Here is a 270,541-nt window from a genome sequence, read left to right as displayed (position 1 = left end):
GGAAATAAGGAAGGTGGAGAAGTAAACCAACGAAGCATTATTTGACATTAACGTCCGAAAAGTATGACTCTGTTGTGCCTACAAGTCGAGGGGAAAGTGGAGGGTCTATAAATTTATTATGAGAGGAACTTTGAGAATAATATGATAATAATACTCGGTTCTCTTATTTTTCACCTGTGTATCGAGTACGGACACGTAAAAGATAAGCGTGAAAACTCCATCTGCGAAAAAATTATGAAATTGAAAGTATGAAATGATAAATATTGAATAAATACATCATAATTTTTCAAACGTTTCAACTTCAGTGGTGAAGTATATGATTAAAAAATAATTAAAGCACGGTCTTATCCTCTAACTTATGTCATAAATGATAAGACTCATTCACTGAATCGAATCACGTTCTAGCTTTCTGTACGTGAGAGACTATTTCTACACTTTATCGGCTGCTTTGCTTATTTATGCTTCATGTGACATTTTTTCCGATGCCCTATGAAGGTTTAGTTAAATTAGCGCCAACGAGAGTGAGACATGTATCCCTATGTCAAATGCTAACTCAGCATAATATCCAGCTAGCATTATGCGAAAAATCCACGGAGAAAAAAATCATTCGCCAGGATTCGAACCCAGATACCCCCTAAAAAAAATTTTTCTCAGTGGATTTTAGCACAATTTGTGCATTGTGGGTGACTCTCGTAAAGTTACCACCGTGGCTAGTCCCGGTATACTTATAAAAAAAGAAACACTTATCCAGCCAGCAAACTGAAAAGGTGTTTGGCAGGGTTGGTTTATCACAAGCATGTAAGCTACCTTCCATAAATGTTTACGAAACATGATAGTAATGTAAGAGGAGTTTGGCCCGTGATTTCAAATGAAACTATCGTTGAAAATGTAATTTACTGCGTTCCTTGGGTCCTAACTTCCTTTCTTCGCATGATTTATCGCTCACGGACACTATAAAATTAATCTGAATTTATTCATTGGCGGCATACAAAGAACTCGAATCAATTTTGTCAATTTTTGGCAATTTTCCAACAAATATTCCAGTAATTTTCCTGGGCAATGGTTAGTACTTCCCGATTTCCTTTGAAATTATTACATTTTATTAAATTATGACGCATACCCCTGTCTGTCCATCCCGTATTTCATTTATAGTTAAAGGGTTCCTAGAGCCCGTCCATATTAAGATAGTATTACTTGCACTATACAAAGTCATCAACAATATATTCACTACAGCGTATCAGCATTCAACGCCCACTTAAACACCTTATAAAAACTGTAACAACTGTCATATAAAGCCTAAATAAGGTTTAAAAAAGGAGTGCTGATATCCGTATAAATAATCGGTTATAAACTAGGACTCAACAACAGCTGTCAGCTCCGAGTTCTCAACGCGACTCTAGTTAACAGAAGAATAACCAGCATCGAAAACATTTTGCAGTACAAGACTTCGGAGCCTCTGATGAGCTCAGTTATAACCCCACAACTTTTCCGCCACGACCACGCACAGTAAAGATGTACTCGGCGACGGAGCCACGAAGTGGTAAGAGACAAACGTTGAGTCCAAATTTGAGTCTAAAGATAGGCAGAACCTCGCCAAGGAGCCTGAAAGAAAACACTGCGACAGCCCAACGTGAGTGTGGACGTGGGTTACCTCGGTACATTCCATCCGCTAATCTTAATTCTGATTGGGCTAATGCTAATGGAGTTTGACTCCAGATTCGGTGGCTAGGTCGCGTCCACCTCCGTCCTCGTCGGCTCTTGGTTGCTTACGAGTGAGGGATGCAGGTCGCTCTATGTGCCAACCTGTCAAGTTTTCACCGACCCAGCCCCATCAGTTTAAAGTAGGACTACTGGGTGTCCACATGTTTGGAAAACGATAGTACTTACATTTTACGTATGAGGGGAGAATGGAAAAGTTTCGAAAAGTAATCGCGCGATAACCAAATGAATCCTAATGTAAACCACCTCTAACATTTTCTGTGCAATGTATAGTGCCATCTTACGATTATTCGCTAGTGTATTGGAAATTTTGTGGCTTGGCTACGTATATGACGGCGTTGATAGAAATTCCTATTATCAATAAAAACCGTAAATTACTCTCACTTTAGCGTTCATTTTATTAAAAATATATTAATATGTGTTGGTAGTCGTGGTATCTATATTTCGAAATTGAATTCAAAAGGGTGTAGTCTATCTACACACATGACGACGTTGATGTAAATACCTATTCTATTTAGCAATCGCTGATTGATAATAATCGTGAAATATTTCAAATTCGTGTCGTTATGGCGTGTTGTGAGACTTGGACGTTGACAGCAGCAAAGAAGTCAAGAGTGGAAGCATTCGAAATTCGGTGCTACCGGAGAATGATAAAGATAAAGTTGATGAAGCGAATAGGTGCTATAGACGAATGATGAATGTGAAATGGATCGACTAATGAGTATATGATATGATGTATGATATAAGTATGAGATATGAGTGATGTTATGAGTATGACTTAAGTATAATGAGGAAGTGCCAAGAAAAGTGGGAGAAAAGAGAAATATTCTAAAACCCTTAGAATAAGACGGGAAAATTGAGTTGGCAATAATATGAGCCATGATAATCTGATGAAAACGATCTTAGAAGGACAGGTGGAAGGAAAGAAGGGCAAGGAAAGTCCCCGAATGTGACATTTCGGATAACGGAATAATGTTTTTACATAAAGAATTATTTCCTCTGAAATAGAGAAAATTAAAATAACTTTATCGTTGAAAAAAATCATTTTTTTATAGCCTGTCATGGAACTTCGTTAAAAAAGGTGGATTTCTGAAAAACAGCTGCATTTCTAGAGATTGCATTTAATATTCTGTAAATAATTGTGGGCCCTTACGGATGAAGACACAAGCATTCTTCTACTTGACAATTCGCAGTGTGAATGCCTCGTCCTCCGAAAAATCATTATCAGCCCGTTGCGTGTGAGAGGTGAGTATGTCGTGTGCGAATCTCCACGTCCGCCTTCAAAAATAATTCAGCGTGATACCTCTGGCTTTAAGCTAATCTATTTAATGTTAACAGAGTACTTTGTTGTGTTTCAACGGTAGAATTGTGTGTATTGGAGTGCTTGGAACGGCAGAGAAAAACGTGTCTCATCTCATTTGATGCCTCCACTATGCAGAGAATAACCCAACATGGAATAGTTACCGTAAGTGTACCTCATCGGAATTTTTGGTTGGCAATCGAGTAAAACTCGTCGGCATTCTTGAAACGATTACTTTTGCAGTAATTTGTAGTAAATTGTAGCAATTACTTTTACGAAATGCAAGTTTTATTTTTAATTTACTACTTACGTTGGAAGAGGAATCGGTACTATCGATGTAATCGTTAATTTCTCCTAATCGACGCTAACATTATAGGTTTTACTGATTTTCCTAGGCCTACGTATAACTTCTAATCCTTGAGTGTCATAATTTCCTTGCTTAGGTTCAGCCACTCTTATGTTGTAGCCAACAACACAAATGGGTACAATAGTTATCATTGTATGCATCGCGAGTTAAAGTGCAACTTTAGCCATTTCTGATTCTAGTTTTCCATATTTTTACTCCAATATTCGACATTAATTGCCAAGTGGTCTTTAGAGTGGACAATTTAGAAGAAGTTAATATGATTTTACTGATTACTTTTAAAATCAGTAATTTATGCCCGTGAATGATTACCTTTTAAAAAGTAACTGCAATATAGCCGAGTTTCTTTTTCTCAGCACTTTTACCAACACTGCCCATTGGATAAATATACGATAACGGGCAAGTGGTGGAGGGTTAATTTCACTGGCATCCGAGAAGGTGATTGATTACCGAGGAGCAATATGAAATATTTGACATCTGGTGAGACCTGCCTTCATTTTCCATTTCGCTGATTGTCATTTTGGTACCACTAGATTCGTGCAGCCGAGCTTCTTAACCAGGTGAGATTCTACAGCCTCGAATTAATATTGATAAGACTCCCTTCGTTCTGTGTAACGGAATTAATTACGTTCGACTGTTTTAGTTACTCCGGTAATCAAAGGTTCATTTCCGTGTCTGAAAACTTCGCGGTGCCCCTCCGCTTGATTAAACTGTGGTATTAACATTAAAGCAACGGACGAAGTGAAGTACCTGGGAGTTATGATAACTTACAACAATCGTGGGGAACACATATAAGGAATATTTCTGGCAGAGTCCTAAAGAAGTTAAGATTCGTGAAGCGTATTGTGGGAAGATTTTCGGATGAAAAACTGAAAGAGAGGTGCTATTTTACGCTCTTCATGTCCACACCTTGAATATGCAGCAAGCATATGGGATGCGGTGCAGAAAGACATAATCCGCGTGCTGAACAAAGTACAAATAAAAGCTGCACGATTCGTAATAGAACTCCTACGGGCGTACAGACAGCGTTACCCAGCGAAGTAGCTACCGAAGACTCGGTGGCTGCGCGATAGGCTAAGATTGTTTGAACAACTGAGAATAGATATCTTTAAGAGTGACATTGAGAACATAATAGTATTAGAGCCCCTCTATATTTCCAGGTCCGACAGAAGCAATAAATTAAAGGAGATATTTTGGCGAACGGATAGATGTGTGAATTCATTTTTCCCCCGAACCATAAAGGACTTTAAAAAAATGCTAGCCGTTATTTCGTTAGAGCATTTTCTTTCTGGTGTAAACGGCTTTTGTCCTAACACCCCCTGCCGCACGCCTTTTTAGGCGGCTTGCAGGGTAGTATGTAGATGTAAACTAAAGGGCAGTGAGTGCAACGAGATCCGGTGCTAAGATTGGCTACATTCAGTTCGTGTTCCGCTCCCGTCGGGTATGGATGAGTTCTCACTCCGTGTGGTTGACTCAACGCTATGCATCGCCGGTTGCGAGCCATTTAGTTTCCGGCTAACTGTGTGAAAATAGTTGCCTTCATTGAGTGGAAGCCTTATTTGTGTAAAGAAAAGTGTGCTAAATCGAGCTTACAGGAGTTATATTCGCCATGCCAACAACATCTTTCTGGCATTAGCTCGTGTGCAAAGTGTAACACATCTACACGGAATACAACTTCCATCAATAGCGATACCTGCCGTTAAACCTTCCATGGATTTTCTCTACAGGAGTCGCTGACATCGAAGGGATTGAATCAAGAGGACAATCCTTGAAATGTGTGTACTGCCAAAATTTACGAAAGACATCCCGTATGGACAGAAGTAAATCGGAAGGTAAATCCCTTCAGGAAATATTTTATTTGTTCATAGGGAATATAAAATAACTAAATGTAACGGATCAAAAAAACTAGGGAACACTATTCATAAGCCATACGATAAATTGGGAGACAGGTTGAAGTTAATTGAATCGCAGGGTAAAATATTAGAGAAATTTTTAGATCAAATATCCAAATTGCAAAGTGAAAATGTGGTGCTGAAGACGCAACTTTCTGACGCACTAAACCGTTCTGATGGCCTTGCGAAACGCATGTTAAGTATTAAGACGAAATTTCATGGCATCCCCAGCCAATGTGATGAAAATATGGAAGTAGTAGTGAATAAAGTTTGTGCTGCATTAGATGCAGAAATAAATAGTATCCTAATTGTCCACTACTACCCGGTTAAGACGAAATCTAGTTGGGAAACAGGAGGAATTAAACTCCGAATTCTGAATCAGCACGTAAATGATAAGCTGTTAGCTAAGTGCCAAGTAATTTTTTTTTTCTATTCGACTCTTGACCTTGTAATCCTACCTCCTAATGATGTACAATCGTTTTCAATAATATCATAGACATCCACGTGTCCCATTTTAGTGAGTTAAAATAATTTTCATACCCTAGGGCTATAAAATGATTTCAACTACGAATGTAGCTGGTTAGTTACCGAGTATTGCCGATACTATAAGTCGGGATATTACTCAATGGATATTTGACAGTGATTAGCCGCAAGGAAATTAAGATACAACCACTGCCACCTCCCCGACTTATTTTACCTCAGTGATTTAATCTGTTTAGAAAGAAATATGTTAAGGTAGATAGAGGCATTATTTTTATAAATGTAGTATTGACTCTTGTATACTCTATTATTATATAAAATGTAAAAGAGAATAATTAATTCCATTTTAAACCCTCCCAAATTTCACCGCAACAACCGCACATGTAATATATAGAGCGCACATGCAAGCTATAGAGCCACAACTTCGTAAGTCAGAAACGGTGAGTCACGTATGAAAATGAAAAGAGGATATACCATGCCGCGAAGTCAACCTTTTTCCGGGGAGATATCGCGGAACAAAATATCGAATTGATGCAAAGATATCGTACTGCCCACTAATTTCATTCCACTCCTCACAGCACGTGTTTCGATTTCTATATAGTCATAATCGGGTACAAACAAATTACTATTTCGGACAGAAATATATATCTTCAAAAGTAGCAGTGGCGAAAACATATTACCCTTACGGGACCGCCCGCATCGCCTAATATTCGAGAACCTAAATTGTAACTTTCTTATACCATAAGATAGCATTGTCTTGTATATGTGCATATAATCATTTTGAATAAAACTATCTTAATCTTTGCATGTGACTTGATTATTCTTCATTACGATTAAAGTACAGTAGGCTCAAAATATCTTTTGCCCTCCCCCTTGAGTTTTTTCTGTATCCGTAACTGAAAAGTAGTGAGGGTGAAGGATCAGAAGGAAGTAGGCGGAGGGGTTGTAGGACGGTAAGTCAAGAAGAATTCATCATACAGACAACCTAAATTCCGGACTTGCGTCATGTCACGTGGTAAAAAAGGTTTTGGGGAAGGAAGTGGGGTTAGGTAGCAGTCAGGGGAGTACATATAAGATGGGGGAGTGACTAAAAAACCCATTTCCGTTCAGTAAGTCATATTTCTACCTTTTCTTTTTCACCATTTCCCACTTTTCGGCCGCACCTAAAATAAGCCGTTTTTCTTGGAACTGAATAATTTAATATCGAAAATTTGATGCATGTTTGTGTGCCATTCGGCGCTTTGAAAAGTTGGGTCACGGTTCTCCAAGCACCTTTTGCGTTCGGACACACGAGTAAAGAAGTTCCTCCCAGTGTGGCCGATATACACCCCCTCAAGTGAGTCACATCATAGTTTGTACTTGCCGCTGAGCCCGAAAGAAAACACTCCGATGGCCCAACGTGTGCGTGAGTTTCCTCAGCGCATTGCAACCGCTAGGGTTTTTGCCCCGGGAGTTCGACTCCCATTTCGCTAGCCAGGCTGCATCCGCGTCCGACCTCGTCGGCGACGTAAAGGCAAAGGAAGCAGCTCGCATTGAGTGCCAACCCGTAAGTGGTCACCAACACGGCCCCATCAATGAAATGGGACTGGTAGGTGTCTGCACATTATTGAAAGCGATAATACTTGTTTGCATCAATGAGACCCTTTGTGCTGGTAGAAAGGTGGGGTGGCGCGGCATGATAAGCACTGTAAGCATCTATGGATTCGCGGAGGTAAAATTTATTTGAGAAAAGTAGAAAAGGAGCCAGCAATTGTAGTTAGCATCATGGATGATGTAAAACATCTTTGATCGTTGATTTTGTGATTCGTAATTCAATGATATAGAAGGTATACCTTGACTATAAGCCAATTTTATGGATATGAATAGTACTGTAAATGCCTTTAATGGAATGAATTCCCTATTGATCGTCCATCAAAATATCCGAAGTGTTAGACGCAACTTTAATTTACTACTTTCACATTTAAATAGCATTTCAAAATAACCCGATATTATAGCTTTGAATGAAATAGGAATACAATCTGATTAAATTAATGTATATACAGTGAGTGGGTAGGTACTATTCTTATGGAAGTTGTAATACTTCTGAAAGAGCAAGAGGTGTGTTAGCGTTTATAAGACATGACATAACAACCGTACTGAGGCCTTGTCATATAAACCCTACTGATTGCTTGTTGATCAATGTTTCATGCAAGTTTTGTATATTTCATCTCTTTGTCGTCTACAGGGACAAAATTTCTATTGATCAATTTGTTTCCGATTTTGAACCCTAATCAAGGTGCATATATCAAAAATTAGTAATGGTCAGTGATATGAATGTTCAGTTACTAATGCCCAGCTGCGACTCCAAGCAGTTGACAAATGTCATGAGTTGATGTGGCTTGACTACCTTAATCAATGAAGCAACCAGAATGACTAGACAATGAGCCACCTGTTCAGATCATGTAATCACTCGGTGGTTTAACACACTTAATGTAGACCTCAAAGCCAAGTTTATGCATATAGGTATAACGCATCACTCTCGAGTCCAACCCAATTCCAATCTTTCTGCTCGCAAAGAAAACGAAAGTACACCATCTAATGTCACTGCCGTAAATCATTAAATGAAAATGTTCGACTGTATTCTTGGGAAGTATTGTATGAAGAACATGAAATTTCCTAAACTTTTAATTCATTTTCAAAGATACTGTTAACATGTGTCAATGAGTCTTAAGTATGGTCAGGAATGAACGTGCCGTAAAATTAAAGCCCTGGATGACTGACTCCTCGATGTGCAAAGTTGCGCGTAAAAAAATCTTTTTCTAAAATTACGCCATCACCCGCACAATAACGGCTTGAGAAAAGAGTACGTAAAGATAAGAATAAACTGTGTATATGTGTCCGTAATGCGGCTAACTCCTATTACATGGAACAATTGGACAAAGTAAATCGAAATAAAAAGGAACAGTGCATGAACTAATACAAGGAAATCGGACCTTAAATGACCCAGTTATTATTGATATAGACTTCAAGAAGGAGTTCATAATCACATTTGAGTCTCCTAAATTGTATCCATTTGTAAAAAATAATTCAATGATGGATAATTTATCAAATAGTAAAAATCATCTAAGCCTAAACTCCTTTTTGGAACCAGTCACTACGCCTGATGTATTAAAAATTGCCAATAGCCAATCTTTAAAAAAGCTGCCCGTTCGGATCAAATAAATGCTGGATTGATAAAATTATCATATAGGACATTGCAGATGTACTCTGCCATTTCTTCAGTGAAAGCTTGCCAAATGTGAGATTCCCTGCATCCTTGAAGCAAGAAATTATTGTTCCCGTTCACGAAAAATTCGTACTACGCGGTATTCACAATTACCGTCCGATTTCTTTGCTCTAAATTTATTCTAACGTACTTGAAAAACTTGTGAAAAGAATACTGGTAAATTTTCCGGAATAGGAAGTAGTTGTGTTACAATCAATATAGTTCGAGGGTCGTTCAATAAGTCTTTAGAAAAAGGTATAAGAACAAATTGTATTGGACCAATTATTATATATGTTTGATTTTAGTTTCCTTTCAGCTCTATACTTTTTTGTAAGCAAAAGTTGTTCTCTACAATCGGTAACAACAAAGAAACTATGGGATGGATAAAGTTCAAACTTCAACTGTTGACGAGTCACAAGTGCTAATTTCTGACTTATTAATTTTGGAAACTAAGAGAGCAATTATTCGGAAATTCTAAGGACTTATAGAACGAACCTCGTATTAGGATAGGTAAAAGTACTCAGGACGCTTGAAAAACTTAATCACTCCAATTTTTCAGTCCATTAAATGTAATAAATAGACCACTGCTGTATACATAGTTATAAAAAAGCCTTTGATACAATAAAATACAAGATGTTTTTGGATAAACAACATCTTGCAGAAATTCGTAGCATTTCTATAAAGTCATTTCGAAAGTTTCTTGACTGCTCGCTTAAAGTTTTTAAGGTACTACAATAGTCATAGAAGTTCCGAAAATATTTGTTCTGGAGTGGTTCAAGGATCAGCGTTAGGTCCAATATGATTTTTATTGTAAATCAATCATCTGTGTAATCTAAATTTCGGTGGTAAACTCACCGCCTTTGCGGATAACCTAGTCCTGTCTTACAAAAGTATGAACCGGATTGATTTACAGCAAAGCATACATAAAATGTGATATAAACGATATCAACCAATGGTTTGCATCGAAAAAACTTAAATTAAGCGAGAAAACCTAAATTATGTTAAAATTTATACAACAGCTTCCCCATTGACTAATGTTGTGTAGCGTTCTTCCAAGCGTACTAAAATGACATGCTGACAGTTTCACACTGGTTCGAGTTGAGGAATACCATGGATTAGCAATTGATGAGCATCTAAAATGGAAGCATTATACAAATAACATTGCAAATAGTTTGAAAAATTGTAGAACGAAACACTACTTTATTCGTAATAAGTGTTCTTTAACTGTGATTTACAATATTTATTATGCTATCGTATATTCTGGGGTAAATTATGGTATGTTGAGCTAGGCTAGTGCATTTAAAATTCGCTCAAACGTACACATACAGCTCTAAGAGCAATCACACTTGCTCCTGCAGCCGGAGCAGATGGCCTTTCACTCTCTTTTCCTATAATTTTTAAACTGCAGGTACTTACTACCCCTGAGACACTGATACATCTATTAGATGCTAAGGTTTTCTACCTTCGTGGTGGTGGAGGTAGTCCAAAAGTCTTGGATGAGCCCCAATAATACTATCTACGAACAAATACTTCATATGAATTGCCCAAACTCAATGTTATTTTATTAAAGGCAGCTTTATTTTCTTGGGACCAAAAATTTGCACTAGTTCGCGAAAAACAATCAATGAGAGTAACAACATGTATACGACTACGAGAGTAACAACATATATACCATCCTTAAGCAAGTGAACCTGGCTGTATACTAAAAAAATATTATAGGGGATATCTAATAGAACTATTTTCAAACCATATTCCTTTTTTATTGTTAATTCCATTTTTAGTTTATATTTACTGTGTGTTTATAATGTATCAAAAGTTCATCTGGAAGGCATTTCTTGTTTCGCAGCAATATGTAAAGAATTACGACTGTATTTCTGAAGGTGATCCCTCCAACAGACAATAGACTCTAGGTCAACAATAGCTCCAAAATTATTTATGTATGTATGATATTTAACTTTTTAAATTGTTTAAGGAGAAATACATGTAACTATTATGGAGGACTGATGATAAAAATAAAAGGTAGGCATTTCACCATTGCAAGTCAAAGCCAATGGTTAAAATCAACGGGAAACTTAAAAACGATAAACACGTTTTATTACGAGCTCGTACATTTGGGTTTTAGACGCTTGCATTAATATGGCGACAGGTATGAATAAAACCGTAGGAGAAAAAGATGACTGAATAATCGACTCACTATTGTACAATTGGCTTCATAAGTAAATGTCTAGTTGCGACAGGCCACAGATAGTAGGCATAATTCGCTTGACATTTTTCCACTTTGGAAAACAGGCACGACAAGAAGAGGAAGACTCAGAGAAAATCATATTTGAACAACACTGTATTTCCAGTTCCCTCAGAAACGATAATAAGAGATATTTTTTCGAATGGATGAATAATTGAATTTGTTTTCCTCCCGCACGATAAAAGAATTTAATAAATTCTGGGTAGGACTTCGTCACAGCCTTTCCTTTTTATTCGTTGACGGCTGGTTTCCTAACACCCCCTGCCACACGCTTATTGACGCGGCTTCCTGCGTAGTATACATATGTAGAAGAGTAGGTACTGAGAAGAAGTAAAGGGGGGAAGCTTCGCCTAATATATTGTGCACGAAAGTCTGCTCGTAGTCTAGACCCTATGTGGGAGGTCAATGGAAAAAATTCGCAAAGTAACCGATCTACCACCACAAATGTTTTCACAGGAAAACTCCTGATTGGTTTCACGGGATCAAATCCAGGCCTCTAAGGTCTCCCCTGTCATCACACCACCAACCCTCACCTCACATTCCATACTACATCCCTTAAGTCTTCCCTTTCAAGATTTTGAAACGACATTCATTTGATATGTCTTTCAAAACTAAAGTTATGCTAGCATTTATTGAAAGAACGAAATTTGAGTTGCGGTTGGTTCGACATAGTTATAATTTCAGGCATTCGAGAGAAAAGAAAAGAGAATCACATTTTGTAACAAATGAAAATGACGAGTCATTATCATTAGTCAATGTTGACCTGTAATTGATTGAAACATGCTAATAATTGGTGGAAACTATTGTGCATCCTTGCATAGATGTGGAAGAAGTGTACTTGGTATTTTGTGACGTGTCCTAGATCAATGAATTTATATCAGTATCAAGAATTTCTTTTTCTTACAGATATCCTTATAGATTGCCTCCTATTCCCTTAGGCAGCAGAGATAAGAGGTCTTAAGCATTTTCACGCCTAATTTGGGGGAAAGGAACCCTACTCATGTGTATGATAACAAGGAATTTAGTTTTAGCCACGATGAGAAATACGAGAACAGGCCGGGTCGTTGTGCGCAAGTCAGTCGAAGTAAGCTAAAATCATGCATTGGGCAATTATAAATAAACGGCTCTTAAGACACTTATTTGACTTTTTGAAATTGAAATTGATTTTGAAATTGAAAAAATTATCACGAAGTGAAAGGAGAGCCTGGACTGCCCAACAGTGAACCAAGCACTAGAGACCCACGCCGCTAAGTATTTCGCTGCAGCCCTTAGAAGGCAAAATGTCACAATAGGGTCGATTACTCAGACAAGGAACCGCAATTCATTATTAGAATTCGGTTGATGAAGTGGGAAGATTACTTACGAGGAAAAATGATTTTCTTCACTCAGCCATTCTCTGTTTAAAATGAAAAGATACGAGAAGGTACCCCCACATATCATGAGTTGGTGATGCCATTACATCTCTGATAAATCAGAACCGATCAGAGAGGGAAAGCATTTCTAACTAGAGAACCGTCTAGTTGCTCTCTTATAATGAAAGCCTAACCTTGCGAGACTAATAATTGTTGTATTTATTTTGTAAGCAGTTATATTTTAATTGTACGCACAGTGGTGAATCTATGGGGGGGGGGGCTAAGGGGACCATAGCCCCCCCCCCTTGGGTGTCCAATTCACTTTAGATAAAATAGTTATTTTATTCGGACCCCCACTACTGCTGGTCGGCTAACCCCCACTTAGCCTCCCCCCTTTTCCCTATTCTGGATCCGCCACTGCTGATCCGCATCTTACTATATTTCTACTGTTTTCATTCATGTAATGAAAGTGTTATCGTCGGAAGAAATAATTAAAATAAGCGGCAATTAACTTCGCTTGTTACGCGAGAGATGCTTGGGAGTATCTAGGGGCGGTGACTCGCTCCGCATTAATTTGTGACGGTATTAAATTTTCTGCCAAAGTCTCGACACCTTCGATTTTTCACCGAGAATTGCTCGATAAGTGGACGACGGGTTGTAAACGGAAAAATTTGTCCGTGCCATTATCAAAATCGACGATAAAAGAAAGTCCTAAACTGGTCTATTGTGTCAAAAACAAGTGTGAGCTCAAATAAAGACGTATCACTCGAGCTGAGAAATAGATCGAATTAAGAATGGTGCATAGGAGGCAAAGGGGACAAGTAAGCTGGGCAAATCGCAGTGCGCAAGTCATTAAAATTAACCTATAATGATGATTATTCATGGTTATAGGTAAACCTATTTATCTGAATGAAGCTGAACAAAACTGTAAATCCTCGCAATGGATTAACAAGACGACTATTAACTTATCACTGTGAAGCTGAAACATACGTTTCATTCGTTGATGATTGAAACATAATTCTAAAAAGGTTTCTTGAATGTTCTCGTGATACATGACCCTACCTAATGCCACCTCATTGCATAAAATTTTTTAGTATATTTTGGATATTTTTTCCTGGGAGTCTCCCTCACGGAGGAACAAAGCAGACAGAGGAATCTATGTCGAGAAAAAGTTTACAATGCCCGTGAATCACCAAATGAATGGTCACTACGTCGTTAAATAGTTCTACTTTGCGAGTGCATTGAGACAATGTGAAGTAAAAGCAAAATGTAAATGAAGCAAAGGCTAAAGGAAGCGAATGAACCACCAAGGATATATAAAATTAAAATGAACGAAAATTTGACTGACTTACCATATCTTAATCAGCACACCTCTCCCATGTGATCTTGTAAGGATTTCCCGCAAAATCTGATTTCACTTCACGCAATCGACAGCGACAACGGATTTGAATTGCTGTAAAGAAAGAAAAATAACAAATTAAATTTCGCCTCGACTTAGTGCTCGATTCAAACGATTACTATCCTTTGTAAACCTCTAGCCACACTATAAATATTATCACTAGAAAGAATTAAAATATGCGAGAATGTCTGAGTGAGCCATATTGATACATTTTTCAAGTAGAAATAAACGAAATTAAAGAAATTTATTGGAATTCGATCCCTACCGACTGAGAATTTTAAAAAAATTCGTGCCTAATAGTGAACCAAGCGCTACTAGTAGTCACCAGTAGTCACCCATGTATTTCGTGGCAGTGTTTAGGAGGCAAAATGCCACAGTAGGGTAGATTTTTAAGACCCGAACCGCAATTCATTATACGTATTCGGTAAATGGAAGTGGGGACATTGTATTAGTTAAGAGGAAAGTCCGAAGATTATTAAGTTACGAGGAATAATAATCTTCATAACTAAGCCATTCTCAGTTTAAAATGAAAAACATGCGAAGCTAACGCCCACATTTCACAATTTGATGACGTCATTACATCTCCGGTAAATTTAACCGTTCAGATGGAACCAATGATACAGGGAAAGAATTTCTAACTTCTTGTGGTCTAATTTCTAATTCTTATTTCCAACTCCCTCAGAATTATGGCCCAACCTTAGTTTCAAAGAAGCGTTCCACATTATGTATAAATGTATTCATTTCCTAGACCAATCCGTGGAATAAGTGGCAGCAAGGTGGAATATACCAATTAAGATTGACAAAATATATGATGTCACAGATTCTGATTAACATCACTACATAGTTATGGAATATACGAATACTTTGATTAACAATTTTTGACGCAACCAATATAATACACCGGTGAAAACTTGAAAAGACAACGTCAGTACCAACTGATTATGACGGTTTATAGCAATGCATAGTCCCGAGAATCGCCGATTCAAAAGCTTACATTGAAACCCCGGTCTAAAAATTTCTGGAGCACTCCTACGACCTTGGTTCACGCTTGCCGAGAAATAGTGAATTTAAAATTTGAGAGGCGAGAGAAATTCACCACACACAAAAATAGATATTTCATACGTTGCAAGTATTTTGCAAGTCCCAAATCATGACCAAACGAGCCTCAAACATCGAATAATATATGAGAATTACTCTTGATAAGCTTGAAGACTATATGGGGTCACTGGTTCTCAGCACTTCGTTGAACACGATTTTCCGCAAAATTAATTTACTTCACGGGTTCCATAGTCAGTCGCTACAACAATTATTTCACATGCCTAAAGTCGAAATCACACACAATCAACAGTGAAGAAAACTTACAAAATCCAAGTTGTTAACTTTTTTGGGAACACTCCCGTACTCACCTCTAAACTCAATGCAAGTTGCCGCCAGACTGATGAAAGATTTTCAGGAGAAGCATTGTGGGCTAGGGCGGATCGCAAAAGTCGATTTTTTTCAAATCCATCTGGCCCAATGAAAAAAAGTTGTGGGACCGATCAAAAATAAGGCCTGAAAATTTTGAGACCTCCAGGTGAACCCCTGACCCTCGCTCAAATGCAATTTAGGGGGGGAAGGTCAAAATTCGAAAAATACAATATTTTATGGCCATTCCCTATAGATTTTGCCGAGTTTCTGCCCTTCTAGGGCAAAAATTTCGTGAATTTTGACGTATCTGCCACCGTTTAGCCACAAAATGCCTAATTTGAGTCCGCGTCCGCGAAGAAAATATTCCAACGCCCACGCAGCGTCGCGGATACCAGTGCCGCAGGCCGATCCCTTCCCCTCCACGCTCGCTTCTCCCCCTCCCACGCCTCTAACACAGCAAAATTCATCCCGCGTATGCTGCTAGGAGGTCGTTTATCTTTGATAATATAAATCAGAAGATGGTAGAAGGTAAAAAGCGATGCGTAGTGAGACGACTTGTCCCTTATTTGGCGCCTCGTCGGCGTTAAACAAATCGATGTTACCAACTTCTGGAGAAGTTATGAAATAATTTTAGACCTGCGCACGCAGGAAAGGAGACTACGGTCTATGAAGACGCAAGAAGTCTCAAATTTTTCAGGCCTTATTTTTGATCGGTCCCACAACTTTTTTTCATTGGGCAAGATGGATTTGAAAAAAATCGATTTTTGCGATCCGCCCTATTGTGGGCCTCTTCGAGTGTCACGTGACAACTAGCCACCACTAGAAACAGTTCCGATAAATTAAAAAAAACAGTAAAAAGCAAGCTACAGCATAACATAAATAACTTATAAAATATTAAAATCTATTAATTTTAATATTTGATGTTGCTTATTAATTTAATAATACGTTTAGGTGCGATTAGAAAATTGATTCGTTACGCGGAAGAATGAATTTAATTTTAAGTCTTCGCGGAATAACTTTAGCGGAAAACAGTATCCTTCCGCGAGGGTCTCGATGCAATTTTTCCAACCTTTTTTCGCGCCTTCTAGAAAAATCATCCCATTGTGGGAGGGGGAAAATCTGCTTCAAAGGTCATTCAAAGACGTCATCCGCAAGATTATCATCATTTCACGAAAGTATTGCATTATTCCATTGCCTCTCGTAACAGCCTGCTCCGCGACGTAAAATTGGGCAGTAGTCATGGCTGTTTAATGTCGAGCCTGCCTTAATTCGACGGCCTCAGTAACTGCCCTACCCCGCCTCCTATCAGGTCTTTCCCCCCTCTAGTCAACTCGTCACAAACCTTGGTGCCATTTCAAGCAACTTATTTCTTGATTAGACAGCTGATATACAAACCAACCCTCTTCGTCAAGATCGCCTTCTTTCTCAGCAGTTACGGAGTTAGTGTAAGAAGACAGTGCGAAGGAGACTACGAAAGAAACATAATAACTCTTCGGATGGCCATTTACGTGAGTACGAGAATGTTTTACTGGCGGTAGAACAATTCATAGGACAAACTTACTTTGAAAAAGTAATGCGATCTATTTTACGATAATGTTCGTAATTATTTTACTGGTTGTATTTGTAGGGTGGGAAGAATCGAAAAAAAAGTAATAGGCATTTGTAAAATCTCGCTATTTGAGGTGTGATTTTTTCGTCAAAATAGCAGTGCAATTAAAGGACGTAAAAATCGGTCGCTAACTGATCTCCATGACAGTGTTGAAAGCATTAAAATTATTATTTAAATGAGATAATTTGCCGCACTTTTAAGTGGGTGGTTGAGTTGTACGTTAAGATTCAATCGGATTGCTGTTTTTGTGTTGCTTATCACTTTCCATATATTTACGGTTTCGGTAGTTCCACATAGTACATTAAGAACTTAATGGTAAAGATCAACTCATCCGCATTTGCATGTATTTTCGTAATGTTTTTTCAATGAAATAATGGTAATAGCTTAAGGGCATTGGCGTGGTAGCGGTGGGAAAGTCAGGGAGTTCTCAATTCCTCTTCCTATCGAAATTCAGGAGAGAATGATCATATGCGAAATCCCTCATAATGAACCCCTCCTACCCGGAAATTTTATGTGTATGGCTGGAGCAGTCGTTGTACATCGTTGTTTAGGGGGTTCATTAACTTCCATACCGCGACTTGGTGGTGTGCAATACCTGTTAGTGATATTACGTATGAAGCCTGATATACGCTGACGAGTGACTTTGTGGTTTTCATAAATTGTTTTAAAACATTGTTCAATGATCTGGTCATGCGAAAATTTTCATTGGTAAGCCACCTAAAAGCAATTGCAATATTTTCAATTTTCCCAGAAATTTCATGGGTGGTTCTATCCCCACTATGTTACGACTGCGGCCTAGATTTGAATAACGGTAAAGGTAATATAGTAACTCTCTCACGCATGGCTCACACCAATGCGATGCCTCTTCAAGTGTTTATTCAAGTGTCGAATTACTCTATTTTCTATGCCAATTCACATAACATTCCACAAATCATTCAAAATTCTCTGTCCATCTTGATGATTATTTTCTGCCATTTGCGTGAATATTTTCGAGACCGCAACAATTTCAACAAGTTGGGCTAAACGATGAAATTTATAGTGCCTGAGAAGTATTTTTTCTGCTGCTGCTTTCCTGTTGAGCTGCAGCGATGTCTTTTTCTCTCTGGGTTTCCGTCCGGGTTAGGCTCCCCAATTTCTGCCGACGTTTCGATGGACGCGTCTCACTAACAGTATGTCGGAAGTCCGAGAAAAATTCATGGCATATAAATTGCTATTCCCGTAAATACTGGGGGGCGGAAATGTTTCTCTAGGGCATGAAATTAACTGCAGGGGAATGGTGTGGCCAATTTTCTTCAATAAAAACCTTCAGTTTGTATTTATGCAGTAGTTAGTAGGAAATAAGTTACATTTATAAATGTAACTTATTTCCTACTATCTTTCATCTGTTGAGGCGTTAGACCTATTTACCACTCACAATAAATCTCCAGCTATTTTCCACACGTTGATATGACCGGTTAGATCCAACTTCGCATTACCTCTTTTTGGGGTGAATCAGGTAGACTCAACTGGATCTGAACCTCTCTGCTCGAGTAAAGTGCCCATATACCAATACATACCATTCTACCTCCTAACCTTTAAGATCCCACCTCTTGTCCTTGCTTCGGCCTGCACTAACCAACCAGGACAAGAAATGAACTTCTCGGCCTAAACTAGGATCTTATCTTCGAATAACTCCTATATTTTAAGCTTTGGTTTTTCTTTTGTCTCTAGACAGGTTTGTTTTCCTTGCCTAACTTTTGCAAAGCAGCTATCGGTCTTCTACAACTCCTTACACACCTCTTAGAACTCATTTTCAGTGACGTCGCCTTGCCACAGCTCCGTTGCTTATCAGTTGCCAGCCCTAGTTAACAGCTTCGATTTATTATGCGAAAAAAATGTGTTCATACAAAAACTATCACGTAGTGCCCAACATCAGCGCTGATATTCAGTTTTAGTTTTTAAGAGGACGCATACCTCGAGCTCAGTCGGTCTTTTTTGTGACGGATTACTAGCTTAAAACTCATGTACCAACTTGGAATTTTCAGGGTGCATAAAAGAGATCTGCAAGCCAGCTGAGATGGGGAAACATCAGGCTGAGACCCTGCAAGGAGCCAAACCCGTGGATGCAGTCAGCAGGAAAAGAACGAGAGCTGAAGCATTGAAGGATTCAGTGAGGCATACTGATAAGTACCTACCTGAGACAGTAGTGAATTTGTGTAAAACGTGCAATTTTAAGCATAAAAAAGGAGAATGTCGAGCATTTGGTAAAATTTTCAATAATTGTGGAAAGCAAAATCATTTTGCAATTGCATGTAAATTTAGAAAATTGTATAATAATACTAAAGTAAAATCAGTTGACTTATCTGCCCCAGACGTAATTGTTGAACACGATCTTAATGATTTTGTAATTGAAAGTGTTGTGAACAGTTTAAGAATGAAAGATGATTCGAATGTCTGGTCTGAGACTATTAATGTTAATGGTGTAAACGTCAAATTTAACCTAGATATCGGTGCTCAAGTGAATGTTTTGCCTCACAGAATACTGACACATTGTAAAAGTGATAATTTGATGAAGGTGGAATTGAAACCCACGTCATAAATATTAGAATCATTTGATGGTCATAAAGTGAAGCCACTTGGAGTGGCAAGTCAAAACACTACGCAGAGGAATTTTCAAATGTTCTGGATTTCTGGATTCCGGATTTGAGGTCCTCAACTGTAATATGTTCATCAAGAATCGCTCTTTTTACTGAAAAGGATGAAAATTAACAGTAAAATCTACCTTTTTATCTAAATGAATTAATGAACCAGAACCTAACAACATCACTAACTCATGAAAAATAAGTGGTAAATTTTGCATTTTTTCACTTAAAAGTTATGAGAAAATGACTGAATGAGAAATACCTTTTTTGTCATGACTTATCTTTTCCATCCACGAACAGAATTGCCTGGTAGAATTGTAATGTTGGGTCTGACTGAAGGACCCCATAGGAAATGAACATGAGCTCTCGAACAGGAGCTGATTTTTTTCCCTTACCTTACACTCAATAGATGTTGGATGAAGAACATAATATTAGAATACCACTACATTTCCGGGTCCGACAGAAACGACAAATTGAGAGAGATATGAGAGAGAGATAGAGAAAAAATTGATTACTTCGGACTTGAACCCTCGCAAAATTTTCATTAAGTTACAGCGCACAGTATAGACCCACTTGGCTACGGAGCCATGTATTGTTCAAATTTCCCTCCCACTGGTGCAATAGAAAATACCGAAACTCGATTTCAAAACTGTGGCGAAAGTGGCGCCGCACCATTTGTTGCAATACTTTTGAATCCGACTGTACTTATTCACCAAATGTCATTGGTCCAACGGAAAAGCTATTGAAGTTATGCCAATTTACGTATTTGCTGTAATAATCAAATCGATTTTTCGATCTTACTGACATCTGTACTGTAAAATCCGCAATGCTATTGGTTTAACTTTCAGTCTATGGGTATCTACTATATAATACCTGGTCAACTATGCCCATGGATATAAAATCCTATATGTTATAGCAGTTCGATATATTTGAAGAAAAAGCATATTCGATATATATCGCACGTAAGACTACGTACAAAAAAATTTTCTGTTGGGCATTCTGAAGAATACCAAGATGTGCACATTCGCCAAATTTCATTGGTCCAACGGGTATACTTTTCAAGTTATACCAATTTGTGTATTTGCTATAATAACTGAATCAATTTTTCGATCATACTGACATCTGTACTGTAAAATCCGCTATGCTATTGGTTTAAAATCCAGTCTATGGGTATCTACTATTTAATCCCTAGTCAACCATGTCCTTGGATGTAAAATCCTACATGTTATAGCAATTCGATATATTTTAAGAAATAGTTGATTCGATATATATCGAACGTGAGACTGTATACAAAACATATTACCATTGACCATTGTGAGGAATATCAAGATGTTCCCGTTCACCAAGTTTCATTGGTCCAACGTATACACTAATCAAGTTATGCCAATTTGCGTATGTATTTGCTATACTAATCGAATCGTACTTTCGACTATACTGACATCTGTACTGTAAAATCCGCAATCCTATTGTATCCCTTCCATTCTATGGTCACTCTGTTATCCCTGCCTTCTCTACTATCCCAGCTTTCAAAATTTAGCCTATGTTCTTATATTGGTGACCTTGATAGACGCGATGCGAGTATTTCTTACGGGGGCCTATTACAAAAAGATTTAAATTCATATTGATATGTCTGCATTAGGAAACATTACTCATCTAAATAATTTATGTGTACGCATAATTCATTCCTTCCCTTACGTATTGTTAAAATTTTTATCCCCGTAACTATGTAAATAGGTCTGAAAAATGGCTCCATCGAATGCAACCTTGTATCGATATTAACTTCGACTCTAATCAATCGACCCGCTTGATTTAACTTTTGTCGGATGAATGACATTATCAGTTGCATTGTGTAAGACTTTCATGTTCAAAACTTGATTAACAAAAAGTTATTAGCGATTAAAGCGTATCCAAGGAGATTGGTATCGATAGAACTCGCACATGAATCGATCGAGCGGAATTATCACCATTAAAAAAGTTGACTATTGTAATGATGCTATTGCCCTGAAAATTTCATTCATCTAGCTGAAATGATTTCTAAGATATTTAAGGTTGTATGCTCCACAAAAAAATGGCGACAATCATTTTTCGCGAGCAGGATATTTTTCGGAATTTAAATATGAATTATCCAAGAGGGATACGGAGAAAGTAATCTGAAACGTTAGGGTTCAAAGAACCCTAAACGGTTTTTCTAGAAGATTCCAAATTTTCACATGGCACATGTCTCAAGGCCAAAATCCGAGTTTGAAAATTCGCCCATCACGACAATGTAAAATCGAAATCGTTTATTCCTCGGAATGGTTTCGACACATGAAAATTACAAGATAGCCAAAAAATCAACCAAAAAATCCTGCACCTTATATTTCAAGGAATTTGTCCAACGATTATTGCAAGTTGGTCAAAAAAATTCCTAAACTTTTTCCATAAGAAAAGCATAGAAAACGTTCAAAAAATTATAAAAAATACTAAATATGAATTCGTCGCTATGACAACCGTACCAAAAAATCGACCAAAAAATCTACTTTACGTCCATTGAATATCATGTTCCTCAGACTTGATAAAGTACAAAATAAGAGCGAAAATGTTTTAGTTCCATAATTCCATAAGGCTCCCATGTTATTTCAAGTCGATATATCTCGAAAACAAATCGACTTTTTCAAGTTTTCAGAATTTTTGTCCCGATGAATTTTTTTTACTTTTACGTTCATTAAGCCAAATACCCACGCCTATCATAGTTTGGGCTGCGAAATTGTATCAATGAGTCAGTCAGTCAATCGATTTGCCATCTTATATTAGCTTAAAGTCGAAAATCGCGTTGGTTAGAACACTTACAACTCGAGAACGGCTGCACCGATCTTAGTGATATTGGGCTCTTTGGGTTCGTCTCAGCGCCGGATAACATATAGACTATTAAAAATTGGAAAAGTTCTCAAAAAAAATTCATCTGTATCTTTGAGATATGTTTTTAGGAGTTGATTGTTAAGACGGTCAAAAAAATAAGATTTATTTTGTTTGTGATTTATTTTGTTTTTACTAATGTATTGACTGATCTTTTTGACAATATTTAAAAAAATTCAATGATCAAACATGTTAAATATATTAAAGTAATATTAAAATAATTTAATTAGAGGTAAGATCAGCTCAAATTGAGTTGCCAACAAAAACATAACTACCGTGTGTGTAAACAAATCTCCAAGCAATTGTTGATTATCAGTAATCTTGCAGTAGTCACAGTAGATTTCATAGTAGAAAACGTAATTCAATTGACTGACATCATCGATTACTGCACCGTGATGTCAGTTTATTTCGGAACGGTTTGGCAGTACTGCCAGTTAATTTCGGAACGCACCCTAGATTACCGGTCAGTTTTTTTGCTGCGTATTATAATGCCTCGACGCAGAAGATCTCATCTTTCCCAGCAAACCCTTACTGCAATGAGGCTCCGAAACATTATGAATGAATCCATCGCCGAAGAAAGAGAAAACGCACGCGAAGAAAGTCGCGTTATTATGACCGGCTTCGATCTTTTCAAACAGAAGAGGAGCGAGAGGAGACCCGTGAAACGGCCCGGATGGCAATGAGAAATTGTCGAGCTCAACGTAGAGACCAACAGCGACATAATCTTCGGCAAGTTGCTTCAAGTGTTGATTTGAATCGAGCAGCGTTTCTTTACGATTGCACAATTGATTATCCTTTCGTTCGCATTGGTCAAATGGACGTTGCTTGCGAGCATTGTGGTGCTTTAAAGTTCGCTGGAGAAACGCATGGATTGTGCTGCCTTAATGGCAAAGTTAAACTCCCATTATTGACTTCGCCACCTGAGCCATTACGTTCATTGCTTTCCGGTGAAACACCATAATCACGGAGTTTTCCTGCGAACACCTAAAAATACAATGGCTGTTTTCAAATGACTTCATTTGGGGCTAACATTATCCAAGAACCAGGATTTGATCCGATATTCAAGGTAACTTAACCCATTATTCCCCAGACTGTGTGTAGCGGTTTTAACTTTAGTTTTTTCGTATTTTCAAGTTTATTTTGGCCTAATTAAGATATATATTCAATAAAATAAATTATTATCAACATATTAAATGATTTTCATAATGTTGCGTTTACGCAACGCTGGGAAAACTCCGGTAAAAATATTCAAAAAGGTTTTTAAAACTTAGGTTTTATATTTTATTTTTTACCGTGATTTGCATACTCAACATCTTCGCCGGGAGTTATCAGTATTCCTTTGATAAAATGCTTTATTCTGTCTTGACGAACATGCTGGGGTTTGTCCTTTGTCCGAGGGCGTCCCGCATATGCGCTCCGATTTTTATGCCAAACTTCATCAGTCTTTATTTTGGAAACTTCTTCCTGCTACAGTAAAATTCTTACGATCTCAGACCGGAAGTCTCTAGGGAATGGCTTTACCCGCGACTAATTTGTAAAATCGTTACGCAATCACCATTGCTCTATCTAGCTCATTTATGAATAGAGTCCACAACCATTGCCCCTAATCTGGATAAGGTAACATGCTACAGAGTTATATATGATTTTACACTTTCCCGGCGAACAACTTTAGAAAAATCTTCTCAGGATACCGCGCGGGTTAGATTATTTAAGAGCGCCGACGCACAGTGGGCGGAAATCGGAAAGAGCCGGACAAAATTACAAAATGGCTTTTTTTGAGTTATAAACTTGAAACTTCGCAGGTATACTCAAAAATGATTGAAGTTTATTGATATGTACTTCATTTGACATAGATCCTACTCGTTATTGAGATACAGAGGCTCAAACGTGAGCAAATTTCCATAAAAACGCCCGTCTTCAATTTTCTCTGAAAATCTTCCAAAGTAAGTGAATGGTGAAGTTATGGGTGGATTCTTGCCGAATAAAAAACCACATAATCTGTTAGCATGGTGTTTTTATTTAATTTTCCGTAATCTTAAAGAATACAGCCCATAAATTCTTACCGTGCAGTAACAAAATGGCGGATACTGTTTTTCGACGAAGTTTTACATTTAGGTAGAGTTTCAAATAGGTTTTCGGCAAGGTCGCGCAGAGTAACTTATATGAGAGCATTGTTTGAAGATTTCTTGAGGTCTTTATGCAGTTTTCTTTGAAATAAGTTTGCGTCGCCGGAAATTACATTGATTTTTCGATCGCGCGGCAGGGTTCTTCTCCGCGCGTCGGGAGTTGGATTAGCCGCGCCGCGGTAAGGTTATTGAAGCTGTATGGGTTTTAACGCTCAGCATTCACCGTTTTTATGTTTTGCTTCAAGACACCGATTCTCAAATGGTCTATGGTGAAGACAGTGGAGGTTTTTCATGCGATGTACTTGCACGTTTCATCGAAGTTCATTTCGTTATCTTTGGATACGATCGAAGACCATGCTTCTATTAAAAGCGTTCAAACCTCGACAAAGTGAGTTGTTTTCCTGGGACTCATACAAAAAGACCTACCAAAAAGATACCAGCTGAAACTCTTATACCTTCTTCAATCACCGATCCCTGACCCTCAGGATTGTAGTTTCGAAAACGGTCGTTTTATGACACCGCGGAGTGGAGCCCTTGGCCGTCTTAACGGAGGTATTTCCATGGGAACTTCTAGCTTTTTTAAAATGTGCATCATACCCTCAGTTCTACTTTGACATACAGATTTTCATATCTTTACACGTTTACCATGCGTTCCTCCCCGTGTACGCATTAGGGCATTGGATAACCATAGGTTCGACAAATTTATTATTTCTAAATTTTACATAGGCTCCATCCGCCATTCCATAGAAAATGCCACCTCTCATTATTACATGACTTGATATCTACAAAATAATATTGGAATTGGTAAAAAAATCATTCAATCGGTAAAAAATATTTGCTCCATTATTTATCGCGGAGGCTGAATTTAAGACAAGGCCCTGATGCTCTGAAATTTCTCAATGACTTCCTGACAAAACGCATTCTATGGCCATACCTTAAGAAATGGGTAGAGAGTTCTCGATATAATGAATGATTTTTGTGTCGATACAAAAGTTGGCTCGCTGACTCTATAACATTTCCAGAATTTGTTATGCATCACTTTCCCGATACTTCAACGACAGCCGGTTGAGTATTGTATTTTTGTAAAAATCTATTCCTCTCATATTGATTGACTAAATAAAATTCCCCCTGTAGCTTCATGCTACAAAATTCATATTATATTTGCCAGGCATTCCAGGGCGGCCAAAAAAATGTCGCACCTAATGTGTTAGATCACGCAGAAGAAAATTCAAACTTTAAAAACTACTGCTACTACTGCTGAGCTTGCTCTCGCGGCATCTGTGAGTTTGAGAGAGAGAGGAGACACTGCAGCAGCTCACCTAATTGCAGAAATAACAACTACGACCCCTTTTCGGGCTAAGAGAGTTCTTTCAAAGTGGAGGACGAGTGAAAAGGTCCACCCTGAGATGACAGTGGAAGAGGCACTGTCATTGATTATTGCCTCTGATTTGACCAAGCGTCAACATCGGTCTTTTCGTAGGACAGCTCTGAGCCATGGACACGAATAGTATCCCAGTTATGATAGAATAGCGATAGCAAAAAAAGGCAGCTTATAACGAAGGAATTAAAATAACTGAGACCATGTGCGAAGTAAACCTTCAAGCACCACTGAACCACACCATATTGGGAACAATAGCCTGCTTAGCCACCACTTCCACCTCTCAAGATTTAAATGGGGTGGTGAACTACAGATTAATCTCTAAGTACGGTTTTGATGGAAATTCGGGCCACTCTCAATTTAAGCAAATGTGGCAACAAGTGGATTCTTCAGATAAATTCCTAGTCATGAGTTCCCTTGTATCTCTTAGTTTGATTAAAAAGCAGCAGATAACAAAGGCGCTACGGGTAACGACTGAAGTTTCCACTTTCTCTAGGTTAATTACATTTATCTCTAAACTTTTGATAAAGAATTTAAATTGCATCGGAGGCACTTCTCACATATAGGCTCTACAATTTCAGATGTTACTATCTGGAAAAATCCACTGCCGACGTCGACACGATTTTGTCATCCCATCCGCTTTAGGTGAAAAAAAGAGACAAAAGAAGTTACAAAATCAGAAAGACATTACCTATATCGAAAGGCAGGTGGATGGCCTTAATGATTTATACTCTGGATTTTACACGATCAAGTTCTGACCATGATCAACGGAAAAGAAATGCTTACATTGCTTACGCTATTTTCCTAATTTTTTCTTAAACCCATATAATTTATTATCCTACAGGGAAGTATAGTCATTTCGAAATTAAGAAAAACGATAGTTTTAAGTTTGCAACACACTGAAGGACAGCTGAATCATGGGGTTCTAAATCTGCGGTGCAATAGCGTCGGGTATGAATAACTTAGGAGATGTAAAATATCGTTCAACTGATATCGATAAATATTCTGTTGGTTTGTGTACGCTGCACTGCCACATATGATTTTCTGAATGCATATTGGATATGTCGTATCGATTGGAATTTAAAGTGGCATTTGATAATTAAAATTTTAATTTATTTTAGTTAGGAAAGGAATGCTTAGAAAATTTTCAGCTAAAATTGATAATATAAATTAAAATAACTATTTTGAAAAAGATATTCGGGGATTTGTTCAAAAACGTACTTACAGGCAAGTGGAAGTTTGAAATTTCTACGCTCCACAAGCAAATTAAAATCACTTTCACAAATTCTGCGCACTAAAGAGAACTTAACTTTCCTTCACCACAGTCAAAGTAGAAATGTGGGTATGATACACGTTTTAAAATATCTAGAAGTTCCCGTGGAATTGTCTACCTAAACTACCCTGTCTTCATCGTATCTGTTTCAACAACTTTCTAGTGCTTACTGTATGTGCAGAACATGAGATTGTCACGCGATCCATAATATTCGTCCAAAATAATTTGATTATTTAGTTGCCATCAGTAATCTATGTTCATGATTAGTAATGTTAAGTCACTGAACACTGCATTATTAGCCATCTTCTTGAACATTATTCTCTTCATCTCAAGAGTAAAACATTAGATTTAATGACGCTTTTTGCAGTTGGTTATTTGTTCAATTTGCCGACTTGGGTGGTGGCGGGGTAAAATGCTCGCCTGTCAAAGAAGTGTCGGGTTCGAGTCCCGCATGGGTAAGTTTCCTTTATCAAGTGCAACGTTGTCGCAGAATGATTTATTCACGCCATTTATGTCAATATTGATCCGTCGGTACGTATGAATAAAGTATGAATTTTGTAACATAAAGCTAAATGTGGAATAGTATTTATTCAATAAATTTGAAAGAAATAGATTTTTACAAAAATACCAACTCCCGTAGAAGTATTGAGAAAGTAATGCAAAGCATATTCCGGAAATGTTATGGATTCAGCGAGCCAATTTTTAAGCGACACAAAAATCATTCATTTTTTCGTTCCCATGGAAATACCTCCGTTAAGACGGCCAAGGGGTCCGCTCCAGGGTGTCATAAAACGACCGTTTTCGAAATTAGAATCCTGAGGGTCAGGGATCGGTGATTGAAGAAGGTATAAGGGTTTCAGCTGGTATCTTTTTGGTAGGTCTTTTTGTATGAGTCCCAGGAAAACAACTCACTTTGTCGAGGTTTGAACGCTTTTAATAGAAGCATGGTCTTCGATCGTATCCAAAGATAACGAAATGAACTTCGATGAAACGTGCAAGTACATCGCATGAAAAACCTCCACTGTCTTCACCATAGACCATTTGAGAATCGGTGTCTTGAAGCAAAACATAAAAACGGTGAATGCTGAGCGTTAAAACCCATACAGCTTCAATAACCTTACCGCGGCGCGGCTAATCCAACTCCCGACGCGCGGAGAAGAACCCTGCCGCGCGATCGAAAAATCAATGTAATTTCCGGCGACGCAAACTTATTTCAAAGAAAACTGCATAAAGACCTCAAGAAATCTTCAAACAATGCTCTCATATAAGTTACTCTGCGCGACCTTGCCGAAAACCTATTTGAAACTCTACCTAAATGTAAAACTTCGTCGAAAAACAGTATCCGCCATTTTGTTACTGCACGGTAAGAATTTATGGGCTGTATTCTTTAAGATTACGGAAAATTAAATAAAAACACCATGCTAACAGATTATGTGGTTTTTTATTCGGCAAGAATCCACCCATAACTTCACCATTCACTTACTTTGGAAGATTTTCAGAGAAAATTGAAGACGGGCGTTTTTATGGAAATTTGCTCACGTTTGAGCCTCTGTATCTCAATAACGAGTAGGATCTATGTCAAATGAAGTACATATCAATAAACTTCAATCATTTTTGAGTATACCTGCGAAGTTTCAAGTGTATAACTCAAAAAAAGCCATTTTGTAATTTTGTCCGGCTTTTTCCGATTTCCGCCCACTGTGCGACGTTTCGGGTACCGACTCGCTACCCATTCTCACGGCTACTGAAAAAAATGCTACAGAGTTATCGTTTACCCCTACCATTCCCTAAATGTAATCGTTGATGACATTTGATTGCGGAATCAAATCACTCTTATTCAGCCTCCATTTGTACCTTTTCGTCCTTACTATGGGTTCAATATTCTCGTAAGTTGAAGCAAAGGCGTCTACAGAATTATTATACTATCGCACTAATAGAATATTTTTTGACTTGCCCAAGAAACAGTCAAAATCCTCAAGGTTTTTTGTCCAATCCCTCGGAGACTTGAGTGTGGAGTGTCCGGTTTCATTTTCTTTATCTGTTCCCATGGCAAAAACACCATTGCTACTTTGAGTGGCTATTAGACAAACTGGTGAAGAAATTATCAAAATGCACGGCATGGTGTTTCGGATATTTATAAAAATTCAAAAAGTTTAGAGCAAACCTTTCTCCAAGTGGTATTGAACTATCTCTTCCTGGCTCGGCGCCTCCATATGGCAAAAACTGATGGAGATAGTCTGTAGATGGGGCTAGGCACTACAATTTACAACCAAGTCTAATTTTTTCCCACGGATGAACATTTAAGCTGCGTGTCGCCCGAAATATGGAACCATTTGCTAATCAATGCACAATTTATTTTGAATAATTCCAAAGTGAATAAAATTTTGGTTTAGACTTTTGGGAAAAGGCCTGACTTTTGAAAATGTTTCCCTTTTGTCTAGTTGTCAAACATCGGAGAGGCGTAGATATTTTTTAATCTTATCAAACCTATCCTACGTCATACAAAGTCTCAGAATTGGAACATACATATCCTCTTTCTTTTGTCCAGTACATATTAGTGCGTGGTAATGTATTGTACTCCGACAATATTAGGATCCCAATGATTTTTATTAGATCTGCCATACTTGGAGTATACATTTGCTTATTTTTATCCTCAGCGTACTTATTAGAATAGTTCGAAACTAATTGAAGTAATCTTTTAGTGAGAAATAAGCGAAAGATCTCAATCTCAGCGCGTTTAAATTAATTTCAAAAGTCCCAGAAATGCCTGAAGGTAGCGGAATACCGCTCTCATTTATGACTATCTCCCCATCGCCGGTATTTCTTCGACGGTGAGGTCACGAACTTCAGAGGAGAGTATCAACGGTATCAACGCATCGACCTCATCACTTTCTGCGCTAAGTTATTCCACTGCATCCAGTATTTTTCGGCCGTGGTACACCTCCTGAAAACACCCAGATGTGAAATACTAACATAATGTAATTTTTATTGCAGTTCCCAAGTCTAGAAAACATTATAAACGACAAATTACTAAAGGTTTCGCGGTCCATGTTTGTAGATTTATGGTTTTTTGGGAATATCCCGCGTCAGGTTATTAAAATGGCCGACGTTTTTTCTCATAGGAGAAGAAACGTCGGCCATTTTAATAACCTGACGCGGGATATTCCCTAAAAACCATAAATTTACAATATAAACGACCTCTCTTGTAAATTATTATTCACTACACTTCCTCCAAAGTAAACTTCTGAGGCGTAGAAATAAGGCATAAATTTTTCCTCACTTTTTCAGCGGGATGAAACCCCTGGATCAAGTTTCTTACAACAAGCCGAGAAAATAATATTGCAGTATTATCGATATAATTACCAAAAGAGAGATAAAAAGGAATTTTGTAGGACTATTTCACTGATATCAACCCATTTGAAGCTAATTTCTTAGCCTTACACCACCTAAGCGCTAAAACAAAAGATAGCATGTAGGGGACTCCTGTCGTATAGCTCCGTATAGTATTTCGTATAGCTCCTGTGGGATTTGGTCTTTCGGCCCGGGCACAGCGTCATGACCGTGACCAAGATCCATCCAAGAGGGTGTCTACCAAGTGCCCTGCACATGTGGGAAATCATATGCAGGAGAGACGTGTCGAGGGATGGCCACAAGGATGAAGGGACACGCCCGAGCCATGAGACAGAAGCAGTTCAACTTGTCGGCCATCGCAGAACACGCATGGAGTGAGCCGGGACATACCATTGAGTTCGACAAGGCAAGAATACTGGTAAAGGAGAGCCGTTACTACCCACGGCAAATAAGAGAAGCCCTGGAGATATACAAAACGAAGAACTTCAATAGAGACCACGGCTACCCAATCGACAAGACATGGAAGAGGGTCCTGGCCAATCAGCGCCCAGGGGCCTGCCTATATAACTCGGCGGAAAATTAAGCTTCTCCACTTCGACCTGAAGACGGGAGCAGGATGGCTCTCGAAACCGTCGTCACCCAAAACCGACGAACGCGGCTGGAGCGCCCGGAAACCCATACGCACCAATAGTTAATGGTGTTTTTATGGCTATGGAGATATTTTAATTTTTTTAAAATCAGCATTACAAGCTATTAGGAAAAATATTTGGAAATGAAATCCTGTAACTGAGGTGACATGTTCCGACCAGAAAATTCATGAAGCATATCCATAAACTATCACAGCAATTTCAAGAGGCATTAACGTGGTTTATCACTGATATTCTCTCCAAAATTGAAATTATAAAAAGTTATCACAATATTTACTCTTAAAAATATTAAGAAAGTCCACAGGCATAAGCAAAATTGCAGCAGTTGTAGCTACAACTCAAAAGAATGAATACTAATGTCCTCATAGTAGTACACCAACTTCTATGCACACTTTTTTTCCTTCAATCATAAATGCTAAATGCAAGACATATAATTGTATGATCATCTTTAGAAGACCATGAAAAAGTGCTGATAAATTCTAAGGAACATTACAAACCTGTTGGATGAATGTGATTTTACCAGTCATCATGAGTATTTTTTAAATATGTTTGACTTTTCTTTTAAGGAAGATGAAAACAGAATGCACAACAATTCGGCATGGTGTTTGAAAATACCTCTCAACATTACTATAACTTACACAGAAAATCAATCATTCAATAGTAATTGCTATTTTATTCTGAAGAGAATAAGTTCCATGCATCCATGGCATTGGTATATTACACTAAATTAAAAGTGAAATGCTGATTTAAGGACCTCTAACATTTGTGATAGTTTCATCAATGGATAGTATGAAACAAGGTTACTTTCTAATTATGTAATGATCATTTTTTTATTAAGCACAGGAGCTATAGAAATCAAATGAATTCCAATTAGCTGAAAATCACTAAATACACCTTCAGCACTCTGTCCTCACAGGTTCTCTAACAACAGAATTATTGTAGCTGCTCCGTCAAACACTTATGAATTTATTACTATTGAAGATACTTCACATAAGTATATGATTGCCTGGATCTTAGCACTTGCCACTGCCCAAACAAAATACTTTATTATTGTGTACCTGAGGCAATTACTGTTAGGACTAAATATTGTCACATTTCATGCCAATTGTAACGTGTTTTTCAGGTTAATCACTCTTTCATTATTTTATTATTCTCCATACTCTGCTATTGTAAACTTTATCGGTCAAAAAAGAATTTGAGACAACCCAAATTTAAATAATAAAGGAAGTTTTCGGTGTTGTCCTCAATGCTTCTATCAAAGTTAAGTAATCCCTCAATTACACACAGCTATCACAAAATTCTGCTCCAGGAACATTCTAAAATACACTTTTTCAAGTTTACTCGAGATGACCCGGATAATTAATGTTCAATGTTCGTAAAATAAACGACAACTTTCATACCACAAAGTTTACACTCTGACTGAATTTTACTATTTGCCCTCCTTCATAGTAAAACTTACAGTCGATAAAGTGAACATAAAACACTGCGACTATCTCAAGGATATGTAATATCAATACAAATAGAAGATGAGTGATATCATAATCTTTAAAATCTAAAAATGATGGAATGCTAGCTAAATACTGCAACCTTGCCTTGCCCATACCTGATAACTGACGAAGTACAATAAACAAATAACTCAATTCCACAGGATGAATTTACAATTCAGGACACAGATTACCCCTGTTTAACTCAAATTAATGGAAATTACATCCCTTCACGGACGACAAAGACGACAAATAACAGGCGATGCTCGTTGATACGTTCTTGCACACGTCGATTATCTTTTTTTCATAGCGCAGCAGATTCAAGTGTAATATTGCAAGTTACAAGAAGTTCTCACAGTATTTATTTCAAATTGTACGCCATACGCCTTCTATTATGACAAAACTCATTCAAAAGCAAAAAACTGCAATATAATGATAGTTAGAGATTTTATGAGCATGGTAAAAATCAGTTTCTCTTGCTAAATTCTACTCTTACCTCAGAAATCATCCAACCAGCTGATTAGTCGTCCGCCATTTTCAAGAGTTATGGAACTCATAACTATTTAACCCCGCTCATTCGGCCCGATAAGTTATGAAACGGTTTATGGGACTCATAAAGTTATTGAACGTTCCTGCAACGCAAATTGTTTGGTTGCTATGGCTTATGAGTCCCATAACTTTATTGAATACATATGTATCATTCCTGCAACCGGCCCTTAGACAAGTACCGCAGAAGCCAGAAAGCTTGCATAAAAATTGCCATTACAAATGCAATTTTTGGAAAATAAAATGGTGAATTTATATTTTCGGACCGCCAGTAAATGCAGTATAATCAGAAGACTATTCATATTAGTATTTTCATGAATATAAGGATACTTCGCACCTCAAACCAACCCAAAGAAAGGAATCAGCGTAATTCATACGTATCTGGCAGCAAGCGATCCTGCGATGACCGCTCGCTTTATTACAGTAACTGCAATCGGATGCCCGAACAGAGTCGTTTTATGGCTGAACTTACGTTTTATGGCCTGCCAAACGTTGAAGAGTGGAAAGAGTCCTCTCTACATGGACCATCTGGAAATTTGGGCAATTTTCTCGGCTCTTTTATAGCGCATCTGTCAACTGGCAAGTTATAAAAAATTTACTCCACTAAATTCACGGATCCCTCATGTTTTACGGCGGGACGGGTCAAGTGACGGAGAGAACATTGAAGGGGCTCCTCGCGTCGTCAGTGGAAACACGGAAATTCAAACGCTTCCGAGGCGTGAAAAGACAGAAATAAAATGAGAATTGGGGAATCAATGGATCGGTCGCAGAGCAATGACCTCGTCTCATCCCTAACGTTTTCCAAATCTCGAAAAAGAGAAAATATTCAAATGAAGATTTACATTTTTTACAACTAAACATCCAAGAGTAACGGCACAGTACGTGTGAATGGTTATCTTCGTTATAGACCACACCATCAATCTTCAAATTGGTACAAACCAGAAGTGTGATGCGTCACAATCATAAATCAACAAAAATCCTATGGTTGGTTAGACGCAGCTCTCCATTCCTCGCTCCTATCCACTAGACTTTTCTTAGAGACGCATTTCTTCTCTTTTACATAATTTACAGCCTGTCCTGGGTGACTCATTCGGAGCCGTCCCTTGCCCTTCTTCCCTTTCACACGCCCTTCCATCATACGCAGTGAAAATTCAACGAGGACAGCGCACTCTAGACCAGAATGTTGGAAAGTGCGGCACGGTAAAATGTCGAAACCGTAGTAATGCATGTACAGGTTTTTGGGGTCCCTAATTACAAATTTAAACTCGGATTAAAAAAACTCATAATTTTCGCGAATACTCCAAATCACTCCAAATGTTCAAGTTTTTGAGACAAAAGATCTTATTTTCAGCAAACTCGGCGACGGCGGCACGATAGGAACTAAAGACCGTTTTACACGGGACACGGAATTGCGCAGGTTTGAGCTGCATTAATTTCTAAAATGACGTGGAATTGCGCAAATGCATGAACGAACTTAGAACAGGGGCTATTTTGCCATCTCACGTCCACGCATTCTCACATGTGTTTCAGCAATTCACCGCTTTACACGACGCAATTTCGACTGCGCCTTCAAACACACGTCAGATTGTGCAGGTACGTGCCCCGTGTAAATCGGCCTTAATAATCAGTCCCGTCCACTTAAGTTAATATTAAGTTGAACTTGGCCACAGCACTCGCCGAGGATTGAGGGTAGGTACTTAGGTTCGACCTCAAGCGAGGCAAACGATCTTTCCTCAGTACAAATGTAGTATTCCGTAGAGGTATATCGCCGTCCGAATCACCCGGTCTATCGCTCCTGGTATTCGTTTGCTAACTTCATGATATTTTATGCATAAACAGATGAAAAAAATGACGGAGTATTATTGTAATCTGCAGCTATACCCACGCACTTGTTTAATTATCTCAATTAAGACGTCACTTTATTATTGCTTCATAAATGTCCTCATTTGGGCCAAGGACCCTGTCCCTCCTTACATTCACCCTTGCACGGCATTAATAATTCACATCTTTCTCTTCGTTAATAGATTGACAGCATGTATTTATTTATTCCTGTACCACTTAAAATAGCACCATTGGCCTTTCATATCTGGGTTTTTTACTTAATTTACATGAACATAGGCATATGGCAGAGGTGCGCGAAAGCCAGAAATGCATGGTGCGATAGCGAATTCCTCTCCGTGGCACTTGCAGGATTTTTTCTTAAGTGTGCGAGCGTCTCAGCCGTTATTAGACCTCGGGACCCTTTGGTCTGTACCTAACCCATCGCACCACCCACTAGGCCAACGCACTTCTCATGGAGGATCATACGTCCGATATTCGCGATGCTAAAACTTCATTTGCGATATTCGCGAGAAGATCAATCAATGAGACATAAATCATTATCAGTCAGAATTTTGGCAAGGGACGAGCAATCGTTCCCCGCCTTATGGCCACTGAAGTTCCAAAGCGGGCTCTGCTCCGCCCTTAATTTAGCCCTCTGGCTGTGCCACGGCCTTCCAAGATCAATAGCGCCGAAGATCGGGGCCGGCCAACCAAAAGGGATCGTCTCCACGAAGGAAGGAAGGAAGACTTCTTCGACAACGGCGAACATTGCAGCGGAGGACAGACGCACATGCCCAGAATAGCTGACGCCCCCAACGGCCTCGCTTGCTCTCTTCCCGTATCTGACATCACCCGCGGATATCAATGTCATTTAATATCCCGGCCCGGATATCTATTATCCAGCCCCATCGTGTGTACATTTCACGGATGACGTCACAAAAGGGAGGAGAGACGACGCCTGTGAGGAACAATGCCGGTCACGTGGTCCGCAAACGACGAAACAAAAGAAGGGTGGGAGGGCGTGATCAAATTCCCTATTTTGGGCGACGGGACACCTCAAGCCGAGAAAGGCAAACACACGGGAATAGAGAGCAGTGAGAGCAGATCGGCTGAGAGAATCGCGGCAAGAGAGCCGCCGCCATAACACGAGAGCGGCATCCATTGGGCCGGCGCGGCGCGGCGTTCACGACGCCATAGTTGTCGGTGGCGGCCAGGCGGTCCAGAATACTTCATAATACTAATTGGCCTAATTTCACAAACAACTTGGTATTTCTACACTATAAGGCTTGTCATAAGGGTCCAGTTATTCAACACAGTGGCATATGGCAAGCATAACATTTATATTACATCCTATATTCAAACAGCAATACAAATTCAACAGCAAAAACGGGATACTAAAATTTTTATAGAACTTTAATACAAAAATAGGGGAATTTGATGTAATTTATTAATGTCAGGTTAGTTGAAGGTGTTACCAGTTCACAGCTACGCTAATTCACCATTTTACCTGACAGGTACCTTCCTAGTATACCTAAAGAAATCTAAGAGGCCTATTACGAACGGCTCACCGCATGCGGTGAGATACCGCCCCGAAGCGCGTTTACCGCCCCTGAGCGATTACGAGTGGCCACCGGTCGGTATCATACCACGGCTTAGGGGTCGGTATGATACCACGGCCAGCTACCCCGGTGGTGAGATACCGACCCCCTAATGGCGGACGTCTGTTTACATTTTTCGGGTCGAGCTGGCGTTTTTAAAACAAAATATCCGACGATAGAAACTCGGAAGCTATCATATTTTGTGTTATTTACAATATTGTCTGAGTAAGCGTATAAAATATAAAACTGGAGCCGACTGGAGCAGTTGAACAAAAAATTTATAATACCCATACAACAACGTTTTAGCCGTCTGAGCCACGGCCGTAGGAGATGGATACGTTGATTGTAAGTTGACCCTCTTTCATTTATTTAATTGGAACAATTTGGATGTTTTTTAATGTCCGCTATGTTTTTATATGCAAAAACTTCTTCCATTTCTTCATAGGTGCCGGAAAATTCGTCGTTAAGGACTGCCTGCGCTCGTATTGTACGGTGAATACAGCTGTTGCTCGCCGCTTGGAGATTTCTACGAACATCTTTTGTGGCAAAATATTATTTTTTCAATGTGACAACTTCTTGTATTGCAAGGTGAATACTACTTTTGCTCGCTGCTTGGAGATTTCTACGAACATCTTCTGTGCCAAAGTAGTGTTATTTTCAACGTTATAACTGCTTGAATTGTGAGTTGAATCAGAGTTGAATGTAACTTTTGCTCGCTGCTTGGAGATTTCTACGAACATCTTTTGTTTCAAAATAGTGTTATTTTCAATTTGACAACTACCGTTAATCACAGTGCCAGTGGTTGTAATGCACAAAGTTTGACGAGGTTGACAAACATCTGCCAAGAGCTGTAGTTATCACTGTTCCATTGTGGTTGGTTTTTAAACAGTGGTTTACGCTATCGAGAAGTGTCTGATAGTAATGTAAAGATTTTCAGTGGCGTTTATACCTTCGTCATTCACCGCAGAGATAACATTTCACGATCAAGCTATCAAGTTCAAAGCCGTGTGTGAAATTTGTTTATACTAGTATATCAATTTCGTACCAAGGAGTTGTAGTGAGAAAAGTCACCTGTGCCACTTGCGTAGGATAATGTGAGGCTTAAAATCAGTGATTAAATAGTTGTTTTCATCATAGCGAGCTCTTGATTGTAATGTTCACGTGATGAATATAAGAATGGTAGTGACTTCCAGTTTTTGATGATCGTATTTGCCTATTTACCATTATTTATAATGGTGTGAGCTTGTATCGATTGTGGATTTTACCTGAAATATTGAAATAAGTTGTAGCCTGTGTGTGTGATTGCCGCGGAACCGATTCGCGATCTCACATGTTTATTGTGGGCAGACTGTTTTGCTGTGGTTGTGTACCCGTGATTAAACCAAAGAAATGGTGAAACTCTGTCACATTATATTGAAATAAAATTTTATTGTAACCAGAAGTGAATATCTTGTGTTTTTTAATTCTCCATTGCTTTTCATAGATAACAGCCAAAAAGTTATTTTTCATTATTTTCAAAAGTGCCTTTCTTGTTCTCTGAATTTGCATTAGGTTTCCAAACCCCGTTACTAACACGAAAGGAATGCAGAGCAACAGCCCACACAGTACACTCAAAATTTATACCGTATAAAAGTTGCATAAATAGATATGTATAATATGCTAATAATATTCCGTCGATTATGCACATAATATGCGAATAATATAAACATACCCAGACGGCACAGGAAGTTTTCGTACCTGAATACGAGGGTGGACCATCAAGATACAAAAATCGCGCTTAGGAAGTTACTAAAAAGGTTTTGTTTCTTTATTTCCTTTAATGACGAAAAAAGATGCAAGAGGACTGGCAAATTCATATGCATCGATAAAATTGTATCTCATCGATAAAACTGTATTCGGTCTGGGACTATTTTCTTTCGCGGGTGGTGCCATCTGGTGCCATCGTGCCATATCCTCCTAGAAAGATCACATGCCTTCACAAGCCGTTGGAGATGGCATGGCTTACGTCACGTCCCACCACATTTCAGGGATTTTTGTGGTTAAGTTTGTGAAAAATAGAGTGTCTGGTAATGGTGAAGTTTCCCTTATTCTTAAATTTCATTCACTGGGCTTCAGAAACGTGTTTGTGAGATATTTTTGTTAAAAATGCCTTTCGTGTGTGTATTGTCGGGATGTAATGGGAACTCCGGGATATGTTTCAAGTTTTTAGCTCTCCAAAAGATCCTGAGTTGAAGAAGAAGTGCATTTGGGCGATAAGAAGAAAACATTTCACCCCTACGAAAAACTGTGAGGTATGTACTCTTTCTCGCTGTAATTATTTAGATGTAATTTTAAGTCAGAAGTGTCTTCGGGATGTTGATGCATCAACATCCCGAACTATTCAGTACTGAAGTACTATAGTACTATTCAGTACTAAAAATGGCGATTCAAAATATTGTAGCAGCATTTCTTTTGAAAATTCTTGCATTTTAGTTGTCTTTTTGTATTAATTCATTCGGTAAACGTGTGGTTAAAGGAGAAACTAGGAATAAGCTGCCAAGTTTATAGGATCGAATATTGCTTCTTAGCTTGCCCTATGGTGTATTACACGTCGGCTTTCATCATTTCAAATTATCTTATGCTATAGTTTAAAACAATAAAAATATCAGGCATACAAATATTTACTATATTTACGAGCCTAGTAATTTGATTTCTCATGCAGAAATACCAAAAATTGGAAATGATTTGACCTAATAAGTTACATGGTATTTTATTATTTATTAATTTTAGGTGTGTGAGCTTCACATCGCACCTTGTGATATCAGATAATAATCTGTGGCCTTGGACGAGAAGACGAGGAGAAAATTCTTGCTGAATTGAAGGTTCCCAGATTGGAGGAAGGTACCATTGCTTCACTGTTACCTGTCGCCAAGAAGACAGACATTGTGGCAGAAGTGACATATTTGTGGATGTGGATTTGATTTGTGCAAGTTGATGCTGTGATAGTGGACGTTCATCGGAGAAAGTATTGAAGATAGTTTTTATGTATCGACCAGTCCTCTTTTAAATAATTTTCTATTCGAAAGAGAATAAGAGTAATTGTTTCGCTAAATTAGATGTGGGATAGAAGAGAAAATTGGAAATATTATTGTGGTTGACAATAGAAAATACATTATATATGTATTGTATTTCTGTGGGTTTTTTCTTTCCTGCCTCGTTAAAATTTCTTGTGGTGGTGACTTCATGCAAAGCAAGTATAAAATCGGAGGTGTGATCTAAGAGATAACATGTTTTATTTTACAAGTGTTTATGCTGGTGATTTGGCAGGACTTTCATATTTTTAATAGGTTGATACATTTACTGCAGTGACCTAGAGACTTTTACTCATCCCAAATAATTTTTCAAATACTTGAGCGCCTGATATGGGTAAGTTTAGTAGCTGAGACTGAACTATACGTTAATTTTTGCTTGCATTTTGATGAATTCGATCGTACTAATAGCAGATGTGTCAGCAATCCTGTTTCATCGGCAATTTTTATTTAAAAATTTTATTTCGTCAGGCTTTAGGGTAAGCATTTTAATGCTCGTGGGCTATGTGATGTCTTATTTAGTGTAAAAATTAATAAGAATTTACTCTTATTAACATCTCAAGGTTTCCAAGTAAGTACGAGCCACTTAACAGTGCTAGATGCGTGAATTAGCCTTGAGAATCTCATTTTTCGCAGTTATTTAAGTGGCCGAATAAGTTTTGTAAGTTCTCAATAGGTAAATAATACTGTATCATGAATTCTAAATACCATGATATAGTATTATTTACCTGTTGAGAACTTACAATTCATAATGATTCGTATTAAGGTTCTCGCTACGGTCGGTAGCTATCGATTGTGTTGCATTCGACACATTTTTCGATCGTGCGAGTTACTATATATATCTAATTTTCGACCTAATCGATTGAGATTAGCCTGAGTGCTGTGTTCCTGCGCGCTTCGTATTCTATCGTATGTACTTCGTAGCGGACATTCACATGCTGCGTACGCGCTTTGTCAACAGGCCGCGAATGGAAATTATCCATTGACGAAAAGCGACGGAGCGGCACAGTATCCCCATAGTCAATGGATACTATGTACATACGAATTAGATACGGAGGGTTCTGTGCCGTCTGGGTAATATTTAAATATTATGCCGCCGTAAACTATTAATATAATATTGAAATAATATGTATATTATTACATTGTTAGTAACATTTCATCGTTCGTTATGATTCATATAAGAATCATAAATCAGCGGCCACCCAGCAAACTCAAAAATCCTATTCAGTATAAAAGTTGCATAAATGGATACGCATAAAATGCAAATAATATTCCGTCGATTATGCACATAATATGCGAATAATATGCACATTATATTTAAATATTATGCCGCCGTAAACTATTAATAATATTGACATAGCATGTATATTATTTCGTTGTTAGTAAAATTTCATCATTAATTATGATTCTTATAAGAATCATTAATTAACAGCCACCCAGCAAACTCAAAATCTATTCAGTATAAAAGTAGCATAAATGGATACGCATAAAATGCAAATAATATTCCGTCGATTATGCACATAATATGCGAATAATATGCACATTATATTTAAATATTATGCCGTCGTAAACTGTGATTGTATCCGTAAAAATCGATGATCATACATCCTCTGTATAAAAAAATGTGAAAAATTATGTTTTAATATATCATTAACAATTTTGTATCGTTCGATGAATACTTCACAATCATTATTATTATTTTTTTTATTTTCCACACCGGCATACTCCGGTCTCGCGAGGTAGGCAGCTTGGTAGCCATATTGCCGTTGCGTCACGTTGCATTGTTGTTAGCATTGTTAGCAGTTGTTAGTCATTGTTAGTTGTTGCCGTAGCCTTATTGCCGTAGTTGGGTGAATTGAACGTATATTGAAAAATCTAAGATTAATGAGGAAAAGATGGGTTTACGGAGCTATTTTATGTCACAGTACTATTCTGGTAACGCATATACGATAAGGAATAATAAACTTCATGGTATGAAGAACAGGACTTTATTTAAAATCAAAGTAAGTACACGTGAGTCGTTGTCGTTTGTCATAGGGTTTGCAAGCAAATCTGAAATTATTACGCTCGTAATTTTGAGTTATTCCCAGTTTTTAATTATTTTCTAATTACCTAAATGTATATATTATGACGGTACTTTTTCAGTCAGAGTCCCAGCTTGAATAGTGAAGGAAGGCTATTCCAAGGAAAGACGAAGTTTTGGCACTAAGGTACTGATCCAGGTTGTGAGCTGCATTTTCGCCCTGAAGATATCACATACTTGATCATATATGCATATAATTATTTTAATTTGTGATTATTAATGACAATATTATCTTTATTGTTTCGGAGTGCATTTTCAAGAACGGCTTGCTTACATCGTTTGCGTGATTGCGCGCCAGAACTCTATGACTAAAACAGAGATAATTATGCGATTAGAAGACCTTTTTGTGGCTTGGAATCACATTTTGGACCATTTATAATACATTCGTTAAGAAAAGACCGTAGATGTTCAACCATGCGGATGTCATGGAAGGAATCATCGCGAGTGTTGTGATTGTGCATTCGTGTGACTTACTTTGTGCTTTCTAATCGCAATTTCATGAGTAACGATTATGGAAGGGTGAATGTTTGTCTTTAGATGTAATTCACATGATATTTCAACAAAATTTGCGATGATATAGGACTCCTAACTGAATATTTGTAAATTTGTGATACAACGCTGAAGGTAGGAGGATTGTGCCCTGTTTTAGTGCAATGTACCTATGCTGTCTCTAGATGAATGATTCATTAAATTTCTCCTCGTTTCCAGAAATCACTTTTTATTTATGTAATTTTCGAATAGATAAAGGTACGTAGATATGGTATATATGTGCATAATATGCAACTATATGGCAGCCCACATCGATGGTATAAAATGTGCATAATATGTACTTAAAAGGTGCATATAAATGGTATATATGGGTATAATATGTGCGTATATATAGCCACATCAATTGTATAAATCGTGCATTAAATGTAAATAAAAGGAGCATATAAATGGTATAATATGCGCATATATTTTAGGCCACAACCATGGTATAAATTGTGCATAATATGTACATAAAAGGTGCATATAAGGGTATAATATGTGCATATTAATAGCCACATCAATGGTATAAATCGTGCATAATATGTACATAAAAGGAGCATATAAATGGTATAATGTCCTCATAAATTGCGATATATGCGCATAATATGCGGAATATATGCACTGATGGAATGGCATAATGTTTGCATATATACGGAATATATGAGGACATTATACCATTTATATGCTCTAAGCGAATAATATAAATGGTATAATATCCTCATATATTCCGTATATATGCAAACATTATACCATTCCATCATTGCATATATTCCGCATATTATGCGCATATATCGCAATTTTTGAGGACATTATACCATTTATATGCACATATTATGTACATATTATGCACCATTTATACCATTGTGGTGGCATAATATTCGCATAAAATTTGAATATTATGTGCATATTATTCACTTTGTGCTGTGTGGGAGATATTTTGTCATTTCACAGATGTTGAGTGTTATATTGTCTGTGATTAAGGGTCTCCAGCTAAGTATTCGTGGTGGATTTTCATATATTTTTTAAGAATCGACATTTCGGTCAAAGCTCTAATGGAATTGGTGGTTCACCTTGCCCGTTGGCCCTAAAAGTACTTATATCGTAATTTTTCGATGGTCTGCCATGCAATTTGTCATTACCTGCGTCTGCTCATACGTGATTTTTTGATGATATCTTCCGCAAGTCACTGCTAATTATTGTTTCATTCAACTTTTTATCCTATAAGTAAGAATTGAGGAGCAAAATTCGTTCATTTGTCAAACTTTTAAGGTGAATCAACGAAGAACACATCCTTATTAATCCATAAATACCACTGATTGTCTTTATCCACTGCCAACAACTCTTGCCGAAATATTCGTCTGCTAGGAACAGTTGCTGCGGTATTGGAACACCGCACGCCCTTGCCATTGGCTACACCATTTTCGGGCTGAAGGAGCTCAGAATTATTCATACAAACGTCACTTCCGCCGCATCGCTCCTTACCGACCCCCTGACACGTACTCTCCGCCCAGCGGTGACTTTCCGACCGTCCCATTCGTAATCGCAAGGGACGGTATGATACCGTATACCGAACGAAAACTCCGCCCGGCGGTAGCGTACCGCCCGCTCGTTCGTAATAGGCCCCTAAGAGGTTCATTGTTGCAAAACAAAATTGCGAGTAAAAAAATTCGAAACTGTGTCAGGCTATTTTCTTGATCTTGTCACCCGGAAAGTTCACCTTTTTTTTTAATATTTGTTCAATTTATTCTCATGTCTTAAAGAAATTAAGCTTAATACTAATTAAATAAGCTTAATATAATATAAATTAATTGAATCAAGCACGATAGTAATGATTTCCTGAAAGACACATCCGATATGTACGATAAACAACTTTATTCAAAGTTTATAATAATGGATATTCGAACGGTGCTACTTAAGCAGGTGTGGATACGGTTAAAGGTTGCGGGTGAAGGTATCATTTTTCTTTTCCAACATAAATGCCTATCTGTACGGTGTCGGAAATGCATTTAAAGGTGAAATCAAAGAAGGTGACCTGCAACAGCCACTTTGGAATGAAAGATGCAATAAAATCCTGAGTTTCGATTGCGTGGTGCCTCTATTCCACTCCAGGTATTACACGTTCCACACAGTCTTAAAAGGTAATTAAAGTACGGAAAGTGCCCATTGTTCAACGATTTTCTGTGCCTGAAATTTGAAAATTTTCCAGTCTTTTTGTAAATTACTTATTTGATATACAAGACGGCCACACAGAACAAGAAATTCAGGCTATCAGCAGTGGCCAGGCATGCCTGAAGCGAATCTGGACACGAAATAAAATGTTGCGAAGCCAGAATCATCACCAAGGAAAGAAGATATTATCCCAGATTGATAATAGAGTCAATTGAAATCACAAAAACGCCAAGAAATATAGAAGGAAAGACGGATTCCATCTGACAAATGCTTGGAAGAGAGCGTAGCAGAAACTTTGAAGAGTGCGTTGCACAGCACAGCAGCGAGGGACGATGGTTTTGAAAAAGCGGTGGAAATGCCAACATTGGCTCTTCCAGCTGAAGACGCCCGGAGGAATCCCGGCGAAACGTTTGTAAACCTCTGACAACCAACGTGAAGAAAACCCGGAAGACGGAGATATCCACGAATCAATAACGTCACGGAAGACTATGTGACAACATAGAGTATGCATAGAAATATCCAGTCTTTATCTCAACCCTTATTTTTTTAACACGGAAACGAACTTAGGAGGTACCAGTTCCAAAGTAATAGTGATAGATAATATAGTAACAGGGAAGGATCCAGGATTTTTTATGGGGGCACAAGGGGCCTGACAGGTCCTCATGTATTTGTGATAAAAAACGAAGTACAACAACTATTCTATGATATATTTTTATTTTTATATAAAAGTTATTAATATTAAACTAAATGATTGAGGCTCCGTACTAAGCAACATAAAACGATCGTCATGGAAACCGTATTAAAATCTTATCTAATTAATCCTGGAGTGAAGACACGGGGGCACGTCCCATGGATGCAAACACGATAGTTCAACAGGTAACTAAGGACTTGCGATTGACAGAGCAATATTTTGATAGGGTACTCGAAAAATATTCGTGAGTCTTCATGGCACATCCCATGGTCCTTCCCACCTCATCCGAAGCCGCCATCTGATAATCGCTATCTCATCCCTCCAAATTGCCACCCATGTAGGATTTAATGTCTCCACTGTCCAATCCGAGAGGTTTAGGGTGTCCGTGATTACAAAGCCGCGTCGCCGTTAATTCGCGGCATCATCTTCGGCACGTCCGGGAGACATCGTGTCGCAACGCAATCGGCTGTACCTCACACGACCAATGGCCGAAGGAAGGGAGGCGTGAGAAAAATCCTTAAAGGCAGACGCGCCGAGTCGGGACCCAAATTCTTCGAGTTCCTCACGTGCTTGAAAGTGAAACGAAAAGGGTAGGCAATGGGAGAAATACGGCATGAATATGAATCGTCATAATACTACATTCTGGATTATTTTCAGCCAAAGAATATAGGCAAGATACAATTGAAGTCGTAATTTTGCCTTCACTTGTTTCATAGACCACTCAAAGGGAATTTTTTACCCATTTTTATCATAGAGAATTTTTATAGTGGATTAACGAGACTATTAGTCGATTAGAAACTGTCATCCCTGATTATATCTAGGATACTTATTGCATATTAATGCATCGCGGAAGGATATTCGGGGTTTCCACCGGGTCTGGTTCTCCATCACGGCCTATGTTCCGATAAACGAGTCATCCCTCCTCATCAACGCATGTCAATTAATGCATTCATTTGCTTTGATCGTTAAACAAGCCATACGCTTCATCATTGATTAGTTAATTCATGGTTCTCACACTAACTGAAATAAAAAATTCACGGTTTTTTCCAGGTTTTCACGGTCTAGATGACGTCAAATTCACGGTTTTAAGATAAACTATTTTAGGCAGATATATCGATCGCGTAACGATCATCGACCGCATGTTTACTAAAAATTTTACAAACGCGACAGACGCTGTGAATGCAAACGCAGCAATGGAAGTGCTTTGTCGTTGCTTACAAAATCATCTCCGGGTAAAGTTTGTGAGCGGGAAAATGGAGGGACCAGGGTGCCAGGAGAATTCAGAAGTGTGTAAATTTTCGACAGGGTTTTTGGTTACTATTATTCAGGCTTTGGTACAGGCTTAAGGTCAATGCGTAATCATGGCACACGGACCAACAACTGCGCTTAGAATATATTTTTGCAGATAAATGTGTGGACAGTGCCTGCGCATGACTGACCTTGAAACATGATCCACATTTTTGATTCTTCTTTTGCTCTTTCAATCGTATTTCTGAAATGAAGTTTGAGAGATTTTTAAGATCATATGACGAAATTCACGGCTTTTTCCAGGTATTTTCAAGGTAAAAGAAATTCACGGCTTATTCACGGTTTTAAGGTTTTCACGGTTGAGTGGGAACCCTGTTAATTGGAATTCCAGTGATCGACACGAAGCACGTATTTGTGTGTGAACGACGTTTCGATGAACGACTCGTTCATCGAAACGTCGGCCCTCATGGAGAACCTGACCCGGAGGATGTCATCAATGAACAGCACTACAAAAACAAATGTCCATGCTTTGCATAAAGGTAACTTCCACAATACCTTTACCCTCCATCGAGGCCGTCACATTGAAGTGACCTTTATCATGTAAAATAAGCACACTCTAACAATGAAATATTTTATGAAAGGGCAGCATCACATTTACGAAATAATTCAATAAGTAAATTCGTAATTAATGACACATCGAATAAAAATTGGCTGTGGAGTGATTATTCAATACGAGAGATTTTTGGAGGGCACTTATAACAGCGCTCCGTCGAATGAGTCATTCACACTGTGTGGTCCTCTCGGTCGGTGCCTTTCGTTACGAGCAGGCTAGGCCGACGCCGAGTTTCTACTCATTCTCTATTCCGCCATTACCCTTACGCACGGCGCAAATAACCTGAGCTGTCGGTCCACTCATCAGAACAGTAAATGAATATCCAGGAGGTTTTTACAAAGTACGAGTATTCCGATAACTATTCACATAGAGCTACGCAATCGAAGAGTCATTTTGAAAATGCAGATACTCTTTTAATGTAGGAAGCCTAAGAGCTCCTATATAAGCACATTATTCACAGTCAAAACTTAGCTTGACAGTAAGCCATTAAAGGAAATAAAAAGTTAGACATCACTAGAATACATTAGCGCCACGACTCGAAATATTATGTTAATTTATTTCCGAGAACAAACAAAACTGTAAACGAGGAGAATTTCGCAAATGGCTACCAGTTAGTTAAGTCATTTCCAAATTTCTAAGAAAAGGACATTTTATATATATAAATTCCCGATTAAAAACTACAATGGAATTGTCTTGTAGACTGATATTTTGAAAACTTGATTAAAAAAGAGCAATTATCTCCAACGTTTACCATTCTCAGATCGGATGAGCCCCTTTCTCCCTGCATTCATTCCTTCTCACTCTTATCACATTCCTGACCTCTGAGCACATCTCAGGGTAACAGCTCGACTCGATTTACGACCTGGTTCGACTATCATAGCGGGATCTTATATAAGCACGTAATTACGGATTTAATCTTTTATGAGCGACCCTTAGCATTCCCTCGGCCTTGGCAGGCGGATGGATGGTGCTCCTGCTCTTTTAGCTCTCTTGTCTCCGCGGGATTTTCCGTCGTAAATCTCAGGACATTTACACATGCAGCGATGCAGCATATACCGCGATAACTTTGTTTGGGACTCGTTTATATATTGGAAGTATAAATTATGAAACGGAATTGACATTGCTGCATTGTTGATTCATGGCGAAGGAGTCGAGATAAGCCTAGAAAGGCCTCATCCGAGACGGTAGAGATTACTCTGAGAAATAAACTGCGCCGGTAACTTGCTGCAAGTGAATTGTAATATAATTTGCCGGTGTAAATGTCTTTTATGGTCTGAGTTTATGAAGCCAATTACATTGACAATTTATATCACAGTTCATCGACAGCAAGTTATTACTTCAATATAAATGCCAGGGTAGACCTCCACTAGAAGCAAGTCAAACGTTTGTTTGTTTCCCTGCTTTGAAGTTGATATTTTCTATCAAAGAAAGCGTAATAAATTACTTTCTGTATTCGTGCTAATAAAAAATGTGCTCTTCATCAGCAGCTCAATAATTCCTTGCTTGAAATCCGACAGTTCTCCTCACTTTCTCCACAGAGTAAAACTCACTCCACTCCACAGGAATCGTGCATCTTCCTTTAGCACGCGTCGACCCAAAGGACGCACCTTCATTCTATCTTTTTCTTCATTTATTGAATCAAATAAATACTCTGCAGCCTACATTACTGGAATAGTGGAAAGTATGTAATCCATAGAGAGGAAAAGAGACGAGGATTAGGAAATCCTGAGTTATTGGAGTATGGTGATGAAGCTAAGAGATATTTTAAATAGAAGATTGAAAGAGAAAGGGTCTTATTGTGAACTGAAGAGGGAAGTTCAATGAGAGATGTGGGGTAAGAGGAAGAGAATCGTTAAATGCTTTAAGGAAACGTAGCTTAACTGACGGAATATTTTAATTACAAAAGATTCGATTTATCAACATATCAAGAGAAAGTAATGTAAGGGGAAAAAATAGCTTATCATGAAAAAAATAATGTCCGACATTACAGAGCTTTTGATTAGATGACACTTCTGTGGAGAGCTAAGAAAAACCAATCACAGGGTTGCTAAGCGATGCATGTAAGAGAAAAGCGACACATTTTCGGGAAGAAGTAGATGGTTCCAGAGTCCTTTATTCTTACCGACTTAGAACGCTAAATAAAACACTCCAAAGGACTATAGAAAAAAAACTAATAATCAGCTACTTTATTTCCCGACGGTCAGTTACGCAACCCCAATCTAATACATTTGCATATACTTGCCACTCATTAGTAGAAAGTGCAGCCGAGTACAGTAGCTTATTCCTTATTGGGCGGGCAAAGGGTAATGTCAAGGTGTGGCACAGCGGTCAGTCTCGACACTTTAAAAGAAAATCCACGAGCATATTTTATTCGCTATCCCCGACGCGTTATATAATAATTTCCTCGGGACATTCCGGCTCCTAACGTTCCATAAAGACTCCCGATCGTCAATTACAATATGTCAAGTTTTCCAGTCACGCAAACCACTCGCTACCAGGTCTCCGAAACACTAGGTCCAAATAAATAACAATGTGGGCTCAAAAAACAGGGCAAATTATGTGAATATCCTTCTCTGACGGAGAAAAGGCAATTTATGGCTGGAGAGATTTCCCAACTGCTGGACACCTTCCCCTTTTAAAAGAGCGGCGAATGACACGGTCACCTTGCTTAGCGATGTTGTCCTGATATCTGAATTTTGTTAACCCACTTGAAAACGCCTCTCCTCATACAAATATTCAGAAAAAAACTACAGTAAAACTCACTTATAACAAATTTCAGGGGACCGTCTTTCTATTTTGTTATGAATGGGATTTCGGTACATCGAAGATAAAGGATTTTGCCGTATCCATAACTGTATTGCCGGCTAATATTCCGTAAATCGTCCTTATTTAAGCAAAAAATTCGTAAAAATAAACCAATGTCCCACACTTACCATCAAATGGTTGTATATAGAAGGATTTCAAGATTAACGGAAAACTATGTGGTGATGGCCACACGTGAGAAAAACTGATAATAAGGTAAGTAATGGTTAAGTAACGAAGATGGCTTTTATTTCTTTATAAACGAGGAAATAAATCCTCAAGAACAAAGAATAGTTCGTAATAGGTGGGAATTCGTATCATCCGAAGTCGTTTTTTGGCGATAATAGGAAAGCCAAATGGACCGTGAACTCACCTCTTTATAGGTGGGATTTCGATACGTGCATGATCGTGTTTTATTGTATTAACTCGAAAAAAGAACATTCTTTTGCAGGATAGAGGTTACCAGCTATTTCAAACGGGCGTTTATTCCAATCATCATTAGCAGTTGCTAACTCAAGGTAATAATAGCATTGACGACAATAGAAATAATGATTGCTATTCTCACTCTGACCAACTAATGTCAACGGTAGCAAGTCTTTAGAGATGAAAAAGAACAGAATGGACAGTGTTAGGAGGAGGAATTTACTTCAGATTAAAATTAAACCCTTTCAATTTTTCATCACTTTATTTGATAAATTACTGCAACCTGTTTCCCTGTTATTAAAACATTTTTGGATAATTCTTTCCAACTAAAAGTAAGGGATGATCAACTTGTGTCCTTTAAGTGTATAATAATAAATCATATAGGTTAATAAATATGTATAAGGGATTGCGAAGAAAATTCCAGGGAAAGAAATAACACTTGAAGTTTTGTATATAGAGGTCTTAAGAGAGGAGTCATCTCAATAAAAGAGCTTTTCTTCCTTTGGAAACAATAATACATGCTCGCAATATGAAATACATTCATAAATCTGAACTGGAAACGGGCAACAGCTAAAATCAGGAAACGCCACCGTGTGGTGATCGGTCTTATTCCTGGGTGGTACTCTCGTTCGGAATCGAAGCAATTTTACGGCAAGTAAGTGCTCCTAGCATTACCACCTTGAAAGAGAGAAAATGAGCACTCGAAGGCGGGTGAATGGGTTTTCTGACTGAGGCTTAATGCAAGATTGATGACTCCCATGTTCAATGGTGTAAGCTAGATTAACGACCTTCCCGCCGCAATAACCTAACCAACCACTCAATGGCGATCAGGTGATGTCACGCGATGCCTTTATTATCCTCGAAAAATCAAGGTATTGTTACGGTATCCGCTATCACGGAACTTGTAAATCACGCCAAGAGCGATTTCATTTCTCCACGGGACGGTTCCACTTTTTTACGTGAGAAGGCGTTCGAATATGCTTGAAAGACACAGTGCAGAGGTAGGATAACCTTCTCAGACCTGAAAGTGTATTTTCCGCAGAAAATGTTCGTTTTCCTCATTTTTCTACAGAAATAGAACCGAAAAATATTAATCCACTTCAGAAATTGTTATGTTCAAAATGATTTTTACTACATTAAAATCTTTTAGAAAAAATCATTAAGCAATAATGAACGTATCAATTACAGTACGTAAACATAATGAGGTAATCACAAGAAGTGTTTTTTGCATGAAAGAATAAATTGCATAGTATTGATGTTACATAAGGTCATATTATTGAAATTAAGTAAAATAGTACCAATAAATGGTGCGCACCTCTCTTAACGCCACTCATTGTAGAATAACCCCAAAACTAGAAACTCTCGTAATGAACCACGCTTGGGTTTCATGTGAGAGATGGAAAACAGTTGAACATGTTCAAGCGAACAACGCGTAGAATACGATACCAGCGGCAATGATCACTTGGAGACATTCTTAGATCAGGGTATGATTTTTTCAAATCAGATGTATCATATATGATGCACTGGGTCTTAAGAGGATATAACTCCAAACAATGAACTCCAAAGAAGCAAGCGAATAGCACTGCGTATTTAATTACGATAACAGGGAGCAGGAGAAATTTGCGAATTACCACAGCCATTGTTTTTAAATCAATCTGTCGGCACTACAGCATGTCAATATGGATTTTAAATGCATTTAATGAATCTGTGATGACAATGTAGTCTTTACATGCCACCCATACAAATCGCTAGCAAACATACCTGTACACGACGCCACAGAGGGGAGGGAGGAAAAGAATAAGGGATAAGGTATCTCTTTTTCAGTTGTCAGTGGATAAGGCGCAGCTTTCCATTCTCCGCAGAAACATTAATGAGAGGTACTGTTTCCAAGAAGTTAATATAGAACGACCAAATTTACTCATCAGAAGCAAACTCCCCGTTAAAAATAGCAATGTAGGAATAACAAATAACTAAATGGAGCTATAAAGATACAAGGAAGGGAATACCAATGTAAAGGGAGATCTTGATAAACAGAAGAGAGTTATTGATAGAATTGCAGGTTAAAATTGAAAAGAATAGGCTGGAAAAGATTATAGCGTGGAACGTGGACGCTGATGAAGGAGCTGATTGCGTTAGAGATTAACATCTTGTACGAATTACTAATGACGTAATTTTAGAAAAATGAGAAAAATAAATTTTTAATATTTTTCAGCAAAATACCTAAAATGAGCAAAACAAATTATCTGGCGATTCTTTTGCCACGATGAAAACATCTTGCGACGCAAATGGACAGTTTTTAGTTTTATTGCGTTAATATATTTACCTCCGAACACTATTATTGACTTCTTTCTCAAATTTATAGCACTGCAACCTTCCTAGGAAGCACTTCGCCTACTGAAGGAATGCTGAAAAGAGCTATTCTTGTGAATACAGTGCATTTATCTAGGTTTTTTTCAGACGTAGTACAAACCTTAGTTTGGCGATCGTTTCGTCCATTGCATTAGCAGATGCCTCGTCCAATGGCGCCTCGGTGGACGGGGGCAATTTGACGGGTCGCACGTGCTCCATGACGTGCAGGTCGCTGGACGGCTCCCCGATGCTCAGGTTCCTCCGAGCGGGAGGCTCGAGCTCCACCGACTGCGGATGGTGCACCTCCGCAGGCGAGGCATCCGTCGTGTTCACCACGAGCAGTCCGATGCCCACCGGAGGAAACAGTGTGGACACTGAAAGAGAGAAAGAGAAACACATCAGTGAATGCTCGGGGAGAGCTCGTCCTGAGCAAAGCCAAAGGTGCATGGAAATCACAGAGTTAGGGAAGAAATGGGGAAATCCAGATCCCTGGGCAATCTATCACTTTTTTGTTTAATTTATTCAATGCCACACCCCCGAGAACAACGCTATTTGGTAATGAAGAATCTGAGATTTTCCCGGTGAATAGCGTGGATGAAAGCTTCTCGGGTTTCCAACCGGGTCAGGGTCTGCATGGTGTAGGCCGACGTTGCTAAACACAATATTCGTATCATTCACCTTCCTCCTGGCAAACTCCGGGATCAGTTAGTCCGAGCTAAGGACCCTATTGGTCTGAAGACAGCCGGCATTTACCGCATTCCATGCGAATGTGGTAAAGTGTGTATTGGAGAGACGGAGAGGACCATTGAGACGAGGGTGAAGGAGCATCGACGCCACCTCCGACTCGGACAGTTTGAAAAATCGGCCATTGCTGAACACTGTGTTCAGAAAAATCACAATATCCACTGGGAAGAAACTGCCCAACAGAATGAAACGACTTTAGCCCGCAGCCACCGAGGCCTGCATAAACTTCACATAAAGTCACTCATTTAGGGGTTTAACCCAAGGGTTGGATCGGAAAGATGGGGGTAGAGCTCACCCCGGGAATATATTTAAGAATACACATTTTTTCGGTGTCCAACGTTCATAAATGTTTCTCAAACAATGCATCAGGTTAGGCTTTCCATACCTGCCGAAGTTTCGGAAAATGACTAGATATCATCGCGTGATATCTCAGGACAGCAAAAATGGAAGAAATAGGTACGTGAAATATTTTTACAAGTAAAATATTTCTTTCAACATTTATATAAAAATTTAACCTACACCCATACGTTATCATAGGTGCAGAAGTCACCAAGTTTTTTAAGGGACTGTAATTATCCGCTGAGCTGAAAGCCACCAAATGCCTCCACCAGTTGCGGATGGTGAGTCGACCTCTAGATATAGAGCTAAACTGCGCTATTAGCGAGTTTACTCAAATAATAAGCATTCGTGGACAAAAATCGATGGCATTCAGAAGTGGTATGGGTCCATCCCAGGGTAAATTTGGCCATCTTAATGTTACAATAAACCTGTGAAAATTCCGTGACTTGGCAATGAGAGGGCACCAACAATAACGCCTCACATCACCCGGGGGTGAGGGCAGCAGCTCTTCTTCACATGAGTGGAGAAGACCACAGTGGTTAGTCCTAGGACACTAATTACACTGTGGACGCGGTAACATTTACTTTAACGGCTGTAGTGCTGTGATGTGGAAGGTAATGGGAAACCACCGCATAATTACCCCGGAGAGTCGCAGCCACTCCAATTTAAAAAAAATCAGATATGTTATAACTGCCTTAGGTAATGGGTAATGTTGAGAATATTTTTTAATGTGCGCAGTTACGTAACTTTTAGTCCTAGCACTTGCCGCTAGAGAAGCTGTCTTCTGCGAAACTTGTTAGCGCACCTGCAAAGTTACCCCTTCGAGCTTTCGTTCGCTCTCTCTCGTTCTGTCCTCCGACTAGAGCACATCAACTCCTGCGACATTCCAGTCCGCTTGGCCTATTTTTCCTGTCGGATTAAATTTACCATAAAGGAGCTCACATGCCTTTATCTTATACATTAAAACGAGAAGGTATTTCTCTGTCATTCCGTTTATGCTCCCTTATACTGCGCCAACAGTGCAATAAAAATAAGTTACAGACACAAATAATACAGATAAATTATACATCGCTTTTTTATGAGATTTTAGATTGTCTTTTTTCATTAACGGTAATTCAACTTTCAATCCCCGAATGAACTGTCGTCACTGATGTCTGAGTCCTCTTCTTCAACATCATCCAAAATCTAGCAGTCTTAAATCTTTAGCTAGGTCAGCTACTTAAGCTTGAGATACGGTATCTTCTAAGCTCAATGCCTTCTCTCCATCTTCTCTTTGTTTGTCGTCACCTCGAGCCCCAAGTGTGTTTGGTCCGCCTCATTAGTCCTTAGCGTCCTAAGCGAAGGGGCCATGTGCTTCGCTCTGCATTTTTTTTTTTTTATTTTTTCTGGACAGTAATCAACGAATATATGATTCCATATATACAGTCAGCGTAGAGCAGGACTCCTTCGAGATATTTTCTCGTCTCTTGAGGAGCCTTATAAACCACGAGCTTCAGTCCACTAGAGTCATTCATGCTATGTGGTGTTCTTTCAGGCAGTGTGTTGAAATTCTCATCGGGTGTACTTAAAGTGTGTGGTATTTTTTATAATTGGGGATCCTACGAAAAGGCAATAGTATTGAAAGGCAAAAAAGAGACTCGGAAGTCTGTTTGTGTGTTAGGTTATAGTAAATTCATTGGTGGGGTGAATTTCAAGGCAAAGACGTACGTCAACTTGCAGTTTTATTTTGGAATCGGTGAAGAAAGGCCGTGTTTGTTGCCCTAGTGACGTGTCGTGCTCTAGTGTAATTCTTAAATTCATCTTGCCTAGTGATTTCGTTCGACCTTTATTGAATTATCACTAATAATTACTATCTTTTCTCGGAGTTGGACGGAACTGTGATTCTTCAGCTTGAAAATGTTTAAGGTAAGTTGTACCAATTTCCATACCAAATATAGGTGTGTTTGCCTACTTCTTAAACAATGTGTTATATCACTTTTAGATTATCATCATGGCAATTATCATTTTGATTTGTTTTCAAGGGTGGTAATGGATTCATATCAAATAAATCGTTCTAAGTTGCATAATGAAATATTAGAAATAAAGTGTAAAACATCAGGCGAGAAAAAAATACTCTTACTGGATTTTTTGTCGCGGAGACTAAATGTCCAGAGCTATGAGGAAGCTGTTGATGGTCTCCGAGAATTTCTTAGGTTGGAATTTTGGCTATATTACGAAAAATTATGGAACAAATGTTACCGTAATAATAAAAGATTTTTATTGCGATGTAAGGAATGGCTCGCGGAGCCAATAATTATCCTTGAAGCTGTCCGGCAATACTTTCCTGGTTCCTCAAAGGCAACAGGTATGTATTATATTTACGTATGTTTTGAACGTTTTTAGTAAATTTAATTTCTGAATATCTAAACTTATTCCATATGCAATGCATTCTATATACCACTCTATATCCTACTATTATTGCTTTGTTAGGTTCATTAGGGCGGCCCGAGAAAGACTTTATTTCTTCGTGTTACAGATCCAAGAGAAGAAAAGTTCAGAACATAAAAAGTACTTCTTCGGTAGCTGAGCTGGCATTAGCCATCACTCTTGGTTTAAGGGAGGAAGGAAATACTGCAGCCGCGGATTTAATAACGGAAGTTACTACAACAACTCCAACAAGAGCTAAGAAAGTTCTAAGTAAGTGGAGGAAAAGTGATGAGGCGCAAAAACAAATGTCTCCATTATCTCTTTTCATCACCATTGGGCTGACCAAAAGTCAATATAATGCGTTAAAATTCTCCGCTCGCACTCACAAACATTTTTTGTACCCCAACTACACACGGGTGTTAACAGCAAAAATAGCTGCATACCCACAAGATATACGCATAACAGAGAACGAGTGCGAAGTTAGCCTACAATCCTTGCTAAACCACACAGTATCGAGGATATTGGAGTGCGAATCAACTGTTCCTGCGTCCAGCAAGGTGAACTGCACGTTGATATGCAAATATGGATTTGATGGGAGTTCGGGCCATTCCCAATACAAACAGGGTTGGGTAAAGGTGGATTCTTCGGATGAATATTTATTCATGAGCTCCGTGGTGCCACTTCGTTTGGTAAATGACGAAAATGGTATAAGTTTAAGGCGTTTTAAATTCCATATCTTGCTTATTAATGTTAAATAAGACTGTAATAAAATTGATAACTCTATTCCAACTCTGCTCTTTTAGATGAAATAATATGGAAAAATCCTCGCCCATCGTCAACAAGATTTTGCCGGCCTATCCGCCTCCGGTGGTTGAAGGAAACTACGGAAGTTGCTGTTGAGGAAAGCAAATATATACAAAGGCAGATTGACGGCCTGAAAAATTGGAGCAATAGAAATTACTCGGTCAACTTCAGCTTGTTGCTAACAATGATAAATGGAAAGGTAAGAAAAATTCATGCTTATATCGTGATAGACTGGAATATTTTAAAGTTTATGGATTAAAATTAATGAATGACGATTATTTTAGGTATGCAATGCATTGACTGGCAACCCGAGTATGAGGTGCTACATCTGCGGAGCAACAGCTGCGGAGATGAATAATTTGATGGATTTAAGGAATCGACCTGTAGATGTGACCAAATATTCCTTCGGAATATTGACCTTGCATTGCTATATCCGGTTTTTTGAATGTTTGCTACACATATCGTACAGGCTGGAGTTCAGAAAGTGGCAGGTAAGAAAGAATACAACAAGCTTGAATATAGTTCAATGGTGAAAATGCCATTAAATTACGAGAAAAAAACTCTTTACAGGCTCGAGGTAATCTCAAAACGCTACTTACGAAGAGGAAAATAAGAATTCAGAAGGTTTTCAAGGAAAGGATGGGGATAATCGTTGATGTTCCCAGACCTGGATCTGGTAACACAAATGACGGTAATTCGGCCAGGCGCTTCTTCGATTCCCCAGAATTGGCCGCTGATTTGACAGGTAATTGAGTGAACGTGCTCTGTATTAGGAAAACATATGTAATAGCATAACTTCACGCATATGTTTGCATATAAAAATGGGAAAGTATAATGTGACATTAGCAGTAAATTAATTATCTTGTTTTAATTACAGGTATCAATGTTGATCCTTTCCCTTGGGCTACAACCTTGTCACGGTGGAAAGGCTTGTGTTTTCCTATGACCCTAAGAGCTGCACTGGCGGGATTAATTCGAAATTAGTCCCTGTAGGGCCACCCAAGCCAGAGAGGTCGAAGGGTAGGAGCCAGACGAAAGGTAGTCCACGTGATGGTGTCACGTGAAAAACACTGTTGGAATGGAAGTGGGAAACCCTACCAACTATCTATTCCCTGAAAACATGGAGTTTGATCAAACTAGCCTCGGATGGTCTAATTGCGAGACCCAGCCCTTAAGGGCGGGTGTCGTAGGTGGCAACGAGATTGGCAAGGTCCTCGGGGTCCGTATCATGCGAAATCCTTGCAGAAATATATCATCATCATCTTTTTCAGCATCAGCAGTAGCATCCCAGGAGCAGGACAAGAAGACTAAGTGGATGGGGAAGAAGAAGGCATCGATGAATATAGGGACATGGAATGTGAGGACTATGATGAGGGCGGGGAAGTTAGAAAATATCAAAAGGGAAATGGATAAAGGGAGGATAGATATCTTAGGATTATGCGAGGTGAGGTGGAGGGATGGCGAGGACTATTGGAGTGATGGGTATAGGGTTATATATAGTGGAGGGGAAGAAAGCCAGCGGGGGGTAGCTTTAGTACTAAACGGGAAGATGGGTAAGCGTGTGGTAGGTATAGACCAGGTAAGCGATAGGATTCTGGTGGTAGAAATTGAGGCGCGGCCCACCAACCTTGTGGTGGTCCAAGTTTACATGCCCACTAGCAATCATAGGGAGGAAGAAGTAGATGAGGTGTATGAACAGCTCGAGGATATAATTAGAGACACACCGGGTAAGAAAAATCTGGTAGTAATGGGGGACTGGAACGCCTCAGTCGGGGAAGGCAGGGATGGAAACGAAATAGGAGATTTTGGTCTAGGAATACGGAACGACAGGGGAGAGAAAGCAGCAGAATTTTGTAGGAGAAACAAATTATTCATCACAAACACGTGGTTCAATCATCATAAAGGGCGAAGGTACACGTGGAAAAGTCCAGGGGATGCGGGGAGATATCAGATAGACTACATTATAGTAAGACAGAGGTTTAGGAACAGTGTGAAAAACTCGCGCAGCTTCCCTGCAGCGGATGCGGATTCGGACCACAATCTAGTGCTCATGAAATGCAACGTAAGATTCAAAAGACTTATGAAAGTTAGGAAGGCGAAGAAATGGAACGTAGAAGCCCTGAAGGGGAGTATGAGGAGAGAATATCAGGAGCTAGTGGACATTAGTATACGGGAGATTGAAAGTACCAAGACGGTAGAGGAAAGATGGGATAATATAAAAACGGGAATAGTCAAAGCGGCGGAGAAGTCAATTGGCTACGTGAACAGTAGAAGGATAAAGAAGCCGTGGATAACGGAGAAGATGATAAGGGAAATGGAGGAGAGGAGGAAGTGGAAGAACGTGGACACAGAACAGGGAAAAAGAATGTACAGGGAACTGAATAATCGATTACGACGTGAAACTAAGAGGGCAAGGGAGGCTTGGTGGAAAGGACAGTGCGAGGAAATGGAAAAGTTCCAGAAGGATGGAGAAGTAGACGCGTTGTACGCCAAAGTTAAGTTGCTGTTGGGCGGCAAAAGAGGACAAGCCATGTCTAAAATTAAGGCTAAAGATGGGAGGATGCTAACCGAGCGAGAAGAGGTAAAGAGTAGATGGAAGGAATACGTGGAGGACCTGTATGACGGAGCGAACAGACCAGAGAGATTGACTCTAGAGGAGGAAAGTGCAGTGGAGGATGATAATCTTGGACCGGAGATATTAGATTCAGAAATAGAGAGAGCACTTCGTGATATGAAGGCTAGGAAAGCAGTAGGCGTGGACAATATTCCGTGTGAGCTTCTGAAGAATCTAGGGAAGGAAGGTAAGAAAAGGTTTTTCGAACTAGTGCGCAGGATCTACGAGGAGGGATGTTGGCTGGAAGATTTCGTGAAGACTGTTTTAATTCCGCTTCCGAAGAAGAAGAAAGCTGTGGAATGCGGAGATTATAGGACTATCAGCCTAATATTGCATGCGGCGAAAGTGGTACTGAGGATATTGAACAGACGAATGGAGGCGAGGGCAAATGAGTATTTGGGCGAAGATCAATTTGGTTTCAGAAAAGGGAAGTCAACTAGAGATGCAATAGCAATAATGAGGTCCCTCGTCGAGAGGAACCTAGAATATGACCAGGACGTATATGCGTGTTTCGTAGATTTTGAGAAAGCGTTTGATAGGGTGAACTGGGCAAAGTTGATGGATATTCTGAAGAGAATAGGTGTAGATTAGAGGGATAGACGACTGATTCGTAATCTTTATATGGCCCAGACGGCGCAAGTGAGGGTAGCGGACGGAGAATCTGGGTGGGCAAGCATCGGCCGAGGTGTGAGGCAAGGCTGTCCTCTATCGCCGCTGCTCTTTAACGTGTACGCTGAGGAGATGGTAAGGGAAGCGTGGGATGAGTTAGAAGCTGGGATAAAAGTGGGAGGAATGATGTTCAAATCAGTGAGATTCGCGGATGACCAGGCGTTGACCAGCCAGTCAGCGAGGGGGCTTCAGGCTCTAGTGGATGCGTTATACGAACGTTGCGAGGAGTATGGGATGAGGATTAATCACAAGAAAACTAAGGTTATGCGGTTTTGTAAAGCATCACGAGCGAGGAATGTGAGACTCAAGATAAAGGTGGGTGGCGAAAAACTTGAGCAGGTTGAACAATTCAACTATTTAGGCAGTACGTTAGAGGAAAACGGATACAATAGTAAGGACATCAGGAAGAGAATAGCATTAGCAAAGGAGGCGTTCATGAACAGGAAGGAGCTTCTGAGAGGATCGTTGTGTAAGAGTTTAAAGAAGAGGTTAGTGAAGAGTTTGATTTGGAGCGTAGCTCTCTACGGTGCGGAAACGTGGACACTGAGGAAAGAAGACGAGAGAAGATTGGAGACATTCGAGATGTGGGTGTGGAGAAGAATGGAGAGGGTGAAATGGACGGAGAGGAGAAGGAACGACGAAGTGCTGGATATGGTTGGCGAGGAGAGGCAGCTTTTAGATGAGATACGCAGGAGACAGAAGGTATGGATGGAGTTAGTGCTTAGCGGTGAGGGGATGTTGAAAATGGTATTAGAGGGTAGAATGTTAGGTAAACGAGGGAGGGGAAGGAAAAGAATAGAATTTTTAGATAGATTGAAGGAGAGTAGGCCTTACAGTGAATTAAAGAAGGCAGTGCTGGAAGGAAAGGGAGATACTCCATGAAAACCTACCTTAATCGTTAGAATACTATAATAATAATAATAATGTTGATCTAATAAAAAGAATTCCATCATTCTGAGGGCAGTATCAAGTGGCATAACACTACATTATATAGCTTTCTCGGACTATTGCCAGAGAACTGCAGAGCTATATGTTTAACTGTATCCGTGGTATTATATGCCAACCACGGTGCATAAGGTACTGCTGCATGGAAGCGAAATTGCAAAAGAAGCGATTCTTTCCTTGGGGCAACTTTCAGAAGAGGCACTGGAAGCTCGGAATAAGAACACACGTACTTTCCGCATGAGATTTCGTAGGAAGCACTCCAGAGAGGCCACAAACGACGACCTATTCAAAAGACTGCTGTTAACGTCTGATCCGTTTCTTTCCTCTACACTGACATCAACTCGGAGAAGACCAAAAGAAATGCCAAAAGATTTAAGATATCTGCTGATTTTGGATGATGTTGAAGAAGAGGACTCAGACATCAGTGACGACAGTTCATTCGGGGATTGAAAGTTGAATTACCGTTAATGAAAAAGTAGAGATGGGTCGAATAGCAGATTTCTCGAATTCGAATATCGAATTCGAATATTAAATCATAGCTCGAATATTCGAATACCTCGAATTTCGAATACCTCGAATACTAAATGATGAATGCTGGAATGTTTGACTCGGTTGCCTATGCAGCAGGCAACACAAGATTTTGGGGAGTAATTTTGATTTCCTTAAAATGATTCGAACAGGAATTTAGCTGATTAATGAATAATTTAATTTTATGGAAACAATTGGGCATATAATTAATTCAACTAACATCGCTTTACCCCCACTCCTGCTGCCAAGTGCTAGCTGACAATCTGAGGCATTTTGCAAAATACAAGCTCTTTTCCACCGGATTTTCTTCAATTATTTTCAGTCCATCTTTGGGAGTTCTCACGAGATAAGAAGATGAATTGGAATTGCTATCAGGGAAAAACCAAATATTCTGAGAAAGTATCCTTTTGTCTGTGACTGTAACAATAAAGATTTATAGCACCACTCATAAATTGTAACTTGATATATGTTTTTGGAAAAAAATACCGCATCAACTTCCGAGAAGCTCTGCTGCTCATATCGAGTTTCGCCAGAATGCTAAGTCTCCGTCGTGTTTTGACATTTATTTCTTTGCGTAAAATGCTTAAATAAACTCAGAAATACGTCGTGTTTGGTCTTATTCTTTTTGAAATTACGCGCACATTACTAATATTTCAATTCAATAAAGGTGTAACATCAATTGACGAAAGTCATTCTTAGACACCCTTTGTGCTAACAGATGACTCATGCAGCGGTTGACCTCCACAGAAATGGGGAACTTCGAAGCTGGTAGGAAAAAAAAGGTCAGTGGGGGAGGAGAGGGAGGGCCCGAAACACGTTTCTATTGTTCTCGCGTATTTTTTCGAAGCTATGGTCTTCGTAATATGATCCCTGCGCGAGCTGTGACCTTTTTTTATTTTGAAGAAGAGGAAAGCCTCAGAGGGGGGCTAGTGCTGAATGGAGAGGGATACCGGACCTTGGGAAATGCGCTAATGTAAGTATCCCACGGTACTCACACAGCAGTTGACCTCCAGAAATGGGGAACTTCAAAGCAGGTAGCCAGAAAAAGGTCAGTGGGTGAGAAAAGGGGGGAGGGCGTGAAACACGTTTTTATTGTTCTCGTAACTCGATATTTTTTTCGAAGCAGGGGTCTTCGTAATGCGATCCCTGCGCGAGCTGGGACCTTTTGTTTGATTTCGGAGAAGAGGAAAGCGTCAGAGTGGTTGAGGCGAGTGCTGAATGGAGGGGGATAGAGGATCGTGGGAAATGCCCTAAGTATGCTATCCCACGGCACTGAGTTTCTCCTGGTGGGGGGAATCGGGGATTTTCGGATTTTTTCACCCGACTATTTTCGGTTCCCCTCGTCGAACACTTTTCACCGCTAAAATCCACGAATTTGATGCAATTCGTCAACTTGCGTAAAACGGCGCTGCGAGCACTAAATGACTACAGTTCTCTACATTTTTCCGAGTCACTACCAACGACGTGCGTACGACAGTGTATGACGCGAAATTCAAAGTATTCGAGGTATTCGAGGCGGTACTTTTCGCATAACTATTCGAAATCTCGAATATCGAATACTTTCTAGTATTCGAGGTATTCGAGTATTCGCGGATACTATTCGCACATCTCTAGAAAAAAGACAATCTAAAACCTCATTAAAAAAGCGATGTAAAAGATGAATTCCGAAGTACGTATTCTCTTTATATTCTTGTTTATAACTCCACATTAAATTAATTCGAAAGATTTAGAGCTAATGATTGGTAATCCGCTAATTCTACATTCTTTTTTTATTGAAATATTCCACTACGAACTTAAAAAACAGTTTCCAAACTTCATTAACGCAAATGTTTGATTTCATAATGATTTTTGCATTTATCAAACGTGTTTCTTGTATGCTGCGTAACGATGGATGAAAAGTTAAATTTGAGAAAATCAATTTAACTCTTTATTTACCATTTTAATATAATATTTAATTATGAATTCAAGGATAAAAGTTATCTTTTCTTTCTCCTTCAAACATTCTCCTATTGTATGGTGACATCAAAAAGGAAAAACCCGTGTAGAAGGACCCTTTACATACCTTTGCCTTTAAAGGCCTTGCGTGGTCATTAAACGCCACTATCCGCGCGACCCTCCTCTGCGAGGGTTGAAAAGGGAGGGTAGCTAGTGGTAGGGACAAAGAATATAGGTCGTTGCCTTCCCCAGAAGCTGTTTACTTCTCTCTTTATTTCGCATGCCAACTGAATCTCTTAACAATACTTCAATATCCGAAGCATACTTCGTGAACGTAGAATGGTACGGACAAAAATCTAATCCTTACCATCTTCACTAGAGTAATGCGTTAACCGGTTAATCTATTGATCCATTATCTTGGTAATAGTGTTTAAGGTCAATGCTTACTATGTGTCATGCTTCAAATGGTGATTTTTAAGAAGCAATTCTGAAAAAAAAACTGATAAATCGCCCGCAGTTACCGAGCCTCTGAGTCCCGCGTGGCGTAGCTCAGACTTGATGCGCGATCGAAAAATCGCTCTCATTTTCGTGGTCGCAAACATTTTTCCAAGATTTCTTCGCAGTATTCTTAATAAATGTCTACTTCACACTGTGATGTAAATTTCCCGATTACCATATTTCGTAAACGGAAGATAATATCTACTATATTTGAAATTTCACGCGAAAAATGGGTACGCCATTTTGTGTTGTAAAACCATGTAAATGTAAACAAAAATCTTCAAAAATCATGAACAATATGGCCAAAGCATTTGCTCAAAGGAATTTAGTGTTTTTTATTCCATAAATATCATACAACTGCAACACCACCTGCATAAGTTCAAAGATTTTCGGAGAAAAGCGAGTTCGCCCGAGTTTTTGAAAATTGGTCATGTTTGAGCTGCTGTATCTCAACAACGGATCAAAATTATGAAAATTGGCATACAAGTCCATAATTAACCATCATTTTTGAGTATTTGTGCCAAGTTTTAGGTCCCTATCTCAATAAAAGCCATTTGGGACTTTAGTCCGGCTTTTTCCGATTTCAGAGCCCTGTGCGGCGCACAGTGGGCCAAAACCGAAAAAAGCTGGCCAAAAGTCGAAAAATGAAGTTAGCGCAAATCAACCAAAAACAGTTGATATTTATTATTAAGCATGTACTCTTTAAGATAGGGTGCCACACAGAGCATAGAATGTGTTAATATAATTTTTACAGCTGGTCAAAGTAGAGCATGTCAGAGAGACTTTAGTGACCTGATTTTTTCCGTTGAAAATAGCTAAATTTGTGGCTTCATTACAGAGTCGTTGTTAAGAATATTGGTTTCAAAGTATTTTTATCCATAACATTGATCTTTATTAAATGAATGGAGAGAGTTTTTGCTTGATTTTACTTGCTAATTAATATTTTTATAATTTTTCAAAAACTGTGTTGATTTTCCATGAAATTTTATGTTTAACGGTAATTATCGTTTATATGTACATCAGGCTACACAGAGTTATTTATACTGTGAGATAGAAAAAAGCATATAGAACAATTTACAGAATGCAGTTTTTGCGATAACTTGCGATCCTAATTTTAACAACCATATTTATGTGAATCCACCCCGGCCACTCGGACCACTGTGGCGGCCACGAAACGGCGGCGGGACTAAGCGAGGAAAGGATATGATATCCGTGCATAAAGACGACGGAATGCCTGCTCAATGACATAAGTCACTTGAATACTTATTTTATGAATACTAATAACCTTGATTTTTGCATATTATACTATAAATGGCTAAATTCAACGTACATCTTGGCGCAGATAACAGTTTCTTGCTAAATTGGTGACTGGCAATTCTACGATTAGGAGGTAATTGGGAGGTTTCTCAGCAGAGTTATGGGCTAAAATCTTTGAAAAGATTTTTCCAGAATTTCGGATTTCCCTCAAGCATCATGAGCAGGCTGTGGTCGAGGGGTTTAGGGAAGGTCATGCACATGCAGCGGCAGGCGCCCGCGCCGGCTGGTTGAGGATTTGCGACCCTCCGTACTTACTGGCCCGGCAATGCTGGTTTTACAACCTTGCTGGTAATGACTCTTTTCTACTTCCCCTAATTCTATGGTAGCTATCCCAAGTTATGCTTTTTACACGTTTTCGCCTCTTGCCGACCCTTTCCGCCACTTGTTCCGACAAATGGAATTCTCAGTTAGTGTCCCTAGGGGTTTTCCGGTTGTTTTTGCCTACCACATGCATCAGTTGTCCTAGCGAGAGTGTCGAGTGAACATCCACTGTAAGTGACTGTGCTGTGTTATAACACTGGATTGATCTGTCAACGTTAGAAGCACTTCAAAGGAGGATATAGTTGTACCTGGGAAGCAAAGCCTCCTTGCACCCGCCTCCGTTTCGTTGTGACTACAATAAGTGTACTCCTCATCCATCGAAAACGATTTTACTCTCCATTGTGGTGAGAAGAGTGCTAATGGTAAGCAAAATTTTCATTTTTAAAATGGATTCCTCGTTAGAGTCCGCATTTTTTTTTTGCTACCCATGTATGACTGATGATAGTTGGGCTGTCAATGGAACTGATTACCTGATATTTTTTTATTTCATATAGTAGTGTTTGATACTAAATTTGATATAAACCATGGAGAGTAGAGAAGTGACGCGGTTACAGCTTCATGACAAAATTGTGGAGAGAAAAAAAGTACCACGGCACGTGAGATAAAAAATGTTGTGATAGATTTTTTGATTGAAAAATATCGATTGAATGCTAATTTAAAAGGTATTTTGACGAAGTGCCTACAAGCATACTTTTTCGCAAGATATTTTGAGAAATGGAAGAAGGCGCAGCGAAGGGAAAGCTACTTTAGAGCTAATAATAGCAAATGGCTAGAGGAAGAAATCAAATTCCCTGAAGTAGTGTACAAATATCTTCCTGCTACCTACGGAATTTTCATTAAAATGTTTAATAAATAGTTTTTTTTTAGATAGAATCGCTTTTCTATGTCACTAATTCGTACTTTTACAGATTCACCGCTGGACACCGTGTTTGGTAGACCTGCATTACACTTTGAAGTTTCTAGTGAAAGATCAAAACTAAGGAAAACAGAGCAGCTAAGAGCTGTTACATCAGTAAAGGAGTTATCATTCGCCGCGTCCATGAAATTCCGCGAGCGAGGAGAGGAATCAACTGCCAAAGTAATTAAAGAAGTGACAATGGCGACTCCCACAAGAGCTACTAGAATTCTTTCCAAATGGAGGAAAAAGGACCATTCTCAGAGGGAAATGACACCAGAAACGGCACTTTCCCTTTTTATTTCAGTGAATATGACAAAATTCCAGTACAACCTCATCCGGCATGTGTCAAAAAATCACGGGCATAAGTTGTTTCCCAGCTACAATCAGGTGTTTTCCGCAAAAAAATCAACTTATCCAAATGGAATACATATCAGCGAGGAAACGTGTGAGGTGGGCACACAAGAGTTACTTAACCATACGGCACAATGGATCATTGAATCCATGACAAATGATTCTATGGAACATATCGCCATTCCACATGAATGCACGTTGATCTGCAAGTACGGCTTCGACGGCAGTGCGGGGCATTCTCAATATAAGCAAAAATGGACGAGGGATGAACTGAATGATGAATATTTATTTGCAAGTTCATTGGTTCCTCTCCATTTGAAACGCAATATTTCTGGTAAGAGAAATTATTTCTTTAAATAATGTAGTCTGCTCTATCGGATAAACCTCCTTCATGAAAGACTTTATTCCAGGAAATTTTTTGTGGTCCAATCCCTGCCCTTCATCGGTAAGATATTGCCGACCGATTCGTCTTCAGTGGGCTAATGAAAGTAAAAAGCTTTCAATTGAGGAAGAAAAGTATATAGAGAGGCAAATAAAGACGCTTAAGAATCTAGAGATTGAAAAATGTTCAGTAAAATTTTGTATGGTACTCACAATGATAGACGGAAAGGTTAGTACGACTAATAGACCTCTATCATTGACATCATTTTGTTTTTCTATTGTGGCCTGGTTTGAGTGTACTACAGGAGCTCATGATTATCTATTTTAGGTGTGCAATGCTCTTACTAATGCCAGTTCAATGAAGTGTTATATTTGTGGGGCAAGGATATCCGAAATGAACAATCTGGAGAACTTGAGGACTGCAATTAGTACCTCACGATTTTCATTTGGCTTATCCCCTCTCCATTGCTATATTCGGTGCTTGGAGTGTCTTTTACGCATATCCTATCGCTTGGACATAAAGCAGTGGAAAGTGAGTGTATTTTAAACCTACGTGAAGCTTTTATTGCTTGTAATACATTAGTAATGTGTCTGTCCGTGTATTTTAATTCTGATTTCATTTTGAAACTTCATATTTAAGGCAAAGGTTAGTGATGGGAGTAAACAGAAAATGCAGGCTAGGAGAGAAAGGATTCGGAGGTTATTTTAAAAAAATGGGCCTGATAATACATGTACCAAAACCAGGATACGGCACCACAAACGATGGTAACACAGCTAGACGCTTCTTTTCGAACCCAAAATTATCAGCAAAAATTACCGGTAAGAGAGTCTGACGACAGCTACAAAATTTGAAAATCTTCGGTGCTGAAATTAAGAGAGATGTTTTAGTCAATTAAATATTTTTCAGGACTACATGAACAACTGATTTGAAGGCTTTCAAATATTTTGAAAGCAATCTCAAGCTGTCGAGCACTCAAACACAGTGAGTTCAGAAAATACTGTCTAGCGACAGCAATATTGTATGTGAAAAAATACCCTTGGTATTATATGCCGCCAACGGTGCACAAGCTTTAATTTCATGGTGCAGGTATATCCAAGGAAGCTATTCTACCCATCGGGCAGCTTTCAGAAGATGCCTTGGAATCGAGAAATAAAGATATTAGGAAATTCCGGCAACACAATACGCGGAAGATATCAAGAGAGGCGACTAATGAAGATTTATTTCGGAGGTTGCTGCTCACCTCTGATCCCTTGATATCTTCGATTTCATTTCGCAATAGTAAATTGAAGGAAGATTTAGATCCAGAAGTGAAAAAACTTATTGACAACGGGAATGATAAATATGAAGATGAGAGTGATGACGAGTCATCAGAGGATGAGTGACCACTTTTATTTTATGTATTAATTGATTAAAAATATTGATTCAAGTTTTTGACAGTGAAATTATTGGCAAATATTTATTCAATATTGAAATTATAAATTATCATGGTCTCTGTCACTGGTTAAAATTTATGTTGCATTGCACTCAACTACTAATTATATGCGGTGCCTTTATGGTATGTACCCTTTCATGACGGTTTTACCCTTGAGCCTTCGCGCGGAGGCCGCGTGCAAACGGTAAGAAACCTAACGGTTCGCGCGCTCCCCAAGCCCTTTTCACTCGTGGGCTGCCCATTTGTGTACCCAAATTTGTTCTTTTACTTTGAAAACGTGCAAATATTTCCAGTAGAGAAATTTAGTTTTCCCGAAATAAGCCGCCTATGCGATTGGCTCGCTCATTTCTAGCCGAGTCAGTCTCCTTTCAGTATTCCTAGTCGAATTGCCGAATGACGTTCACAGAGTAGTTGCTCAGTTATGGATACAACGAAAGTGACTAGTCAAGATTTGCATAATGTGGTCTTGGCAAATAGAGAGGGGACTATTCACAAAGTTTTAATACATGGAGCGGGAATTGTGAAACATTACATTCTTCCTATTGGACAGCTTTCCGAGGAGACATTGGGAGCCCGACACGAGGAAGTTAGAAGACCATAACATCCCTGTCGAAAAGGAAGCGTTCGGGGAAGTGTCCGGGTAGTGTTGCGGGAGTGTTCAGGAAGCGTTTAACGGTACGTGAACGCTTCCCGGCAGCTTCCCGAACACTTCCTCAACACTACCTGACTGTCGACCCTTCGCTTGCCGAACACTTCCTCGCCACTTCGTGGTTGAAACACTTCCCGGACGTTTCCCCGACACTCCCGGAACGCTTCCGAAGCGTGGGAAACACTTCCTCGACGCTCGCTGGACGTTTCCCCGACACTCGACCGCGACCGTTGTCGACACTCCCCGAACGCTTCCGAAACACTTCCGCGGAAGCGTTCCAAGTGGGCCATAATCTGCTTCCCGAACACTTCCGCGACACCTCCTCAACGCTACCCCAACACTTGCCCGCCACTTCCCGAACACTCCGTCCGACGCTTCCCCAACACTTCCTCAACACTTCCGTTTCGCCTGGGATATCGGGAAAAACATACCAGAAAAGTTTGTTTTTGGACTCAAAATTTACCTTATGCACAACTATTTGACAGCTTCAACGGCAGAAAAATTCTATTTTTCCCTTGATATTTCCATAGCAGAAGGTAGGCATGCCCCTGTAGAGTTTGCTTCCCGTATCACATTCGCCTATTTTTATTGTTATCGCCCTTCTAAACAATATTGTGGCCTAAATAATCCTAAATAAATTGTATTTTTACAATACACAATTTGTAAAAAGTTTCGTTAATTTTCCAATTCTTTCGACTCTAGCGACTTTTGGCCAGCTTTTTTTGATTCTAGCCCACTGTGCGGAGTCTGTGATCCGTCGGCGGAGAAGGCAAGAGATGTCTGTGGAGCTGGAAGACAAGGCGTTGCACTCGGGGCCAAGATTTCCGGGAGAAAGGGTGGAGAAAAGGGGGGGGGGGATTGGAAGGCACTCGACTTGTCGCCAGGGACGACCTTGAGGAGCGCACAATAGTAGCTGCCGCACACCCCCCCGAGTCCACCAAAGGGAGCAGATGCTTCGCGCAACGAACTCCAGACCAAGGGTCATAAACACGCTGCCCGGTGGATAAATATTTGCGGCCCTTAGGAGTTAAAGAAAATATTATGTAGTCATACAGAATATAAAATGTATATCGACACACTCGTCAAAAATAAAAAAATGCCAAAAATCGACAAATTCATTGATTAAAATTTTTAACCAATAATTAATATTGCACGTTGAAATTGCACGTTTTTATTTATTTCAATGATGTTAATTGGATTAATATGGCCCTCCATACGCTGTGAAATCGATTTTTGACCCTTGAATTAAAAAAGGTTGACGATCACTGCCCTAGACGAAGATTACATGAGGCTTCATCCTGGGCGTTTGTGTTTCTTGGCCTCGCACTGCCCGTTATAAAAGCTTTAAGATGCCCACTGCCGGCGCCATGTAAAGCCGATTAGTTTTTAAGTTTAATTTTAGAACTATAAAACCTTAGGGAAATTCATCATCAGGTAATTAATTTTAATTCTTCCTAATTTTAAGAGTGCAATGCACACGCTCACTAGAAGACTTTCTTTCCTTTTCTCCTTCACTTACACTGGAAAGGTAAATACTGGTCCCTTACACGCTTGAAAAGTCATGTCCCGTATGTCGAGATTTATTCTCCAATGCAAATTAAAGACTAATTCTCCAATGCTAATTAAGTGCCAAGGGCACGCTCCAAAATGCTGAAAATGTGGTCTGAAGACGCACAGAGGCAGCAAGCTAAATGCAAGGGCCAAAAGCCCAGTCAATGAGGGAACGAACGAACGCATTAAAATATATAACGGGGAATGTTTACCATACAAAATTTTATTGAATATTTGCATAATCTTTAAATTTAATCTTTTGCATTTATTTTATAATATTTGCATAATCATTAGGTGTATATATTGATATTACGACTTGCACTAATCTCTTTCAGGGAAGAGGGATTATTATTATTATCTACCAGCTTCAAAAATAAACAAAAACAGTAGCAGTTTTTCTTCAAGAGCCTTACATGCTCAGAATGGTAGGGTGAAATGGGTAAAGAGAACGCAACATACCCGCAAAACTGCTAGTATTTGGTGAGTTTTGACCTATCAATAGTTTGAAACTTGAATATCATGAGGCAATTTTCAGGAATGTATAACCAGTAACTGCCTGTTCTTAATATTTATCCTAAGTATGAAAATTTAACATCGAAAAAAATTTAGCAGCTTACGAGGAAGAAATTTTTCCATCGTTTCAACAGCGATCATACACGGTTTGTTAAGGACAAAATAAAAAAGAACCTGTTAAGTCATTGAAAATATTTTTAAGTAATAAATCTTTTTCGTGGTGAAAATTCAGTCCTGCCACACTGCTAAACAAAAGTGTTATCATAAAGCGTCAAGCGATATATCAGCGTCAAACCATATCAGGTATTTAATTACTGCAATTTTTTATTTTTATTTCCACGAACTAGGGTCGGTGCCAATTTGATTTTGTTGTAGACACGTGACTCTTAAAATAGGAAATTACAGTTTCTCCACCTTAGTGCCTTTGAGGGAATAAATATTAGCTCATCATCAGTAAAAGCAAGGAAAATTGCCGCACAACCATGGAGACACAGTGATCATAATACCCACACGAAAATGTTATTAATTGTTTTAAAAAAAAGTCGGTAAGTTTTTAATGACATCCCAGATTAAAGCCTTGCCGCTCCAGTAAAAACAAAACACACAAGAATAAGTTTTTCGGTGGCACCTCCAATTCGACGGAGTCCACTAGCTTAACAACGTGAAGACTACCGACCTCAGAGCGTCCACCACGCGCCTCCTTGCCGAAAGCAATCTTGTCGTAAGTCTAGCAAGTTAAGTAAGCGAAACTGTGAGGAGGAAGGAAATGGGTCCAGTTCAAAGGCGACGCGTGACTGAAATGCGGAAAGATATCACGATTGCAATTGCCACGATGAGCTTATCGCGAAAGGAATGGAGACCGATCACCATGGTCAACTGATTACACGAATTTCGTTCTCTTTTTTATCATTTATCCGCCTTACCACCGAAAACCGCACTAATTTGGCTCTTAAAATCGGGGTTTTTGAATGAGTTGACAGTTAAACATGCACGAATATCCACGTCCTGCGTAAGAGCAACCCATGTCGGCGGTAGGCGAACCCGCGACCTCCTCTGTGACAGGCGAGGACTTCATCAAGGCCAGCAAATATTAAAATTTTAGAATTAATTTTTCTAATAAATAATTTCTCATCTAATATCATAAAAATTTACGTAAAAATAAGTAAGGTTAATAGAGGTGAACTTGTGCCCTATTCAACTGAAGAGTATGGTTTATCACATGCCAAGAACTACATTGCGTTTCTTTCCGCAGACTACGAAAATCGGATTTGCTAGTTGATACACACTTATCATATTTTAGCCTTTGAACGCCCCAAAATTAAAAACAAATGCGATGCAACGCGATCTAGAAGAAGGAACAGATTCCCCTGAAAAGAATTCGTGAAATTCACTAGCCTTGCAGCTTATTGATCTGTGTTGAGTTCTACGCTCACCTATCGAAACTAACTTCCGTTTCGCAACAGTGCTGAGAGATAGTTTATTGCCAAAATGCTCACATTTTAACTTATATCCGGCAGATCTTGCCATAAAAAATTCGCTATGAGCTGAAAAGGAATAAATGTTACCATTAATATAGTTTATGGAGAATATATCCCTCCAATCTGAGAAACCATGCAGTCATTTTAATCGTGCTGAGTGAATAGTAAATACACGTGCAAGACGGAGGGTAGGAAGTCGCACTAGCTAGTCATTAGAGAACCGCGAAATATGTTCCAACGCTGTTATGAGCACCGTACGTATCATGAACACTTCACTCCCAGCGTGAAATCATTTTTCGCAGTCGACCGAGACGTTATATTTCAATCAAATCCACAACTCTCGCTCATTTCAACTCTCGCTCATTTCATCGACATAACTCTTGTCATTTTGTTCGCCAAGAGCTATTTTACGACAGTTTCCTAAGGGTCGCCGGGCACACCTTTCGCAAATTAAGACGGCTTTCCAGTTCCGAAGACGGAAGAGAAACAGCTCTCTGCAGAAGACTGGTTAGGCTATTCCATTTTACACGTCTTCAATGCTCACATTTCCTCAAACGCAGTTGCTCAACACATGCAAGCCATTGAGTTTTGCCTCCATTTTCTTCCAAGCCGTCATCGCACATGCATGCCCAGGTCCTCAACAAGTCAATCTAATTCGTCAAACACGCATTTTTTTACTCAAGGTTGGAACTGTTAAGAAGGTCAACCCGGCTTTCGTTTCCAACGACATAATCCTTCGTCGACGTTTATTTTGAAAAGGTTCTGGTTGAATAATGCGTAAAACGCGTAATGATAAAGTATTTGAAAACTTTCTCTTTTTATCTTTACCCATAATACATAACACAAAGACGCATACACTTTCGTTTCGAGACGGAAGGCTATTAAAATGAATGTCCCTTCATTGCCACCGTCATCTGGTTGTCAAAATGAAAGAGACGCTTAACACAGATTGAAGAAAAAAGTTCTAAGAGATTTGGATGTAAACAGAATCCACAAAGCCGGCTCCGGAGTGACCAGGAGCACATTTGTCGACAACAGCAATTGGACGAGAGCATATTGACCCTGGCCGATTCCTGAGAAAAGGCGACCGTGGCGCTACTGTTCTGGGCAGTTAAACCACCTTTTACTGCTCTGGAAAAGGAAACTGCTCCCTTTGTCACGCTGACCAAAGCCATCAACCCAATTTATGGCGCCTGATGTAGCATGCTGAAGCATGAAAGCAATTAAAAGCTAATCATTCAGCCAATGGCAACAAAGAGGACCAATCATCTAATAATACGACCTTTTTATATGCAAAATATTACAAGCCGTGACAGTAAAAAAGTTTACAAAACCGGCATTTATTGCCACGATCATTTTCACGCATGTGAAACAAAGAAGTGGAATATATCGACCACTCACATAAAAAAAATTCTTTCTCGAACTGTGCGTAGTTTGATGCACGCACTTTAGGGGTGACGAAAGATAGAAGTAGAAATTTGGAAAATTTACGGAGAACAATAAAATTAGAGAAGAAAATTACCACATAGACCTCATATTTAAGTCTTTTTACAGGAAGTATGATTACGCGACGCTCTCAGAAAAATACCTCACTTTTATCCACTGAAGTATCTCAAATTGTCTACTATAGATGAGGGCTTTCTTGAGGCAGATAAAAAGAGTGACTTTAATTTCACTCGAGATATTTTATCAGTAAGAAAATAGCTAATACAAGAATTGCTAATCCAGCCATATGCCTGGGCCAAATGCCCAAAATCTCCCAACAACAGATACAAAATAAGTGTACTTCTAAGATTTTGAACAACTCGCAAGGGATTGTGGCAATTGATGAAGTTGATGGTTTGAGGCGTCACTTTATGGAATTTACTCATGATGAATGAAAATTGAACTTTGTTTTTCCACATATATATTTATTAATCACGACCCACAGTGGGCTGAAATCGAAAAAAGCTGGCCAAAATTCACTGTAGCCTTAAGTATTGCTAAATGAATGAAACATTTTGCGAATTGGGAATTGTATAGACACAATGAATCTTATTTACGAGGATTTAGTCCATAACAGTGTTTATGAGGGCAATAAAATTTAAAAAATAGGGGAAAGTTATGCGGGAACCATAGTTACCAGGGGCAAGTCGAAATTATGATTTGGGAATATCAAGGGAAATTCAGAATTTCTTCCATATTCAACTATGTTTAAGCTACTTAGTAGGTTCTCATAAGGTATATGACGATTGAAAATTGATAGTGAGTCTTTTAAACCTGAAATTTTGGTCATTGAAGAGTCATAATAAAAATGAATACCATTGACAAATATTTTTATTGCAAATTTCTCAAAACAAAGGTGTGCCACATTAAATTCTATTCTGAGTTAGAGAATAAAGACTCCTCATATTCTAAAATATTTTCGCTCTTCACCAGAAGATTTTTCACCTCCTCTGGTAAATTTTTTACTTTACGGGGAACACTCGCAGAACAAGAAGTGGAAGGATCCGACGTAATCAGAAGCTTAAGGAATAGGTCATAGTTTGTGGCGATTCTAGAAATTTTCATGGTGTGTTTTTCGCGAATTCCATGGAAGTTGCTACACTTAATTCCTCCAGTGAATTAGGACTTCTCAGTTATATTTTTTTCTTAGTTTAGACCTCTCACTTGCACTGTCGAAATGCAGTGACGGTATTCCATGAGGAGAGCTCTCAGTTAAGCCTAAAACAATGGCAAATTACTATGAAATAATTACAATTCATGGACTATGGCAACAACGAATGAAATACTCGCGCAGTTGAATATGCGTGTAGTACATATTATCATTTATCCGTAAACATTAGCATACACCCGAAGGATACGAAAATAGGAGATATTTTAGCACAGCGTCAGGAAGTGTCATTGGCTGTTTTAACCAAATATGATTCAACTTCAGACATCTACTGTTAACTCTGGTGAACGCATCTCACTTTAGAAAATTGATGAAAAATACTTTTTGACTGAAGGTCGCAAGCAAAGTTTTTAATTTCTCATCTCCTCCCAAAAATAGGTTTTAGTATTAAAAACTCCAGTAGGTACTAACAATTTCTTCTGCTTGACGGCCCCCCTTCTATTTGCCAATATAACACTATGCAAATCTTGGCGAGTCACTAATGCTGTATCCATAACTGGGGAATTGAACTGTGAACGTCCTTCGGCACAAACTTCAGCAAGGAATACTGAAGGGAGACTGATACTGAGCACTCGGCTAGAAATGAGCGTGCCAATCGCATAGACGGCATATTTTGGGACCTACTAAACGGATGGTAAAAACCTAATTTGTAGAATGGAAACACTTGCACGTGTCCATAGTAAGAGAACAAATCTGGGTGCATTGGGACAGCCGCCGAGGACAAACGGCTTGGAGAGCGCGCGAACCGTTAGGTTTTTACCATCCGAACGCGGTTCCCGCGGTAAGACCCAGGGATATAATCGTCAGAAGAGGTTACAAACCATAAATAACAGCAAATAAGAAGTAGTTGAGTACAATGCACTCACAATTAAGGGAAAATCCAGTCTCTCAAACGGACTACGACGCATGTCATCCTAAGTTCCCGAGAGCATACGCCGTGTATTGCGGGTCACGGGGAGCGACAACCGCCCGACATCATTTTGCTTTACCACAAAAAAATCGGAGGGGAGCAAGTTGGAGCAAGATTTTTCTTTTCCGTCTAATAATATAGACTTCAGTCTAACACCTGGTGTAAATATCTTAGGAGCGGCAAGCGGCGGTAACTACTTTTATCCTAGCATTAGGTAAAAAATTAACGAAAAACAGTGATATTTTTAGCAATTCATAAAGTTAATAAATAACAATTGACTAAAACAAAAGTTCGGTCTTAATTAACTAAAAGAGTGGTACAATCAATAAATATTCTCAAAAATTCCGAATTATTAACGGTATTCCATTGCATGGGGAACAAACGTTGAACTTTTACGTATAAATCGCGCACTCATAATTTCATAGATTTTTATTGATTTTTGGCAGGCTATAAAAATTAAACAAAAAATTTTGACAAAAAATTAAATTCAGTTTTACATGCCCAGGACCTTCTAAAATGATAATCTACCATTCCCGGTTCGAAATGAAAAAGTCGATATTTTGATTTTTGGCCAGCTTTTTTCGATTTCAGTCCACTGTGGTTCCGACGCACTGAGTCGTGACCGTAGCTGAGCTTAAAGCCACCGAGTGCGTCCAACGGGTTGCGGATGGTGGGTCGACCTTTAGATATAGAGGTTAACTGCGAGATAAGCGAGTTCTCTCTTCAAATAAGCAATCGTGGACAAAAAGCGGCGGTGTTCTGAGGGGGTATTGGGCTACCCTTGGGTAAGGTAGATCATTTAAATGATAGCGGGTTGATGGATGAGGGAACCCAATACCCTTACTAATTAGTGGTTTCCCTTTCCCTCAACCGTCACCCACTCCCACCCCCGCCTATGCTCACAAACGTGGGAAATTTTGTACTCGGTTAATGTCCTTTGTATCCTTCCCTCTCTACCCTACCTCTTGATTACCCCCCACCCACTACTCTGGTTTATATATAGGAAGAATCTTCATTGTACTCATCGCCGGATGATGACGCAGTGCGTCGAAACCATGGTCGCGTGTTAATAAATATGTGGAAAAACAAAGTAAAAAATTTTTCATTCATCATGAGCAACTTCCATAAAGTAACGCCTCAGACTATCAACTTGATATAGAGGTTAACTGCGAGATGAGCAAGTTCTCTCGTCGAAAAAGCTGTCACGGACAAAAAGCGGCGGTGTTCTGAGTGGGTATTCGGCTACCTTTGGGTAAGGTAGACCATTTAAATGATACCGAAACCTGTTAAGATACCGTGAGATACTTGGCGACTGGGAGCCGCCAACAATTATGCCTCTCATCACTCGGGGGAGAGGGCAGCAGCTCTTCTTCACATGTGCGAAGGTGGAGACCATACTGGTCGGTACAGCGACACACATTTCACTACGGGCGTGGTAACATTTACTTTAACGGCTATAGTACTGCCATGTGGAAGGCAAGGGGAAACCACCACATTATCATCCCGAGGAGTCGCAGCTACTCCAACTCAATTTATATAATGACACGATGGAATTCTCTCGGGTTAAATATTCCGGAGGTAAACTAGTCCCCCATTCGGATCTCCGAGCGGGGACTACTCGAGAGGGTACATCGGTCAAAGGTGATAGAATAGTACGGATAGGAACATGGAACGTCAGATCACTTCGTACCTGCGGTAGGCTAGAGAACTTAAGGGTGGAGATGCGAAGAATGAACCTCAACGCATTAGGCATCAGCGAAATTTTGGAGTGGAAGCTAACATAATGATACACGCATGATCACTAAATAGTAATGTTGGAGTAGAGATAATGCTTAAAAAAATTGCCGATGTGCGTGTTAAAAGCTACCTGCAGTTTAATGAAAGGATAGTAATGATGAAGATAGATACTAAACCCGTAGCTACTGTAGTCGTGCAGGTTTACAAGCCTACATCAGAATATGAACTAGTACTCCACTCTACTTATACAGCTACTCCACTCAATTTATATAATGACACGATGGTATTCTCTCGGGTTAAATATTCCGGAGGTAAACTAGTCCCCCATTCGGATCTCCGGGCGGAGACTACTCGAGAGGGTACATCGGTCAAACGAGATAGAATGTTACGGATAGGAACATGGAACGTAAGATCACTTCGTACCTGCGGTAAGATAGAGAACTTGAAGGTGGAGATGCGAAGAATGAACCTCGATGTATTAGGCATCAGCGAAATGAAATGGCCCCAGGAAGGAGACTTTTGGAGCGGAAGCTACAGAATTATACACACAGGATCGCTAAACGGTAATTCTGGAGTAGGCATAATGCTTAGAAAGAGTGCCGGGATGCGTGTTAAAAGCTACCTGCAGTTTAATGAAAGGATAGTAATGATGAAGATAGATACTAAACCCGTAGCTACTGTAGTCGTGCAGGTTTACAAGCCTACATCAGAATATGAAGATGAAGAAGTATAAGATGTCTACCAAGATATAGCGGAAGTTAACAAGCGGGTAAGAGGGGGAGAAAATCTAATTATTTTAGGTGACAGGAACGCCGTCGTCGGCGAAGGTCAAGACCGAATAATAACAGGGAAATATGGGTTAGCTAACCGAAATGAAAGAGGAGAAAGGCTACTGGAATTCTTCACGGAGCACAGGCTAGTGGTTGCCAACACTATTCGAAAATCCGCTGCTAAGAAGATACAGGTGGAAGATGCCGGGAGACCTTAGAAGATTCCAAATCGACTACATTCTAGCGAAACAAAGATTCAGGAACCAGGTGAAGGACTGCAAAAGTTATCCATGGGCAGATATCGATAGTGACCATAACTTAGTTATGATGAAATGCAACCTTAAATCTAAAAAGTTGAAGAAAGCCGTGAAAAACATATGGCAGATTGAAATATTGGAGGTTCAGCATCAACTTGCCTTTAGAGAAGCTTTAGGAAGGAGAATATGGGAGGATATGACCAATAAACCAGTTGAGGAGAGCTGGAAAACCATTAGAAGTGGTCTGCAGGCAGCAGCAAAGGAAGTTCTTGCTAAAAGAAGAGTCATTATGAAAAAACCATGGATCACGCAGGTAGTATTAGATCTCATTGAAGAAAGAAGAAAATACAAGGCTGGGGAAACAGATGAAGGACAGAATTGTTACAAGAGAATAAGGAACGAAATATGTCGAAAAGCGCGGAAGGCTAGAGAAACGTGGATTAAAAATATTTGTGAAGACTTACAAAAAATTCTTAAACATTGAAAAGTAGAGGCCGCCTATAGGATAGTAAAGGAACACTTTAAGGAAAGGGGCGTATGATGAAATACCCTTAGGGACAAAAACGGAGAACTAATTCTTGAAAACGAAGACAAAGGGAAGAGATGGAAGGAATATCTGGAAGATTTGTACAAAAGAAGCAGCTTAAGAACGAATACTATCAAGAACGAGAGGGAATTGGATGCCGATGACATAGGAGCCCTTATTTTAAGATCAGAATTTGATGCGGCTGTAAGAGACCTTGGGATAAATAAAGCGTGTGGCATTGATGATATTCCCGCAGAGCTAATTAAAAATGCAGGAGAGAAGACGTTGAAGCAGTTATACAAAATCATAAGTGAAATGTGTTCCTCAGGTGAGATACCAAAGAACTTCGAGAGGAACATTATAATCCCTATTCCCAAGAAGCAGTCTTAGTAAAGTGCGAAGATTTTAGGACCATAAGCCTTACTACTCATGCGTCAAAGATTCTGACAAGGATCACCTATAGAAGAACAGAACGAAGAGCAGGAGAGTACTTGGATCAGGACCAATTTGGATTCAGGAAACAAAGGCACAAGAGCAGCAATATCCCAGGCTACCAAGTACTCTGCTAGTTACGTTACTAGGGTCTAAAATTTTTCAAGCCCCCGGTAACGTTCTCATTTTGACGCTTGGGCAACGGATATTTCGAAGATGCTATTCGCTTAACCGAAAATCGTTCAGTTTAGCCAACAAAACATTCCAAGGCCACACCATATCAAGTCAGTACATTATACATTCCGAGGTAAGCTTTTTCTACTCACGCCCCTAGTCAGAAACCTTACGATGCCAATTATAGGCTGCTACGAAATCCAGGCCAAAAAAATGAAGATCTTAGTGAAATACCGAAACCGTTTTTCACTATGAAGGTCAAAATAATAAATATTACGGTCTAGACGATTCTGTTACTCGTAACGCCGTAAGGTTATATTTTCCCTCGCCATATCCGAAGAATTTCGAGACGTATTCATAAACGCGGCAGTATAAACACCTTGGGCTAAAATCAAGAATGGTCTCAGCATGGCTAATGCAAAGTAGCGCATTCATCAATTAGCCACAGGAAAACTATTTATGAATAGCTTCTATTCTTTGCAATACCTTCGTATGGTAGGAATAGAATCGGGCAGGGAACAATGCTATCACATAATCACTGCCTATATTAGAAATGTGTGGAAAAGCGTATTGCCTAAACTTGGCGCAGATATGAAAGACAAGATTATGATTCCACCAAACAAGAGCTTTCTCAGACCCACCGGTCACATAAATCCACAGACTTGGCTCTGGTCATGTTTCCTTTCATTCCATGCCGCTCCTTTTAGAGATATTACGGTCGCGTCGAAAAAAACAGCAAGTTTCACATTTGGAGACAAGAGGGAATAATTCTCCCACTCTATTGTCATGAGAAGGACGGTCCGTTATGCCCTCGAGAGAAGGTCACGCAATATTTCGACGTGCACCGCACAGCGTTCGAACGAAGACTTACTTGCAGATACTACTCCCGTCGCAATGAAAAACAAGCGATAGTAAAGAGTCTAGAGTAGCACCGTCTAGTGGTGGCGTGGCTCAACCTCCACACATAATTCGAAAACCAAACAATCACAGTAGGGTAGTTTCTTCATCAAAGAAGTAATAATCTCCAGGAGTAATAATCTTTCGATTTAGACAAAAAAAATTAATAGGAAACCACCCTAATGACTGAATCGAGGAGCAAAAGATCTATATTCGTCACATGAAACGTGTTTATCATTAATTCAACGCAGAGCAACTGGGAAGGTCTACGGAATAAAAATAGCATGAAATTTTTGAAGGCATCCGGTAAGCAATGTTGTAATTTAAGTTTCGCGGCGAACAATATAATTTCCTGAATAGCCGCTGGCTAGACTCAGAATATCCAGCCAAACCTAAATATATAGAAGGTCCTATGCGAATTTTAATTATATCCTCACAGTTTTAAAGCAAAACTAAAGGCTCCAAAGAGGTCCTCCATTCTAAACATAATTATTTAAGCGGGATCAATGCCACGCAGAACTAAAATAAAACGTAATTACGCCATCCAGTAGGACTCCTAACGATAACATAAACAGGCGAAGAGCCCGAAATCAGTTATACGCTTACTTAAAATTATTTTGTAGGCATTAATGTTCATATCTTCGATTTAAGCAAGCGTTTAATGGTACCCTAATCCTTACCTTCAGTTAAAATTACATTGTACAAAGTATTTTTTATTACATTGATACATGAAATGACGTAAAATGTTAAATAGCCAAAAACTCAGAATTGAAGATATTCCTCAGTATGAATAAAAAATACTTCTTAATATTCAAACAATAGTACAACATCCCTCGAGTTCAATTGAAGTGTAACTCATCGTAAATACCTTAAATGTGTCACTTAATGGGGTGAAGGAAAATTATAATGAATGATCGAATACGACTATATCTCGGAGAACGTTTACCAGCCACAAACGCGGAAACACAGATCTTCCCTGGCAGGAATAAAAATCAAAAATGCCGTCGAGAAAAGTAAAAAAAAAAGAAAAAAAATGCAAACACGCTTCATGCAACTCGAAGAAAAACCCGCCAGCGAAGCCACGCGGGACCTACCCCCAATTCTCGCGGACTGGAACACGAAATAGCGATTGAGGGAGGGGGTGAAGAGGTGTCAGAAGATGGAGGAAGAAGGGGGAAGGGATAAGGGATACGGTAGGGAGGGAGGGGGTGGTCGGAGGGGAGGGAAGCGTCCGGCAGTCGGGAAGAGGCTTGACTCACACAGCCAGCGGTCTGCAGGAAAGAAAAACACCAAGGACACCTTTCATCTCTCTCACTCCGCCGTAGAATCACCCGCGGCTCACCTGGCCTCCCCTCCCTCCCTCCCTCCCTCCACAGAGCCACGCCTCAAAAATCCAAACCTCCCCTGCTGCGCTTCGCGAACTCATACCACCGATATGATCCGTCCACACCGACAAGGTGTGAGAGGCACTAGCCAGGCCAGGGTGGTTTTATTATTATATTCAATACCAAAATTAGATAATTTTTAATAGGGTAGTTTCCCTCATCAAAGAAAACTAAAGGCATTGATCACGATTCGTTACCCACCATTAGTATATTCATGATATACAAATTATCCCAATTTAGACGAATGTTAATAGTCAATTTAGCCTCATTTGAAAAAGGCCAGTTTTTGCACCCTTGCGATGCCACTCCACATGACGTCACAGCGACCTAGATGATATACGATTAGATAGGAGTTTTACATCGTCTGAGATTACCAATGCATGCACGACGCACAGAGCTCAGGGAAACATCTCTTAATAATAACCCATTAAAATTGCATGTGGTCGAAAAGTTTCCTCCGTTTGATAGGGTATTTATAATCCTTATTTAAGCCAAGCGCTACCTATAACCAGGGTATTCTGCTACCCGCTGGCAGCCTGCATCGTGACGGCGCTCATAGCCTCGCACCAAGGTGGCCTCACACGGCGGTAGGCGGAACCGGAATGACGTCACGCGGGATTTTCCTAGCATTCATACTAAGCCGTCGCGTTTTCGCACTCTTGAAAATGTTCACTTTTCATTTAATCGCGAAAAATAGATATCGTCATTTAAAAATATAAAACCATGAGATACGTACGTATCCAGGAGTAATAATCTTTCGATTTAGGCAAACATAGGAAAAACATAGGAAACCGCCCTATCTTGATGAATGGCGATGTAATACGGTAACTATAATCGTAAACATAATTGAACTTTTATGTAAATTGAGAATTCAATCTCGGAACACATTTTTTTTACGAAAACGAAACACGTAAACGTTAACTGACATCGTTACAATAACTTCTTTAAAAATTGACAGTGAGTATAATATCTGAGGAATATTAGTTTAAAATATTTATTTCGGTAATTTTCAGCATCGATAATTGGCGAATGTGATAATCATTACCGTGAAGGTAATTTAACTCATGCATCGAAAGTAAAATCTCGGAAAACGATTTTTTCTGTCGATCAATGACATTAACTATAACTTATATCGTGATGTCTCCATGTTTCTGGGTTTCACCGCGTGAATATTCTTTGTGACGACAGTTTCTCCGGTATTCCAACCGGCGTCTTCAGGTCGATGTCGGGTTTCAATTTTTGGTGACTTATATAGCTCATTTTTGGCGCCTATTTTTCATGCTGGATGCTGATTGGTCCACCTTCTTTTCTCTCGTGTGACCCTCTTCCACGAGCTGTGGAGAGGGTAGCCGTCTTCTCTATTCATGTTTTCCGGTGTCTTGAATATTTCGATAGCCTCCTTTATTAGCCTGGGATAATATCTATTTTCTTTTGCAACAACTGTTGCTTCGTCAAAGAGTATCTGGTGTCCGGGTTCGCTCCATGCATGCTCCGCAATGGCGAAGAGCTGAAATTGCTTATTTCTTGGGGCTCTTCTGTGTTCCTGGATGCACACTTTCATTGATCTACACGTCTCTCCTATGTAGTCTTTGCCGCATGAAAATGGCACCTTATAGACACCTTCCTGAATGTCGTGCGGAAAAACGTCTTTTGGACCCGGTAGCACATCGCCAGTCTTGGTGACACAAGTGAAACTTGTTACGACGTTGTGCTGCAGTTGAATCCTAGCAATCTTCTCTGAGGTGCCAGATACAAACGGAATTACTGCGTGTGCCCTTGCTTCCGTCTGATCGTCCTTCTCATTGGTGTTTTGATTAGATGTTAAAACGTCTTCGTTTAACTCCTTCTTCCTTCGATGTTCCGCTTCAGCGGCCCTTTTCAGGACCAGTGAAGCGGAAGAGAAAATCTTTTAACTGAGTTTTGGCACTGCAAGCAAGGAAGTTGAGCGCGATGCAAGCCGCATTTCAAAGCAATGAGGAAGACAGAAGACTCGTAGCCAGCCAACCCTTCCACTGCCAGCAACAGATTGAATAAGAGCGTGCATCTCAGAGACTCTGCTTCCTAATGGCACTACCATCCACTTCCTCTATAGCAAACAAACTCAGCGCCAGCACTCTTAGCGGTCTCACCGTTTGGCAAGCAGCCGAAGGACGATGCAGGAGAAAACTAGCCATAAGAGCGAATAGCACAGCCAAAGATGAAAGCAACCGTAGCATTCGCTAGCCTAGCAACCCTTAACGTTCGGCGCTTATCATCCATACTATGATCACCTGTCAACAATCCTAGGATTGGTTTGACCCAGATCTCCATTCCGCACCCCTATCTGCTAACCTTTCAAAGAGACGTAAGTCTTCACTTTTGCATCCTTAAAAACCTGCCCAATGTACCTCATCCATACCTGGTAAATCTCCCAGTTTCTTTTTACATTTCCCCTTCCACATATGATGAGGTAATAAGAAACTATTGACAGATCCTGGAGGTGGTAGAGACGTGGATGTGGCTAAGAATGGAGAAGATGAAGTGGACGGAGAGGAGGAGGAACGACCAAGTGCTGGACATGGTGGGTGAGGAGAGGCAGCTTCTAGATGAGATACGGAGGAGACAGAAGGTATGGATGGAGAGAGATGGAGTACTTAGCGGGGAGAGGATGTTGAAAACAATGTTAGAGGGTAGATTGATAGGTTAACGAGGGAGAGGAAGGAAAAGAAAAGGATTTTTATGTAGAATGATAGGGAGCAGACCTTATTGTAAATTGAAGAGGGAAGTACGTGAAGGAAGGTGAGACTGCCAGAATGTTTCTTAAGTACTTCGTGGAAGCCTACCTTTATCGGTAGAATACTTTAAATAATGCACTGCCGTCCCTGGGAACTCCAACGGCGGACACAAATATAAACCCTGCCGCTTCGAATCTTTCGCCTCCACAACACTATCCATGAGTCACCGCCCTGATTCACCACACGTCTGCCAGCGTAACACGCAACAGGTTTTTGGCTATTTTTTTCCTTTTACGTCCGTGCACCAAAGGAGTTACATCACAACCCCCCCACCCCCGCAGCTCCAGGAGGTAGGTGCAATTTGTTTTGACTACCTCCAGTTTTCATCCTACAGGGCATTTTTAACCCTTGAAAACAAAAGCTAGTCGGGGTTGGAGGAGGGAGCCGCCACAGCCTTTGGACTAACAAGGCTTCTTTCGCGTGTAGATTAATGGCCGCCACGAGGTGGGTAAATAAATTCACGAGGGAATCGACTGGAAAATTTCCTTTTTTCTCCTCGCTTTCCCGCAAACGCGTTATATAAGTTTCTCGCCCCAGTTTTTTTGCCCAACGGATTCACTGTTAAGGAAAAATGCTCAAGGCGTAATCTTCAAGCATTAGAAAAACTCAGGGAAGGTTTATCCTGTGCATCTAGCTGCTTTTCTGATAAGGCAACTATTTACGTACCTACATACATACGTTCAACTCGGAAACTGCCTTTGATTTGACTCTAGCGTCTATAATGTACTTATCATAAAAATTCTAATGGAAACCCTTAATTCTAAAACAGCACAAGTCCATTTGGTAAATTTATCAAGCGAATAATTTTTCCGTAGATCTTTCAACTTATGAAATCTATCACGTTTTCTACGTGAATGTATGAGGTACTGTATCAAAAATCTATTCACATATAAAATCCAACATGAAAGGAATATTTTCCCGATAAATTTAAAAAAAGTTTTTAATACACCTCTCCACAGTTGTTGTCCAGAAAATGATATCAAAATTCTGACCAGCCTCCTTGTTTCGTTAAATAAGTTAGCATAATGCTATATCATTTAGCGTAAAGTAATTAAACATTAATTGTTCATACATATTCTGAAAATCTGAAAACAAATAAATATATTTGAAACACCTTCAACGGCTGATAATAATGAATTTTATAGCTTATAAAAAAGAAATTCATCAACCCGATAGACTTTCACAGCATCGATATGCTTCCATTCCTGAAAAACCAATAAAATAAATAATTATTTATTTAAAGTTGAATTCTAACGTGAAAGAAATAGGTATTGTACAAAATAGTCAATTAAAAAGGCGCTTATGTAGAGAAGTACCAATCTTCTAAGATGTTTGAGAAATATTTGCATCACAATAGCGATAAATATTTCATACAAAAGGAAAAATTTAAGCCACTATGAAAACCTTGTACAGAAATTATTGCAAAGAATTTTTGCTTTCAGTTTAGGTAAAAAATCTGGCAATTTTATGCATGCGAACAAATATAAATTCGCCATGCATCCACGGCCACCCTGCTTCCGCATGGCTGGTAACCCAAAAAGCGTAGAGTGGATCTCAACTTTGAAGCCGCGCCGAAAAAATAGAATGATAATGGTATTTTAAAAATACTCCGCCTTTTAATTTGAACCACTGCCAAGGGAGATCGAAGAGTTTTTGCCGTCGACTGACTGCTGCTTAATTATTGAAGACTAAAAGAGGCGATGCTTTCTCTGTTAATGTGAACGAGATGAATTGCTTCTAGCATTTGCACGCAAATCGACGTCAATAAATATAATTAAACATACTACATTTATTGCTTCCAAGAATAAAAAAACTGAAAAATGTTTATAAACTCCACCAAAATACCAAAAATTCCTAACTCCGATCAATAGAAATATATAAATAAAGTTTCTTCTCCTGACCTTCGTTATTATAACAACAATGTAATGTTTATGCTCTTGGAGTATTGGTCATGATAAATTAAACTCACATTTGGCCAACGTTTCGGAGATTTATTCTCCTTCCTCAGGGCTCTTAATTATAATGAATGTTTACAAAGAAAATAAAGAAAATAAATTAATTAATTAAGTGGTTACAAAAATTTGAATACAATTGCGCAGTACAAATTCATTGGTAAATTAAAAATTGTGTACAGAATTAAACAACATACCTGTGATAGAAAAGTTTCGTTACTAGGCTAAACATGGTTACTTATAAATTTTGATTCATTTGTTAACAAATGGTATCTAAATTATACTAAACAATTTTTGTTTCGATGAATTAAATAATAATAAATTTTGCTTAGGTGTTCGATGTCCGATCTTTTATTGCAACTGTTATTTGATTTTGATATGTAAACTATTTCTTTAAATAATCTTTTCTTAAAATTGGTTTTTATGTCTAAAATTTTGGTGTTCTCGAAATCAAAATGATGGCTATAATCTAGACTGTGATTTGCAAGAGCAGAAAGAGTGATTTTATTTTTTATTGATGATTTGTGCTGGGATATTCGGTTTTTTAAATATTGAGAAGTTTGACCAATGTAACAAATATTACAATCGAGGCCTGGTATGTGGTATATTATGTTACTTTTTAGTTTTTTTGGGGTTTCTGATTTTATTTTTGTGTACGGAAGTCTGCTTTGCGTGTTAGAAATTTTGTGTGCAATTTTATAATCTAATTTTTTGAAAACTCTAGTAAGTTGTTCAGATAATTTATTTATATAAATGATTCCACGGAATGGGGACTTTATTGTGTTTGTTAAAGCTAATTTATTTGGTGAATTCTGTGTTTGTGGACATATAGCGTTGTTTTTTTGTAGTATACATTGAATGAGTCTTTTTGGAAAATTGTTTTTTATTAGAATGTCCTCGATTATTTTTAAGTTTTTTTTTGCGAAAGATTTTATCACTCAGATTTAGCGCTCTAAATTTTAGGCTATATTTATTTTATGTCGTAGAGGATGATGAGACTGAAAATTTAGATATCTGTCTGATTTATGCGGTTTCTTCCACCAATGCACACTTATGGATCCATCTTGATTTCTAATTGTCAACATATCAAGGAATGGAAGTGTGTTATTATTTTCAAATTCTATTGTGAATTGTAATTTAGGATGGAAGCAATTGAAATAATTTAAAATTGTGTTCTCGTGTATATCAATGGGTAATGCTAGATATAAGTCATCAACAAATTTGTAAATGAAGGGAATATTAAATGGTAATTTAGCGATAATATTGTCTAGGAGGTGATTCATGGTTAGGTCAGCTAATATGGTCGCCACTGGGGAACCCATAGGTACTCCATCATTCATTCGATATTGACGATCATTATTCTGCAAATAGCCTTGATTAACAGCAATATAAAATAATTCAGTAAATTCTTCTTTGTTTAGAAGTGTATGATTGGATATTACTTCCCAATTATCTATCACAATGTTGTTTAATAAATCTAGTGGTATGTTCGTAAATAATGATTTTACATCAAGTGAGCATATTATATAATTTAGGGGAATTCTTTTTTGTTTAATTTTATTGAAAAAATGGAAGGAGTCTTTAATGTTTTATTTGTCTGAGGATAGATGTGTAAGAATTTTTGCAATAAATTTGGCGCATTCATGTGTAGGACTATTTACAAAACTTACCACCGGTCTTAGAGTTATATTTGGTTTATGATCTTTCACTAAACCATACAGTTTAGGTGGAGTGCCATTGTTTTTTATTAGTGTGCATTTCGTTTTAAAATCTATTTTCTTTTCTTTAAAAAGCTTTTTAACAAAAGTATTCACTTTAGCTTGAAGTGAAGTGGTAAAGTTTTTCTTTTTGGGAATTTCCGTATAGATATCATTATCATCAAGTAATTCTTTAATTTTTTTATCATAATTATGTTTATACATTATTACTGTGTTGTTAGATTTATCAGTTTTAAGAACAATTATATCAGGATTATTTTTTTAAAAAATCTTAGTTTTATGAAGTATATTGAGTAAATTTGATGATTTTGAATGCTGTATTTGTCTTTGAATATAGTTAGTTATAATGTTAGCGCATTGTGCCCTAGTTTTGTTTTTAATGGATGAATTTTTTAAATCAAATATAATGTTGTCAATGTCTGCTAATAGTTGTACCATCGGAAAGTCTTTCATTGTGTAGGGGAAAGCAAATTTAGGACCTAAGCTAAGGAAATTAGCTATATTACTTGGAACGGTGATGTCTGTTAAATTTTTTAGCCACATGGTATTATCATTTTTCAAAACATTACCAATTAATTCATTAAATTTTTTGATATGCCTTTGTTTTACAAGATTAAAAAACTGCTCAAAAAACTTTTGTTGATAACAAAAAAATGTTTCACAATCTTGTTTAGGAATCAATAAAGATAGTGATTCTTTTTTTACATTCAGCTCTTTCAAAATGTTTTGTAATTCCCAATTACAGATTCTAATCTCGGTGAGTACAATGGATCTTTTAAATTTGTAAATAAGTTTTTCAACATCGTTAGAGAAAGGGTGATTTGAGCTTATTAGTGAATGAGTACATTTTACATTGTTAATAATATGAGTAGGGGAAACCTTAGATATTTTACATTTGAGTAAAAAAATACTCGTATTCTTTTTGCTCGCTAAACATTTTGTAAGTTTGGAAATTTCATTAACCATTTGTAATGCTTTCCTACCATATTTAATTCGAAACTGGGAGTAAAAACCTTTCACATATGTTGTGGATCCACTTGAGTTGTCAATTAAATTATTAAATTCCATTTCTGATGTTCCAAAAAATCCGTTCTATGACTTGTACAATGTTTTCACTTCTGTTATTTATTCTTATTTTCTTCGATGAATGAGATGAGGGTGAATATTGAATGCTGAATATATATCCTCCTTGTTTTCTTCAATGAATAAAGTTTCTTCTCCTGACCTTCCTTATTATAACAACAATGTAATGTTTATGCTCTTGGAGTATAGATTATGATAAATTAAACTCACATTTGGCCAACGTTTCGGAGATTTATTCTCCTTCCTCAGGGTTCTTAATTATAGGCCAGTTTGGCCAGTGGCTTTCGTGATACTATACCTCGGACTAAGACACACCACAGAAAAATAATGTCACTCCACTTACAAAATGAAGAAAACTTTAAAAAAAGTTCAATTACCGGTTTGACAAAATTGGTTCCTGTAGAGATAGACTGCAAGTACCTACGCGGAATAGGAACATATCTATAAAACTTTTTTTTTTCGCTATGAAAATTGTTTTTAAATAATTGTCGAATCTGCAGTTTTTCTCTTTCGGCACCTCTTTTTGAGAGAATTGTTTATATGAGTGGGTGAGAAGCCAAGGGGTACAAGTGATTTCTGTTTTCTATACAGAATTAAGGGTGTTCTATACCTCCGCGAAAAACGGCTCTGCAGACTTCAATTTGCTCGCCATTTACTCGCTTATACTCCACTCTGGAGAGAACTTCTTTTGGATATGGTTTAAGTTAAGATTATTGTTGAAGGCTAGTGAAAAAAAATTATCTGAAAAGCATTTCTTAATTAGTTATTGGCGCTGAAAAACACAATAAAACGCCTGTTTTCTCGATGTAATTCTACCACGTAGAAAACGCGATTTGAATTTTTTTTTCGGGAAATGAGAACATTCATCCTTCTTCTTGGAAATAAGACACGTTTCATGAATGTCATCTTTGTAATAACCACGCTGTAGCTCAAATTCCGGAGCGTGTTTTCTCAACGTCAAGCGCTTACGATCTTTTCTTCCATGGCGCTGCTGTGTGATCCCCCACTCTCGAGGAAAGAGCTTCCCACCCCACAGCAGTCTCTCTCACTACTTCCCCTCCAACGTCTCTTGTGTCCCCTCCTTTCCTCTCTCTCGCCCATCTTCGGACCCCAGCGAGCCAACAGTGTTTTTTTCTTTATCATCCGAAGCCCTGTGTTGTGTTGCGAGCGGTGTGTTTGAAACGGGGGGAGCACGAGTTTTCAAGTTTTCTGTTCTCATGCAAGGAAAGTGAAAGGAAATCTAAGAGGAAGAAGAATATGAAGACCAATAGAGGAGAAAATAGGAAGCATATCTTTTGTGGGAAGGTAGAAAATAAGTACTAGGAATAATCCTTTTTAAGTGTGATACATTATTAACTGTTTTTATATCTTTAGACACGTATTTTCGTCCACGTAAAATCTGTAAAAAAACGTGATGCAGCTTATAAATACACTATCAAATTATTTTAACTATTTTTGGCATTCCAAACCTTCAACAAAATATGCTATTTACACTGTAGTAGGAGACACTGCTTTAAATTTAGTACTTCTCGATAATGTATTGGCTATGACTATAACATATTAATTTTTTTGTAACCAAACATTGAAAATAAGATGAATATAGAGAATATACTGCACATTATCAGTTAGGTCCTAGGTTACACCATCGCCTTTTAAGTTCTTGCCGACGCTAACCAAGAATAAATATTTCACCAAGTAGGCAATATATTGTGTATACCTTCATTTCGTGTCTAAATATTTTCAAAAGTAACCGTTATGTCATCTAAACACGATGTGAAAAGTATCACGTTGGTTTATTTGTCTCGCATTTCCGACGTATATGTTTCTCGATAACTTACAACCGAGGGAATAAACTTCGATAAGTTATTTTCTTATAAAAAATATTCCTTTATTAAAATTATTAATATTAATTATTACGTGAGTCACCGAAAAGAAAGAATTTGAACTTGAACCAACGTATCACTTAGCAGGGGTTGATGCTTGGCCGATGTAATACAGCGATGACGTCTAGATGACCAAATTTAATCGTTAACTATCTCCCATTTGCGTAAATATGCTTTTGTAAGCAAAAATAGATACATGAGATCCAATAAACCCGCGAACCAGTTTTACAAGTATAAGACAAGAATTTTACTTGCGTAGTAGGTGTGACGAGAAAACAACCAATACATTAGGATAAAACTCGAATGTGGGATATTTATTTCTCTCGAGTGAAGTTATGAACACTGTTAGCGTTATATCTCTCACCGACAACCTGTTTCACGCGCTGCTTACACTCTTCTGAGCGACTGATTCTCTCAATGAATTGTTCTCACTTCAGGTCGTAATGAACCGAAACTCTGATGATGAATACAACTTTTCTCGGAAGTGCGCGGCAACTTCCGCGATTTTTCGACTCTAATTTTTGTGAGAATGACTGAACGAGGTAGTTAGTATCTTTTACCCATTCATCGAGCGAATCATTAACTAAAATTACGATTTCGTGTCGGAGTAAACCCCCAAATTGCGATATAAAAATGCGTGACTTCATGTAAAATACTAGGGCGCAGGATCAGGTAGACTCATTTACTTTAACTGTTGAAATTCTTCGGCATAATAATACGTCTAGAACTTTATGGCAACTAAATGTAATTTAATTATAAATTCTTCAGTTTAGAATGATACTAACATCACCGCAGCGCGGTTGTAGTCATTGGGAAGAAACTTAAATTTCTCAAGAACATTACCTGATCAATTTTCCGCTACCCCTCAGTACACTGTATAACCCTTCCTGGATGGCACCCTGCACTGAAGTTAGGTCTTTTACTTCGTATGTTTCCCATTTTTTTTTTCGAAGGGAATTTTCGTTCTTATACTCCACTATTATTAAAAATGAATGAGAATACATATATACCATGACTGTTATTTGCCACGAAAAAAAACATTTCGCTAAGCCGGGATTCGAAGCCAGATCCTTCCGATTGCCGGTCGGTTACGTTATCAAATAATTTTTTTTAGGCGAATCTTAGACACAAGGAAAAAGAGAATCTCATATTCAAGTAAAAAGGTCGCTTCGCTGTATAATTGGTAGCCTATTTGACCGGCCATCGGGGATATCCGGGTTCGCATCCCGGGTTAGCCAAATGATTTTTTCATGTCGAATGTCATCATCATCATCATCATCAAACAATCCTAAGATTGGTTTGACGGAGCTCCCCATTTCTCTCTCCTATCCACTAATCTTTTCATAGCTACATATTTATTCTCTTTTACATCCTTCATGACCTGTCCTATATAACTCATTCGGGGCCGTCCCTTGCCCTTTTTCCCTTCCACTTGTCCTTCAACGATTGTCTTCATCAGACCATCGTGCCTCAAAAGGTGGCCAACTAAGTTGTCCCTACTTCTGCGTAATGTTTTTAGGAGGCTTCTCTTTTCTCCCACTCTTCTTAGCACTTCCTCGTTACTCACATGGTCAATCCATTTTATCTTCATCATTCTTCGGTAGCACCACATTTCGAATGCTTCCACTCTTGACTTCTCTGCTGCTGTCAACGTCCAAGCCACGCTTCCATAGAGAAACATACTCCATATGTAACATCTGATGAATTGTTTCCTCACTTCTATGCTGGTATTTTCAGCTGTAAGAAGATTCTTCTTTTTGTAGAAAGCCCTTTACGCCTGCGCTATTCTGCTGTGTATTTCTTTCTTGCTCCGTCCATCGCTGGTAATTCGGCTTCCCAGGTAAGAGAACTCGTTCACCTCTTCAAGCTTATGCTTTCCTAGGTTGATGTTTGTTTTAGCCTCCTCTCTTTTGCTGCAAACTAATATCTTAGTCCTCTTTTTTTGATTTTCAGCTGATATCTGGCCATTGTCCTTTCCATGTTTGTCAACGTCTTCTTCAAATCCTTCTCTGTCTCGGCTGTGACTGCTATGTCGTCAGCAAATCGTAGCATACCAATTTTTTCCGTGGATATTGACACCCGAAGCCTTCTCCTTGATTTCATTGATGGCTTTCTCTATGTAAACATTAAAAATTAAGGGGGAAAGTGCACAACCTTGTCTCACCCCTTTTCTTATTCTTGCTTCTGCACCGTTTGGTCCACATTTGATTACAGCTACTTGGTTTTTATACAAACTATGAATAATTCTACGATCATTGTAGAGTACGCCGATTTCTTTCAAAATTCTAAGCATTGAATTCCATTCCACGTTATCAAAGGCCTTCTCTAAATCGACAAATGCTATGAAGGTTGGTTTGTTTTTCTCCATTCTCTTCTCTATGATCATCCTAAGTGCCAAAATTGCTTCCCTTGTGCCCCTGCTTTTCCTAAATCCGAATTGGTCCTCATCCAGGAATTCTTCTGCTCTTCGTTCAATTCTCCTGTAAATGATTCTTGTCAGAATCTTCGACGCATGTGTGGTCAGGCTTATGGTCCTAAATTCTTCGCACTTCTCAGCTCTCTTCTTTATGGGTATGGGAATGTTAATGTTCTTCTCAAAGTCACCAGGTAAAACTCCTGTTGAGTACATATCGCAAATAGTTTTATACAGTTGAGTTAAGACCTTTTCTCCTGCATTTTTTTATTAACTCTGCTGGAATGTCATCTATTCCTGGAGCCTTATCCTTTCGCAGGTCTCTTACTGCAGCGTCAAATTCCGATCTTAAGATGCTTGCTTCAATGTCATTCTTTTCAACTTCACTTTCCTCTTCGACAACTTTTGAACTAAGTTTGCTCCCGTTGTATAATTCCTCCAGGCAGGGGCGGATCCAGGATTTTTTTCTGGGAGGGGCACAAGCAAGGCCGTATCCAGGATTTTGTTCTGGGTGGGGCACAACGATACCTCGTAATACAAAACGAACGCAATCATAATGGGACCGTATTAAAAATCTTGCATATTTTTGAGGGTCTGGGGGGGGCACGTGCCCCCGTGCCCCCCCCCTGGATCCGCCTATGCCTCCAGGTATTCCTTCCATCTCTCGGCTTTGTCTTCGTTTTCAATTAGAATGTTTCCATTCTTGTCCCTTATGGTATTACATTTTGTGTTTCGTTCCTTGAAATGGTTCCTCACTATTCTATAGGCCGCTTCCACTTTCCCTTGTACGAGGTTATTTTGTACGTCCTCACATATGTTCCTCATCCACGCTTCATTGGCTTTCCTCGCTTTGCGGCAAATCTCGTTCCTTATTCTCTTGTAGCAAGCCTGTCCTTCCTCAGTGTTCGTATTCTTATACTTTCTCCGTTCTTCAATGAGGTCTAGGACTTCATCCGTGATCCATGGCTTCTTCTTAACACATTTTCTTCTCCCTAGAACTTCTCTAGCGGCCTCCTGAAATCCACTTTTTATGTTAGTCCAGTTATTCTCAACTGAGTTTTCAGACTGATCTAATTCTATCTTGCGCTCCACCACTTCTTGAAAGGTCGAATACATACTTGGTGTACTTAACTATGCACTCGAGCGCGTGACTGCGTACAAAGTTACTTGTTCGATGCAATACTTTGTATGAGTGAGAGCAAAAAACCTTTTGCATGTGACGCTGGATCCTCTTTCATAAATAACTCTAACCACTGTACGGAAGCTAACATTTAGTTGCCGTTCCTTGCTTAACAACTTTATTTGGTAGAATGATTAATGGTTTTCATACGCTCTACATTAAAGCATATACTTACTTCAATTTAAAAATAAAATCCGAAGATTCGAACGTGATGGAGCGGAATTTTTCCATATTGAAATAAACACTTGAAATTTTCCACGATTAGAAGAAAAGTTATTGTGACTTAGATTTCAATGTTATGACAACATCTTCAACGTACAAATGGTGTGTAATTCATTCAATGTATCATTTTGGAACTATGCCATGTCTGATTACGAACTAATGGATTGGACTTTGCCAACATTTGGTTCGCTTTAATTTCGTAGGGAATAAATTATTTCCAATGCCTTTACTAATTTACTTTGAAATACTGCGAGAAATCTTCCTCCTTCCGTTAATTATATAAAAGATAAGGGGCATAAGATCGAAATTCAGAGGAAAAGGTTCCGCCCTAAATAAATGGATAATTATGGTAAAGCTAGAGACTAAGCCGGTAGATACCGTAGTGGTACAGGTTTGCATAACTATGACGGACTACTAGGATGAAGAAGTCAAAGGCGTCTACGAAGATATCACAGCAGTAATCAAACAGGTAAGAGGCGGAGAAAACCTTACAATTTAAGGTGATTGGAAGGAGAAGTCTTTGTGTGTCAATATTAACGGATAAAAAGCAGTACATATGCTATGATTCGCTGACGGCATAGCAGTCATAGCAGAGACAGAAGAATTTTAAGAAGAATTTTACAAATATAGAAAGGAATATTGCCAGATATCGTTTGAAAATTAACAAAAGGAAAACTATGATATTAGTATGCAGCAAAAGAGAGGAGGCTAGGACAAACATTAGGCTAGGAAATCAAAAGCTAGAAGAGGTGAAAGCGTTTTCTTACCTGGGAAGCCGAATTACCAACGATGGACGAAGCAAGAAAGAAATAATCAGTAGGATAGCGCTGGCGAAGAGGGTTTACTACTAAAAGACGACTCTTCTTACATCTGAGATTACAAGCATAGAAGTAAGGAAACAATTCATCATATGCTCAGCAGAGAAGTCACAGAGTATAAGCATTCGAAATGTGGTTCTACCGAAGGATGATGAAGTTAAAATTGATCGAACGTGTAAGTAATGAAGGAGTGCTAAGAAAGTGGGAGAAAACATAAGTCTTCTTAAAAACTTAAGCAAAAGACGGTACAACTTACTTGAACACATTATGAGACATGATGGCCTGATGAAAACAATCATAGAAGGACAGGTGGAAGGGAAGAAAGGCAATGGGACGGTCCCGAATGAGATACATTGGACAGGTTATGAAGGATGCAAAAGGGAAGAAATATGTCGCTATGAGGAGGCTAGCGGATAGGAGAGAAGAATGGAGAGCTGCGTCAAATCAATCTAAGGATTGTTGACAAATTATTATGATTTCATACCTATAATCCCTTGGTACCTAGAAGAGCAGAAATATTCAGAAGCATATTTGTCCAACAGCGTGTACTATAGCCCAAACGTAGCAGGGTGAATTTTATCAACACACTGGCATTAAAATCTGGTTTTGGGGTAAGACAGGGATTATTCTGTTGGACAATATTGGATGTATTTTTTTATTTTAAACTACATTTTGGTAGAATTACAATTAAAATTCTCTCTCATTTCACAGGCCTGTATTGTCGGCTTTCGAACTCAAAAGGTCTTGTTTATTGAAGTGAGGAACAGATACTGCTGTATTTGTGCGAGAAGTAGAGATAAAAAATTGGAGGTGAAAGAGCTAAGGTACAAAAATTGCAGCAAATCCTCGGCAGCAATGGAAGCTGACAAATTAGTCAAAGAGTTCAAAACAGGTATAAAAATGCGCGAATTAAAATATCATTGGATAATTGGTACGATAATATAAGGCACGGAATAATTCAGTGTCATTGTTCTAGAAAATACTATAATACTATCATTTCATTCGTAGGTGATGGTGACAGCAGCGTTAGGAAGAAATTGATTGAAGTACTGCCCTACGGTATCAACTGCCCAATAGTTAGAGTGCATAAATCATTTATTGTGCAACTACTGCAACAGGTTGAGGGAAATCGCAGAGAAATCAAACAAAACAGGAAGGTTATCAGTCGCTTTGCGTAAGAAAAGGGAGACAATACCACGGAAAGGGACACATTTTCGTTCTTCGGCCGATACTGTAATAATTTGAGTGAAGCTGATTATTTGAATCCACACCCCCTTGATAGTATTGTAAAATGATATAATGTTAATATATAAGCATTTTGTTACCACTTGAGGCGGTAATTTATGAGGCTTTATTATACTTGCCTCATGGATAATGGCAGAAATAAGTACTACAGGGATTTTATTGAAACGTAGACATTACAACGCGGAAGTGTCGGGAGTAAAGCCAAAAAGGCAAGGATGTAAGACAAGAGCGTACCCAGGGTCATAACTAGGGGGGAGAGGGCAATCCATGATCTAGAGGGGGGCGCAAACCAAGTTGCGACATTTTAGCATAGAAAAGGTGAATGAAACAAATATTTTAAGAAAATAATAACAGCGCTTTATTAGTTTATGATATCGTTTCCTAGAAAAAATATCTTTATTTTAGTTACATATCTTATACCTACTAATGCATATCATTTTTCGTGGATTTACAGAAAATTTGTTGAATACTTTCGTTTCAATTAAGTACTGATTTTGCTTAAATACTTTTGAGATTTTTCCTTCTGGAGGGGGCAGTTGCCCCTTCTCTGCCCCTCGCCCATGATGTAAGGTTTGATTTTTTCGTGGGAGAAATTCAGGAGGAACGTCTTCTTTGTTATTACTCATCGTCCTTACTGTAGCCAATTTAAAAAAATAAATTTCTACTGTTAAAGACTGCTGGTACACTAATTGCCAATGGTAACGTTTCTTCCTCTGCATTCAATGTGTTCAGCTAAGCGTTTGAAACTTTCATGAGGTGAATTGGATTCTTTGAAAGGGCATCTGGCTATGTGCACATATAAATTTCAATTTTTAGGTAAAATTTCCTAGCATCCACCACAGTAATGACTTCAATACCATATTTCTTTGGCTTTTGGATAGATACTGCGTTATCGGCATCGAAATGATATAAGTTGCTCAAGGATCGTTATGTATTCTGATTGTGTATTTGCAAATTCAAATTTGTTGGATATTTTATTAATGAACTCAGTAACTGCGACTTTCTAGTCACTTTTCTTACTTTCTAGTCTAGTCTATGACTATCTAGGTCAAAAAATAATGCACCGTAGAAAAAAATCCGATAGCTCAGTGTAAGAGAAAAATTTGATAGACTTCTTTGCTCCAAATCTCCCTAATATCAACATTGAGAATTTTATTCGCACCTGAGAGAAAAAGGAGACTAATAAAAGCCAGTTAATCATCTTCACTCACCTGCCTAGTACCACGATCTCTTGCATAATTTCCACAAACTGAATTAAAGTAGGGATTTGTGATTTCCACTATTATATCTAATAATTCTGCGCAAAAATTGGCGAAATGCTGATGATTCATTTCACTCGGTTTTTGCTCATGGGTGTACTCCAGGAAGATGGGTCATCGGCGATTTAATCAATCCCAATGCGAGCGAATGAATTTTCATCGTCTTCACGATGGAACGGAAGCGAGAATAAATTGCACCACTTACGGTCGCGTCGGGTCAAAACATCGGTTGCAGCAAAACTAGGGAACACTTTGAATATTAAACGTTACTTAGAGTTAGAATTACAAGAAATTAGAAAATTACAGGAAAAACTCCAATTCAAACGGCATCATTTTAATAAAAAACATCGAAGGAAAAAGTCAATTTGACCCGATGCGATCTGTTCAGGGTTATTGGCCTTATTAAAGCTGTATGCGATGTATGATGCAATATGCAATTTATGATGTTCTTGCCATATAAATCAATAAATATTAAAAATGATTGAAAATCTATTTTCGTTCATTCATTACTCGTCATATTCATTAGTGTTCTACCTGTAACGCTATGATTGCTGAATGAACACGTTTCATAAAGTAACAGTATTGAATACACGTTTTCAAATGGACGTGGGTGATTACTATTTCATTCATACTGAGGAATAACGTAAAAATGTAAAGTTGGACGTTAAAAAAAAGTTTCACGAAGTACGCGCATTTCGGTTAGCGTAATTGACTTTTACGATACTTTGAATAGCACTTAAAAATTTTGTGATGCGAACGTTGACCAGCTCTCCCGTTCGAGGGGGAGTCGAATAAGGAGAGAAAAATGCAAGTAATCGCCTTTCTTCATAGAAGCCGGCCGTACCTACCAGCCTCGTCGAGAGCGTGCGTATTTGGATTCTTCCAAGAAACGTCAACCGAGTGGCTGAGATGGGACTAATGCCACCAGAGAGCAAAAATCAACCTCCGAATCCTGACCACTCTCAACATCGCCCCTCCGCAGTGAAATTTGATACAGGGTCGGGTGTTGTTTTCGGTCGAAGCGAAGCTCGACCCCTTCTCCTTTTCTTTTTTTCCTTCCATCAGCGACCACTCCCCTCCACCCAAGGAGGCTTCCCATTCCACTGGCCGTAGCGGCCGACTTCGCAACTAAAATCCGGCGACGGTTGAATTTGGATTTTTGAATTAGGATAGAACCCCCTTAAGAATGGAAAGCAAACGAGATCAATGAGATACTTGGAAGAGAATTTGATTTTCTACCCGTTGTCAGCGCAGAGCAGAGACTCACTCGTATCCCTTGGCAACCAAGTTTTGCTGTATTTCTTCTAACAATTAACTTTACTAAACTCTGTTATGAGCAAAAAATCCCTTGTACCCCTTGGGTTCTCACCTCCTCATATATGATAGAAAAAATTAAATATAAACGACATTGAGTCTTATTCGATTACAAATTACTGTCTATTTCGTATTTATGGTAGCAATAAAGATCCATAATAAGTTTTAATTTAATCCACAGTCAGACTAACATTTCTTATCACCTGGTGCATAATTTATCGGTTTGGTTGATATTACCTGGTATGAAATGTACCATTTTTGACTTTAAACCAGACATTTTGTACGTTTCCTGAATAACAGTAGGTTAATCCCAACTTTTCCCTGTCCTAATATCAAGAAGCGGAATATATCTTGGACCGAGATTCATGAGAGAAAAGCAAATAACTGAGTGAAAAATATTTTCTTGGAAAGTCAGTTTCCGATCTGACACAGACGGGTTTCCGCAGAATTGAACGGCAAGCACGTAAGTAAAAGTGATATTATACCCCTGACACATTTGCTTTAGAGCGGTCGCAGTTGTTTTTACACAGTTGCCAACTTTGCATTTTTTATTCTTTTGCTATTACACCACCTTTTAGATAAAATAATACCTGATATAATTTTTGATAATCTTACTGTCAATAGTCCACTGCTAAGTCAGTCAACTTGAACGCGCAAACCAAACTTCAAATCATAATTTCAAAGTGTTAACGAGTGACCCCATTCCAAATACCCGCACATAAATGTCCTAAATACCACTCTCCTTGTATCATCCCTCCCATGATACCAATTTTATGTCTAGAAACCTGGATACGCACGCAGGCTATCAAGAAGACCGATTCGATACGTGCCCAAGCGTGGAGCGAATGAAAAAAATCGCATTTGAAAATTAAGGAAAAAAACCATTACCTTACGCCTGCAATGTAACGAAATTTCAATGAAATCCTCAAAGTCATTTTGAAAAGAAGCACTTCAACAGACAAAATTGGTTTTGTGCTCTTGCAAGATGTGCATTTCTTGAATTGGGAACAACACGCAACCTTGATTGTAAAAAAATAACTCAAAAATGGATATCTCTCCATTGTGTCTATTCAAAACTCATTAGCAGAGAATAAAATTTTACAGAACACTAAATATGAATTTTTATTTTAAAGCATTCACGGTTTCGTAAATTACCCCAGCCAAAGATCGTCTGCCATCTTGACAAATGAACCAAGGGGTCATGGGAATTCTCGAATGGCCTTGGACGAGTCGTAACCTTCAATCCATTGACGAAGCGCCGAGATGGCTGGCAAAAGAACATCATCCGCCTCCACCTTATTTTTGGGAACGTGGAAGAAAATGACGGATAATGACAAAAATATTTTTCTTTCAAAGAATGCCGCGGCTTCACATTACTTCAAAATAGTAGCCGTCTTGTAGCGCCACTGAAATTAAGTGATATTAGGGAAAAGAACCTGGAGTGAGAAAATACGGAAAACCATAAATTTTTGTGTTAACTCCAAAGATAGACTTTTAAGTCAAAAAAGAGTATAAGACGATTTATATACCGATTTTTAAATTCATAAAGTAAATACCTCTATACATAGTGCTCGGGAAAAAAGTTACAATACTTAGAGAGGCGGTAGTACCCAACAAAGCGAGAAAAAAAGCCAAATAAACCCCTTGGTTCAGAAGCGCATACTTTCGTAGATATGTTCGTATGGGCTGAATATGTTCAATCCGGAAACGCATACACACCACAAGCTGCAATACACTTGGGATACGTTCAACCTTAAGGTGCGTTTAGACTGTGTAATATGCTATATTACACACATTACATACAACATGTTTTACAAAAAATTTACAAATCCGTGTAGCATATTACATGTAACATTGTGTTATAACACGATATTATGTTTTATAACACAATGTTACATGTAATATTTGTAACTTTTTCGTCAAACATTTTGCATGTAACTTGTTTTATGTAACATGTTGCTTAGTGCAAACGCACCTTTACGTCCATGCAGAGGAGGTGCACATGGCGGCAATGCAGGACTTTGGCGTGACGAATCACGCACTCTCTCAAATACAAATAGTTCTCGTCGTAAATTTTAGCATGCATTCAAGATGCGGTCTGTGGTTTGGGTGCGGACGTAATTTGCCATCTCTGTTCTTCAGACAGAATAGAAGACCTCTTGATCATGGCCCTTGTCTCCCGCTCTGCTTTGGCCATAGGGTTCTTTTGTAGTTTGTTGTAAAGGGTGTCGGACAGAAGTTCTTCTACCTTTGAGTTGTATTTCTCCTTCTACGATGCAACGGTCCTTCGTCAACCTTACCAGCATCATACTCGACGACGCCACTACTACAGTGCTAGCCAAAGGACTAAACTTTGCCATAACGCCACGAGACATACCAAGGGAAAGATTCATCACTGAAGTGGAGTCTGGTATCCGGAAACTACCAATACCTGTGGCCGACGAAATCAGGGAGGACGTAGCGCGAGTTCTGCGCAGAGCTAAACCACCGAAGCCGAATATTACGTTGAAAGAAAGGGCCACTCTCAATGCCCTTCGAGAGAACAAAAACATCGTGATCATGCCTGCGGACAAAGGAAATGCCACTGTTCTCTTGGAGAAGGAGAAATACAACTCAAAGGTAGAAGAACTTCTGTCCGACACCATTTACAACAAACTACAAAAGAACCCCATGGCCAAAGCAGAGCGGGAGACAAGGGTCATGATCAAGAGGTCTTCTATTCCGTCTGAAGAACAGAGATGGCTAATTACGTCCGCACCCAAACCACCGAGGTCATACGGCTTACCAAAATTACACAAGGAGGGTGTACCACTGAGGCCCATTGTAAGCCAAATTGACGCTCCAACCTATCGACTCGCCAAATACCTAGCCCAAACTCTACAGGATTGCGTGGGAAACACCTCTTCATATGTAAAGAACTCAGCCCATTTCGTGAATATGATAAAAGGCATCACCATCGAGAGAGAAGACATCATGGTGAGCTTCGATGTAGTGTCGCTGTTTACGAACGTGCCCAATGAAGATTCCGTGGAAATTGTGAAAAAGCTGACTAACTCAGGAATTCCCAAGGACTTACCCAAGCTTTTGGAGCACTGCCTGAGGAACAACTTCTTCCTGTGGAATGACAACTATATTATGAACAATCAGACGGAGCAGCAATGGGTTAGCCCCTTTCCCCTGTGTTGGCCAACCTCTTTATGGAAAAGTTTGAGGAGGAGGCCGTGAATACATACCACAAGCAACCAAAGCTTTGGCTTCGGTATGTTGATGACACGTTCATCGTATGACCACACGGTGCAGAGGAATTGGACAAATTTTTGATATATCTCAATAACCAACACCGGAGGATCCGCTTCACAATGGAAAAGGAATGCGAAGGCATGTTGCCCTTCTTGGACGTGATGATTAAGAGGAAGGACGATGGCAGTCTTGGACATGCGGTGCATAGAAAGGAAACGCACACGGACCGATACCTGAATGCAGCATCACACCACCATCCCGCCCTGAGGGCCTCGGTGGTAACCTCTCCACTCAACAGAGCCCTCACCATTTCCGACGCCGAATCATTAGATTCAGAGAAGCCTGACCAAATCACTAATCAGGAATGGCTACGACCGGAAAATGGTCCTCAAAAGGGCCGCTAAGGTCAAAAAGATGCACTCACGACCATCTGAAGAACGCCAGGCCACAGAGGAGGAGGAATTGACCAAACCTGCAGCAAGGCTCACAATTCCATTCATAGCAGGAGTGTCAGAATGTATTGCTAGGATACTAAGGAAGCATGACGTGGTCACAAGGTTCAATTGCGTGACCAAAATACAAAACATTGTACCTGGACCTAAAGATCGTAATCCGCAGGCACTATGCGAAGGCGTGTACACAGTGTCATGCTCCTGCGGAAAGTCATATGTTGGCGAAACATGCCGAGGAATGGCGACAAGGATGAAGGAGCATGTGACAGCTACCAATAAAAAACAACTGCACTTGTCAGCCATTGCAGAGTATGTTTGGAGTGAGTCCGGCCATAACATTGAATTCGAAAAAGCGAAGATAGTGGCAAAAGAGTGTCGCTATTACCCAAGGCAAATCAGGGAAGCAATTGAAATTCACAAAACACAAAATATTAACAGGGACAGCGGTTACCCAATCAGCAACGTTTGGAAGAGAGTTCTGACCAATCAGCGCACAGGAGGAGATCGGCCAGTGCTATATAAGATGGCAAAAAATGAAAACTTCTCACCTTTGACCTGAAGACGGAAGCAGTATGGCTTCCGAAACTGTAGTCAACTATAAACGACAGACGCGGCTGGAGAACCCGGAAAACAGCAGTCATCGTGAACAACGCCGCGGAAACCTACGCACGAATTTCATGCACCTTTCTTGAATCGGATACACCGCGTTACCTTGATTGTCAAAAAATAGCTCAAAAAATCTTTCCATAGGGTCTCTTCCGAACTCATCTGCAAAGTTCAACATGAACATCCGCAAAATCTGTGTCCATTCTAGGGATCGAAAAGAAAATTGCAATATTGCCGAGGGGAAAATCTTTTTCCCCTCAGCAATATTGCAACCCACACTTCATCCGTCCTGTTGACTCATGCACCCCTACGTTACTTACGCATCCCTCCCATCCTCCCAGCTAAATTATATCGAGGGGATCACGAAATATTTATGATACATTTCCCCCGTATAAATTCGCAATCAATATATTTCAAACCTCGCAGCTGATCACAAGGGGCGTGTGGGGATGGCCGACCTTGAAGGGCAGCGCGTGACGTGACACACGCTCAGCGGAAAAACAAAGTGCCACTGTGACAAGCAGTGAGTAAAGGAAACGCCTGATCACATTACAGCTCTTCTTTTGAAATCCGATCCTTGGACGCGGACGGGGGTGAGTTAAAACCGTTAAGGTCGCGCCATTTATTTACCGAAGGCCGCACGGTTGTCATGGAGATCATCCCGCCACTCATCCCGTAAGTCAGCGCTGGGGGAGGGTGAGGTGGAGAGATGCTAGGATACGTTTTGCCTAGGATTCTCAAAGAAATGTTCGATTTGGAATAAGATCAGGCGTCGAGGCGTCTTAATGACTATTTTTCCTATTTTTCTATAACTCGTGTTTTTTTGGAGGTCTTACATCCGCCCACTCCTTAAAAATGGTGGAAAAATCACGCATTTAAATATTTACCTATTACGCGTGCCTCTAGTCATTAAAGGGATATTGATACCTTACACTGCCAAATAAGTCACAGCCTACAAATTACGATTTTTGAAAGTTCTTAATCCTTGTTCCTTCGTTTTCCTGTTATATTTACGCATTATACTTCCATACCAATTTCTTTACAGCTATACCTATTTTTTCTTGTATCATCAGATTTTTCTACGTTTCCTAGTTGATGTATCTATTGAGCTTTCATGTGAGCGAATTTCTTCTAACCTTTCAATTGTTTTTAATTGAAGGATGATGCCCAAACCATAATTAATGCATATTCTATTCTACATTCAAATAATTTGGATTATCACCTCCACTAAAACTCATCAATTATTTCCTATTCTCACCCACTATGTCGATTCAATAAATCTAGGGAACCCAAATAATCTTTCTCGTGTTTACCTGGCTTTTCATATTTCAGCCCATATGGCCGACCCCGGTGGAGGCGCAGTAAATTTCACGCCGGCCAAACAAGAGGTCGCGGGCTCGAATCCCGCCTCAGTAGGTTCCCCCATCCAGGGAATAGTTTTTCATGTATGCTACATTGTTAAATTTGCTAAAAACCTCGATATGAAATGGCCAAATTGAGCTGTATTCGATGGTTTAGGAATAAAATAAAAATAAAACATAGAACCAAATAATTTAATAGGTTCTTTAAGGTAGTCCTTGAATTAGTATCATTAGTCAACTCTTTGAAATCGTATCTGATTAGTCACGCCATGATTGCCGCAAACCTCGGCGCCGTTCAGCATTTCCCGCACGAGTGTGGGGGACAGTTCATGCACAGAATTACTAAATATTTGGATCAAAATCCGTTAAGGCTTGAATATATCGGTATCAGAAGTCACTTACGAAACATTACGCATAGTACTTTGAAACGATAATTTCCTATTTGGTTCGTGTGATCCTCAGAAATTCTCAATGAAGGAGATGACGTCTTCCCCTTGGTCTAAGATGAATGACTCTTCATTACAACGATTAAGGTTTATTCTAAAGCCTCTCTCACGCATTGATAGGAACTCAAAATTAAGAATTCATTTAATACATCGAATTCACTTCCTACGTTACAAAAAAAAACTCTTCCGTCAACAAATTAAAACTCATAACACCATAGTATGAATGTCCATCCCGAGTATTCACATAATAACAGTTTAAAAAGTTCCCATAGGCGCTGATGTTTCTATGCAATGCTTCAATTTAGGAAATTGTTTTTTTTTTGGGAAGCAAGAAAAACTTATTATTACTATCATGCATTACGACTGGGTGAGCAAACTGGTTTTCTTCATGTATGCTTCCTATACTGGAGCATTAAATTTTCCAAACTTTGGCGGAAGGTAACGACATCATTATGCATCTCCGAAACTTGATACACAGGCATTACTATTCATATCAAGTGACCGAGAAGAATAATAATCAAATTAACATTTATAACGTTATTTTTATCCTTGAAACTATCGTAAAGGTGTCTTCATAATCCCTAGAATGAGAAGAATTACGATTTAAAGGAGCTCCCTCCCCTTGTTTATGAACTTGTGCGGCAGGTATATACTGGTGAATCATAGAAATTGTCATAATAGCATGACGCCGTTGTACCGATCTGACACGTAAATGGCTTTTCCAGCTCGCATCGATACAAGCTCTTTCTAAAAAAAGCGATGATATTTATAAGATCCTTGCTAACGTTCTCCCGAAAAAAATATATACCAGCTCTCACGAAAATTCTCTGGCCCGTAAAAAACCTGACTAATGACAGCCATTTTCATCGTGGCAGCTCCGCTGAAATAAGGTAGCGACCTTTGACCACCACTGCGTAGCTAATCAGCCATCGTCCGGCATGGGCCACTCCTGATGGAGGGATAACGACAGCACGAATCTTGACGAAAATAAAGTTTGAAGATTAACCTTTTCCCTACCGTACACGTATATATACGTGTGGACGTTTCCTGACCCGGGAGACCACGGACGTATATATACGTGTGAGAGCTTCCCGGTCAAGAAAACGAAACCCGTATATATACGTCTCCCCCTTTCAGGACGGTCGTGGGTTTGGGTCTCCTTTGTCTCGGGACCCAACGCTTCGGGGTTTAGGATTAACCCTCCGAATCCGGGAGCAGGTACCCGGACCCTTCGTCTTTTATAACCCCTCTCAGCGGTAAGGGACAGCGGTCATACAATTGTTTATAGAGTCAATTTTCGAAATAAATATTTGTTCATTTCTCAAGAAATATAAACTAAGAATTGAATTGTTTGTCTTTTGAGCCACGTTTAGAATTTTTAAACGAAATTCTACGACAAATATTAACTTATATCTCGAGTTATGTATACACATCAATATGGAAATTGTTGCTGCGTTAAATGCTTTGATAATGGCCTTAGAACTTCGTTTAAAATTTGACAATGCTCAGATAAAAATGAGGAATTATATTCTATGTCTGTAATTTACGTGCAAGCAACAATTATTCATTTGCTAAATACATATAAGCAATACATAAGTTGACCGCGAACCAATGCCGCAGGTATGGTCGTAAACCCGGAAAGGAGGGAGCACAACTACTCTCGGAGTCCGAGATAATGCGGAGTCCCACCGTGGAGGGGTCGAAAAAGGTTCAGCGAGACCCTTCTTAACGAATTCCCTCCAAAAATGCTCCGTACCACGAGAAAGAAGTCTCTTGGGGCTCGGTACAGCAGTCAAGCTAAGACGAAAACTCCGCGGTCTCGAAAGGGTTAAAAAAGGAACACCTTTGACCTTGGCAGTCTTTTTATCAAGTGCCTCGGCTTAGAGCCCTTCCCAGGAAAACCGGAAACTCTCATAATTTCCTTTTCCATTCCCTTTTCTGAGTTTTCTTTTTTCATGCATATCATCTCTCACGGAAATATAATAGAGCCTCATGAAATTTTGAATGAATTCCTATGCTACACCACAACGTGCTAGACGAGAGTGATGATAGGACGCACCGCTAGATAAACGACGGAATTTTCAGCATAGTGATGAAACTTGTTAATATCTTTAAGTGGCGTTAGTTTTTCTTTCCTCGCGTCAGTGGCGTATCTAGGAATTTCGATCCGATGGGGATTCCAGAACAAGGAGGATATTTTGAGGAAAAGAGAGTAGGGGAGACCGGGGCACATTTTCGCATGGTGCACGTTTTTGAATTGGCTTTGCCTCCTAAACTCTCCGCTCTAGCGCATTACCAATCATACTCGAATGATGCGCATATGCATCGACGGCAGTTTTGTAAGTTACAAGGACAGGGACGCAAGTGTTGTGGAGGAGTGTCACCTTATGTTGATTTTTACTCATGTGAGTAACTTTTTCTGCCCTTCTTTAAACTAAAAACAAACCTATTCCGTTTCAGTTGTGCCTTGTTTTAATAATATATTTCGATTGAGCATTAACTTCTGTGTTTCACGATATAGGTATTGAACAAGGAATTATTTATTATCACCATTTTCGGTTGGTTTCCAGTAAAATAATGGCGACGGGGCAGGTTTTCGAATACGAGGCGGGGCAAGTTTTCGCCATCGAAAACGTGCCCTTTGAATCATTTGGTGTTTACTGACACCGACTTCATGCCAATTTATTTCACGGATAGGCTTTACTAAACTGGGATCAATGTTGAAAACTTTTCCACTGAATCTAATTTGAATCAGTTAACTGAAAACATCCCTACAACTAATGCTGCTTCTTGTACATCGCCAGAGGATGTCAGGCCGTTTGAAAAAGCTCGACCCAGAAAGAAAACCAGGTATTGGTGAAAAAAAATCGGCTATTTAAGAATAAGTTAAAATGTAACAGGAACAAGCTAAACAGAAAAGGCAAAAGCTGCAGCAAGGAAAAAAGAAACAGAAAAAGGTGAACAAAGAGACAATGAAGAACGATGAAAAAATGGCGAAGTCAGTAAATAAAAATCTATTTCAAAGTCATTCCAGTGATGAAGATGAGACCGACTGTACGTGCATTTACTGCTTGGAAAAATGTAGTGGCAGAAAAATCTAGCGAGCAGTGGGTCAAATGCACTCGCTGCAAAAAATGGGCACACAATTCTTGCATCAAAGGGGAATCATCAATTTTTGTTTGCTTTAACTATGAGAGTGACAATGATTATGAGTTTTGCTGAACTTTCTTAATGCATATGTGTTAAACATACAGTTCATTCCTAACATGTGTGTTCTTATTTTCCATTCAGTCATATTTAAGTCTATGCGAAAACTTGCCCCAGTATAACTTATGTGAATACAAGCCTCGGTCACGGGGCACGTTTTCGCACGTGACTTACATCTTTGTCTTTATATTTTTACTAACAAGTATATATATTTCATTTATTACAATAATTTCTAACTGTAGGTGATTAACTACTAACTGTTATGGCACGCCTTTGGTAATTGCAAATATGCAGGGGAACAAAATAAAAAAATGCAAAAGCCTGCCCCGGTCTCCCCTACCTACTAAGCAGAAAGTTTAAACTAATTTTAACATTTTATACAAAAAAACTCCATTTGCTAAAGAAATATGTGGCAAATTCACGATTTTTCAAATTTTCATTTTCTTTTATGACGGATAATAATTGTGTTCTTATATTTTGGGGGGGTCCGGACTCCCCGGACCTCCCCTGGCTACGCCACTGCCCCGCGTTACCTGATGTCTGCTCCGTGTGAATTCGTTTTGTGTAGTTTACGAAATCTCACCCGGGGAAATTCGGGGGAACTGTAACGTGTAAAATGGCTAAGAGTAAGAACGCTAATAGCAGCGTCGGAAAAAATAAAACTTAAAATGGAATATGCCCTGGATCCAAATCAGACGCATATGAATAAAATTTTGTATTATTGGCAACCACACTTTATTTATTTTTTTTAATTGTATTCCCAAACCACCGAATACAGCTCACCTAGGCCATGTTATATCGGGGTATTCGACAAATCTAACAATTAAACGTACACGAACAACCATGCCCTGAATAGGGGAAACTTACACACGCGGGACTCGAACGTAAGACCTTATGTTCGGCAGTCGTGGACAATACCCGACCGCCACCGATGCCGGCACTTCAGGAGTCCATTTATTTTTCAATGAAAATGGCAATTGCACCGAGTATTATCACACTTATCTGTATCAAAAAATTTTTTCCTTAATTTTCTCTAACACCATTAATGATAAAATACTGCTAAGAGTATAGATCAAATGTATACGATGCAATAAGGCTGTTATCTAACGTTTCAGTTTATTTAAAAATATCATCAGGGCTCAGAACTGTTCAATCACTTCGATTCCCAATTGGGGATACAGCAGCCCACTGAAAGGGCGTAGCGTCGACGTAGCCAACATAAGAAGAAACTAAATGCCGGGCACCGGCACACTTGATGGAAAATTCCTTCCTCGTAACACTTTTCTAACCACATTGTCTTGCGACGGCACACATTAATAATAAGAAAATACATAATATAACCAATCCAACTAATATAACCAGCTAATTTAGGAATATCAAGTTCCCGAAGGCGAGGAATTTTCTTAATTGCTAAATTCGAGCGTGAAAGCGTGTGATATGGCGTCAGTCGCACAGTTGATGCTTGTCTATTTTCACGCCGAGGTACGGTAAGACCTCTACAGGAGTTGAAACAAATTTGATTATGATTTTCTGCTGTTTAGGCTGATGCCAATGTCATCTTCCAGGAATTTCACTATATCAAACACTAAGGTCCTTGCAGTATGCTGGTCGCAGGTGAAGACAATTAACCAGTCGTCTAAGTAAGGTACGAAGACAGTCTGGAACCAGGAATATACTTCGTGGCCACCGCTCGCGCCCACCGCTGCATGGTAGCAGGAGCAAGACAGTGGCCCATAGAAAGCCTTGTAAAACCGAAGTATTTATCATTGCACGCATTTCCATAAAACCGCCCGTGGCCTGCACGAAAAGAGCGCTGGTAAAATGCGTCTTAGAGGTCGAGCTCGCAGACAAAGGCGTTTAACTGAATTATGCTGACCGCCTGGGTGGCGTATTTCAGGCGGGATTTTGGCCTATAATAAAATTCGGTCCATGGACTCAAGTCGTGAATTGAACGGCAACCACCAGAGGACTTAGGGATTAAATTTGCTTTAAACCCACACTTCGGTATTTCACGTATCAAAATTCTGCGGGACACCATCGATTCTAGAACTGAAATTAACTCTTCTGAGGGCGTTGATCTTAAGAAAACAAAGAGTATTTGTGGGTTTTGGGATGTTTGCACCGGACAATACCAAATAAAGCACTGATTCATCGCCATTTGGGTATATCTTCACCCTGGGTAAATTTCGAATTCAACACTCACCGCCAACTGTTGTTACGGAGTGCGAGCCAGTAGCTCCTCCAGCGGAAGGGTGTCTGGTCCGTCGACAGGAGCTACGTATCCGAATCCGGGTCCCCGGAAACGGTGTCCTCCGGGGCGTCAACGTGATAAGGGTCCACGGGTGATCCACTGCGCTGAGTTGAGAATGAAGCAGTGTCCTCGTCGTCACTGTTGTATATGAGAAATCACGAATTAGAGACGAATTATATTTAGAGTTAGCATTTTTTAAGTCAGTGGTCGTAGGCCTGTTCTTCATTATACACAGATTGACTGTTACACAATAATGTTTCATAATTTCTTTGCTACCTTATTATGTTCCTAGATATATTTTTAAGCCATAACTATGTATACATGCTTATAACGTGTACAAAATCAATTTCATATTCGTAATATAATATAATAAAATATCCCCCCCTTATTACTGGACATAAGGAACAATTACTGTCTAATTTTCACCAAAATTCCAAGTTCTCGGAAAAATATAAGTTTTCTTTATATTTCAATATCATGTACAGAATATGTGACGTCGAAAACTGTTATACTCCAAAATTCAAACAAATTACATGAAATTTAATAATTATCATCACCTTTGAAGCATTTGGCCCCAACGTGTGGTGGTCCTACGGCACAACTTGGCATGCAGGGCTGGGAAGGAGACCAGAGGAGTGGTCTCCGATATAAGCTCATGTTGTTACAGAGGAATGCCGTGGCTGGACCTTGGACCAGGGTCTGGAACTACGGTTGCAGCGCTGGCAGCGGCTAGAGGTGTCTGACCATCCCCAGGGCCCTGGACTCAGTAATGGGATCAAGGGGGATAGGGAGCATGGAGGGTGGCTCTTCCGACGTAGGCGGTTGGACTCGCGTGTTGAGCAGGCTGGATGGAAAGGAGGACATGTGAGGTCCCGATGGGGATGTCTTGGGGACAAAGGTCGGAGAAGGCGACTCTTGTCATGGTGAGCGAGAGCGGCTTCGACAAATCCTGTGCTACCTTTACGACCCATGGTGGCTGAGAGTGTATTAGCCGCAAGTGCTGAAGACACGAGCGTATGCTCAGAGCGAAATGACGTCCCCTCCCGTGCTAGCCTTCTGGACCATTGTGGCTGCGAGCGTATTACCCGCTAGTGGTAAAGACGCGAGCTTGCTGCGAGCGTATCAGCCGCTGGTGCTGAAGACGCGAGCGTATGGTCAGTGTGAAATGACGTTCCGTCCCGTGCTAGCTTTCTGGACCATTGTGGCTGCGAGCGTATTACCCGCTAGTGGTAAAGACGCGAGCTTGCTGCGAGCGTATCAGCCGCTGGTGCTGAAGACGCGAGCGTATGGTCAGTGTGAAATGACGTCCCGTCCCGTGCTAGCCTTCTGGACCATTGTGGCTGCGAGCGTATTACCCGCTAGTGGTAAAGACGCGAGCTTGCTGCGAGCGTATCAGCCGCTGGTGCTGAAGACGCGAGCGTATGGTCAGTGTGAAATGACGTCCCCTCCCGTGCTAGCTTTCTGGACCATTGTGGCTGCGAGCGTATTACCCGCTAGTGGTAAAGACGCGAGCTTGCTGCGAGCGTATCAGCCGCTGGTGCTGAAGACGCGAGCGTATGGTCAGTGTGAAATGACGTCCCGTCCCGTGCAAGCTTTCTGGACCATTGTGGCTGCGAGCGTATTACCCGCTAGTGGTAAAGACGCGAGCTTGCTGCGAGCGTATCAGCCGCTGGTGCTGAAGACGCGAGCGTATGGTCAGTGTGAAATGACGTCCCCTCCCGTGCTAGCTTTCTGGACCATTGTGGCTGCGAGCGTATTACCCGCTAGTGGTAAAGACGCGAGCTTGCTGCGAGCGTATCAGCCGCTGGTGCTGAAGACGCGAGCGTATGGTCAGTGTGGAATGACGTCCCCTCCCGTTATAGCTTTCTGGACCATTGTGGCTGCGAGCGTATTACCCGCTAGTGGTAAAGACGCGAGCTTGCTGCGAGCGAATCAGCCGCTTGTGCTGAAGACGCGAGCGTATGGTCAGTGTGAAATGACGTCCCCTCCCGTGCTAGCTTTCTGGACCATTGTGGCTGCGAGCGTATTACCCGCTAGTGGTAAAGACGCGAGCTTGCTGCGAGCGTATCAGCCGCTGGTGCTGAAGACGCGAGCGTATGGTCAGTGTGAAATGACGTCCCCTCCCGTGCTAGCTTTCTGGACCATTGTGGCTGCGAGCGTATTACCCGCTAGTGGTAAAGACGCGAGCTTGCTGCGAGCGTATCAGCCGCTGGTGCTGAAGACGCGAGCGTATGATCAGTGTGAAATGACGTCCCCTCCCGTGCTAGCTTTCTGGACCATTGTGGCTGCGAACGTATTACCCGCTAGTGGTAAAGACGCGAGCATGCTGCGAGCGTATCAGCCGCTGGTGCTGAAGACGCGAGCGTATGGTCAGTGTGAAATGACGTCCCCTCCCGTGCTAGCTTTCTGGACCATTGTGGCTGCGAACGTATTACCCGCTAGTGGTAAAGACGCGAGCTTGCTGCGAGCGTATCAGCCGCTGGTGCTGAAGACGCGAGCGTATGATCAGTGTGAAATGACGTCCCCTCCCGTGCTAGCTTTCTGGACCATTGTGGCTGCGAGCGTATTACCCGCTAGTGGTAAAGACGCGAGCTTGCTGCGAGCGTATCAGCCGCTGGTGCTGAAGACGCGAGCGTATGGTCAGTGTGAATTTACGTCCCTTCCCGTGCCAGCTCTCTGGACCTTAGTGGTTGCGAGCGTATTACCCGCTAGAGCTAAAGGAAGGGGAAGGATATTAGGATTTTTGGATAGAATGAAAGGTAGTTGGTCTTATTGTGCATTGAAGAGGCATGCGCATGATGTACGGGGAGGATCCATGATTCCTTCTTAATCACTCCATGGAAACCTACATTAATCGGTAGAATATTTTAATAATAGTGAAAGTTAGTTAACACAGAATACAGTCTTCCGGAAGGATTTTTTACAGGTATCAAATATCATTTTCAGGCAGTGTTTACAAGTATCAATTCTCCTATAAAACATTAACATACAAGTTCCTATTCTACCCACATGCAGCATAATAGTTTTGACTCTGTCTAAGACCTAGATATTTATGAGGTAGAACACGAGATTTAGTGATCTTTGATTATGATTTGGTGTATTCTCAATTTATATGCGTAAAGCACTGATAAAACTACCGCTCGCGGTCTAGAGGCAAATCTTTTTTTAGTACCCTTGTTGAAGATATCTTGATTGTAGTCACTATGAATATTAAGCCACCTGTATCAAGAGAAAAGTATGATATATTAATAATATTCACATTCTTTTTTCCGCTTTCTAAATTGCATAATGCATATTGCGTACATTAAATTAGCAAAAAGGTGAAAAAGATTGAAAAGGACAATAAAGTTTTTTCCTATATTTTTATTGCCTTAATGGAAAGATTCCTTTCCCTTGGGCTACAACCTTGTCGCGGTGGAAAGGCTCCAAGAACCAAAAAATACCCTTATCCCCCTCACTTAGGGTATTTATTTGCTCTTCATCATCCGAGTCTTCGTCGGATTGATCTATATTTCCGATTACCTCCTCCTCCTCTAGAATATCCTCGAGAGGGCACGGTGGCGTATAAAGCGCGCCAATCTTCGAAAACCAAGGATTTCAGTATTGTGCGTACATTCTTGTCTGGAATGGCCTCGTGTATTCTTACAATGTAGTTTTGACTGTCGATAGTGCGAGTTTTCAAAGGTCTAGGTTATGAAGGTAATTTAAATATAGATCGGCAAGAGGAACTACGTCAACGTCAAGACGTACAAAGTATGCTGCGCGACCGGCCGTGTATATCATCCTTTGCTATTCTTGAATGGCCTCGCTTATTCTTACAATGTCATTTTTGCTGTCAAAAGTGCGAGTTTTTAAAGCAAAAAGTATTGCAGCAATTGTTTTTAGATTGGCAAGGGAACCCGACCACCGGGGCGTATACATTACGCCGCACAACCAGCCTCGTATCAACAGTGTGCCTTTAAATTTTTATTACCTATAAATGCACTAGCTTGAACTAATTTCTACAAATAAAGATAAATTTCAACAAAAATCAAGTATTATCGTATAAATGCATACATCGTGGACAGAGTACGCCACGCTCCCGGTCGTGTAAAAATATCAGGCATGCCCGCTCGAGGGTTAAATGCCTTTAGTAAGAAATTGAGAACATGGACGAAATACAATATAAAATAAAATTGTAATGTCACGATAAATTGAAAAGAAGTTAGATACTGTGCTCACTAGAATAAAGAGAACATGGACGTAATGTAATATAAAATAAAACGGTAATGTCACGAATTGGTAATGGCAAATTGAAAAAAAGCTACAAACAGTGCTCACCTGAATATGCCTTGAAGGAACGGAATAAAATGTAATTTTCGAAAACTATTCTCACCAACACGAAGGCACAAGTGGTACTATGGAACTGGCGTCGGAAGAGAATGAACACAATAAAACCCTATTGTAGGGGAAGGCGACGAAACGGAATCGTTACGGGACGCGAATGCGCGTCCATAGGCTTCCTGGCAAAACACTCCGGACGCGTATTCGCGTCCGCCGGCTTGAATGTGTTAAAAGACCAACGCCCGTTAAAATGACAGGTGAGGCGTTTCTATTTCACTTGTAATGGTAACGCGAGCTTTTTATCAAGAAATCACTGCATTGCTTTACGTCTTGCCATTTTGATGTTGCAATATGATGACTTTCTTAGACAAACGTAACTTCCTCCATGACTGTCAGCACGAATTCCAAAAGGTAGATCATGCGAACCACAGATAGCGTTCTTCCTTCGCGACGTTATAAAATCTGGCGACGTTTTTTTCTATATTTTAAGAAAGCTCTCGAGACTGTACCTCACATAAACTTTCATACAAATTACAGCCATTCGGATTAAACGAAACAGTTTTAAACTGGATAGGATACTTTCTCAGTGATCGTAAAAAGAAGTATTTCTTGACGGTATTACCTCTGACGTTGTATATGTTACATTTGATGTTCCACGAGAAAGCGTAAAAGGGCCCCTGTTGTTCATTACATACATTAATGATCTCGTTCCCGTATTAGATTTAAAATACGTTTATTTGCTGACGACGCGGTCATTTATCGCGAAATTAGTGATCACTCTGACAATGAAATTCTATTATCTGACCTAAACTACGTTCAATAATGGAGCCCGGAGTGGGGATTGGAACTTAATATGAGCAAATGCATGGCGGTACATTTCTTCCGGAATTTTCCCAATTCTAACCATGTTTATGCAGTGGATGGTATTAAAATAAAGGCAACAGACGAAGTGAAATACCTGAGAGTTACGATAACCTCGAACCTCACATGGGGAACGCATGAAAAGAATATTTGCGGCATAGCCCTGAAGAAATTAGGATTCGTCAAGCGTATTGTGGGAATATTTTCGCATGAAAAAGCAAAAGAAAGTTGCGATTTCGTACTCGTCCGACTGCATCTTGAATATGCAGCGAGCGTATGGGATCAGAATGGATTGAATCAGGATGCAGAAAGACTTAATCCGCGAACTGAATAAAATACAAAGGAAGACTGTACGTATCGTCAAAAACTGTAAGGGGCGTACAGACAGTGTTACCCAAATTTTATGCGAATGAGGCTGGGAGCCGCTGGAGACTCGGAGGCTGCGCGATAGCCTTAGATAGCTTGAACAATTGCGAATGGATATCTTTAAGGGCGACATGGGGAACATAATATTAGAGCCACACTATATTTCCAGGTGCGACAGAAGCGATAAATTAAGCGAAATGTTTTGCTGAACGGATAGATATGGTAATTCGAGTTTCCCCCGAACCATGAAGGACTTAAATAAACGCTAGTCCAAACTTCTTTAGAGTTCTTCATTTTTTGCAGCTGTAAAAAACTGGTGTCCTAACACCCCCTGCCACACGCCTTTTAGGCGGCTTACGGGGTATTATGTAGATGTAGTTGTAGATGAAGTATTGCGGGTTCGAACAAAAATTACCATTGTATCACTGCATCCAGGTAACCATTACCCTGACCATTCCAGTGTTAAGAAATCTGTCACGGTCTCCGCCGCGATTTCTGTGCATGCCCACCAGCTGAGGGAAAATTTTAGTTACAGGGACTCTTCGCGATCCGACTTGCGTCCGAAAAAACAGGCTCTGGCGTCCCGCAGACCTCTGACCCCCTACTCCCCCTCCTCGCCTCCCCTCCCGGGAGCCCTCCCAACCCGGCGACGTGCGCAGTCTGAACAACCAAGGGGGCAACAGAACTGTAATATATCGTTTAGAAAACCTCTTGTTTTGATTTTCTGGAGCCCCAGTGGTCCAACGGCCTATCCAACATAGAGGCGCTGGTGTAGCCTGTTTTTCTGGGCAGTCTGCTGGGCAGTAATAAACTGGGGGCTGCCATATTGAATCTCGTTGTAAACAAAGGTGGTATTGAGGCTTATTGATAGATATTAGTGTTAACTGCAGACTTTTTATTGCTGACATTATCCCTTACGATTTTGGAAGTTGCTTGAAGAAGGCTACGAGACTCAATGATCTTGACTATTGCTAAATTGCGTGGGTATGAAATGTATTTGGAGATGAAAATGTGAGTAATTCTGTTTCCTCCATTATTCCATTTTGATTTCAACCTGTGATTAGCTAACTTTTTCTCATGTTTTCAAAATTTCATGGTGTCTTGTATTCCTTATATTTCAATGTATTTTTCATTGTACTTGCAGTACTCGTAGTGTTCAAACTACTCATTTATCGCTACTGCTTCGCTTTGGTTTGTTTAACCTTACCATTTTGTTGGTTATGTATGTAATTTGCTATTTCAACTCTGTCCTTCCAACTGTTTAATTGTCATTAATTGAGCATTATTCATTAAGTGTTCTACGATATTTACATTTCTTAAAACTTTAATGTCTTTTATTTTGAAGTAAGAACCTATATACTACATTGTTGTAAAATATTCTTCGCTTTTCTCGTTTTCCACATTTGGAATGCTTTCTTTCGTATGAGTGATGGTTATTAACTTATAAGAACCTTTCATTTTAAGACTACTCTGCCAAGATATGTTGTATATCTTAATGGGTACTCATCATGAACAACTTTATACGAAATAATGTCCTTTCATAATTAAATAATTATCTTCCATGAAATGATATCCAAACTTGCATACTTATTTCTAGTGAAGTGTTGTTATTGTCTATGGTTTCAGAATTAGCATTATATTCCCTGTACCAGAGCTATTGCGAGATACATCTACCTCAAAGAAAATTGGGTCACCCTCATTGTCTATAACTATCGTGTGTTTACTTAAGTAATGGAATCTTACTCCTATTACGCAAAGACTGCTCATATCTCATTGCAACGTACTGCTGTCATTGATATTTGTTGCTTGTGAATCTCATGTGCTTGTAAAATTGTTAACTTCCACAGATTTCATCTATAGAATGCCATATTTAAATTGTTATTGTTGTATTTCTTTTACCAGTTATTGTATCAATAAATACCAACGTCCACTGAACTAAGTTTCCATGATCATTATTCTTACCAACCACCAGATCGTCAGTTGACCTTGTACATTAATCTTATATTATGGTTACTAGTTAAGTAACCTGGGGAAGTTCATCGGGATGATTTTCCTACATTCATTTCTTTTAAGTTTCTCGCAATTGCAGTAGCATTATTAAACCTGAACAGCATGCCCTATCGTGACGCGTAAAAAAAGTTTGAAACGCGCTGAGATGGGCATTCAAACTTCGCGGCAGCCTTGGACCACTGGCATAGATGGCACTGATGTATCAAAACCTATACACATTATCCTTAGGGGTTTGTCGCCCCCTTGGTTTGAACAGACACGCTCCGACGCAGTCCTCTCCGCCATGCCTCCCACTTCGCCCGCATCGGGTCCCATTTTAGTGCAGCCAGCTGTTTCTCTCTCGATGGCGTACATCGCCATATGGCTGCAGAGTGGATTTTGTCTTCCTCTCCCAAGTTTATGGGTGAAAGCAGCAGAATATTTATTTTGAAATGACAGGAGTTATATTTTTGTTTTGTTTTATTTTATCTTACAAAGTGTGGTAAGATGAAGAGTAAATGTTTTCGCGGAGTGTGACCTGAGTGAGCGTGTTTTAACTTTGAGGAAACTTCATGATTGGAGGCATATTTGTGAATTGGGGAAACTCCTTACTATTCCCAGAATGTTGGTGAATTTATATTAAATCCTGGTGAAAATAAAACTTGTATCTGTTATACTTCATCTCGTCATAAAAGGTGGTGACTTATCTTCCTTGGTGGTGCATCTAATGCATGCACCTGGCGCTCTATTAATAAAAATATAAATATAAATTGTCTACCTCTCAACCAAGGTTTTGGGGAACCGCCCCATCTCTACCTACGTTCACCAGGTCTGGGCTATGCCTAGGTAACATACAAGTTCAATTCAGTAACTCGCATAACTTGTCATTGTGGGATTTTGCGTCGATAATACTCATCTATACGCATTTTAATTTAGAGTATTAAGCTATTTTATAGAATACTTTTAAGGGGACATCGCTTGAGTTAAACGAGCGATACGCCGCACAGTGGTCTGAGATGCCCTTTTCGGCGGACAAAAGTCGATTTTTCGATTGCATTCAAACCATCCAAAAATGCTAAATATGTGAAGCTAAAACATCATTCCATTGTAAATAGATCTTTATATCTTCCTTTACTGCCCATTTTTCGAATTACAGGAGTGATTTTTAGCGAAAGTTTTTGAGTGTAATTTCTCAAATTTTTGACGGCTTTTTAACTTGATAAATACCATAACCAATTGCCATTTTTTTGTTTTCTTTTGAGTTTATTTCAGCAAACTCACCTTTTTTATGATCCATAAACCTAATTATTAATGTTATGAAAGCGTCCGGGGTGTCAGGATAGCGCGCTATAATATCATATGCAAATATTTTTTTTAATTATGCACAGTTAGAGATATAAAAAAAACCACGCTCTACCACTGTGTTCTCATGTAATAGTATGCAAAGAAAATACTATCCTTGAAGCAATTTAGAAAGAATTATCTACCTTTAGTTGCCTTTTTTAAATTTATAAGCCGAAATGTGTTACAGAGACGCCTGGCTATCCTAACGCCATGGCGCGCTATCTCTCGGCAAGTCGCTTTCGCTGATAAAATCCTCCGTTTTGAGTCTCTCTATCAGACGCAATTGGTTCATTTATTAGCATTATCAGCACCAATTTTATCCATGCCTAAACACTACATGATTCAGTGACCATATCAGGAACAATATAGCCCATTTGACACGGCTTAAACTAACAATTCGGCTGCCACTAGGCTTCTTCCAGTGTGTGACAACTCCAGCTATTGTTAAGATTCCTCTAATTGTTCAGTGAAAATTGAATACTTATTTTCTATGAACCAGTCTTCGGATATGGCACTCGTGAAGGAATATTTTTTTCAATTTACGAGAGAAGTGGGCCGAGAAGGACAGCGTTCGTTACAAGCATCTATATGAGTACATTTTAAGGTAGGTGAAAGTGATTTAATTCCGAGGTGCAACATACTAAGGTGATTCATTAACCCATAGTTGGCGTATCATATCATTTTTGTGTCTTATTCTAAGGCCACAAGGAAGGTCGAACGTGAAAGATGACAGGAAGCTAAGAATTCAAAACTGGCTGATTTCTTTCATTACTCGGGCGACACTGAGATGGTAAAAGAGCCGTAGAACAATAAACGTGTTTTTGCAGAACAAAAATAAGTGGGTTAATTCAGATATTGATTTTTTTGGCGGGAAAAAATCAAGCCCCAGATAACGAGCTCGGAAACTTCTCAACCCTCTACCTCGGGTAAGTTCAATGTTATCGATGGCATATATTATAGCATTTACGTAAATGAGAGTATTACCTATCAAATGATTGATTTTATTTAGGTGTGTAGTCCATTCAGTCGTCCGTGTTAGAATTTTGAAACGTTGCGCGAGCGATCAAAGCGGAGGAGAACCACGGAATTGCTCGACACTTAGACCATATAAGAACTAGACCCGCCATTCCCCACCCCTACCCATATCTCGCCGTGTGGCCAACATCTCCCCTCCGCTCCCTTCCTTCCCCACCCACTTTTAAAGCGACGTGACGTCACGGTTGGGACGCTCATCGTCGTAGCGCATGGCTACGAATGGGGATTCACTGTATCACTGCGGTATTCTGACAATTTTCTTCGCGATTTTTCAATTAGAAGTACTAATATTTATTGCGTTATGTACAAGAAGTATTCTCTCAGCCATGGTTGGATTGGTGAACTTACAATTAATGAACAGTGGCATTTTTCGGCATTGGCAGCGACGAAAAAATATTGTGGCAGTAAAATGAAGACAAAGCCCTTTGTAAACTTCCGCAGATTTTTTTCTTATCTCGTTAGCGATCTAGCATCATTCGGAACATCGTTATAAAAACATGAAATCTTGCACAAAAATTGTAAACGGGTGGAATTTTATATAGGAAAAGGGTCATGGTGTAAAGAATTTGCCGGTAGTCCACGAAGTAACGCGGCAACGCCTTCGCATATAGTAATTTTTAAACGGTCAATTATGCGATGCAAATTAAACTGCGCGCTAGCGCTACTAAAAAGGGATGTCAACAAGTCAGAATTCATATTATTTAGGTAAGTAATTTAGTTATTTCATAAATGCATAATTTTTTACTTAGCAGACAGCTCTCGTGTTATTTATATTTTGCGATGGTGGAAAAAGGTCTAGCGCCGGCATTGCAAGTGACACCTACGATTTACATACGCTACGGAAAATTCTGGGAATAAATAATACCTATTAACATATTTATAATTAGAAAGAAAGAGAGGATTGGATTAAAATAATTTTAGAGATAAATTTGCTTTAAAAAAATCAATTATATATATTCATTGAATAACTTAATAAATAAATTCTTGTAATTTTGTACGTATGTATTTTTTTAAACTCTTTATGACATGATTTTATTTTTTAGATTTTTGTCATAATGCGTAACAAAAGAGGATGCAAATTCAAAGATCATTTAAGAAGTGAATCTCATTTCATTAAAAAAATCCAGGAGCGATTACTTTGTCTAATGTGTGAAATGTACGGGTAATTTTCTATTTTTCACGGCAGTAGGAATGATATTTCGAAGCACTTGGAGACGCAAGAGCATAAAAGATATTTAAATACTTCTGCATCTTCCTCCAAAATACAGAAATTTATAATAAAAACGAAGAAAAGAAACTTGCATCAGCAGAAGGATGTCTTTCCATGCCATTTTTCAGAGTCATTCCTTCAGATCTAAGGCCTGTACATCACAAGTTATCAAAACGGTTTTGCTGCGCACATGATAAACAACGCCGTTCAAACAGCTGCTGTTTTGTTGCCCGCAGGTGAGTAAAATATTTTCATTAAAATATATTTCTATTTCTACATTACACTGTGCGTCTTCAAATGCTGAAAGAATTTTGTGAAACTGCGGAAGTCGCATGTATAAGAAAATACTTGGTTACTGTAAAACGCGCTAGTTATCTCTTTCGTCAGCAGTAGATAGAATTTTTAAATTATACCACACCATGAATTCCTACTTTCTATATCAGGCTTAATGTCCTAGAATTGTAGAGGAGAGTTTTGAAAAAGAATCCTCAAATTTAGCTAGAGTTTAAAAACAATCAATCACCTTTTTTTAAAATGCTATTGAAGTTATTGAGGGTGATAAAATTTTGGTAATCGAAGTAGCGAATGAAGTTTAAAATATCTTAATCAAAAGTGGTCAGAAAGTCAAAGCGGTCGACTAAAATCTCTATGACTTTGACCCCCAATATGACTTTCGGAGGTCAAAGTAAATTGTTGTACGATGAATGAACTGCGTAACCGACTTTGGCACCGTTCAAAACCTATGGTTTGACACGTTGGTTGTCATGATGGCCAGACATTTAACTCTATGACCTTTGACCCCCATTGAGACCTCGGTGGTCAAAAAATCAACAATACGGATCTATTAACTGAAAAATCGACTTTGGCACCCTTCAAAACATATGGTTCGAAACCTGTGTGTCACGATGGCCGGACGTTTACCTCTATGGCCTTTGACCTCCGTATTAACTTTGGAGGTCAATTAGTGAATAATACGGGTATTTGGACAATACCAATGACTTGGGTGCCCTATAAAATCCATGGATCGACACCTTTGTTGGTATATGCTATTCTTTTTGCCACCCTTATGACCTTGACGGTGACCTTACTGGGTCAAAGGCTGAATTTTCGTAAATGAAAGTGTTTTTTTTCGGGTTTCTTGTGTCCGAAAACCCAAGAATTAACATTTTGGTCAATGAAATTCAGACATTTTTCAATCTCGATTTTTTACATTAAAACCACATAAGGCAAATTAAAATTTTTGGTTTGGACCCACATTGTGAGGTCAAAAGGTCAAAATTGTAAAATTTTGCTTAAACTCAACAAAACTTAGGACCTTTCCCCGTATAAGTGTGCCAATTCTCATGAATATTGCTCGATGCAAAGTTACTAAAATTACGGGTTAAAAATGACACACGACCGTTGGGACAGTCTTAATATTCATTTTCTAGGAATGTCACCGTTAGGTTAATCTACTAGTAATAAGTAATATTTCTAAAATAATTTTGCCTTTTTATGGACCCCTCCCTTCATCCTATATGAGATATCGTAGGATTTTACTCCTCGCCTTCTTTCAAATCTCACGTAGGATTTTTCAAAATTCGTATTTTCAGTGTAAATACGTTAATCTAGGCTTAATTGTTTTGGGCTCATAAATAAAACGATTTATTTAATTATTTTTATTGAAGATTACCGAGATCGCAATAAACTGGTTTTTGCGGAAAAAATTACGTGATACTTTCCGGAACCCCTACTTTTTACCTAGAGGGGGTGAAGCCATGGTCTAGGGGGAGGAAAGCCATGGTCTAGGGGGGGAAGCCATGATCTAGGAGGGGGGTCAAGCCAAGTTGTGACATTTTAGCATGGAAAAGATGAATTAAACCAACATTATAAGAACATTATAACAGCGCTTTTTTAGTTTTTGAGATTATTTCATTGAAAAAATAGTTTTATATCAGTTACTTAACTTATTATAATACATATCGTTTTTCGTTCATGGTTTGAAGAAAATTTGTTGAATACTTTCGTTTTAATTAAGTACTGATTTTGCTTAAGGACTTTTGCGATTTTTGCTTCTAGGGGGACAGCTGCTCCCCCTGCCCTTCGCTGGGTACGGTCATGTTTACATATGACATTCTTAATCAATTTATTTAATACGATCGCTTCTCGCTTTATCTTGATTTACTTAGCTTTTTGCGCACAGTCAATGTTATAAAATGCCTTAGTTCATCGTAAAAATATATTTATTAAGTGAATAATCATTTTGCGTGCCCAATATCGTCACTTTTCAGCGACTTTGCAGCGGATGAGCGTTAAATATCTCAAGCGCGCATACGGAATATCGTCTGCAGTCCCAACCGTGACGTCACGCTCCCTCATCCCACCCACTTCCACGCCGTGCGATGTTGGCCACAGCGTTCCGCCCGAATGGCAGGTTTACTTACTTAAATGGTCTAAGGCTCGACACTTAGACCATATAAGAACTAGACCCGCCATTCCCCACCCCTACCCATGTCTCGCCGTGTGGCCAACATCTCCCCTCGGCTCCCTTCCTTCCCCGCCCACTTTTAAAGCGGCGTGACGACACGGTTGGGACGCTCATCGTCGTAGCGCATTGCTACGAATCGGGATTCACTGTATCACTGCGGTATTCTGACAATTTTCTTCGCGATTTTTCAATTAGAAGTACTAATATTTATTGCGTTATGTATGAGAAGTATTCTCTCAGCCATGGTTGGATTGGTGGACTTACAATTAATGAACAGTGGCATTTTTCGGCATTGGCAGCGACGAAAAAATATTGTGGCAGTAAAATGAAGACAAAGCCCTTGGTAAACTTCCGCAGATTTTTTTCTTATCCCGTTAGCGATCTAGCATCATTCATTATAAAAGCATGAAATATTACACAAAAGTTGTAAACGGGGGGAAATTTAGAAAGTAAAAGGTTCATGGTGTAAAGAATTTGCCGGTCGTCCACGAAGTAACGCGGCAACGCCTTCGCATATAGTAATTTTTAAACGGTCAATTATGCGATGCAAATTGAACTGCGCGCTAGTGCTATTAAAAAGGGATGTCAACAAATCAGCATTCATATTATTTAGGTAAGTAATTTAGTTATTTCATAAATGCATAATTTTTTACTTAGCAGACAGCTCTCGTGTTATTTATATTTTGTGATGGTGGAAAAAGGTCCAGCGCCGGCTTTGCAAGTGATAACTACGATTTACGTACGCTACGGAAAATTCTGGGAACAAATAATGCCTATCAACATATTTATAATTAGAAAGAAAGAGAGGATTGAATTAAAATAATTTTAAAAATAAATTTGCTTTATAACAATCAATTATATTTAATATATTGAATAACTTATTAAATATTTTCATCTAATGTTGTACGTGTGTACTTACACTGTACATACTTCAATTAAATTTTTTTAAACAATTTACGACATAATTTAATTTTTTATATTCTTGTCACAATACGTAAGAAAAGAGGATGCGGATTCAAAGATGATCTAAGAAGTGAATTTCATTTTAATAAAAAATCCAGAAGCGATTACCGACTCTGTGAAATGTGTGAAATGTAATGGATAATTTTCTATTTTTCACGGCAGTATGATATTTCGAAGCACTTGGAGACGCAAGAGCATAATAGATATTTAAATACTGCTGCATCTTCCTCCAAAATCCGGAATTTTTAGTAAAAACAATTTATGGAGACGAAGAAATAAACTAGCATTAGCAGTAGGATGTCTTTCCATGCTATTTTTCATAGTCATTCCTTCATATCTAAGGCCTGTACATCACAAGTTATCAAATCGGTTTTGCAGCGCACATGATACATAACGCCGTTCAAACAGCTGCTGTTTTGTTGCCCGCAGATGTGGAAAATATTGTCATTAAAATATATTTTTATTTCTACATTACACTGTGCGTCTTGAAATGCTGAAATAACTTTGTGAAACTGCGGAAGTCGCATGTTTAAGAAAATACTTGGTTACTGTAAAACGCACTAGTTACCTCTTTATTCGTCAGCTGTAGATAGAATTTTTAAATTATACCACTCTATGTATTCCTACTTTCTATATCAGGTTTAATGTCCTAAAATTGTAGAAGAGAGTTTTAAAAAAGATTCCTCAAATTTAGCTTGAGTTTAAAAACAATCAATCACCTCTTTTTCAAAATGCTATTAAAGTTATTGAAGGTGATAAAATTTTTGGTAATCGAAGTAGCGAATGAAGTTAAAAATATCTGAATCAAAAGCGGTCAGAAAGTAATTTTCTTCCATTAACCATCTGTAAGAGTTTAAGTGAGCTCGAAGTGGGTGCAATAAATCATGCAGATATCATGAATCACGTTAAAAATTTCTAAAGTAACTGCAAAGATTATTTAGAAGAGTGGACGCTATATTAAAATTATATTGAACATTTTCATTGGATTACATTAAAAGATTAACTTAATTGGAATGATGTTCTAAAATCATTCGATCATTGTGCATAAAATTTTCCATGTAATAATATTTCCAAAAACGAACTTTTTAATGACATATCATTATTTAAAAAAATATATTGGTTAGAAAAGGGTAAAATCTTGGGCTTCTGCACAAATCGTGATAGAGTACAAATGGTTATTAATATTTAATCATTTGAAACAAGGCATATTCCATACAATATTGCCCTAAAATTAAGGAATATTCTTCGCCCTTACCACAAGCAATTGCTGCGACTGAACGCGTTTTTTTCTACTGTAAATGAAGTGCGTGCATCAGAAAAGCAATTCAATGTGTGAAATATAACTAAACAAATTCGTGTGAAAAATTTCACGACCTTTTCCGCAAAAGAAATGAAGAAAAAAATCACTCAAATATAAGAAATATGCCAAAGAAAAAATTATACTAGACTTAATTTTTCATGCATCATATTTGCTATTCTTTTTGCCACCCTTTTGACCTTGACGGTGACCTTACTGGGTCAACGGTTGAATTTTCGTAGATGAAAGTGTTATTTTCGGGTTTCTCGGTTCCGAAAACCTAAGAATTGACATCTTGGTCAATGAAATGTAGACCTTTTTCTATCTCGATTTTTTTTACATTAAAACCACATAAGGCAAATTAAAATGTTTGGTTTGGACATTGTGAGGTCAAAAGGTCAAAATTGTAAAATTTCGCTTACACTCAACAAAACTTAGGACCTTTCCCCATATGTGTGCCAATTTTCATGAATATTGCTCGATGCAAAGTTACTAAAATTACAAGTCAAAAATTACACACGACCCTTGGGATAGTCTGTATATTCATTTTCTAGGAATGTCACCGTTAGGTTAATCTACTTGTAAATAAGTAATATTTCTGAAATAATTTTGCTTTTTATGGATCACTCCCTTCACCCTTTGTGAGATATCGTGCGATTTTGCTCCACGCCTTCTTTCTAATCTCACTAAAGATTTTTCAAAATGCGTATTTTCAGGGTAAATGCGTTAATCTAGGCTTCATTGTGTTGGATTTATAAATAAAATGATTTGTTTAATTATCTTTATTAAAGATTACCGAGATCGCAATAAACTGGTTTTTGTGGAAAAAATTACGTGATACTTGCCAGACCCCTTCCTTTTAGGGGGGAAGCCATGGTCTAGGGGGAGGAAAGCCATGGTCTAGGGGGGAAGCCATGATCTAGGAGGGGGGGGGCAAGCCAAGTTGTGACATTTTAGCATGGAAAAGATGAATGAAACCAACATTATAAGAACATTATAACAGCGCTTTTTTAGTTTATGAGATTATTTCATTGAAAAAATAGTTTTATTTCAGTTACTTAACTTATAATAATACATATCATTTTTCGTTCATGGTTTGAAGAAAATTTGTTGAATACTTTCGTTTCAATTGAGTACTGATTTTGCTTAAACACTTTTGCGATTTTTGCTTCCAGGGGGTCAGCTGCTCCCCCTGCCCCTCGCTGGGTACGCCCATGTTTACATATGACATTCTTAATCAATTTATTTTACACGATCGCTTCTCGGTTTATCTTGATTTATTTAGCTTTTTGCGCAGAGTCAAGGCTATAAAATGCCTTAGTTCATCGTAAAAATATATTTATTAAGTGTATAATCATTTTACGTGCCCAATATCGTCACTTTTCAGCGACTTTGCAGCGTATGAGCGTTAAAATATCTCAAGCGCGCATACGGAATATCGTCTGCAGTCCCAACCGTGACGTCACGCTCCCTCATCCCACTCACTTCTCCGCCGTGCGATGTTGGCCACAGCGTTCCACCCGAATGGCAGGTCTACTTACTTAAATGGTCTAAGGCTCGACACAAAAACAACTGAAGACCTGGTTTATGCGTCGAACGGAAGTCTTCGGGCAAACAAACAAAGCGATGCAGCTCATATGGTAGATGAGGCAATTCATATAAGCCCCAGTAGAGCCAGAAATATAAGGCAAGCTTGTTATATCCATAGATCTGACACCAAGGTACATAGTTCTTCCCTACAATGCAGACGAGGCATTAGGCTTAGTGTTTGAGGCAAAGTTGACTAAACATCAGTATACTATGTCCATCAGGAAAGGGGCCAGATCTCTAATGGCAGCAAGTCTTTAACCTCCTTAAGAAGAAATTCTTTCTGTAAAAAAAACTGTGCTATCCTTTTGGTGCTACGACTACTTTCATCCCCAAACGTAGACTCGGCACCCGCGTACAAAGACGGTGAAGAAACTAATGATGAGGAGTAATTGTTTTACTTCCTCATATCTATTTGCTTCCTATAATTATTGATTCATTAATTAATTATTCCACGAAATACTTTCATTAAAGATATCTCCCCCCAAAGCATAATGGTCATGTAATTATCTCTAAGTGAGAAAACATCCATTCATTCGTGTAAAACTGGATTTGGCGACTTATAAATGCGTAAGTGTTTTTCAGACCACCATTGCATCACACGTCGTTGTAGTATAATTATTCAGAAAAAAAGCGAATGCGTATTTATTTTTTGAGAAAGTCATTATACATGCATTAGAAGATATATTAAAGTTGTGTAACACCATCATATACCTCTACAAATGGGACAGTCGACTTTTGTCCGGAAAAAAAGCGCTCCCCAGACCACTGTGCGCCGGGATAACAAACAAACCACGTCAGACTGAGCAGAGTCCTCTGGATGGCAGTTTTCTGCACTACTCCCTCATAGGGTCCCTCAACTTTGTAGTGTGTTATCAACAATCCAGAGAGCTCTGAGACTGAGAGGCACCGACTTAACTGGGAGCCTCTTAACTGAGTTCCAAAACTATCTTAAAAACGAACTTCGTCACTTAGCTGAATGAAACTCATTACTCTCACAGCACTATTCAAATTATACTTTGAACGGTTTGAGAAAGAAACTTTCAGTACAAATTTTTGATCGGAAGCAAAATCTTGGAAAAATTCTTCGGGTGAATCAGGAACAAACTTTTAAAAATGTTATCCAGCTCACATAAAAACACCTTGCCAAACTAATAATTTCCTGTATTTTCTGAGGCACCTGCAGCTCGATTCTGTAAATGTGATATCTGCGTTTATATGTCTGATAGTGCAAGCACATGCCACTATTCACGATTTATACTGGTGAAAATGTTTCTGGCGCGAATACGAGTTGATTATTAACAGTTTCTGTTAGAGGACGAGATGTTTACGTGTCTTAGTATTTCTATTGTGTCAACAGAAAAAAGTATCACGTTGGCCTTATTACTGAACGGCAGCAAGAATGCATGGAAGATATGGAATAGATGATTATTTTTTACCTTAACGTACTGAAGCATGCCCCGGCAAGCCATCTAAACGTCTAAGAATTAATCGTGGTGTGAGCTCAGTGACAATATTCATCGCCAATCCTCGAGATACGTGGGACAAACACTTCTTAAATGCTCTTCCCGCATCTCGAAGGGATTGTTGATATCGCGTTACTGCCGCCGAAGTATGTGCATCTGTTGCCTCCATCGACATCGATGCTCATGCAAAAGTAGCGGAGTTATGTGAAGAGCCTCCATTCTCCTTAATAAAAACAAATCGAAGGCTTGAACTTACGAAACCAATATTAAATACATCTGTTAGCATTCAATACCGTACAATACTTTTACAATTGGTTCTACTCCAAATTATTATGAACATTATAAGTTGTGAGTATTTGACTTGTACATTCTAGCAGATGCACAAATATAAGATAATTGTCAAACCCTCAGCGCAGGGTTTAACTTCTCACCAACTTCAATTGCAATAAAGGCCAACCAATTAAAATAGTAGGCGTATGTAAATTTAACTTAACGATTTTCTTTTATTTGTTTTTAATACATATTATACATGGGAAGTGACAATATAAAATAGCCACCATCGTAATGAATGAATAATGTGCTATTAATTATCAATCACAGCGAAAATTCATGAGGAAAAATTAGCCGCGACGAAGCTACCACAGGCTCTCTCGGGCGTGAATACTTTCACGGACGCGGAAGTGATAGTGATGTCACTAAAAAGTTTCCGATTCGCTCCAGCGTCAAAGCCGTGTATACATTGACGAAATCCGCTTGTGACGGTCATATCAAATTTACAGAATCGAGCTGCAGGTCTTTGAGAAAATAACTGTACATCACAATGAACTGTTTCAGAAACGATTCATGAATAAAATAAAAGAAAGAAAATAGTAATCCTAACAAACGAATTCTGCGCGGGCCGGCGACAGTATGTAGACAGAGCAGTGTAACAATATCGTCAACAAAAGGGAAAGATCAAACTGTGATGTAACAGAAACCATTTCACATTACACGTAATAAAGAAAATAAACGTCCGCCAGTGTTTTAACAGAGAATGTACTCAATCAGCCATTAATTGACATGAATCACAAATAAATTATAATTAAAATGCATTAAAAGTTATAAAAAATTACTATAAGATTCTGGTATTCTACCGATGAAGGTAGGTTTCCATGGAGTGTTCAAGAAAGGATCTGGAAGCCTCCCTTTCCTTCCAGCACTGCCTTCTTTAATTCACTGTAACGCCTACTCTCTTTCAATCTATCTAAAAATCCTATTCTTTCCCTTCCCCTCCCTCGTTTACCCAACATTCTACCTTCTAACACCATTTTCAACATTCTCTCATACCTTCTGTCTCCTCCGTATGTAATCTAAAAGCTGCCTCTCCTCACCCACCATGTCCAGTACTTCGTCGTTCCTTTTCCTCTCCATCCATTTCACCCTCCCCATCCTTCTCAATTCCCACATCTCGAATGCCTCCAATCTTCTCTCGTCTTCTTTCCTCAGTGTCCACGTTACCGCACTGTAGAGAGCTACACTCAAAATCAAACTCTTAAATAACGATCCTGTCAGAAGCTCCTTCCTGTTCATCTGTTCATGAACGCCTCCTTTGCTAGTGCAATTCGCTTCCTGATGTCCTTGTAACTGTGTCCGTTTTCCTCTAATGTGCTGCCCAAATAGTTAAACTGTTCTACCTGTTCAAGTTTTTCCCCACCTACTTTTATCTTGAGTCTCACAACCATCGCTCGCGATACTTTAAATAACCGCATTACCTTCGTCTTCTTGTGATTAATCCTCATCCCATACTCCTCGCACCGCTCGTATAACGCACCCACTAGAGCCTGTAGTCCCCTCGCTGACTGGCTTATCAGCGCTTAATCATCCGCGAACCTTACCGATATATACATCATTCCTCCCACCTTCACTCCAGCTTCCAAATCGTCCCACGCTTCTCTTACCATCTCCTCAGCGTATACGTTAAAAAAAGCGGCAATACAGGACAGCCTTGCCTTACACCTCGGCCAATGCCTGCCCACCCATATTCTCCGTCCGCTACCCTCACTTGCGCAGTCTGGGCCAAATAAAGATTACGAATAAGTCGTAAAACGTATCATATGGCAACTTACTATGCGGACGATTTATTAATTTTGCCCCAAAGTAAAACTGAATTTTTTTATTACCTGTTGACATTGTGTTGACGATGGGCGATGTGGTCTATTTGGTTAGACGCGGGAAAATGAGAGGAAATTCGGCACGCCCGACGCTATTTTCGAGATGTAGGTGAGGGACCATGGGGCAGGAAGATAAGATTTGAGGACGAGAGGGAAAGGACACGTAAGGAAGTATCATGATCGCCTCAATCCCTCGACTCGATACCTGCGCGACAAGCGAAGTGTCGTCCGTGGATGGGAAATCGATTTGGAGTCTTGTCTCTCGTGAAGGCAGCCTCCACATCCCTTTCCCTTCTATCGAACATGTCTTCCAAGAATGAATGCCGAAGAGGATGAAAGACGGACGTCTTATCCCAGGAACGCCAACCAACTCCTGCCCCACAGTCTCCTTCTCTGTATCCTGACAAAGTCCATCGAGTCAACCAACCCCGGGATGGCAGGATGGGTATTGGAAAGAGTGCTAAATATGCTGATGTAGGCGCACAGTGACTACCGTCATTGAAAAGAAAGCAAAACTCCCGAGTTTTTAGGATCTCTATCGTCTTAAACCAGGCAGTCAATTTCAATTCAGCAAAAAGCATACGAAAGAGAATTTATTTCTACGTCGAATCATTTACTAAAAAAATCTTTGGCTCCATATTATTTCCTGTACAATATTTTTTCTCAAAAAAAGCACTCGTTTTTATGCGCAAAATCTAGTTGTTGGAATTTCACCGCTGGGTTTCCCCGTGGTTTCCGTTCCAATAACTTTTATTTTAGATATAATGAAGACAAATACGGTTTTGACAGTAAGTGTAAATCAAGTTGTTTACACCACTAAAATGGATGGACTTCATGCAAGCAACGCAAACATCTACTAACTTCTGAGCCAATGGGCCAATTGAATTTTCATTGGCACTGTTGTATGCCGCAATATTAATGTAATGCTAGTACTTATAATATTTACATTAAATATCACTATTAACTTCAATATATAGACATTCCACTTTACAACAAATCATTTACCGTTACAGCACGTAGGGAATGTAATAATCTTAAAGTTTCAATTAGAAACTCATCATCATTGGCATCCTTTAAGAGGAGGTTACACAAAGCACTTTTCACTTAAACAACTAGCTGGTAAATATACATGACACTGAGCAGCGCCTACGACAAAGTGATATGTAGTAGTTTTTCACAGGTTTTTCACGCCCCCCTTCTTGTGTGGGCGTATTCCTGCAGTGGATGTTTTCGCTGAAGGATACTACACCCTTATTTTTATGTTTTCCCACAAAAAATTTCACACGTACTTGTTAACCTTTTTTATCATTTCACCAACAGTGTATATTGTACTGTAGGCTGCATCTTCCGGGTTTCACCGCGTCGTGGTTGTGTTGGTGACAACAGTTTCTCCTGCATTCCAGCAGGCGTCTTCAGGTCGAAGTGATTATGCCGTGTTTTGGCTGCCGTTATATAGGCACCCCAGTGGTGTAGGTTCACCCTGATTGGTCGCCTTGCGGCCAATAGCGTGGGGGTATGGGGCGAAGAGTCTCTTCCATGTGCTGTGGAGTGCGTAGCTATCCTCTCGATTGAAATTATGAGGATGTTTGGATATTTTAATCGCCTCTCGGATGATCCTCGGAAAATATCGGGATTCTCTGGCGATAACTTTTGTTTCTTCCCAGTTGATGTCGTGTCCAGGTTCACTGAGAGTGTGCTCGGCCACAGCCGACAAATGGAATTGTTTGTTTTTCACCGCTCTTCTATGTTCTTGAATGCGGCACTTCACGGCTCTCCCGGTCTGTCCGATGTATGACATACCGCAACTGCATTCAATTTCATAAACTCCTTCGTAGGCGTGAGGAGAGATACGGTCCTTAGGAGTCGGAAGAAGTTCTCCAGTCTTCTTAACACAGTTGAAGCGTGTTGTTACGTCGAATTTTTTGAGGAGTCTCGCGATTTTTTCACTGGTGCCAGCCACATAGGGGATTGTCGCATAACCCGCTGCCTTGGGTTTCTCCGTTTTTGGACTTGGTGTCTTATTCTTGAGTTTTCTTTCCATCTTTGCGGTCCTTTTAAGGACCATGTCACTGTGATATCCATTGCTGGCCAGGGCCGTCACCAAATGTTGTTTTTCGGCGGGAAGTGAGAGTTGGTCAGAGATGGAGTATGCTCTGTGCACTAATGTCGAGATTAGAGCTGCCTTCTGAGTAGGGTGGTGGTGTGAGGAGGCGTGCAGATATCGGTCCGTATGTGTCGCCTTACGGTAGACTCCATGGCCGAGTTTTCCATTGGGTTTCTTCGTCACCAGTACGTCAAGAAAGGGTAGGCAGCCGTCCTTTTCCACAACCATGGTGAAATTGATTGAATCATGTTGGTTGTTGAGGTGTCGTAGAAAATTCTCCAATTCTTGCTCTCCATGTGGCCAGATGACAAATGTGTCGTCCACGTATCGGATCCAGAGGGTAGGTTTCTTTTTGTAAGAAGTCAGCACTAATTCTCAAATTCCTCCATAAACAGGTTGGCGATCACAGGGGACAATGGAGATCCCATAGCAGCGCCATCACTCTGTTCGTAGTAACGGTCATTCCATAAAAAGAATGAATTTCGAAGACAATGCTCCACAAGCCTGGGAAAATCTTTGGGTAATCCGTTATCGATGAGCTTTTCCACGATCTTGATGGAGTCGTTAATGGGTACGTTGGTAAAAAGAGACACGATGTCAAAGCTTACTAGCAGATCTCCATTCTTCACAGTAGTTTACTGAAGTCGTTCAATGAAGTGCGTTGAATTCTTCACGAAGGACGACGAGTTTCCGGTGAAGGGTTGAAGTGCTTCAGCCAGGTATTGAGCCAAGAGGTAGGTGGGTGCGCCGATATTGCTGACGATAGGCCTGAGTGGAATGCCTTCTTTATGGACTTTAGGGAGTCCATAGAGTCTAGGTGGCTTGGACGCTGATGGCAGGAGTTTCCTTTGTACTTCTGCAGGTATGGAGGAAGTTTTGATGATACTCCTAGTAGATCGTTCTAATTTGGCTGTCGGATCGGATTTTAACTCTTTGTAGGTGGCACTACTCAGCAAAGTAGTGATCTTGTCATTATAGTCTGATCTCTTCATGATCACAGTAGCGTTGCCCTTGTCCGCGGGGATAATGAGGAGGTCCTCGTTATTCTTTAGCTCCTGTAATGCCTTCCTCTCCGCTGCTGTGGTGTTTGGTTTAGGTGGCCGTGTTTTCCTCAGGATCCGCGACACGTCCTCTCGAATCTCATCAGCAAAATTCTTGGGGAGACCGCGAATGGCAGCCTCTACTCCAGTCACGATATTTTCCTTGGGAATTATGCTTGGAGCAATGGCAAAGTTTCTCTCCTCCTTGGCGTTTCTTCAAAGATGCCGTGATTCTGACACTCTGCCACCCTGTGTCACAGTGAAACATCATCTAAAGACACCAGCAGCAATGAGAATTCTTCGCCGAACCAGCGAAGCGATATTGAGAGAGAGAATCCACAACAACCGCCGCTCCATTCACCACTGTTCAGAAGAATTATACAGACTACACCTAGAATTGAGCTCCTCGCTGACAGCATCTGACTGGGATACTCTGGACCGAATTACGTCTGAATCATCCCGCAAGAAGTTTTCTTCAATCCAGGAGAAACAAATTAAGAAGTACTACAAATTCAAGAGCAGACAGCATCCCTTAGATGAGGTCCAAGGCCCTAAAAAGGACCATCGTACTATCGTGAACCTAACAGACGAACGGCTGAGCGATGCTGCAAAGTCAATTCTATCCAAGGGCTTGTCCCTGCCCTTTCTTTTTACTCAAAATCCTTACCTTAATCACAGTTTTCAGCATTTCAAGCTTGATATTCACTTCATCTACATCATTTATATTTAATTTATCTCCTGTAATAATTCCCTCACCTCACTTTCTACTTCCTTTTCCTCTGTCAATATTATCTATACATTCCTGTATACCTCTATTCTTATCCTCCTTCTGGGTCAGAAATACGAGTTCCATAGCAAATCTTACTCCATATATCTTAACTAGACTCTATTTGCACTTTGGTACTGTGATTTTCCCCTTTAATTCTCCTCTTTTTATTTATTCCAAGGATTATCTCTATCTCATCTGTCTTGCTCCGATCTGCATCACTAGAGATATATTTTAACATGCATAGCTGCAACGTATGTAATGAGAAACAGTCTATGAGAATGTTCATGTCACAAAGGCAAATTTCTTAATAGATTTATGAAAGTGGAGTGGATGTAAGGGAAATTGCTTTAATAATCACTTCATAAATAGAACATGGTACGATAAAATTATGTGAGGAAGTCATATTATTGCGTTTATGATAATGGAAGCACATACGTTAATTATAAGTGAGTGATGTCAGTGAGGCGCATTCAGAGATTACTTGGTACAGCATTCAAAAGGATTACCCCAGAAGTAGGTTGTAAAAAAATTACTTACAGTGACAGCATGTAACAACATAATTACATTGAAAACCCATATCCCAAAAAGACAGTTGCAATAAAGGAGTCATCATGATGGAATCCTTATGCTTTGCAATTGATACAAATAAATTCTTTAAATGCTCTATAAATAACTGTATCTTTGTACAGTGATGTATCCATGGGGGGGGGCTAAGGAGGGTATCCAATTTACTAACCTTGGATATCCAATTTACACTAGATAGAATGGTGGTATATTTCCGGCCCCCACTACAGCTGGAATTTGAACCTCACCTAGCCCACCCCCTTGTCCCTATCCTGGATCCACTACTGTCTTTGTATAATTTAGTACTCTGCTAAATATTTAAAACATGTTCAATGAAAGCTTCATATTTAATGGGCTGAGAATAAAAGAAAATACCTATCTCATGTATAGTAAGGAATTCATAAACACCACTGAGAGTCGAAATTTCATGCTTTCATTCTGATTAGATATGTTTTTCAACAGATTCTTTACAAATTGAACCCAGCAACTTTATTATCTTTACACCCATTTCATTTCCTTAAATCTTAAATACAATACAAGCCTTGCTGTTGATTAGATATGAAGTTAGTTACATTAGCACTTAAAACTTATTCTCACACAAGGTTTGCAAAAATAGTATTTACATAAAGAATAGATCCCCCATCATAAGCTATGAGCCAAAAAGAGTTGCAATATTTTGTTACAGATGCATACTGTCATAACAACATGCAGCCTACTTGTAAAGTACGTAAGGTTTGCTGCAAACTGTACATTTATTTAATAATTGGATGGCAAGAGCCCTTGAAGTAACTGTGGTAGGGTTATGCACAAGCTATTCAAGCTTAATTCATTCTTCTCTAATTTAAATTTTCGACTGTGAAGCTATGTACATGATCAGTGATTTCTGAACATCCATTCAATTTTATGAAGGCAATGAATACATTTTCGATGGCATTATCATAAAGACTCACAGTCATCCCTATTACAGTATCAACTACACTATTGACAGCCAGTATCAAAATATGTTTCACTTTCTACTTCAAAGGTAAGGGCTACTTGGTGTCATCCAATAGGTGTTGATCTCTCAAATGAAGAAATTTAAACTTAGTTGTGTCCCTTATTGAAAATTTATTTGCCAGAGATTATGGATTTCATGAAACGTATTGCTTCTCAACAGTATATAGTCATATATAAGATGTCGTCATAAATAAGATGAGATAATTTAAAGTTATGAAATATCTGCTGCTAGCTGACAATTATACGGCTCAATGCTTTTCGAGTCTGTTACACGAGTGGCACATGACTGAATTTACCTCCTTATTGTGAACATTTTAATAAAACTAAAAATGATTCTATAAAAACACAAAAATCATCAAAGGAATTACCATAAATTAATTGATCATAACAATGACATCATAGTGATAGAAGCCTCGTTATCGTTTTAATGAAAACTGATGAATTTTTCTATTAGACGGTGGTTGGTTATAAATTCTGTTATTTAAATTATGGCCATGGTGAGTACTTGGAAAACGGGAAAGGCTTTGATTATTCACAACTTGCAAGTTGTTCCTAATTCCGTAGGGAACGCAGAGATGATGATAAATTAGCTAGGGGGCCATACTAACGCTAAGAGGATATATCTTACTGCAAAAGTATGATTAAAATTTATCGTCATTATGATTACATAGTAGCCTCAAAATGTTCCTAAAATCTCTGGTGGCCTACTAAATAGAAAACCATTTCGATTGGTTTCACAATACAAATGTGAATCTTCGTTCTCGTGTAATAAGCACAAACGAGGTTAATTTACCACTATTTCTTGCAAAGGGACTCGACCTTGATTCAATCCATTCACAAATAGTCATTTATTATCTCCGTGTAATTTATGGTTTACACGTATCACAGCACTCATACAATTAACGCTTGTACTTGCCAAATATTCACAATTCGAGGCGAGTATTTTTATTTTAACGACACACTGATGATTGACCATTAGATCGTCAATGATTAAAACCGAAAATATTGGCTCATCTTCGTTTTCAAAGCTAACCATCACTTCAAAACAAACGTAAACAATTCTTTCACCATACCCCAACTCGATTTTTTAAATTTTGACTTTCGTCTGTTTCACTTTTCGCGATCAATTGTTGGTATGAGAATTACAGTAGCTGTGCTTTCCTCTCGTTAAAGTTCCCATCAGCAAACCGGCGGTAGGATTTGCTTTATAAAACACAACCTCTCGTTAAACTCCACGTTACCGTAATCTTCACGTTAGTTAACGTGAGGTTTAACCAGACATTATAAAACCGGCCCATAGTGTACGGAAAGGAGAGGGAAATCTTTCAAAAATGTATGCAACTACTTAAATAATGAACGAGGAATGAAGGAATTTTTTTCATTCTTCAAGAGTTTTGAAGTTTTATCAAGTACTTCGAGGAGGACTTTTTTATACCGAAAAAATAACTCTGTACAAGCCCATAAAAATAGCAGCACAAAAGAAGCGATGAGATAGTTATTGTCATGGCTGCAGGCGGATACAGGAGATAGGCGACGCGGATTAAAGAATGGCGCTAATTTCTTATCTTGACAGTGCCATAGAAAAAATTAACAATACAATAATTTCTCATTTAAATTTCATTGGCGTTGTACTTTAAATAGATCATTATAGCGTTAATCTTACTTGTCAATGAGAATATTGAGAGAATTAACAGTTGGGCGCAGACTAATCATTTGAATTTGAATGTAGGGACAACAAAGTCAATAATTATGGGAATTACAGAACAAGGCTGCACGATCCAGGTGAGGAAGGCTTCTGTCTTTACAGGAGAAATGCGTTTATCGGGTGTGAGTATTTCTTTAGCTTTGATGAGTCGATGTAGAGATCTTAAGAAACAAAGGCCTCGCATAATGGGTTTGAGGCGTACATCTAAGGTTCACTGAAACATTACACAGAGATTTTTTACAGTTTTCTTTTGTGGTAAATCGATACCTTCACTGCATAAACGCTAAACAAACAGCAACCGAATCAAATCCGCTCATATAGTACGTAGACCTTGTAATACTAGATGAGCGGATTTGATTCTGTGGGTGATTGTTGAGCTTTGGTGCCGTGGAGGTATTCATGTATACACCCTCGGCTCACCGTGTTGTGGCAAATAAATAAAAGGGACTCGTGAATATAAGAGCAAGACATTCAAGGGGAATAAAGAATCCTTCTGGACGGCAACAATGAAGAGGGTCGTGGGAAATAATATCTGGGGACGTACAAACGAGGGTAGGTGGCGTGAAGACCGCCATAATATTTACGACCCTCGGGACTTGGGTCTAAGTGGGATTCCATTCAGAAACAACGGTCCAATAACGTCACTCCAACCGGAGTTTATCGTTTGAACTATCGCCCACTGTGTCTCCTCAGGGGCCCACACTTGGACCACAGTTTTTCAAAGCTTATCCGAAGCTACCCATTCGGATAGTGTAAAATCCCAAGATCAAAGCCTGATGGAGTGGAATTGTTCCATATTGAAATAAACACAATTTCCGCAATTATGAAATTTATTCCGACCTAGAATTCGTTGTTACTACCAGTGGCGCAGCAAGGGAGGGGGTTTTTGGGGGATAAATACCCCCCAGAACTCAGTGAAATTTTAAAATTTAATCCGTTTTAATTAATTCGATAAATATTACTTTAGGAATAGTGTAAGGATTGATAAAATGTCCCTCAGAAAGCCGTAAAACTCACCATTTTGAACCAATTATCCTAAAACATTTCTTGCGGAAGGCGGCCGCACCTCCCGTATTCCATACCCCCAAGTATTAGTTGCTCCGTTCCCCCCCCCCCTATCCTTAATTCCTAGCTGCGCGCATGGTAAGTACATCATCTTCAAGATAAAAATGTTTTGTACCTTTCAACCATTTTGTACCTTGAAGATGATGTAGTAATATTGAAACCTTGGTTGGCATATATTTTACAATCGTGAAAAATTGCAAGTGTTTATTTAAACTATTCTGGTGGCTCAAGACAAATCAAACATCACCATTTCGGAGGTAAAAAGTAAACTGATAGTGAAACCGCTTTCTTCAGGCCATTTTCAAGAGCCAAGTTATCGTCGCGGCATTAAGAATGACCTGTTAACTAGTGTTCCTTATTGTGCGTGCGACATTCAATGTCCGCGATGTGCAATGATGCGAGATCCCTATCCCCTATCCTAAACAACCTTTGCGTTGATTCGCTGAGTTAATGAGCGAGGAAACGGAATAATACTGCATTTTTATGAATCCATAAATCGACCTCAAAATGAAAAAAAGAAGATATTTGGCAGTGAAGAATAGTCTCGCGTTTAAAAACGGGTAAGATTTCCCAAAAATCCTTCCAACTTTTCGATGAGCCTTCCATCGCACTCACGGATTCAGAGGTGCAATGCAATCCAATGAAAATCTATTCGATCAACGAAGCGTCGGAGGGAGATTTGGGAAATCTTACCAGAGAATTCTACACTTCGCCATTATTCGCAAGGAAAAAACCGGACATATCAGACATTCTTCTTAAGGGTGCGGTACAAATTATCCCAATGATTTTGCGGCGATCGTCATATAGCGATGTATTTATTCTAGGGATGGTCAGATCGGATACCGCGGATCCAAATATCCGCGGATATTGCCCTTCATCAGATACATCGGATCAAAAGTTGCGGAAGACATCGGATGTGGATCATAAAGATTTTAAATAATAGCTTTATTGAATGCATAAGGGTGGAAAGAGTTCCGATTCTATCTTCGAATGCGCCGTCCTACTCATGAACCGTTTTGTTTGAAAGCTCTTGCAGAGGTTGTCATTACACTTTTTTCTTAATATTCGTCTCAAACCGGCCAAATTTTGAGATACGTAATGTAAAAACGTAGCCATCGATATTGAGGATTAATATGCAACAATCGCCAGAGAGCGGTCATTTTTTAAAACCCGTTGATAAGGGAGCCGAGGGTAAGCACAGATAGAGCTTACCAGTGACGCACTACGTCTACATAATAACCTGCGAGCCACCTCTAGGGTGTGTGGAAGGGGGTGATCAATCTCTAGCATGCAGTATGCAAGAGGATTCCCAGATTCACACCACACGGTCATAAAAACGTTGCGCCTCGATCTAATTATGCATCCACATTCATGCAAAAGACAACATTTGCCGACCTCACATCAAGTCAAAATTTCTATAACGCTAAAAATGCGAAACATGCTGTTAGGAATACTGGGAAAATTAAAAGACATGCATTTAGTTATGCGTAGGTTAGTAGGGCCACCTTTATGCATTGGCTATATAGGCTCTCTACGAGTTTTATCCGGGATTAGGGATTATTTCGGATAAACGCCGAGGACAAAACTCTAAAAAGTTCGTATCCATGCTTCTGGGTTTCACCACATGGATTTTCTTAGCGACGACAGTTTCTTTGTGACGACGGGTCGACCTGGAGACGCCGGTTTGAATACCGGAGAAACAGTCGTCGAATAGAAAATCCGTGGTGACACCCAGAAGCATGGAGACACCATGTAGACAACGCCACGGAAAACTACGCATCAACTCTAAAAAGATATAACTCCGTGGGAGAGAGTTCATAAACGCCCGCAGGAGACGTGGCGTATCCGTGACGGTCAACAAAACCACATATCGCTCACCGCACGGAACGTCTCCAAGAATGCAGGCCGCGTCGGAATATACGCTACGCGCGCTGTGAATCTCGATCGAGCAGTCATTTGACGTCCACCGCTGCCGGTCACAAGCATGACGCGTCCGCCCATGACATCCGACCCCACTCCGAGTACGCCTGTTGACATTAGAGGACAGAGAAACCAAAAAGAGCGCTAAGTGTCAAGTGGAAAATTGGGAAACGCGCAATTTCAGTTCCATAGTGATAAACGGGAATGGATACCAAATGAAGCATTTCCTACTTAACACTAGAAGGACGGCAGGGGTCATTTGACCCATTTTCAGAATTCAAATTTATTTTTCTCTTATTAAAATATTTTTTTTAAATTTGAAACTTTTTGACTTTGTTCATTTTGGTCTATATTTTGATAAATTAGTGAAAATTAAACTATAATGTTTTGTTTTAAATTTTTATGACGTGTTATACCTAGAAGGACGGCTAGGGGTCATTTGACCCACAACTGGTTTTCGCGCTATTTTCTTGCCCGTGGGCACTTTAGTATATCATATAATCAGCAGTAAGCTAGTGTGGTAGATAATTTGCTTCAATTTTAATCTGGAAGTACCCGGTTCAATGCCAGTTTCGTCCCAAGGGCTCCTATCTGTATTCGAAAACCTAGGCATAGCGACTTGTTGTGCACAATCTTTCGATATTTTTTGGGCAGCAAAGGGAAATAAAACCTTTTCAATCCTTGATTTGCGTAAATTCATGCAATTATGATATTTTAATTTTGTTTTATTTATTGTTCAATGATTATTGTATTACCCACACCGGAAAATTGTCACGTATCCCAAGAATTGTTTTCCGTCGTCCAAGATTCAGAGCTCTTAGAGACATTATTTTCAATATCGACTCATCAGGTTTACGAATAACTTTCATTTTTCTGGCCTGACGGCACTGTCACTTGACCTAGCCCCTTTATCGTTTGTCCAGCATTAGTGCCGCCTGACCCCGTTGGGGTTTGGGGCGGGTTGACTGCAGGCTGCGTCCTGGGGAAAAATCCTGTCTCTTTTTGAGGGAGCAGAGGAATTGGGTGGACTGTAAAATTCTACTGTAAATTCTATCCTTGGAATCCGCACGTAGGTCGGAGAAGAAGCATTACTGCAAGTTCCTGGAAGATACAAATAAGGATACGGTTGGCGGTTGAGTCCCTGCCTTTCGAACGGCAATTACCGTTACTTCTGAAAATGTAGTCCTTTTGTATGAATTTATAATTCTCGCCGGCTCTCTATACCTCCAATGCAACTAGAGAAGATTCTACCATAATGCGCTTTCGTTTGTAGATTTTTTCGCATGCATATCAGTAGCGAGTTGAGGAAGAAAGTAAGAAGTCGAGAAATATATCAAGAGAAGAGAATCGTCGCGATTCAAATAGCTGTAGGGAATATTAAAGATCAGTCTGGAAGTGAATCGTAAACATCAGTTCAAGGACATTCTGACCAATCCATCAAGATCTGCATGTGATGGAAGCGACGAAGTCCAAGATAGTGAATCCGATGGCGACTTTGGCGTGATAGCAAATGCACAACTCTATCCAACAAAATACAGCTGTCCTTTTATGAGGTAAATTCTAAATGAACCAGACAAATTTGGAATGGAAGACTGGGTTTTGACAGATGTGAAATTAAAATACAGCCTAAATGAATTTCCATATTGTGGCAAAGATAATGATTGACCATCAAATCGAGCGTTGGGGAAATAAATAGTTTCTATAGTGACCGTAACATACAAGAATTCAGGAATAAATGTAGCTTGTAACAATTATTTTCCATCCATCCTGCTGGCAGGAAGTCATAAAAAAATGGAAAACATCTCTTGCACGGACGATCTGAAAAAAATAGGCGAGACGCACAAATATCCATGACCCCTAAAACAGCCATGTAATCTATTCAACGCGAGTGTTCAAAAATACCTTAGGCCATACTCTTTCGTAGAATCAGGCAAACTAGAACAATAATGTACTTTCACTCAGCAGCATGATCTGAGACGATACTATTTCCGAAACAAATAAAAGAATACCAGAGACCATCCTATTTCATAATGAAAACAAAGGGGGGGGGGAGATATGATGGATAGCATGTATCAATTTATTTACACGTCTCCAAATCCAACAGCCATATCTCCACGGGCACAAAAAAGAAAAAGGTGCCAAATACCATCAAATTGAATCATTGCACCGATTTCCTTTCCATTTTCCAAACCTTTTCATGTGCAAATGTCTGGTGTCCTAACACCACCTGCCACACGCTTCTAAGCGGCTTGCGGTTAAGTGTGTAGATTTAGATGTAGATTAATAAATCGGCCAATGAACGCATTCAGCGCAAAAAAATATTTTGTGGAAACAGCGCTGAAAAAATACTGGTTGTCTGAGATTTACAACAAAGTATTAAGTATTAAAAATTTTAATGCAAATTTTGTAAACCTAGTACCCCTATTGTTTAAACATGTAACACAACTTTTGTATTGAGTGTACCTATGAATTTTCATTATTTGATTTGCAATCGACTGCTACATACGGTTTAATACATGATTATTTAAAATAATTGTTATTAACTTTTGACGATTAAAATAGCATTTAATAATGTAAAATAGTGTTTTTAATGAACTGATTCAACAACTGAGACGACTATACTGAATATTAGTTGAAAATTAGGCGTTTTATTCCAAAATACATTTTAGGGGTCAAATGACCCCAAGCCGTCCTTCTAGGTAGCGCGAAACTCCCGTCCTCCTAGTGTTAATTAATAATAAATACCCAGAGTAGCCCCCCAATGCTGCCTGCTCCGTAGTCAGGTCTGGCTCATTGGGCATAGCCAGTATTGCAGCATTACAACCAAATGACATTGAGAACAGGTCCACAGAGCAGGGCGGTGCCACCCAAATGTCATTGAAGGACAATTTTTCCGTGCTTTGGTGTTTCACTACATTAATATGCAATGTATTTTCACTCACATCTGTCCCACGTTTTTTGTTTTTCCGTGTTTACGGCCACGACTCCATGAAATGTAAACGATTTTTCTCAAGCAGCTAGCTCTCACGGAGAGCTGTATAGTTAGCTATTTTCAACGGTATTTATACAAAAAACATCTAAGCCGATGATAATTTTATTGCGAAAAAAATCATATTTTACGTCGATTTTTATTCAAAAAAACATACATATCGACATATTTTCACCTCGTAGCCAAAAAAAATGAATTATTCTCATCGTTTGTACAGTTCTCAAGGTGAAACATGATTTGGCGACTTCTACCGAAAACCAGGGTACACCTCTAGGAAAGTCTTTTGAATTTCGCGGTTTTCCCATTACCTCGGTGTTAGGACCAACTTAGGTCCCCGGGTGGTTTTTTTCAGCATTTGTCATCAGATTAACATGAATTTAAAATGATGGTTTTCAAGAATACGTATCCCGAAATAAACGAATTCTCATAAACGGAAACCGATTTACCCGATAAGGCACCAATGCCTGACCGAAATAAGGCTCTCCTAACTCCCACGGCACTGCTAGAGAGCAACTTAACACTAGAAGGACGGCAGGGGTCATTTGACCCATTTTCAGAATTCAAATTTATTTTTCTCTTATTAAAATATTTTTTTTAAATTTGAAACTTTTTGACTTTGTTCATTTTGGTCTATATTTTGATAAATTAGTGAAAATTAAACTATAATGTTTTGTTTTAAATTTTTATGACGTGTTATACCTAGAAGGACGGCTAGGGGTCATTTGACCCACAACTGGTTTTCGCGCTACTTTCTTGCGCGTGGGCACTTTAGTGCCATGTATATCATATAATCAGCAAGATGCTAGTGTGGTAGATAATTTCCTTCATTTTGAATCTGGAAGTACCCGGTTCAATGCCAGTTTTGTCCCAAGGGCTCCTATCTGTATTCGAAAACCTAGGCATAGCGACTTGTTGTGCAAAATCTTTCGTTATTTTTTGGGCAGCAAAGTAAAATAAAACCTTTTCAATCCTTGAGATGCGTAAATTCATGTAATTATGATATTTTAATTTTGTTTTATTTATTGTTCAATGATTATTGTATAACCCACACCCGAAAATCGTCACGTATCCCAAGCATTGTTTTCCGTCGTCCAAGATTCAGAGCTCTTAGAGACATTATTTTCAATATCGACTCATCAGGTTTACGAATAACTTTCATATTTCTTGCCTGACGGCACTGTCACTTGACCTAGCCCCTTTGCCGTGTGTCCAGCATTAGTGCCGCCTGACCCAGTCGGGGTTTGGGGCGGGTTGACTGCTCGCTGCGTCCTGGGGAAAAATCCAGTCTCTTTTTGAGAGAGCGGAGGAATTGGGTGGACTGTAAAATTCTACTGTAAATCCTACCCTTGGAATCCGCACGTAGGTCGAAGAAGAAGCATTACTGCAAGTTTCTGGAAGATACAAATAAGGATACGGTTGGCGGTTGAGTCCCTGCCTTTCGAACGGCAATTACCGTTACTTCTGAAAATGTTGTCCTTTAGTATGAATTTCTAATGCTCTCCAGCTCTCTATCCCTCCAATGCAACTAGAGAAGATTCTACCATAATGCGCTTTCGTTTGTAGATTTTTTCGCATGCATATCAGTAGCGAGTTGAGGAAGAAAGTAAGAAGTCGAGAAATATATCAAGAGAAGAGAATCGTCGCGATTCAAATAGCTGTAGGGAATATTAAAGATCAGTCTGGAAGTGAATCGTAAACATCAGTTCAAGGACATTCTGACCAATCCATCAAGATCTGCATGTGATGGAAGCGACGAAGTCCAAGATAGTGAATCCGATGGCGACTTTGGCGTGATAGCAAATGCACAGCTCTATCCAACAAAATGCAACTGTCCATTTATGACGTAAATTCCAAATAAACCAGACAAATTTGGAATCAAGTACTGGGTTTTGACAGATGTGAAATGAAAATACAGCCTAAACGAATTACCATATTGTGGCAAAGATGATGATTGGCCATCAAATCAAGCGTTGGGGAAATAAATAGTTACTAAAGTGACCGTAACATACAAGAATTCAGAAATAAATGTAACTTTTAACAACTATTTTCCATCCATCCTGCTGGGAGGGAGTCATAAAAAAATGGAAAACTTCTCTTGCATGGACGATCTGAAAAAAACAGGCGTGACGCACAAATATCCATGAACCCTAAAATAGCCATGTAATCCATTCAACGCGAGTGTTCAAAAATACCTTATGCCATACTCTTTCGTAGAATCAGGCAAACTAGAACAATAATGTACTTTCAATCAGCAGCATGATCTCAGATGACACTATTTCCGAAACGAATAAAAGAATACCAGAGACCATCCCATTCCATAATAAAAACAAAGCGGGAGTAGATATGATGGATAGTATGTATCAATTTATTTACACGTCTCCAAATCCAACAGCCATATCTCCACTGGCACAAAAAAGAAAAAGGTGCCAAATACCATGAAATTGAATCATTGCACCAATTTCCTTTCCATTTTCCAAATTCCTTTTCATGTGCAAATGGCTGGTGTCCTAACACCCCCTGCCACACGCTTTTAAGCGGCTTGCGGGTTAGTGTGTAGATTTAGATGTAGATGAATAAATCATCCAATGAACGCATTCAGCGCAAAAAAGTATTTTGTGGAAAGAGCGCTGAAAAATATGTCTGTCTGAGATTTACAACAAAGTAATAAGTTTTAAAAATTTTAATTTGTAAACCCAGTACCCCTATTTTTTTAACATGTAACACAACCTTTGTATTGAGTGTATGTATTTTCATTATATGATTTGCAATCGATTACTACATACGGTTTAATTCATGATTCTTTAAAATAATTGTTATTAACTTTTGACGACGGAAATAATATTTAATAACGTTAAATAGTGTTTTTAATGAACTGATTCAACAATTAATACGATTAAACTGAATATTAGTGGAAAATTAGGCGTTTTATTCCAAAATACATTTTAGGGGTCAAATGACCCCTAGCCGTCCTTCTAGGTAGCGCGAAACTCCCGTCCTCCTAGTGTTAAAAGAAAGAATGCGAAATATGTACAGATGGACACCACTGCAAACTTCATACCTATTCATTTCCACGATTGTACTTTAATTTACGTTGCACTGAAATAATAAAATTTTAAAATCGCAAAAATACATGAAAAGAAACGCTCTCGTCATACTTTATCAACTATGCGATTGGTGATTTTTCCGTTTCAATCCCCGTTTCATGCAAAAAAGTAAAATCGCTCGTTTCTCTTTAATTTCAGCAGTCTGTAAAGAGACGACCAACACAGCAAATCCATTTGAAGCGACAAATGCATAGTGGCATTGAAAAAAAGTAGCATATGAAATTAGAAAAGAAAGGGCATTGACAACAAAATGCCGTAGAAAGTCAAACTGAATAAAATGCGCTCTATTAAAAAATCGAGATATTCTGGGCCACAAGTCCAAATTGGACGCAAGGAAAATTAAAATTCTAGTTACATCTTCACATGTACAGTGGCGGAAAAAATTAACGCAAAGCTCGTTGGCGTCTGAGAGCGGCCAGTTCAGGAACTACTTGTCTACCAAAATTTTGCCCTCGTAATGCTCTCATACAACCGGGAGTTTTAAAAGCAATATATCCCTTATACCGGGGAAATAATCATACCCGTCGCATTATCACAAGGCGCAAAAGATCCAGCTACGAATTCTTCGCCATATTCTCCGAAGTATGCTTCGCCCTCGACTCACCTACAATGGAATCCACTCTCGTCGGGACATAGTGGACACAGCCGACATATTGGGCATTGAGACTGCCCTAAAACCCAATCGTTCGGGTGGTGTAGTGGGTAAAGGCTTCATGCTTCGAATCAGGGGTTCCACGGATCAAGTCCCAGTGACGGATGACTTGATGCTGCTCACAAACACACTGTAAATATTTTTCTGATCTTAAAACTTCGCAATATCTATCAATAGGTCCATAGGACGTTGCATGGCTATTGAATTCTTACGCGCTTATTTATTTGTTGAAATTCAACCACCATATTGCATAACCATTTGGGCAGTTGACTGTGGAGTGAATTTTGACTACCATTTCCGCGTCGTCCAGCACCGCTTCAAGGCCCCTAACCATTCGCTGCATGTGTGATGTGTCACGGCCTGCTACTCCTCCCCTTCAAGGGAAAACTCCTATAGAGTTCCTCAAAACAGAATGAAAGCACTTTTTTGAGCCACCTCCGAGAAATCAGTTGTTTGTTTTCAGTTCAGTATTGCAATGCTTTGCTCAATATTCTACGCCCAATAAGTTTCCCGAGGATTATATTGGAACAACGTGTAACATACTGCAATTGAAAAGAAATGCGAAGCCGAATTGATTTAGGTAACGCAATATGTTATGGCCATTTTAAGGTTCAATAATTTCTTTCATGTAGTTATCCAAAGAAATTGATTAATTTGTTCAGTAAACGATTTCTTTCATAGTGAAATGAGAGGAGTAAATAGAGCTTTTTGAACTTCATAATGTCTTTAAAACTTGATTTTTAATCTCAATGATGATCCATATGAACGCGTATTTGATTAACAACATCAACTAAAAATTAGATCTTTATTAAAATAGATGTATCTGAACTAAGCGTTATATGTTTTTAAATTTTATAAACTGACATAAAATGAGAATCAGAAAAGTATTATAATTTTCACTTATTGAAAAGTTATTTAGGAAACTGGAGATAATACTGAAATTTGAATGGTTGGAAAGGAACGTAAAGGAATTTAATTGTATTTAGTTAATAGAAGGGAATGAATTTTATCTAGAATTTGTTTCCGTGGTAATTGAATTATGGTTAATATTTCCTTGCTACAAGTTGATACATTTCATGGACTGATATATTTTTCCTTGTGAATTTCTCGTTCAGGCATAATCAATCAATTGATTCTCGAATTTATTTCTTCTAAATCCAGTGAATATTACTTTTGTTCAAATCCGATCTTTGATGCTAGTTTTCTTTATCAATTCCTGCATAATTCCCCTCTTCTCTGAAACACAAATGCTTTACCTTGCAGTCATTTACCGGTCTACTCCGTTTATGTGTCCGAATCCTTTTCCGCAAAATATTTAATGTCCACAATTAAACTCATTTACTTTTCTTTTGCTACGTAGACTGTTTCAGAAGTCCATCTTTGATGCACATTTCAATTATGCAACAATCATGGGAGTAAATCCTTCGTAAGAAAGTGAAAAGAAAACGCCTGCTGTATATGAGGTAAATTTTTTGTAATCATTATGTGGCTTATTGGAAATATATTTTTTGCTAAGACAATGGGAAAATTCGACCACACACTATAATTCACGGGATGGTCAAAAAAACTCTATCGCTCCTCTTCAATGAATAGAGAATACTGGAAATTCGGCCATAAAATGAAGATGTAACAATGAATGGTAATTCATGTGATTACAAGAATAAAATTTCTTCATTGATAGGTGAAGGTAATGAAAAATTATTTTTATTTTTAAATAGTTAGTTTGTAAATTAACATAAATGTCTTACAACCGCCTTTCTGACGCGAAATTACCTCGAATAATTCATTGTGAGATTTACTCTATTCCTTAACCTATGTTGAGAGCTAAAAGTAATCACAAGTTCGAAGTAGGGAATAAATAAATAGCTGAAAACGGGGACAGTCCAATATTTCTATGATTTCGAAATAACATTAGTTCCATAATAATGATAAAATATTTTTTTAATGTATGCGTAATGCTCATTTTGTTGAAAAATTTAAGGGTAAGTCTAACCTCTGTTAACTTAACCATTTGCTCAATGTTTCTGATGAAATACATGCGCAGACGCCAAAAATTACCCGATTGAGAACTACTGAGTTTGGGCGGCTTGATGTTCTTCCTTCGCTCAGCTCTGCAGAACTTCCGAGGAATTTTCCCTTGAAATGAGGGAGGAGTAGCAGGCCGTGACACATCACACATGCAGCAAATGGTTAGGGGCCTTGAAGCGGTGCTGGACGACGCGGAAATGGTAGTCAAAATTCACTCCACAGTCAACTGCCCAAATGGTTATGCAATATGGTGGTTGAATTTCAACAAATAAATAAGCGCGTAAGAATTCAATAGCCATGCAACGTCCTATGGACCTATTGATAGATAATGCGAAGTTTTAAGATCAGAAAAATATTTACAGTGTGTTTGTGAGCAGCATCAAGTCATCCGTCACTGGGACTTGATCCGTGGAACCCCTGATTCGAAGCATGAAGCCTTTACCCACTACACCACCCGAACGATTGGGTTTTAGGGCAGTCTCAATGCCCAATATGTCGGCTGTGTCCACTATGTCCCGACGAGAGTGGATTCCATTGTAGGTGAGTCGAGGGCGAAGCATACTTCGGAGAATATGGCGAAGAATTCGTAGCTGGATCTTTTGCGCCTTGTGATAATGCGACGGGTATGATTATTTCCCCGGTATAAGGGATATATTGCTTTTAAAACTCCCGGTTGTATGAGAGCATTACGAGGGCAAAATTTTGGTAGACAAGTAGTTCCTGAACTGGCCGCTCTCAGACGCCAACGAGCTTTGCGTTAATTTTTTCCGCCACTGTACTAGAATATTTATGATTCACACGAATGATGCTTGGTACTGCATTTACATTGGTGAGTCTTCTACAGCAAGCGTTAGACAGGGTAGGCTATGCCAACTGAACTGTTCCTGATTGACTTTCATGAGTCATGATAAGTTTTGACCTTGCTTAATCATTTATAATACGAAGAAAACAATTGTTTTTGTAAAAATATAGAGCATATAATAGAGCGAAAAGAAAATCGGTAATTAAGTGCAAGCCTTCTTACTGCTTTAATTTCCGTGACGGAGGTCCGCAATACCCTCACATTTCAAAGCACTGATTGCTTTTCATATTTTAGCAGATCAGATAAATTAGCGGTATGATAACTTTTTTGCGAATTTAATCTAAGTTTTCTACCAGTTAAGGTGGAGTGTTTTGCAGAAACCTGTCTTCCCCCTGTCTTCCCTCCCAACTTTGACTTTCTTCTTCCATTCGGGGTAAGACCCATTCATTTTTTCCATTTTCCAAGTTCCCATTCTGTCTCTCGCTTACCCCACAATCTCACCCCGAACACGGTTTTTAACTTCCCCTCTCCGTTCAGTATTCCCCTGCCATGAAACTTACGTTACAGCTATCATCATTTTACATTAAATTCGAGTGAACCTATCCGTTAATATTTCTTGTACAAATTCATTATTCATCTCTAAAGTATTATGTAATTACTGCGTACTGGACATTCAAACAATTCGAGAAGAGAGCTTGGTGATCCTAACCATCGTTCTGGCCATCTCTCAACAAGTGAGATGAATAACTTTCAACAAAAATACTTAGTATAGGAGTGGGTGAGAAGCCAAGGGGAACAAATGATTTCTTTTTTAAACAGAGTTATGTGCAGATATCACGCAAAGAAAACAAACGAGTTGAACTATATATTTAGTAGTGTATTTGATTTTCTACTCGATGCCAGCCCAGAATATACACTCACTCGAATCCCTTGGCATCCAAGTTTTAGTGCATTTCTTTTAAAAATTAACTTTACCAAACTTCGACAAGAAATAAATCACTTGTACCCCTTGGCTTCTCACCCCGTCATATAAAAATACTGTCAGCACATGGTTTCAGGGAAAATTATAACGGTTAATTTAAATCCATATGCATGGATTATTGAGAGTACGTACTTAAACAAGGCGGACTGTACAAATCCCGCTCCAGATGTACTTATTTTACCAAATCCGGTCCAATATTTGAGTAAATAATACGACCAATATAAAAAATAATAAAAAATAACCAATTGAAATTCTTTTGGCATCCGACCCCCAAGGTAATACCTTAGTAACAGTTTGTTACAAAAAATGTTGGTGATATACTATTTTTCAATCTCCTCTCTTTGTCTTTCACCAGTTTCATTTAAAAACAGCTCTCGAGAATGATGCGTAAGCATTGAAACCGGTCGTGTAAGATTAAAAAAGTGAGGAAAGTTACCACAGCCGCCTCAATTATTATTAGCCATGGAATTCTACACATTCAACTTGTCGACAGTCTGTCTGATTCGTTTAAAAACGTTGATCCAGAGAACGAGGTTATCTCTTACAAAATTACAAATATCTACACTCAGTAAGAACTTTTAAAGCGCTTCAAGAAACTAAATACAGACGAATAAATGGAATAACATGATTACTTAAACGACAAAATGAAAATAAATGTGACTTACCAGAGTAACGGAGTTGACAGACTATACAAAATGTCCCGAACCACTTGGAGATGATGTATGTCGAAATGTAGGACTGCTTCAGGCCGGAGGGAGGGCTGGAAATTCAAAGACGAGACGAGATATATAAGGTTGTGACAGCACTTGGTGAATCAACTGCTTCATCATTTCAATCACTTGCACAGATCTCTGCAATTGGTGTTCATTTCGTCCATTGTCACTTTAAGGGATAAATTCCTAACTTTGCCTGCTAAGTCACTAATCGCAGCACAGGAGTGTATGTCGTTAAACAAAAGCTTAAATCACGACGATTTTAGGCCAAAATCGCAGTTTTCTGTAGCTCTACTTAACTTTTTCACCGGCTCGTAAAAAATAAAATAAAGGTTCGCAGTCGCAGCTGGAGTGTCGTGGCTTCAAAAGACCCTGGCTGCAGTCCCCAGCGCCCTCCACTACAAGGCCCGCGACTTTCCGCAGTAGGTTAAAACACACGCCGGTAACATTAGCGAGGAAGAATGTTGAATGGCATTCCTTGCCTTACTAGGATGTCTTTGAAAACCACAATACTACCGAATTCCGTCTCACACGATTGTCTGCGAGACATAGAGAAGTTGGCACAACACCCAAAGACACAAATATTAATATGAGTCATTCACCACGGGAAATATTCTAACGCACATACTTCGAGATGACAGCTGTCATAAACTCTCCCCACTAAGTCGATATCAGTCCTATTTTTCCAGGTCCACTCTTCATTCCAGTTTAGGGGAAAATGGGAAGCTTAGGTGCAAAGTGACGTAGTATGGAAGGAGACACTTTGACGAGACAGAAACACAGAGTAGTGGTTGTCTCGCAATATTTAGTGTACGAGGCGATAGATAAGAGTGACGGTCAGAAGAAAGGAGCTGGCAGTGCTGCATAGAGATGCCACGGTCACTGTTGGCCGACAACAATACGCGAAGCGGCGAAAACTCACAGTGCGGTAATCTTAAAAAAAACCACGTTCCGGAGAAGTCAGACGGCGGGGAAAACACTCTACGTAGCAGAGTCACTGACTCGAGAGGATAAGTCAAAAATAATGCGGCAGCGGCAGAGGAATCGGTTTTCAAGCGGGCGTGTCCGACGCCCGGCCGGCGAGTGGCATCAGGTACTACGGCGGCGGAGGGTCGCTCGTCATCGGCGAATGCGTCTCCCTCGGCGGGGGATCGGGAGACACGTCCGAGTTCGACTTCAGAGGGTTGGTGGGAGGAGTGGAGTGAGTAGTAACGCGCGGCGGGAGCCGGTCGAGTGAACTGCCGAACTGCGAGGGAAATAGTGGTGAAGATAGGAGGGGGAGGGGAGTGGGGTGAGGGGGTTGCGACTGTCTACTCCCGGCGATGCGCGGCGCGGTGCGGGGAAGCGGTTCCCGGCCGCATGAGGGCCCAGCGCTCCCGTGGGGACGCCGCGCCGTGGGGCCCTCAGCCGAGGCGTAGGCCCAAAAGCACGCCGGAAGACTGTCACGGTATCTAAAGATTTGATCGTTGGATTTTTCTTCCTCATAGAATAATCCTCCAAGGCCGTTAGAACATTAATTGCGTAAGCTTGGTTTCGCTGATGGTAGGACCCGGCCGCCTATGTGACGGTGCGGGATTCCTCGTCCCTTCCCTTCCTTCCCTATCCCCTCCCAGGAGGCGTCGTCGGGCTCCTATCGCGGCGGCTCCTCCTTCCTTGTTCCTTCTAGTACTTGCCCTCCTGCGGGAAGAGGAAAAAAGCCCGCGCTTACAGTCCCTGCCGCAGAAGTGCAACCCGCGAGCCCCCCCTGGGTGTCTCGTTTCCACTGTCACGTGATACGAGAGGATAGAGCGTCGTTGGAACGCAATGGGGGGCCAAGAAATCGAATCGCTAGTGTAATCGCATAAGGAGGATGGGCTGCGGTGAGCAAGTTACGCAATCAAGCATTTGCCGATCCTACGTGCTCCAACTTCGTTATGTCGCGGGCGCCAACAGTTTTATCTCATTACATGTAATTGCGCCCTGCGGGTCAATGATAGTAACCACTGGCTGCTCCATTGAAGCACAACTCAATGACAAGAAGAGAAGTGTTGTTAACACAAAAGCGGCACGGGGCATCGTGTTGTAGTAATAGGCGAACATGTAACACACATACGTCTACTGTTATAAGGTCCACATATGATTCCACTACCCTTGAGATATGATTCCGATCCAGTACCAAGACACAATACAATATAGTTTTCCATACTTGGTTTAATTCTCACGTATGATCTACATAAATGAGCAAAATTGCAAGCCGATCACTAACTAAGTCTGAAATCTGAAGATGTATACATTGCTGCAGAAATAAAACAAATATACTTTCATTACTGTTGATTCACTTGAGTGGAACAAATTTACAGCACAGATTGGTTTGTAAATATTTAAACGAGCACAAATCACCGAAAATCATAGACTCCAGAGCTTCATAATTATATTGTGGAATGAAATTTTTTTACCGGCTGAATTCTTTGCGTTATAATTTTGCTGAAATAGAGTCAGAGTCGTTTGAAACTGATTTAGAAATATTCCTAAAGTGCAGCCGTAGCTTACCGCAAGGTAAAATTAGGCTCATAAAAGTTATGAATAATGTATGTAATATTAAATGAGCGAAAGTAATTTTAAATTTTAAAATTTTCCATTTAAAAATATTTATGGCATACTCTAGGAATTGTATTTATTTTGGGATGTAAAATTGAAAAAAATACTACATGTTCAAACAAGGCTGCCTTTATGTGAACACATGTGTTACTGATCATTGGCACACATCTTTGAGTACAGATTCTTCCGAAAATATTCTTATTTCAGTCCTTTTGTCACACCTAACACGAAAAGATTTATATCATCTCATTTCTTAATTAATGTTTACATTTTAAGGATATCGAATGCGATGATAGAAACTGATGTATGACACTCAAGTTGGAAAGAGATTAAACTCAATTTCCCTAAAGAAAACCTAGGGTCGGGATAACTTAGAACTTGTGAAATACGCTTCTGATTAAACTCAAATTCTTAAGATTCCTTTGCACGCTAAAATTAAATGTTTCCGTCCAATACGACCTGACTGTCATGGTTTAGATTGGCCGATAGTAGCATTAGGCGGGTTGGGAGGATCGGAATTCCAACTGCCAGCTGATCCACACCATGTGGCTACGGGGAAGGAATATTCGTCGGTAAAGAAAGATGGGAAGGGAAACAACGGAAGAGTGCGGCCAGCTAATAATGATTTTGCGGAGGCACATAATCTTGTGAAGAAGTTCGAAAGGGGGCCAAGCATAGATTTCAAACTTCGTTATACATTCAGATATCAAAACTTAACTGCCTTGTAGGAAGAAAAAAAACACTAAAATATGATTCGGAATGAAATTCTACAGTTTCATAGAACCTAAAATACTCCTTTTATTAAACAAAGGAACCTATAAATTAATAATTAAAAAATAAATCGTTCACTAATTGCATCCAGATGTCACACCGATGCAGAAAACCACCGGTTCATAAATGCCCTCGCCCGAGACCTTGACCTTCCTGACACAGCATCTGAATTACTTATCTTTCGGTAAAATTATAGGAATATATTAGAACATGGAACAGATATTGCTTTTTATCTTACAGGAGAAAATTATTTGCTTCCCTACTGTTCTCAAGAGTCTTCCACTCTGTGAGTTATGAAAGTGATGTGAGTGAGTGAGTGAGTGATGTTAAGAAAATCCCGAAGAAAATGAAATTTCCCGAGTGCATTTCCGATAATGGCAATCTATTCATTTACAGTTCTAAGCCGAGTTTGCAATGAGTCGTGATTAATACTGTCTACAAGTTTTCTCAGTTTTATTTTCACATCAACAAAAATGAAAGGAGAATACGTACCATTGCTGTGGCAGTGAAGAATTATCAAAAACATCGACGGATAACTTCTGTGGACTCAAATTGCAAATCTTTCTCTTTCGACTACTAAGAGCCGTACAAAATGTCCTAATTTATGACGCGCTTGGGATAGCAAGGACAGAGATAGCCTCTGGTCGAGAAAAGAGTGGCATGAGAAATAAAGCATTTTGTGGTAGAGAAACCATACTAAGCAATTATCTGGTTAAACCGCAAAAAATAACTTTGCCTCCACTGCTCAAGAAAGAAGTCCTTTAGGAGCAGCTGTTGAAGGCTCTGGATAAATATGGGAAAATGCCACAAATTAGTTCTGAGAAACTTAATACTGGGATTTTTGATGGCCCACAAATTTGACAGCTAGATAGAGTTCGTGAAGTTAATGAATGAGGCTGAGAAAAATGCTTGAAGATCGTCTGATGATACTGTACACAATTTTATGTTACAGAGGCAATTATTACATAAGGTTTGTACGCGTGATGATAAAAAATATTGGAAGCCTGACAGGCAATATGAGTATTAAGATTCACTATTAGCATAGCTTCATGAACTGCATTTTACAGAATTTTGCAAATACGAGTGAAGAATAAAGTGATAAATTTAATTAGGATATAAAAACTATGCAAGACTGCTACAAATGGCTATGAAGTACGCAAATGATGGCAGATTATTGTTCCAACCTTCCGAGATATAATTATGCCGAAGTCCTTCTTCAAAATATCGGGAACGAGGCTTCAGAAGTGGCTACTTACTCTTTTACAGGATGCTATTTTTTACAAGTGCAGTGGTAAATACGCGCTCCCGACATCTTAATGGAAAATGTATTTCTTCCATTCTACTGGAAAATATAAAAAATAATAAACTCATTGTAGATTTGTTTTGTATCTTATAGGCGCCCTTAACTCTGGTAACGTAAAACGCCGATTTTTTTGTCTCAAAAACTAAAGCTATCACGGAAAAACTAATTTTACATTTAGATTAAGGAGATCATTTATACAAAAAATAGACGTAAAAAAGTCCGGCACTAATCTCAGTTTACACGAGTGCTGTCTTTTACAAAAAACCTCTCTTTTCCAATTGTGGCTGCAACTGTGTTGCACTTAACAATAAGGTGGAACAATGTATTACTTGGTCAGACTGAATAAACTAACGTATGACTTACATTCCTCTGTGAATTTATTGATTCATCAATAGGGCCTTATCAGCTCTGTGAAGTTATTCATAAAATAATCACCTTCTCCTTTCAGTCGAGCAATCCTTTGTTCAATAGGGTGGTTTCCTATTATTTTTTATTGCCTAAATCGAAAGATTATTACTCCTGGAGTACGTATTTCACGCTTTCTATTTTTTGCTATTAAATGAAAAGTGAAAATTTCCAAGCGCACGAAAACGCGACGGGTAAGTATGAATGCTGAGAAAAGCTCCACGCGACGTCGTTCTGCTTCTCGCTGCCGCAAGTGAGGTGACCTTGGGGCGAGGCTCTTGAGTGCTGATACGACGCAGGATGATAGCAGGTAGCTGAGTACCATGCTACCAGGTTACTGAGTACCATGCTAGCTGGTAGCGCTTGGCTTAACCCTTTCGCTGCTGTTCAATCTCCGAAAACCTACTCCTCACATGCGGCGAAAATGTTAAAATGCGTTTCGTGGGCCCATGGAGCAGGTACTTCCAGGATGGGTGTGTACACCCTCCGAAGGGTCGCTAATCCGCGACCCAATCCTCGACCAGCTCACCCACGCAGGACCGTCTGCGTGGGTGCGGACAACGGGAAAATGGCTATTTTAGCAAAGTTAACAAAATCGTTATTTTTCATTGCAGAAACACGGTTCAAAGACGTGATTGATTGCTTGATTGGCAGAAGTGCGATGAAAACAATCATTTTTTGATGATCGGATTAACCGATTGATTTTCAAATTGCAGTCAGAGCGGTCACTTTTCGGGAGGGAGGCCCCCCGCTGGTAGGGTCGAGGAGACGGTTTTACGTGAGTGAGCTGGTCGAGGATTCCGGGTCCCGGATTAGCAACCCTTCGGAGTGCTTCGGCGAAAGTGCTGACCGCATGGAAGGGACGAAGAAAAAGTACGTCCACAGCAGTCTGCCGTGCGGACGTACTAGGTACGTCCAGAGCAGTGAAAGGGTTAAATAAGGATTATTAATATCTTATCAAACGAAGAAACTTTCCGACCAGCCAGTTTTTATAGGAGATTATTAAGACATGTTTCCTGAGCTCTGTGCCTCATGCATGCATTGGTAACTCCAGACGACGTGAAACTCCTATCCTCTCGTGTAGAAATAAGGTCCCTGTGACTTCACATGGAGTGGCATCGCATGGGCGCCAATCTGGTATTTTTCAAATGAGGATTAAATTGACCATTGCCATTTGTCTAAACCGGTATTTCTAAAACCAAATAATTTGTTTTTTATGAATACACTAATGGGGGGTAAGACCGCACGTCACCGGTTAAGGCTTAAGTTGATTCAGTACAACCAGTGCGAGGATGGTATTGATATGAAATAAATATGTATGGTTAGAAAAATGGAACTATTCATGTATCCAACCTTTTTCCCTACGCGTTGGTACATTACGCCAAACAGACGATGTAATACGGTCAGAGGTGAGTTCTTCCGATGAAAAGCATTTATTTTTTATCATCTGGAGACTAAGTTGTGAAAACACCATATTTGTGGAGAGTGGGAAAAATCATGAGTCGTTACGCCAACAGTTGCGCTCAAATTTTATGACAGAAGAACATCATTAGATTGCGTCAGTGGCTGAGTATTCATTAACACAGTAATTAGCAACGAAAAAACATTATTGGAGCAATGACAATCTTATATCAGTGTTTCACGGGCAATAAATTCAACATTCGGAAACGGTCATCGAAATAAACATTATACGGTTGATATGCTTATTGCTGTGCATTTTAATGAAATTGTGAAAAATGTACCTCATCAATTTCATGGCTCTGTCTTAAGAATAAATATTTCTGGAAATCCTTGTGAAATGTCAGTGAATAAAAATATTTAGCAATCTAACAGAAACAAACAATTATAAGGTATGATCCCTAATTCGCCAATTACGAGCACTAAAATATATTGATGATAAAAAATGACATAAAAGATGCGCACACTTGAGGTTTTCAGGGATTGATGCGAAAATACATTGCCAACTTTTTTTACACGACAACCGATCAATCAAACATGAACGAATATTAGCATTGGAAAGGCAGCGCAACAAGAGCAACAGCCAAGGTATGATGCAGAGTGTTAGAATGGCGTGAGGGATAGAATGTTCTAATACCAAGCGAATGAGATTGATACCCTAAACGATTCGCTATTTTGTTTATTTTATTCAAATCCACTGTGTCTCGAGTACAATCTACCGATTTGATCGATAGATTTTTCTTCCTTATAGGAAAATCTACTAAAATTGGTAGCATATTAATTGCGTATTGCTTGGTTTCGTTAGTGGTAGGACCTGCCCGCCTTTGTGACGGTGCAGGATTCCTCGTCCCTTCCTTCCTTCCCCGTCCTTTCCTTGGAGGCGTCGTCGGGCTCCTATCGCGGCGGCGCCTCCTTTTCTTGTTCCCTCTCGTCCTTCCCCTTCTGGGGGCAGAGGAAAAAAGCTAATCGCTTATAGTCCTTGCCTCAGGAGTGTATCCCGCGAACCCGGCCCAAGGGTTTAGTTACCATTGTGTCTCGAGTACAATCTAACGATTTGATCGTTGGATTATTCTTCCTCATAGAATAATCCCCCAAGGTCGTTAGAACATTAATAGCTTATGCTTGGTTTCGCTGATGGTAGGACCCGCCCGCCTTGTGACGGTGCGGGATTCCTCGTCCCCTCCCTTCCTTTCCTATCCCCTCCCAGGAGGCGTCGTCGGGCTCCTATCGCGGCGGCGCACAGTGGTCGGAAATCGAAAAACGCCGGACAAAAGTCCGAAATGGCTTTTTTTGAGGTAGACAATTGAAATTTGGCGCAAATACGGGGAAATAGTTGCTGATTTTGAAATAGAAAGTCATTTTTATTAAGTCTCAGCCGTTATGGAGTTACGGAGGCTTAAACATAACGAAATTTCGAAAAACTTGCCATTTATCATTTTTCTTCGAAAATGTAAAAAGTTACGCAGATGGTAGAGCAGTGGATGGATTTTCATGAAATTTTAAACATGTTCATCTGTCATTATAGTTTCTTGCCAGTACTTTGCATAAGTTTCAGACATTTTTGTTGATATTTGTGTGCTGTAATGTATCAAAATGGCGGAAGCTTTTTTCAAGCAAAATTTCACTTAAAGCAGTCATTATCTTTTTTATAAGAAATATGTATGTCGAGATATTTCGCAATAATACTAAGAAAACATATTTAAACGTTTGTCTGCAAAAGGTTTGGGAAAAAGTTTGCAGACCTGAGAGAAAATTCGAATTTTCGACCGCGCGTCGCGGTCCGGCTCCACGCGGCGGACCCCGGTAATATCGATTGCGTGTGATGGTTGAAGTTGTTTGCACCTAAATTCCTCAAATTTGCCTTTTTCAAGCAAAAAACACTTTTGTGGATTCCCTAAGGTTCTATATCGAAGATATTTTGAAAGCAGTATTGGTCATTAGGACATAAAATGGCGGAAATTTTGTTAGGCAAAAGTTAACATAAAGGAGTCATTATCTCTGGTTTTAGAAAAATGTATATCATGATTTTTTGTCAGGGTATTAAGTAAAAATAATTATAAAGTATTCTGCAAAAATCTGTGGAAAAAGTTTGCGACCCTGAGAAAAAATTCCAATTTTCGATCGCGTTTCGCGGCCCGGCTCGGCTCAGCGCGACCTCGAAACTCCGACTCCCCGCACTGACGAATTTCTGAAGACCTTAATCGGTCGCCGTTTCATCGCATTGATTAATAAATTAATAATTTAAGCCATTTATTAATTTACTGCATTTTAGATTGGAATTGGCCTTACTTTTCTGTTTATCATTGTTAATAGCAAATTGAATGCTACTGATTAACCCCTAAAATTCAATTTATCCAATCCATCAATCAGTTCTTTTATGTAATCTCTCTCTGCTTTCGCAACTTCTAGTCTCTTTTAGCCACTGAAGGCGAATAGGTCGGCAAAATCTCATAGAAGATGGCCGAGGATTCGCCCATAATATCTCACCTGGAATATTAAAAGTAGGTACTAAAAATTCCTGTAATGATTCCAATTAGATAAATTACAGATAAAATAGACACGTGAATCTCATTCCTGTATTGTCATCTAGTAACCTAAGTGGCACCAGGGAGCTCATAAATAAATACTCATCTGATGAGTCAGATAGTTCCCACAATTGCTTATATTGGGCATGGCCCGAACTGCCATCAAATCCATATTTGCACACTAGTGTGCAATCTACTTCATCATATGAGGTTTCAGCAGTTGAAACGTATGACAGAATTCGCGAAGCTGTGTGATTTAAGAGAGTTTGAAGACTCACTTCGCACATGTTTTCAGTTACCCTGATTCCTTCGGAGTATGCCATACTTTTCGCGTTTAGGACTCTATCGTAGCTTGGATAAAGCTTGTGTCTATACTTTTGAGCCGAGCGTCTCAGTGTATTGTACTGACTCTTCGTTAGCTCAGTTGTAATAACGAGAGACACAGCTTCTTCAGGGGTCATTTCCCTCTGGGGATTATCCCTTTTTCTCCATTTAGACAAAACTCTTCTCGCCCTACTAGGAGTGGTTGTCGTTACCTCGGAATGTAGTTCGGCGGCCGCAATATCTCCTTCCTCCCTTAAACTAAGAGAGGTTGCCAATGCGAGCTCCGCAGCAGAGGAAGACATTTTAATATTTTGGACCTTACGTCTTTTTGATCTCTCCGAGGAAACACTAAAATCTATTTCCGGCCTTCCCAGTGAACTTAGGAAGTAATTATTTAAAAGTAAATAACCCAAGAATAAAAATATTATGTCGTTCAATGAAAAAGGAAGGTTTTCACCGGATGGCACTTACTAGTCTCAGCAGAAGTGCTAGTCAAATACTGACGCACGGTGTCAGGAAAGTTCATCGACTCCATGAGCCATGCGTTATTTCGCTTTAAAAATGTATTTTTATTCCGAGAACTTCTATTCCACCTTTGCAAGTAGGGCAACAAAGAGCTTATTCTGACAAATTCACGAAGACTTCTAATAGCGTCATCAAATTGACCTAAATCAAATCTTCGCACAAGAAAATCCACCAAATATTCCATTTTTTCAGTAGGTGATTTGAACTTTATGCCCATCAATGTATTATGGAGATCAAGCCGCGAGATAAAATTGGAAGACATATCCAATCAGGACTGAAAAACTTGTCTAAGGTCTGAAAATTAATGTAATAGAATGAATCTACCCATTCCACAAATTGTTCAACAACGATAGGCTACATAACGCCAGAAAGTAGGGGCGAAAAATCGGTATTGAAGAAAGTTTGTAAAAAATAGTTCAAGGGACGTAAGAAAACTGGGACGAAAAAGCACGAATGACTAACACCAGGCAAAAACACATGGACAGATATCTTACCTCGAATAAGGTGTGGATTGCTGAGGAAAAAAACACTGATGTAAACCTTCGAAAAAAACTCGGTAAGGATTCCTATCACTCACACTCAATATCGCGAGTAAAAAAATATTTTATCAGAACAGATTTCTCCCAATTCACTTCACCACATCACTTCACCACAAATGCCAAGATAGAACTACTGCTCAACATGCATTTTCTATAGGATAGGGATGGTCCACCCAGGGAAAACCCATTGTAACTGTTAAAGGGTGCGCGGTGTCATAAAAACTCCCTCAGGGACCGAGTCGCATGGTGCTATGAAGGCGGAGGGATTTGGCGGCTTGCAGTTTGAAAATGCAAAGAGAGTGGAAAGGGAAAACAGCCAACCCCACACCCTTCCACAAAAGAGTGTATGAGGAACAAAACGCCCTCATGTGCACTCAGGAATTGAAGGAGTTCATAATTACTCGGAAAATTCCGTGGAGTAACCGAAGAAAGGCATATTCATCACAGTTAGGCATCACAGTCTACAAACACATGCGCTGGATAAAGTATCCCTCTATGATAATAAATATATGACATTTGGTTATCATTGTCAGCATGGATGTCTTGAGTAAGGCGAATACAGGACATTAAGGTCCTCAGAAATTCGTCGGTGCGGGGAGTCGGAGTTTCGAGGTCGCGCTGAGCCGAGCCGGGCCGCGAAACGCGATCGAAAATTGGAATTTTTTCTCAGGGTCGCAAACTTTTTCCACAGATTTTTGCAGAATACTTTATAATTATTTTTACTTAATACCCTGACAAAAAATCATGATATACATTTTTCTAAAACCAGAGATAATGACTCCTTTATGTTAACTTTTGCCTAACAAAATTTCCGCCATTTTATGACCTAATGACCAATACTGCTTTCAAAATATCTTCGATATAGAACCTTAGGGAATCCACAAAAGTGTTTTTTGCTTGAAAAAGGCAAATTTGAGGAATTTAGGTGCAAACAACTTCAACCATCACACGCAATCGATATTACCGGGGTCCGCCGCGTGGAGCCGGACCGCGACGCGCGGTCGAAAATTCGAATTTTCTCTCAGGTCCGCAAACTTTTTCCCAAACCTTTTGCAGACAAACGTTTAAATATGTTTTCTTAGTATTATTGCGAAATATCTCGACATACATATTTCTTATAAAAATGATAATGACTGCTTTAAGTGAAATTTTGCTTGAAAAAAGCTTCCGCCATTTTGATACATTACAGCACACAAATATCAACAAAAATGTCTGAAACTTATGCAAAGTACTGGCAAGAAACTATAATGACAGATGAACATGTTTAAAATTTCATGAAAATCCATCCACTGCTCTACCATCTGCGTAACTTTTTACATTTTCGAAGAAAAATGATAAATGGCAAGTTTTTCGAAATTTCGTTATGTTTAAGCCTCCGTAACTCCATAACGGCTGAGACTTAATAAAAATGACTTTCTATTTCAAAATCAGCAACTATTTCCCCGTATTTGCGCCAAATTTCAATTGTCTACCTCAAAAAAAGCCATTTCGGACTTTTGTCCGGCGTTTTTCGATTTCCGACCACTGTGCGGCGCTTCCTTCCTTGTCCTTCCTGTCCTTCCCCTCCTTTGGGCAGAGGAAAAAAGCTAGCGCTTAGAATCCCTGCCTTAGGAGTGTAACCCGCGAGCCCGTCCTTGGTGTCTCGTTCCCACAGTATCTCTAGTACATCTAAGGATTTGATCGCTGGATCATTATACCTCATAGAACGGTCCTTCAAGGTCGTTAGAACATTAATGCTTATGCTTGGTTTCGCTATTAAGTGGGCCTTCTTCGCTTCTATAGCGTTGAAGTGTTTTCCCCGTCCCGTCCCTTCCGCACCTTTCCCTTCCCAGAGGCGTCGTCGGGCTCCTATCGCGGTGGCGCTTCTTTCCTTTTTCCTTACTCTCCAGCCCCTGCCCGGGTGATCGGGCGTAAAAGCCACTGGCTTGGTTCCTGGCCCTAAAATGGCCTGTCATCTGGCAGACGGAGGGATAACCAGGATTCGAATTCGATCTCCCGATCAGTATCAGCCAATCAAACCACCAAGCCATCCTCTCAAAGCGTTGGTACTTTTGGATGTCTTTCAGAAGCAGCAGAAGCCTGTCAGTTCCGAATTCAAATCCTGGTTAAGCTATATCTTTTTCAAGACGAACTTCATCCGTCGGTGAATTTAACTTTGCATCGGTGCGCGTGACTGCGTGCAAAGTCACTTCTTCCGTACAGGGGTTTGGAATTATTCGTTGCAGAATTGCGACAGAGTAAGGTTTATTTTGTCGGCAGTGGCTTGGTGAGCCCTGTTTCCGTCACAAGTGCTCTAGTGTAGAGTCGTGACGTCAACACCTTGATCGGTACTATTACTCATCCTGAAGTCCGCTGTCGAGAAGATGGCTTAAGCCAAATATTTTTTCATGGTGAAGTTCATCCTTGGTGAGTGTGTTCAGTTTTATACATCACCATATTAACGCTACAAAAGCCATCAAGAATTGTTCTTAAAATATCACTTATCTACCATTTTTCACCTTAAGGAACGTTTCGAACACACGGAATACGTGATAATAAACTTCAATAAACTTGCACTAACGCGAAATCTAAACAAAAAGACATGGAGGACTGCAAATTTAGTCTTGTTTACTTGTATTTTCCATTACGCTCCGCTTCACATGGTTTTCATTTCGTTCAGCAATATCTGGTTCGCTTCTCTAAAGCTTTCCTCCTTAAAAGAAGTATTTAGTGCTACCGCCTGCACTTCAAAATTTTACAGCTAAATATCTATACGGTCAAATGAGAATAAAATTGGCATATTTAAACAATGTTAGGTCCACTCATCTGAAGTAATATGACTGTATCAACGAATCATTTTTTCATTAATTAGGGAGGTAGATAAATAAACTCGATTTCTTCGACTACTAGCAACTGCTCAAACATTCATTGAAATAAATTTGATTTCCATAGCCCTTTTCACACAATATATTTACCCTTCGAAAAAAAATGTTTGAATAACGATGTAATCGATAAAAATTTATTCGCAAGAGACAGAATTGACAAATAAGGTGTTTCCTCCTGATAACATAGATTCCTACAAGTTGTGAACGCCGGAGTAGGACAATTTGACAAATGTGAAACATGTAGATTGACTAAAATATACCTACGTAGCTCGGTGATCCTGGGTTTGAAGTAATAACGTGAAGTATAGATATATTTCTTCATTAAATAGGTATTTCAAAAAACATTCGCCTTTGAATCCCAACATATTATTAAAATAGAAATGCATGACAAGATACCAGGGGCTGGTGAGCAAAAATATTCCATTCAGAAAATTCCTACTGTTAGATATTTTAAAATAAGAGCACAATGGTATGCACTAACGGTAAGCCATGAAAGCTAGAAACTGTCTGATATGAATTCTATATTCATGATGAAGTTAATGCATCAGATATTTGGACATTTTAAAATTAACTTATCTGACTCGAAATCATCAATTTTCCCCTTAACTTTCTGAATATACACATTTTATATAATACTAAGTTAAGTAACAGGTTTTGGTCGGGAGGTAAATGAAAGTAAAATATTTTTTAAGCAAACAATTCCAATTAGCTGAATTTTTCCCGTGTTATTCAGTGCAAACAAACGCGTAGGAGAAGTCTTAATTGGCGTATCCTTTATACGTCGGTATATTTTTTTCAAAGGGGATGAAGTCTCCATTTACAACGTCCAGTCAAGTTGCTAATGTAAGGACCGAGAGCTTTTAAAAGGATAAAAGGAATAAAAAAATACTATTTCCCCAAATAGACTGCCTTCTTCATTATTCATTACACGTGGGTCAACCCAAAAGGGCATGGTAAGATACCTCAAGGAAATAGAGGCAAAAAAAGAAACAGTTTTTCCTGTAGTTCTTTTGCTTGATAGCTCCCAGCTGTTTACGGTTGCACAGTTTTAAAGAATGAAATCAACTCCTACACTCTTGTTCACTAGGATATGCAAGTGGAGCATTTAAATAGCATTCATTGTTCCTATTCACTGGTGACTGAACATATGGAGCGAAATACAAGTTGAATCATGTTAAATTACCACTTGTTGATCGTTTAGAAAACTACATTATTTTTCTAATAACACAGCACACGACTCATCGGGAGAAGAGCTCTTTCGAACTCATGAGGCCATTAACGATCCTGCATAATTCATATTAGTTGACGCTTACACGCTACATTTCGAACCATCAAGAATTAAATACTCCAGTAAATTAAATGCAAACTTGGAGGTTGCACGTGGTGGAAGGGCTCCATATTATGCATAAAACACACTTTGTTACTTCCACGATATATTTTTTTTTTAATTTCGACCGATTTTGGCTGTTACGCTATTAAAAAGTACATAAAACATTTTCTGTACTTGGTAATGGTGTAACAGCCGAAACCGGTAAAAAAAAGATTAAAATAAATATACTGTGGAAGTAACAGTGTCTTTTATTTATAATAATAGCACTAAATATTGACGTTATATAAAGATACTTAAGTGCGCACTATACAAGGAATTGCTTTCATTATGTGGTACGGACATTTTTCAATCAACAAATTCTTTATTACCAGCATGGTAATGTAGGAGCGTGGTCGAGACATTGAAACCGATGATACTTCAATAACATTTCTTCGGTCAAACTGTGCTCAGAGGAAATACTTCAGATTGCGACAAAACATACTGTAGCAAACAAATGTGGTTTCTGTCTTAAACATCACCATCATTTGCGACAAACACAATTACAAACAAACATTGTACAAGTACTGGTATCAGCACAAAAAAAAACGTTGGAATCATTTTTAAATCGGTAAACCGAATGAATTGCAAGAATTTCGGAACAGCAGTGGAATGAAATTAGTATTTAATTTCTAACCTTAGAAAACAAATGATAGACCAGAAAAATTACTGATCGCGGGAAACTGTGGTAACTACACCATCAACTTCGTTGAACGGAAGATAAGAAGATTTTAATGGAACAAATATGAGCGGAGTCAGAGGGGTATAACTGTGAATTCGATCGGATATGTAAAGAGCCCATTAACTACACATATGTTAAAAAGGAAAATATTTGCTGAACCCAATCCTTCTCCTAATCCAGAAATGGAGTTCCTAGACATCATAGAATGTTTGACATTAAATTTATAACAAAAAAATTAGATGTAAGGAATGTTAGCGTACTTTCTTACTTTTGAGAGATCACTTACAAAAACGAATGAGTACTATGGAGAAAATTTGAAAGGGGGTTTTAGTAATTCTAAATTACCGCTATTTTTTCCATGAGAGATTTTTCTCCAACTTTAAAATTGTAAGAACATGAAACGATATTCCAAAAGTGGTGAAGGAAAATATAGTTACGATACGCTTACGTTAAAAAATATAATTTAATCACGAAATCTCAGTTATTTTATTCATCATCATTCAGTCTGATTCGTCGCTAAACAAATTTAATGCCTTTTAGTCATACAGTATCTCCATAGCCTAAAAGAAACCGCCCAAATTAGGACAGTGGAATCGTTCCATCAGATTTGAATTCTCACTTCATTAAAAGAATTAGGTTTACGAAATGGAAAGATAGATTACAACCGAAAAACTATTATTTATAGCTCCGCTATTCTATCATAATGGGGTTAACTCATTGTCAAACCCAATTTCGCAATTCATGAAGATAATTTCATTAGAGGGCTGGGAAAGATAAGTCATAACGGGAAAAAAAAGTCTTCCTCATCCATCAGCCATTTTATCATACAGTTCTTGGGGAATGATATCCTTGGGCCCGGGGAGGAAGTCTCTTATCTTGGTCACACAGTTGTATCTGGTGACCACGTCATGCTTTTTTAATATTCTGGCGATCCTCTCTGACGTTCCAGCAATGAAAGGGATAGTGTGAGGATAGCTTCCTTGACGACCAAGAACTGTATGAGGGGGTACACAAGGTGCCCTGCTCTTGCGGAAAATCCTACATAGGGGAAACTTGCCGCTCCATGCATGTGAGGATTAAAGAACATCAAAGGGCGACCAATAACAAGCAGTTTCAGCTCTCTGCCATCGCCGAACATGTATGGTCGGAACCTGGCCACGACACAAAATTTGAGGAGAAGAAACTTTTAGTTAAGGAGTGCCGCTACTTCCCTAGACAAATCAGGGAAGCGATAGAAATTCAAAAAACACCTTTGAATTTCAATAGAGAAGACGGATACTTCCTTCACAGCGCATGGAAAACAGTCATCAAAGAGACAGCCAATCAGAGAGAAGCACCCAGTCAGACAGCCAATCACAGTGCAGCTCCCATCCAGCCTACAGTATATAAGCGAGGCAGAAACCAACAGCCGACACATTCGACCTGAAGACGCTGGCAGGACAGCCAGCGAAACTGTTGTCAATCAACCAACAACCTGACGCGGAAGAAAACCCTGGAGAAATGCAGAGATCAGACCATCGCCGCGGAAACCTACGCTCTAACATACCAACACATTATTCATACATCTGTTTTCTTCGCAAAGAATCAAATACGAAGACAAAATACGGCGACAAAGGGAATCGAGGCGGGATGGGAGTGGTCCGAGTAAACTCAAGCAAGCAATCCCATCCAGAATGATTAGTGATTAATCTATAAATAGGCGAGTCGCCATCAGAGGCGTCACCTCCGTTCTCCCTTCAAGGCGATTTCAATTCTCCGAGGAATGACATCGGATACGTTCTGAGAAAAGATTTATCGGTCTGCCTCCGAAATAGAAAAAGGCCAAATGCCATACATCCCTCTGCATTTTTCAGTTTAAAACCTTCCCCATGTATGCCCTTATCCATCTATCACTAAAAGAATTAAAGGACAGTTTGCTTTAAATAATAGGGTAGTTTCCTCCATCAAAGAAAACGAAAGGTATTGATTGCGATTCGTTACCCACCATGTCCATTAATGTATTCATAAAATCCACATTATTTGGTTTTAGAAATCCCAGTTTAGACGAATGATATCGGTCAATTTCATTCTCATTCAAAAAAGGCCAGATTGGCGCCCATGCGATGCCTTTCCACGTGACGTCACAGGGACTTATTTTCTATACGAGTAGATAGGAGTTTTACATGGTCTGAGATAACCAATGCATGCATGAGGCACAGAGTTCAGGGAAACATCTCTTAATATTCACTCATTAAAAATACCCAAGTTCGGAAAGTTTCCTTCCTTTGATAGGGGAATAATGATCCTTATTTAAGCCAAGCGTTACCTGCTAGCAGGGTACTCAGCTACCTGCTAGAAGTCTGCATCGGAGCGAAGCACACACCCTCGCTCCAAGGTCACCTCACACGGCGGCAGAGGGAACCAGAATGACGTCACACGGGCTTTATCCCAGCATTCATACTAAGCCGTCACGTGTTCGCGCGCTTGAATATTTTTTCGGTTTATTTCATCGCGAAAAATAGATATTGCAATTTAAAAATCTAAATGCGTGAAATAAGTACTCCAGGAGTAATAGTCTTTTGATTAAGGCAATGAAAAAATAATAGAAACCACCCTATTACCAGATTGTTAATTACAAAAATCTGCGAGGAAGATTAACAAATCATAAACTGGGACTTAAAAAATGATGCTACCTAATTTTATGAAACTAAATTTAAGTTTTATGAGTCAATTCGGGGAGTATGAAAAAGATGCAGTAATCCGGTAATTTCGTAGTTAGTAAAGTTTAATGAAAAGAAAAAAGTTTTATTTTCAAATTACTTAAGACAACTGTTCTAGTTTCAAGTTAACAACTGTTCAATCTGTTCACGCAATCTGAAAGAGGAGTGGTAAACAAAACCTCATGCCACTAAAAAGGGTAGAACTCGAAGGCGTAATATTTTGCGTCATATCCTGTGCGCCGTGCGAAATTTTTATTCTTTCTTCTGCTCTGTTGATAATTTTGCGTCCTAATATTTTTGATGTTGTTAGAAAATGGACCACAATTGTAAAGCATATAGTTTTGCAAGCTTTCAAGAATGAAGAAGGATACCCACAAATAGATAAGGACCTGGGATTGCTAATAGTTATCGTTTTTACAAGTACAAAATGAAAATATTTCACAACTTTGGAGTAAACTAGACGGGCGTCTAATTTTCAACAGTATAATGGGGAGGAATTAATTCAAAATAACACTGCGGGTTATTCGATTTGATGAAGCGACAGAAATGAGGAAAAACAGAGGCAAAGATAAGTTTCAGACTATTAGAGAGATATTTGATGTGCGGAACTCCTATCTACTCGTATAGATACTAGGTCCCAGTGACGTCACGTAGATTGGAATCGCCTCAATCGCGGTTAATCGCCAATCTGGCCTTTTTCAAATGAGGTTAAAATTTACCGTTGCCATTCGTCTAAACTGGGATTTCTAAAACCAAATAATTTGTATATTATGAATACACTAATGGTGGATACCGATTCGCAATCAATGCCTTTCGTTTTCTTTGATAAAGGAAACTACCCTCTTCCCCTCATAGTTTGCTGAATTGGTGCAGTTAATGAAAGCATATAATCAAACACACTAGGCGTGACTACGCGAAATAATCTTGTTTCATGGCGAGTTTCGGTTCATTTTCAACAAACGTTTTTTCTACCGTACAACCAGTATCACCGCATAGCGCCACCATTAGGCTCCTAATTGATAATCACTAGATGCTCATGAGCTAGACTGAGAGACCGAATCACAACACATAAATAAAGAAGAAATAACGTTCCATAATTTTCAATCCAACCACGGATCCGCCTTCATGTTGAACTACGGTAGAAAAATTATATTTTGTACCATGTAATAATATAATTTTCATAATTAATAGTCACGGGCGTAACTTGTTGGAAATCCATAATCGCAGGAATAGAAGGATCAACAACTTTGCTGTTTCCATTAGGTGGAACATATCAAGGTGGATGATTTTACAGAGTTGATAATGTTACTCTGTGACCAAAGCATGGTCGGTCTCAATAAATTACTATGAGGAAATTGCAAAGTTGCTGATCTTTCTATTCCTGCAATATAATTTTTACTATTTTTACTGCTTGAGGAGATATCAATATACAGTTGCCGATGTTGGAAAGCCAATTAAATGTTTAAAAAAGTAAAATATGCCATAAATATATCTGGCGTGAAGTGGTGAGGTAAAAATAAAATTAACGATCAATCAGAGAACCTTCTTCGCTTGGCTTGACTTATTTTAAGGGTTTCATGAGAGAAAAAAGCGACTCACCTATTCCTTCACCAGATCGATGCAATCATTGGGCCGACCTGAAATAAAATTACATTTAAAATTAGAAAATAAAATATAATAGCCCTCTTCTTGTGAACGTAAAATTATTGTTTTACGGAAGAGCCAATAACTAGAAATGAGGTATTTAGTTAAAAGATTGAAGTGTGTATGATAATTTTAATCCCATCACTCAGTGCTTTACGCCTATAACTTCATCATTTATCAAACTTCCCACTTCGTAAGAAAACAAAAAATAGCCTCTTTCAACCATGTACTCGGCCTACTGATTGTCTGATCGCGTAGGTTACAGATGAAAACCCAGATTAAAGCTTCACTGGTTTTATTGCTTCATTTATACACATATCCCCCAAAACATCATAATAAGTCCTTCACATCGGGATAGTTGGCAACTTATAACAATGGACGATCACATACTCGTATGACGTGGAAAACTGGCAATTTACGCAGCCAAGATTCGGACCTTTGTCCTTAGATTTGACACGTGAGAATTTTACTCCAATGCCCCCGAGGTCGACAAAAAAAATTGTTCAGATTGCAGGTCGTTCTTGGTTACTGAGAGTTGTGCAGCGTAACTTTCTTAAGCTTCAGGTTCCTTCAATTTATTACGTGTCGTAATGGACTTTCTGTACAAGTTGTATAGTTTTCTCTGTTTCCTAAGTTCCCTTCTCACGTCGTTGTTGTACCAGCGAGGTTCCTTATTATCACATTTCAATTTTTGCGGAATATGTTCGTTGATTCCTTGGCGCAGAATTTCTAAGAAGTGTTTCCATGTTACGTCTGTGCTTTGGTCCTTCGATGTAACTACAAATTTTTTGCAGGAGTCATTAAGAATCTCGCCAAATTTTGTTAAGTTGCATTTATCAAATAAATAAATATTGCGTCCAGGTTATACGGCTGACGCTACACCAATTTTTAACGTTGCAAATATCACTCTGTGATCGCTTATACCGTCAATAATATCGAGTTGTTTTATCAACTTAGGATGGCTTACTGCTATAAGGTCTAATATCTTATTTCGTCTCGTAGGCTTGTCAACTACTTGGGCGGGAGATTGATTTGCAAGTATGTTGAGTAATACCTCGCTGATTTCACTATTCCTTGAATTCGGTTTTACAGTGTAAGTATCCCAGTTTATGGATGGAAGATTAAAATCTCCCCCGATTACTATTACACTTTTACTATCTCCCTGAGTAAATGCGGATATTTGATTTTCTAGAAGGTACATAATATCGACTTCGGAGTTCGGCGGTCTATAAAAAGAGCAAATATGAAAACTCCTTTTGTTTCGTTGTTTAATTGTACACCATACGCTTTCTATTTCGTTGTCAATTATTTCGTGGGTGGCGCTGTGTAAATGTAATTTAACTGCTATAAAAACTCCGCTACCTGTTCTATTGCGTAGATCGCATCTGTAAATTTTATACTCTGGAGGAAAAACTTCGCTTTCGCTAATATCTTCCGTAAGCCAACTGTCTGTCCCCATGACCACGTCAGCGTCCTGAAAAATATGCTCGATTTCGGACCTATGTTTTTAGAACCGAAATGAACGTCATATGCGAGGAAACGGGAGAAGTCTATATTAAGCAGGCGAATAGGAGAGAAAAAGAATTTTAGGTGCAGGACATAAAAGCCAAGCTAAAAAATACGACATCAAAAAGAAGACATAAGCGATGTTCCAGGTATGTGTGGGTCTAATAATCTACCAGGAGCTTCACCCTGCAACAAATGCAATTCATCTAATGCAACAAAAATCCCGTGGATTTTAACTCAACAAATTATTATTTCAATAGGATAGAATATCTCCTAAGATTAAAATTCACAAGCATTCCCTGCTGGTTATTGTATTAATATTTTAACGGTGAAAACCTTGTAGGACTGGACGGAAACGAAAAATTATTCCGGGGAAAATAGGGAGAAAATCATTATGTTTTCTGCATTTCCCACAAGAAATGTACCACACGTAGGTCCCCTTTGCAACGCTTAGAATGAGGCAAATAAGATGAGCAGCCATAAATATATCACTTCTTGTCTTCGATAAAAATCTATGATACACCTACGAAGAGTAAAAAAATCACCCATAACCGCTACGAACGACCAAATGTGCGTGAAAACGAAACGTAATTACCCACAATTAATTCCATCGCCACTTAATTACGCCATTTGTACCTCAAGCTTCACCCGAGAACAAAGGCAACGACTTCATTAGATCATATCGCGGAGTTCTTGGAGGTCTAAGACAGATTGAAAGCGTAAGAGGATTGGCTCAATGGGAGGCTATTTCTCGGACAAGGCGACCTTACCTGTGCCGTTCAATAAGCCACGAATATACGTCTACATGTTCCAGCAAAAGAAAGAGAGTTAAATCGTTTCATCACGATAAATCGCTCAAGCACACACATAACGCAATTGCTTTCTCTACCGTCCTTACAGCGGATGCTTAAAATGCCCTATAGATTCTCATCGCAGGCATTGACCTATACAAACGGAAGATAAGAAAATAATCTGCGATGTAAATTTAGATTTTTCTGGAAGAAAGGGGAATGGGGTTTATTTCGCTGGCAGTGAGGTAAATGTGGAAGCCGTGATATTGAACAGGAATAAAAGGCAGAGTGTGGGTGGGAAGCAGCATATGGTGGGGTAAGTCGTAAGCGAAGGTATAATTAAAAAGACGACTGAATTGGATTGGATGTTTCTGATGAAATACATGCGCAGACGCCAAAAATTACCCGATTGAGAACTATTGAGTTTGGGCGGCTTGATGTTCTTCCTTCGCTCAGCTCTGCAGAACTTCCGAGGAATTTTCCCTTGAAATGAGGGAGGAGTAGCAAGCCGTGACACATTGCACATGCAGCAAATGGTTAGGGGCCTTGAAGCGGTGCTGGACGACGCGGAAATGGTAGTCAAAATTCACTCCACAGTCAACTGCCCAAATGGTTATGCAATATGGTGGTTCAATTTCAACAAATAAATAAGCGCGTAAGAATTCAATAGCCATGCAACGTCCTATGGACCTATTGATAGATATTGCGAAGTTTTAAGATCAGAAAAATATTTACAGTGTGTTTGTGAGCAGCATCAAGTCATCCGTCACTGGGACTTGATCCGTGGAACCCCTGATTCGAAGCATGAAGCCTTTACCCACTACACCACCCGAACGATTGGGTGTTAGGGCAGTCTCAATGCCCAATATGTCGGCAGTGTCCACTATGTCCCGACGAGAGTGGATTCCATTGTAGGTGAGTCGAGGGCGAAGCATACTTCGGAGAATATGGCGAAGAATTCGTAGCTGGATCTTTTGCGCCTTGTGATAATGCGACGGGTATGATTATTTCCCCGGTATAAGGGATATATTGCTTTTAAAACTCCCGGTTGTATGAGAGCATTACGAGGGCAAAATTTTGGTAGACAAGTAGTTCCTGAACTGGCCGCTCTCAGACGCCAACGAGCTTTGCGTTAATTTTTTCCGCCACTGTACTAGAATATTTATGATTCACACGAATGATGCTTGGTACTGCATTTACATTGGTGAGTCTTCTACAGCAAGCGTTAGACAGGGTAGGCTATGCCAACTGAACTGTTCCTGATTGACTTTCATGAGTCATGATAAGTTTTGACCTTGCTTAATCATTTATAATACGAAGTAAACAATTGTTTTTGTACAAATATAGGGCATACAATAGAGCGAAAAGAAAATCGGTAATTAAGTGCAAGCCTTCTTGCTGCTTGAATTTCCGTGACGGAGGTCCGCAATACCCTCACATTTCAAAGCACTGATTGCTTTTCATATTTTAGCAGATGAGATAAATTGGCGGTATGATAACTTTTTTGCGAATTTAATCTAAGTATTCTACCAGTTAAGGTGGAGTGTTTTGCAGAAACCTGTCTTCCCCCTGTCTTCCCTCCCAACTATGACTTTCTTCTTCCATTCGGGGTAAGACCCATTCATTTTTTCCATTTTCCAAGTTCCCATTCTGTCTCTCGCTTACCCCACAATCTCACCCCGAACACGGTTTTTAACTTCCCCTCTCCGTTCAGTATTCCCCTGCCATGAAACTTACGTTACAGCTATCATCATTTTACATTAAATTCGAGTGAACCTATCCGTTAATATTTCTTGTACAAATTCATTATTCATCTCTAAAGTATTATGTAATTACTGCGTACTGGACATTCAAACAATTCGAGAAGAGAGCTTGGTGATCCTAACCATCGTTCTGGCCATCTCTCAACAAGTGAGATGAATAACTTTCAACAAAAATACTTAGTATAGGAGTGGGTGAGAAGCCAAGGGGAACAAATGATTTCTTTTTTAAACAGAGTTATGTGCAGATATCACGCAAAGAAAACAAACGAGTTGAACTATATATTTAGTAGTGTATTTGATTTTCTACTCGATGCCAGCCCAGAATATACACTCACTCGAATCCCTTGGCATCCAAGTTTTAGTGCATTTCTTTTAAAAATTAACTTTACCAAACTTCGACAAGAAATAAATCACTTGTACCCCTTGGCTTCTCACCCCGTCATATAAAAATACTGTCAGCACATGGTTTCAGGGAAAATTATAACGGTTAATTTAAATCCATATGCATGGATTATTGAGAGTACGTACTTAAACAAGGCGGACTGTACAAATCCCGCTCCAGATGTACTTATTTTACCAAATCCGGTCCAATATTTGAGTAAATAATACGACCAATATAAAAAATAATAAAAAATAACCAATTGAAATTCTTTTGGCATCCGACCCCCAAGGTAATACCTTAGTAACAGTTTGTTACAAAAAATGTTGGTGATATACTATTTTTCAATCTCCTCTCTTTGTCTTTCACCAGTTTCATTTAAAAACAGCTCTCGAGAATGATGCGTAAGCATTGAAACCGGTCGTGTAAGATTAAAAAAGTGAGGAAAGTTACCACAGCCGCCTCAATTATTATTAGCCATGGAATTCTACACATTCAACTTGTCGACAGTCTGTCTGATTCGTTTAAAAACGTTGATCCAGAGAACGAGGTTATCTCTTACAAAATTACAAATATCTACACTCAGTAAGAACTTTTAAAGCGCTTCAAGAAACTAAATACAGACGAATAAATGGAATAACATGATTACTTAAACGACAAAATGAAAATAAATGTGACTTACCAGAGTAACGGAGTTGACAGACTATACAAAATGTCCCGAACCACTTGGAGATGATGTATGTCGAAATGTAGGACTGCTTCAGGCCGGAGGGAGGGCTGGAAATTCAAAGACGAGACGAGATATATAAGGTTGTGACAGCACTTGGTGAATCAACTGCTTCATCATTTCAATCACTTGCACAGATCTCTGCAATTGGTGTTCATTTCGTCCATTGTCACTTTAAGGGATAAATTCCTAACTTTGCCTGCTAAGTCACTAATCGCAGCACAGGAGTATATGTCGTTAAACAAAAGCTTAAATCACGACGATTTTAGGCCAAAATCGCAGTTTTCTGTAGCTCTACTTAACTTTTTCACCGGCTCGTAAAAAATAAAATAAAGGTTCGCAGTCGCAGCTGGAGTGTCGTGGCTTCAAAAGACCCTGGCTGCAGTCCCCAGCGCCCTCCACTACAAGGCCCGCGACTTGCCGCAGTAGGTTAAAACACACGCCGGTAACATTAGCGAGGAAGAATGTTGAATGGCATTCCTTGCCTTACTAGGATGTCTTTGAAAACCACAATACTACCGAATTCCGTCTCACACGATTGTCTGCGAGATATAGAGAAGTTGGCACAACACCCAAAGACACAAATATTAATATGAGTCATTCACCACGGGAAATATTCTAACGCACATACTTCGAGATGACAGCTGTCATAAACTCTCCCCACTAAGTCGATATCAGTCCTATTTTTCCAGATCCACTCTTCATTCCAGTTTAGGGGAAAATGGGAAGCTTAGGTGCAAAGTGACGTAGTATGGAAGGAGACACTTTGACGAGACAGTAACACAGAGTAGTGGTTGTCTCGCAATATTTAGTGTACGAGGCGATAGATAAGAGTGACGGTCAGAAGAAAGGAGCTGGCAGTGCTGCATAGAGATGCCACGGTCACTGTTGGCCGACAACAATACGCGAAGCGGCGAAAACTCACAGTGCGGTAATCTTAAAAAAAACCACGTTCCGGAGAAGTCAGACGGCGGGGAAAACACTCTACGTAGCAGAGTCACTGACTCGAGAGGATAAGTCAAAAATAATGCGGCAGCGGCAGAGGAATCGGTTATCATGCGGGCGCGTCTAACGGCCGGCCGGCGAGTGGCTTCAGGTATTATGGCGGCGGAGGGTCGCTCGTCATCGCGAATGCATCTCCCTCGGCGGGGAATCGGGAGACACGTGTGAGTCCAACTTCAGAGGGTTGGGGAAGGGGGGGGGAGCGAGTGGTAACGCACGGCCGGAGCCGGTCGAGTGAACTGCCGAACGGCGAGAGAAATAGTGGTGATGATGGGAGAGAAAGGAGGTGAGGGGTTGCGATGTGAGGGGCGGGGGAGGAGGGGAAGAGAGGGGTGAAGGGCGGATAAGTGGGGAATGAGACGCAAACGCTTAAAAAATGCACCCCTAAGTAACTCGGCATATTCCCAGGCAGGAGACACGCGTTCACAGGAGAAGTCAAACCCACTTCACCCGTTATTTTTTGCAAAGAGTTCGCAAATTACACGTTTAAAACCTAATGCTTTCGTCTTTAAATTTTCCGGATACCTCGCTAATGTTGACCCAGGTCAGTTTAAATTTTACTCTTCATTTTCTCGTGCGTTAAGCAGGCATAAAAAACTGCATTCATAGACATAAAAATTTCAGTGTTGAAATAACCTAAGAAATTTCTACAAGGAATGAGTGAAAGACATGTGTTTATGTAGGACCTGAGTCAGAAAAACTGTTCGGGATTCTCTTTAAGGCATTTCGGGAGAGGTGGATACATTTTTTTTGAGAGATCAGATTCTATCAGTATCTTCTGATTTTGGGGAAGAAGGTTTCAGCCCCACACCCATTTGGTCTTCGGTCTCCAGGTCCGACAGAAGCGATAAATTGAGAGAGATCCTTTGCCGAACGGATGGAAATGGGAACGGATAGAAAATTCAATATGAGCAGCGGAGCTTCGATTAATTCAGTTTCGTGCTGAGAGTAAAGTTTCGTCCCGGGTCGAAACTAAACCCCTTGGTGATTTTAATTCCGTGCGTGAACGAGACTAAACTTAGGTCTCGTATATTCGTTCGAAACGAGACATTTCCGTTTCGTTTCACTTACTATCCTTGTTCAAAATATTTATTAACTGTCCAATATTTTTATAGTATTTTTTAGAGGAAGCAAAACTAGTATTAACCTGGGTCTTAAAGTTTAAAGTATACCGGGACTAGCCACGGTGATAACTTATACGGGAGTCACCCGCAATGCACAATCGTGCGAAAGATCCACAGAGAAAAAATCATCCCGGTCAAGGCGAATGATTTTTTCTCTGTGGATCTTTCGCACTGGGTCTTAAAGTTTGGGTAGAAAGAGGACAGAGGTCAAATGATAAAAGTGTAGGATGACGCATCCGCGGATGTTCACGATATTTCAAAATGTGTGCGAGCCATCTAACGGATGGGAAAAGAACGGAAAGGGATGAAAACGTAGGAGTAGTTCTGCTCATACATTTTCATCCTATGAAGTAGAAATGCTCTTACTTTGATAGTTCATTATGACCGAGTTAAATTCATATGCCGGAATTATTGAGGAAGTTAGAATGTTACGAGGAAAATTTTCTCAGAATTATTCCCATCCTACACTGATTGCATAACATTCTAACTCATGTGGCTTATGATGCCTTGATTAATAATGTAACCCATTTTTATCCATTCACCATTTGTAAGCGCGCTGGTCACCACAGAAAAGACGGCTCTTAACCTCAAATCAACCTTGATTTTCACTAGCTTTGAATGAATTGAATATCATCACACACAACCGAGCGGCTAGGAACAAATATTTACGGACGCAAGAGTCAAATTCATCTTTTATAAATCAATTTTTAGAAATAAAAATACTATGAGTAACTTCAACATAATATTTGAAAAATCTTCTAGGGATACCGTGCGAGTAAGATTATATGAGAGCGCCGAAGTTTCCGGATTGCAGTAGCTGCGAGAATGGGTAGCGAGTCGGTACCCGAAACGTCAGCGCTCTCATATAATCTTACCCGCGCGGTGTCCCGAGAAGATTTTTCAAAAGTTATTCGCCGGGAAAGAGTTAAATCATACATTCAACGTAATAGTTTCCAAAGCGATAACGGATCTTTGCAGGCGAGAGAATTCATGTCAAAGAATTGGGCAGGAGACGGTTATTTCGAAGTATAAATTGAGGGGAATAAAACACTCGTCAACCTCAGTAGAGGGACTCGAAAGTGAGAAAATGATTAAAATATTGAGGGGGGAAGATGACGCGTTTGGTTTTGACGAGGAAAGAGTGATTGGAGGTGGGCCAGGGCGGGAGCCTGGGGTCAAATATTTTTCGGGCCATCCATTTGGGGTGAAAGGGGTTGAGGGGGGGTGGAAATGAGGGCCGTAATTGGGGGGGTAGGATGTATGGGTGTGGGGGAGGGTGGACGAAACTGCCCGTTTGTGTGGTCTGAGGAGAACGCGGATGTTTGCAGGGAGAGGCCGTTTGAAGTTTGACGCATTCACCCCAAGAAAAGTGAGCAAGGGGTCACCTGGTTCCTACGTCACAGTTTCTCCAATGATTGCATACCACAAGTTCCACCTTTGAAGAGTTTCGATGATACAGTGACAGACAGCTAATAGTAAAACATCAACCAATTAAATCATTAGCAACTGTTAACCCTCCATCTGGTGCGCTGGCGTATAAAGTACTCCAATCTTCGAAATCAAAGGATTTCAACACTTTTTTTTCATTCAGGATTCAAAGGATATCATTCTGGTTTAGAACGGCCACGTGTATTCTTATAATGTACTCTGACTGTTCATAGTACGATTCTAGCGATTAAGGTCTTCCTCATAGAATTATCCTTTAAAATCGCTGGCACAGAAATGGTTTCCTTGATTCGCTGACGGTAGGACCCGCCCGCTTTTGCAGTGCGGGATTCCTCGTCCCATCCCTTCCTTCCCTATCCCGAATATTTTTACACGACCGGGCGCGTGGCGTACTTATTACATTCCGGTCGGCTATAAAAAAATTGGTTACCAGTAAAAGCGCAGGGAAATGATTATCTTACACTCTTAAAATTTCATTTTCAACTGAGCCGGTTGTAAAACGTAACCGTGGTGGTTGATAATAAATTTTCCTTGGGAAAAGTTGTTTGAGAAATAATTTCACGAAGTCTATCGATGAAGAAAGAAAAAAACGTTTACATTGCGCGTGACATAGTTTATTTTACCTGTTTTGACAAGTTATGACCCAAAATTTCACCAAATATTAAGCATTATGTGGTTGTCAATGTTTTGGTCAAAGTAGGCGTGGCTTATCCTACCCAAGCACCCCCATTTCGGCCATACTTCGCTCCACGCTCGAAACCAGTGGTCCCCCCTCCAGATATTTTAAACACCCTTGCTTAATGACCATATAGAGACTGTACTGCAATCAAAATACTTTTCCCTCTGAGAGAGCTTTTAATACAATCAAAATGAGATTTCCATTCGAAGTACAAAACATGAATTTACGAAAAGGTGTCTGCTGCGTGGTAACGATAAATTATACTCAATTCTTCCGGGTATTCACCGACTTCTCACGAGTCGATTACATACTTACTTAATTAGAGATATAGCCCATTCACTCGCTCACGGTGAAATTTTATCGAATGAAGGAACCACTCACAAGACAAAAAACAAAAAACGCTGGGCTTGCATACAAAATACCAAGAAGTAGAACAGATACGGTTGCTCCTTCGTCGGGAGTCGGTGACGACATCAACTTACCTGCGAAAGGGTTAGAAAAATCCATAATTCCCCGTGAATGTTTCGAGAAGTAAGCGATGAATCGAAAATTGTAAAAATGCGGGACTTTCAAAACCTGCGACCATCGGCAAAAACAAGAACTCGGTGAACAAGCCCAATCACTATTCACGGATAAAGTTTTTTATTCTTACAAAGTACCTAAAGTATTTCTCTTCATCAAATACACTGGAAATTTTTAGATAAGTATAGCATTATTTTTAATGAAAGACGCTCGATTCTTCGCCAGCTGAAGATTCAAACACTACTAAGCAATTGGGGAATGAAACACTCAAATGGCCGTAACAGGGGTAATACCGGTTTCGGAATTCAATATTTCCATCTCAACTCAACTGAGGTTTTAGGCTTCACTTCAACAAAGTTGAGTGATAAAAAAAACAATAGACACCGCTGAAATATATAGCTAGAGAGGGAGGGTGAATGGTTGTGGAGTTGATGGTGGAAGAGGAGAGGGGGGGAATTGTGGTTGGGCGTAAGGACGTAAGACGAGCCCCCTGTTACGGCCATTGGAGCATTTCTTTCCCCAGTTGACCTTGAGGCCGTAGAGCTCCCCTTTTTATCTACTACAAAGCTCCTGTTGAATCACTTAAATGGCTTCTGTCGACAAAACCAGATCGCCACCTGCAATGAATCTCAGTTTTCTAAAATGTGCATCCAAATGTTGTCCAACGCAAATGACAAGTATATGCAATGCCATATTTTGCCAAGTACACCGCGTTCGCGGCGTTGTAATTGACCTTAAAACGCAGTGGAAAAAAATTCCCCTCAAGAAGGGATCGAACCACAGACGTCTGTCTTTCCAGGCCACTGCATACACCAATCAGTGACGATGTGGTGGTTCCCAAAACGTGTTAGTATTAACTGATGACTTCAGCCTTAGCTGTGTGAAACCTTTCCATTAGTAATGGATAATGAAAGAAGAAACTTCGTGTCACACGTATAATGGGGAACATGCATGAAATTTGTTCATCATAGTAGTAAGTCTCACTGAATAGACAATTGTCTCACGAGCTCAAATGTATAAGCCAAGACTAACCTAGTACTCCACTAACGTCATTAAATGCTAATTGAAAGTGCTCGAACATCGCTTGAAGTCACGTAACCTGAAACGCCTTTGACGTCATCGGACGGTACACGGGTTCGCCAAGAGAGTAGAGCGGTAAAGCCTTGAATGCAAGTTGTCGAAAAAAAATTGCAATTATTTTCGCCAAATTTGCGTTTAATTCTCAGCATAGACCGATTTTCTATCCACTTCCTTAGTGGGCCTTCACAGTTCGGCGTTGCGTTGACGCCGCGGCTAGCAAGCCAATCAGAGCCCGTCTTTGAGAATTGATGACGTCACGTCTCCAGCTCGCTCCGTCGTCGCAGAAAAGCTGAACCTGTCAGATTTTCTCTGCGTCAAGGCGGCAGTACGCCGACGATTTCGAATTGGTGTTTGTTACTGGGTATACAAATATGCAAGATTAGCTCTAATGGGAGAGGCAAATGCTATTTATTTCATTATTTACTATTATTTTGAAGTGTTCAGCGTAGATATTTCGTATCTTTCCTAAACATAAGACAAATGTTAACCCTAAATTAGATTACAATCACTGAGCAGCATAGATTAGCGTAACTCATACCCGTAAATGGTATCAAAAGCTAAATACAGCGTGAGAGGTGCTTTTTGGAAGCTGAGGTAGTTAACATTCCATTTTATATCCAATAATTGTGCCCTCATGATCTACTCAGTTAGAGCTATTTAGATAACATGACTAGGACAATCTGTTTGAACAATAGATATCATAAATAAATATTCCTGATAACATTCCACGTTACTCATGTTCATTGAAAGTATGTAATTAGCTATTTTTCGAATAGTCCGAGTTAGGAAGTAAAATTCAAAGGTCATAATAATACATATAGGCAAGGGCCATCACTACATGCATTATTATCGACTTTATGGTCGCCATATTAACTTCAAATGCTATTTATAGTTAAGAAGAACATTTTAAGAAATGAAATTGGGTAAACATGCAGAAATAAGGTTGTTAAAATTCCACTTTATATCCAATAATTGTGCCCTCATGATCTACTCAGAGCTATTTAGATAACATGACTAGGACAATCTTTTTGAACAATAGATATCATAAATAAATATTCCTGATAACATTCCACGTTACTCATGTTCATTGAGTGCATGTAATTAGCTATCTTTCGAATATTCCGAGTTAGGAAATAAAATTTAAAGGTCATTATAATACATAGGCAAGGGCCATCACTACATGCATTATTATCGACTTTATGGTCGCCATATTAACTTCAACTGCTATTTATAGTTAAGAAGAATATTTTAAGAAATGAAACTGTGTTAACATGCCGAAAACAACGTATGTATTGTGCGTTTAGTTCGAAATCATAAGATGATATGCTCACAGGCTGATTTTTTAGGAGCCGACGCTTTTTGCCTTTCATTTGTTTTCGCAACGCAGAGCTGTGAAGGGCTCCAACTTGCTGCGATGAGTTAGCTCCGCCCCCAAGTACGCAACGCCGAGCTATGAAGGCACCCTTACTGTTTTCAGTAGATACCGTACCGTGACGTCACGCTCCGATGACGTCGTGTTTTCCAGCAGCCGATGACGATTTATTTTTAAAGACTCATAACTCACAAGGGGAATACAAGACCTTCGCGTCACTGATCGAGCTCAAAATTTTGCGATTCGGTAGTTTATGGGTAGAAATGTAATATGCCAAAGCGAGACGACGCACTTCTTGTAAAATTCCGAGAAAAAAGCAATTAAAAATCGTAAAAAATGAAAGTACGCAATATGACCTGTTTTGAACACCTATGTTTACCGAGTGGGCGACAGCCCAGTGGATACGGTATCCGACTGTGGAGGAGAAGTAGCGAATTCGATGCTCACTCAAAGACCTTTTTTTGTGTTAATTGTTCAGAATTTTACCGTTTAAATTTTTAAAGTTCGTTTTCTTATCTTCGTTACTACTATGGAATACATTTTTAAAAGAGTTTTTTTAAATATTTAAATCAGGAATGGATCAGCTTGGGATTAGGAACTGAGGATGAAGGGTGGATAGAAATTCGGCGTCGGAATTAGCCTGCTCTAAACGAAAGGCGCCAAGGGGACCACGGCTTAACGTCCCATCCGACGGACGGTGTACTGCACAACTAGAATAATCCACATTACACGCAGGGATTGAATTTAGCAATGCGCCTTAATTCTTTACCAAGATTTGGATGTGGAAGGCCAGTACACTGCCTCACCACTCCAGTTAATCCTTTATTTGCAATTTTCAGGATGGAACTCAAGCCATGCAAAGCAAAGTGATTTGCGGCACCACGAACAAGCAGAAAAGGCGTTTTTTCCACAACCGCAACGACTCTCCATAATTTTTAAGGAAAACACACGTCATTTACAATTACGAAAAATTGTCTCGTGCCAGCGAGCTTCAAATCAACCATGCATGTTCAATAATTTTCCCGGAAATATACAATGTTATGTGGGTACTTGATTAACTTTTAATAGAAGAATCGAATATTTGGTGAAAGTGTTGGAAATTTGTTCCCTTTTTCGCGGTCGACGGGCATGAGCGGAAAGGGGTGATGTATGTGTATTAATGACCGGAATCATTTTTGTATGTGTTTGGTTTGTTTTCTGTTTTTGAGTATATTTGTTGTGTTTTATTTGTCTGTGACCATGTTTGTTTTTGTTTTGATTTCTTTTTGCTGATTTGATGCTATGGTGATGAGAGATAAATAGTATATCGTTAGGCAGAGAGCGGCCTTGGAGTGAATGTACATAAGATACAGTGTGTCAAGTGATATTTTCCTTTTGTTTAATCGCTTTGATACGATAGGGGTATACACTTCTTTTGAACAAGGAGACTCTATCCTTGGATATTCCTACGGATGAGTTAACGTGTGCGTGGCACTATTCTGGGAGCTGCTCATCGATAAAGTTATATTACCTGCGAACCACGCGTTCAACATTCCGATAGATCAGACGCTATTGGAAATGAAATATTTCGCAGAATAATGGAGATGCTGGAAGAGTATCAATTGGTTGAAGAGGATGAACTGGTAGTTCGGGACATTGGTGACGACAATGAATTGTATTCGAGTGTTTCTGAAGTGGAGTCCGGGACTGAAGACGGAGAAGACTCGGATTCCTTTGATACCGAGGGAGAGGAAGCCTCTCCAGTCCAAAATATTTCTCTTGAATATGAGAAGAAAGTGGTGGCCCTCGCAAAGCTGTATCCATCATGCAGTTTAACAACTCTGCAGAAGAAGGGGGCATCCCGTCTCAAACGGAAGGGTGATATTAGAAAATGGGAGGAAGACATAAGAAAAGGTGGAACGAGGCACGACAAGTTCGCTGCCATCAATGCATGGACACATGAGAGGTTTTAGGAGGCTAGGGACAATTACGAGCCAGTGACGACGAGAACTTTAATGCAGTGGGCCATCGTAGCAGCATCGCCACTTCAATCTGAAAATTTTCGTTTAACTGCCAGTATTTCTTGGGCAGCAAAGTTTAAATCAAAATTTAACATACGGCAAAGGAAGATAACAAAATTCATCAGCGCAAGAGACGCACCAACACTTGAGGAAACTCTGCAAAGTGCAGAGACGTTCAGGACGCAGATGAGATCCCTAATACCCCGTTTCGATGTTGACCTGGTTATTAATACTGACCAAACGGGCTGCCAGTATCAGTCTTCATTCGATAGGTCTCTCGACCTGAAGGGAGTTAAAACGGTTCTGCTGAAGAAGAAAAGCTTGAATAAGTTAACTCAGTCGTACACAGCCCAGTATGGCATGATTCTGTCAGGAAAGCTATTACCCAAGGTGTTTTTGTGCCTTGAAGAACCTGGTGGAAAATTTGGACCAATAGTGAAAAGAAATGTCGATCATTTGACCAAAAGATTTACCTATTTAGAAAACCTTTTTATAAAATGTGATGAAACCACATGTTAACGGAGAGAAGTTTCTACTTTTAATAGATTCGTGGGGAGGGCAGACGAACCCCGCAATTTACGATAACATTTTTGCGGATGACAAGGGAGAGGCATCGTGCACTCTGAAAGTGATACCTCCAAAATGTACCCCATTATGCCAGCCATGCGACGTGTATTTTTTCAGGCAAGTGAAAATATTTATAAAACATTTACAGAATTCCTCGATTCTATTAGAGGGAAACCGGGATATGGCGTAAAGAGAAGACGCAATAAAAATACATGCATTAATTCATAACCAATTAAGTGCTCCGATTTTCCAAAACATGTTAAACTATGCATGGTTTGCTTCGAAGCTCGCTTGCACGAGACAATTTTTCGTAATTGTAAATGACGTGTGTTTTCCTTCAAAAATTATGGAGAGTCGTTGCGGTTGTGGAAAAAAAGCCTTTTCTGCTTGTTCGTGGTGCCGCAAATCACTTTGCTTTGCATGGCTTGAGTTCCATCCTGAAAATTGCAAATAAAGGATTAACTGGAGTGGTGAGGCAGTGTACTGGCCTTCCACATCCAAATCTTGGTAAAGAATTAAGGCGCATTGCTAAATTCAATCCCTGCGTGTAATGTGGATTATTCTAGTTGTACAGTACTCCGTCCGTCGAGTGGGACGTTAAGTCGTGGTCCCCTTGGCGCTTTTCGTTTAGAGCAGGCTAATTCCGTCGCCGGGTTTCTATCCACCCTTCATCCTCAGTTCCTAATCCCAAGCTGATCCATTCCTGATTTAAATATTAAGAAAACTCTTTTAAAAATATATTCCATAGTAGCAACGAATATAAGAAAACGAACTTAAAAAATTTAAACAATAAAATTCTTAAAAATTAAAACAAAAAATGTTCCCTGAGCGAGTATCAATCTCGCTACCTTCACCTCTAAAGTCGGACACCGTATCCACTGGGCTGTTTTTTTTTAATATATTTATTGTCAGTCATAAAAGAAATACATTTAAAATTTAGATCTTGAAAAATATACCATTTTTTTTAACAAAAATTAAAGAACATACTACAACATAAATTTTTTTAACCATTTTTGTCCTTTAAATTATATTTTCATTCCTTCAAAAAAAATCTTGGAGGCCTGAGGACTCGAACGTCCGGCCAAACACTGCAGCCTCTCCACTCACTAGCCGGACGTCGATCCACCAGGCCACACTGCACTTGCACTCGACATATGAAAATAGACAAATATAACTTCAAAAATTCACATTTTATCTGGTTACAAATTATTTTTCTTTTTCTCCCTAAATGAAACAAATTGAATATTACTTTTTAAATTCAAATTAAGACATTTGTATCATTAAATTTTAAAGATTTCTCCTTATTCAATTCTGCAATTACCATTTTCTAACAGAAAAAATACATATGGGAGCCTGGGGACTCGAACACCCGGACAACAATATCATCTTCTCCTTACTGGCCGGGCGCCGATCCACCAGGCCACCGTAACTTTCTGAACACACAATTAAAATATACGCTCTAAGAGCTTTTCATCTGACACTTGGTTTATTTTATCGTCGCCGTTTGGGCTCGCGCCCTTCTCTTGGCCGAACCGGCTCGGGGGCTGCCCCTCCGCGTGTTGCCGCTGCCGGAGCCCTCGCCTCGAGTCGGCCGGTGTGCTGCTTGGCCCGCGCCGCCGGCTGGCCCTCCGCCGCGAGGGTCGACCGCATGAAACGGCCGGTGGGGGGATGGAGCCGGCGACTGTTGATCTTCATACTTCCCTGGTGACGGGGACGGGGAATAGGTGGAGTTATCTTTTTTCCTGTGAGGGATTCTGGGAGAAAGGGGTTCGGGGGAACTGAGGACTTCTGTAGGGGCAATGGACGAGGAAGAGCTAACGCTAATTGTTCTCCCCTCGTCACTGGAGACATCAACTTCAACTTTTTTATTTCTATTCTTTTCTATCCATTTTTTCCAACTTCTATATTCATTACCTTTCCGCCATACTCGGTACTTTCTTATTACCTGTGTCTTGAAGCGGTTTTTAATCTCATCGTCGGTATCATTTTCTGTATCCGTGTAGGGAGGATCACCCCTGACTCTATGTCCCCTATAAAATCTGTAATGTCCAAAAATAAAGGAATTTACGTTCTCTCTCTCTAGTTTAATATCATCATCATATGAATTTTCATATTTGGGGAAGTCTAGACAAAGTGTCGCAGAGTAGTCCCTATCCCCCCAAAGGGTTTCCATTCCTCTAGCTTCCATTATTCGTCTTTTTGTATTTAGTATGTCTTCCCCATCACTCCCCAGACCGTACGGGGCTAGCTTTCGCCGAAGAGGCGGGGTCGGGCGAGGGGGGGGTGATTTATGCGTCTCAACTCCCATAGCCTCTAATTCTATGTCGGCCGTCCTCTGTTTTTTCGTCTTCTCTGGCTGATTTGACAGGGAAGAGGATTCGGAGTCATTGGGGCGTCTTTTTTGAGTGGGGGAAATACCTACTTCCATCTCTGTTTCGATATCTGCCAGCTGCTGGGCGATCCCTGCTGCGACGTCCTCATCCTGCTTAGGCGTGGGGAGGGGGGGAGCTGCCACGTCCGCGAAACGCCTGCCAGTGGTATTGCGCGGGCAGTCCCGTCGAACGTGCCCCTCCTCGCTGCATCGGGCACACGTCTTCCTTTGTCCCTCGTACAGGATGAGGCCTTGGTGACCCCTAAAGGTCATGTACGAGGGGATGTTTTTCTTTATCACCATTCTTGCCATGAAGGTGCCCGTCTTCGTGCCAGCGAGGAGGTCTCTCCCCCTCCACACCGCCTCCCAGCACGAACGCACTTCCCCAAAGCGTCTCAGCTCGTCAATAATCACCGCTATAGGCATCTCAAATGGAAGGCACATTACTTTAACCAGTTTAGGGGCGTCTTCTGTGGAAGACAGTGTTGCCGTCATTATCTTCTCGTCCTTTGTAGGGAAGGGAAGGGGGGACACATTATTTTCTAGTAACTGATTCTTCGTTTCCGCGGATTTCAATTTCAAAAAAATTTGACGCCGATTGTAGCCAATTTGCACGCCCTCTATATCCTCCGCCGCGAGGCCCAACGTTGTTCGAATGAACAGGTGGACCTCAAGCGGCGCAGCGAAGCGAAAACTCTCTTCCGTATTAATTATGATCGTGTTCGTACGTAGGACCACCATGGTGGGGCCACGGACGTACGAATAACTGCACAAACAACACAAGAGGGACACAAGGAGAGGGGCACAAAAATGCCCCCAGCCCAAGAAGGGCACACACCCGCTACCCTACACTTCACAACACAAGATTAATTAAACACAATTCAATAACACAAAGGAGGACACAATTATCACTGTTTGCTCTTAACTAAAAAAGCTCGGCAAATTGCCCACTGAATCCAATGAAACACGTCACATTTCGCGATCTTGCTACGTTAGGCGATCGGAAAAAGACAAATGGCGATCGCCGGGACGGGCGATCGTCGCCTCGCTCGGGCGGCCGAGGCAGGCCTCCCTGCCGGGAGTCCTCACTCGGGTCGGACTCTCGGAGCTCTCTCTAAACACGTCCGTCCGGTATGGCTGTCGCCCACTTGGTAAACATTGGCGTTCAAAACAGGTCTTATATTCCAGACCTTCATTTTTTACGATTTTTAATTGCTTTTTTCTCGGAATTTTACGAGAAGTCCGTAATATTAATGTTTTAATGTGCTAAAACTATGTGTGTGGTTGTTTGTGTACGTTTACTGTTACATACGTTGAACACCCCGGTGTAAAATGGCCAATGAGAGCTGTATCCGGTGGTTTTAGAATAAAATAAAATAAAAATAAATAAAAAACTAAAGCTAGACCGAGCTGCCGGTAAAAATATAAAGAATGTAGGATTCATTATGGGAAACTGTCCAAAGTTTAACAATATTCATGCGGTAAAGACAGTAGATATGTCGCTTTGCTACGTTCCAAATTGGAATATATCAACTGGTCATATTATTACAATATCGACTCAATCCGGCTTAAACGTGTCCAAAATAAATTTCTCAAATTAAATAATTACGATATAGGGATCTCACTGTCTGATTACAACACTTCATATCTTCAATCCCTTGTTAATGTGAAAACTCTTGCACGACATACGATCATTCTACAACGCCTTATTCCTCTATACAATTATCAATGCCAATTTAGATTGTTCTTATCTCCTTCATTAGTAAATTTGAATGGATCCCGTCATAACTACACAAATCCTCACCTGCTCGTTTTAAATTACCATGAAGCAAATTATGTCTTCAACTCCCAGCTATTAAGAATGATGATATATAACTAACTATAAGTAGTCATAACAGTCCGTGAAGCCTATAAGAATCTAGATTCTTCGGGAGAATACGTCAAAAAATTTAAGAATATTCACGCATTAAAGACAGTACACATTGCTCTTAGTATTTAACAACAAAAGGCTAAGATTTCGTCTTCATTCGGCACATGTATTGATTTCTCCATGTCTTCGTCTAAATGTTATAGATATATGTGGCGAATTTTATCGTGAAACCCTGTATACATCGATTTCAATCGGTTAATATTTTGAGTATGTTTGTTATTTTACACCATCTGTGAAGTATATTGTAAGGGTAAATGGTTATGGGTTAACCTGTAAATAAAGAAATACATAAAACTGGTATAGTATAGAATATCCGATATCATTTGCTAAATAGAACAGCAGAAAAAAACTTTCCCACACGTCCTTCCATTACCTGCTCAATAATGCCTTCAATCGTTGCCATATATCTTAGATATATTAGAGTTAATTATGAAATATCAATTATTGTATCAAGATTGCAACGGCTCGAAAGAATCGTATATGCTTCGATGTTCATTTCCTAACTTTTTTTCTTGGCACACTAGCGCTAACCATCGTAAGTTCGGCAGTGTTAGGTACTAAGGCCTACGATGGTAACTCTGCGCGTTTACACGACGTTTTGAGGTTACGATCGTACGGATCAACGTCACGACGATCGATGTGTAAACGGGGCATAAGCTGACCTTGGGTCCTCTCCCTCCCCTCTTTCCCATCCAAAAACAGTCGACACCGTCGACACCTCTGTCCGACGGGAGACGAAATCAGATCGGGCTGTGTGTGGGAGAGAGCTGTTGGGACAAAAGAAGCGTGGATAGGAGGGATTTTTTTATCGCCAGGCGAGCTGCGTCTTCCACGAATCCTTCCCTCTTCTCTCTGCTCTCCCGTTACTACTGAAAACAATTTTACAACATGCAGCTGTGAATAACTGTTGAAAAAGTCTCATACAGTTCAAAGAATGTGGACCGAAGGCAAGAGAGAAAAAATTTTCATGGCACCGGGACCCCCAATTTGATGGTTACAAGTGAAAAATGAAGCATCCTTCATTATTGAAAACTCAAAATTATGTAATCTAACCTTAAATTAATCATCGCTTCCGCAAAAATATTATCCATCTGTCCGAAAGAACAAATTCTTAAATTCTGAATGCTTCTCCATTCCGGGTCATATTCCTCCAGGGAATTTTGTTCTATATTGATAAACTAAACGAATACGCTATCCGTGAGAAAACTTCAGGGAAGTATCCAATCGACCTCCAATGATTTTGATGAAATTTTGGGAGGAGATATGCACAAATATCGAATGGACGTTCAGAGGATTTCAATATAAGACAAGGTCTCAGGCGTTATTTTATGGAATTGCTTCATGTTAAATGAAATAAAACATAGTTATTTTATTTCATTTAACAGAATATTTTATATTCAGCAATGTGAGACTCAATGAGTCCTTAGACGAAGTTCTGCAGCCTTCCGCAATACGGTACTGGCACAAAGGCAAATTTGAAAGATAATAACGTCTATAGTATTTCGTCGGAAGAGGTAAGCCACTTTGTGAAACTTATTGGGTTCCATTAACCCTTAGGTGCACGCTAAGCGCGGATTTTGCTGCATTTTTCAAAAATTCGAAATAGCGCGTTTATTGCGCATGGATCACTGGTGGTACATTTTGGTATTCTATTTCTGTGCTTTTCCCTCTAACAAGAACATATGTTTGCGTCAGTGTGACGACCAACTATTGCGTTAGAATGTTACAAAGTGAGAACGACGACAACTTCGGGTGATTTGCCGCTAGATGGCGTTCACATGATACTAAGGAAATTATGATTATCTGTCGCTACCGTGGAAACTTGGAAGCATAATTCTTTTTTCAATAATATGTTAATATGTTGTTTCGTATTTATTATATTTTTTGTAAACATTTGCAGTATTATTTTGCTGTTATTATTATTTATATAACATATCTCAACCTCAAACCACATGTCGTAATTTAAAAATTTCATCTTCATACTCAAATATGAATTACATTTGTGTAAAAATGCGTTATTTACACCTTACTAGTGACCGAAAAATAAGTTATGCACGTTATTTATAATGTATTATGCATTGGATTTTGAAAGCAAAGAGTCGGCACTTGGTGTATCTACCTGCGGGAAAAGAACATAATGCTGCAAAGGCATTATAAAAAGATTTAGGAATCGTAACCTCCTTATGGGCGTAAATTGTATTATGATTTTATTGAATTCTGAACAAATTGAGTCGGTGGTGACTAATGTAGAGTATATGATATTCTGAAGTTAGAACGTATTTATTACCCTGATGAGTTCAAACGAGTGCTTCAAAAGATTGATAATGAAGATGGGAGGGAAGGGCAGGTCAACCACGATATGGAGAATATTTTTTTGATTTCTCACATGAAAGTAAAGGGGAGGAAGAATTTTCTTGAAGATGCATTACATTTCAGCGATAGTTAGCAGTCTTATGATAATAATATTGTTAGCAACCCACATAATTTCAACGTCTATCTAGTTCAACGGAAACGGTTAAACGTTTTGGCTGAACTCTTAGATACAATTTGCTAACACCAAAACAAAAGCTAAAGACATTTTTCGTGTTTCACCAGGGCCAACATCATTTCCTAAGAATGCCGCAACTGAACCCGAATTGTTGCCGAAAATGATTTCACTGAACGTGATTGAAAAAAGTGTCGAGAATACCAAATTGTATGTTGAAGGAAAACTGGTATCTCATGTGTACTCGAGAATCAGATATTGCATCACTACTGCCCGTGTAGAAATAATATCTTTATTTGGAATTAACACTCTCTCTATAAATAAAAGTTGCTAGACAGATGCTAGAGAAGAGCCTGTAAAACAGATGGAACAGGCCCAATGATTTGCAGAACAGCGTTCGGGTTAGCAACGGGAATACAGGAATTCGAATGGGAAAATAACAGCACAACATTACTATTCAAGCCTTGATTTAGATATATATTTGCTATAAAATGGTCTAACTTTCTTAGGTACCGTGGAAAAAAAACCTTAAATCCGCAGAGAGTTTCTACCCTGCAAAATTCTATAGGCTGGAACTTCATTTCTTGGTTTCCAGGATACCTGCACTTGTTTCGTACTTCACTAAACCAAACAAATGTGAAATTCCGCTTTCTATTTTGCACTGCAATGTGGACATCGATCTAGAAACTGCGAAACCTGAAATGATCCTGAGCTACAACTCAACCAAGGGAGGTGTCGATTCCGTGGACCAGAAGTGTGTAAATTACTCCCCTTCAAGACGAACACGAAGGTGGACTCTATCACAATTTCTCCGGTTATTTTATATGGCTACTCTTAGCGACCACGTGATTTTTGTAGCTAATAATATTGAAAAAATCCATCGAAGATCAAGAATGGAGTTCAAGGAAGCTCTCGCGTTAAGCTCTGTAGATGACCGTTTGAAGTCCAGGGTAAAAAGGTAATCTTCCAGCAGACATAAAGGCTTTTCTAGCAATGAGACTTGGGAAAATTCCTGAAGTATCTGCTTCTACAGGTGAAACTCAATGTAGGGCGGGTGATTGTTTTAAACGTGGAAAATATAAAGTTTATAAAACAGCAAATATGCGAATGTTTTCGATTTATATGCAATAATCATTTAACCTGCGTCAAAAAATGCCATGAATGTCATTACAGAGACAGTAATGGTCAATAAGGTTGAAAAAATTAATTTTTTTATAAAGTTTGTTATTTTTATAATTTTAATAATTGCATTAACGATTTGGCATATCAATTTCCTTTTTTTGTGTGTTTTTTGACTTGATAGTGTCTAGATTATCGTGTGCAATTCCTTTAAAAAATTATTGTGAGTATTTATCAAGAAATTTTCATATAATTATGCCATACTTTTGTTTATAAATGAATGGAAAAAATATTTGAAGTGCTTTGATTTATTAAAAGTTACCCAAATACGTTGAAACACCCTCAAATTTGAATGTATAATTAGAAAAATCAAAAATGTAAAAGTGCGGCAAAAAAGCCGCTAGCGTGCACTGGCGCTATACTTGCAGGTGCATGCACCTAAGGGTTAAATGAGGCAATTAAATATTACCCGCTGATAAGTTGACGCAAAAGTGGAGACACATTTATGAAGGTAGGAATCTTTCGTTCGGAGTTTCTTATTTCAGGAATGAAGAGCATATAAAACGTAAACGTTGGCGCACAACAACATGCGAAAAGAATGACACAAAACAGTTCTCCATCTCAATCCGTTTGATTAACTCAAACATTCTCCTGCGAACAGATGTTTTTTATATACGCTGAAAATAGGGTATTTTCGGACAAATTCTAAAATAAACGATCACACACACTCTTACAAAATGTTTTTTCTATATTAGAAGTTTTTTTTAACGTCTGAAAACATTTTACTAGTTTTCAAAAAAGTCCCTAACAATGGAGGAAATTGAGGGCTTTCCTTCGGGAAAATTATTTACAGATAATGGCCCCCTTTTCTCCAATGTATTCATGAGTGACCTACTCCCGAATTTGCAGTGAAATACGTTCAATCGCTGACGACGCTGTCACCTATTTCGAAATTTTACAATCGGATTAAAACAACGTTCATATGATTAGCTATAACTGGGGACTGGAACTTACTATGAGCGAATAATCAGAGGTACATGTCCTCCGCAGGACGTTGAACAAACTCCATTTATAAGCTGTCGTGGGTGTCAAAAATAAAGCCATGGATTGCGAAAAATACCTCGCAATACATCTACATGATACCCTGCGAACCACCTATAGGGTGTTTGGCAGGGGGTGACCAATCACCAACATGCAGCATGCAAGAGGACCGCCACATGCACACCACACGGTCATAGAAATATTACGCACACTAGAAAAATATACATGCTTATTCATACCAAAAAATCTAATGGTTAGTAATTCCCAGAGCAAATACATGCAAAGTTAAAACTACGAAAAAAAACATGCAATGAGTGATCCTAGCGAGCGTTGCCATTAATCCTTTCAATTGAGACAACGTTGCTATCCTTAATAGTACGAGGGAAGAATGACATTTTAAATCTCTTTGTTTTGCAGTCTATTTCTTTTATTTTTTTCTCATGATCGCGTCTACTATAGTACGATGGTAAACGAAGGATATGATTCACGTCGTATGAGAAAATATCTTCTTCGAGTTTCCTAAGTAGGTTAAGCCTATGCTTACTCATCACAAATCTGGCCGCCCTGCGCTGTACTCGATTGATTTCACCTACTATTCCTACCTCGTAAGGGTCCCACACGCTAGCAGCATATTCCAAGTGAGGCCTCACCGGAGTCAGGTAGCTTATTTCTTTCACCTTTTTTGGGCATTTACCGAGAATTCTTTTAACAAATCCAAGTTAACGGTTACCTTTACCGCATACTTTACGTTTGTGCTAAACTCCTACCTACTCGTATTGAATAAAAACTGGGTCCTTGTGACGTCACGTGGAGTGGCATCGCATGGGGGCCAATCTGGCCTTTTTCAAATGAGGATAAAATTGATTGCAATTCGTTACCCACCATGTATTCATATTATACAAATTAGATGTGTTCTAGGAATACCGGTTTAGACGAATGGCAATGGTCAATTTTTATCGTCATTTGAAAAAGGCCAGATTGGCACCAATGCGATGCCACTCCACGTGACGTCACAGGGACCCAGTTTTGATTCAATACGAGTAGGTAGGAGTTTCACATCGTAAAAGATTACCAATGCATGCATGAGGCACAGAGCTCAGGGAAACATCTCTTAATAATCATCCATTATAAATGATTAAGGTCTGAATGTTTTTTTTCTTTTAATAAGGTATTAATTATCCTTATTTAAGATAAGCGCTACCAGCTAGCAGGGCACTCTACTACCTGCTAGCATCCTGTGTCGCATCAGCGCTCAAAGCCTTGCCCCAAGGTCACCTCACCTGCGGCTGCGGGAACCATAACCACATACTATACGACGAATTCTCGAAGGAGACATCGATTCTTACGGCCGTTTTACACGGGGCACTGAATAGTGTAGTTTTCTTCATAAAAGAAAACGAAAGGCATTGATTGCGATTCTTTACCCACCATTCCTGCATACATATTATACAAATTGTTTGGTTTCAGAATTCCCAGTTTAGACGAATGACTCATTTGAAAAAGTCCAGATTGGCGCCCATGTGATGCCACTCCACGAGACGTCACAGGGACCTAGTTTTTATACGAGTAGTCAGGATTTTTACAGTCTGGGGTTACCAATGCATGCATGATGCTCAGAGATCAGGGAAAAATCTCTTAATAAACACCTATTAAAATTGAATATGGTCGGAAATTTTTTTTTGTTTGATAGGGTGTTAATAATCCTTATTTAAGCCAAGCGCTACCTGCTGGCAGGGTACTCTACGCTACCGCCATGCTCGGCACAAGCAGCCTGCATTGTAGCAGCGTTCATAGCCTCGCACCTGCGGTAAGCTACAGAACTTGAAGGTGGAGATGCGAAGAATGAACCTCGATGTATTAGGCATTAGCGGAATGAAGTGGCCCCAGGAAGGAGACCTTAGGAGTGGAAGCTAAAGAACGATACACACAGGATCGCTAAATGATAATGCTGGAGTATGTATAATGCTTAGATGGAGCGTCGGGATGCGTGATAAAATCTACCTACAGTTTAATGAAAGGATAATAATGGTGAAAACCCGTAGCTACTGTAGTGGTACAGATTTAAATTCCTACGACAAATACTGAAGATGAAGAAGTAGAAGATGTCCACCAAATAATAGCGGAAGTTATCAAGAAGGTAAGAGGGGAAGCATATCTTATTATTTTAGGCGACTGAAACGCCGTCGTCGGCGAAGGTCAAGACGGAATAATAACTGGGAAATATGGGTTAGGTAACCGAAATTAAAGAGGAGAAAGGCTACTTGAATTCTGCACGGAGCACATGCTAGTGGTTGCCAACACTTCATTCAAAAATCCCCTGCGAAGAAAATACACGTGGAAGATGCCAGGAGACCTTGGAAGATTCCAAATCGACTGCATTCTAGTGAAACAAAGATTCAGGAACCAGGTAGAGGACTGCAAAAGTTATCCAGGGGTAGATATCGATAGTGATCATAACTTAGTTTTGATGAAATGCTACCTTAAATTTAAAAGTTGAAGAAAGCCGTGAGAAACATATGGCAGATTGAAAAATTGAGGGAGGTTCAGCATCAACTGGCTTTAAAAGTGGTTGTATAAAATAAAATAGGGGATGATACGACCAACAAACCAATGGAAGAGAGTTGGAAAATCATTACAAGTGGTCGGCAGGCAGCAGCTGAGGAAGTTCTTGGTAAAAAAAAAGTCGTTATGAAAAAACCATGGAACACGTAGGAAGTATTAACCTCATTGAAAAAAGAAGAAATTACAAGGCTGCGAAAACAGAGGAAGGACAGAATCGTTACAAGAAAATAAGAAACGAAATATGTCGTAAAGCGCGGAAGGCTAGAGAAACGTGGATGAAAAGTATTTGTGAAGACGTGCAAAACAATCTTAAGCATAGAAAAGTAAAGGCCGCCAATAGGATAGTGAGGAACCACTTTAAGGAAAGGGGCGTAAGATGTAATACCCTTATGGACAAAAACGGAGAACTATTGATGAAAACGAAGAAAAAGGGAAGAGATGGAAGGAATTTCTGGAAGATTTGTACAAAGGAAGTCGCCTCAGAACGAATGCTATCGAAAACGAGAGGGAAGTGGATGCCGATGACATGGGAGCCCCAATTTTAAGATCGGAATTTGATGCGGCTGTAAGAGACCTCAGGATAAATATAGCGTCTGGCATTGATGACATTCCTGCAGAAATAATCAAAAATTCAGGAGAGAAGACGTTGAGCCAGCTATACAAAATCATTAGTGAAATGTTTACGACAGGTGAGATACCAAAGGATTTCGAGAGGAACATTATATTCCCTATTCCTAAGAAGAAACGAGCGGAGAAGTGCGAAGATTTTAGCAGCATTGGCCTTACTACACAGGCGTCAAAGATACTGCCAAGGATCATCTATAAAAGAACAGAACGAAAAGCGGAAGAGTTCTTGGATGAGGACCAGTTTGGATTCAGAAAAAACAAAGGCACAAGGGAAGCAATATTGGCCCTAAGACCCCATAGAGAAGAGAATTGAAAAGGACAAGCCAACGTTCGTTGCGTTTGTGGACTTAGAGAAAGCTTTTGACAGCGTGGATTGGAGCAAAATGCTTGGAATCCTAAAGGAAATTGGGGTTCTTTATAATGACAGAAGAATCATCCACAGCTTACACAGAAACCAAGTAGCCGTGATAAAATCAGGGCCCAGTTGTGAAGAGGCAAGAATAAGGAAAGGAGTGCGACAAGGCTGTTCATTGTCACCCGTAATTTTCAATATTTACATTGAGAAAGCCATTAATGGAATCAAAGAAAAGGCATTGGGAGTGAATATCCATGGAGAAAAAATAAGCATGCTAAGATTTGCCGATGACATAGCCGTTATAGCAGAAACAGAGACGGATTTGAAAAATATTCTGGTTAATATGGGTAGGGTAATGGGTAGATATCAACTGAAAATAAGCAAGAAGAAAACCAAGATCTTAGTATGCAGCAGAAGAGAAGAAGTCAAGACTAACATTAAAATAGGGAGGCAAAAACTGATAGAGGTGGATGAATTCTGTTATTTGGGAAGCAAGATTACTAGTGACGGTAGAAGTAAGAAAGAAATTATCAGCAGAATAGCCCAGGAGAAGAAAGCATTCCACCAAAAGAGAGACCTGATTACAGCGGGAAACTTAAATATGGAAGTAAAGAAACAATTCATAAGAACCTATTATCTGGAGTATGCTCCTATACGGAAGTGAGGCATGGACAATGACCGCAGCGGAGGAAGAAAGGATAAACGCCTTCGAAATGTGGTGCGACAGAAGAATGATGAAAATCAAATGGATCGACCGAGTTAGTAACGAGGAAGTCCTGAGAAGAGTAGGAGAGAAGAGAAGCCTCATGAAAACCTTAATAAGAAGACGGAACAACCTTATAGGCCACATCTTGAGACATGATGGCATGATGAAGACAAACGTCGAAGGACAAGTGGAAGGCAAGAATGGAAAAGGAAGACCCCGAACAAAATATGTAGAACAAGTAAAGAGAGATGTGAAAGAGAAGATATACGTAGGTGTGCAATGATTACCTGATAGGAGAATAGAGTGGAGACCTGCGTCAAACCAATCCTAGGATTGTTGACCAATGATGCCGATGAACCTGCCTTAATTTACATGGCCAAAAAACTTTGCGGAAACCTTTATCTTCGAAAATGTGTAACAAAGTTACGTAAGGGTGACTTCTTCATCGAATTATAGCAAAAAAATCTTCAGAACGAATAATTTAAAGACACAAAATTAATGCAAGGGATAAACTTATACAAGGGTAAAAACTTTGGACATAACTTTCCTCCTTCCATTTTTGTGCCCAAATACTTTCATTTTCGAACTTTTCGAATTTTTTAACCCTTAATCATCGATAAAGGGTTAAAAAAAAATTTTATGTATAAATGACTTATCCTCAGAAGTTTTAAAGGGTAGAGAAATAAATATTTTCTGTAAGCCAAGGAATAGATGCAATTTCGTAATCTTTAATTCTCGTTCGACAAATACGTCGTTCAATAAGCCCTTAGAACTTCTTAGAGAATGCACTCTACAGATAAAAAAATATTGTTTTTTTCAGAAAGCAGCACTTTTATAGTCAGCTGTCACTGTTTCAGCTGTATCCATGCGATAATTTTATTGTTGCTGCCGATTGTTGTGAACAGCTTTCGTTCGTTAAGAAAAATGGAGGAAAGCTAGTTTTGTGAGGTGATCAAACAGTTGTTTTAAAAGAGGTTGATGACAAAAAGGATTAAATTCTGAGTATTATAAAGTTCACGCCACATCTGCTCTTGTGCATGAAATTATTATACAAGAGGGTGCTTTGCTATTATTTTTTTCACTGCCTAAATCGAAGGATTTCTTCGGGAATACTTATTTCTTTCTTTTAAATACTTATATGACGTTATCTATTTTTCTCCATTTAAGGAAAAGTGAACATTTTCAAGTGTACGATAACGTGACGGCTAAGTATGAATGCTGGCAAAAGCCTGTGTGACGTCATTTTGGTTCCCGGCATCGCCATGTGAGGTGACCATGGGGCGAGGATATGTGCGCCGCTTTGATGCAGGCTGCTAGGAGGTGGAAGAGTACCCTGGTAGCACGTAGCGCTTGGATTAAATAAGTATTGTTAATACCCTATCAAACGAAGGAAACTTTCCGACCTTAGGCAGTTTTAATAGGGGCTTATTTAGAGATGTTTCCCTGAGCTCTGTGCCTCATGCATGCATTGGTAACCTCAGACGATGTAAAAATCCTATCTACTCGTATAGAAACTATGTCCCGTTTCCAAGAAACGTGGAGTGGCATCGCATGGGCGTCCATCTAGCCTTTTTCAAATGAGGTTAAAAATTCACCATAAACAGTCGTCTAAACTGGGATTTCTAAAACAAAATAATTTGCATTTTATGAATACACTGATGCTGGGTAAAGAATCGCAATTAAGGTCTTCAGTTTTCATTGATGGAATGAAACTACCCTATTAATAAAATTAATTACGTCACTCGCTACGACGTAGTTTTTCTTTTACCATTTTCATAACCTTGCATAGATATAATTTAGAATTCCTCCGTTGACAAGTTTTGCAATTTCGTGAAAGTGAACGTATTTTTTAGTTGTTAAGGCTAGCTTTTTTATTACCATGTGGTGTGCAAGAGGTGGTTATTTGCATCCTGCATATTGGTATTGATCACTCCCTGCCAAGCACCCTAGAGGTGGCTCGCAGGATTTAATGAGGATGAAAACAATTCCACTATTTACCACATGAAAATTAAATGCAATCAAATTAGTCATGCCTTCTTTGCGGCTGAATGGCTTTAATTTTCATTAAAATGTTTTGGCGAAAATAATTTATGGTATTTAATTACCACATAGTTTCCAAGTGATAAAACCTGTTACCTGTTTACCTGTTAAAAAATTTGGTCGGCAGTTTATCCTTTCACAATTTCTCGCATCCTTTGCGAATATAAAAATGTTTAAATTGGAAAGTTACCAGGATTAAATATGCAGAAATTAAAAAGGAATTGGGATAGGTTATATCCAAAAGAATTTATTCTGGAGAACTTTATCTCTTGCATAAAATCTTCGCCTTTCCATTTATTCATCGGAAGTTATTCTCAGACTGTCCTGTTTCGTACGTCATTCCAAAAGGACTCAATTCAATTACACAATTTTCATCCACACATTAATGTAAGTACATAGGTAATCTTCCTGTTTTACTGATAAAGAGAAATGATTATACAATTAATCCTAATCAACTCAAATTAAAGTAAATGGTGATACATATGTTAATATTATCGTCAAGGAAGTCATGTTTAGTTTATTTAAGAGTAAAATTGCGATTTTTCCGTTACAATATTTAGGGGAAACAAATACATTGATGTACACATCTATCAATTTTCAGACAAACCTTAGGGGGTAAAACCGAATAACAACTCATTTTGGGGACAGAACGACCCCACAGGACATAATCAAATACTTGTGTTGAAACAGAGAAGGTAAAAAAAGCTGCTTCAGCGTTAAACTTGGACTTGTAAAAGTAATGCTTGATATTTTCTTCTATTTTTCTAACAAAAATGATTAAAAAATGGAAGTTCTGACACCCAAAAATTACCATCATTAAATAAGAAATGGTGGTAGGTAATGTTCCAAGTTTTCAACCCGGAAAAAATACATCCCTTGCATTATATATTTATTCTTTGAATCATTCGAACGTATTCTATTTTCTAAAGCTGATAATCTCATATTTTCTGCATCTTCTTTCAAAGTGACCCACTGTATATTTTTAAGCCTTCGATTGTGCGAAAAATCTACAGAGGAAAAATCATTCGCCTTGACCGGGATACGAACCCAGATCCCTCGATTTCCGGCCGAAAGCTTTAGCCAGTTAAGCTACCGAGGCGTCATTATTCCCTGTGGAAATTTGTGGACTATACCGCACATGGTGATTGATTATTCCACTGTGGATTTCTCGCACAATTTGTGCAATGCGTGTAACTCCGTAAAAGTTATCACCGTGGCTAGTCCCGGTATACTTCAATAAAATTAATCCTCCTTTTTATGTAAGGGATTTGAACGAATGGGATTGATTTCAATGGAAATTTAAGATATTTTATCCATAATGTTGACTTTAATAAAAACATAACACTGATCTACACATCCCATTAGGAAGGATATGGTGTCGCACACACTAATATTAACCGGGTATCAAGGAATTCACATTTCGCTGGTATTAAAGTAAATTTGAGACTTAGTCTGCTAATATGGTGATACTAAGGGAAAATAATGTTTTGATATGCCGTTAGTTTGACTTTATGACATAACTTCAACGGTATAATCTGAACACGAATGCATAAAAATGGACCAATGACCCTGTACGACTTGAAAAAAAGTTGTGAATCAATGTGAAAGATAAATGAAGCTCATCTATTAGTAGTTTTCCAAAGAAAATATATCTTCCCTTAAACAGTTGGAAGAAGAACTCACTTTGCATATATTTCCTACACTTTATAGACGATACAAAGTTGAAAAATGAAAGTTTTTGGAAGTGAAAAGTACCTTAAGTGAAAATAATGAAAGAAGAAACTTAGAGGAATTGATAACTCATGCTTACAAGTCCGCAATTCCGAAAGCAACGGGACAAGAAAAAAAGGTCAGGTGGTGGAACGAAGACCTTGACAGCGAGAGGAGAAGACTGCGAAAAAAATGGAAGCTGGTAGGAAACTTAAAAAATCAGGATAAACTGCCATGGTCCGAAAACAAAAACTAGAATTCGCCACTCTACGGAACATTTACAATAAAATTATTAAAATAGCGAAAGAAAAATATGGATCGAGACAATCGACGATTGCAAAGATGATCCCTGGGGCAGGGCTTATCAAATAATTGCATATAAACAAAAAGCTACCATACCAGCCACTCTAAGGTTGCCTTATGGTGAGTTTACAACAAGTCTCAAAGAAGAGGCTAACTTACTTCTCAATACACTACTACCCGACGATTGTATAACCTATGAAATGGATTTACACGGTGAAATCAGAGATAGAATTAAAAATTCAACGACGCCGACAGAAATAAATTATGCAACCGAAGCTGAACTGGATGCTGTCGTTCACAATCTTAAAAATAGAAAAGCGCCGGGACATGATGGAGTTAAATCGTAGATGGTATAAAGGGCTTATTCCAGAATAAAGAATAAGCTATTGAATAGAATAAACGAACTTCTAGAAACGGGCCTAATACCAAAGGAATGGAAAAGAGGAATAGTAAAAGTATTTCCAAAAACAGGGAAGGATCCCTGTAATCCCAAGCCGTATCAGCCAATAACTCTACTACCGGTCCTTGGTAATATCTCAGAAAAGATTATTTGTGACTGAATAACCTTACACTTGGAGGCAAATAATCTACTTAATAAACACCAATACGGTTTCGTAAAAGGCAAAGGCACTACAAACGCCTTAATAAATTTAAACCAAAAGATACTTGAATGGAAAGATAAATCCGTATTTGGATTATATCTGGACATTGCCGCTGCATTTGACAATGCATGGTGGCCCGGCATCTTATTAACACTCCCAACTTTCCCAACTACCTCTTCAACTAAAGTAAAGACTACTTCAAAGATAGAATTGTCTCCTTGGATATGGAAGGAGTAACAGCAATAAAAAGAGCAACTATGGGTTGCCCCCAGGGTTCAATACTTGGTCTTACCTAATGGAACATTTTGTTCAACAAGTTCCTTGAAATAGACTACGGGGAAAACACCTCCACGGCCGCATATGCGGACGATGGTATAATACTCATCACGGGAAATAGCCGAAAAGAACTTAAAACTACTGGTGAAAACGCAATACGAAAACTATTAAAATGGGGCCAAGAAATGAAACTTACCTTCTCCGAAAATAAAACAACTATAATGCTTATGAAGGGAAAACTAAAGCGTAAACCAACCATCAGAATGAATAATCGCAATGTTAAATAACTCGTATAACTGCTTCTAAACTGCTAAAAAACCTATAACTGCTTCTCATAAGTTTCATTTCTTGGCCCCATTTTAATAGTTTTCGTATTGCGTTTTCACCAGTAGTTTCAAGTTCTTTTCGGCTATTTCCCGTGATGAGTATTATACCATCGTCCGCATATGCGGCCGTGGAGGTGTGTTCCCCGTAGTCTATTTCAAGGAACTTGTTGAACAAAATGTTCCATTAAGTAAGACCAAGTATTGAACCCTCGGGGCAACCCATAGTTGCTCTTTTTATTGCTGTTACCACCATGGTAACTAAATACCTAGGTGTATACATTGATGAGGGTACAATTTACATTACCCACTGTAAAGAAATTGTTAACAAAGTTAAAAAGACCTTCATACCTTTAAGCCAACTAGCAAGGGAGAATCAAGGATACAGCAATAAGTCCCTCTTAACTCTTTACAAAGGGATAGCAATCCCCATAATCGCATATGGATGCGAGACATGGGAGAAGGAGTTACAACTTAGAAAAAAATCCATTAAGTCGATAACAAGAGCTCAGCGAATTGCCTTACTGGTAATTAGCTAAGCATATCGACAGATGGCCTTTGTGTAGTGACTGGAGCACTCCCTTTGGACTTAGTCATTAATGAAAAAATGCAGATCCACCATCTTTAAGTCCAGAACCAGGATACGAAGAATAAAAGACAGGAGATCAGAGAAAATAATCTGACTAAATGGCAACACCGATGGACCAGGAGTTCTAAAGGAAGAATAACTCATCGGTACTTCCCTAATATTAAAGATAGGCTAAAGATGAGATACAAAGATTTGGACAAACATACCGTGCATTTCCTAACGGGGCACGGAAATTTTTTACAAAAATTACACCAATTCGCCATTACTGATACGGAAATCTACCGACACTGCCTACGAGCAGTAGAAGATTATTGGTACGTATTAACTGAGTGCAATACCTTTCGACAGAAGAGAAAAAAATTACTAACAAAAATTAAAAGCTACGACTTAACCTTAATCAAAAGAACTATGGTAACGAAAGAATTGTGGCCTACGTTTAAAGAAACTGCATGTTCAATATTGAAAAGAAAATATGAATTGGAAACAAACTTTGAAAATTGACATCTCAAATAACAAGCGAAACACTCATTCCGATGATACTACCCACGGGTAGAGGAGGGCACAGCTGGGCAAACGATTGCGGTCATTTGGGCAAACAAAGATTGTGAAGAACGCAAAGAGATACACAATGAAAAAGCGGCCCCCAGGAAACAAGCCAACACTTTAATCCTGGGGGGTGGAGGAGGGTCCGTGGGGGCTTGCCCCCAAACCAGCTTTCGGAAAGTTTCCTTTGTTTGATAGGGTATTAATAATTATTAATACCCTATCCTTATTCAAGCCAAGCACTACCTGCTAGCAGGGTCCTCAACGCTACCACCATGGTCGGTATCAAGCAGCCTGCATCGTAGCGGCATTAATAGCTTCGCCCCCAGTTGGCCTCACACAACATTAGCCAGACGTCACACGGCCTTTTCCCAGCATTCTTACATAGCCGTCGCGTTTTCGCGCGCTTGAAATTTTTCACTTTTCATTTAACCGCTAAAAATAGATGTCGTAATTTAAAAATCTAAAACCGTGAAATACGTACTCCAGGAGTAATAACCTTTCCATATAAGCAACAGGGTGGTTTCCTATTATTTTTAATTTCTTAAATCGAAAGGTTATTATACTCCTGGAGTATGTATTTCACTACGAATTTCACGCTCTTGGATTTTCGAATGACGACATCTATTTTTCGCGATTAAATGAAAATTGAAAATTTAAAAGGGCACGAAAACGCGGTGGCCAAGTAGGAATGATGGGAAAAGTCCGTGTGACGTATTTCTGGTTCCCGCTACCTTGAGGCGAGGCTTTGAGAGCTATGGGCGCCAATTTGGTCTTTCTCAAATGCGGTTAAAAATTCACCATGAACATTCGTCTAAACTGGGATTTTTAAAACCAAATAATTTGCATATTATGAGTACATTAATGGTGGGTAACGAAACGCAATCAAAGGCTTTCGATTTCTTTGATAAAGGACACTACCCTATTAAATAGAAATAGGAAACCACCCTATAGACATCGCCGTTATAGAGTTCCCCCTCGGTTTCGATATGGCGTCCACCGAGCCGTTCTTTCAATCGGGAGAAGAGGAAGTAGTCGCTAGGTGCAGGATAAAGACTGTACGGTGTGTGGTCAAACAGTTCCCAACGAAAATCTTAGATTTTCTTTTAAGTTTTGACAGCAGTCTGAGCTTTTGGCTTAATCCAATTGGAGAAAATAGAATCGAAGGTGACGTTGAAAGGCATACGAGTATCAACCCTGTTTCGCAAAGTCTAGAAAAAGTTGGAACCGATGTGTCAGCATCTACGAAGAGTACTTCAAAGGTGCCCCACGTTTGTTACACAAAAAACAAAAATTGAAGAACCCTTTCTACAAAAACAAGAACCTTCCAACAGTTGAGAATAGAATCATAGAAGTAAGGAAACAGTTAATCAGATGATACTAATCGATGGATATGTTCTAACAACACGAATCTCAAATTCGGCCGGTTTGCGGTAGGTATATTAAACGAAGTGAAATAACATTTAAAAAATTAAAATACAACAAAAAAACAACCCTTGGTTAGCAAATGAATGCTTGTTTTTCAGTTTTATGAACTTTTGGTTTTAAATTTGAGAGTACAATTAAATGAAATTAATTGCCATTTTTGCTCTCCTAAAAAGTTGCCATTTTTGAGATACGTGACGTTAAACTTAGCCATGGATATGGAGCATGTTTCTCAATGGAAGCGAGGCTTGGACGTTGACAGTAGGAGAGAAGTCAAGAGTGGAAGCATTCGAAATGTGGTGCTATACATAAGAATGATGGAGATAAAACAGATCGACCGTGGAGTAAGTAATGAGGAAGTGCTAAGAAGAATTGGGGAGAAAAAAGAAGTCTTTTAAAGAACCTTACGCAGAAGACGGGACAACTTAGTTGGCCACATTATGAGACATGATGGCCTGATGGAGATAATCGTAGAAGGACAGGTGGAAGGGAAGAAGGGCAAGGGACGGCCTTGAATAATTTACATAGGACAAGGCATGAATGATGAATAAGGTATGATGAAATGAATGAGGTGCATTGGTTACCAAGTTGTAAACGGTGAAATAGAAAAGAGATATGTCGCTATGAAAAGACTAGCGGATAGGAGAGAGAATAGAGAGCTACGTCACACAAATCTTAATATCGCTGACTTATGAATATGATGATTTTTTAAAAATTGGGTGGGGTTATTTTTGGGATACTCTTTAGGATATCGTGATACAGATGTAAATTGTATCCTCATTCTTTGTAAAGAAAATCAATTTCGTCGATTTCAAATGATAATAGAATATTGGTTAACATGGTGATTTTAATGGAAAAATATGGATAGTGAGATAGATAGAAAAATATTTACTGTTCAGGAAACATTTATTTTAGTAATATAAACTTTCAAAAACGACAAAATTTGACAAAATACCAAGAGTTATTAAGTAATTTAAAAATAATCTGGTATGTCCCCAAGCCAGTGCCAACCGCTCAAAAAACCGCGCCAGCAGTTAAGGGTTAAATAAAGGATTTAATTAGGTTGATCTATTCCTTGCCTTCGATACTACAATAATAAAGATATTAAATTGCAATGGATTTTTGTCATGATATATACCTATTCCTTGATTTCCAGAGAATATTTCTCGTCTCTTTATAAGTTTGGTGCAGAAGTTATCCTTGCATAACTTTCTTACCTCTTATCGAAGATAAAGATTTCCACAATGAAAGTGTTTTGGGCATAGAAATTGAGGAATGTTATGTCAAAAGTTTTTACCCTGGAATAACTTTATCCGTAGCAAAAGTTATTTGATTTCTTGCAACTATCACTTTTTACGAAATGAAATTTTTATTAGTATTTTACTCCTTACGTTGGAAGAAGAATAGTTAATTTCGATGTAACCGTTACTTTCTTTGTAATTTATAAGTCTTTTCTCAAGCTATCCTAGAGATAGACTATACCAGCAGGGCTATTCAGTACCTGTTTACGCGGTCGCGAAGACGAAAGATTTCGTGACGGGATCGCGAAAATCACATTGTTGCTATTCTGTAAGCCATTTCGAACATTCCGCCACGTAAGTTTCGTGCTTCAGTTTACGCGACGAGAGTTGTCAACGAAAACTCAGTTTCCGCCGCGTAAACAGCAGACCGCGGTAGACGACGGGGCCACATGCTGTTAATATATGTCAAGTATTTGCTTGGGCATGTAAACAGCGGTGTTCATTGTAGTTGTGGACGTAATTTCATTTCGTGCAAGTAATATTTTTGCATATTTAACTGTTAATTTCATGAATTTTAAATTATTATTGTCTTGTATATGCTTATCATATTCTCTTTTCGGAATACATACCTATTGGAGTTGGAGGTGTTGTTATCTGTTATTGAGGAAATGTTTTATATTTTTCATATTTATCGTCATCGCCCGCTTAATTGCATATCTCAATGGTACTCTATTTATTTTCAACCGTTTATCAAAGTGAATACTTAAGTTGAAAATGTGTCGTCGCATCTTGTTTTTAAGCCGCGTTTACAAGACATTTTCCCGTCGTCTGTTTCACTATGAGTGTAGATGATGTATGAGCGTAGATATTTTAAATGCTTTGTTCTACTTTTCCCCGGGACGGTTACAAAGTTAGGAAGATATTTGTTGGTTAAGAGGAAACGTATGTGTTCCATTCATGAATTTGCTGCTGCGAGTCATCTTCGTGGCGTTAGTCAGTGCTTTCCCACTTCGGAATGCAGTGTTACTCTATGAATACTAGTGTATATGCAAAAGGAGTATGTAGCGGGATTCAAGAACTTAGGATAAAGTACAAATGCTACTTTTAATAACCACTAAGAAGGTAAACAACTCGTAGTATGATCATAAGATTATTTTGTTTCTTCTGGTTTGAAAGGGCTCATGTTCAACATCAATGCTAAAATAACATGAATGAATACTGCGCTCTACAGTCTGCATATACAGTTGTATAAGACATTTTTGGATGATGAAGTTGGAGGGACATAACTAGCAGAAAGACAGCTCCTCTGCTGATCAATGTTTTTACTCAGGCAGGCGATGTGTAAATATTCACAATTATTGCCGTATAGTGGATGTATATTTTTTCTCTACGTTGTGATGGCTATTGTTTTAACTAATCAAATACAAGATATTGGCACTGAAAGGATATAACTGATAGGTGAATCGATTTTGTGTGTTTACATTAGGTCCTTTTCGCAAATGAAATGTGCAGCTGCTGTGGCTGGATCCATGTCTAAACTGTGGATAGGTAGATGCTTTTATGACAGATAGACGTTTGTAGGCATGTTATTTATGTACATAGCATAGTGGGAACACCTTAAATTATTTTACCAAGTAGTCATCATTGAGTACACTACTGTTTTCAGTGTCATCTGTCTTGCGACAAAAGATGACTGTAAGTATTTCTTGGCATAAGAGATTTGTTTTGTTCAAAATGGTTAGTATATACATTGGGGACAAGTGTCGTTTTTGTGATATCTATCATACAGGATGTTTCCTTTCGATTAAGCCTATGAGTCCATCGCATGACTACGATTGTTATGGAAGAGAGAGCAAGAGTATTTATTCAATGGCCATTAGTGTGATGGTCCCTATTAAAGAATTGAGGCAAGTCAATCATCTTATTTGTATTGATTGTGGATAGTGGTGAGATGATATTGTCTGAGAGCCAGATACCTGTTTGTGCCTGCTGCAGTACCATGATTGTATAAAGGAATTGACTCCCACATTCTAGCCACTCAGAACCCTAGCTAAGGGATTTATGCTTTTATGTGAAATGACTCATTGTAAATCTATGAAATAAGACAGCCAATTACTTCTTAATGTGCTATAGATATATATTGTTCCATATAACATTTTGAGACCATTTATTGTTTCGGTGATTACAATTTTAATGTTCTCATAAGGTGAGGTGAGGCTAACCTATTTTCATTTGAATGTGTATCGTTAATTTATGTAACGATCGAATCTGATTGAAAATTATTGGTGTGAGAGCCCTAGAAATACTTAGGAGGAGGAGAGAGATGAAAGAGTCAGTCTTGTGTGAGGGAACTAATGAATGTACAGTGAGTCCTCGTTCTACGTCACCCCGTTTAACGTCATTTCGCGATAACGTCACGAAAATTTTACGACCGTGATTCGTTTATCGTCCCTTCGCTTCGCGATAACGTCAGGTCTGGTCAGGTCTTTTAAATTTCGCGCGAGAAAAAAGGCGAAGCGGCGGGCGTTGCGGGCGTATTGTTTTGTGGGCGGTAATACAGTCAGTCTAAACGAAGTGTAAAACGGTGTGTTTATTGTCAATTTCGATTACGTTGATAGCTAATTTTCTGCTAAATGAATTCTTAGGTAGGCGCGCAAATGTTAAGTGCGTAAATGTCAAGTAAAGTTTTAGCAAATTTTACTTGACATAACGGTTTTCTGGAACCTGAAAAGTGATTTCTAGGAATTTTTCCGTATAGAACTCGGAGTATTTGTCGTCACTTTTTCGCCGTGTCCTCAATAACCTTGGTTCCTGTAACTGCGACGATGTTTCAGCGATGATGATGCCCAGGCGACGCTCGAACGGGTGACCACCATAGCGAAGCCGTAAAAACAAATGCGGGAAGATACAAAAATGGAGAAGGATGTACGTCGCTGCTGGTATTGCCGTCGATGAAGACAGGGACTCGTATTTATGCCATAGTTTGGCATTCCCATCGTAAAAAATGGCCCAAATATGATACGCTAAAATTTTTTCACGTAGGAATTGTGAGGTCCAGGACCCGATATTCACTTTTTACATTGTTTCTTATGGGATAATGTGCTTCGATTAACGTCATTTCGTTTATCGTCACATTTTTCAGGAACGGTAAGTGACGTTAAACGAGGACTCACTGTATATGACCCTTTTGTATTAACATAAGAAGTATTTCAGGGAAAATATTGGATAAAGATTGAGCTTGGAAGCTAATAAATATTTTATGTCCCCACATGATTCCAGCTCAAAGAGCTCTTGTAGTACGAATGCATTTGAAGGTATATTACTAAACCAAATCAACCACTATCCCTATGTAAGTTAGTGAAAATTGTACATGGAATACCTACCTAAATCTAAATATATTGTGCACTGCAATTTTATGGGCGTGGCAGCTACTGGTAGTGACAATAATTTGGGACTTGGCCATCCCTCTGTCAGCAGAGAAGTTGAAGAGGTTACAGAAGCATAGAATTCTCCCATATTGACCAAAGATATATAATTCCCATCAATAGAAAATGTGCAGAGTAGAGTAATATAAAATTAAGCATGGATTGCTGCTGATGTAGATGCCCATGAATTTTTGGAACAAATTGTGATGAGCCCATTACTGTCTACATAGCATTTTCCAACAAATTTATACTGTTGGAGAATAATCAAACCAACATTGTAATTTATTTTAATAATTTATCATGGATTAGACCTTGACTCTGAAAATTATTCTCTTGAGTGTTTCTAAATCATCATTACCTTACATGCCAGTCCTTCTCAAATTAATTGGTGATAGTCCAGGTATTCCTACAAATAGGCCTAACACAGTTAATAGGTATTTATGCATTCACAATAAAGGATCCAGTTCCTTTCGTTAAATTTCCTGCATTATAATATGGCATGATGTAAGTAACCGATTAATGGAGATGTTGCTCTGGATGTTCATCAACTTTACCTAGGCTGTTTCCATTAGTATGGGATCAGAAACGTAGCATTGAAAAGAATTTGGTGATAATGCCACACTTCTATTCATATTACAAACTTTTACCAAATTACAGCTCACCACCCCCTGTAATTTAATGATTCATATTCGCTATATCATGAAACCCATTCTACATCCACAGCTTATGTCTCTTGTAACTACTCTCATTCCATATGCTATGAAAACCCACTCAGAAGCATATTAATAACATGCTTGTGAAACAAGCTCTTAAACAATTTGAAACGTGGTGGTAACTGATACCACCTCCAGAACAACGGTTGCATTTCGCTATTCTTTATAGTTACTAAATAATTACAGGTAAACTCAAAGGAAATAAAGTAAGAGAGTATCATTTCTAAGTCATTCCTATTTTATTTAACAGTAATTTGCAAGCATCAATTTTTCCAGATTATCAGTTATGTCGATACATATATGGAATCAATCAGCCATGCATAGGGAAATGAAATGTACTTGGGAGAGTGGATATCAGTGTTCGTTGTTTGGTATAAATTTGGAAAAATAATCATCTGGTACATAATTTCGCATACATTATATGATATTAATAATATATTGGAAGTAATGACCTTGATTTTTTTAAAAGTAAACTCCTTTCATCGAAAAGAAAGAATAATTTTTATATCATATCTGTATCCTTGAGCACCGAATATATTAAAAACAGTGTAATGAATGATAGGTGGCTTAGGTAACCCACACCACCACTGGCCCCAGACTGGAATACTATGTGGCAGGCCAAGTACCCCTGAAACTTATTAAACTAAAGCCCATAAGCAAATTTTGAAGTCTATTGAGAGGTGCATTGGTATTGGGGGTTCTTAACTCTAGGTTCAGATGATTGCTGAGACATTGAGTGCTGGAGTGTACGCCAATAAAATCAAGATTGATAGTTAATTCTTGTGTTGTACTTCATAATATGTGTGTAGGGGCTGGTTTTCCCTTCCCAGACGAGGCTGATTATTATGGAGATTCCAGCTCTTGCAGAGTCCCTAATTCTTGGAAGAGGCATATTAAACAAGTCCAGAACTATTAGACAAGCGATTATTAACAGGTTACCTAATGCATTGGTAAATTACCAATTGATACACTACCATTGCTTTTGTTGGTGGTCAAACTACGGTTTTCCACCTTAAAATTAATCATGGGATCCCTCGTAGAAGGGATACCCTGTAGTTGCCACCAACCTCATCAGAATGGACTAAAATGAGAAAAGAAATATTACGAATGGGTCATGTTTCATCCATTATTTTTTCATGCATTTTTCTGTTACTTGCATAAGACATATAATTTCTTTCACTAGGTAGAAATTTCCCTTAACAATTATCTCTGCTTGGGTCTCTTAACCTTCTTGATTGTGAGGTACTTCAGGATAAAAGTATAACAGTCATCACTATAGCTCAGTTCATATCAATTGCCACCCATTCAGGCTGTGCTTCCTTTTTCTTAGGAACGGTAGTAAGAAAGTGATATTTTTAGGTGTGCTGATGACTTTAGATGCTGCAAATTTGCTACCTATATAATATTATAGCGTGATTGATTTTTAAGAAGATCCAAAATTATGAGGTAGAAACTCCTTCACTTGACTTTGTACATAATTTAAAAATTCCCAAGGTATCTCTTAAATTGAAACTACTACAAAATGAAGAAGATTTGAATTTATTCAATAAAAATATGAACTTAATGTCACTTCTATTCTAAAAAGTTAGGTGTACTTATATACGTTAGCGACAAATGTTGAGGTGCATTTCGTCAGTACCATAACTCTTAAATATCAATGCCAGGATACAAATTGTGAACATTGAAGTCAGGGTTGCAACGTAATGATAGGCAGTCCGTTGTAAATAGATTCTTATTTTTATCTATTTTGAGGGGTTTTGTTCACCTTATTTTCCGTCTCCTTAGCACCCTGTTACCAGCTCTTATCCCGTAAAATTATCCTTTCTTATCTACAGTCTTCCAATAATTAAGCAAACTAATCTTAGGACATCGCTTGCGGTTGATAATAATTTTCAAAACATTTTACCACACTCATGAGGACTGTTTACATTACCATTTTCATTGCCTATAACTAATTATCCGGCCAATTCTGCGATAAACGATATGACGAAACTGACTACTTCAATTCAAATACTTGTATTATCATTAAAATGGGTCCATCAAAGCAAAGGCATAACCAAATCTGGCATAAGCAAATGCATAATAACGCCAAATTCCTCTCATTTACAAGTGTTTATCCCAATTACTCACTGTAATCTTAGGTGTCTAATCGCATACATATTTCCAACGCACTCACCTTCAATATTAATATACACGTTGAGCTCTCACTTGTATTTAAAAGTGTACAACATACTTTTCATTAATCAACGTTATAATTCAATAGCATTGCACTTACCAGCTGAATCTCGCTCTATTTTTGTTTGTCGAGGACAATTGCATGCCGATTTTCTCTGATTGGCTCGCAGTGACGTATTGCAGGAAAACTTCGGGTATCTTCGACTTCCCCACTACCGCGGAGGGGAAGGCACGAAAATGTTTTCGTGAAGCCTACTGAATAGCAAATTACGCGTCTTCGAATGTTTACGCGGCGTAACCACGTAAACGGAATCTTTCGTCTTCGCGACCGCGTAAAGAGTTCCTGAATAGCCCTGATGATCTGTCCCCATGGACCGAGTTTTATAATAAGCCCAAGTTTAGGCTTAAGGATGCTGCGCAAGCAGTCTCAATGATCCCCTCTTCATCTTATCTATGCAAATTGGATTTAAAAGATGCATTTTATCAATTACCTGTTCGCGCTGACCATTCGCGGTTTTATGGCATCTGTTGTGGTAATAATTATTATTGTTTTTCACGTCTCCCTATGGGGCACTGTTTAGCCCCGGCTATTATGCAGCGCTGGGCCCGCGCGGTAGCCAGGGAGGTCTATTCCAGATTCCAAACTGTGTTAATTCCATATCTTGACGACTGGTTGCTTGTTTTTACGTGTGATAAACCCACGGCTCGTGTGTTAGTGTTTCAAATCGTTAAATTTTTAGAAGATGACCTAGGAATAAGTCTTAACAGACCTAAATGTGTTTTGTCTCCTGTTCAGTGTATCAATTACCTTGGTGTTAAAATCGATACTGTGTCTTCCACTGTGCGTCTCACGCCGGGGGCGCTTTCACGACTCCACCTCGCCATAAATATTATCCCTCGTCTCCGTGCCTTAGACATCCCGAAACTTGCGGGTTATGTCGCTTGGATATGTTACATTATGCACTTGCCCTACTTTCTGATTTCTGATGTGTATAAAAGAAGAATTAAGTGGCTTCAACAGTGTTACGACGAAGGAGTGTTCGCCCAAGTCAGGCGTGTGTCTTCATTTAGAGTGTCTTACATTGGCTACGCCGATGCGACCCCGTTTCAGTGGGCAGTGGTGTCTCCGCAGCTTTCTCACCTACGGTGATTCCAAACACATCGCCCACCATATCGGCACTCTCTGCAGGATCCCAGCCACCCTTCTCGGCGGATGAACCACCGTCTTGGCTGCCTATCCTTTTAAAGGCTATCATGCCTTCATCTTCCACCTCTCAGACTCCTCTGGACCCAGGTCCGAGCACCAGTCGGGGAGTTCCTCTGACGCAATTGGGCTTCACTGATCCACAGCCGGTGATCTCCTTCCCGCCGACGCAGCCCCGTCCAGATACTCCTGCATCCCAGGTTATTCCGGAGGATCGCCGTTTCCGAGACTTGCGGCCAGAACGGCCGCCAAACACAATTGAGCTCCCGGCGGACCAGGAGTGTCTAGAACTCCTATACCTTCTCCGGAACAATGCATCGTCTACCAAACTGACAAAGAGAGATGGCCATGAACTGGCCTTAATCTTGGGCATTGCCGCTGACTGGGACGCTCTCCCACCGACATCTCGGGGTCTTTTGTACAACAGGGCCCGCATCCTCACCATCGCGGCTACCCATGGTTGGGATACGGCTGCCAGACTGCTCGCCCCAAACGAGCTCCTCAGGCTGCCGCCGTCAGCAACGCAGCCAACCACCATCATACGCGAAGTTATTCGCGAGAGGCCAGCCAGCTCTTCGGTGCCTCCACGTGTCAACAGTCAGCCCTCCCGATACCGAGGCCGACGTCGCGGCGGTCCCAGCCTCGCCTCTTCTCGACGCCGCTGAAACACCGGCGGTATCTCCTGCGCCCTCCGCAACACCGCCCGTGTTACACCTGCCTGGCTCTCCGGCTGCGGGCGCACCGGAATACATGGACCGGGAGGCTGAGGACGACCCCATCATCGGGGAGTTGTTACGATGGCACGACTCCGGGGAGCCCGATGATGCGGTCGCCCTCGACCTCTCGCTCCATGAGGACTCTTCATCAGGCCCAGAGGACAGCAGTTCGGACGACGACGCGGACACCGCCTCCATCACCTCGCAGCACCGCGAATGGTCAGCGCGAACAGGTAATTGATAAAATGCATCTTTTAAATCCAATTTGCATAGATAAGATGAAGAGGGGATCATTGAGACTGCTTGCGCAGCATCCTTAAGCCTAAACTTGGGCTTATTATAAAACTCGGTCCATGGGGACAGATCATGTATTAACCGGTAACCACCGGAGGATTTCGGGATTAAAAACACTTTAAATGCACACTTCGGCTTTTGCCGCACCAGAATACGCCTGGATACCATGGAATCAAGAACTGAAATAATATCCTCGGAAGGAGGGGTGCGGAGAAACACGTATGGCGCGTTTGTTGGCTTCGGGACGTTGGCCCCGGAAAGCACTAGATCCAACACAGATTCATCGTCATATGGGTAAACTTTAACCCGAGGTAGAATCTCAAACTCTGGACTTACTGCGGTAGGAACGTCCGGGGGACGAAGAAGAAGGTCTTCCAGGGGTCTCATCTCCGCATCATCCGCGATGTGGACGCGGAGGGAGTTGCAGCCCTTAAGGGAATGTTATACATGTTTAAGAATGTACCGGAGTTTTCCGGCCGCGCCCGGCAGCGATCTCGCTCTCGCTCCCGCTCGCCGCGACAACGCTCGCCTTCACCTACGGTGATTCCAAACACATCGCCCACCATATCGGCACTCTCTGCAGGATCCCAGCCACCCTTCTCGGCGGATGAACCACCGTCTTGGCTGCCTATCCTTTTAAAGGCTATCATGCCTTCATCTTCCACCTCTCAGACTCCTCTGGACCCAGGTCCGAGCACCAGTCGGGGAGTTCCTCTGACGCAATTGGGCTTCACTGATCCACAGCCGGTGATCTCCTTCCCGCCGACGCAGCCCCGTCCAGATACTCCTGCATCCCAGGTTATTCCGGAGGATCGCCGTTTCCGAGACTTGCGGCCAGAACGGCCGCCAAACACAATTGAGCTCCCGGCGGACCAGGAGTGTCTAGAACTCCTATACCTTCTCCGGAACAATGCATCGTCTACCAAACTGACAAAGAGAGATGGCCATGAACTGGCCTTAATCTTGGGCATTGCCGCTGACTGGGACGCTCTCCCACCGACATCTCGGGGTCTTTTGTACAACAGGGCCCGCATCCTCACCATCGCGGCTACCCATGGTTGGGATACGGCTGCCAGACTGCTCGCCCCAAACGAGCTCCTCAGGCTGCCGCCGTCAGCAACGCAGCCAACCACCATCATACGCGAAGTTATTCGCGAGAGGCCAGCCAGCTCTTCGGTGCCTCCACGTGTCAACAGTCAGCCCTCCCGATACCGAGGCCGACGTCGCGGCGGTCCCAGCCTCGCCTCTTCTCGACGCCGCTGAAACACCGGCGGTATCTCCTGCGCCCTCCGCAACACCGCCCGTGTTACACCTGCCTGGCTCTCCGGCTGCGGGCGCACCGGAATACATGGACCGGGAGGCTGAGGACGACCCCATCATCGGGGAGTTGTTACGATGGCACGACTCCGGGGAGCCCGATGATGCGGTCGCCCTCGACCTCTCGCTCCATGAGGACTCTTCATCAGGCCCAGAGGACAGCAGTTCGGACGACGACGCGGACACCGCCTCCATCACCTCGCAGCACCAGGACATCTCCCCAGCTCCTTCGCCGGAACCCCCGGAGGGCTCCATGAGGACTCTTCATCAGGCCCAGAGGACAGCAGTTCGGACGACGACGCGGACACCGCCTCCATCACCTCGCAGCACCAGGACATCTCCCCAGCTCCTTCGCCGGAACCCCCGGAGGACGAGCCCTCGGCTGGCCCTGGCTTCGGGCACATCCACATCGCGGATGATGCGGAGATGAGACCCCTGGAAGACCTTCTTCTTCGTCCCCCGGACGTTCCTACCGCAGTAAGTCCAGAGTTTGAGATTCTACCTCGGGTTAAAGTTTACCCATATGACGATGAATCTGTGTTGGATCTAGTGCTTTCCGGGGCCAACGTCCCGAAGCCAACAAACGCGCCATACGTGTTTCTCCGCACCCCTCCTTCCGAGGATATTATTTCAGTTCTTGATTCCATGGTATCCAGGCGTATTCTGGTGCGGCAAAAGCCGAAGTGTGCATTTAAAGTGTTTTTAATCCCGAAATCCTCCGGTGGTTACCGGTTAATACATGATCTGTCCCCATGGACCGAGTTTTATAATAAGCCCAAGTTTAGGCTTAAGGATGCTGCGCAAGCAGTCTCAATGATCCCCTCTTCATCTTATCTATGCAAATTGGATTTAAAAGATGCATTTTATCAATTACCTGTTCGCGCTGACCATTCGCGGTTTTATGGCATCTGTTGTGGTAATAATTATTATTGTTTTTCACGTCTCCCTATGGGGCACTGTTTAGCCCCGGCTATTATGCAGCGCTGGGCCCGCGCGGTAGCCAGGGAGGTCTATTCCAGATTCCAAACTGTGTTAATTCCATATCTTGACGACTGGTTGCTTGTTTTTACGTGTGATAAACCCACGGCTCGTGTGTTAGTGTTTCAAATCGTTAAATTTTTAGAAGATGACCTAGGAATAAGTCTTAACAGACCTAAATGTGTTTTGTCTCCTGTTCAGTGTATCAATTACCTTGGTGTTAAAATCGATACTGTGTCTTCCACTGTGCGTCTCACGCCGGGGGCGCTTTCACGACTCCACCTCGCCATAAATATACACCACTGCCCACTGAAACGGGGTCGCATCGGCGTAGCCAATGTAAGACACTCTAAATGAAGACACACGCCTGACTTGGGCGAACACTCCTTCGTCGTAACACTGTTGAAGCCACTTAATTCTTCTTTTATACACATCAGAAATCAGAAAGTAGGGCAAGTGCATAATGTAACATATCCAAGCGACATAACCCGCAAGTTTCGGGATGTCTAATGGGCTTCACTGATCCACAGCCGGTGATCTCCTTCCCGCCGACGCAGCCCCGTCCAGATACTCCTGCATCCCAGGTTATTCCGGAGGATCGCCGTTTCCGAGACTTGCGGCCAGAACGGCCGCCAAACACAATTGAGCTCCCGGCGGACCAGGAGTGTCTAGAACTCCTATACCTTCTCCGGAACAATGCATCGTCTACCAAACTGACAAAGAGAGATGGCCATGAACTGGCCTTAATCTTGGGCATTGCCGCTGACTGGGACGCTCTCCCACCGACATCTCGGGGTCTTTTGTACAACAGGGCCCGCATCCTCACCATCGCGGCTACCCATGGTTGGGATACGGCTGCCAGACTGCTCGCCCCAAACGAGCTCCTCAGGCTGGCCTCTCGCGAATAACTTCGCGTATGATGGTGGTTGGCTGCGTTGAATTGCAGGGAATAACAAATATAAATAATTTTGTCGCTGATTGTTAAGGAAATCATATTTATTTGATTTTAATGTAAATTACTGATTAAGGTCGTGACTTTATGTTAAACCAAAATATTAATATTAAGCTCTAGAGTTTTAAGACAATTCTAACTCGGTAAAAACAGAATACCATATCATTCAACGTCCTATTGTGACTGTGTACGACGAACACAAGAGGATTTATTGAAATATTAAGGATAACAATAAATCATCAGTTCCTTGGTTTTCAAAGAATATATCTCTTTCCTTTAAAAATCGGCGTAGAAGTTTGATTTGCATAATTTTAAACCCTTTATCCATGAGAAAAAATTCGAAAATGAAAGTTTTTTGAGCATAAAAATTAAGGAAGTTTACGTCCAAAGTTTTTACCCTGGGATAAATTTATCCCTTGCATAAATTTTGCGCCTTTCAATTACTCCTTCATAAGTTTTTTTCCAATGTTGATAAACTGCTCTTTTTAATATCTTCTTCCAAAGTGACCCGATGTTACTTTTTATCTTTCTCTCGACTTTTGTCCGGGACTCAAAAAGTTTTGTTTTGGGAAGAGAAAGAAGTTACAAGAGGAGTGGTTAGTCAATGATAAGTTCTTTTACACTTCTTTTACGTTCTTTATTACACACTTTTTTAAGGTCAAGGTTCATTGGAGTTTAAGTTCGGCAGAAAATTTGCGATCCATATGGGTGACTTTACTGTCGGAAAATATCCCTTAATGTCGCAATATTATTCCGAACGTTAAAAAATATGGAACAATATTTTATAGTTAACCAGGGTCAAGACCGTTGAAGATTCACTAAACGAATTTTTGCAAAAATATCTGTTGGTTAACTACAACAATTCCAAATATTGTAATTAATATATCACGGTAAATGGCATACATAGAAAAGTAATTAATATTCATGATATTTAATAATAAAGCTAATAAAAAAGTAAATAATAGCTAGCCATTTTCTAATGAGGATAAAATTGACAATTACAATTTCTCTAAACTGGGATTTCTAAAACAAAATAGTTTGTATAATATGAATACACTAATGGTAGGTAACGAATCTCAATCAATGCCTTCCGTTTTATTTGATTAAGGAAACTATCCTATTGCTTTATTCCGTAATGACCAAAACTCAAGGACTTTAACGATTAACATTGCACACAAAAACTGTCCTCGGAAAGCTTTATTAGAATTTAATATTAAAGACATGACTCAGAATATTTTTTAAATTCACTTTTGTACACCACTGTCGTTGGCTCTGAAACTTAACCCATCAGCAATATACTCAGAGCATTTGAATTGAACAATCTTCCAAAGTCTCCTAAGAGGAGAGAAAAAAATTCATCAGATGATTCACATGAAATATGTTTCTCTAAGGAAGCGAAGCTTGGACGTCGACAGCAGCACAGAGAAGTAGAGAGTGGAAGAATTCGAAATGTGTGCCACCGAACAATGATGAAGATAAAATGTATTGACAGAGTAAGTAATGAGAAACTAATGTTTGAAAGTTCGGCAGGATGTCGACCACAATAAGACTCAGGTCTAATCTAAAGACTAAGGCATGGAGCAAAATAGAGCAGGCTAGGAAAAATGTTACTTTAGGAAAAATATATGCTTCAAGAGGTGAAAGAGTTTTTTTTACCTACGCATAGTAAACGTCTAATCAGTAGCATTACTATGGGGGGGATGAGGGGACGTATTCCCCCCCCCCCCCCCCCAAAGCCACAGAGAAATCAAAAAATGATTTAAAAATCTTGTCCGATTTAGTATATAATAACAGCATCTGCTAAAATTTAAATTTTAAGTCCCGAAATGATGTAAATTGTATTTTCAGGCATGTTATTTTTCACAAATTTTCCTGAGACTCCTGAGGGGGTAGCCTCCACTCATCCCCCTCTTCCCCCCACCTCTAAAGTCCCCCCAAAGTCTATTCCTAGTTACGCCGCAGACAAGGAGACTTTGCCCAACTGATGTCTAGAACAGAGAAGCAACCTATTTTGTTTGAAAGTAGACACGTAGGTAAAAATACTGCTGAACGGTTTTGTTACTATACGACCGGGTCTGAGAGAAAAAAGCATTTACAATTTTAAAAATACGGTCACGTTCAATTTAATTTAAATTTTCACCCATTGTTTTAAGGCCGATTGGGCCTAGTAGTACCGCATCGCATTTTCGTTTTGAAAAGCCAGGGTTCGAGCCAAACCAGCACTTAACTTAAGGATTTAAAACTTCCTGAATCGGTATTACTATTTTTCGTTGTTCCTAGGTATCAAACTCTTTTTGCGACCTATAAAAATCTTCCTAGACATTTTCTACTTCATTTTTTTGCAGTTGATCCGCAATTCATCTTATTAGAACAATGTTATTGTCACAACAATATCCTCGATACGTCGCACAGTGGGGCCAAATCCATAAAAGGTGGCCATAATTAGAAAAATAAAAGTTTGGGGTTATGATTTCTTTATACATGGTTGGGAAGACACTTATTTGAGCTGCTGAGAAATAAGTTCATGAAGCAGGTAAGTTCGCACCTCTTCGTAAAAATCACTTTCAAAGTGACATGTGCGATGCTGGGATACATCGCCTCCCTCTCGCTTCGAAATACCCTCATCTTCTAGACTCCTCCTCAGCTACCCAATTGGCTAAATTTAAAAAATAGAATCAACGCAGCAATGTGCAAAGATAAAAAATGTTGGTTTACCATAACATTGAAACAATATTAAAATTATTATTAACATAAATTAACATAACATTAACATTAGCGGAAGTTATCAAGCAGGTAAGAGGGGAAGAAAATCTTATTATTTTAGGTGACTGGAACGCTGTCGTCGGCGAAGGTCAAGACGGAATAATAACTGGGAAATATGGGTTGGGTAACCGAAATGAAAGAGGAGAAAGGCTACTTGAATTCTGCACGGAGCACAGCCTAGTGGTTGCCAACACTTTATTCAAAAATCCACTGCGAAGAAGATACACGTGGAAGATGCCAGGAGACCGTAGAAGATTCCAAATCGACTACATTCTAGTGAAACAAAGATTCAGGAACCAGGTGAAGGACTGCAAAAGCTATCCAGGGATGATATATCGATAGTGACCATAACCTAGTTATGATGAAATGCCACCTTAAATTTAAAAAGTTGAAGAAAGCCGTGAAAAACATATGGCAGGTTGAAAAATTGAGGGAGGTTCAGCATCAACTGGCTTTTAAATAGGCCGTAGAAAATAAAATAGGGGAGGATCCGACCAACAAACCAATTGAAGAGAGTTGGAAAACCATTAGAAGTGGTCTGCAGGCGGCAGCTGAGGAAGTTCTTGGTAAAAGAAGAGTCGTTATGAAAAAACCATGGATCACGCAGGAAGTATTAGATCTCACTGAAGAAAGAAGAAAATACAAGGCTGCGAAAACAGAGGAAGGACAGAATCGTTACAAGAAAATAAGAAACGAAATATGTCGTAAAGCGCGGAAGGCTAGAGAAACGTGGATGAAAAGCATTTGCGAAGACGTGCAAAACAATCTTAAACATGGAAAAGTAGAGGCCGCCTATAGGATAGTGAGGAACCACTTTAAGGAAAGGGGCGTAAGATGTAATACCCTTATGGACAAAAACGGAGAACTATTGATGAAAACGAAGAAAAAGGGAAGAGATGGAAGGAATTTCTGGAAGATTTGTACAAAGGAAGTCGCCTCAGAACGAATGCTATCGAAAACGAGAGGGAAGTGGATGCCGATGACATGGGAGCCCCAATTTTAAGATCGGAATTTGATGCGGCTGTAAGAGACCTCAGGATAAATATAGCGTCTGGCATTGATGACATTCCTGCAGAAATAATCAAAAATTCAGGAGAGAAGACGTTGAGCCAGCTATACAAAATCATTAGTGAAATGTTTACGACAGGTGAGATACCAAAGGATTTCGAGAGGAACATTATATTCCCTATTCCTAAGAAGAAACGAGCGGAGAAGTGCGAAGATTTTAGCAGCATTGGCCTTACTACACAGGCGTCAAAGATACTGCCAAGGATCATCTATAAAAGAACAGAACGAAAAGCGGAAGAGTTCTTGGATGAGGACCAGTTTGGATTCAGAAAAAACAAAGGCACAAGGGAAGCAATATTGGCCCTAAGACCCCATAGAGAAGAGAATTGAAAAGGACAAGCCAACGTTCGTTGCGTTTGTGGACTTAGAGAAAGCTTTTGACAGCGTGGATTGGAGCAAAATGCTTGGAATCCTAAAGGAAATTGGGGTTCTTTATAATGACAGAAGAATCATCCACAGCTTACACAGAAACCAAGTAGCCGTGATAAAATCAGGGCCCAGTTGTGAAGAGGCAAGAATAAGGAAAGGAGTGCGACAAGGCTGTTCATTGTCACCCGTAATTTTCAATATTTACATTGAGAAAGCCATTAATGGAATCAAAGAAAAGGCATTGGGAGTGAATATCCATGGAGAAAAAATAAGCATGCTAAGATTTGCCGATGACATAGCCGTTATAGCAGAAACAGAGACGGATTTGAAAAATATTCTGGTTAATATGGGTAGGGTAATGGGTAGATATCAACTGAAAATAAGCAAGAAGAAAACCAAGATCTTAGTATGCAGCAGAAGAGAAGAAGTCAAGACTAACATTAAAATAGGGAGGCAAAAACTGATAGAGGTGGATGAATTCTGTTATTTGGGAAGCAAGATTACTAGTGACGGTAGAAGTAAGAAAGAAATTGTCAGCAGAATAGCCCAGGCGAAGAAAGCATTCCACCAAAAGAGAGACCTGCTTACAGCGGGAAACTTAATTATGGATGTAAAGAAACAATTTATAAGAACCTACATCTGGAGTATGCTCCTATACGGAAGTGAGGCATGGACAATGACCGCAGCGGAGAAAGCAAGGATAGAGGCCTTTGAAATGTGGTGCTACAGAAGAATGATGAAAATCAAATGGATCGACCGAGTTAGTAACGAGAAAGTCCTAAGAAGGGTAGGAGAGAAGAGAAGCCTCATGAAAACCTTAATAAGAAGACGGAACAACCTTATAGGCCACATCTTGAGACATGATGGCCTGATGAAGACAATCGTCGAATGACAAGTGGAAGGCGAGAATGGAAAAGGAAGACCCCGAACAAAATATATGGAACAAGTGAAGAGAGATGTGAAAGAGAAGAAATACGGAGGAGTGAAAAGATAAGCTGATAGGAGAACTGAGTGGAGAGCTGCGTCAAACCAATCCTAGGATTGTTGACCAGTGATGATGATGATTAACATAAATATTAACCAATAAATTGCACAAATTTTATTCAAAAATAAAAATACGAACATCATTAAGTTATATAGCAGTGCTCTGTAGTGCTCTTATATAGTTATATTATTGTAGCCACAACTCTCGGCTATCAAAACAAAAAAAATTAACCGCCCCAACCCGCCCCTTCGTGAATTAATGAAGAAATACGTAAGTAACCTCCAACCGTATGGACGCCGAAGCGCGCAGCTCGTTGACACGTTGCATGCAAGAGGGAGCACTTAATTTATAATCGGCGTAACAAAATCAGTTCTTTTGCAATAAATTGCCGCAACAAAGACTCAAGACAAAGTATGTACAAAGTTAATGCTATAATATCTCGTCCAGTAAAGAATGATATGCCTAATGTAGTTGTACCACGTTGCATGCATGGATTCGTAATTTCGAATGCTGCTTGCAAGTGGCTTTCAGAATGTAAGTTAAAACCTGGCAGATCTGCAATACAAACGCCAAAAAATGGGTGGAGGAGCCGAAGAAGGAGAAGGACTTAAACAGGAGCTTAGTTTTAACCGGCCAAAGCAGGTGTATGGTATTAATAACGACGAGAAAAAAGCTCGAGAACTCTAAAATTTCCGCCAATATAACAAGCCTCAATTTGGAGCTTATCCAGACATTTAATACTGTTTAACAAGCTGTATTCTGGCTATAGAATAAATTATTATGTAATATAGATATCTGCGAAGTGTATTCTATCTAAACAGCACGGCTATTGTTGAATTATATCACTGGTTTTGCATGCCAACAATGTTTACCCTAAATACTGTTGCACGAAAGGAATGTCATTCAAAATTTATTGTTACCAATCGGAAAAATGTCAGAGGAAGCGCAGGAAGCGTACAACAAATTGTTGAGGAAATTCAGGGAAGATTTTACCCGAAAGAGCTCGAGGAAAAAAATGTAGTGGACTTGGTCGTGAGATTGATGTTACATTCCGACTCGATTATTGTAAGTCAGATTGTGATGCGGTCCAAGTCATCGACTGTTTTATGTTCCGGAGCCATGAATATTTTGTATGAATCCTACCCGATAGAATCAGGATCTTCATCGGAATCGGTAGACAATTCTTTGGATAGAACGAAGTCTGATTGAAATTTGTGTTTACGTTTATAAGCCTGTGTGCGCAGCTCTTTTCATATTCAACGTAGAAAACCTACTATATAATAATGTGTGATGTAAATGTGTTTGTTAACTTGTTATATATTCTTAAAAAGACATTTAAGTTATTAGTTTTCATTTAATATTTAAAATAATAAGTGGGTTTATTCAATAATGCAGTTTTGGGCTTATATAATTATTCATGGGACGAATTAGAGACGGATTATATTTAGTGTTTGCATTTTTTTAAGTGAGTGGTCGCGGGCCTATTCATATTCTACGCAGACTGACTGTTATATAATAATGTTTTATAATTTCTTTGCTATCTTATTATGTTCCAGGATGTATTTTTAAGCCATAAGTATGCATACATGCTTATAACGTGTACAAACAATAAAATACATGTAACAATATCCGAAATTAATTCGTTTAGAATGTTTGAAAATAAAAAATAGCCATAAAATGATATTCATTTAAAATAATTCGTAAAATTATTTATCGGTTGCATTTAAGCTTTGAAATGTATTTCATATAATTTTCAAAATCAGTTTCATATTCGTAACATAATATAATAAAAAATATTCCCCCTTTTTACTGGACATATGGAACAATTACTGTCTTATTTTAGCAAAAATTCCAATATTTTGGCAAAATATAAATTTTCTTTATAATTCAATATCTTATTCGGAATTAGCGACCTCGAAAACTGTTATATTACAAATTTCAAGCAAATTACATGATATTTAATAATTATGACCAACTTTTAAGCATTTGGCCCCACTGTGCGTCGGCCAAATTGGAAAATTACACGAGCGCCGCCATAAGTGATTCGAGTCTCAAATAGACAGACGTTTCGGAAGACGATTTGTCTTCCATTTTCAAGGCGTGTTACTCAATGAAAGTCCCATTTTCACACAGAACCGAATCGACCGCTTAGCGAGCAAGACAATAAGATTCAAGCGTCGTCCGATTGGCTGAAGGTTTTTTGAAATTCTTTAAATTCCTGATAAATATAAAAATTACATTACACTGAAGACACAAATACGGGAGGTAGTTTTTACATCCGATATCATTATTTGTTAAGTAAAGTAATGGGAATTTTCAGAGCATTAGGAAGTAAGAGTCTATTCTATCCGTTACTAATAATAAATATAATATGTTATTTAATTGCGATATCTCAAGCGATAATGCATGGTCTTTTCGCAAGGCAGGACAAGAAAACAGCTGACTGCGGAAAAACGAAAAGGGGCAAACATACCCCCCGTAAAAATATGTGAAATTCAGTTCTTCCATCGTCATGTCTAGCCTCAACTACCCTTTCCCCTAAAAAGAAAACCTCCATTTCCTCCATCCAGGGGAACACCTGTAGCATCCTCCCAGCTCTCTCCCGCAGCCCCACCGTGCGAAGAGTGAGTAGCCGCATTTTTAAACCTAGTGACTATAAATACCATAATCATGAGACATTGCTAGTATCTAGTTAAGTATAGTTTGATTGCCCGTTTGCCTGTTTTATTGTACACACTATTTCTTTCTTGTTTCCTCCGTCGCTGGTTCATCGGCCATTAAAGTAGCAAAATTTCTTCACTAATTCAAGCCAATGTTTTCTTAGTTTAATGTTTGTCCCAGTCCGCTATTTTTATCATTATTTTTTCGATGAAATTAACCTCTTCGCTGCTATGTCGTCCAACCGAAGGTCCTCCCGAACAAGGCGCGCACTACCCCCCCCCCCCCCCCCCCCGGCAAGCCACACACCTCAGCCCATCCCCCTCGCCCTTCCCCGCATAATATATCTGCCGTCGCCATCATCTTCCCTCCTCGCAGAATCGGGCGTGATTTCATTGGTGGGCTGAGCCCGAGGGGTCGTCGGGAGATTTTGTGGGGGAGAGAGGAAAGGAAATAGTGTAACGCGGCGAACGGAGCGCGATGGCCTCGACATCACGTTCTCCTGTTTAAGGAGACGATGAGAGGGGTTGGGGTGAGAGGTCCAAGGGGTGCACACAGTGGGCGGAATCCAGGATCTAGGCGGAAAAAAGTCCAAAAACCGACTTTACAGTTGGGACAATTTTTGCCGTTAGCCTTATCCTGGGATAGTTGGAGCACCCTTTTTCACCACTAAGGTCACAACCCTCGGCACATAGCGCCGCTATGGCCATTTAGAGGCACACTTTCTACGGAGACGCATTTCCGACCAGGCTCAGATGTGTTTTGACAGTGAAGTGAAGAGCTTGCCGTAAGGTGACCAGTGCACAAGGCATTTATATAGAATTTGGATTATCATTTTTTATGGTATATTTTACCGTTTTTCATGATATATAGTGTTACATTTATCATTTCAAATTTTTCACTTTTTTTTAAATAAACATTGCAAAAATACTTGATTTTTTGTGATACCAAATGTTTGGTTTGATTTATAAAAAATGTTCTAGGGATGTCAAGTAAAAATGTCAAGTGAATGTATTTAAAATGAGGCCATAAAGGGATTTGGTGCGGAAAAGTACGAAAATATAGTTTTGGGTTTTTTTCAGGCGACATGGAGAGCGCTGTCGTGACGCACGGAGAGCTATGTAGCCTACTTCACGACAACATCGAGACATAAGATTCATTACCAGATTATTTAATGAAGAAATTTGAGTTGAGTGACAGTGTATAAGTGTAGATATTAGGAATTTTTTAAATAATTACGCCAGGCGTTTAAAAAAAAGTGGAAGAAAATATGAATATTTTCTTACAAAACATAACACGTGGCTTCAAAACCCATTGCTCCTGCCCAAATAAGTGACCGAAAAACGTCTCAGAATTAACTTTAGTGCCGAAGCTGAGTCATCAACCTCCAAGGGAAGACCCATAAAAGTGTTCGAACACTGCACGAATAGAGCGAAACGGACTAGAGTGCAGCCGTTGATTAAGTTGCACGCAGAGGATGAAATCGTGTTCGCGGCCCAGTATACTCTCCATTCTTCTGGGAACCGAGACGCTGCAGCTATGGTGAGAGAAGTTACCCAAAATACTAAGTAGGGCTAATACAATAAAGAAAGCCTACAAATCGCCCCCATAACCCACAATACCTAGGGAGGAGGCGCTAGCGCTTCTAATTGACACTGGATTGACAAAGGCGCAGTACACGAGAATCAGGACAGGAGCAAAGGACAGATTAAGCAACATTTACCCGTCTTATGATGTGTTAAAATTGTCAATTGCAGTGCTATCCTCCTAAGGTAACTTTAAAAGTAACAGAAAGGTGTGCAGAAATAAAATTACAAGCTCTTTTGGACCACACAATCGAACGCATTGCAATAGAGCAAAAGAATGTTCTCATGAAGTGCACTATTGAGAGAGAACTGCATTTAATATTGAAATGGGGGTGTGATGGTAGCAGTGGTCAAAGCGTATATAAACAGCGCTATCAAAGTTATGAGGATGTTCAGAATGATTCATCTGTGTTTGCCATCTCTATCGTACCTCTAGAATTATACGAAATGCAGGGACTAGGGAGGAATTAAACGATACTGTGGAAAAATCCACAACCGTCGTCCACTAAATTCTGCCGGCCAGTAAAAGTAATACATGATGCTTCCATAATAGAATCAGCCATTCTTCCTATTGGACAGTTGTCAGAAGAGGCACAGGAGCCAAGAGACAAGGATTTTAAAAATTAGGAGTGGGCATCCTTGGAAGATTTTTCTTTCCGCAAATATTGAGGATGTCTTCATTAGGTTGCTAATTTCTTCAGATCCTCTGATTTCATCCAAACGTCAACAAAGTACAAAGAAAAGTAATGGTATTTCTGTTGAAGTTTTGTAATTATTACAAGAGCCATGTGAGTTCATACCAGGAGAAAGTGAGGTTGATGATAGCAGTGAAATCGAAACGTCAGACAGTGACAAATAATATGATAACATTATTGTGAATATTATCATTCTGCCGCAGAGAAAATTACATGCATAGCAAAATTTTGACTCGTATATTAATATTACCTGTATGACGGAATGAACAGTTTAACAGACTAACGAAGAAAGACGCACTTGGTGTGAATTTTGGTGCATCTGGGGCGTTCGGAGGGTACGCCGGCGGCCTTCAACCTTATTCATCCATTTAGTCACAGCTGTCGCACAATAACGGAATAGAAGTGCATAACCTAAGTTCCCAAACCTTCATAGCCACTCGAGAGGCGTCTTCATAGATCGTAGTCTCCTTTCCTGCGTGCGCAGATCTAAAAACATTTCATCACTTCTCTAAAAGTTGGTAACATCGATTTGTTTAACGCCGACGAGGCGCCAAATAAGGGACAAGTCGTCTCACTACGCATCGTTTTTTACCTTCTACCATCTTCTTATTTATATTATCAAAGATAAAAGACCTCCTAGCAGCATGCTCGGGATGAATTTTGCTGTATTAGAGGCGTGGGAGGGGGAGAAGCGAGCGTGGAGGGGAAGGGATCGGCCTGCGGCTCTGGTATCCGCGACGCTGCGTGGGCGTTGGAATATTTTCTTCGCGGACGCGGACTCAAATTAGGCATTTTGTGGCTAAACGGTAGCAGATACGTCAAAATGCACGAAATTTTACCCTATAAGAGCAGTAACTCGGTAAAATCTTTAGGGAATGACCATAAAATATTATATTTTTCGAATTTTGACCTTCCCCCCCTAAATTGCATTTGAGCGAGGGTCAGGGGTTCATGTACAGGTCTAAAATTTTTCAGGCCTTATTTTTGATCGGTCCCACAACTTTTCTTCATTGGGCCAGATGGATTTGAAAAAAATCGATTTTTGCGATCCGCCCTACTGCGCAAGTGAGGATAGCGGACGGAGAATCCGGGTGGGCAAGCATTGGCCGAGGTGTGAGGCAAGGCTGTCCTCTATCGCCGCTGCTCTTTAACGTGTACGCTGAAGAGATGGTAAGGGAAGCGTGGGATGAGTTAGAAGCTGGGATAAAAGTGGGAGGAATGATTTTCAAATCAGTGAGATTCGCGGATGACCAAGCGTTGATCAGCCAGTCAGCGAGGGGGCTTCAGGCTCTAGTGGATGCGTTATACAAACGTTGCGAGGAGTATGGGATGAGGTTTAATCACAAGAAAACTAAGATTATGCGGTTTTGTAAAGCATCACGAGCGAGGAATGTGAGACTCAAGATAAAGGTGGGTGGTGAAAAACTTGAGCAGGTTGACCAATTCAACTATTTAGGCAGTACGTTAGAGGAAAACGGATACAGTAGTAAGGACATCAGGAAGAGAATAGCATTAGCGAAGGAGGCGTTCATGAACAGGAAGGAGCTTCTGAGAGGATCGTTGTGTAAGAGTTTAAAGAAAAGGCTGGTGAAGAGTTTGATTTGGAGTGTAGCTCTCTACGGTGCGGAAACGTGGACACTGAGGAAAGAAGACGAGAGAAGATTGGAGGCATTCGAGATGTGGGCATGGAGAAGAATGGAGAGGGTGAAATGGACGGAGAGGAAAAGGAACGACGAAGTGCTGGATATGGTTGGCGAGGAGAGGCAGCTTTTAGATGAGATACGCAGGAGACAGAAGGTATGGATGGAGTTAGTGCTTAGTGGTGAGGGGATGCTGAAAATGGTGTTGGAGGGTAGAATGTTAGGTAAACGAGGGAGGGGAAGGAAAAGAATAGGTTTTTTAGATAGATTGAAAGAGAGTAGGCCTTACAGTGAATTAAAGAAGGCAGTGCTGGAAGGAAAGGGAGGCTCCCAGATCGCTTCTCGAATACTCCATGGAAACCTACCTTAATCGGTAGAATACTATAATATATATTAATATAAATTAAACTTTTAGCCAGCTTTACCACTTGTTAAAAACTATTATTTTGCTCTTCTTCGCTTATACTGAGTGAATTTTTTTAGCCTTGCTCTGCTCATATTTGTTTTTGTTTTTTCTTTGGGGAATGCTTTGAATACCTGATCGTATGCAATAAAAGCATTTACATCTCTTTTCTATATTTTACTCCTGCCTCAGTCAAAATCAACAAAATTTGGGCGGAATCGAATTTGTGGAGGCGGGTGATCACGGTAAGTTTCTTTGTTAGCCGCACGTAGGCTGTAGCATTTACTGCCATAAACTGCCTCCCCCCGCAAACAAAAGTGCCATTATTTTCTACGATTTGGAATATATATTTGGAGACGATCAAAATTCCTGGGCAAGTAAAAGGAAATACCATTATCGGATGTGCATGCAAGGTTGCCATTGTCAAACCGCTAGTTTAGGTCTAGTCCCTAACTACCGTTAAATGGTATTGAATGGCTAAAATTGAGTTTAAAGCGAATTTATATATGAAAATATTATTGGCTAATAATTTTCACTAAAAAATTAACAAAAACATGAAGATAGTTCATATTTTGCCCAAATTTAGAAAAAAATATTTTTTTCCGCCTAGATTGGGTATTCCGCCCACTGAGGGGTGGGGTGAAAGTTATCGGCATTGCGGTTGCGCAGGTGAAGGCGGCGGCCGATGCGTGCCTGGCTGGGAATCGTCATTGCAGTTTTTGCTGCGGAAAACGCGATCGAGATGTTCTGACTAGTATGGGTGAGAAATCTGGTGGACATTTTTTTTATGAATGACTTGGATTAAAGCTAGAGTTTCCGGAATAATTATGTGCCAATCTATGATGTGTAACGCAGTGAAAGCACTTGTCTATTTCCGGACTTGAACCACTCTCAAGGGAAAAATGACATCATGTACCCAAACCTGGGTCGGTAGTATTAAAGAAGTGTTTAAATAGACAAGTGCTCTCGTTACTTTAAATTACATGAATTACCTGTTTTATTGAAGTAATTGTGAAACTGGTGTACGGTACAATCTTGATTCTAAAGTTAGCGCATTCGAGGTGGATTTTGCAAAAATGTCATTTTCTTCTCCTCCATGCCCGGAAAAAGTGGGATCCGTTTTATTAGGTATGCAAGTCGTGTTTCTCTCAGAAGATAAATAGTTTCAGAATCCAGCTAACATTTTCATTTATCTCTCATATGAATCATTCTTCTGTTCTAATCAATCTATTTGGAGTGACTATTTTCAACTTGCTCTGTTCCATGAGTGTAGGAATAAACAATTCACGCTCCATTTTGCTGAGCACCGACCGAGTGCGTTCGTGTTCCGATATAACTTCACTTTTTCCCCTTACTTACTTTAATTTGGTCCTTTTTCCTGGAAAATCTTTCCGAAAGTTAGCTAATGTCGCTATAAGACAATCGTCTGAGCATATATACGGCCACTTAATCCTTTCAGATGCTTAAGATTGCCCCAGAGAATGTCGGTTCTACTGCTCCCACAGTGTGACTGAGGTTAGGATGGTCGAGAGAGTCCATTCCCGCGTGGAAATGGCCGAGAAGGGGAGAGAAAAGAAAATTGGCCATTTCCCCTTCGTTTTTTCCTCCTCCTCCTTCAACACCTACTACTTCCTGTCCCCGAAGGAGTCTCGGTGCCGCCGACGCCTTCCAGCCGGAGGCGCCGCGGCCAGCGGAATGTCTCTGGTTATTTCACACCGACTTGCTTCCCGCCGCGAAAAAACTTCCGCCACGATATTATTCCCTCATTGGCACCCGAAGTGCGGATATATGCAAGTGCCCCCACGACGATGATGATGATGACGACGATGTGGTGGTGGACGGCGGACCGCATTGCCGTCGCTCCATCGGGAGGAAAGGGGGTGTCGTGTTCAAAGAATAATTCTGCAATTAATCTTTAAAAAAGCGTGCCAACGGGGAGAGGACTAACCAAGCAGGGATAGGGTGGGAGAGAGCAAGGCATACCGGAATGGAGAAAGAAATACAACGAGGGAAATTGTATGTTGGTGGTGATCAATAAAGGATGAAGAGTCGCATCACACGTAAATTTAACTTGCTGCTGGGTAAATTGTACTTGCAATTATAAGCAACGGTCCTAAAACATTAATATGTGACTCCAGGTGGAGCAAACGATCCCGTTTTTTCAAGGTTGTGAAGGGAATGAACGTGTGGAGGTGAAAGAGACTAAGGTGAACCAGAGAGCGAAGAAATAGGAAGAGGAAAACAGTAAGCCAGACTGGCTTTCCTCGGTGGCTCACTGGAGGAGGTGAGGCCGGGTAGGAGCAAGAAGGGGATGGAAGATAAATATTTAATTGTTGGACGACTCACCCTTCCCATGAGACTAGAGGCCTCGTCCTTCCCACGCCCCTTCGCCCCCTCAAACCACCAAGCTCGCACACAAACCTTAGCGTTGGTCAGTGGAATACGGCCTGAGAGGCCACACTCATATCACTCGGGATTCTGGGGCGGTCACAATGGAAGAGGACGACTCATTCGAGTGGCATGTTAGACATGGACGGGGTGGGGGAAAGACCAGCTGAAAGAGAGCTAACGTGGCAGCTTTCAAGTCGAACGCATATGTTAAAATGAACATTTTTCCGAGAAAATAACTTAAGAGATGCATTAATATCGGTCATTGTAAAAAAATAAGATGTGCAGATTTAAAAAGCACAGCGGTTTTCCATTTCAATCACCTGCGTATGCACGTCGATTATGTTTTTTCCAATGGATTAGAAAAAATAAAAGCACAACCATAGCAGCAAATCACTAATATAACAAAAACAGTGCCATATCATTTCCGCCTGCTCCGCAAAATCTGGTATGAGAGCATGGATCGGCAGAATTCCAATTCTACATCAGAAATAGTTCATTGAACGCTTTAAAAATGATAGTTTAAAGGGTGGTGTAACACCCACCTGAATGGTTTCATTTGTTTTTATTCACTTCTCTAAATTCAGCTGCTTGTATTTTATGAGCATGGTTTTACAATCTCTAAAAATAGGTGGTGTGCCTTCCCTTATTTTCTTGTTTGAAGTACGACTTTAAAGAAAACTTAAATAGTTTAATCCATAATTTTCGTTTGCTTAATTTTTTTAACCGAGAATGTGTACGAGATGAATGAAGGAGGATGACTATGAAACGCAGGGCGGAGACGGGATACGGGTGTCCTTCCCTCCCGAGTCGAGAAGGAAAGTGAGCGTGCGTGGATGGGCGGGAGGGGAGGAGAGAGTAAAGAGGTAGAAGGGAATTAGAGGGAGCCAATATCTCCGAGGAAACGTCTGCACGGACGGTTAAAGCTCGGTTAGAGAAGGAAGGGAGGGCTGCGACGAGGGTTGTTGGGGGAGGGGGGAGGTTTTGATTCGAGGGAAAAGGGTTGGACGATGGAGGGGAAGAGGAGCACATTTATACGTATAAAGAGGAGTGATGCAGCAAAAAAACACAATCGAAAAGGAAATCCGAGTGAGGAATTCTGATGGTTAATGGAACAAAAGAGGAAAGATTTCGAGGAGGGAATAAAACGGAGTAAACGTCACGGCGGTGGATATTGAAGGATACGTGCGGTCAAAAGCGATTGAGCGTGACCACCGCTTCGTATGGAAAGAAAGAGGGAAAGTAACTACACATCAACGAACTATGGACGGAACAACAACTTCGTGAAATTAGATAAGTGGAATGGGTATTCAATTAACTTTTGTAAACCTCACTGTTAAAATATTTATGAAAAACAACACTGGTTTTATAACCTAGTGAGTAAGATAGCTTTCTCTGAGGCCAAGCAATAAATTCAACTCAATGGTACCTTGCTTGAACAAATTGACATCTCTCGCTATTTCTCAATTAGGACACATTGGAAAAAGTTTGTACCGAAAAATTTCCATGCTTGTAACAGTGTAATACACACAGACTGAATTACTAATATAAAAAGTTTAGAAAGCAAATATAACAGAAATCACCGTGAAAAAACATAAATTACTATTTAATCAGGAAGAATCCTCGAAATGTAGGTTTTAATTTAAATTAATAAAGGCAAAGGTTATTTCACCATCTTCTGATCGAGCCACTAATTTGCGAATGGAACAGTATGGCTTGTATGAGTATTTTCCACTAGCTTGCACCAAAAACCTGGGTGAAATGGCAATGCCTTTGAACCTATTCATGTCATAAAGCCAGAATATAAATATCGAAACAAATTTTGAAGAATTAAAGTTTCTCATGAGGCTACTCAAATGGTGAAAGATTCCATCCCATCAATCCATCACCTCCGACAAATCGCTGGTATGTATAGCATTTCTGGGCTGGAAATAAAACGATGACAGGCAAGAGAAGTAAATACCAAAAGATATTGATACTCGACTACATGGGCCTATTTCTTTGGGATCATATTTCGAAGAGGGAGGGGTCACTAGAAAAATAGACCCGAACGGCGTTCTCTTAAAGTTCGCCATCGAACCTGAAGGTGTGTGTGGGGATGGGGAACCTGATTGTCTTTTTACAAGTTGATTGCGCCACAGATGAAAACCAAAGGATGCCCCGAAAAGCAGAGGGTCGCTGGAAAAGGACAAAGGAAAAGGTGAAGGGTGAAAAGAAGCAACGGAGGCGAGCGTCTGGGAAAGGGTTATGCGGGCGGGGGGAGGTCGGGTAGGGGGGGAAAAGAGAGAGAGAGAAAGAGAAGATGAGAAGGAAGGCAGACCAGAGGTCTGAGTAGCAGCGTGAAGAAAACCTCGAGAACCCGCTGAATTGAAAGTTGGAGGGGCTACGTCGCAAACAAAGGGGAGTAAGTTCGGTGACGGACATAAAGCCAAGCGCATGGAGTCCCACGCTAGAAAGCGCAAAGGACGACACACGATCGAAGAGTCCAAGCCACGAAACTCGGCATTTTATTCTCTCGTATAGCAACTCGTTTCAATGAGGACTATACCGGAAGTCTCAAACAGCAGCGAAGATGCCCATGCGCCTTATTGTCAACCACGCTTATCAAGGTGTGCTCACGGATGCCTATTTAACCAAGAATAACGACAGGTAACAAGACAAGAAAGCATTGAAGAAAGTGTCACACAATTCCCAATGGATTGGGGAAAGTGAAGACCAATAGCATCCGCACTAATAGGGAGAAAAATATTGCAGATTAAGATTAGTAAAGAAAACAAGACTTAAATAATTGTCTCCTTCTGGAACTCAGAGATGTAAGTGGATTATCTATCCCAAGGAATTTATGAAAAAACAACAAGACTAAAACAGAAGCATTGCAATGCACAAAAATCCGAATTACACCTGACAATATTGACAAGAGGGAAATAAAGTTAGGACATTAATGGATATAATTCAAGAATAGGATTTATTTAAAAACCCTGAACGTGGATGAAGCGATAATAATAGACCAAAGATAGGAGGAGAGAAATTGAATTTGATAAAGAGAAGGCCAAGAAGTCGGTCTCTGCAAATAAAACGACCGGGCCCCGGCGGAATGCGGTGGATATTCAAACGAGGATGGGAGAGGGAACCAATAAGTGAGTGGCCAAACGGAAAAAAAGAGAAAATTACTCAAAGAGAGATACAGGCAAAAATGTGATCCAGAAAAAAAATCTTTTGGCTCAAATGGCAAGAGAGGAAAGTGGCGATTAAGAAGCATTTGGGAGCTGTGGGGGTCGAGGGGAAAGACGAATGAGAGGCTATAGCGGAGGAGAGTGAGAGATGAACCCCTATTACAAACCCTTCAGTATCTTCACCCTCTCCCCCCCTCCCCCAAAACACAGCAGAGAGAGGAGAGTATTATTACTGTGGGGAGGGAGGAGGAGAAGGAGGGTGGGGAAAGCAGAGAGGGAGAAATCCTGCGAGAAATCTACTGCGGGGTGTGGTTCAGTTACAGGGCAAGTGAAGCGAGTTCTAAGTAAAAATGTTATTTATCTATTCCATTAATTACCCGTGCACAGTGTTACTTCAAAAAATATACAGGGTAAAAAAGGTTTACATCGATAACAATGCACATGATTACCTATAATCACCACCCGTATCCGTCCTCATATGGCCATTCTTTTCCCCAGTTCCGCATAAGGTGTGTTACGCTCCACCCACAAACCATAGAAAGAGGGTTATAATTGTATCTCATTATCCCACGACTGTGAAATAAAGCAAATGTTGGCCCAAGCAATGAGTAAAAATTGATTTGCTTGATGCCGGTGTAATGAAGAGGACATTATAGTTCGACAAAGTATTTTAATAAGCCGCATAATCAATTTCAAAACATATTATCAGAAAAAGTAGCTTCCATTCAGGAAAAAGACGGGAGAATGATAGCAAATCAGAAAGATTTTTTTCTTTGACGGGTAAAGGTAGATAATGGTAATACCTTCATTTAATAAAAGGTTACTACCAAATCCTGATCCGCAAAAGTCCAAGCTGGTCTATTTACAAGCCCGGGAGAATGGGATTTCAGGCCCTAGCTCTTCTGCAAACATCGCTTAAGACACAAATCTCGGTTCTCGGCGATCGATACTGGCAGTTGTTGACACTAAAATATATGAAATGAGGCCTCAATAACTTCCCTCCACGAAGGGGTAACACTCCTCATTCAATCGAGGTCACCCATTTATGCCAGATTAACTGATGTGATATGCAAAAGAAATCGGCAATGTGTGAATATCCCAGACAGTAATAACCACCTCACGGTCACTCGGTGCGCAAACCTACCACCCACCCACGGAGGAAATACTCATTTCTCACGGAGTAGGAAGACAATGGGGATCTGTTGACCAAAGTTATACCCCTTAAATCGATAGATATTGGCGCATCGCATGGTTGCACACACAAACGTCAAACACAAAAACAAAGCCACTGCCAAATGACCCTCTCTCCCAGCTGAGCTTTACGCGCGTTCACCTGATCCTCCTTATCACATACCCCACTTTCGATTCTCGCCGCTCCCACCGAGACAATGGTTCGCAGGGCGGAGTGAAGGCAGCCGGCGGGAGATTGGCAGGGGAGGGTTATATTACTGTTCTCTCGGTTAGGGATTACGTCCGTCTGGGATGATCGATCATCGCTCACGCGGACCCCGTTGCCCAAGTATGGGGATAAAAAAAGATCTACCGAGAGAACTGCTGGCTTTGGAGTGAAAACTGTGAAATTCGTCCATTCTAGGCACGTCAAGGACTTTTAAGGCGACACAAAAGGGACAAGAGGTCCCGGCTGTCAGACCGATTTGCTCCCGGAAGTGCTAGATTGTACGCTAGTAATTCTTTCGGCAAGCGGTAAAAATACCGAAAAGGATAAATACCGTATATCAAAGCGTAGAAGACAGCGCCGAGGGCATTATATTTCTTCCTATTACGCAACCAAAGTGGCGTAATAATCCGTGGACTGAGCTATTCAAATCAAGCAAATATTATTTTCTTTCGTAAAAGTACTTATCAGGTGTTTAACCTCTTCAGTCCGGAGGTCCACATTTGAGGACCTCATTTCACTATTTTTTCTTCCGAGCATTGTGCTACAAAGTAACAATTTTGACGCGTGTTCCGCTTCGACCAACCTTTTTCCTCAATGTAATAGAGACCGGAGTGCCATTCAGCTCACCGTTTTCAAAGTACAACGTGTTCTCTCAGTCTTGTCCTGGTCAACGTGCAAAATGGCTTCATCTTCCGGACTTCGTCGTGGTAAGTGCTTATTATTCAGCAAAGTAATTCAGTCTTGGTGCTTATGATTTTTATAATTAAAAACTGAATCATGTTCAATAAATATTCACCGCTTATTTATAGTTTAAATTATTTTCACGATCATACCAGCTGTTTAAAGAATGGTCCTCATGTGTGGACCTCGGGTCTCAACTGAGATATCCTTAATTTTTGAAGTGGATTTGTTTCAGGTCGAAAGTTACAAACTGACAAAGAAATACGTGCATTTTAGGACGACAGTGATGCTGATCTGTCAAGTGGCGATGAGATGGAATCTAATAGCATAAATAACAGTACCAGTGGGGAAGAAAATGGAGACGAAGACAATTTTTTAGGACATGAGGAAGTCCAAATTGAGATACCTTCATTACCTCCTGGGCGTAAGAGACCACTTTTATGGAAAAGAGCAAGGTGAGTGAGATTTTGAAATAACCACCGTGAAGATCTAAACACATTTTCACTTATTGGAGATGATTTTCAACTATTATTTACAGCAACAAATTTGTCCGTCAATTTTGAAATTTGAGAACAAGTCGCAGTTATGATATCAATGATATGCAATAATTTGGTTGGATTTCAATATCTGATAATTTTATATCGATTTAGATTAGATATTATTTTCACTTGGGGTGCGGTAATCCAAGTAACAATGGAACATTAATCTTCCTCTCCCTTTTACTCCTCCTTCATTTTCTTTGCTCCAATGTCCTCCTCTCCACCCTTACTTTGGTTACGGATTCATGACCTCTCCTTTGACAGACTTATTTTCCAATATTAATCCCAGGAGTTGTATTTGACAACTACTTTGTTTGTACAAAAACTGTTCTATGGGAATGATTGCCAGTTGAAATCAAATTTGATTAACGCTCTGGCTTCATTTTGAGTTATTAATTGAGTAATGGATGTACGAATTAACTAAATATGTTTTCCCTATATTCTCTCAACTTATTCCACCGATCAATACTCCTTCGCTTATTGCAAAATTTTCTTTATTCCCAGAATGCAAATGAAAGGGCCTCCCGGGGACGAAAGTCTTCTCACAGAACATGATGAAAAGAAAGGAGTATTTTCGTCTTTTCTGGAGTATTTGCCGTTAGAGTTTTGGGAAGATGCAGCAAAAAATACGTGTCTCTATTCTGTGCAGGAAAGAGAACTAAGATCTGTGAAGACTACCGCAGAGGAGTTGATGCATTTTGTTGGGATACATTTAATAATGGGGTGTCTTGGATATCCTCAGGTAAAAATGTATTGGCAGCGGGGCACCGAAGTTCCAGTGATATCTAATTGTATGTCAAGAGACCGGTTTTTTGAATTGAGACATTATTTGCATTTTGTGGACAGTCAAGGTGAGCACGACCACAATGATAGAATGTGGAAAGTGCGTCCATTTTTTGATTTTGTAAAAATTAAATGTGTAGCTTTACCCAGGCCAGCTCACATGTCATTGGATGAACAAATGGTACCATTTTCTGGCAGATGTTTGTTTCGACAGTATGTCCCTTCTAAACCGAATCCACTCGGATTGAAGTGTTTTGTACTTGCAGCCTCAGATGGGTTGGTGTTGGATTTCCATATGTATACTGAAATGACTTGAAAGAAATGGGTCTGGGATCTTCCGTGGTAAAGCTACTTACCCAAAGTGTACCGCAAGATGGAAGGCACTGCGTTACACCGATAGATTTTTTACCAGCATTAAATCCATCAAATACCTCAGGAAAAATAATATCTTTCAAGTAGAAACAGTAATGAGGAACAGAATCGGACCAGTGATAAACAAGTGAAACTGAAAAAAAACTCAAAAGAGGAGAATGGGACGAATTAGTAGAGGAGATGGATAGCACTTGCCTCGTGAAGTGGAAAGATAATTAATGTGTTTTAATGCTGTCATCCTGTGCTGGTAGTCAACCACTCTCTACTTGTAAAAGGTGGAGTAAGGAGGAGAAGAAAAAGATTGAGGTACCCCAGCCATACGTTGTAAAAATTTACAATGAAAAAATGGGAGGTGTAGATTTATGCGATAGGTACATGTCGTACTATAGATGCAATGTGCGCACTAGAAAGTGGCCCGTGAGACTTTTCAACCATTTTGTTGATTTGGTGACTGTAAACTGTTGGATCATGAACCAAAGGCACTACAAAAAGGAAGACACTCCAAAATAGGAAACAACATCGTTATTAGATTACAAAATGCATTTAGGAAGAGCACTGACCCTGTATGACAGAACTGAAGACACCCAGCGAAGTCGAGGACGACCACGATCACACTCGCCATCACCCAATGTGGAGGCTACCGGCGAAATAGAAGAGCCAATGGCTGAGCTACCGAGAAAGATTGTCTCGCATGCCATTCCAGACGTTCGGATGGACAATATTGGGCATATACCCACTTATATAGAAGCGAAAAATGCCTCCAAATGTAAAATGCCAGGCTGTACTTCTAAAACCAGGACGATGTGCAAAAAATGTCATTTGTATTTGTGTATAGTTAAAAATAATTGTTTTGAAAAATATCACAAAAAATAAATTGTTATCTAACGCCAGTTTAAAAAATAGTAATTATTTGAAAAACCCTCACAATGAACCATAAAGAAGTGACGCAAAAAATAAAATGGATGATTTTGCTTTGACCATTCTTTGTGTTATTAGAGCCCTGAGGTCCACAAATGAGGACCTACCATTATGCCGAAATAGGCTGGTGAAAAACATTTTTTTGTAAATTTGGTTTTCAGTACTCCTTGCATGGCCATATTTCAGTAAATAATATTTTTTAGGCGATACTTTGATCTCAGGTCTGAAGAGGTTAAGCGCGCACTGCAAATACGATTGCACAGTTTTGACTAAAAATTAAATTAGCCTACATTTCCGAGAGCAGAGAGCTCAATACTTAAAATCTTCATTCTTTTTCGCATTGCCATCAATATCCTTCTCTTATAAATCAGAGAATTATTTTACATTTCACAACTCTCTCCGACAGAGACCACATTCGGCCAACTATATACGGCTGTTCTACTTTCTTTGAGACTTCTACAATGAAGCGACTCGCACAGCAATTACTTCCTAACTTCACTTTTATTCGACCAAAAAATACAGAACACTTTTTTTCATGACCTCTTGGAAATACCAACACGACGTTCTTGCAAGCGCGTGATGTACACCGTAACTTTGTAATATAATACTGAAGAAAACCTCATAAAAAATCAATATCATTCAAATCGAACAGGAAAGAAGATATAAAATAATTTTTAATATAATATTTTTAATCACGCAATTGTAACGGAATGTCCTCTAAGAATAGAGGTCAGTAAATGCTGAAAATATTTAAGGGCGAAAAAAAAATGTGAGACGGGATGTGCGGTCGTATTCAAGAAACTGCAGAAGACGAGGAGAGGAAATAGGAAGACACAAGGTCAATGGCGGTCAAGTGGAGAGGGGTGGGATGACGATAAAGTGAAAACATGAAGGGAGAAAAGCGCGCGGCGCTCGCATCAAACGCGAGAGGAGGGAAGAGATCGGAATTGAATCAAGTGATGCCGTCACCGCCGCGGTAATACGAAACCGTAAAATTGCGGACTTAACGGATTAGTCCGGATGTACCCTAAATGTAAAACACTCGCTGAGGCGGCAGAGTCGTTTAGAAGGGTTCTACTTTATCTCTCCTCCCTCTCTTCCCACCTAAATACGCATATGATTCCCAAAATAAAAAAAAGAGAAAAAGCGGAAAGAAATGTGGACGGTAAAGATTCCGCCGAGGCGGGTGCAGAAAGCATGATTGGCGGCAATCCCTTCGACGCTCCCGGGAGAAAAGTGTTGATCCGGGGAAGGGAATGAGAGAGAGAAGGGTTGGAAGAAGATCATCATTTACCATAATCACTGTGGGCGGGGCTGCAACACAGGAACGCACTTATTCAGCGATATCGGAAAAAGGAAACACTGCATCGATTGAGTTCTCGAGATGGCTGCTTCCCTCCATGCGCCCCCACACTCTCCAGAGATTTCCTCCTTTTTATGCACATATCGTGGAGTACCAAGATGAAAATTTGAAACAATCAACAAAACGAAACATTTTTGCTCAATTTAATGCGTCAGTTCGTCATTTTACTCCGAAAAGTCGAAATAGGTTTCAAAGAGAGAGAAATAAAACAAAATCCAAATAAAAAACTTAAAAGTATAATGACTGGATTCCGGGAAATCCGTCAACGAATGACACGGCAGATTCTTGACGCTCAAGTGTCCTCCTCGTCGTCCATTCACCGAGCGCACCCCCTCCCTCCCCTCCGCTACCCACTCAAACTCCCGATAAGATGGCCGCCCGCGCATTCATCCTCGAAGAGCGAACATTTCTCAGCACCCCGTCGTCCTTCGCCTCCCTCACCCCCCTCCCAAACCCTGTTTTCGCGCTAACGGCTCGCGCATCCGCCTCCAGGGAAAGAGAAAGAGTGGCCCCATCCTCCGAATAAAAGCAAAAGAATCATTCTTGCCGTCATCTTGAGCCCTTTACCCAGCGTCCCCCCTTCGCTCCTCGCCTGCCAGCCGTATCCCCCTCCGACCACCACTCAGCACTAGAGGCAGCACCATCCACGAACCCAGCTTCCTTCAACGAGCCCAAAAAAACACATTCCTCTCGGAGTCGGAGGATCAGCTTAAGTTATAAAATTTGCGATTAACGATTCCTTTCCGAGTGAAAAGTATACACACAAAATTAAAAAGGATTTTATTATGATGGAACCAAGCGAATACCGCCCAAAAAGGAGGCATCATCCCTTTGATATAAGCATAATTCCAACATCCCTTGCTGTGTGAGTAAACTCTTCTCGGGATTCCCACCGGGTTAATTTTTCCATAATGGCCAACTTTTCAAGCTCCGACTCGTTACTCATCCTCAGGGATAAATTACGTTGAATCCCGAGAAGAGTTTACCCACATCATTCGCTAGGAAAGCACCAAATCGCATTTCATCCCTTACAGTGGTATATTTGCTAATTGCACTACGTTGGATTAGATTTGCGACATGAACATTGGGAGGGTAATCTAGGGTGCGTTCCGAATCACGCATCATGCGCATCAAAGCATGACCTTGATGCAGCCGTTCCGAAATTGCATCAAGGCATTGATGCGCTGATGCTGATGCGTGATTCGGAACGACTTGATGCGATATGAGCGGGAAGTATTCCGCCGTTCAAAATACCCGCAGGCACCAGTGCTGGAAGATAGTTCGGGTTAAGCGATAACACAATGATTGATATGCCGAAATTTAATATGCATAGTACATATGATGATGAAAAACGTTTATTGATGCGTATATTAATACTTTATTATGTTCATTACGGTCGTTCGCAAGTTCCAAGCCGTAACTTGCAACTCATTTTTACTTAAAATAGTGATAGACTGAGCGAATTGACGGGAATTCGTGCAGCTAACTCGAAAAACGGTCAATAAGGAAGCGTAGTGTATAGTATATCTCAGCCATCAGTGAGTTTTACGGGTTAAATTGTTTTGAAGAGACGATTTTTACGATCAATAGTACGTAGATTTAGCTGCTAGACATCAATTTATGGCTTTCCGATAAGATATACGACTCGAAAACAAATTTTTTCATAAAAACCGGGAACAAATACTTAAAAGCTCGGTAGAATTTTCACAAACGCTTTTTCATACTGCATATATAATGCTTAAAAATAAACTCCAAGACATTTCTATTTTAGTATTTTTGGTATTAAGGTAGGTTTGCATGGAGCATTCCAAAAGTCCCCCCTGCCCTCATGGACTTCCCTCCGGAATTAACAGCTTCACCCTTTTCATGCTATCTAAAAATCCTATCCTCTCCTTTGTTTACCCAACATTCTATTCTCTAATAGTGTTTTCAACATCCACTCCCAGCTCAGTACTCGCCTAATCCATACCTCCTGTCTCCTTTGAATTCTATCCAGTGCCTCTCTTCACTCAACATGTCTCGCACTTTGACCTTCTTTCTTCTCTCAGTCCACTTCACTTTCTCCTTACCAACATCTCAAACACCTCCAGTCTCTCCCATCCTCCTCCCTAAGTGCCCATGTTCCCACACTGTAAAGTGCTATACTCCAAATCAAAATGTTACAAATTTATCAACCGATGTACTGTCTGTAAGCAAGCTAGTTAAAAAGACACAGCTGTCTTGTTTAATGAATCTGGGTACAGCTTATTTGATGCCAGATCTTTGGAAGTAAAAGGAGTGATCTAGTCACTAGTTTTGAAGAAAATGGCATATGTTGTCAAGATTTGAAACAATTCAGAAAGTAAAGGTAATGCAACTTGTTACGTAGGATTGACTGTCAAAGTAGCAGAGGAATGTTTACTAAGTCTGTGGCACAAGAGTAGCAGACTTGTTACAGAGTAACATGCAGGTTATAATGTGGTTGTCAGTGGTGTGGATTGTCCCCCTAATAATAAATTTCAGCCTTGTGCAGCATATGTTGATGGCAAGTTAGCAAAGAAATGATTCGAGATAAGTGCTAGAATGGAAGCTGTATGTAATAAATTAAGGCTGACCCTCTCATAATTGTGTGGTCTGATGGTATTATAGGTGAAAATATATGTCTACTATTTATGTAAAATATATGCTCACCTTCACCGATTACTGCACAAGAAAGGTTTTTGTTTTCTTTATTAAAAGTAAGGAGTCTCATTTAGTCCTACAATGCTATACAATTTTTAAGACAAGCATGGAGAATGAGACAGGGAACAATATGAAATGCCTGCATACAGATTATGGGGGTGAATATATGGGTCAGGCATAACAGGGAAGGTTAGGGGCATGAGCGATAAAAGATTAAACTATAAAATCTTATAATATTCAAGCAGAAATGATTAGCTGAGCAAATAGAAAGCTAGGTACAAACTCTCTGGCACCAATTTACTAAAATATTATTGGGTTGAAGCTTGTTGAGCAGCTGTATATCTCAAAACAGTACCATCCAAAGCAGGAGGGAATGCATTACCTGAGGAGAGATGGTCTGAACGAAAATTTAATCGAAGACATCTAAAAGTATTTGGATGTATTTTCTATGCTTATGTGGCTAAAGAGCAATGAAAGATGCTGGATGCCAAATCCAAAGAGTATTGGCAATTGTGAGGAGTGGTATCTTTTGGCTGACCCTGATATATCGGGAAGATTCATCGTAGCATGTGATGTAGTATTCTTTGTAAATATGTTTAGGGACCTCAAACTCTTGGTAACTCTTTTATTCTACCTAGGCTCTTAGGGGGATAAGGGATAATTAGGTACTAGCCTCAACCTGACAGTGGAGAGAATGGCAGTGCTGAACTCACAAAGGTGCCCAAGTAGTGAGGAGAATATCAGAATATCAAGTAATGAAGACTCCATCCCTGAATCAAGTTGTGAGGATAATGACAAAGTTCCAACTAATGTAGACACTAGTTTTGAGAGTAATCAAGAAAATGAGTTAGTGTTTGGAAGCGAGGGAGGAGAAGCAGAAGAGATGTTTTCTTTAAAAAAATGGAGTGGCTCGAAAATTACCAGATCACATAATCTCCTTGTCATCTACTAACTTGACCTGCAATCAACCTTTGTCTCATAGAAGCAGGTATTAATGTAGCTCCTGGTGACCCAAAAACATTTCCTGATGTTCCATTTCTAGTTTTGATTGGTTGTCTTACGTATGCAATGATTTGTACAAGACCAGATCTTGTCTTTGCAGTGTCAAAGTTAAGAAGTTTATTGATGATTGAACAATGCAATACTGGGCATATGCAAAGAGTATATTAAGATATTTGAATTCAATTGAATCCCTTAAGGGAACTATAAAGTATCTTATTTCTTATTCTTAATCAAGAAAGTTTTTGGAGGGATACACAAATGCTGACTTTGCCATCGACAAAATAGATTGAGTGTCCTGTACTGGATATACGACAAGTTAGTTCATGGAGCAGTAGCTTGGGAAAACAAAAAGTAGTGCTGAGCAGTGGCCATGTATACAATAGAAGGCGAGTATGTTAGTTAGGCAGCTGGAGCAAAAAATGGTACTGTAATCTCCAGAGAATTATAAAAGAAATCATTGGAAAGAACTGCATTTAAAAACTTGGTACTGATGAGGTGCATGTATGCAATGATGACCAGTCTGCAGTAAAAAATACAAAGTGGAGATGGAAGGTCAAAGAACAGAGGTTAGACATCATTTTGTTAAAAACTCTGTTGCCAAAGGAAAAAATATTTTCTGATTACATGCCAAAATATACGGTAGCAAATTTGCTTTTAATTTTTATAATAATTAAAATTTAAATGTGCTTCCAAATGGGCTTAACAATGGTAAGCATTTGAACTGCATTAATGAATAGAATTTTGTAGCTGATGGAAGCAACTAGTTGAAGGGAGGTTGTTGTGCTTGTAACCTAATGGCAAAGTTAAGGAATAAATAGCTACATGTTAAAATAGTTCTTGGAGTGTAGGTCAATGTCTCATTTTTCAACATAGGTACATATTTAACTGTTCCGAGTCCATAAACAAGCCTAAATCACAATAAAATTAAGTACATTTTGTGGATTGGATAGTTGGGCACTGGCCATTTACGGAGTGGCATTCATCAAATAGAATTTAGCATTTCCTTCTGATCTTACAAAATTTTATATGGTGTAATTATGACTGAAAATTGAACGTAAACATTGAAAACCGGTAATCACTATATTTAGTTATGGCGATTTCCGATTTTCAATAATTTTGTTTACTTTCCAATGCTTGATGATGCAGCTTCTTAAGACAAATACCCAAGTTCAAGCGAGAACCATTTTGAAAACCCATTACTTTTGATATCATTGATAGAAGTGTGCCTTTAGTTGGATAGCATTTAGGAGGACACTGAAAATAAGTTGGCCGCGTCATCAATGCGTCGATTAAAGAGTATTTGGAGCCAATTTATAAACTAACTGCAGTACGTATTTATGCGGGCTTACCAAATCACACGCTATAAAAAAATAATTGCACTGAATACTCAATCAACTCGATGGGATTCTTCAAGCACACATCACTGTAAATCAAGCACACATCCATGATCCTAGCACAAATGCGTAAATAAATTAATTGATGATGTTAAATTTATCACGGCATCACTACCCTGAGTGTCCCTTTACTTGTGGTACCATAACGTGAACTAATCTCTTTAGCAGGGGAAAATAATTTTAGTACCTACCGAGCAAATTCACTTGCAATGAATGTATAGTTTCGCATATTAAATAGCTAATAAACGTTTGGCAAAATAGCAATAATTTGCAACATATATGCCTTCAAATGATAGACCAGTGAGATTCTGCAAAGCGTAAGCAATTCTAATATTCCGACGAACAAAGTCTTATATAGCTATTTTGAAGATACTATAATACTATAAACCACAGTCTCTGTGCTATAAACACTCCCTGATGTAGCTTTTCAACTAATCTTCTCACAATATAACGTTAAAGTGTCGAAAATTTCCACAAGTTAGGGTACAGAAGCAAAATTACGGTTAAAACTACCACGCCTGCATATCAATGTGTGAAATTATAGATCGTATTTTGCATTTTTTACCACCAATTAAATTAATAACGGTTGTAAACAAGTTAAATACACGCAGACTTCAACGCATCGGATATAGGTTTCACCATTTTCCATTTTATATGGACATATTATTTCAAAAACTAATAACTATAACTCCTTCAACTCTTTCCTATGATCGTAGAAGCACATTAGAGTCGTGTAAACACCCTATACAAACACAAAACAACAGTCACAATTTTAAAAGTTGCGCCCATTTTCGCCTTCGCATCAACTGCATCAAGAATTTCTGATGCGAGCCGATGCGAGTTGATGCTTCCGAAACCTCGAAATATGCTCGATGCAGGGCCGCATCGATGCGCATCAATGCTTAATTCGGAACGGCCTGATGCGCATCGATGCACATGATGCGTGATTCGGAACGCACCCCTAGGGACCCAATTTGCGTTGCTGCAAGGATGCGCTCGGCGACCAATCCGAGATTTTTTTAATTGCTGTATTTTAATATCGACTTCAAGGACTACCCGCTGATGATATATTAGGGAGACACTCCGGTTCCTTCGGCTATATCTGAGCTTAGTGCTGTGGAAATTAAAAATCTATTGATGAACGCTCAAATTTGAATTTAAATATTCCTTTTATTACACATGCGGACAAGAGATTCGCGAAAGAATTTACCAAAACTTTGTTGACAGCAGCGAAAGACGAGGAATGACGCTGACATAAGAAATACAGACTGGAAAGTAGATAATTGAGTAATTCTTTCGTGATTGTTCCTCACCGGACGATGCTAAAACATCAAATAGTAGTAAGACTAACGAAGAAAGACGCATTTGGTGTGCATTTTGGTGCTCCTGGGGAGTTTGAGAGGGGAGGGGGCAGGGGACGCCGGCGGCCTTCACCCAAAATCCATTTCGTCAAAGCTGTTGGACAATACCGGAATAGAAGTGCATATCCTAAGTTCCCACACCTTCATAGCCGCTCGAGAGGCGTCTTCATAGACCGTAGGCTTCTTTCCTGCGCTCGCAGATCTAAAAATATTTCATCAATTCTCTAAAAGCCGTTTTACACGGGACACGTACTTGCACAATCTGACATGCGTACGGAGGCGCAGTCGAAATTGCGTCGTGTAAAGCGGTGAATCGCCAGAACACATGCGACAATGCGTGGATGTGAGACGGCATAATAGCCCCTGTTCTAATTTAGGGGCATAACTTTTAATGCCGTTTTACACGGTACACGGAATTGCGCAGGTTAGAGCTGCATGAATTTGTAAAATGGCGTGGAATTGCGCGAATACATGAACGAAATTAGAACAGGGGCTATTTTGCCGTCTCGCATCCACGCATTCTCGCATGTGTTCTAGCAATTCACCGCTTTACACGACGCAATTTTGATTGTGCCTTCATACGTAAGTCAGACTGCGCAATTCCGTGTACCGTGTAAAACGGCCTTTTAAGGCCATCTCATCCACTCGCGCCGGTGGCAGTTTTTATCTCCTAGAAAACAGTGCGGATACATTTTCATTTTGCCTGATACATTCGCCTCGCTCCGGGGGATATTCAATGGGGAATTTTTCATTGAAGATAACTGCCTCCTTTTCTCTCCCTCGATATAAAATCTTTCCCTTCTCTCCTTCCACCCAAGCGCGTCGCGTCGACCTCCGCCGTAAGTCCCACTAAGTCTTCCAACCAAATGCCCCTCTTATTCTGCCCTAGCCCCGAGCACGAGAAAACGATAATTCATTCTGTAAGGCTACGTGGGTTTAATTTCGCCAATGCCTCCAAGGTTTCAATTTCATTTCAGTTCATCTGAATAAGGTGGAAAAATAGATGTTGCCGTACTAATTTAACTAATGACTTTTGTTACCATCGATTTGGAAGATCAGAGCTCTTAATTGACACGAACCAATCATGACAGTGACGATACAACAGCGCGTGGGTGCATGTAGCCTTATGACGGACAAATCTTCCAAATATATTCAGACATAACTTTATTTAAAAGTAGGAGACACCTGAGAGCAATATAAGTTTTATATCGAGGAGAGTGTCTTGAAAATTTCAATGGTAGAAATGGGCGGAATGGCTGGAAATCAATTTCATATTTTTGCACTATTGTACTGTTAACACCTTCAAAATGGTAAAAACTTCACTTACGTAGCCAAATCCATTTAGGTCCCACACACTTAATATCAATCCATACCACGAATGACAAATTAAAGCTGGAGATATAGACCAAACAATCCTTCAGAAGTGAAGTAGAGCAATTCCGAAGTACTGTGACCGAAATTACCTAGCTTTTACCCCCCCTGTCATCTTACTTTCGCCAGTACATTTATTTACTAAACTTTTTCTTCCTCATTCCAGGCAAATCTTCCAAAGCTTTCCCTCTAAACATGGCTGGGTGGCAGCGTTTCCTCCACGCGTCCCCTTGAGACAATCCCTCTTCCGTCGCGGCGGAATCACAAACAAACACGCAGGATAGAACACTCGGAATGAATGTCTCTATGGATTCCAAAAGTTACCCTCAAAAGGATTCAGCAAACTTTATCCACCAATTAGCCCACTACCTCAAGCACTTCAACAAATATTGCACTTATCTTGAGACCCATCTCCCTAACTTACCCTGCCGAGGCAGTTTTGAGGACGTTGAAGATCTCCCTTGCTCTACGGGACTGACTGAAGAGCAGTGAGTGATAGGAGAAATCACTATCGTGGCATGAAATTCCCTGAATAAAAAATCAAAGAGAGCTAAGCCTAAGACCCGAAAAAGAATAGTTATCTTAAATCGGGTAACATGATTAAAACAAGGTTAGCGGGTAAAGATGGGTAAACGAGGGAGAAGAAGAAAGATAATAGAATTTTTAATAAAAAATAAAAGGGAAATACACGATATTGAAAGTTCGCCATGAAAAAATTTGACTTAGCCGGGATACGAACCCGGAACTCCCGTATTGCCATCCAGTTACCCCATGAAGCCATTTTCTCGGGATTAGCTTCGCGTGACTGCGTACAAAGTCACTTTTTCCTGCAGTGCTTTGAGAATAGAAGGGGTGTTAGGTCTTACTATGAATTGATGTGGGAAGTTCAGGATTGAAGGTGGGACTGCCATTGTGCTTCTTAGATACTCCATGAAAACCTATCTTAATCGGTAGAACACTCAAATAATAATAATACTTTTATGACATGACTGAAATAAACTATGATAATGCCATCAACTAGATTATAGCGTCTCACAATGGTAAAAGTACGTATGCGGTTCCCATTTGTTAGACATGTATTAATTTGGGGGTCCAGTACACATCAAACGCACCTGTAGTACTTTGTATCGACAAATAATGGTGCAAGAGGAAATTCTTTAAAAGTAAGATGTGATAATGCGCGCGTGAATTCACGTTGATCACCTTAATCAGAAGAACGGCACTCAGAAAAAAATCAAAACCCATTGCCATACTTATTTGTTTTTAAGATTGAGAGCTCTAAACTACACGATTTTCTCATTCAAAACACACTGACTAAATGCAAAGAAGCTGTAAAAAAAAAGCCGGTGAAGGCCACCACGATTAAATGAAACACGAGGATTTATTTTAACGCGTTTTGTTCCATAAAGCCGCTGGAACCCAATTTGTTCGGCGCGGCCTGGCTTTCACGATTCCGGGGACTTCTCCCCCTTCCCCCACCCCCAATGACCTGCAAAAACCAGTTCGGACTTCAATTCAACCCCTCGCTCCCGTAACGGACACAAACCGAGGCGACCCTTGGCGTATGCACTTGACAAATGACTCGCGCTGACAATAATTACGGACGTGGCCATTACGACGTGCATGGTATCTCTTGCTCCCGCGATTACGACATCGAACCTAATGGAACACAGAGGGAGTTTTTAATATGATGGACAGGCTAGAATGCCGATCACAATCTAATGCTAATTTCCAGCCGGCTCGAAATAAACGGTAGACCAGTGATGGAAGCGCTATGAATATAGACAAATCGAAGATCGTGAGATCACAAATAATCTTCAATTGTTGTGAAAAACTTACTATCACCAGCAAACCCTTGTGATATTCAACCTAGGCTGTGGGCATAATTTTCCCATCATTACTCACCCGAAAAGAAAAAAAAAACATTAGGTCCAAGGTTAAAAATGTTCAAAACACAGAATTTCATACCAAATTCGAATTATTAACGATGTTAACATATCAACCTAATAATTTAAATTGACAATACGTGCGTTGAAATAATAATTCAATGCCAAAAAATGTCTTTTAAAAATGACCTTATAATTCATAATTACGAATGCAACTGCAAGATAACAGATTGAAAAAAGAGAATTGCATTACATACAATACTATGACTTGGCTATGAAGGATATTGAAGTGTATTAAGTTTCGCAGGTTCATAAAATGAAAAACATCGTAAATTATTTTCAAAAGGGAGATAAGGATAAAATGGAAATGAAAATATATGGAAATACGGCAACCAGGTTGAAGATGAAAGATTTAGTGCTTCACCGGCGTAATAACTAGGATTAATTCTCTCAGGTTTTTACCGGGGGATGCTACTATAATTTCCGAAGTCTTAAGGTCCAAACCTATCCTCGTCCTCTGGGTGCTTGTTACCCGATTTGCAAAACCAAGAGAAATACATTAAGTTTTACATTTTGATTAAAACATCAATGATTTCGTTCAAATCAGATTCTTTTCCTTACCTACTTGACAAACATATCCGTCTAGCATTTCGCTGTCCCCTCACAATGACACTCTCTTCCTCACCATCTCCGCCAACCACGCCGAGAACTTTCTCATTCGTCCTCCTTCATCTCACCTTCTCCGTTCGTTCCCCTTGGGGGTGAATAGGATACTAAAAAGGGTCCAGGAGAGCCGCGGAGGATGGTGGGGGAGAGAGAGAGAGGAAGAGAATTGGAATGCCAAGGCAACTGGGGACGGAGGTTCCCAACTTCCCGTGAAGTCGAGGGGCGGGCGGGGGCAACGGACGAGGCAGTGGCTGTGGGGGCGGAGAGGCGGGGGAGAGGAGATCAACCAACCCCCAGGGCCGGCGCTGCACCTGGCTCCTCGCCATGCTAATGCTAATTGTACCTTTAATTTGGACGTTAACGTCATCACCAAAATCGCCTTGCCATGTTATTCGCCCATTCAACCGTAACGGCCAATTTTTATGTTAACTGCGCCGAAGATTGGCCGGCAAAACCGGAACGCATAATAAGGTATTTAGAGGCAATGAAATTAGCCTTTACGAATATTAGGCCCAATTAAAAAAATATACGGCAGCAAGGCATTAATTATAGCACTGCTCGATAACTAACAAGTAGATGATGCCATTCCTCGAATAAAGAGTCTAAAATAATACTATCAGATGAGAAATTCATCCTTAAAATCAGAATTGCACAGGCACTTGGTATGTCAAAATTATACGGACAAAAGGTTCAATTACTGAACACGTACTCGTACAATACACGTGGATTACTAAGTAATTCCTCCTTCGTTTTGCACAAAGATTTTCAAATGCTTACAGGTTTACATTGTAATAACATCACTAGAGATCTCTTTTTGTATATTTTATAATTGTACCTTTGATAATACATTCTATTTTGTTATTCTATTCTGCGATGAAGTTTGTTATTTTTATGGACGATATAGTTTAACAATCCGGTACATAATTTAATTATCCTAAAGCCTTTGCTTTGTTTCACTTACGGGCCTTACTTCCTTGTTTATTTTTCAAAATATTACTTGAATTTAGCATGATTTTCTTGCTTCTACTCCACCAGCCGAAATGTAAGCAAGTGTACGGCAGGGCATTTTGGTGGAAAAAACATACCCCGCTAAGTCCGTCAAAGCCTCCGCTCCGCGGTGTCATAAAACGACTGTTTTCGCAGTAGGATCCTGGGGGTCAGAGAACGGAGAGTGAAGAAGGTATAAAGGTACCAGCTGGTGTCTTTATGGGAGGTCTTTTTGTATGAGTCCCAGGGAAACAACTCACTTTTTCGAGGTTTGAATGCTTTTAATAGAAGCATGGTCTTCGATCTTATCGAAAGAAAACTAAATGAACTTCAATGAAACGTGCGCTTACGTTGGCTGATAATTCTCCACTGTCTTCACCATAGACTAATTGAGAATCGATGTCTTGAAGCAAAGCTTAAAAACGGTGAATACTGAGCGTTAAAACCCATAAGTACACTTTAAAAAATCTTACCGCGTCGCGCCTATTCCAACTCCAGACGCGCGGAGACAAACCCGGCCGCGTGATCGAAAAATCAATGTAATTTCCGGCGACGCAAACTTAATTCAAAGATAACAGCTTAAAAACCTCAAGAAATCTTCCAAGAATGCTCTCGTATAAGTTACTTTGCGTGACTTTGCCGAAAACTCATTTGAAACCCTACCTAAAAGTAATATTTTGTCTTAAAACAGTGTTCGCCATTTTGTAACAGCATGGTAAGAATTTATCGATGATATTCTTTAAGATTACGCAAAATTGAAGAAAAAACACCATGCCAACAGATTGTGCGGTTTTTTGTTCCGCAAGAATACAACTATAACTTCATCATCTACTTACTTTGGAAGATTTTCAGAGAAAATGGAACACTGGCGTTTTAATAGAAATTTGTTCATGTTTGAACCTCTGTATCTCAGTAACGGGTAAAAACTATGTCAAACGAAGTACATATCTATAAAGTTCAATTATGTTCTAGTATACATGCTAAGTTTAAAGTTTATAATTCCAAATAAGACATTTTGTAATTTTAACCGGCTTTTTCCGATTTCCGCCCACTGTGGCGATGGAAGGAAATATGAAACATAAAAATGAACGCTTCCTTCCCCGCAATCTTTTTCGCCCGATTCTAAACCCTTACTTTCTTGACCCTCTTTAAACAAATGTTGTTCCTAATCAACATCAATAATGTTTAAATTTCAGCTCTATTTAGGACATATCTAAACTAAATATTATTTTGTACTTACCGTGAACTCTAATGACTGACTCTAATTCAGCTGCCAAGATAATTATCATTGAGAGTAAAATTTTCAAGTTTTCAAAATGAAAAATCTTGAAATTTGATTTCTCCCAGAAACAGCTCTGGGTTAGAAAGCGTTAAGTTGATATCATCTCATCACCTTAAAAAAACCTAGCTTTTTAAACTTGAAGATCAGACTAAAAAAAGCTGAAATTTATACGATAAGGTCTCTAGTAATAGCTTTTGAGAAAGATATATCATGCAGCAGACAGCGTTAACGTTAGTCTCCACTGCAATTCGTCCTTTCGAACAAATTTCAAATAAAGAACATGATGTATTGGTTATTAATACCAGAAATTACTAATTATGGATACAGGCGGAGATGTCAATCACAGCGTTACTCTCTCTATCACTTCAAGCAATGGAGGTAGAGATAAAAACGATGCCCAGCTTACGGTTTCAGAGTCCAGAAATCATATATATTCATCCTTTTTTCAACTTTTGACTTACGAGAGGTAGAAATATGATGGAAGGCGAAAACAAAGCCTTCTCTGATTTAAACGCCTACGGAACATGCTCGAAAAGAATAGTCAATTTCTTAGCGCTTGACTTCTGTCTCCAATACTTCGCATTAGAAAGGGCACCGGATTAAACCGGGTTCGTTCCCATAAATCTCTCTCCAATATTCATAGGCGATGAAATATAATCGGCTGTTTTCCCGGCGTAGGTGTTGGATGAAAAGTTCTCGGAGAAGGATTTTATTACCCGGTGGAAAGCCCGAGAACTATTCATCTATTCATAGGCGATGATTACGGCGAAAGTGAAATGAGGGATTAATAATTAATTTTCCTCAATCCCAACCGATTGCAATGAAGAAGCCATTTCTTATCCTATGAACTATGGAAAGCTCACAAATATGAGCATCTTGACTGCTGGCGGTCGAAAAACTGACTATAGAACATTGCCAATCAGGATTGTGTTGAAACAGACACAAATGAAGGGGTCTACGAACTCGGCGGAAACCATACCAAAGACCATCACAATAGCAATTCTCTTAGATTTACGCTGGTGAAAGGGCAACTTCAATTTAAGAAAAGTTCTTCAAAAGTTCTCTACTGACGGCGCACAGTGGTCCCAAATCGAAAAAAGCTGGCCAAAATTAATTACGCCGTTGTTATTATGTATATATTTGACCTAAAGGTCTATTCTTATTGTTTTTGACCCGCTTATTCTGAATTTATAACTATTTTTTATGTATTTGCAATAATTTTATTGCTATTTCACATTTTGTTTAAACAATTAATTTTTTTAACATTGGAATTTGAGATTATACTGGTGATAGCAAATTAAAATTATACATATCATAAAACTGAATTAGGTATTTAAAACATACATAAATGCATATAAAATGACTGCATTGTTTATTTTTGGACAAATTTTGAACAACTTATTTTGAATGAACCAAGAGAACATTTTCTACTTTCTCATTTGTTTGATCGTATTTGATACGAAAAATAAGTTAATATTAATTGGAAATTTATATTATAAGTATATTATTAATATTATTGTACTGCAATAATTGTTTAAAAATTATAATATCTAATTCAAATTAAGTAGACAATTTTATAGTTCCTTGTAACGTGCCAATGGATTTGGAAGCAATTTTAAACGGGGTTCCGTATTTCACAAGTTTCAACGGAGGCATTATTACAATCATTAAAATGTTATAAAACAATATTTCATAACTCCTATAACTCAAGTTAAACGCCAAATTTATTGATACGCTTGCAATAAGCGCTTTACGAAGTGAGGCATCAATTTAACGAGCACATGATTTGGTACGAAAAATTAAATGAGATTTTCCATTAATTTGGGCTTTTTTAATTATCAAAAAAATAAGTTAATATTTCTCCTTATCTTTCTTAGGTCATTGTTACGAAAAAAATTTAAATACATTCATGATCACTATCCGACAAATCCTCATCACAGTCGTCATCCACTCAATTCTTCCAGGATTAATAAACTCTTTACCTCGTAATTGAAGTAATTTACTTCTTTGAGCCTTAGAAATACTTGATATCATTGCATCTGAAGTTAGGAGTAATCTTTTAAACAGGTCTTCATTCGTTGCTATCCAGGAAAATTTCCTTGCATGATGCTCCCTGAATCTTCTTATGTCCTTATTCCTCGCCTCCATTGCCTCCTCAGACAAGTGGACAATAGGAAGGGCAGCTTCTTTAGATGTCCGTCGGAGGAGCAAGTACTGATGTTTCGTGAAATTACCAGAAACGATCATGGAAAGGGCTTCTTCGTGGGAGATTTTACTTTGCCTCACATCCTTGGCTCTCCATTTTGATAACACTCGCCGCGCTCTTGAGAGAGTGGTTGTTGTCACCTCATTTATTATTTTCGCCACGAACTCATCACCTTTGCTTCGATAACTCATGGATGCTCTACTGACGATGTGCTAGCTCTAAGATCCTCCGTTTTCCATCTCTAGGCCCTTTCACTGGACTTCTCAAATTGTTTAAATAAAGGCGGAGGAAATTTCAACTTCTCATTTAGGCAGTCAGCGAACTTTCTTCTCAAAAACCTGTCATTTCTTTTTCTTTCCTTCCACCGGCGAAGATAATTTGAGAGAAAAAACACTTCTCCGCAATTTTTTTAGGATAACTTTTGAATTAACGTCCTCATCTAACTCTATCTTGTTGCTCCAGCAATCCAATAAGTATTGGTTTTTAAACGATACGGACCCTTTTCCACTTTCAAGAAATTTTTCATGCATCTCAAGACGCGTGAAAATGTTCAGAGTTATCGAACTAAAATACTATGGGCACTCTTCTTTAACCCCACAAGTCTTCTTTAAAAAGTTCGAGGATACTCGAATTTTTCAAGACTCGATCTTCACGCTTGAGGAAACTAACTTTCACGTCTTTCGTTTGGCAAAATCTGAGTAAAACTGAGTTTTGGCGAGAAAATTTCGGGCAAGCGATGTCTAGAAGTAATTTGGGGGTTCCACAGTGTGAGGTTCGCGATGCTATTATCTATATTTTCTAGTAAATATCACATTTGAAAGGTGAAAAGGCTTACTCCGTTCATCCCCGGTGGCCAAAGTGCAATTCATAACAAGTGTATAGAGAGCGGTGGTTGTGTTTTCCCGATGGGCGCAATCAATAGCCTAGGCCTTTTCGGCCGTCGTTTGCCCTGCATGTGGTTGAGGGGGCCGCTAAGGAGGCGACAGAGGGACAATGTGCCGCGTGAGGGCGAAAACTAACCCGTCTAACGGAAGGAAAGGGCATTTGAGGGATTCTTTTTTGTTTTGAATGCATTCATGTTTTTGAGGATTACTATAAGTACAGCTGCGAACTTTCGTTCCATAAATATATCCTTCCGCTCGAGTCGTTAAGCAATTTTTATCAGAGCATGGGCACGCGTAAATAAAAGGCAAGGTCAAATGGAAACTATTAATGATAAAACGTTCTACGTATGACAAGAGATTCATTTATGACAACAGTTTATTCATAGGGTAAATATTTTTTGTAGAAATAAAATATCCAACAATGTTGAATAACACCCATAAATACTGGATTTCCTCGAGCCCTACCACGCGCCAGCCAGGCCGCCGCCCGCGTCAGCGCATTGCATCATTATAGTTAAATCAATGCTGAGGTCGGAGTAGCAACTGGTAGCAAAAATTTTCTTCACTACTGCGTTGCATATACTTTTCCCTTTGTATTGGTGCAAAAGACACCGTGCATTCACGTGCCTTTCTAAACGATATTGTACATTATATTTGAAAATTCGGGTAAAAAACACTAAAAGTTACAAAATACATATAAAATAGTAAACATAGTAAAATCCGAATAAAATTTATGTCCCACTATGTAATAATGTTTATTTTTGTAGTTAAAAATGTTTTTGGCCAAATATATCGCATAAAGGTTGTCCTGCATGACGCTGAACTTCCTCAAAATCGACCGATTTCACGCAACTGTGATTTTTACGGTGAATGCTCCATGTTTGACGGATCACTGCAGCCGCTCTGATGAACAAAAATACTAACTTAGTAGTGTATTTTGTAGACCATATCCTGTAGAATCCGAAAATAAGGTTCAATCATTCCTTGAAAATTTCCGAAAAAACTAGTTTTGGCCAGCTTTTTTCGATTTGGGACCACTGTGCGGCGTCAGATAGATGTGCCGTTTTACTTTACATATTTATAAATGGGCTTGTACGCTAAAATTAATTATGCGTCATTCTAAAGATAATTTTTTCTTAGTCCTTTTTTATTTTTTATGAAAATTTCAAAAATGTGGACACGCCAGTGAAATAAATGACTCCACGCACCGTAAACTTAGTCGCTTTGTCAACTTCATGAAGTTTGCAACTCAACCTAGGGAATACTAATACGTCTACAGCATTCATCTTGCACAATAAGAGGTAGAAATTATTTTATTTTATTTTTATAACGTATGTTTTGTTGCCAATTTAAGAAAACGTTTAAACGTTATCTAGTCCTACAGTTACCCCGAAAGAAAAATAAAACTAAGAGAGACAATTTTTTATTTATTTGCAATTTTTCAATGAGCCATAATGAGCATATAAAAGTAACGATTTGAGTGGATGTTAATAAACTCTATCAACAGGGAAGCTCACTAATTAATTCATTGCCGAATTTGAAAGTTTAGCCTAAAAAAGAAACATAAGTATAGTCACTTTTATTTCCTGCATCTGGGGTAAGCGATGCGTTTTGAAAGTCGGAAAAGACATATTCTTCTTTATTTTAAGACAAATCAAGGTTGATTACATTATTTTTGATACATTTTAAAATTAATATCAGTCTCGATTGTTTACATTCGCTCAGCGCCGAATAGCTGGTAACAGTTTTGAGGTATCGTTAAAACTTATGCTACAGTTGCTCGATAACTGCAAATGTAAAAAATGACGGCTCACACTGCCTCAGAAATAGCATATAAATGTCCTTATCTTCTGGCTTTGATCTATAGCGAACCGGGAAGTGGTTTAATTTAAGCTCAAAGATAAAAAACGCAAGACGAAACAAGCATGCAAGAGACTGACCTAATCAAAACGTGGGAAAAAAACAGAAACTGAAGAAGAATCGGGTGGACACAAGGAAAACGAAAGCCTTTAGTGTTGAATATCAAGCCAAGGGCCAACGACCAAGAGGTTAACAGACAGGAGGGTGCGAAAGGTCATGAAGCGGTGAGATTTCATTAAAAGCTATCGCCAAATGACTAAAGACAGACAGTACGCAATTTCACATTGCTTTAAGAAATTCAACTCGGCTCCATGGGCAAAATGGATAAAAGCAGCAACGTCGACATTGTAAAAATGATAGCAGCGGCACAAAGGTTGGTGAATTTACAAAATGCATTTTATGGCCTTTAACTTCGTCTCTGAGGCATCTGCTTCTTTTACCTATGCAACAGTTGCAGGTGAAATAGTGGAAAATTTATTGTTTAGAATGTGGAATAAATGAAAAATCATAAATCTAGTGACCATCAAACAAGACTTGACGAAATAATAATACGGTAATGAGGATTGTGATATTGCTAGGGAACTGAAGATGACCATAATAATAATAAATTATGCTCTCACCGGTTTCCTGGCTGAAGTTTTCCAAGTATCTAATGGCTGGCCAACAACCAAAGCATCGTCCATGCACTCCAGCGGTATGCAGACTTCCGGCAAGAAGCACAATGCATTAACTCTCACGTGGATAAGTTAAGCACGTAGATAGCCGCAATATGGTTCACAGTGGAATCATCATCAAAGGATATAAGTAAATCCGAATTGCGATGCTGGTTGAAGGGTAACCTCGCTAAACCGAGTAACACTATCCGGAAACATTCACTAGCCTGGTAATTTCACGTTTAAATTTAATTATAAGCGACAGTACCACCAAAATAGTATCATGCTGCAACCAAATTAATGGCCGGGAACGAGAATACAAAATGTTGAACTTGAAAAGTAGCCCATCACTGCACGCGAACAAATGAACGGATAGAAGATCATAAGCGAGCATCTCTACATAGCGATACATGCAAAGCATTTTTTTTCCACGCAAAAAAAGAAATATCCACAAAAAACAAGGTCCAGGTAAGTTGAAGGTATTCTTCTCAGGTTATCCATCGCGTCAGGATATCCGTGACCCACGTTTAGATACACGAGTCGAGCAACAAAAACTAAGAGCTAAGAAAAACCTGACCCGGAGGAGAACCAGAAGAGAATTCATCGGACGAGATCGTCGGGAAAGCTTTTCATCGTAGGTATATTTAAGTGAACACTATTTCCTTAACGGCTTTAAAAGTACTCGCTGTCCGTTCCACTATTCTCCCGTTGTTGAAGCGCAAAGAACACTTATCGCTTATTGTGAACCGTGCAAAATTTGGCACAAATAGCACGGCTGTGCACGAGATACCAAAGCACCGGATTGAAATTCCTACGGAGGCGATCGCGGTGGGTGAGTCTTGTCTCCGTGACAGCGAACCCAACACTGGCGGTCGGTGGAGTCGACTCCCGGGATACGCGTGGCCCATTGAACTCCAAGGCCCCACCCCCCAACGACCTGCAGCAGTAAACAAAACCAGCGAGAGCCGTGGGCTTCCTGCCTTCATGAATCCACAATGGAGGAGTGACGATGACTTCTTTGGGATCACTAGGTACTTGTCGGATTGCTCCGGATTTTGATAAGTTAGCTGGAACCCCCTCGATCAGCAGCCAAGCCATCTACCATTTAGACTACCACACTCAAGTGGCGTAGACATGAATTTCGTTGGGGGTTCCAAAACCAGGGGGAAATTTTTTGAAAAACAGGGTACCAAGAAATGGGTAAAATAATTGTTAGCGCCTTTCATAATCGAAAAAACCTCATTTGTTAAAGAAATATTTTGTAAATTCATGGTTTTTCAATATTTTGATTTCTTTTACGAAGGAAAATACTTTATTCAGGAGGGGTCCGAACACCCCCACCCCCGCCCCGGCTACGCTTCTGCCTCATTTCCCTCACTAAAACTACCTATCCTATTTTTTACGACATTCCTTCGAAAGAAATTAATATCCTTGTGTCTATTTCTTTATTTCATCTTTTTCTTATGAGCCTACACCGACAGTCAGTGTTTCACACCCAATGGGAACTCTGATAATTGAGGGTAGGGCTCAACCTGGAGTAAGCCAGAGGCGTGCGATTCTCTGTTATCCAGAGAAGGCAGTTTACTTCCTTAAGTCGCCTCTAACCGAGTGGATTTTCGTTTGGTTTGTCCAAAGGTTATATCAGGGATTTAAACTATCAGACAGTCTTCCGACAACAAAACGATCTGCCCGTAGTGTAAATACGCCAACCAAATCTTCTGCGTCAAATATTCCACATGATATTCCTGTATGACCAACATTATAAAAGAAATTAAAAGAAATTATTTTTGTACTCTTTAAACAACTCTTAAACCTTGAGAGATAGGCTAGTGCATAGTAAAGCTTTAAAATTGAAGTCATAATCTCAAAGTGAAAAAGTTTCCCCAGCACACGATGAGTGGAGCTAAATTTAATTTCGAGTCTTCCATTTTGCAAGAGTTGGCACAAAGACGCAATGAACGAGCCGTCATGTCAGGATAGTCAGACAGACGTCTGCTTCTGCGTTCGCCGTTTGTAATCTCTTGCAGAAATTAACGTGCAGGAATTAACTGTACGAAAGGTTTTCCTTTCCCGGAATCGGCAACAAGAGCCATCGCATGATCATTTAAAAGTCATTGAAGAGAAAGAGTTTGGCTCTGCGTGTGGCGTGCCTCTGATCCCATGGCTAGCACGGCACGCGAACGCATCCACGGAGGTCAAGGAGAGCTTGAAACGTGAATCCCTCTCTTCAGATTTTGGATTCAATACTATGAATTATCTTCTGACAGGCAAAGCTCTATATACCTTACAGTTATTTTGTAGTTCGAATCATTTAAGCACTTTAAGAGCACTTCGAGTGCGTTGGAAGTTGAATGAATAACACAACGCTGAATGAAATTTTAAATTGAGGAATGCAATGGAGGAGAAAAATTCCATCAAGGTCCTGAAAGAAGAGGATTTCCTTTTTCGGAAGATATGAACATAAAAATTAAATTCACGCAATTATCGCTGAGGCAATGTGGAAGATTACCATCACTCAAAGAATTAGGTGTGCAACTACGTTTCTACCATTTTTACATTGCCTTCGAATTCAGCCGGGCGGCCAGAGAGGTCATAATATCCTTTCAGTAATTCGCATAGCAATCTCGAGCCTTTCTTTCAGCTACAGCACCCACTCCATACATAGAAAATATGTTTCAAAAAGCTTCTGTGGCCTTTTATTTTTGATTGAAATCAAAAAGAATGTGTCAAAAATGCTCATTTTTCTGAACTTGACAATCCATTTTATCGATTTGAAAAGTAAAGGAAATTTATCTTCAAAAATCTTAGCCTACATTCCGGGAAAATTTTTCCTTTCAAATTACTTAATATATTGAGCTAAAATTATTTAATGACACGCGGAATGTTACAATTAAAAAAAGGCGGGAATTCAGTTGACAAACTAATAGTAACCTTTCTTTTGTTTTTATCGCATTAAAATTTGGATAAAAGTATATATTTGCTTTCGCAAGCATATCTTGTTTTCGGAGGAGTATGTTTGAGTCCATTCATTTCGTATGTTTAAAGATGTCAGTGAATCTTATCCCGTGGAGTAGAACAGATTAATAACATCAAGATCTAGTCTTCTGCGGTAGGAAGGTATGTCACCGCAAAACCTGCAGATCCACGTTCTGATCCGTGGCTTACAACTCTCAGCCAAATATTACTTTTCCGTCCTCGGCGGCGGCAGGGTGAAGTCCTAGCCTGCTAATTCGAAGGACAAGGGCTCGAGTCCCACCTTACCTCTATCCTGGACATTGGAGTTTGAAATCGTCTTACAATCGTAGCTGTAATGACCATAAGTGCGCTTTTTCGCGGCTGTGAAAATATGTGAATCAATAAAATAATTGAAGTATGCAATTATTCCACTATTTTTTCTGGAATTTTGTATTTACCTATTACATCCCACCTTCCTTTAACATAACATGGTTCTCAGTTATATTAGGGAAACGCCGAAACGAATAAAAGAGGAGGAAACCACTTCGTCAGCCAAAACCTAATGTCGCAGATTATTCCCGGCTTTGAAGGCTACAATTCTTAAAACGTGCATACAGGCAGTTGAATTTAATAGTGTATCATTATATTTTAACAATGATATCGATATTGGCGTAATAAGTTTATAACTAGTAGAGAAACTGTTTCTGAAGCATAATGAAGTAGTACTCGAAGGAAATGTACGTAAGGGAATACACGATAAAAGAACACGAACAGTATGTTCCACGCTTTATAATTCCAAAACTCAACAACCGACCATGGTTTCAACACATTGTGTCATTTCCAAGTACAAGTACAATGTGTTCAAACCACGGTCGGTTGTTGAGTTTTGACATTAAAAAGTGTGGAATATACTGTTAGTGTTCTTTTATCGACTTCCACCCAATCAAGCCAGAAAGATTTTATGCGTAGAGGACTACCATGAGAAAATAAATCCGGCAATGTAAGTAGGATTTGGGTAAAGAGAACTGTAAGGAAGTATTATGGGAGTGGCACGCTATTTGAGGAAATGGAGTGAACCAGTACTGGGATTGAAGTAGCGGTTACATCTATAGCATTGCTTCCCTTGCGAGAGACGCTAAGTAGTGCACTTGGTTTTGAAGTGAGTGGAGTTGAACTTAAGGGTTGGGTGTAGAAAAAAACGACCGATTAAAAAATTATTTGGATCGAAGGGATGAACACGAGATTAAATCCGCGAGTGATCTGCCGACGGCCAGAACACCAGACGATTATGGCAATGATCACGGCTTGAATTCACATTTTTCTGGCCTCGTTTTCAGTAGGTTAACGTCCTCGCCCGACAAAACAACGATCGCGGGTTCACATCCCATTTGAGCGCTAATTAAGCTTGAATTCGCCAAACTTTTCCATTAGTTAATTTAAACAATAGGTAGGTAAAGCATTCTAATTTCAAAAGTCACAATGGCGTTACTATATGTGTTCATGTGTGGCGAGAGTGGTGTCTCCGCCGCTGTGGGGGAAGGGAAGATGCGGCGGGCGGAATGCGAGGAATGTTCCACCCTCTTTCCCCACCCACGCCCTCCCCGTCCCGTCGACGACGCCAGCAGATCGATACGAAGGTGCGGTGCGCGTGGATCTGGGGAGTTCCACGCCCCGCGGTCGGTTGGAGGCAGCGGAGCGATCGCAGGTGGAACACGGCGCCTTTCCATGCGCAAGGCTCGTGCGACGCGAGACAAGGCTCCTGCGTGCGAGAGCCGATCTGACGAACATGCTTCAGCGGAGAGAAAGACAGTGTTTGCTTTCAAAACAAAAAATATCACGCCTGTCACTGCTGGCCCTAATAAAGAATTTGGAATCATTCTACCGGCGTTGCCTGATACGCCTATACATATTTATGTACTAAAAGTGGGAGAACTGCTCGGAGGTGGGAAATCCATCTCGCATGCAGCCCGATTATCTCATCTGCGTATTTGCATCTACTTAAAATCAAAAGATCTGGTAATTTCAATAAACAATAATTGGGTCGAGGCCAGGAGAATGGTCACCAAAACTGAAAAAAATTATTCTCAACAATGTCCCCCCGGAGGTAGGCGATGATGATTTGGTAGAGATATTACGTCAAGCGGTGAGAGTGGTTTCCCCTATTTATCATCTGACT

At 39.7% G+C, this 270,541-nt stretch overlaps 1 protein-coding gene and 2 long non-coding RNA genes across 3 annotated transcripts; 1 reads left to right on the top strand and 2 right to left on the bottom strand.

Moving 5' to 3' along the window:
• Positions 1-52,815: 52,815 nt before the first annotated feature.
• On the bottom strand, positions 52,816-112,932 carry LOC124158250. The gene is made up of 3 exons (XM_046533443.1): positions 112,819-112,932; positions 112,214-112,399; positions 52,816-53,096 (listed from the first exon to the last, which is right to left on the bottom strand). The coding sequence occupies exons 1-3, from the start codon at positions 112,916-112,918 to the stop codon at positions 52,816-52,818; spliced, it is 567 nt and encodes a 188-aa protein (XP_046389399.1). The 5' UTR covers positions 112,919-112,932.
• Positions 67,729-68,790, top strand: LOC124158079. The gene is made up of 3 exons (XR_006864702.1): positions 67,729-68,004; positions 68,113-68,291; positions 68,380-68,790. It is a non-coding gene; the product is annotated as an uncharacterized LOC124158079 (long non-coding RNA).
• Positions 112,933-114,929: 1,997 nt separating the features above from the next.
• LOC124158078 lies at positions 114,930-180,638 on the bottom strand. The gene is made up of 5 exons (XR_006864701.1): positions 179,556-180,638; positions 174,390-174,427; positions 154,705-154,799; positions 115,399-115,480; positions 114,930-115,106 (listed from the first exon to the last, which is right to left on the bottom strand). It is a non-coding gene; the product is annotated as an uncharacterized LOC124158078 (long non-coding RNA).
• Positions 180,639-270,541: the final 89,903 nt, after the last annotated feature.

This window comes from Ischnura elegans, chromosome 4, assembly GCF_921293095.1.
Source record: "Ischnura elegans chromosome 4, ioIscEleg1.1, whole genome shotgun sequence".
Lineage (NCBI taxonomy): Eukaryota > Metazoa > Arthropoda > Insecta > Odonata > Coenagrionidae > Ischnura > Ischnura elegans.
Note: the sequence above shows the minus strand (reverse complement) of the source record. Positions and strands in the feature narration are given on the sequence as shown.

What these genes read in the sequence shown, in the direction of transcription:
- LOC124158250 (XM_046533443.1), bottom strand. Translation starts at nt 112,918, where the DNA reads ATGAGCTTATATCGGAGACCACTCCTCTGGTCTCCTTCCCAGCCCTGC. An exon ending in TGGGGCCAAATGCTTCAAAG is followed by an intron (nt 112,400 to 112,818) that starts GTGATGATAATT and finishes CATATACAACAG; the next exon opens with TGACGACGAGGACACTGCTT. An exon ending in CTCCGTAACAACAGTTGGCG is followed by an intron (nt 53,097 to 112,213) that starts GTGAGTGTTGAA and finishes TCTCTCTTTCAG; the next exon opens with TGTCCACACTGTTTCCTCCG.